The sequence below is a fragment of the Trichomycterus rosablanca genome, chromosome 2, assembly GCF_030014385.1.
Source record: "Trichomycterus rosablanca isolate fTriRos1 chromosome 2, fTriRos1.hap1, whole genome shotgun sequence".
Lineage (NCBI taxonomy): Eukaryota > Metazoa > Chordata > Actinopteri > Siluriformes > Trichomycteridae > Trichomycterus > Trichomycterus rosablanca.
This window is the reverse complement of record NC_085989.1, coordinates 56,945,169-57,230,649: the sequence shown is the minus strand read 5'-3', so window position 1 is coordinate 57,230,649 and position 285,481 is coordinate 56,945,169. Positions and strand designations below refer to the sequence as shown.

The 285,481-nt window shown below is 39.3% G+C and overlaps 10 protein-coding genes, 58 non-coding genes and 4 pseudogenes across 70 annotated transcripts; 37 read left to right on the top strand and 35 right to left on the bottom strand.

Annotated features, from left to right (window-relative positions):
* The first annotated feature begins 896 nt into the window (after nt 1–896).
* On the top strand, nt 897–3,061 carry LOC134309279 (polyubiquitin-B-like). Its single transcript, XM_062990938.1, has 2 exons — nt 897–999; nt 1,898–3,061. The coding sequence occupies exon 2, from the start codon at nt 1,908–1,910 to the stop codon at nt 2,379–2,381; it is 474 nt and encodes a 157-aa protein (XP_062847008.1). The 5' UTR covers nt 897–999; nt 1,898–1,907; the 3' UTR covers nt 2,382–3,061.
* Nucleotides 3,062–3,588: 527 nt separating this feature from the next.
* LOC134309397 (small nucleolar RNA U3) lies at nt 3,589–3,801 on the top strand. Its single transcript, XR_010011133.1, has one exon. It is a non-coding gene; the product is annotated as a small nucleolar RNA U3 (small nucleolar RNA).
* A 601-nt stretch (nt 3,802–4,402) lies between these two features.
* Nucleotides 4,403–4,615, bottom strand: LOC134309366 (small nucleolar RNA U3). The gene has a single exon (XR_010011103.1). It is a non-coding gene; the product is annotated as a small nucleolar RNA U3 (small nucleolar RNA).
* A 2,330-nt stretch (nt 4,616–6,945) lies between these two features.
* Nucleotides 6,946–7,158, bottom strand: LOC134309332 (small nucleolar RNA U3). Its single transcript, XR_010011070.1, has one exon. It is a non-coding gene; the product is annotated as a small nucleolar RNA U3 (small nucleolar RNA).
* A 461-nt stretch (nt 7,159–7,619) lies between these two features.
* Nucleotides 7,620–7,832, top strand: LOC134309469 (small nucleolar RNA U3). Its single transcript, XR_010011184.1, has one exon. It is a non-coding gene; the product is annotated as a small nucleolar RNA U3 (small nucleolar RNA).
* Nucleotides 7,833–8,546: 714 nt separating this feature from the next.
* LOC134309367 (small nucleolar RNA U3) lies at nt 8,547–8,759 on the bottom strand. Its single transcript, XR_010011104.1, has one exon. It is a non-coding gene; the product is annotated as a small nucleolar RNA U3 (small nucleolar RNA).
* A 715-nt stretch (nt 8,760–9,474) lies between these two features.
* On the top strand, nt 9,475–9,687 carry LOC134309382 (small nucleolar RNA U3). Its single transcript, XR_010011119.1, has one exon. It is a non-coding gene; the product is annotated as a small nucleolar RNA U3 (small nucleolar RNA).
* A 574-nt stretch (nt 9,688–10,261) lies between these two features.
* LOC134309336 (small nucleolar RNA U3) lies at nt 10,262–10,474 on the bottom strand. Its single transcript, XR_010011074.1, has one exon. It is a non-coding gene; the product is annotated as a small nucleolar RNA U3 (small nucleolar RNA).
* Nucleotides 10,475–13,313: 2,839 nt separating this feature from the next.
* Nucleotides 13,314–13,526, top strand: LOC134309419 (small nucleolar RNA U3). Its single transcript, XR_010011153.1, has one exon. It is a non-coding gene; the product is annotated as a small nucleolar RNA U3 (small nucleolar RNA).
* Nucleotides 13,527–16,066: 2,540 nt separating this feature from the next.
* LOC134309278 (polyubiquitin-B-like) lies at nt 16,067–16,540 on the top strand. Its single transcript, XM_062990937.1, has one exon. It carries the CDS (start codon nt 16,067–16,069, stop codon nt 16,538–16,540), a length of 474 nt encoding a protein of 157 aa, XP_062847007.1.
* An 850-nt stretch (nt 16,541–17,390) lies between these two features.
* LOC134309489 (small nucleolar RNA U3) lies at nt 17,391–17,603 on the top strand. Its single transcript, XR_010011203.1, has one exon. It is a non-coding gene; the product is annotated as a small nucleolar RNA U3 (small nucleolar RNA).
* Nucleotides 17,604–19,122: 1,519 nt separating this feature from the next.
* Nucleotides 19,123–19,335, bottom strand: LOC134309346 (small nucleolar RNA U3). The gene has a single exon (XR_010011084.1). It is a non-coding gene; the product is annotated as a small nucleolar RNA U3 (small nucleolar RNA).
* A 679-nt stretch (nt 19,336–20,014) lies between these two features.
* Nucleotides 20,015–20,219, top strand: LOC134309425 (small nucleolar RNA U3). Its single transcript, XR_010011158.1, has one exon. It is a non-coding gene; the product is annotated as a small nucleolar RNA U3 (small nucleolar RNA).
* A 732-nt stretch (nt 20,220–20,951) lies between these two features.
* On the bottom strand, nt 20,952–21,164 carry LOC134309311 (small nucleolar RNA U3). Its single transcript, XR_010011050.1, has one exon. It is a non-coding gene; the product is annotated as a small nucleolar RNA U3 (small nucleolar RNA).
* Nucleotides 21,165–22,131: 967 nt separating this feature from the next.
* LOC134309310 (small nucleolar RNA U3) lies at nt 22,132–22,344 on the bottom strand. Its single transcript, XR_010011049.1, has one exon. It is a non-coding gene; the product is annotated as a small nucleolar RNA U3 (small nucleolar RNA).
* Nucleotides 22,345–23,024: 680 nt separating this feature from the next.
* LOC134309462 (small nucleolar RNA U3) lies at nt 23,025–23,237 on the top strand. Its single transcript, XR_010011177.1, has one exon. It is a non-coding gene; the product is annotated as a small nucleolar RNA U3 (small nucleolar RNA).
* Nucleotides 23,238–24,180: 943 nt separating this feature from the next.
* On the bottom strand, nt 24,181–24,393 carry LOC134309301 (small nucleolar RNA U3). Its single transcript, XR_010011041.1, has one exon. It is a non-coding gene; the product is annotated as a small nucleolar RNA U3 (small nucleolar RNA).
* A 762-nt stretch (nt 24,394–25,155) lies between these two features.
* Nucleotides 25,156–25,368, top strand: LOC134309316 (small nucleolar RNA U3). The gene has a single exon (XR_010011054.1). It is a non-coding gene; the product is annotated as a small nucleolar RNA U3 (small nucleolar RNA).
* Nucleotides 25,369–26,323: 955 nt separating this feature from the next.
* LOC134309466 (small nucleolar RNA U3) lies at nt 26,324–26,536 on the bottom strand. The gene has a single exon (XR_010011181.1). It is a non-coding gene; the product is annotated as a small nucleolar RNA U3 (small nucleolar RNA).
* A 458-nt stretch (nt 26,537–26,994) lies between these two features.
* Nucleotides 26,995–27,207, top strand: LOC134309388 (small nucleolar RNA U3). Its single transcript, XR_010011124.1, has one exon. It is a non-coding gene; the product is annotated as a small nucleolar RNA U3 (small nucleolar RNA).
* Nucleotides 27,208–27,921: 714 nt separating this feature from the next.
* On the bottom strand, nt 27,922–28,134 carry LOC134309306 (small nucleolar RNA U3). The gene has a single exon (XR_010011045.1). It is a non-coding gene; the product is annotated as a small nucleolar RNA U3 (small nucleolar RNA).
* Nucleotides 28,135–28,902: 768 nt separating this feature from the next.
* LOC134309373 (small nucleolar RNA U3) lies at nt 28,903–29,115 on the top strand. The gene has a single exon (XR_010011110.1). It is a non-coding gene; the product is annotated as a small nucleolar RNA U3 (small nucleolar RNA).
* A 7,981-nt stretch (nt 29,116–37,096) lies between these two features.
* LOC134309347 (small nucleolar RNA U3) lies at nt 37,097–37,309 on the bottom strand. Its single transcript, XR_010011085.1, has one exon. It is a non-coding gene; the product is annotated as a small nucleolar RNA U3 (small nucleolar RNA).
* A 424-nt stretch (nt 37,310–37,733) lies between these two features.
* LOC134309383 (small nucleolar RNA U3) lies at nt 37,734–37,946 on the top strand. Its single transcript, XR_010011120.1, has one exon. It is a non-coding gene; the product is annotated as a small nucleolar RNA U3 (small nucleolar RNA).
* Nucleotides 37,947–38,655: 709 nt separating this feature from the next.
* Nucleotides 38,656–38,868, bottom strand: LOC134309387 (small nucleolar RNA U3). Its single transcript, XR_010011123.1, has one exon. It is a non-coding gene; the product is annotated as a small nucleolar RNA U3 (small nucleolar RNA).
* A 543-nt stretch (nt 38,869–39,411) lies between these two features.
* LOC134309429 (small nucleolar RNA U3) lies at nt 39,412–39,587 on the top strand (annotated as a pseudogene).
* Nucleotides 39,588–40,498: 911 nt separating this feature from the next.
* Nucleotides 40,499–40,711, bottom strand: LOC134309303 (small nucleolar RNA U3). Its single transcript, XR_010011043.1, has one exon. It is a non-coding gene; the product is annotated as a small nucleolar RNA U3 (small nucleolar RNA).
* Nucleotides 40,712–41,391: 680 nt separating this feature from the next.
* On the top strand, nt 41,392–41,514 carry LOC134309443 (small nucleolar RNA U3; annotated as a pseudogene).
* Nucleotides 41,515–42,415: 901 nt separating this feature from the next.
* LOC134309467 (small nucleolar RNA U3) lies at nt 42,416–42,628 on the bottom strand. The gene has a single exon (XR_010011182.1). It is a non-coding gene; the product is annotated as a small nucleolar RNA U3 (small nucleolar RNA).
* A 458-nt stretch (nt 42,629–43,086) lies between these two features.
* Nucleotides 43,087–43,299, top strand: LOC134309326 (small nucleolar RNA U3). Its single transcript, XR_010011064.1, has one exon. It is a non-coding gene; the product is annotated as a small nucleolar RNA U3 (small nucleolar RNA).
* Nucleotides 43,300–44,357: 1,058 nt separating this feature from the next.
* On the bottom strand, nt 44,358–44,570 carry LOC134309485 (small nucleolar RNA U3). The gene has a single exon (XR_010011199.1). It is a non-coding gene; the product is annotated as a small nucleolar RNA U3 (small nucleolar RNA).
* Nucleotides 44,571–44,593: 23 nt separating this feature from the next.
* LOC134309442 (small nucleolar RNA U3) lies at nt 44,594–44,786 on the top strand (annotated as a pseudogene).
* An 877-nt stretch (nt 44,787–45,663) lies between these two features.
* On the bottom strand, nt 45,664–45,876 carry LOC134309404 (small nucleolar RNA U3). Its single transcript, XR_010011139.1, has one exon. It is a non-coding gene; the product is annotated as a small nucleolar RNA U3 (small nucleolar RNA).
* A 606-nt stretch (nt 45,877–46,482) lies between these two features.
* On the top strand, nt 46,483–46,695 carry LOC134309331 (small nucleolar RNA U3). The gene has a single exon (XR_010011069.1). It is a non-coding gene; the product is annotated as a small nucleolar RNA U3 (small nucleolar RNA).
* Nucleotides 46,696–47,503: 808 nt separating this feature from the next.
* Nucleotides 47,504–47,716, bottom strand: LOC134309330 (small nucleolar RNA U3). The gene has a single exon (XR_010011068.1). It is a non-coding gene; the product is annotated as a small nucleolar RNA U3 (small nucleolar RNA).
* Nucleotides 47,717–48,395: 679 nt separating this feature from the next.
* LOC134309318 (small nucleolar RNA U3) lies at nt 48,396–48,608 on the top strand. Its single transcript, XR_010011056.1, has one exon. It is a non-coding gene; the product is annotated as a small nucleolar RNA U3 (small nucleolar RNA).
* An 801-nt stretch (nt 48,609–49,409) lies between these two features.
* On the bottom strand, nt 49,410–49,612 carry LOC134309421 (small nucleolar RNA U3). The gene has a single exon (XR_010011155.1). It is a non-coding gene; the product is annotated as a small nucleolar RNA U3 (small nucleolar RNA).
* Nucleotides 49,613–50,218: 606 nt separating this feature from the next.
* Nucleotides 50,219–50,431, top strand: LOC134309401 (small nucleolar RNA U3). Its single transcript, XR_010011137.1, has one exon. It is a non-coding gene; the product is annotated as a small nucleolar RNA U3 (small nucleolar RNA).
* Nucleotides 50,432–51,314: 883 nt separating this feature from the next.
* Nucleotides 51,315–51,527, bottom strand: LOC134309381 (small nucleolar RNA U3). The gene has a single exon (XR_010011118.1). It is a non-coding gene; the product is annotated as a small nucleolar RNA U3 (small nucleolar RNA).
* A 457-nt stretch (nt 51,528–51,984) lies between these two features.
* On the top strand, nt 51,985–52,197 carry LOC134309379 (small nucleolar RNA U3). Its single transcript, XR_010011116.1, has one exon. It is a non-coding gene; the product is annotated as a small nucleolar RNA U3 (small nucleolar RNA).
* A 941-nt stretch (nt 52,198–53,138) lies between these two features.
* Nucleotides 53,139–53,351, bottom strand: LOC134309355 (small nucleolar RNA U3). The gene has a single exon (XR_010011093.1). It is a non-coding gene; the product is annotated as a small nucleolar RNA U3 (small nucleolar RNA).
* Nucleotides 53,352–54,019: 668 nt separating this feature from the next.
* LOC134309403 (small nucleolar RNA U3) lies at nt 54,020–54,232 on the top strand. Its single transcript, XR_010011138.1, has one exon. It is a non-coding gene; the product is annotated as a small nucleolar RNA U3 (small nucleolar RNA).
* Nucleotides 54,233–54,847: 615 nt separating this feature from the next.
* On the bottom strand, nt 54,848–55,060 carry LOC134309468 (small nucleolar RNA U3). Its single transcript, XR_010011183.1, has one exon. It is a non-coding gene; the product is annotated as a small nucleolar RNA U3 (small nucleolar RNA).
* Nucleotides 55,061–55,728: 668 nt separating this feature from the next.
* On the top strand, nt 55,729–55,941 carry LOC134309410 (small nucleolar RNA U3). Its single transcript, XR_010011145.1, has one exon. It is a non-coding gene; the product is annotated as a small nucleolar RNA U3 (small nucleolar RNA).
* Nucleotides 55,942–56,859: 918 nt separating this feature from the next.
* LOC134309450 (small nucleolar RNA U3) lies at nt 56,860–57,072 on the bottom strand. The gene has a single exon (XR_010011166.1). It is a non-coding gene; the product is annotated as a small nucleolar RNA U3 (small nucleolar RNA).
* A 458-nt stretch (nt 57,073–57,530) lies between these two features.
* On the top strand, nt 57,531–57,743 carry LOC134309369 (small nucleolar RNA U3). The gene has a single exon (XR_010011106.1). It is a non-coding gene; the product is annotated as a small nucleolar RNA U3 (small nucleolar RNA).
* Nucleotides 57,744–58,437: 694 nt separating this feature from the next.
* On the bottom strand, nt 58,438–58,650 carry LOC134309479 (small nucleolar RNA U3). Its single transcript, XR_010011193.1, has one exon. It is a non-coding gene; the product is annotated as a small nucleolar RNA U3 (small nucleolar RNA).
* A 734-nt stretch (nt 58,651–59,384) lies between these two features.
* Nucleotides 59,385–59,597, top strand: LOC134309329 (small nucleolar RNA U3). The gene has a single exon (XR_010011067.1). It is a non-coding gene; the product is annotated as a small nucleolar RNA U3 (small nucleolar RNA).
* A 944-nt stretch (nt 59,598–60,541) lies between these two features.
* LOC134309465 (small nucleolar RNA U3) lies at nt 60,542–60,754 on the bottom strand. The gene has a single exon (XR_010011180.1). It is a non-coding gene; the product is annotated as a small nucleolar RNA U3 (small nucleolar RNA).
* A 976-nt stretch (nt 60,755–61,730) lies between these two features.
* Nucleotides 61,731–61,943, top strand: LOC134309484 (small nucleolar RNA U3). The gene has a single exon (XR_010011198.1). It is a non-coding gene; the product is annotated as a small nucleolar RNA U3 (small nucleolar RNA).
* Nucleotides 61,944–62,657: 714 nt separating this feature from the next.
* LOC134309375 (small nucleolar RNA U3) lies at nt 62,658–62,870 on the bottom strand. The gene has a single exon (XR_010011112.1). It is a non-coding gene; the product is annotated as a small nucleolar RNA U3 (small nucleolar RNA).
* Nucleotides 62,871–63,609: 739 nt separating this feature from the next.
* Nucleotides 63,610–63,822, top strand: LOC134309473 (small nucleolar RNA U3). The gene has a single exon (XR_010011188.1). It is a non-coding gene; the product is annotated as a small nucleolar RNA U3 (small nucleolar RNA).
* Nucleotides 63,823–64,881: 1,059 nt separating this feature from the next.
* On the bottom strand, nt 64,882–65,094 carry LOC134309307 (small nucleolar RNA U3). Its single transcript, XR_010011046.1, has one exon. It is a non-coding gene; the product is annotated as a small nucleolar RNA U3 (small nucleolar RNA).
* Nucleotides 65,095–65,857: 763 nt separating this feature from the next.
* LOC134309444 (small nucleolar RNA U3) lies at nt 65,858–65,996 on the top strand (annotated as a pseudogene).
* LOC134309480 (small nucleolar RNA U3) lies at nt 65,921–66,133 on the bottom strand. The gene has a single exon (XR_010011194.1). It is a non-coding gene; the product is annotated as a small nucleolar RNA U3 (small nucleolar RNA).
* A 458-nt stretch (nt 66,134–66,591) lies between these two features.
* LOC134309415 (small nucleolar RNA U3) lies at nt 66,592–66,794 on the top strand. Its single transcript, XR_010011150.1, has one exon. It is a non-coding gene; the product is annotated as a small nucleolar RNA U3 (small nucleolar RNA).
* Nucleotides 66,795–67,634: 840 nt separating this feature from the next.
* LOC134309427 (small nucleolar RNA U3) lies at nt 67,635–67,847 on the bottom strand. Its single transcript, XR_010011159.1, has one exon. It is a non-coding gene; the product is annotated as a small nucleolar RNA U3 (small nucleolar RNA).
* Nucleotides 67,848–68,525: 678 nt separating this feature from the next.
* Nucleotides 68,526–68,738, top strand: LOC134309365 (small nucleolar RNA U3). The gene has a single exon (XR_010011102.1). It is a non-coding gene; the product is annotated as a small nucleolar RNA U3 (small nucleolar RNA).
* Nucleotides 68,739–69,574: 836 nt separating this feature from the next.
* LOC134309371 (small nucleolar RNA U3) lies at nt 69,575–69,787 on the top strand. Its single transcript, XR_010011108.1, has one exon. It is a non-coding gene; the product is annotated as a small nucleolar RNA U3 (small nucleolar RNA).
* Nucleotides 69,788–70,670: 883 nt separating this feature from the next.
* Nucleotides 70,671–70,883, bottom strand: LOC134309422 (small nucleolar RNA U3). The gene has a single exon (XR_010011156.1). It is a non-coding gene; the product is annotated as a small nucleolar RNA U3 (small nucleolar RNA).
* A 606-nt stretch (nt 70,884–71,489) lies between these two features.
* LOC134309395 (small nucleolar RNA U3) lies at nt 71,490–71,702 on the top strand. Its single transcript, XR_010011131.1, has one exon. It is a non-coding gene; the product is annotated as a small nucleolar RNA U3 (small nucleolar RNA).
* An 801-nt stretch (nt 71,703–72,503) lies between these two features.
* Nucleotides 72,504–72,716, bottom strand: LOC134309414 (small nucleolar RNA U3). The gene has a single exon (XR_010011149.1). It is a non-coding gene; the product is annotated as a small nucleolar RNA U3 (small nucleolar RNA).
* A 679-nt stretch (nt 72,717–73,395) lies between these two features.
* On the top strand, nt 73,396–73,608 carry LOC134309481 (small nucleolar RNA U3). The gene has a single exon (XR_010011195.1). It is a non-coding gene; the product is annotated as a small nucleolar RNA U3 (small nucleolar RNA).
* Nucleotides 73,609–75,166: 1,558 nt separating this feature from the next.
* On the bottom strand, nt 75,167–75,379 carry LOC134309348 (small nucleolar RNA U3). Its single transcript, XR_010011086.1, has one exon. It is a non-coding gene; the product is annotated as a small nucleolar RNA U3 (small nucleolar RNA).
* Nucleotides 75,380–80,183: 4,804 nt separating this feature from the next.
* Nucleotides 80,184–100,532, top strand: plbd1a (phospholipase B domain containing 1a). Of its 3 annotated transcripts, none has more exons than XM_062990936.1 (12): nt 80,184–80,299; nt 88,950–89,172; nt 91,631–91,714; nt 92,448–92,589; nt 92,684–92,824; nt 93,158–93,302; nt 96,783–96,983; nt 97,123–97,263; nt 99,067–99,252; nt 99,370–99,476; nt 99,982–100,195; nt 100,338–100,532. In XM_062990936.1, exons 1-11 carry the CDS (start codon nt 80,230–80,232, stop codon nt 100,156–100,158), a joined length of 1,617 nt encoding a protein of 538 aa, XP_062847006.1. In that variant the 5' UTR covers nt 80,184–80,229; the 3' UTR covers nt 100,159–100,195; nt 100,338–100,532. The 3 variants fall into 3 exon arrangements, 2 of the variants coding, with proteins under 2 accessions (XP_062847006.1, XP_062847005.1); XR_010011029.1 differs by having other exon boundaries at nt 80,185–80,299; nt 99,982–100,240; XM_062990935.1 differs by having other exon boundaries at nt 80,185–80,299; nt 99,982–100,532.
* Nucleotides 100,533–105,019: 4,487 nt separating this feature from the next.
* Nucleotides 105,020–111,990, bottom strand: LOC134302756 (interferon-induced very large GTPase 1-like). The gene is made up of 4 exons (XM_062987953.1): nt 111,987–111,990; nt 111,352–111,906; nt 110,508–110,563; nt 105,020–109,810 (listed from the first exon to the last, which is right to left on the bottom strand). Exons 1-4 carry the CDS (start codon nt 111,988–111,990, stop codon nt 105,020–105,022), a joined length of 5,406 nt encoding a protein of 1,801 aa, XP_062844023.1.
* A 7,094-nt stretch (nt 111,991–119,084) lies between these two features.
* Nucleotides 119,085–127,337, top strand: LOC134302749 (zinc finger protein 883-like). The gene is made up of 5 exons (XM_062987946.1): nt 119,085–119,123; nt 120,479–120,531; nt 122,066–122,271; nt 122,430–122,564; nt 125,959–127,337. Exons 1-5 carry the CDS (start codon nt 119,085–119,087, stop codon nt 127,221–127,223), a joined length of 1,698 nt encoding a protein of 565 aa, XP_062844016.1. The 3' UTR covers nt 127,224–127,337.
* A 6,488-nt stretch (nt 127,338–133,825) lies between these two features.
* Nucleotides 133,826–135,244, bottom strand: LOC134302739 (gastrula zinc finger protein XlCGF71.1-like; the record flags this gene model as incomplete). The annotated part of the gene is made up of 3 exons (XM_062987934.1): nt 133,826–134,011; nt 134,509–134,881; nt 135,048–135,244. Coding segments are annotated over 3 exons (756 nt in total), but the record flags the coding sequence as incomplete, so codon positions are not given.
* A 17,509-nt stretch (nt 135,245–152,753) lies between these two features.
* On the top strand, nt 152,754–188,069 carry LOC134335612 (uncharacterized). Its single transcript, XM_063018174.1, has 8 exons — nt 152,754–153,306; nt 153,431–154,093; nt 156,104–156,799; nt 161,212–161,862; nt 164,887–164,943; nt 165,333–165,998; nt 167,588–169,510; nt 187,669–188,069. The coding sequence occupies exons 2-8, from the start codon at nt 153,856–153,858 to the stop codon at nt 187,710–187,712; spliced, it is 4,275 nt and encodes a 1,424-aa protein (XP_062874244.1). The 5' UTR covers nt 152,754–153,306; nt 153,431–153,855; the 3' UTR covers nt 187,713–188,069.
* A 3,642-nt stretch (nt 188,070–191,711) lies between these two features.
* Nucleotides 191,712–219,551, top strand: LOC134302728 (uncharacterized). The gene is made up of 8 exons (XM_062987923.1): nt 191,712–191,727; nt 195,373–196,023; nt 197,333–197,796; nt 198,758–198,770; nt 200,452–201,114; nt 205,298–205,897; nt 208,243–208,911; nt 218,453–219,551. The coding sequence occupies exons 1-8, from the start codon at nt 191,712–191,714 to the stop codon at nt 219,493–219,495; spliced, it is 4,119 nt and encodes a 1,372-aa protein (XP_062843993.1). The 3' UTR covers nt 219,496–219,551.
* Nucleotides 219,552–231,177: 11,626 nt separating this feature from the next.
* Nucleotides 231,178–256,638, bottom strand: LOC134302719 (uncharacterized). The gene is made up of 10 exons (XM_062987913.1): nt 256,084–256,638; nt 254,437–255,683; nt 247,443–247,772; nt 244,051–244,377; nt 242,410–242,537; nt 241,851–242,298; nt 239,235–239,412; nt 237,212–237,874; nt 234,488–235,168; nt 231,178–234,008 (listed from the first exon to the last, which is right to left on the bottom strand). Exons 1-10 carry the CDS (start codon nt 256,631–256,633, stop codon nt 232,051–232,053), a joined length of 6,510 nt encoding a protein of 2,169 aa, XP_062843983.1. The 5' UTR covers nt 256,634–256,638; the 3' UTR covers nt 231,178–232,050.
* Nucleotides 256,639–275,660: 19,022 nt separating this feature from the next.
* On the bottom strand, nt 275,661–281,369 carry LOC134302713 (trichohyalin-like). The gene is made up of 2 exons (XM_062987900.1): nt 281,236–281,369; nt 275,661–277,621 (listed from the first exon to the last, which is right to left on the bottom strand). The coding sequence occupies exons 1-2, from the start codon at nt 281,339–281,341 to the stop codon at nt 275,661–275,663; spliced, it is 2,067 nt and encodes a 688-aa protein (XP_062843970.1). The 5' UTR covers nt 281,342–281,369.
* Nucleotides 281,370–285,481: the final 4,112 nt, after the last annotated feature.

Genomic DNA, 285,481 nt, shown 5'->3' with positions numbered 1-285,481 from the left:
CTCAGCGCTCATCAGCGTTAATGATTCACAGCTGATTCCGGAGTTATTTAACTGAAGCCCGGTGAGTCGGTTCTGTATAAGATAAGGTAACTGGCCGGTGTTGCGGGTTTTCTCTAATATTTGGAGAGTTTTCTGTATTAAAGCCCTAATGGATAAATCTTTACTGATATCGAATCTATGATCCACATTCTCACGTGTACATTTGCATAAGCTAAGTGACCCCCAGAGTGAGTCGGTTCAGATTTTTTTCCTTTTCCAAGTCATAACAGCTTCCACTCCTCTAGAAATGCTATCAGGTACAGATGTTGAGAGAAGGGCTGGCTTGCAATCAACCTTTAAAATCATCCCAAAGGTTTGAAGTAAGCTGTAGGTCAGGGCTTTTTTCTACACCTACCTCAACAAACAAGGTCTTCATGGACCTTGCTTTGTGCCCAGGGCCTTAGGCATGCTGAAAGAGGATGGGTGTTCCCCAAACTGTTGCCATCAAGTTGGAAGCATATAATTAAAGTTATGCAATTTTTAAATTGTACACACCTGTTATCTGTTAACAATGGGCGTTGATAAAACACATTTGACATGAAATTACGAGTTGTCCACATACTTTTGGGCATATAGTGTATACACGTATGGATAAGTAAGTTTTAATTCACAGAAACTAGTGATACAATATTAAAGGTTAAACACACACACACACACACACACACACACACACACAAAGTGTCCAATCATCAGTCGCTTTGTTGCTTTCCCTCTTTCTCATCTTGCCAGAAATGAAACCGAAAGTAAACAAATCAGGGGAAAAGGAATCCTAACAGTACAGGGATGAGGTGGTTTCCTTACTGGACTGTCCAGTTCTTCTCCCATTGGCTGTCAAACAAAATATGGGCGGGGCAAATATACTTTAGGTTCCTAATCATCGTTATAAATTACTCAGCTGGATTCGGTGCTGATACTGAGAGACGCAACATCATTTGTGTACCACATCATTCATTCCTAAAGGTAAGATGAAAGTTCTTTTCTTTCTCCAAGCTGATGTTTTTGGTGGAGCCAGACCTTTAGATCTTACATACATTTAAAAGAAGCATCATGTGGGATGGTCTGTAGCAGGGTGTTACCATCTAAATAAATAATAATACAGAAATATGTCCGAAAAACAGAGGAACAATCAATCATGGCAACCTTTTTTAAATAGTTTTTAACAGTTTAAAACACTACTTGGCCTCAAAGCAATTAAAAAAACAAACCAACAATAGATTATTGATGCCATTGTGTCTGTTCTAAGAAGTAAGAATAACTAGATGGTGCAGGATTTATCAATCAAAATGGAATAACAGTACAGTTCGATGTTTGCTTGATCCGGGTCAGTGATGTCTTTGGTCCAGATCTTTCTGGCTTCTTCTTATAAATAATGACATGCTTTAAAGAAATAACTCAACTCAACACAATTCAAAAGAAGCTTTATTGGCATGACAAATAAGGACATTCGTATTGCCAAAGCAAGTTAAAGAGAAATATTAAAAATAACAATTAGAACAAAAATTTACAGGTGCAAAATGTAAAATAGAATAAAATATTAATATAAATGGCGCAAATAAACAATAAAAAAGGTAATATTTACAATAGTAAGGTAGTAATAAACTTTTGTTGTGTGTGTGTGTGTGTGTATGGGACATGGTCACCCACTAGTGTGCAGCTCTCTCTGTGCTCCCCCAGTAGGTGGGGCAGTTTGTCGGGGTCTGGGATGATGGTGTTAAATTTGGGGAAGAATTGGGAGCGGGTGTGGTGGTACTTGGTACACTGGTTGAGGAAGTGCAGCTCCGTCTCTACTGTACTGAGAGTGCAGTGCTGGCAAATGAACGAATGAATCAATCAATTATTTAATTTCTTTTCTACGCAGGCCGAACAAGATGAAGCTCATCACCAAAACCCTGAGTGGAGAGGAACAGACTGTGGATGTGACCCCGAGCACCACTGTTCGTGAACTCAAGCGCATCATCGCCCCGCTCTATAACACGAGCTCCTCACACTTGAAGCTTTCGTCTGGCGTTGGGCACAACGAGCACATGGTCGATGATCAGAAGACCGTGAGTGATTATGGTTTGAGCTCAGGAGCCACCGTGATGCTGCTGATCTCCAAGAGCCCCGTTCCTTTCCAAATCTTTGTGAAGAACGAGAAGGGCCAGACCAAGACTTACATGGTCACCGGTGAGGAGACCGTGGCTCAGATGATGAGGAACATCTCCCAAAATGAGGGAGTACCAGTGGACCAGCAGAGGCTGATCTGCGAGGGCCGACAGCTCGAGTCCAACATGAGGCTGCAAGATTACAACATAGAAGCTGAAAGCACCATTCATATGACCCTCCGTCTGCGTGGAGGCTGAAGGGACGAACCCACGTGGAGATCGTTTAATCTTACACTAGCAGTTTTATTAAACAGAATTAGAAGATCAGCGTGCAAGCTTCAATTTCCCATGTTGATTTAATCTGCTGCCATTTTAGAAAAAATTGTGGAGTCATTTATTCTTCTGATGCACTTTTACTTTCACCTTTTCAGTTTTGAAATGGTTCTATGAAGATTTCTGATGTTGTAGCTGCTGCCTGGACCAACACGCCTGATCTGATTAAGCTGATGATTTGTGTTGTATTAAATCTGCATGTAAAATAAATGCAGCTGGTTTACAGTTTAGGAAAATTAAATGTATAGTAAGACTAGAAATATTGTTTACATTCAGATCACATGCTTTATTTTATGTTGTTTTGTTTCTTATTTTATGTATGCACTAAATGCACAATATCTTTGTACTGTCTGGTGTTTTAATGTGAAATGTTTAGTTGTGTCTTATTATAAATTTGAAGTTGGCTGATCCATTCTCAACCATAACAGTGTTGTTTTATTGACATTATAACTAATTTTATTGTCCCTCTTCATTCCTAATAAACTATTTAATTAAATCCTCAAATTTTTTTTTTTTTTTTTCAAGAGATAGTACAAGTGAGGTGAACTGAATCATGGGTAATCTGTAACTACCTGTCCTGCCACGAATGGAACCAAAGTGTAAAACATGATGTTAAAATTCTAATAAACAGAACTTTAACATTGTTTATTTATTTCTGATGTGTGGATCAGTTGTGATGGATTTGTGGACTGGACAGAAATTTAGCCAAATCTTTTGAAGGTGCAGTTATTAAACCCCTGATTAATAAACCTAATCTTAATCCACATGTTCTGTCTAATTATAGTCTGATATAAAACCTTCCTTTAGTCTCCAAGATTCTAGAATAAACAGTTTCACAACAATTATGTTTTAATCTGCACAGAAATAATATTAATGATACAGGATCAGGATTTAGACTGAACTATAGAACTAAACCACATTAAGCAGGAGGGTTAATGATCTTTTACTCTGATAATGGACACATCTCTTTTCTTCTTCTGTTAGATCTCTACAGATCAGAATATTTTACTGGAGAGGCTGACTGGTGTTGTGAAGCTTCTACTAGAAACCTCCATGTTAGAGAGATGAATCTAGCGTGAGGGTGAAGTGTAGAGGAGAACATCACTCAGCTGGGTTCTGCTGCTTCCAGGTTAAGACTATACTTTCAGGAATCATTTTTATAGTTACCGATTAGGAAATGTGATTTGAAAGTGTTATGTCTCTTTAACCATGATGATGAGCTGTGATGTTTCTTTCTGAACATGAATCAGATGGAGAGGAATGATTTATTCATCTGCTCTTCATCATTGGTGAATGTTCTGACTGTTTCTAACAGTTTAGAAGAAAGAAACTTGTTCAGAGTGGTAAGAATAACCACAAGTTAAATACAGACTTCATTCCATTATGTAGAATTTGAGGTTATATTTAATAGTTAAATTTCCTTTGTGGATTCAGTTTTTCAGATCATATCTTGAAGTTGTGGTTTTTATCACCAGATACAGATCAGTCTATAAGAGAGTGAAGATTTAAATTTCTACAATCTTTGTTCGTTGTTTTAAGGGTTATTTTAACTTCACACAACAAGTTTTATGTTTGAGTGTGGTTCAGAATCAGTTTCTTCTTCTGGTAACAGAATCATATTTGTTCTGTATCACACACGACTGTAAATCTCTTTGTGTAAAATCATCTGTTAAATACAGTAAATATAAAAACCATGAAATGAATAAATGAACTATAATATATTTAGGTGAACCTGCCACAACATCAATCTCTTAACTCTTACTCAACTTTAATATTGTTTCAAAATTTAATAAACAATTATCATCATTAATAGACTGATACTCTGTACAGAGGAGTTCTATAACTTATATTAACTAACTAAACTCCTGACTAAATTGTGCTTATAGTTCAGTACAAATTAGCACACTTCAAGTAAATTACACTTAAGTACATATGTTCTTAACTTAACCACTCTGAACATGATTCCTTGCTCCAAACTGTTAGAAACAGTCAGAACATTCATCAATGATGAAGAGCAGATGAATAAATCGTTCCTCTCCATCTGATTCATGCTCAGAAAGAAACATCACAGCTCATCATCATGGTTAAAGAGACGTAACACTTTCAAACCACATTTCCTAGTCAGTAACTATAGAAATGATTCCTGAAAGTATAGTCTTAACCTGGAAGCAGCAGAACCCAGCTGAGTGATGTTCTCCTCTACACTTCACCCTCACACTAGATTCATCTCTGTTCATTTAACTTCAGTAAACGTGGAAACAGCAGATAATGTGGTATAAATCACTAGTAAAAAATAACTTACCTCTGGAAAGTACAAAATAAATTGTAAAATCCATTCCCTCTGTATTTAACCAGCATGTAACCAGCTTAATCACCACAGTTATAATTATTATAATAATGTCAGGTTACTGTTACTGTTTTAGAAAACAGTGGCCCTCCAAGTGATTCTTCTTCCTTCATTTAATAATCCTAAATTATACCAGTGGACTGGTCAACTAGAGAAATAAATCCATAATGTTTATTTTATTATTGTCATTTTAATGAAATCTTTATATGTTGTTCCAGTGGAGCTGGATAGATGAATTACAGAAAGAATGTGACAAAAATCATTGATACGATGAATGTAGAAATATTTTAGTCTGTGTGTATGTAGCAGATGTGTAAAAAGACAAAGTTTTGTTTTTCAAATTTCACTTAAAATCCTTTTTTTTATGTACATTTTGTTTGTTAATTTTATAATGTTTTGTTTTTAGCCGATTTATGTAAAGAGCTTTTATTTATAAGTTATATTGGTGTTGAGCGATTCACTGTCCTCAGTTCGCTGGAAGCGCTGGAGGAAGGTATGTGTTTATAGAGCTGTATAAAACAGTTTGTTACAGTTGTTTAAAGTGTGTTTTTCATGTATTAATCGCCTGTTTATTATGTTTAATGTAATTTCTGAGTAAGATGACCTGTATGTTACATGTAGTTCGTATATGAGAGATTTATTGTATGCAGTAATTTTTCATCAGTGAATGTATTGTCGCCAGTTGGGCTCTAATGGCGCCTTTTCTTTTTTTTTCCTCACACAGTGTACACAGTGTGCTGTGCATGTGAAGGAATTCATTGTGTTTATTCGACACTCTCATTTTATATACAAGTATGGTCATTTGAAATGTTATTTTTGCACTGTTCACTTTAAAGACTTTAATCATTTTATAAAGTTTATTGTTGTACAAAAATATATATATCTATGCCTTCCTGGTGAAATTCTTGATATGAATTATGTGATTTATAGTGCAATGTAATTGTTATATTTTATTATATATATGTTATTGATGTAAACTTATACATGTTATGCTCAGTTCGCACTGGAGGAAGTGTACACAGTGTGCTGTGCATGTGAGGGAATTTCACAAAGGTGAAAACTCCAGTAAATCAGCTGCAATAACCAGCCAGAATTATACGGGTCGTTCCTGGGATTTGGTGCCCTTTGGACCTTAAAACTTTTTAAAAATAAAACACTGATTTTATTTGTTTTTCATGTTTTATTAAACAAAGGACGTGTTATACTTTTCCAAACTAATACTGGTCAAGCACACAAACTGTAGGTTTTATTAAAATATTTTTATGCAGTCACATAAGAAGAATCACTTGGAGGGATTTGTGGACTAGACAGAAACAGTTTCTGGTTCTGCAGAATAATAAATAAATTAATTAATCTTGATTATTAACACAAATCTTTTACATGTGCAGTTATTAAACCCCTGATTAATAAACATAATCCTGATCCACATGTTCTGTCTAACTATAGTCTGATTTCAAACCTTCATTTAGTCTCCAAGATTCTATAAAAACAGTTTCACAACAATTGTGTTTTTATTTGTACAGAAACAATATTAATGAAACAGGATCAGGATTTAGACTGAACTATAGAACTGAACCACATTCAGTAGGAGGGTTAATGATCTTTTACTCTGATAATGGACGCATCTCTTTTCTTCTTCTATTAGATCTTAGTGTACTTCTCTCAGGTATGTTCATGTTATAAATGATTGTAATTGGGGTTTAAATGAAATATTTGGAGATCTGTTTGATTCTAAGATGATAATTAAGATGCTACAGGATCACAGGTGAGTTCTCAGGTGTAGTGACGTCACTATTTTCTTTAATGATACTTGAGCTCCATCTACTGGATTAGATGTGAATAATTTTGTACTGAATCTGAGTTTTAACAGGAACTAAAATAAATTTATACACACCTTCAAACATTATAAAATAGATTTAATCTCAGATTATGTTGCGGTTATAGATGATATATGTATGCATAAATTCATGTATAAATGTATTCATTTGATGTGTTAGTTTGTGAGAGATAGAATTTACAAATTTACATAGTGGAAAACTACAAATTCAAGCAAGTTTTTAGTATGAAGTAACTCTACTAATAAGCTGACAAAACATACTTGCTTTAATACAATCATGAAATCGTTAATTTAGTGTCAATTTACCCACTCAGAACATGCTTCTTTCTTCTAAACTGTTAGATACAGTCAGAACATTCATCAATGATGAAAAGCAGGTGAATAAATCATTCATCTCCATCTGATTCATGCTCAGAAAGAAACATCACAGCTCATCATCATGGTTAAAGAGACGTAACACTTTCAAATCACATTTCCTAGTCAGTAACTATAGAAATGATTCCTGAAAGTATAGTCTTAACCTGGAAGCAGCAGAACCCAGCTGAGTGATGTTCTCCTCTACACTTCACCCTCACGCTAGATTCATCTCTTCACTCATTCATTCATTCTTTATTCACAACAAAACTACTAAGAGGAATAATTTTGACCCGGTGTTGGTCAGTTTGCAAACTAAAAAACATTCGTGCTTTTTTGTAATAGGATAACTCTTTTAACTGTTACATACAGTAAAATCTAAACTAACATCTAACAAACAAAAGAACAATAAATACAATTACTAACTGAATTTCCTAACTGTTAAGGTCACAAATCCATGGTCATAACTGGTACAGGTGTCAGAGACAAACATAACAAAGCAGTTGTAATGATACTGGTGTTGTGAAAGTTCTACTAGAAACCTCCATGTTGGAGAGATGAATCTAGTGTGAGGGTGAAGTGTAGAGGAGAACATCACTCAGCTGGGTTCTGCTGCTTCCAGGTTAAGACTATACTTTCAGGAATCATTTCTATAGTTACTGACTAGGAAATGTGATTTGAAAGTGTTACGTCTCTTTAACCATGATGATGAGTTGTAATGTTTCTTTCTGAGCATGAATCAGATGGAGAGGAATGATTTATTCATCTACTCTTCATCATTGATGAATGTTCTGACTGTTTCTAACAGATTGGAAGAAGGAGACATGTTCAGAGTGGTTATATTTCATGAAGCTTGAATGAAAGTGTTGGTTTTCCCCTGCTCTTATTGTTTTTTGCTTTATAGTCACACTTTATTTAACCTGTCCAGCTCATTAAATATTTATATAATGTGGGGAATAGTAAGATTCTCCGTAGTTGAAGAATTTAGTTATTTATATACAAGTTATAAACAAAACAAGGATAAATATTAAAAAATTAATGATTAAAAAGAGAACAGAAATAGGAACTATCTCACTTCCACACCCTCCCCTGAGTTATACCCTGGTCCTGGTCGAACGTTGTTTCTTTTCCATATGTACTTGTGTAGAGCTGAAATATCAATCAAGCCTCTACTGAACTCTTGAACTTTCGTCACGTTGCCAAACCACAGAGACACAAACAAACCTTATATTCTCTTATTTTATATCATTAAAAAAGCTCCCAGCCTTTTCTGTTCTCCTTTTATTCATTAATTTATTAATATTTATCCTTGTTTTGTTTATAACTTGTATATAAAATACTAAATTCTATGGGGGACTGGGAAAAGGGATAGAACAAGTGATTTGTGACTTAATAATAATGATTTTTACAACTTGTAGCTCCTTGTAACATGTAAATGTTTAATGAGCTGGACAGTACAAACAAAGCATAACTACAAAGCAAGAAAATAAAAGATCATATAGTTGATTATCAGAGAAAAATAGAGACCTTCATTCAACCTGCATCAAACATAACCATTCTGAACAAGTTTCTTTCTTCTAAACTGTTAGAAACAGTCAGAACATTCATCAATGATGAAGAGCAGATGAATAAATCATTCCTCTCCATCTGATTCATGCTCAGAAAGAAACATCACAGCTCATCATTATGGTTAAAGAGACATAACACTTTCAAATCACATTTCCTAATCAGTAACTATAGAAATGATTCCTGAAAGTATAGTCTTAACCTGGAAGCAGCAGAACCCAGCTGAGTGATGTTCTCCTCTACACTTCACCCTCACACTAGATTCATCTCTCCAACATGGAGGTTTCTAGTAGAAGCTTCACAACACCAGTCAGCCTCTCCAGTAAAATATTCTAAAATAAAAAGATTATTAACTACCCTACTTAATGTGGTTTAGTTCTATAGTTCAGTCTAAATCCTGATCCTGTATCATTAATATTATTTCTGTGCAAATAAAAGCGTAATTGTTATGAAACTGTTTTTATAGAATCTAAGAGACAAAAGGAAGATTTGATACCAGACTGTAATAAGTCAGAACATGTGAATGGAGTTTAGGTTTAATAACTGCACCTGTAAAAGATTTGTGTAAATAATCAAGATTAATGGATACATTTATTATACTGCAGAACCAGAAACTGTTTCTGTCTAGTCCACAAATCCATGATCACAACTGATCCACACATCAGAAATAAACATTCTTCATTTCGTTTATTAGAACTTTAATAACCACCTGGGAATCAAACCCAGGACCTTCTTTATGTGAGGTGATAGTGCTACCCACCAAGCCGCCCCAGATACAGACATAATGACACAGCTGTAATGATGCTGGTGTTTTTAACTTCTACTAGAAACCTCCATGTTGGAGAGATGAATCTAGTGTGAGGGTGAAGTGTAGAGGAGAACATCACTCAGCTGGGTTCTGCTGCTTCCAGGTTAAGTCTATACTTTCAGGAATTATTTCTATAGTTATTGACTAGGAAATGTGATTTGAAAGTGTTAAGTCTCTTTAACCATGATGATGAGCTGTGATGTTTCTTTCTGAGCATGAATCAGATGGAGAGGAATGATTTATTCTTCTGCTCTTCATCATTGATGGATGTTCTGGCTGTTTCTAACAGTTTAGAAGAAGGAAACATGTTCAGAGTGGTTAAAGTTGATGAAGAATAAACAATGCAATTATTATTTTTACAATGGTTTCTGTGGAATGTTATATTTTTATTGAACACAATCCTGTGCAGAAATGCATCTAAAGTCAAGCACAGTTTAATCAGAAGTTTGGCTGGTAAATATAAGGTATAAATCTATAAGGTATAATTATAATATTTCTAATTAATAACAAAGTTGAGTGAGGATTAGGGGGTCGGTGTCATGAGAAGTTCAGCTGAATTATATAAAGTTCATTCATTAATTTCATGGTTTTGACATTTATGTTAACAGATGCTTTTACAGAAAGAGATTTACAAGAGTAACTGATACAGAACAAACATGATTCTGTTACCAGAAGAAGAAACTGATTCTGCCAGTTTATCAATAATTAAGTAATTTTAGTATTTCAATTTATACTCATTGAGTTCTTTTACAATCATTTATCCTAAACTCTTAAGCTACTTAGAACTCAGCCAGAAATTTACAATACTCAACTGTGAAGACTGAGGATTCTAGAGCCTGAGGATTCTAGAGCCTGATAGATTTCACGTCTTCATTCAACCCATGTTAAACTTATCCACTCTGAACATGTTTCCTTCATCTAAACTGTTAGAAACAGTCAGAACATTCATCAATGATGAAGAGCAGATGAATTAATCATTCCTCTCCATCTGATTCATGCTCAGAAAAAACCATCACAGCTCATCATCATGGTTAAAGAGACGTAACACTTTCAAATCACATTTCCTAGTCAGTAACTATAGAAATGATTCCTGAAAGTATAGTCTTAACCTGGAAGCAGCAGAACCCAGCTGAGTGATGTTCTCCTCTACACTTCACCCTCACACTAGATTCATCTCTCCAACATGGAGGTTTCTAGTAGAAGCTTCACAACACCAGCATCATCACAACTGTCTCATTATGTCTGTATCTGGGGTGGCTTGGTGAGTAGCACTATCACCTCTCAGTGAGAGGGTCCTAGGTTAGATTCCCAAGTGGAATGGTCTGGAATTTGCATGTTCTCTTCATGTCTGTGTGGTTTTCCTACAGGCGCTCCAATTCCCCCCACAGTACAACGACTGTAAGTGAGGTAAACTAGAGATACAAAATTACTGGTATCTGGGTTTAACGTTGAACTTGAGTTGTTGAATCATAGGTAATCTGTAACTACCTGTTATGTCATAAATGTAAAACGTGACATTTAAATTCTAATCCACAAACTGGTCTGTCTTTGAGGAGGCGACGGACAGCTTGGATGAATATACAGACACTGTAGCATCATACATCAGTTTCTGTGAGGACAGCTGTATTTCTACTACAACACGGGTAAAATACAGCAACAATAAAGCATGGTTCTCGGCTGAACTCAGACAGCTTCGGAGGGAAAAGGAGTCAGCATTCAGGAGTGGAGATAGAGTTCTCTACAAAGAGGCCAAATACAAGCTGGAGAAAGGTATCCCATCAGCAAAAAAGGAATATTCAGAAAAGCTGAAAAGCCAGATTGCTGCTAACGACCCAACTTCAGTCTGGAGGGGCCTCAAAGAGATCACTAACTACAAGGTGCGAAAGACCCCCCTTCTCCTGAATGACCGTCAACTCACCAACGACCTGAACGAGTTCTACTGCAGATTCGAATACAATAAAGACAATTCTCAGCCTTTCTCAGCCAATTCTTCATCCTCCTCCTCCACCATGGCTCTCTCACCTCTGTCCCCGGCTCCTTTAACCATCAACGAGCGGGACGTTAACAGACTGTTTAAGAAACAAAAGGTGAGAAAAGCTCCTGGGCCAGACGGAATCTCTCCATCCACCCTTAAGCACTGCAGCAATCAACTGGCACCCACCTTCACTCACATTTTTAACAGATCATTAGAACTTTGCTCAGTTCCTTCATGCTTCAAAACATCGACCATCATAACAGTCCCCAAAAAAACGAACATTTCTGGACTAAATGATTACAGACCTGTAGCCCTGACATCTGTAGTCATGAAGGTCTTCGAAACGCTTGATCCTAGCCTACCTGAAGACCATCACAAATTCTTTACTGGATCCCCTGCAGTTTGCATACAGAGCAAATAGATATGTTGCAGTCATGATGCAGTCAACGTGGCCCTGCACTTCATGCTACAGCATCTTGACAGTCCTGGAACCTACATTCGAGTTCTGTTTGTGGACTTCAGCTCGGCTTTTAACACCATAGTGCCAGAGCTGCTGCAGGTCTAACTGTCCCAGCGGTCAGTGCCAGATGCCATTTGCTGGTGGATCATGGACTTTCTGAGAGATAGGACACAGCAGGTACGGCTAGGAAAACACACCTCAGACCAGCGGAACCTAAGTACTGGTGTACCACAAGGCTGTGTGCTTTCACCCCTTCTCTTCAGTCTTTATACCAATGACTGTGTTTCTAAGGAACCAGCTGTAAAGATCCTTAAGTTTGCTGATGACACCACTGTGGTGGGCCTCATAACCGATGGTGACGAGTCTGCCTACAGAAAGGAAGTCGAGCAGTTGGTCTCCTGGTGCAGCGACAACCACCTGCTGATCAACACACAAAAGACTGTAGAGATGGTGGTGGATTTCAGGCGCAACGCTCCCTCCTTACACCCCCTCACAATTAATGGCTCTATGGCCTTAGTGGTGGAGTCACTTAAGTTCCTGGGCACCACCTTATCCAGGGACCTAAAGTGGGAAAAGAACACACTCTCCATCGCCAAGAGGGCTCAGCAGAGAATGTTCTTCCTGAGACAGCTGTAGAAATTCAACCTGCCACAGAGTCTGCTGATCCAGTTCTACACAGCCATAATAGAGTCCATCCTTACATCGTCCATCACCATCTGGTTTGGTTCCTCAACATCACATGAACGAGCCAAACTCCAGCGTATAATCAGGACAGCGGAGAGGATCATTGGATGTAGTCTGCCAACGCTTCAGGACATTTACAACAGCAGAGTGCTGAAGCGTGCCGGCAAAATTACAGCAGACTCCTCTCATGTTTGTACTACTATGTGGACTGTTGTGTGTATCACTGAGTGTATCACATGTGTAACATACCTGGCGAAATAAAGTGATCCTGATTCTGATTCTAATAAATAATGTTCATTTCTGATGTGTGGGCCAGTTGTGATCATGGATTTGTGGACTGGACAGAAACAGTTTCTTGTTCTGGAGCATCACAAATGCACCCCTTAGTCTTTTAAAGGTGCAGTTATTAATCCCCCAATTAAAAAAACCTAATCTCCATCCACATGTTCTGTCCAACTATAGTCTGATATCAAACCTTCATTTTGTCTCCAAGATTCTATAAAAACAGTTTTATAACAATTATGTTTTAATCTGTACAGAAATAATATTAATGATACAGGATCAGGATTTAGACTGAACTATAGAACTAAACCACATTCAGTAGGAGGGTTAATGATCTTTTACTCTGATAATGGACACGTCTCTTTTCTTCTTCTATTAGATCTTAGTGCAGCGTTTGATTCTACAGATCAGAATATTTTACTGGAGAGGCTGACTGGTGTTGTGAAGCTTCTACTAGAAACCTCCATGTTGGAGAGATGAATCTAGCGTGAGGGTGAAGTGTAGAGGAGAACATCACTCAGCTGGGTTCTGCTGCTTCCAGGTTAAGACTATACTTTCAGGAATCGTTTCTATAGTTACTGACTAGGAAATGTGATTTGAAAGTGTTAGGTCTCTTTAACCACAGTGATGAGCTGTGATGTTTCCTTCTGAGCATGAATCAGATGGAGAGGAATGATTTATTTATCTGCTCTTCACCATTGATGAGTGTTCTAAATGTTTTTAACAGTTTAGATGGAAGAAGCATCTTTAGAGTGGTTACACTTAATGTAGCTTGTCCAAAAGAATAAATATCTTCTACTAATAAGTAGGATTTATTAGACTTGTATCTTTGTGCAGTACTTTGTTTTTGCACCTTACTTTATTTATCTCTGCTACTACAAAACTCTCTGCTGCTAACTGTATATAATAATATGTTTATACTTCCCTGATCATTTACTCAGGAGCATGTACTGGCCATCACTACTCTTGTCTCTAGTCTTGTCTCCTTTCATTACTTTTTAGATTAGAAATGTTTTCTGTATTTATTGTGCTGTTGGTTATCTATGTAAAGGTCAGCTCTTATTTTGACACTATGTAAATGGCTGTGAAGTTTGAACATTTTTTAGGGACTTTTATTTTGACACAGCACCTGTGTTAGGTGAGTGCTGGAACACAGAGGAAGAAGCGGGAGAATTTGAGCGAGGGAGAGAAAAGCTGCAAATTGAGCCCCTAACTAGAGTGAGAACAAGGTATTTTATGTTTAATTCATGGTTTTTCCACATGTTAGTTGCTTATGTATGATAAATGGATATGTTAAGTTATGGTTTGAAGTTATTATGTAAATAGTGACACTGCATTAGCACTGAGCTAATGTTAGCTATTAGAGTATATCAGTATACCCAGAGGTGGAAAGAGAACTAAAACATTGTACTCAAGTAAAACTACTATTACTTTAATGCATTTTACTTAAGTAGGAGTAAAATTACTAGTCTAAAAATCTACTGCAGTAAAATGTACTCAGAGTAAACGTTACTTAGTTACTTTTTTAACAGGAGGGCGTGTCTCTCCTGTGTAATGTAAACAGGACAAATAAATCTCACAATAGTTGTTTTTAATTAAGATATAATAGAAAAAACATGTTGATACAACATTTAAAACATTTAGGGATGTGTCATGTGTAATTTTAGTACAGACCATCCCATAATACATTATCGAACTGTATAACCACTGCAGTTATTACATTAATTGTGGATTCTATAGACCAGCCTTCTTTTCATCACCAACAAATATCAAACAACATCCTACTGCAGATCTCATAACTCAACACAAGTCAAGGTTATAAGTGTTGTAACTTTTACTAAATGATGAAACATCAAACTCCAAACATGTTAAACTTTTAAAATCGCCCTTCCCTCCCTCCTCTATACCTAGATTACAGCTCCTTTATTTTAGCACCCGGTTATTTTCCATCGCAGAATTCACTGCAGCAGTTTCCCAGACACGTAGCCAATTACAATTCTTAATACCAAACATACTTAAGTAAAAGTAAAATTACAGGCTGTAAAATCTACTTTAAAAAGTACAAGTACACAAAAAAAAAAACTACTCAATGACAGTAATGCGAGTAAATGTAATTCTTTACTTTCCACCTCTGAATATACCTTTGTGTAAGCCAGGGGTGGGGAAACGTTTTGGCTGAAGGGCCACACTGGGTTTTAAAATTTTACAGACCGGGCCAGACCAGTAGCACAAGCGATGCGATATAATGTAAACTTAAAGTACAATGGCAGACCACTGCCCGTATTTTACCTTATATTGTTTATAAGTTCTCTTAAAAACACAAAATACTGTAGTTCTGATCCAGAATTCTACTTCTGATAGAATTACAGTGTTCATATTTTGTATTGCATTTGCATTTTGACATTAAACAAACCAGCAGAATCTCACCATCACATTTATGCTGTCGTTTTTACTTCAAATAAATGAGCATAAAAAATCACAATATTTAATAAAGCTTTGCTATCACTGCAAAATGAAAGCGCTTGGTAAAGAGCAGAACCACGACCAAGATCAATCACACAGCAGCAGAAGAGAGTACATCTCTCACCGTCTTACAATGCTGTAACAGGAGCTATACCCCAATCATATGTGAAAGACACACATGACCATTGTAATTAATGGTCACTGTGGTTTGTATATGGACCTGATCACCAGTTCCATTGTTATGTAATGGGTGGTGATCGGTCGTTATGCAAATCAGCTGCATATAAGTTCAGGGTACTCACCACCAGCTCAGACTGAAGACGTCGTTTGGATGAGTGGTGAAACGTTTCTCTACAACAAACTTGTGTCCAGATGAACTGATTCAACTTTGTGGATTTGTGTACCTGGATTATTAAGCATGCATCAACAGTACAGTTTAATGTTTGCTTGATCCAGGTCAGTGATGTCTTTGGTCCAGATCTTATGAATAATGACATGCTTTAAAGAAATAACACCACAACTGAATGTGAATGTCCTCCTTTAACAAAAGTACTTAAAGGATTATTTAAAGTGAACGATTTGTCTGAAGTGGGCGGCACGGTGGCTAGCACTGTCACCTCACAACAAGAAGGTCCTGGGTTTGCTTCCCAAATGGAGCGGTCCAGTTTCTTTCTGTGTGGAGATGTGTGCATGTTCTCCCCGTGTTCGTGTGGGTTTTCTTCCAGGTGTTTTGGTTTCCACTGCGACCCTGAATGGGACAAAGGTGGGGTAAAACAGATAATAAACGATGAATTAATAAATGATTTAATTTATTTTCTCCACAGGCCAAACAAGATGAAGCTCATCACCAAAACCCTGAGTGGAGAGGAACAGACCGTGGATGTGACCCCGAGCACCACTGTTCGTGAACTCAAGCGCATCATCGCCCCGCTCTATAACACGAGCTCCTCACACTTGAAGCTTTCGTCTGGCGTTGGGCACAACGAGCACATGGTCGATGATCAGAAGACCGTGAGTGATTATGGTTTGAGCTCAGCAGCCACCGTGATGCTGCTGATCTCCAAGAGCCCCGTTCCTTTCCAAATCTTTGTGAAGAACGAGAAGGGCCAGACCAAGACTTACATGGTCACCGGTGAGGAGACCGTGGCTCAGCTGATGAGGAACATCTCCCAAAGTGAAGGAGTACCAGTGGACCAGCAGAGGCTGATCTGCGAGGGCCGACAGCTCGAATCTAACATGAGGCTGCAAGATTACAACATTAAAGCTGAAAGCACCATTCATATGACCCTCCGTCTGCGTGGGGGCTGAAGGGACGAACTCACGTCCAAACACGGCTCGAAGGGAGGAGATATTTATAAGAATAATTTATTTTTAATATATTGATAGTTAGAACAGGTTTAAAGTTTAGGAAATATTTAAAGTGTAAGTTGGCTGATCCATTCTCACCCCTAACAGTGTTTTTGACATTATAACTAATTTTATTGTCCCTCTTCATTAATTACTTAATTAAATCCTCAAATCTTCCTTTAGTCTCCAAGATTCTAGAAAAAACAGTTTCACAACAATTATGTTTAATCTGTACAGAAATAATATTAATGATACAGGATCAGGATTTAGACTGAACTATAGAACTAAACCACATTAAGCAGGAGGATTAATGATCTTTTACTCTGATCATGTCTCTTTTCTTCTTCTACTAGATCTTAGTGCAGCGTTTGATTCTACAGATCAGAATATTTTACTGGAGATGCTGACTGGTGTTGTGAAGTTTCTACTAGAAACCTCCATGTTGGAGAGATGGAAGCAGCAGAACCCAGCTGAGTGATGTTCTCCTCTACACTTCACCTACACGCTAGATTCATCTCTCTGTTCATTCTGTCATTCAGTAGAATCTTTACTGTTCTATCAGTGGAATTGTACTACAGATGAATTAGTGTGTATAGAAAGTTTAATAAATGTAAACATAACAGAGTTAGTTAAAACTAAACATTCATTCATGTTCATACACACAAAGAGTAAATCAGATATTGTTATATCTACTTTTATATTAATAGTAATTAACTTCTACTAGAAACCTCCATGTTGGAGAGATGAATCTAGCGTGTAGGTGAAGTGTAGAGGAGAACATCACTCAGCTGGGTTCTGCTGCTTCCAGGTTAAGACTATACTTTCAGGAATCATTTCTATAGTTACTGACTAGGAAATGTGATTTGAAAGTGTTACGTCTCTTTAACCATGATGATGAGCTGTGATGTTTCTTTCTGAGCATGAATCAGATGGAGAGGAATGATTTATTCATCTTCTCTTCATCATTGGTGAATGTTCTGACTGTTTCTAACAGTTTAGATGACAGAAACATGTTCTGAGTGGTTAGGAATAAAGCTATTTTAAACGTTATTTGTTGTTGGGTTTTATTTAATATATGTTACATAATGTTTGAAGCTTGGTTAATTAATAAAATGCCTAAACAAAGTGACTGAATCTCAGATCTTTTTACTGTGAGGTAACAGCACTGCTAAATTCTTTTATTTCTTGACTTTTTATTATTATTATAATTATTTACGTCTAGATTATTAGTGAGAGATTCTACACTTTCATTACATCTGACTATTGAGGATTAGAGATCAGACTCTGTATAAATGTATTGTGTTCTACTAAGTTTGGATAGTTCTGGTCGAACTCGATCTTTTGTTCATTTTCTAGATAAAAATATGTGAAATTTTCTTCAACAGAGACCAAAATTTCTGCACATTTTATTCTGAGTGACTGAATTCAACTGAGGAAAACAAAACACACACGTGAAGAAGTTCTGGTACAATAAATATGTTTTAATATGATTTTAACGTGTAAAATTTAACATAAATGTTTGTGTGTAATAAATAATACTGCATCACTTAACATGATCATTATATAAATAATAAATATCACTAATGGATGAGCAGCCGGTCTACAGCAGATTCTTCCTTTATGTTACTGACACCTGAATCCTACAAGAACTGAACAGTAACAGAAATAAAATAGAAACTTCAGCAGAAACAGAAACAGTCCGAACATTTATAAGTGATTTTTACTTTTATTTCTTATAACTATTTAATACTAATAAATATTAGGTGTTGTAATGAGCTGTATATCTGTGACCGTTATTACCGTTATGAGTGTTTAAAAACTCCTACTAAAATATCTTAATAAGCTTATAAAAGTCGTGTATCTTATTTAACCTGTGTGTAAATTATAATGTTAGAGATGTAGAATGTGTTTTAAACCAGGTGAGATGATTTTATACTGAATATGAATGAAAATGTGACGATGTTTAGCTCAGTTAGCTTCTCTGCTATCAGTATGAAGTGAGAGAGAGAGAGAGCTGTATTAGCTGTGTGAGCTAACTGTGCTACATGCTACTTCTCTCAGGTATGTTCATGTTATAAATGATTGTAATTGGGGTTTAAATGAAATATTTGGAGATCTGTTTGATTCTAAGATGATAATTAAGATGCTACAGGATCACAGGTGAGTTCTCAGGTGTAGTGACGTCACTATTTTCTTTAATGATATTTGAGCTCCATCTACTGGATTAGATGTGAATAATTTTGTACTGAATCTGAGTTACACCGTTAAGAGGAGCTAAAATAAATTTATACACACCTTCAAACATTATAAAATAGATTTAATCTCAGATTATGTTGCAGTTATAGATGATGTATGTATGCATAAATTCATGTATAAATGTATTCATTTGATGTGTTAGTTTGTGAGAGATAGAATAAACAAATTTACATAGTGGAAAACTACAAATTCAAGCAAGTTTTTAGTATGAAGTAACTCTACTAATAAGCTGACAAAACATACTTGCTTTAATACAATCATGAAATCGTTAATTTAGTGTCAATTTATCCACTCAGAACATGTCTCTTTCTTCTAAACTGTTAGATACAGTCAGAACATTCATCAATGATGAAGAACAGATGAATAAATCATTCCTCTCCATCTGATTCATGCTCAGAAGGAAACATCACAGCTCATCATCATGGTTAAAGAGACGTAACACTTTCAAATCACGTTCCCTAGTCAGTAACTATAGAAATGATTCCTGAAAGTATAATCTTAACCTGGAAGCAGCAGAACCCAGCTGAGTGATGTTCTCCTCTACACTTCACCCTCACACTAGATTCATCTCTCCCACATGGAGGTTTCTAGTAGAAGCTTCACAACACCAGTCAGCCTCTCCAGTAAAATATTCTGATCTGTAGAATCAAATGCTGCACTAAGATCTAATAGAAGAAGAAAAGAGACGCGTCCATTATTAGAGTAAAAGATCATTAACCCTCCTCCTAATTAATGTGGTTTAGTTCTATAGTTCAGTCTAAATCCTGATCCTGTATCATTAATATTATTTCTGTATAGATTAAAACATAATTGTTGTGAAACTGTTTTATAGAATCTTGGAGACTGAAGGAAGGTTTGATATCAGACTATAGTTGGACAGAACATGTGGGTGGAGATTAGGTTTATTAATCAGTGGTTTAATAACTGCACCTGTAAAAGATTTGGGTAAATAATCAAGATTAATGGATGTATTTATTATACTGCAAAACCAGAAACTGTTTCTGTCTAGTCCACAAATCCATCACAACCCACCAAGCCACCCCAGATACAGACATAATAACATAGCTGTAATGGTGCTGTTGTTTCTATCAGAAACCTCCATGTTGGAGAGCTGAATCTAGTGTGAGGGTGAAGTGTAGAGGAGAACATCACTCAGCTGGGTTCTGCTGCTTCCAGGTTAAGACTATACTTTCAGGAATCATTTCTATAGTTACTGACTAGGAAATGTGATTTGAAAGTGTTACGTTTCTTTAACCATGATGATGAGCTGTGATGTTTCTTTCTGAGTGTGAATCCATGATGGAGAGGAATGATTTATTCATCTGCTCTTCATCATTAATGGATGTTCTAACAGTTTAGAAAAAAGGAGCATGTTCAGTGTGGTTATAAATTACACTAGTTAATTTTTTTTTTCTTTACTTGCTGTTATTGTCAACATATTATATAAAATTCTTTTAATTGTTAAACTAACTTCTTATTATACTGCTTGGCTGGGAATCCCCATTTTTTTCTGCTGTGAGGTAATAACCCCACTTAAGTCATATATTTCTGTAGATGATAATACATTTGTTTTACTATAATTGTTTAGTTTCTACTCATTTATTACATCTGTGTCAGGGTTAGAGATCAGACACAGTAGAAATGTAATGCCTTCTGCTAAAGTTTGGATAGTTCTGGTAAAATCTTTAGTTCAATTTCTAGATAAAAATACCGAAATTTTCTTCAACAGAGAAAATTTCTGCACATTTTATTCTGAGTGACTGAATTTAACTGAAGAAAACAAAACACACGTGTGGAAAAAGTTCTAGATTAAATATGTGTAGATTTTAACGTGAAATTTAACAAATAAATGTGTATAATAAATTACTTTGTATATTTAAGTTTATTTCCTGTAGAAAATGTTTTAGCAGGAGAGTATATAAGAGCGCTATTAGAGAACTATTTATATTGTTAACTATGCAACATTATGTTACTAAACACAAACACATACTCTAAATCAACAAGCTAAGGACCTGAAATCTACCATGTTATAAAACACTAAACAATAATTGAGAAAACTAAAAACAGCACAGAAGCAAAGCTTTAAAACATCATTAACAAAACACAAACAAACAAAACCACTCTGATCAAGTTTCCTTCTTCTAAACTGTTAAAAACATTTAGAACATTCATCAATGATGAAGAGCAGATGAATAAATCATTCCTCTCCATCTGATTCATGCTCAGAAAGAAACATCACAGCTCATCATCATGGTTAAAGAGACGTAACACTTTTAAATCATATTTCCTAGTCAGTAACTATAGAAATGATTCCTGAAAGTATAGTCTTAACCTGGAAGCAGCAGAACCCAGCTGAGTGATGTTCTCCTCTACACTTCACCTACACGCTAGATTCATCTCTCTGTTCATTCTGTCACCTTCAGTAGAATCTTTACTGGTTCTATCAGTGGAATTGTACTACAGATGAGTTAGTGTATAGAAAGGTTAATAAATGTAAATATAACAGAGTTAGTTAAAACTAAACATACATACATGTTCATACACACTACACACTCACACTTACAGCGTACAAACGTATATTGAGTAACTCACAGCTCTTCAACTCTTCAACTTTAGTTCTTCTGTTTAACAAATACAAGAACTCCAACAATCAGAGAGAATTATTAAATATTATATAGATTTAATAAAACCTCGTCATTTATCCTACTGAGAGCACATTTATCCATTTATATCCTCTATAGTGGACACTAGTTTTATATCTTTCTTTTTCCTCAGTTGTGCTACCCTATGAATTCCATCCTGGTCTTTCCAGTGATACCTCATTGTTGGGGTACGATGCTGACAAATTCCACTTCCTGTGTTCAAATAATTGCCTCTATATCAGCAAGCCCATTTATAGAATTTATAGAGTAAATCAGATATAGTTATATCTACTGTTATATTACTGTATTACAGTTTCAACTTTTACTAGAAACCTACTGGATTAGATGTGAATAATTTTGTACTGAATCTGAGTTTTAACAGGAGCTAAAATAAATTTATACACACCTTCAAACATTATAAAATAGATTTAATCTCAGATTATGTTGCAGTTATAGATGATGTATGTATGCATAAATTCATATATAAATGTATTCATTTGATGTGTTAGTTTGTGAGAGATAGAATAAACAAATTTACATAGTGGAAAACTACAAATTCAAGCAAGTTTTTAGTATGAAGCAACTCTACTGATAAGCTGACAAAACATACTTGCTTTAATACAATCATGAAATCGTTAATTTAGTGTCAATTTATCCACTCAGAACATGCTTCTTTCTTCTAAACTGTTAGATACAGTCAGAACATTCATCAATGATGAAGAACAGATGAATAAATCATTCCTCTCCATCTGATTCATGTTCAGAAAGAAACATCACAGCTCATCATCATGGTTAAAGAGATGTAACACTTTCATATCACATTTCCTAGTCAATAACTATAGAAATGATTCCTGAAAGTATAGTCTTAACCTGGAAGCAGCAGAACCCAGCTGAGTGATGTTCTCCTCTACACTTCACCCTCACACTAGATTCAAATTTCTGTTAAATCATTCAACTACTATTTTGACCCGGTGTAGGTCAGGTTGCAACCTAAAAAACATCTGTGCTAATGGTGACTTGCTTGTCACAGTTCTGTAAAGCAGTCTGATTTAATTTAATTTATGATTATTATAATGTTAGATCATTTTTTACTGTCCTTAACTAATACAGACCAGAAGAAACAAGGTAAACTATAATAATCCTCTCACCCCAGTAATAGATCTCAGATACAGTTTTATAGATTAAGGATCATGTAGCTGCACCAAACAGTTTAACGTTCTGTTTCAGCTTGATGACACTTTCACAGATACACTGATGAACACCAGCACCAACATCAGTCTCATCTGACTAGAAATGATTTTACTAATATGAATGTTTTTAATACTTTAGCTCCCTGACAGAGCTCCTCAACAACTTGTGGTGGAACTTTACATGTGTTTGGGCCTCCACAAAACCTGAACCACTAGATTAAGAGCACCTTCTGACTGTGAGGCAACAGTGCTACCAACCACACCACCCACTGTAGTTTTGAATGGCGAGCTGAATCTAGCGTGAGGGTGAAGTGTAGAGGAGAACATCACTCAGCTGGGTTCTGCTGCTTCCAAGTTAAGACTATACTTTCAGGAATCATTTCTATAGTTACTGACTAGGAAATGTGATTTGAAAGTGTTACGTGTCTTTAACCATGATGATGAGCTGTGATGTTTCTTTCTGAGCATGAATCAGATGGAGAGGAATGATTTATTCATCTGCTCTTCATCATTGGTGAATGTTCTGACTGTTTCTAACAGTTTAGAAGAAAGAAACATGTTCAGAGTGGTTAGATTTAATGTGGGTTAAAGAAAAGATTAAGTGTTTTCTGTTACTATAGATATTTTTGGATTTACAATCTTTGCACTTTGCTTTTTTTATATATTTCTGCTGCTATATAAACTCTATGCTGCTAATTGTATATCAGAACATGATTTAATCTCACCTCACTTCTCATTTACTCAGTACCATGTACCTACCAACACTTCTCTAGTCTCTAGTCTTGTCTCTTTTAATTATTTTTTAGATTAGAAATGTCTTCTGTATTTGTTGTACACTTTTTTGTATTTATCATACTGTGTTTACTGTATTGTCTTGCACTTGTTGATCTGTGTTGCACCCTGGTCCTGGTCCTGGAGGAATGTTGTGTCATTTCAATATGTTCTTGTATAGAGCTGAAATGACAATAAAGCCTCTCTTGAACTCTTGAACTTTCGTCAACAGTAATTTAAACATTTACTCAGTATGGGATTAATACGTTATCAAAATACAGAGACACAAACAAACCTTATATTCTCTTATTTTATATAATTAAACAAACTCCCAGCCTTCAGAGTAACAAACAGTATTTAAAGAATTACAGAGATCTAAACAAGAGATGTTTCTGACCCACTGATGCTGTATGAGAAAGTAACTGTTTAGGGGGGGATATGGAAGTGAGGTACTTTCTCTTTCTGTTCTTGTTTTATTCATTCATTTCTTAATATTTATCCTTATTTTGTTTATAAATTCTATATAAATTACTGAATTCTTCAACTATGGGGGACTGGGAAAGGGGATAGAACGTGTCAGATTAAGAACAAGATTTGAGACTTAATAACTTTTAAATTTTAACTCACTGTGTAATAAAAATCTTTAATGAGCTGGACAATATAAATAAAGTGCAAGTATAAATAAATAAACAACAAGACCAGAGAAAAACCAGATACTTTCACTCAAACTGCATCAAACTTAACCACTCTGAACATGTTTCTTTCTTCTAAACTGTTAGAAACAGTCAGAACATTCATCAATGATGAAGAGCAGATGAATAAATCATTCCTCTCCATCTGACTCATGCTCAGAAAGAAACATCACAGCTCATCATCATAGTTAAAGAGATGTAAAACTTTCAAATCACATTTCCTAGTCAGTAACTACAGAAATGATTCCTGAAAGTATAGTCCTAACCTGGAAGCAGCAGAACCCAGCTGAGTGATGTTCTCCTCTACACTTCACCCTCACGCTAGATTCATCTCTTCATTCACTCACTCATTCCTTATTTACTACAAAAACTACTAAGAGGAACAGTTTTGATCCGGTGTTGATCAGGGTGCAACCTAAAAAACATTCGTACTTTTTTTAATAAGTGGTTCCTGCTAGTGGAGACTTGCTTGTTACAACGCCTGTCACAGTTCTGTAAAGCAGTCTGAGAAAACAATAAAAAGTGTTGCAGCAATTTATTTATAACAATTTAAATTATGATCATTTTCACTGTCTCTAACTAATACAGACCAGGATAAACAATGTAAACTATAATAATCCTCTCACCCCAGTAATAGATCTCAGATACAGTTTTATAGGTTAAGGATCATGTAGCTGCACCAAACAGTTTAATGTTCTGTTTCAGCTTGATGACACTTTCACAGATACACTGATGAACACCAGCACCAACATCAGTCTCATCTGACTAGAAATGATTTTACTAATATGAATGTTTTTAATACTTTAGCTCCCTGACAGAGCTCCTCAACAACTTGTGGTGGAACTTTACATGTGTTTGGGCCTCCACAAAACCTGAACCACTAGATTAAGAGGACCCTCTGACTGTGAGGTGACAGTGCTTTCCACCACGCCCCCCTCTGTAGTTTTGAGTGAAGAGATGAATCTAGTGTGAGGGTGAAGTGTAGAGGAGAACATCACTCAGCTGGGTTCTGCTGCTTCCAGGTTAAGACTATACTTTCAGGAATCATTTCTATAGTTACTGACTAGGAAAAGTGATTTGAAAGTGTTACGTCTCTTTAACCATGATGATGAGCTGTGATGTTTCTTTCTGAGCATGAATCAGATGGAGAAGAATGATTTATTCTTCTGATCTTCATCATTGATGAATGTTCTGACTGTTTCTAACAGCTTAGAAGAAAGAAACATGTTCAGAGTGGTTAGATTTAATGTGGGTTAAAGAAAAGATTAAGTATTTCCTATTACTATAGATGTCTTTGGACTTACAACCTTTGCACTTTGCTTTGTTTATATATTTCTGCTGCTATATAAACCCTATACTGCTAATTGTATATCAGAACATGATTTTATCTCACCTCACTTCTCATTTACTCAGTACCATGTACCTACCAACGCTTCTCTGGTCTAGTCTCTTTTAATTATTTTTTAGATTAGAAATGTCTTCTGTATTTATTGTACACCTTTTTGTATTTATCATACTGTGTTTACTGTATTGTCTTGCACTTGTTGATCTGTGTTGCACCCTGGTCCTGGTCCTGGAGGAATGTTGTGTCATTTCAATATGTTCTTGTATAGAGCTGAAATGACAATAAAGCCTCTCTTGAACTCTTGAACTTTCGTCAACAGTAATTTAAACATTTACTCAGTATGGGATTAATACGTTATCAAAATACAGAGACACAAACAAACCTTATATTCTCTTATTTTATATAATTAAACAAACTCCCAGCCTTCAGAGTAACAAACAGTATTTAAAGAATTACAGAGATCTAAACAAGAGATGTTTCTGACCCACTGATGCTGTATGAGAAAGTAACTGTTTAGGGGAGGATATGGAAGTGAGATACTTTCTCTTTCTGTTCTTGTTTTATTCATTCATTTCTTAATATTTATCCCTATTTTGTTTATAAATTCTATATAAATTACTAAATTCTTCAACTATGGGGGACTGGAAAAGGGGATAGAACGTGTCAGATTAAGAACAAGATTTGAGACTTAATAAGTTTCAATTTGTAACTCACTGTGTAATAAAAAAATTTAATGAGCTGGACAGTATAAATAAAGTGCCAGTATAAATAAAGTGCCAGAATAAATAAATTAACAACAAGACCAGAGAAAAAAAATAGATACTTTCTTTCAACCTGCATCAAACTTAACCACTCTGAACATGTTTCTTTCTTCTAAACTGTTAGAAACAGTCAGAACATTCACCAATGATGAAGAGCAGATGAATAAATCATTCCTCTCCATCTGATTCATGCTCAGAAAGAAACATCACAGCTCATCATCATGGTTAAAGACACGCAACACTTTCAAATCACATTTCCTAGTCAGTAACTATAGAAATGATTCCTGAAAGTATAGTCTTAACCTGGAAGCAGCAGAACCCAGCTGAGTGATGTTCTCCTCTACACTTCACCCTCACACTAGATTCATCTCTTCACTCATTCATTCATTCTTTATTCACAACAAAACTACTAAGAGGAATAATTTTGACCCGGTGTTGGTCAGTTTGCAACCTAAAAAACTTTCGTGCTTTTTTGTAATAGGATAACTCTTTTAACTGTTACATACAGTAAAATCTAAACTAATATCTAACAAACAAAAGAACAATAAATACAATTACTAACTGAATTTCCTAACTGTTAAGGTCACAAATCCATGCTCACAACTGGCCAAGGTGTCAGAGACAAACATAAAGCAGTTGTAATGATGCTGGTGTTGTGAAGCTTCTACTAGAAACCTCCATGTTGGAGAGATGAATCTAGCGTGAGGGTGAAGTGTAGAGGAGAACATCACTCAGCTGGGTTCTGCTGCTTCCAGGTTAAGACTATACTTTCAGGAATCATTTCTATAGTTACTGACTAGGAAATGTGATTTGAAAGTGTTACGTCTCTTTAACCATGATGATGAGCTGTGATGTTTCTTTCTGAGCATGAATCAGATGGAGAGGAATGATTTATTCACCTGCTCTTCATCATTGATGAATGTTCTGACTGTTTCTAACAGTTTAGATCACAGAAGCATGTTCAGAGTGGTTATATTTCATGAAGTTTGAATGAAAGTGTTGGTTTTTCTCTGCTCTTGTTGTTTTTTGCTTTATAGTCACACTTTATTTAACCTATCCAGCTTATTAAACATTTATATAATGTGGGGAATAGTAAGGTCCCCCATAGTTGAAGAATTTAGTCATTCATATACAAGTTATAAACAAAACAAGGATAAATATTAATAAATTAATGATTAAAAAGAGAACAGAAATAGGAACTATCTCACTTCCACACCCTCCCCTGAGTTATACCCTGGTCCTGGTCGAACGTTGTTTCTTTTCCATATGTACTTGTGTAGAGCTGAAATATCAATCAAGCCTCTACTGAACTCTTGAACTTTCGTCACGTTGCCAAACCACAGAGACACAAACAAACCTTATATTCTCTTATTTTATATCATTAAAAAGCTCCCAGCCTTTTCTGTTCTCCTTTTATTCATTAATTTATTAATATTAATCCTTGTTTTGTTTATAACTTATATATAAAATACTAAATTCTATGGGGGACTGGGAAAAGGGATAGAACAAGTGATTTGTGACTTAATAATAATGATTTTTTACAACTTGTAACTCCCTGTAACATGTAAATGTTTAATGAGCTGGATAGTACAAACAAAGTATAACTACAAAGCAAAAAATAAAAAAATCATATAGTTGATAATCAGAGGAAAATAGACACCGTCATTCAACCTGCATCAAATGTAACCACTCTGAACATGTTTCTTTCTTCTAAACTGTTAGAAACAATCAGAACATTCATCAATGATGAAGAGCAGATGAATAAACCATTCCTCTCCATCTGATTCATGCTCCGAAAGAAACATCACAGCTCATCATCATGGTTAAAGAGACGTAACACTTTCAAATCACATTTCCTAATCAGTAACTATAGAAATGATTCCTGAAAGTATAGTCTTAACCTGGAAGCAGCAGAACCCAGCTGAGTGATGTTCTCCTCTACACTTCACCCTCACACTAGATTCATCTCTTCATTCACTCACTCATTCTTTATTTACTACAAAAACTACTAAGAGGAACAGTTTTGATCCGGTGTTGATCAGGGTGCAACGGCAACCTAAAAAACATTCGTACTTTTTTTAATAAGTGGTTCCTGCTAGTGGCGACTTGCTTGTTATAACGCCTGTCACAGTTCTGTAAAGCAGTCTGAGAAAACAATAAAAAGTGTTGCAGCAATTTATTTATAACAATTTAATTTATGATCATTTTTACTGTCCCTAACTAATACAGACCAGAAGAAACAATGTAAACTATAATAATCCTCTCACCCCAGTAGTAGATCTCAGATACAGTTTTATAGTTTAAGGATCATGTAGCTGCACCAAACAGTTTAACGTTCTGTTTCAGCTTGATGACACTTTCACAGATACACTGATGAACACCAGCACCAACATCAGTCTCATCTGACTAGAAATGATTTTACTAATATGAATGTTTTTGATACTTTAGCTTCCTGACAGAGCTCCTCAACAACTTGTGGTGGAACTTTACATGTGTTTGGGCCTCCACAAAACCTGAACCACTAGTTTAAGAGCACCTTCTGACTGTGAGGTGACAGTGCTACCCAGCACGCCACCCTCTGTAGTTTTGAGTGAAGAGCTGAATCTAGTGTGAGGGTGAAGTGTAGAGGAGAACATCACTCAGCTGGGTTCTGCTGCTTCCAGGTTAAGACTATACTTTCAGGAATCATTTCTATAGTTACTGACTAGGAAATGTGATTTGAAAGTGTTACGTCTCTTTAACCATGATGATGAGCTGTGATGTTTCTTTTTGAGCATGAATCAGATGGAGAGGAATGATTTATTCTTCTGCTCTTTATCATTGCTGATTGTTCTGACTGTTTCTAACAGATTAGAAGAAAGAAGCATGTTCAGAGTGGTTAGATTTAATGTGGGTTAAAGAAAAGATTAAGTATTTTCTATTACTATAGACGTTTTTGGACTTACAACCTTTGCACTTTGCTTTGTTTATATATCTGCTGCAGTATAAACTCTATGCTACTAATTGTATATCAGAACATGATTTAATCTCACCTCACTTCTCATTTACTCAGTACCATGTACCTATCAACACTTCTCTAGTCTTGTCTCTTTTAATTATTTTTTAGATTAGAAATGTCTTCTGTATTTATTGTAGACCTTTTTGTATTTATCATACTGTGTTTACTGTATTGTCTTGCACTTGTTGATCTGTGTTGCATCCTGGTCCTGGTTCTGGAGGAATGTCGTGTCATTTCAATATGTTCTTGTATAGAGCTGAAATGACAATAAAGCCTCTCTTGAACTCTTGAACTTTCGTCAACAGTCATTTAAACATTTACTCAGTATGGGATTAATACGTTATCAAAATACAGAGACACAAACAAACCTTATATTCTCTTATTTTATATAATTAAAAAAACTCCCAGCCTTCAGAGTAACAAACAGTATTTAAAGAATTACAGAGATCTAAACAAGAGATGTTTCTGACCCACTGATGCTGTATGAGAAAGTAACTGTTTAGGGGGGGATATGGAAGTGAGATACTTTCTCTTTCTGTTCTTGTTTTATTCATTCATTTATTAATGTTTATCCTTATTGTAACTCCCTCTGATATAATGATGACAGCACAACTGTTCTTAATTCACTGATTAGTGTTTTATTCCTAAACGTGAGAACTCATTGGCTGCATTAATAACACAGGGAGGGTATGGCTTCCTTTAGAGTTCTTCTTGACACAATAAACACTTTTAAACACTTAACAAACAACTTCACTAATACTGAGAAAGCCGAACTTTCTGCTGCGCTTCCAGTCCGTGCATATAATGCGTACCCCCTGGAAACCCTTGCCAATATATAGTTCCGCCTCAACTCTTAATGTCCTTAGGAGTAGGAACCAAAACAAAAAGGTGTACTACACTAAAATATACACTGCCCAGGTAGGCAGTTACACTCCCACCAAATCTATGATTTTACACTAGATTACTTAAAATAAAATATCTTAAACAGAAAATACAACAAATATTAGCTTCAGGTCCTGGGCTCCCCAGGCATGGTCACCAAACTGCACCTTGAAGAAAACAGAAATAGAAGAAAGAAGGTAGATAGAGAGGGAGAGAGTGAAGTTTCAGTCTGCTTCCAGCAGCGTCACTGTCTTATGAATGGGCCTCTCAAGATGGACAGGTTTGGAAACGCGCTTTCCCTTCTCATCTAGGCTGGAGTCACTGATAAGCAACTTCAGTCTTCTAACTCTTCCATCCTTTCCTGGGTAAACTTCAATGACCTTTGCTAACTTCCACTGGTTACGTGGTGTGGTATCATCTTGCAAGAGAACAACATCATTAACCCTTGCATCTCTGCGAACTTTTGTCCACTTCTGTCTGTTTTGGAGATTCAGAAGGTACTCCTTCTTCCACCGACTCCAGAAGAGGTTGGCCAAGAGTTGGACACGACGCCATCTCTTGCGGAGGTAAAGATCTTCCTTAATGAACCTTCCAGGAGGTGGAGCGAGAATAGTTGACTTCATTGTCAAGATGTGATTTGGTGTAAGGGGCTCTGGGCTGGATGAGTCATTAAGACAATCAATGGTCAGGGGTCTGCTATTGACAACTGCCATGACTTCATAAAGAAAAGTTCGTAGCGAGGAGCAGTCAAGTTGTCCAGCTGACTGTTCTAAGATGGATGTCAAGACACTTCTGATGGTGCGAATTTGCCTTTCCCAGACTCCACCCATATGACTTGAGGCTGGGATGTTCATGATGAACTCACATCCAAGTTCCTTGAGCTTTTCCTGATCCATCTTTTTCAGTGCTTCGGCAAACTCACGTCTAGCTCCGACGAAGTTTGTCCCTTGATCACACCTTATCTGGCGTACTGTTCCACGAATAGCGATGAATGAACGCAGAGCATTAATGAAGGCATCCGTGGTCAGGTCGCCGAGCATCTCGATGTGCACTGCTCTGGAACACATACAGGTAAATAACAGCCCATAACGTTTTAGTTCCTTTCTTCCCTCTTTAATGTAGAACGGTCCAAAACAATCCATCCCACAATAGGTAAATGGAGTGGTGGTTTCCATTCTGTCTTCTGGGAGGTCTGCCATCCTTTGATGTTCGGGGCTTCTTCTGAACTTCCTGCACTTTGTGCACTTATAGACATAGGATGATACTGCCTTGCTACATCCTAGTATCCATATGCCATTGGACCGAAGTGCATTCACGGTCAATCCTCGTCCCTGATGGAACACTCTCTCATGATAATGCTTGATGAGTAATGCTGACACATGACTGTCCTTTGAAAGGACCATCGGATGCTTCACATGTGGATGTAGAGCAGCATGAGTTAAGCGCCCTCCCACTCTGAGGATACCTTGATCATCAAGAAATGGACTTAACCTGTATAGATTATTGACCTTGTTTTTGACTTGTGCCTCCTTGTTTCTCAGGATGCGCTGTATCTCCTTTGAAAAAGTTGCTTCTTGATCCATCTTAATTATGGTCAGCTCTGCTTCTCTCCTTTCCTCTAGACTAGTGGCTTCACAGGACCTTGGCTGGAGACCCTTGAATTGTTTCACATGCCGCTTGAGTCTGGCAATAGCTTTTACCATTCTAGACCAATTGGAGAATTTGTGCAGGCGATCTAACAACGACCTTGTCTCTTTCGCATGGATGTTGTGGACTTTCTTGAATTCAGGATCACTGCTTGAGATTTCTCCCATCTTAACTTCTCCACTTGGTAGCTCCTTTTGCCACAGAAACTTTGGGCCAGTGAACCAGTCAGAGGATACAAGCTGCTCTACTGTGAGGCCTCTTGAGGTGTGGTCTGCTGGATTATCTTCAGAAGCCACAAACTTCCATTGTGTGGATTCTGTGCTTTGCTTGATGCGTTCCACACGATTTGCTACAAATACGTGAAATCTTCTAGCTTCATTATTGATGTACCCAAGGACAACCATGGAATCAGTCCAGAAGAATTCTTGTAAACACTCTAATTCCAGCTCCCTTTTGAGCACGTCACTGATGCGGACAGCTACTACTGCTGCTGACAGCTCAAGCCTTGGTATGGTTGTGACCTTTGTGGGTGCAACTCTTGCCTTCCCCATAACCAAGGAACAGTGAACTTCACCCGATTCACTGACTGCTCTGAGGTACGAACATACACCATAGCCTGAGACACTGGCATCGGAAAAATGGTGTAGTTCATAGTACTGTACTTTGAAGCTTGATGGAACGTAGCATCTTGGGATCTTAACATCAATCAGGTTTTGTAGGTCATGGAGCCAATATACCCACTGAAGTTGCAAGTCGTCAGGTAAAGCCTCATCCCAGCTGACCTTGTCCCGACACATCTGCTGCAGGATCTGCTTTCCCATTAGAATGAAAGGTGCCACGAATCCGAGAGGATCGTAGACTGAAGCAACTGTGGACAAGACTCCTCTTCGGGTAAGTGGATTCTCCTTGATGACCACTCTGAACCGGAACTCATCAGACGTCACGCACCACTGCACACCAAGGGCTCTTTCCATCTGCAGTTCACCTAGTGCCATGTCCTTATCTGTTGCAACTTCAGCACATTCTTCTTTAGGAATGGTGTCGAGGACTTCTTTGCTATTAGAGACGAACTTGTGTAGTCGGAGTTGGCCTGTACTGCAAAGCTCCCTTGCTTCTTTCACCAGATGGATCGCTTGATCTGTGGATGCTACACTCGTCAAACCATCATCAATGTAAAAGTTCCGCTGTATGAATTTTAAGGTGTCATCACTGAAGCGTCCTTTTCCTTCAGCTGCTATGTGCTTGAGTCCATAGTTGGCACAACCAGGTGATGAAGCTGCACCAAACAGATGGACCTTCATTCGATATGTGGAGGGTTGGACTCCAAGATCTCCGTTCTCCCACCAAAGGAATCGAAGGTAATCTTGGTCTTCTGTCCTCACATGAAACTGGTGAAACATGCGTTCGATATCACTCATGATTGCAACCTGGCCTCTCCGGAAGCGAAGCAGAACTCCCACCAAGGTGTTTGTCAGCTCTGGACCGGTCAGGAGATGGTCATTCAAAGACGTCCCTTGGAACTTGGCTGAGCAATCAAAGACCACGCATATTTTCCCAGGCTTTTGTGGATGATACACCCCTTGATGCGGGATATACCACACTGGACCTTTGTGGATGTCTTCTTCTGGGACCTTTTCTGCATCTCCACGGATTATGGTCTCATCCATGAAGGCCTTGTAGTCTTTATAATACTGCTCATTCTTTCTCAATTTTCTTTCCAGGCACTTGAGACGGTGAATGGCACACATCTTGTTATCAGGTAAGTTGGGTCTGTCATTCTTAAATGGGAGTGGCATTTCATAATGTCCATCACTCTTATGTACAACGCCCTGCTTCAATTTTGATAAGAATCGAAAATCTTCTTGAGAGATGTGGCTAGCTTCGGAAGCTCTTTCAGCGAAGTCAGATTCCAACACCTTGATGATGTCTGTAGGTAAAATGACTTCTTTGATCTTTGTTCTACAGACGTAATGCACTTCACTTGTGAGATCTAAAGAGGACTGAAGACTTGGCATCACTTGCTTCACTATGACTTGATGGCTTACTCCAATTGCATCTCCATAGTTGAGACATGAATTACCGTAACCGACCACACTCCATCCCAAGTCTGTTTTCTGTCCGAAGGGCTGATTTTCTTCACCAGACACTACTTGTCTTGGTACGAGGGCTTGAGGACAATTGTAGCCGATTAGTAGGCCAATGTCACAGCTTTGCTGAGGAGCAATCTCATCTGCAATGCTTTCAAGATGAGACCATACTCTCGCTGTCTCTGGTGTAGGGATATGGTTTCTATTTGCAGGTATAAACTCTCTGGAGTAGGTAACTGGAAGTGGAATTATTTTATCAGAATAGAACCCTCTTACTTGTAAACCCGACAGTTTCTGACAGGACACGACTGTGTTTCTTGAAGCAAGTGTAGAGAGCCTTAACTGAACTGGTTCGCTCCTTGTATTAAGTGCATTTGCAGTGTCTTCAAGAATGAAAGTTGTGTCACTCTGAGTATCAAGAAGTGCATATACAAGAACTTCACAATTTGGCTCCGTCATGGTGGAGACCCATACTGGAATTATTGTGGATGTGTGAGTATCTCTACTACTCTGGGTGACTCTATGAGATGTTGCGTCACGTGATTTACTTGGTGCTTGATCTTGTAGCTGATTTGACTTCTCTTCCTTTAACTTGTCATGATCTCTAGCTCCACCAGTCCTTGCTTGCATCCTCTCTTCATTAAAGCGATTATCATGGAGGCATGTTGGATGTCTTTTCTCACATGTCTTGCAGATGTTCCTGTCTCCACAGTTTTTGGAGCGATGGCCCAACTTCAGACAGCCGAAACACAACTTCTTTTCTTGAACGAACTTGACTCGTTCTGTGATTGTCTTCCTTATGAACTTACTACAATCTGATAGACTGTGCCCTACCTTCTCACAGAAGACACAGCTTGTGGCGTTGGCTTTCTCATCTGAGGTTGTTGCTAAGACCCTTGTTCCAGGACTTCTGCTCTTAAAAACCTTGTTCTTTTCTCCTTCACTTGGTTTCAGTGCATAGAGAGATGTGACTGGATTGCAAGCAATTTTGGCTTCACGTGTGAGGAACTTGACAAACTGACTAAAACTTGGAAACGTTTGACTTTCCTCCTCCACTTCCATGACCTTTCGGTTCCATCTTGAAGTCAACCAGTCTGGAAGTTTAACAAGTATTTTCTGGTTCTCATTGCAGTCATTAAGCACTTCAAGACTTTTTATATGAGACATTGCAGACTCACAGCTGCGAAGGAAGTCGACAAATTCTTGAAGTTACAGACTACCCTTAGCACTTATCTTAGGCCATGCATCTATTTTATCTCTGAAGGCTTTGGCGATAAGATACGAACTACCATATCGCTCTTCTAGGATTCTCCATGCTGCAAGGTAGGCTGACTTAGTGCCTAATAGGAAGTAACTCTCTATGGCCTTCTTCGCGGATCCACCTACATACTTGCGTAGGTAGTATATTTTCTCTTCAGGTGGTATGTTCTTCCTGTCAATGAGGGTCTGAAAGGAAACCTTCCAGTCATTGAATCTGAGTGGATCACCGTTGAACATGGTTGGTTCAGGTACCGGTATACGGCTGGCATTAATGGATTCCGTGAATGCCCTGATGAGAGCTGCTATGTTGTCTTCAGCTGGATGTATCACAGCTTGTGGTGGAGAATGGTACTGCGTCGGGCTCAGTACCTGCTTGACTTCTCGTTTAACCCTCACAGGAACAGGTTGATGGAGCAGCTCATTTATCTCATCATCTGAGCATTGACTCGGTTTAGATGACTGACCTGAGCATTCACTCTGTTCGTATACTTGCTGTCTTGCTTTGGCAGCCTTCAGCTTCTTAACTGTCTCCAGACGTTCTAGTTCTCTGCGCTTAGCTTCTAGCACCCTTTGTCTTTCTGCATTTTCAGACTCCTGTTTAGCCTTTAGATGGACAGCTTCAGCTTCCAACCTCTGCAATTCTTCAATATGACGTTCTTGCTCTAGCATTACTTGTAGGGTGACTTCATTGGCAGCAACTTCAGCAGCTGCGCTTCTTCTGCTGGCAGAAGTTAGACGGGAATGAGTGGAAGCCTTAGTGCTGTGAGAGTTGACCCTCGACTTGGTTGACCTTATCTCATCACCACCTCGTTCTTCATCACCACGACCATGTATTATTTCTAGAATGTCCATTGCTTGCTTAACAACCTTCTGTGTCACTGTTTCACAGATGTCAACTCTACGACGTGTATCTTGGTCAGGAACACTCCTTCGTCGCCACTCTTCATAAACAGCATTCAAACTATTTAAAGCATCATTCACTTTAGTGACTTGTTCATTCAGCAAGTTGGTTGAACATTGTCCACTTAGCATTTGGTTAGCTTTCTTTATGACCTCCTTCCACTTATTATAGCTCATACTGAAACGACATGCAATTCTTTTTACTTGCTCATCGTGCAGTTGTTGACCCTTCTCCGTCATCTTGCGGACTCTTTGGTCTCTTTTAGGCTCTTGTAAAGGAACGAAGTCATTACCTCTTGCGTCTTCCATCAATGGTGACTGCATGTATACGTGAGGCTGCAGCACATCTCTGTCACTAGGCTGTGGATTCATGTCTGTACAGCTTGGCTGTGCATGCATATCTACAGACTTTCTTTCACTCGCGGACATCCTTTCTTATTACTTTAATCCTTGCTCTCTGGTGCTGTCCTCCGGAGCATTGAGTTCTCACTGTAACTCCCTCTGATATAATGATGACAGCACAACTGTTCTTAATTCACTGATTAGTGTTTTATTCCTAAACGTGAGAACTCATTGGCTGCATTAATAACACAGGGAGGGTATGGCTTCCTTTAGAGTTCTTCTTGACACAATAAACACTTTTAAACACTTAACAAACAACTTCACTAATACTGAGAAAGCCGAACTTTCTGCTGCGCTTCCAGTCCGTGCATATAATGCGTACCCCCTGGAAACCCTTGCCAATATATAGTTCCGCCTCAACTCTTAATGTCCTTAGGAGTAGGAACCAAAACAAAAAGGTGTACTACACTAAAATATACACTGCCCAGGTAGGCAGTTACACTTATTTTGTTTATAAATTCTATACAAGTTACTAAATTCTTCAACTATGGGGGACTGGAAAAGGGGATAGAACGTGTCAGATTAAGAACAAGATTTGAGACTTAATAAGTTTCAATTTGTAACTCACTGTGTAATAAAAATTTTTAATGAGCTGGACAGCATAAATAAAGTGCAAGTATAAATAAATAAACAACAAGACCAGAGGAAAAAATAGATACTTTCTTTCAACCTGCATCAAACTTAACCACTCTGAACATGTTTCTTTCTTCTAAACTGTTAGAAACAGTCAGAACATTCACCAATGATGAAGAGCAGAAGAATAAATCATTTCTCTCCAACTGATTCATGCTCAGAAAGAAACATCACAGCTCATCATCATGGTTAAAGAGACGTAACACTTTCAAATCACATTTCCTAGTCAGTAACTATAGAAATGATTCCTGAAAGTATAATCTTAACCTGGAAGCAGCAGAACCCAGCTGAGTGATGTTCTCCTCTACACTTTACCCTCACACTAGATTCATCTCTTCACTCATTCGAATAATTTTGACCCGGGGTTGGTCAGTTTGCAACCTAAAAAACTTTCGTGCTTTTTTGTAATAGGATAACTCTTTTAACTGTTACATACAGTAAAATCTGAACTAATATCTAACAAACAAAAGAACAATAAATACAATTACTAACTGAATTTCCTAACTGTCCAGGTAACAAATCCATGCTCACAACTGGCCAAGGTGTCAGAGACAAACATAAAACAGTTGTAATGATACTGGTGTTGTGAAGCTTCTACTAGAAACCTCCATGTTGAAGAGATGAATCTAGCGTGAGGGTGAAGTGTAGAGGAGAACATCACTCAGCTGGGTTCTGCTGCTTCCAGGTTAAGACTATACTTTCAGGAATCATTTCTATAGTTACTAACTAGGAAATGTAATTTGGAAGTGTTACGTCTCTTTAACCATGATGATGAGCTGTGATGTTTCTTTCTGAGCATGAATCAGATGGAGAGGAATGATTTATTCTTCTGCTCTTCATCATTGATGAATGTTCTGACTGTTTCTAATAGTTTAGAAGAAAGAAGCATGTTCAGAGTGATTAGATTTAATGTGGGTTAAAGAAAAGATTAAGTATTTTCTGTTACTATAGATATTTTTGGATTTACAATCTTTGCACTTTGCTTTTTTTATATATATCTGCTGCTATATAAACTCTATGCTGCTAATTGTATATCAGAACATGATTTTATCTCACCTCACTTCTAAAAAAAAAATTTTGTTACATATTTATCCCATAATAAGAGTGAGAGCATGGAAGTGAGATACTCCCTGTTAGAACATTAAGAGATCTTCAAACACAAAAGACTGGACTTCAGAAAGATTTCCTCTCACAGGAAATGTTCAAAAAATGTCAAATATGAGTAATAATACTAATAATAATTAACCAAATAATTACTAATTAATTAATTTTACTAATATTGAATATCACCTTTATTCAATCAGTAAAACAGTTAACCACTCTGAACATGTTTCTTCCTTCTAAACTGTTAGAAACAGTCAGAACATTCATCAATGATGAATGTTATCCCTTATTATTGGATAGATATACAAAACAAGAGCATGTAAGATTTGTGTATCTGTAATCTGGTAATGTATGGATCCCATTCTTTGAGTAAATGTTTAAATTACAGCTGGTGAAAAAAAATGACTGAACTGTTTATCTAACAAAGATAAGTGACACAGTTTTATTAACTTGGTTATTGTAAATTATTGAAATATTAACTCTTTTATTCAACCTGTGTAAAACTTACCACTCTGAACATGTCTCTCTCATCCAAACTGTTAGAAATAGCCAGAACATTCATTAATGATGAAGAGCAGAAGAATAAATCATTCCTCTCCATCTGATTCATGCTCAGAAAGAAACACCACAGCTCATCATCATGGTTAAAGAGACGTAACACTTTCAAATCACATTTCCTAGTCAGTAACTATAGAAATGATTCCTGAAAGTATAGTCTTAACCTGGAAGCAGCAGAACCCAGCTGAGTGATGTTCTCCTCTACACTTCACCCTCACGCTAGATTCATCTCTGTTCATTCCAACTTTATTTGAAACAAAAACTACTAAGATGAATAGTTTTCTACAGGATTAATAAAGCATCTATCTGTCTATTTATTTTTAGTTTTGACCCGGTGTTGGTCAGGTTGCAACCTAAAAAACATCCGTGCCTTTTTAATAGGTGGTTCTAGTGCTGACAGTCCACAACGCCTGTCACAGTTCTGTACAACAGTCTGAGAAAACATTAAAAAGTGTTGCAACAATTTAATTATAAGAATTTAATGTATGATTATAATAATGTTAGATAACTCTTTTAACTGTTACATACAGTAAAATCTGAACTAACATCTAACAAACTAAAGAACAATAAATACAATTACTAACTGAATTTCCTAACTGTCTAGATCACAAATCCACGGTCACAACTGGCCAAGGTGTCAGAGACAAACATAAAACAGTTGTAATGATGCTGGTGTTGTGAAGGTTCTAATAGAAAGTAGAAGCCACCGCATGGGTGAAGTGTAGAGGAGAACATCACTTACGTCTCTTTAACCATGATGATGAGCTATGATGTTTTTTTCTGAGCATGAATCAGAGGGAGAGGAATGATTTATTCATCTGCTCTTCATCATTGATGAATGTTCTGACAGTTTAGAAAAAAGAAACATGTTCAGAGTGATAACATTTAACACAGGTGAAATAAAAGAACACCATAGAAATGTTGTGGCTTTACACATTTTAGATTTGTTGATAATACCTAAAATAAAGATTACAATAACCAAATTGCCAAAATTGTGTTTTGTTTTTTGTTAAACAGTCACTCGTTCTCCTTCATCAACTATAATTTACACATTTACTCAAAGAATGGGATCCATACATTACCAAATTACAGATATACAAATCTTATCTGCTCTTGTTTTATGTATTTGTATTTGTCCCATAATAAGAGGGTATGGAAGTGAGATACTCCCTGTTAGAACATTAAGAGATCTTCAAACACAAAAGACTGGGCAACAGAAAGATTTTGATTCCTCCTGATAACTCCTTCTCTCACAGGAAATGTTTAAGAAATATCAAATATGAGTAACAATAATAATGAACCAAATAATTACTAATGAGACTTCTGGAGTAGAAGAGAGGAAACCTAAAACAACAACAATATATAAGAGATCCCAAAACCAATCAGATAGGTGTATGGAACATTCAATCAACACTTTATACTGAACAATAATCTAAATGCTGACCAGATTCAGCCCAACTGTTACTCTCCAACAGATAAATACATTTTTAAGAAATATTACTTACCTGAACTGAATTGCTCACATTCTCCACCATTCGTTCATTGTCAAGAGATCTTGCTGCTCAGAACTTCTAACTCGAGGGCAATTCGCTGAGTACGAGAGAAGAAGTAACATAAAACCTCCAATGTACAGATATTCAGAGAAGCTTCCATTTTATTGTATGAAAGGGCAAGTACATATAACTGAGGTGCACATGAGCCTTTCTCAGCTTAGGAAAATCCAAATGCAACTAATTAGAAAAACTCACCACAGAGAACGAGACACTTTTATTCAACCAATAAAACAATCTAACCACTCTGAACATGTTTCTTTCGTCTAAACTGTTAAAAACAATCAGAACATTCATCAATGATGAAGAGCAGATGAATAAATCATTCCTCTCCATCTGATTCATGCTCAGAAAAAAACATCACAGCTCATCATCATGGTTAAAGAGACGTAACACTTTCAAATCACATTTCCTAGTCAATAACTATAGAAATGATTCCTGAAAGTATAGTCTTAACCTAGAAGCAGCAGAACCCAGCTGAGTGATGTTCTCCTCTACACTTCACCCTCACACTAGATTCAAATTTCTGGTAAATCATTCAACTACTATTTTGACCCGGTGTAGGTCAGGTTGCAACCTAAAAAACATCTGTGCTAATGGTGACTTGCTTGTCACAGTTCTGTAAAGCAGTCTGATTTAATTTAATTTATGATTATTATAATGTTAGATCATTTTTTACTGTCCTTAACTAATACAGACCAGAAGAAACAAGGTAAACTATAATAATCCTCTCACCCCAGTAATAGATCTCAGATACAGTTTTATAGTTTAAGGATCATGTAGCTGCACCAAACAGTTTAACGTTCTGTTTCAGCTTGATGACACTTTCACAGATACACTGATGAACACCAGCACCAACATCAGTCTCATCTGACTAGAAATGATTTTACTAATATGAATGTTTTTAATACTTTAGCTCCCTGACAGAGCTCCTCAACAACTTGTGGTGGAACTTTACATGTGTTTGGGCCTCCACAAAACCTGAACCACTAGATTAAGAGCACCTTCTGACTGTGAGGCAACAGTGCTACCCACCACACCACCCACTGTAGTTTTGAATGGCGAGCTGAATCTAGCGTGAGGGTGAAGTGTAGAGGAGAACATCACTCAGCTGGGTTCTGCTGCTTCCAGGTTAAGACTATACTTTCAGGAATCATTTCTATAGTTACTGACTAGGAAATGTGATTTGAAGGAAAGACACATGTTCAGAGTGGTTAGACTTAATGTGGGTTAAAGAAAAGATTAAGTATTTTCTGTTACTATAGATATTTTTGGATTTACAACCTTTGCACTTTGCTTTTTTTATATATTTCTGCTGCTATATAAACTCTATGCTGCTAATTGTATATCAGAACATGATTTTATCTCACCTCACTTCTCATTTCCTCAGTACCATGTATCTACCAACACTTCTCTAGTCTCTAGTCTTGTCTCTTTTAATTATTTTTTAGATTAGAAATGTCTTCTGTATTTATTGTACACTTTTTTGTATTTATCATACTGTGTTTACTGTATTGTCTTGCACTTGTTGATCTGTGTTGCACCCTGGTCCTGGTCCTGGAGGAATGTTGTGTCATTTCAATATGTTCTTGTATAGAGCTGAAATGACAATAAAGCCTCTCTTGAACTCTTGAACTTTCGTCAACAGTAATTTAAACATTTACTCAGTGTGGGATTAATACGTTATCAAAATACAGAGACACAAACAAACCTTATATTCTCTTATTTTATATAATTAAACAAACTCCCAGCCTTCAGAGTAACAAACAGTATTTAAAGAATTACAGAGATCTAAACAAGAGATGTTTCTGACCCACTGATGCTGTATGAGAAAGTAACTGTTTAGGGGGGGATATGGAAGTGAGGTACTTTCTCTTTCTGTTCTTGTTTTATTCATTCATTTCTTAATATTTATCCTTATTTTGTTTATAAATTCTATATAAATTACTGAATTCTTCAACTATGGGGGACTGGGAAAGGGGATAGAACATGTCAGATTAAGAACAAGATTTGAGATTTAGTAACTTTTAAATTTTAACTCACTGTGTAATAAAAATCTTTAATGAGCTGGACAATATAAATAAAGTGCAAGTATAAATAAATAAACAACAAGACCAGAGAAAAACCAGATACTTTCATTCAAACTGCATCAAACTTAACCACTCTGAACATGTTTCTTTCTTCTAAACTGTTAGAAACTGTCAAAACATTCATCAATGATGAAGAGCAGATGAATAAATCATTCCTCTCCATCTGATTCATGCTCAGAAAGAAACATCACAGCTCATCATCATGGTTAAAGAGACGTAACACTTTCAAATCACATTTCCTAGTCAGTAACTATAGAAATGATTCCTGAAAGTATAGTCTTAACCTGGAAGCAGCAGAACCCAGCTGAGTGATGTTCTCCTCTACACTTCACCCTCACACTAGATTCATCTCTTCACTCATTCATTCATTCTTTATTCACAACAAAACTACTAAGAGGAATAATTTTGACCCGGTGTTGGTCAGTTTGCAACCTAAAAAACAATTGTGCTTTTTTGTAATAGGATAACTCTTTTAACTGTTACATACAGTAAAATCTAAACTAACATCTAACAAACAAAAGAACAATAAATACAATTACTAACTGAATTTCCTAACTGTCCAGGTAACAAATCCATGCTCACAACTGGCCAAGGTGTCAGAGACAAACATAAAACAGTTGTAATGATACTGGTGTTGTGAAAGTTCTACTAGAAACCTCCATGTTGGAGAGATGAATCTAGCGTGTAGGTGAAGTGTAGAGGAGAACATCACTCAGCTGGGTTCTGCTGCTTCCAGGTTAAGACTATACTTTCAGGAATCATTTCTATAGTTACTGACTAGGAAATGTGATTTGAAAGTGTTACGTCTCTTTAACCATGATGATGAGCTGTGATGTTTTTTTCTGAGCATGAATCAGATGGAGAAGAATGATTTATTCATTTGCTCTTCATCGTTGATGAATGTTCTGACTGTTTCTAACAGTTTAGAAGAAGGAAATATGTTCAGAGTGGTTGTGTTTAAGAGGTATTATATAGAGAAGTTTGTACATTTTCACTGTTGTTCATGGGTTCTTATTTTGTGTTGCTCTACAGTTGTTTCTGCTACGCTGTAAAAGTGTATATGTTTATAACTGGTGTACAATGTATAAAAAAGCTCTGGATAAAGTGCTAATCTGTTAAGAATGAATATTGTTAATCTTAATATCTATAAAGATGGGTGATGCACTGTTAAATTGCTCTATTTTGTGCCCTTCTGCTCAAAATATTCTCTACAGAAATTAAATGTTAATATATACAAAATAAGTCATTGTTCACCAATATTTATTTGTTACATTTCACATGTAAAAATATACTCGTTTAATTTACCAGAACATTTTTATGTGTTACATGTGTGTGTTTTGTTTTTCAGAGTTAAATTCAGTCACTCAGAATAAAATGTGCAGAAATTTTGGTCTCTGTTGAAGAAAAGTTTTACATATTTTTTTTGTCTAGAAAATGAACAAAAGATCAAATTTGACCTGGACTGTCCAAACTTTTGCTGAAGACAGTACATTTGTTTGAGTCTGATCTTTGACAGTGAGATATAATGAAGGTGTAGAATCACATTAAGTAATGGAAGACTTCATTAGGCTGTCAGAGTTTAAAAGAACCAAACACAGAACAAATACATAAAATATTTATTTTTCTTGCTTTAAACATTATCACTCTGAACATGTTTCTTTCTTCTAATCTGTCAAATTGCCAAAATTGTGTTACTTTTTTTGTTAGATAAACAGTCAGTCATTCTCTTTCACAAACAATAATTTAAACATTTACTCAAACAAATCTTATCTGCTCTTGTTTTACATATTTATCCCATAATAAGAGTGAGAGCATGGAAGTGAGATACTCCCTGTTAGAACATTAAGAGATCTTCAAACACAAAAGACTAGACCTGAGAAAGATTTCCTCTCACAGGAAATGTTCAAAAAATGTCAAATATGAGTAATAATAATAATAAACCAAATAATTACTAATTAATTAATTTTACTAATATTGAACATCACCTTTATTCAATCAGTAAAACAGTTCACCACTCTGAACATGTTTCTTCCTTCTAAACTGTTAGAAACAGTCAGAACATTCATCAATGATGAAAAGCAGATGAATAAATCATTCCTCTCCATCTGATTCATGCTCAGAAAGAAACATCACAGCTCATCATCATGGTTAAAGAGACGTAACACTTTCAAATCACATTTCCTAATCAGTAACTATAGAAATGATTCCTGAAAGTATAGTCTTAACCTGGAAGCAGCAGAACCCAGCTGAGTGATGTTCACCTCAACACTTCACCCTCACACTAGATTCATCTCTCCAACATGGTTTCTAGTAGAACCTTTGTTTCTTTCTGAGCATGAATCAGATGGAGAGGAATGATTTATTCTTCTGCTTTTCATCATTGATGAATGTTCTGACTGTCTCTAACAGGTTGGAAGAAAGAGACATTTTCAGAGTGGTTAACTGTTTTACTGGTTGAATAAAAGGGTCTAATTACCTTTGGTGTATTGTCTAATTATTTGCATTCTACCAAGCTGGCATGAGTTTGTGTACACCTTAGCTGTATATATTTTTCCCTTTTCATACACTCGAGTTTCTTCTTCTTACACTCAAGGTTTTACAGGACTTCTTCTTTAATACTCAGCAAGTGACCCTGGAGTAGAAGAGCTGAGCAGCAAGATTTCTTTAAGATCTCTTGATTTTATAACAAATGGTGGAGAATGTGGGCAGTTCAGTTCAGGTAAGTAACTCTTCTCAGAAATGTATTTATCTGTTGGATTGTCGTTCTCTAGAGGAAACAGTTGGGCTGAAACTGGTCAGCATTTAGATTACTGTTCAGAATAAAGTGTTGATTGAATGTTCCATACACCTGTCTGATTTATCTGGGATCCCTTATTATTGATGTTGTTTTAGGCTTCCTCTCTTCTACTCCAGAAGTTTTATTAGTAATTATTTGGTTCATTATTATTTTTACTCATATTTGATATGTCTTGTGAGAGGAGTCCTCAAAATCTTTCTGTGGTCCAGTCTTTTGTGTTTTAACAGGGAGTATCTCACTTCCATACCCTCACCCTTATTATTGGATAGATATACAAAACTAGAGCATGTAAGATTTGTGTATCTGTAATCTGGTAATGTATGGATCCCATTCGTTGAGTAAATGTTTAAATTACAGCTGGTGAAAGAAAATGACTGAACTGTTTATCTAACAAAAATAACTGACACAGTTTTATTAACTTGGTTATTGTAAATTATATTTTCAAAAAATTATAAAGTGGCAAACTTTCTTTGGTCCTGTATAAAATATTAACTCTTTTATTCAACCTTTGTAAAACTTACCACTCTGAACATGTCTCTCTCATCCAAACTGTTAGAAATAGCCAGAACATTCATTAATGATGAAGAGCAGAAGAATAAATCATTCCACTCCATCTGATTCATGCTCAAAAAGAAACATCACAGCTCATCATCATGGTTAAAGAGACGTAACACTTTCAAATCACATTTCCTAGTCAGTAACTATAGAAATGATTCCTGAAAGTATAGTCTTAACCTGGAAGCAGCAGAACCCAGCTGAGTGATGTTCTCCTCTACACTTCACCCTCACGCTACATTCATCTCTCTGTTCATTCCAACTTTATTTGAAACAAAAACTACTAAGATGAATAGTTTTCTACAGGATTAATAAAGCATCTATCTGTCTATTTATTTTTAGTTTTGACCCGGTGTTGGTCAGGTTGCAACCTAAAAAACATCCGTGCCTTTTTAATAGGTGGTTCTAGTGCTGACAGTCCACAACGCCTGTCACAGTTCTGTACAACAGTCTGAGAAAACATTAAAAAGTGTTGCAACAATTTAATTATAAGAATTTAATGTATGATTATAATAATGTTAGATAACTCTTTTAACTGTTACATACAGTAAAATCTGAACTAACATCTAACAAACTAAAGAACAATAAATACAATTACTAACTGAATTTCCTAACTGTCTAGATCACAAATCCACGGTCACAACTGGCCAAGGTGTCAGAGACAAACATAAAACAGTTGTAATGATGCTGGTGTTGTGAAGCTTCTACTAGAAAGTAGAAGCCACCGCATGGGTGAAGTGTAGAGGAGAACATCACTCAGCTGGGTTCTGCTGCTTCCAGGTTAAAACTATACTTTCAGGAATCATTTCTATAGTTACTGACTAGGAAATGTGATTTGAAAGTGTTACGTCTCTTTAACCATGATGATGAGCTGTGATGTTTCTTTCTGAGCATGAATCAGATGGAGAGGAATGATTTATTCATCTGCTCTTCATCATTGGTGAATGTTCTGACTGTTTCTAACAGTTTAGATGAAAGAAACATGTTCAGAGTGGTAACATTTGATGCACAATGAATGACGGTGTCTATTTTTCTCTGATAATCAACTATATGATCTTTTATTTTTTTGCTTTGTAGTTATACTTTGTATTGTCCAGCTCATTAAACATTTACATGTTACAGGGAGTTAAAAGTTGTAAAAATCATTATTATTAAGTCACAAATCACTTGTTCTATCCCTTTTCTCAGTCCCCCATAGAATTTAGTAATTTAAATACAAGTTATGAACAAAACAAGGATAAATATTAATACATTAATGAATAAAAGGAGAACAGAAAAGGCTGGGAGCTTTTTAATGATATAAAATAAGATAATATAAGGTTTGTTTGTGTCTCTGTATTTTGATAATGTATTAATCCTACACTGAGTAAATGTTTAAATTACTGTTGACGAAAGTTCAAGAGTTCAAGAGAGGCTTTATTGTCATTTCAGCTCTATACAAGATGTTGAAATGAAACAACATTCCTCCAGGACCAGGATGCACACAGATCAACAAGTGCAAGACAATACAGTAAACACAGTATAATAAATACAAAAAGGTCTACAATAATTACAGAAGACATTTCTAATCTAAAAAATAATTAAAAGAGACAAGACTAGAGACTAGAGAAGTGTTGGTAGATACATGGTACTGAGTAAATGAGAAGTGAGGTGAAATAAAATCATGTTCTAATATACAATTAGCAGCATAGAGTTTATATAGCAGCAGATATATGAACAAAGCAAAGTGCAAAAGTTGTAAGTCCAAAAATATCTATAGTAATAGGAAACACTTAATACTTTTCTTTAACCCACATTAAATCTAACCACTCTGAATATGTTTCTTTCTTCTAATCTGTTAGAAACAATCAGAACATTCATCAATGATGAAAAGCAGGTGAATAAATCATTCCTCTCCATCTGATTCATGCTCAGAAAGAAACATCACAGCTCATCATCATGGTTAAAGAGACGTAACAGTTTCAAATCACATTTCCTAGTCAGTAACTATAGAAATGATTCCTGAAAGTATAGCCTTAACCTGGAAGCAGCAGAACCCAGCTGAGTGATGTTCTCCTCTACACTTCACCTACACGCTAGATTCAGCTCGCCATTCAAAACTACAGTGGGTGGTGTGGTGGGTAGCACTGTCACCTCACAGTCAGAAGGTGCTCTTAATCTAGTGGTTCAGGTTTTGTGGAGGCCCAAACACATGTAAAGTTCCACCCCAGGTTGTTGAGGAGCTCTGTCAGGGAGCTAAAGTATTAAAAACATTCATATTAGTAAAATCATCTGCAGTCAGATGAGACTGATGTTGGTGCTGGTGTTCATCAGTGTATCTGTGAAAGTGTCATCAAGCTGAAACAGAACGTTAAACTGTTTGGTGCAGCTACATGATCCTTAACCTGTAAAACTGTATCTGAGATCTATTACTGGGGTGAGAGGATTATTATAGTTTACCTTGTTTCTTCTGGTCTGTATTAGTTAAGGACAGTAAAAATGATCTAACAATATAATAATCATAAATTAAATTAAATCAGACTGCTTTACAGAACTGTGACAAGCAAGTCACCATGAGCACAGATGTTTTTTAGGTTGCAACCTGACCTACACCGGGTCAAAATAGTAGTTGAATGATTTAACAGAAATTTGAATCTAGTGTGAGGGTGAAGTGTAGAGGAGAACATCACTCAGCTGGGTTCTGCTGCTTCCAGGTTAAGACTATACTTTCAGGAATTACTTCTATAGTTACTGACTAGGAAATGTGATTTGAAAGTGTTACGTCTCTTTAACCATGATGATGAGCTGTGATGTTTCTTTCTGAGCATGAATCAGATGGAGAGGAATGATTTATTCATCTGCTCTTCATCATTGATGAATGTTCTGACTGTTTTTAACAGTTTAGATGAAAGAAACATGTTCAGAGTGGTTATGTTGTTTTATTGGTTGAATAAAAGTGTCTCGTTTTCTGTGGTGAGTTTTTCTAATTAGTTGCATTTGGATTTTACTAAGCTGAGAAAGGCTCATGTGCACCTCAGTTATATGTACTTGCCCTTTCATACAATAAAATGGAAGCTTCTCTGAATATCTGTGCATTGGAGGTTTTACATTACTTCTTCTCTCGTACTCAGCGAATTGCCCTCGAGTTAGAAGTTATTTATCTGTTGGAGAGTAACAGTTGGGCTGAATCTGGTCAGCATTTAGATTATTGTTCAGTATAAAATGTTGATTGAATGTTCCATACACCTATCTGATTGGTTTTGGGATCTCTTATATATTGTTGTTGTTTTAGGTTTCCTCTCTTCTACTCCAGAAGTCTCATTAGTAATTATTTGGTTCATTATTATTGTTACTCATATTTGATATTTCTTAATCAGGAGGAATCAAAATCTTTCTGTTGCCCAGTCTTTTGTGTTTGAAGATCTCTTAATGTTCTAACAGGGAGTACCTCACTTCCATACCCTCTTATTATGGGACAAATACAAATACATAAAACAAGAACAGATAAGATTTGTATATCTGTAATTTGGTAATGTATGGATCCCATTCTTTGAGTAAACGTGTAAATTATAGTTAATGAAAGAAAACGAGTGACTGTTTAACAAAAAACAAAACACAATTTTGGTAATTTGGTTATTATAATCTTTATTTTAGGTATTATCAACAAATCTAAAATGTGCAAAGCCACAACGTTTCCATGGTGTTCTTTTACTTAACCTGTGTTAAATGTTACCACTCTGAACATGTTTCTTTTTTCTAAACTGTCAGAACATTCATCAATGATGAAAAGCAGATAAATAAATCATTCCTCTCCATCTGATTCATGCTCAGAAAGAAACATCACAGCTCATCATCATGGTTAAAAAGACGTAACACTTTCAAATCACATTTCCTAGTCAGTAACTATAGAAATGATTCCTGAAAGTATAGTTTTAACCTGGAAGCAGCAGAACCCAGCTGAGTGATGTTCTCCTCTACACTTCACCCATGCAGTGGCTTCTACTTTCTAGTAGAAGCTTCACAACACCAGCATCATTACAACTGTTTTATGTTTGTCTCTGACACCTTGGCCAGTTGTGACCGTGGATTTGTGATCTAGACAGTTAGGAAATTCAGTTAGTAATTGTATTTATTGTTCTTTAGTTTGTTAGATGTTAGTTCAGATTTTACTGTATGTAACAGTTAAAAGAGTTATCTAACATTATTATAATCATACATTAAATTCTTATAATTAAATTGTTGCAACACTTTTTAATGTTTTCTCAGACTGTTGTACAGAACTGTGACAGGCGTTGTGGACTGTCAGCACTAGAACCACCTATTAAAAAGGCACGGATGTTTTTTAGGTTGCAACCTGACCAACACCGGGTCAAAACTAAAAATAAATAGACAGATAGATGCTTTATTAATCCTGTAGAAAACTATTCATCTTAGTAGTTTTTGTTTCAAATAAAGTTGGAATGAACAGAGAGATGAATGTAGCGTGAGGGTGAAGTGTAGAGGAGAACATCACTCAGCTGGGTTCTGCTGCTTCCAGGTTAAGACTATACTTTCAGGAATCATTTCTATAGTTACTGACTAGGAAATGTGATTTGAAAGTGTTACGTCTCTTTAACCATGATGATGAGCTGTGATGTTTCTTTTTGAGCATGAATCAGATGGAGTGGAATGATTTATTCTTCTGCTCTTCATCATTAATGAATGTTCTGGCTATTTCTAACAGTTTGGATGAGAGAGACATGTTCAGAGTGGTAAGTTTTACAAAGGTTGAATAAAAGAGTTAATATTTCATACAGAACCAAAGAAAGTTTGCCACTTCATAATTTTTTGAAAATATAATTTACAATAACCAAGTTAATAAAACTGTGTTAGTTATCTTTGTTAGATGAACAGTTCAGTCATTTTCTTTCACCAGCTGTAATTTAAACATTTACTCAACGAATGGGATCCATACATTACCAGATTACAGATACACAAATCTTACATGCTCTAGTTTTGTATATCTATCCAATAATAAGGGTGAGGGTATGGAAGCGAGATACTCCCTGTTAAAACACAAAAGACTGGACCACAGAAAGATTTTGAGGACTCCTCTCACAAGACATATCAAATATGAGTAACAATAATAATGAACCAAATAATTACTAATAAAACTTCTGGAGTAGAAGAGAGGAAGCCTAAAACAACATCAATAATAAGGGATCCCAGATAAATCAGACAGGTGTATGGAACATTCAATCAACACTTTATTCTGAACAGTAATCTAAATGCTGACCAGTTTCAGCCCAACTGTTTCCGCTCGAGAACGACAATCCAACAGATAAATACATTTCTGAGAAGAGTTACTTACTTGAACTGAACTGCCCACATTCTCCACCATTTGTTATAAAATCAAGAGATCTTAAAGAAATCTTGCTGCTCAGCTCTTCTACTCCAGGGTCACTTGCTGAGTATTAAAGAAGAAGTCCTGTAAAACCTTGAGTGTAAGAAGAAGAAGCTCGAGTGTATGAAAAGGGAAAAATATATACAGCTAAGGTGTACACAAACTCATTTCAGCTTGGTAGAATCCAAATGCAAATAATTAGACAATATACCAAAGGTAATTAGATGCTTTTATTCAACCAGTAAAACAGTTAACCACTCTGAAAATGTCTCTTTCTTCCAACCTGTTAGAGACAGTCAGAACATTCAACAATGATGAAAAGCAGATGAATAAATCATTCCTCTCCATCTGATTCATGCTCAGAAAAAAACATCACAGCTCATCATCATGGTTAAAGAGACATAACACTTTCAAATCACATTTCCTAGTCAGTAACTATAGAAATGATTCCTGAAAGTATAGTCTTAACCTGGAAGCAGCAGAACCCAGCTGAGTGATGTTCTCCTCTACACTTCACCCTCACACTAGATTCATCTCTCCAACATGGAGGTTTCTAGTAGAACTTTCACAACACCAGTATCATTACAACTGCTTTGTTATGTTTGTCTCTGACACCTGTACCAGTTATGACCATGGATTTGTGACCTTAACAATTAGGAAATTCAGTTAGTAATTGTATTTATTGTTCTTTTGTTTGTTAGATGTTAGTTTAGATTTTACTGTATGTAACAGTTAAAAGAGTTATGCTATTTCAAAAAAGCACGAATGTTTTTTAGTTTGCAAACTGACCAACACCGGGTCAAAATTATTCCTCTTAGTAGTTTTGTTGTGAATAAAGAATGAATGAATGAAGAGATGAATCTAGTGTGAGGGTGAAGTGTAGAGGAGAACATCACTCAGCTGGGTTCTGCTGCTTCCAGGTTAAGACTATACTTTCAGGAATCATTTCTATAGTTACTGATTAGGAAATGTGATTTGAAAGTGTTACGTCTCTTTAACCACGATGATGAGCTGTGATGTTTCTTTCTGAGCATGAATCAGATGGAGAGGAATGATTTATTCATTTGCTCTTCATCATTGATGAATGTTCTGACTGTTTCTAACAGTTTAGAAGAAAGAAACATGATCAGAGTGGTTAAGTTTGATGCAGTTTGAATGAAAGTATCTGGTTTTTCTCTGGTCTTGTTGTTTATTTATTTATACTTGCACTTTATTTATATTGTCCAGCTCATTAAAGATTTTTATTACACAGTGAGTTATAATTTAAAAGTTATTAAGTCTCAAATCTTGTTCTTAATCTGACATGTTCTATCCCCTTTCCCAGTCCCCCATAGTTGAAGAATTTAGTAATTTATATAGAATTTATAAACAAAATAAGGATAAATATTAAGAAATGAATGAATAAAACAAGAACAGAAAGAGAAAGTACCTCACTTCCATATCCCCCCTAAACAGTTACTTTCTCATACAGCATCAGTGGATCAGAAACATCTCTTGTTTAGATCTTTGTAATTCTTTAAATACTGTTTGTTACTCTGAAGGCTGGGAGTTTGTTTAATTATATAAAATAAGAGAATATAAGGTTTGTTTGTGTCTCTGTATTTTGATAACGTATTAATCCCACACTGAGTAAATGTTTAAATTACTGTTGACGAAAGTTCAAGAGTTCAAGAGAGGCTTTATTGTCATTTCAGCTCTATACAAGAACATATTGAAATGACACAACATTCCTCCAGGACCAGGACCAGGGTGCAACACAGATCAACAAGTGCAAGACAATACAGTAAACACAGTATGATAAATACAAAAAAGTGTACAATAAATACAGAAGACATTTCTAATCTAAAAAATAATTAAAAGAGACAAGACTAGAGACTAGAGAAGTGTTGGTAGATACATGGTACTGAGGAAATGAGAAGTGAGGTGAGATAAAATCATGTTCTGATATACAATTAGCAGCATAGAGTTTATATAGCAGCAGAAATATATAAAAAAACAAAGTGCAAAGGTTGTAAATCCAAAAATATCTATAGTAACAGAAAATACTTAATCTTTTCTTTAACCCACATTAAATCTAACCACTCTGAACATGCTTCTTTCTTCTAATCTGTTAGAAACAGTCAGAACATTCAGCAATGATAAAGAGCAGATGAATAAATCATTCCTCTCCATCTGATTCATGCTCAGAAAGAAACATCACAACTCATCATCATGGTTAAAGAGACGTAACACTTTCAAATCACATTTCCTAGTTAGCAACTATAGAAATGATTCCTGAAAGTATAGTCTTAAAGTGAAAGTAGCAGAACCCAGCTGAGTGATGTTCTCCTCTACACTTCACCCTCACGCTAGATTCAGCTCGCCATTCAAAACTACAGTGGGTGGTGTGGTGGGTAGCACTGTTGCCTCACAGTCAGAAGGTGCTCTTAATCTAGTGGTTCAGGTTTTGTGGAGGCCCAAACACATGTAAAGTTGTTGAGGAGCTCTGTCAGGGAGCTAAAGTATTAAAAACATTCATATTAGTAAAATCATTTCTAGTCAGATGAGACTGATGTTGGTGCTGGTGTTCATCAGTGTATCTGTGAAAGTGTCATCAAGCTGAAACAGAACGTTAAACTGTTTGGTGCAGCTACATGATCCTTAACCTGTAAAACTGTATCTGAGATCTATTACTGGGGTGAGAGGATTATTATAGTTTACCTTGTTTCTTCTGGTCTGTATTAGTTAAGGACAGTAAAAAATGATCTAACAATATAATAATCATAAATTAAATTAAATCAGACTGCTTTACAGAACTGTGACAAGCAAGTCACCATTAGCACAGATGTTTTTTAGGTTGCAACCTGACCTACACCGGGTCAAAATAGTAGTTGAATGATTTAACAGAAATTTGAATCTAGTGTGAGGGTGAAGTGTAGAGGAGAACATCACTCGGCTGGGTTCTGCTGCTTCCAGGTTAAGACTATACTTTCAGGAATCATTTCTATAGTTACTGACTAGGAAATGTGATTTGAAAGTGTTACGTCTCTTTAACCATGATGATGAGCTGTGATGTTTCTTTCTGAGCATGAATCAGATGGAGAGGAATGATTTATTCATCTGCTCTTCATCATTGATGAATGTTCTGACTGTTTCTAACAGTTTAGAAGAAAGAAGCATGTTCAGAGTGGTAACATTTAACACAGGTTAAACAAAAGAACACCAAAGAAACGTAGTGGCTTTACACATTTTAGATTTGTTGATAATACCTAAAATAAAGATTACAATAACCAAATTGCCAAAATTGTGTTTTGTTTTTTGTTAAACAGTCACTCGTTCTCTTTCATTAACTATAATTTACACATTTACTCAAAGAATGGGATCCATACATTACCAAATTACAGATATACAAATCTTATCTGTTCTTGTTTTATGTATTTGTATTTGTCCCATAATAAGAGGGTATGGAAGTGAGGTACTCCCTGTTAGAACATTAAGAGATCTTCAGAAATATTACTTACCTGAACTGAATTGCCCACATTCTCCACCATTCGTTCATTGTCAAGAGATCTTGCTGCTCAGATCTTCTAGCTCCAGAGCAATTCGCTGAGTACGAGAGAAGAAGTAACGTAAAACCACCAATGCACAGATATTCAAAGAAGCTTCCATTTTATTGTATGAAAGGGCAAGTACATATAACTGAGGTGCACATGAGCCTTTCTCAGCTTAATAAAATCCAAAAGCAACTAATTAGAAAAACTCACCACAGAGAACAAGACACTTTTATTCAACCAATAAAACAATCTAACCACTCTGAACATGTTTCTTTCATCTAAACTGTTAGAAACAATCAGAACATTCATCAATGATGAAGAGCAGATGAATAAATCATTCCTCTCCATCTGATTCATGCTCAGAAAGAAACATCACAGCTCATCACCATGGTTAAAGAGTCGTAACACTTTCAAATCACATTTTCTAGTCAGTAACTATAGAAATGATTCCTGAAAGTATAGTCTTAATCTGGAAGCAGCAGAACCCAGCTGAGTGATGTTCTCCTCTACACTTCACCCTCACACTAGATTCAAATTTCTGTTAAATCATTCAACTACTATTTTGACCCGGTGTAGGTCAGGTTGCAACCTAAAAAACATCTGTGCTAATGGTGACTTGCTTGTCACAGTTCTGTAAAGCAGTCTGATTTAATTTAATTTATGATTATTATAATGTTAGATCATTTTTTACTGTCCTTAACTAATACAGACCAGAAGAAACAAGGTAAACTATAATAATCCTCTCACCCCAGTAATAGATCTCAGATACAGTTTTACAGGTTAAGGATCATGTAGCTGCACCAAACAGTTTAACGTTCTGTTTCAGCTTGATGACACTTTCACAGATACACTGATGAACACCAGCACTAACATCAGTCTCATCTGACTAGAAATGATTTTACTAATATGAATGTTTTTAATACTTTAGCTCCCTGACAGAGCTCCTCAACAACTTTACATGTGTTTGGGCCTCCACAAAACCTGAACCACTAGATTAAGAGCACCTTCTGACTGTGAGGTGACAGTGCTACCCACCACACCACCCACTGTAGTTTTGAATGGCGAGCTGAATCTAGCGTGTAGGTGAAGTGTAGAGGAGAACATCACTCAGCTGGGTTCTGCTGCTTCCACTTTAAGACTATACTTTCAGGAATCATTTCTGTAGTTACTGATTAGGAAATGTGATTTGAAACTGTTATGTCTCTTTAACCATGATGATGAGCTGTGATGTTTCTTTCTGAGCCTGAATCAGATGGAGAGGAATGATTTATTCATCTGCTCTTTATCATTGCTGAATGTTCTGACTGTTTCTAACAGATTAGAAGAAAGAAGCATGTTCAGAGTGATTAGATTTAATGTGGGGTTAAAGAGAAGATTAAGTATTTTCTGTTACTATAGATATTTTTGGATTTACAACCTTTGCACTTTGCTTTTTTTATATATTTCTGCTGCTATATAAACTCTATGCTGCTAATTGTATATCAGAACATGATTTTATCTCATCTCACTTCTCATTTACTCAGTACCATGTACCTACCAACACTTCTCTGGTCTAGTCTCTTTTAATTATTTTTTAGATTAGAAATATCTTCTGTATTTATTGTACACTTTTTTGTATTTATCATACTGTGTTTACTATATTGTCTTGCACTTGTTGATCTGTGTTGCACCCTGGTCCTGGTCCTGGAGGAATGTCGTGTCATTTCAATATGTTCTTGTATAGAGCTGAAATGACAATAAAGCCTCTCTTGAACTCTTGAACTTTCGTCAACAGTAATTTAAACATTTACTCAGTGTGGGATTAATACGTTATCAAAATACAGAGACACAAACAAACCTTATATTCTCTTATTTTATATAATTAAACAAACTCCCAGCCTTCAGAGTAACAAACAGTATTTAAAGAATTACAAAGATCTAAACAAGAGATGTTTCTGATCCACTGATGCTGTATGAGAAAGTAACTGTTTAGGGGGGGATATGAAAGTGAGATACTTTCTCTTTCTGTTCTTGTTTTATTCATTCATTTATTAATGTTTATCCTTATTTTGTTTATAAATTCTATATAAATTACTAAATGGGAAAGGGGATAGAACATGTCAGATTAAGAACAAGATTTGAGACTTAATAACTTTTAAATTTTAACTCACTGTGTAATAAAAATCTTTAATGAGCTGGACAATATTAATGAAGTGCAAGTATAAATAAATAAACAACAAGACCAGAGAAAAACCAGATACTTTCATTCAAACTGCATCAAACTTAACCACTCTGAACATGTTTCTTTCTTCTAAACTGTTAGAAACAGTCAGAACATTCATCAATGATGAAGAACAGATGAATAAATCATTCCTCTCCATCTGATTCATGCTCAGAAAGAAACATCACAGCTCATCATCATGGTTAAAGAGACGTAACACTTTCAAATCACATTTCCTAGTCAGTAACTATAGAAATGATTCCTGAAAGTATAGTCTTAACCTGGAAGCAGCAGAACCCAGCTGAGTGATGTTCTCCTCTACACTTCACCCTCACACTAGATTCATCTCTTCACTCATTCATTCATTCTTTATTCACAACAAAACTACTAAGAGGAATAATTTTGACCCGGTGTTGGTCAGTTTGCAAACTAAAAAACATTCATGCTTTTTTGTAATAGGATAACTCTTTTAACTGTTACATACAGTAAAATCTAAACTAACATCTAACAAACAAAAGAACAATAAATACAATCATTAACTGAATTTCCTAACTGTCCAGGTAACAAATCCATGCTCACAACTGGCCAAGGTGTCAGAGACAAACATAAAACAGTTGTAATGATGCTGGTGTTGTGAAGCTTCTACTAGAAACCTCCATGTTGGAGAGATGAATCTAGCGTGTAGGTGAAGTGTAGAGGAGAACATCACTCAGCTGGGTTCTGCTGCTTCCAGGTTAAGACTATACTTTCAGGAATCATTTCTATAGTTACTGACTAGGAAATGTGATTTGAAAGTGTTATGTCTCTTTAACCATGATGATGAGCTGTGATGTTTCTTTCTGAGCATGAATCAGATGGAGAGGAATGATTTATTCATTTGCTCTTCATCATTGATGAATGTTCTGAATGTTTCTAACAGTTTAGATGACAGAAATATATTCAGAGTGGTAATATTTCATGAAGCTTAAATGAAAGTGTTGGTTTTTCCTGCTCTTGTTGTTTTTTGCTTTATAGTCACACTTTATTTAACCTATCCAGCTTATTAAACATTTATATAATGTGGGGAATAGTAAGATCCTCCGTAGTTGAAGAATTTAGTCATTCATATACAAGTTATAAACAAAACAAGGATAAATATTAATAAATTAATGATTAAAAAGAGAACAGAAATAGGAACTATCTCACTTCCACACCCTCCCCTGAGTTGTACCCTGGTCCTGGTCGAACGTTGTTTCTTTTCCATATGTACTTGTGTAGAGCTGAAATATCAATCAAGCCTCTACTGAACTCTTGAACTTTCGTCACGTTGCCAAACCACAGAGACACAAACAAACCTTATATTCTCTTATTTTATATCATTAAAAAGCTCCCAGCCTTTTCTGTTCTCCTTTTATTCATTAATTTATTAATATTTATCCTTGTTTTGTTTATAACTTGTATATAAAATACTAAATTCTATGGGGGACTGGGAAAAGGGATAGAACAAGTGATTTGTGACTTAATAATAATGATTTTTACAACTTGTAAATGTTTAATGAGCTGGATAGTACAAACAAAGTATAACTACAAAGCAAAAAATAAAAAATCATAAAGTTGATAATCAGAGGAAAATAGACACCTTCATTCAACCTGCATCAAATGTAACCACTCTGAACATGTTTCTTTCTTCTAAACTGTTAGAAACAGTCAGAACATTCATCAACGATGAAGAGCAGATGAATAAATCTATCCTCTCCATCTGATTCATGCTCAGAAAGAAACATCACAGCTCATCATCATGGTTAAAGAGACAAAACACTTTCAAAGCACATTTTCTAGTCAGTAACTATAGAAATGATTCCTGAAAGTATAGTCTTAACCTGGAAGCAGCAGAACCCAGCTGAGTGATGTTCTCCTCTACACTTCACCCTCACGCTAGATTCATCTCTCTGTTCATTCTGACACATTCAGTAGAATCTTTACTGGTTCTATCAGTGGAATTGTACTACAGATGAATTAGTGTGTATAGAAAGTTTAATAAATGTAAACATAACAGAGTTAGTTAAAACTAAACATACAAACATGTTCATACACACTACATGCTCACACTTACAGCGTACAAACGTATATTGAGTAACTCGCAGCTCTTCAACTCTTTAAATTTAGTTCTTCTGTTTAACAAATACAAGAACTCCAACAATCAGAGAGAATTATTAAATATTATATAGATTTAATAAAACCTCGTCATTTATCCTACTGAGAGCACATTTATCCATTTATATCCTGTATAGTGGACACTTTAGTTTTATATCTTTCTTTTTCCTTAGTTGTGCTACCCTATAAATTCCATCCTGGTCTTTCCAGTGATACCTCATTGTTGGGGTACGATGCTGACAAATTCCACTTCCTGTGTTCAAATAATTGCCTCTATATCAGCAAGCCCATTTATAGAAACACAAAGAGTAAATCAGATATAGTTATATCTACTGTTATATTACTGTATTACAGTTTTAACTTTTACTAGAAACCTCCATGTTGGAGAGATGAATCTAGTGTGAGGGTGAAGTGTAGAGGAGAACATCACTCAGCTGGGTTCTGCTGCTTCCAGGTTAAGACTATACTTTCAGAAATCATTTCTATAGTTACTGACTAGGAAATGTGATTTGAAAGTGTTACGTCTCTTTAACCATGATGATGAGCTGTGATGTTTCTTTCTGAGCATGAATCAGATGTAGAGGAATGATTTATTCATCTGCTCTTTATCATTGATGAATGTTCTGACTGTTTCTAACAGTTTAGAAGAAGGAAACATGTTCATAGTGGTTGTGTTTAAGAGGTATTATATAGAGAAGTTTGTAAATTTTCACTGTTATTCATGGGTTCTTATTTTGTGTTGCTCTGCAGTTGTTTCTGCTATGCTTTAAAAGTGTGTATGTTTATAACTGGTGTACAATGTATAAAAAAGCTCTGGACAAAGTGCTAATCTATTAAGAATGAATAGTATTAATCTTAATAACTATAAAGTTGGGTGATGCACTGTTATATTGCTCTATTTTGTGCCCTTCTGCTCAAAATATTCCCTACAGAAATTAAATTTAAATATATACAAAATAAGTCATTGTTCACCAATATTTATTTGTTACATTTCACATGTAAAAATATACTCGTTTAATTTACCAGAACATTTTTATGTGCTACATGTGTGTGTTTTGTTTTTCCAAGTTAAATTCAGTCACTCAAAATTAAATGTGCAGAAATTTTGTTCTCTGTTGAAGAAAAGTTTTACATATTTCTTTTGTCTAGAAAATGAACAAAAGATCAAATTTGACCTGGACTGTCCAAACTTTTGCTGAAGACAGTACATTTGTTTGAGTCTGATCTTTGACAGTGAGATATAATGAAGGTGTAGAATCACATTAAGTAATGGAAGACTTCATTAGGCTGTCAGAGTTTAAAAAAACCAAACACAGAACAAATAATAACTATAATTTACACATTTACTCAAACAAATCTTATCTGCTCTTGTTTTACATATTTATCCCATAATAAGAGTGAGAGCATGGAAATGAGATACTCCCTGTTAGAACATTAAGAGATCTTCAAACACAAAAGACTGGACCTGAGAAAGATTTCCTCTCACAGGAAATGTTCAAAAAATATCAAATAGGAGTAATAATAATAATAATAATAAACCAAATAATTACTAATACTAATTAAATAATTTTACTAATACTAAATAACACTTTTATTCAATCCTTAAAACAGTTAACCACTCTGAACATGTCTCCTTCTTCTAAACTGTTAGAAACAGTCAGAACATTCATCAACGATGAAGAGCAGATGAATAAATCATTCCTCTCCATCTGATTCATGCTCAGAAAGAAACATCACAGCTCATCATCATGGTTAAAGAGACGTAACACTTTCAAATCACATTTCCTAGTCAGTAACTATAGAAATGATTCCTGAAAGTATAGTCTTAACCTGGAAGCAGCAGAACCCAGCTGAGTGATGTTCTCCTCTACACTTCACCCTCACACTAGATTCATCTCTTCATTCACTCATTCATTCTTTATTTACTACAAAAACTACTAAGAGGAACAGTTTTGACCCGGTGTTGATCAGGTAGCAACCTAAAAAACATTCATACTTTTTTTAATAAGTGGTTCCTGCTAGTGGAGACTTGCTTGTTATAACGCCTGTCACAGTTCTGTAAAGCAGTCTGAGAAAACATTAAAAAAGTGTTGCAACAATTTATTTATAACAATTTAATTTATGATCATTTTTACTGTCCCTAACTAATACAGACCAGGAGAAACAAGGTAAACCACAATAATCTCTCACCCCAATAGTACATCTCAGATACAGTTTTATAGGTTACATTTAAATTTACATTTTCAGCATTTAGCAGATGCTTTTATCCAAAGCGACTTACACAGTGAACGGAACACAATGAGCAATTGAGGGTTAAGGGCCTTGCTCAGGGACCCAACAGTGGCAACTTGGTGGTGGCGGGGCTTGAACCGGCAACCTTCTGTTTACTAGTCCAGTACCTTAACCACTGAGCTATCACTGTCCCTTCAGGTCAGGTTAAGGATCATGTAGCTGCACCAAACAGTTTAACGTTCTGTTTCAGCTTGATGACACTTTCACAGATACACTGATGAACACCAGCACTAACATCAGTCTCATCTGACTAGAAATGATTTTACTAATATGAATGTTTTTAATACTTTAGCTCCCTGACAGAGCTCCTCAACAACTTGTGGTGGAACTTTACATGTGTTTGGGCCTCCACAAAACCTGAACCACTAGATTAAAAGCACCTTCTGACTGTGAGGTGACAGTGCTACCCAGCACGCCCCCCCTCTGTAGCTTTGAAAGGAGAGATGAATCTAGCGTGAGGGTGAAGTGTAGAGGAGAACATCACTCAGCTGGGTTCTGCTGCTTCCAGGTTAAGACTATACTTTCAGGAATCATTTCTATAGTTACTGACTAGGAAATGTGATTTGAAAGTGTTACGTCTCTTTAACCATGATGATGAGCTGTGATGTTTCTTTCTGAGCATGAATCAGATGGAGAGGAATGATTTATTCATTTGCTCTTCATCATTGATGAATGTTCTGACTGTTTCTAACAGTTTAGATGACAGAAGCATGTTCAGAGTGGTTATATTTCATGAAGCTTGAATGAAAGTGTTGGTTTTTTCTTGCTGTTGTTGTTTTATGCTTTATAGTCACACTTTATTTAACCTATCCAGCTTATTAAACAGTTGTATAATGTGGGGAATAGTAAGCTCCCCCATAGTTGAAGAATTTAGTCATTCATATACAAGTTATAAACAAAACAAGGATAAATATTAATAAATTAATGATTAAAAAGAGAACAGAAATAGGAACTATCTCACTTCCACACCCTCCCCTGAGTTGTACCCTGGTCCTGGTCGAACGTTGTTTCTTTTCCATATGTACTTGTGTAGAGCTGAAATATCAATCAAGCCTCTACTGAACTCTTGAACTTTCGTCACGTTGCCAAACCACAGAGACCCAAACAAACCTTATATTTTCTTATTTTATATCATTAAAAAAGCTCCCAGCCTTTTCTGTTCTCCTTTTATTCATTAATTTATTAATATTTATCCTTGTTTTGTTTATAACTTGTATATAAAATACTAAATTCTATGGGGGACTGGGAAAAGGGATAGAACAAGTGATTTGTGACTTAATAATAATGATTTTTACAACTTGTAACTCCCTGTAACATGTAAATGTTTAATGAGCTGGACAGTACAAACAAAGCATAACTACAAAGCAAGAAAATAAAAGATCATATAGTTGATTATCAGAGAAAAATAGACACCTTCATTCAACCTGCATCAAATATAACCATTCTGAACATGTTTCTTTCTTCTAAACTGTTAGAAACAGTCAGAACATTCATCAACGATGAAGAGCAGATGAATAAATCATTCCTCTCCATCTGATTCATGCTCAGAAAGAAACATCACAGCTCATCATTATGGTTAAAGAGACGTAACACTTTTAAATCACATTTCCTAGTCAGTAACTATTGAAATGATTTCTGAAAGTATAGTCTTAAACTGGAAGCAGCAGAACCCAGCTGAGTGATGTTCTCCTCTACACTTCACCCTCACGCTAGATTCATCTCTCTGTTCATTCTGACACATTCAGTAGAATCTTTACTGGTTCTATCAGTGGAATTGTACTACAGATGAATTAGAGTGTATAGAAAGTTTAATAGATGTAAATATAACAGAGTTAGTTAAAACTAAACATACTGTACATACATGTTCATACACACTACACACTCACACTTACAGCGTACAAACGTATATTGAGTAACTCGTAGCTTTTCAACTCTTTAAATTTAGTTCTTCTGTTTAACAAATACAAGAACTCCAACAATCAGAGAGAATTATTAAATATTATATAGATTTAATAAAACCTCGTCATTTATCCTACTGAGAGCACATTTATCCATTTATATCCTCTATAGTGGACACTTTAGTTTTATATCTTTCTTTTTCCTTAGTTGTGCTACCCTATAAATTCCATCCTGGTCTTTCCAGTGATACCTCATTGTTGGGGTACGATGCTGACAAATTCCACTTCCTGTGTTCAAATAATTGCCTCTATATCAGCAAGCCCATTTATAGAAACACAAAGAGTAAATCAGATATAGTTATATCTACTGTTATATTACTGTATTATAGTTTTAACTTTTACTAGAAACCTCCATGTTGGAGAGATGAATCTAGTGTGAGGGTGAAGTGTAGAGGAGAACATCACTCAGCTGGGTTCTGCTGCTTCCAGGTTAAGACTATACTTTCAGGAATCATTTCTATAGTTACTGACTAGGAAATGTGATTTGAAAGTGTTACGTCTTTTTAACCATGATGATGAGCTGTGATGTTTCTTTCTGAGCATGAATCAGATGGAGAGGAATGATTTATTCATCTGCTCTTTATCATTGATGAATGTTCTGACTGTTTCTAACAGCTTAGAAGAAAGAAACATGTTCAGAGTGGTTGTGTTTAAGAGGTATTAAATAGAGTAGTTTGTAAATTTTCACTGTTATTCATGGATTCTTATTTTGTGTTGCTCTACAGTTGTTTCTGTTATGGTTTAAAAGTGTGTATGTTTATAACTGGTGTACAATGTATAAAAAAGCTCTGGATAAAGTGCTAATCTATTAAGAATGAATAGTATTAATCTTAATAACTATAAAGTTGGGTGATGCACTGTTATATTGCTCTATTTTGTGCCCTTCTGCTCAAAATATTCTCTACAGGAATTAAATTTAAATATATACAAAATAAGTCATTGTTCACCAATATTTATTTGTTACATTTCACATGTAAAAATATACTCGTTTAATTTACCAGAACATTTTTATGTGCTACATGTGTGTGTTTTGTGAGTTAAATTCAGTCACTCAGAATTAAATGTGCAGAAATTTTGTTCTCTGTTGAAGAAAAGTTTTATTTATTTTTTTTGTCTACAAAATGAACAAAAGATCAAATTTGACCTGGACTGTCCAAACTTTTGCTGAAGACAGTACATTTGTTTGAGTCTGATCTTTGACAGTGAGATATAATGAAGGTGTAGAATCACATTAAGTAATGGAAGACTTCATTAGGCTGTCAGAGTTTAAAAGAACCAAACACAGAACAAATAAATAACATATTTATTTTTCTTGCTTTAAACATTATCACTCTGAACATGTTTCTTTCTTTTAATCTGTCAAATTGCCAAAATTGTGTTCCTTTTTTTGTTAGATAAACAGTCAGTCATTCTCTTTCACAAACAATAATTTATACATTTACTCAAACAAATCTTATCTGCTCTTGTTTTATATATTTATCCCATAATAAGAGTGAGAGCATGGAAGTGAGATACTCCCTGTTAGAACATTAAGAGATCTTCAAACACAAAAGACTAGACCTGAGAAAGATTTCCTCTCACAGGAAATGTTCAAAAAATATCAAATATGAGTAATAATAACAGTAATAATTAACCAAATAATTACTAATTAATTAATTGTTATTAATATTGAATATCATCTTTATTCAATCAGTAAAACAGTTAACCACTCTGAACATGTTTCTTCCTTCTAAATTGTTAGAAACAGTCAGAACAATCATCAATGATGAAGAGCAGATGAATAAATCATTCCTCTCTATCTGATTCATGCTCAGAAAGAAACATCACAGCTCATCATCATGGTTAAAGAGACACAACACTTTCAAATCACATTTCCTAGTCAGTAACTATAGAAATGATTCCTGAAAGTATAGTCTTAACCTGGAAGCAGCAGAACCCAGCTGAGTGATGTTCTCCTCTACACTTCACCCTCACGCTAGATTCATCTCTTCATTCACTCATTCATTCTTTATTTACTACAAAAACTACTAAGAGGAACAGTTTTGATCCGGTGTTGATCAGGGTGCAACCTAAAAAACATTCGTACTTTTTTTAATAAGTGGTTCCTGCTAGTGGCGACTTGCTTGTTATAACGCCTGTCACAGTTCTGTAAAGCAGTCTGAGAAAACATTAAAAAAGTGTTGCAGCAATTTATTTATAACAATTTAATTTATGATCATTTTTACTGTCCCTAACTAATACAGACCAGAAGAAACAAGGTAAACTATAATAATCCTCTCACCCCAGTAATAGATCTCAGATACAGTTTTACAGGTTAAGGATCATGTAGCTGCACCAAACAGTTTAACGTTCTGTTTCAGCTTGATGACACTTTCACAGATACACTGATGAACACCAGCACCAACATCAGTCTCATCTGACTAGAAATGATTTTACTAATATGAATGTTTTTAATACTTTAGCTCCCTGACAGAGCTCCTCAACAACTTGTGGTGGAACTTTACATGTGTTTGGGCCTCCACAAAACCTGAACCACTAGATTAAAAGCACCTTCTGACTGTGAGGTGACAGTGCTACCCACCACACCACCCACTGTAGTTTTGAAAGTAGAGATGAATTTAGCATAAGGGTGAAGTGTAGAGGAGAACATCACTCAGCTGGGTTCTGCTGCTTCTAGGTTAAGACTATACTTTCAGGAATCATTTCTATAGTTACTATTTTTATTCAACCTGTGTTAAAGCTTACCACTCTGAACATGTTTCCTTCTTCTAAACTGTTAGAAACAATCAGAACATTCATCAATGATGAAGAGCAGATGAATAAATCATTCCTCTCCATCTGATTCATGCTCAGAAAGAAACATCACAGCTCATCATCATGGTTATAGAGACGTAACACTTTCAAATCACATTTCCTAATCAGTAACTATAGAAATGATTCCTGAAAGTATAGTCTTAACCTGAAAGCAGCAGAACCCAGCTGAGTGATGTTCTCCTCTACACTTCACCCTCACACTAGATTCATCTCTTCATTCACTCATTTACATTTAATTCACAACAAAACTACTAAGAGGAATAATTTTGACCCGGTGTTGGTCAGTTTGCAAACTAAAAAACATTCGTGCTTTTTTGAAATAGGATAACTCTTTTAACTGTTACATACAGTAAAATCTGAACTAATATCTAACAAAGTAAAGAACAATAAATACAATTACTAACTGAATTTCCTAACTGTTAAGGTCACAAATCCATGCTCACAACTGGCCAAGGTGTCAGAGACAAACATAAAACAGTTGTAATGATACTGGTGTTGTGAAGCTTCTACTAGAAACCTCCATGTTGGAGAGATGAATCTAGTGTGAGGGTGAAGTGTAGAGGAGAACATCACTCAGCTGGGTTCTGCTGCTTCCAGGTTAAGACTATACTTTCAGGAATCATTTCTATAGTTACTGACTAGGAAATGTGATTTGAAAGTGTTACGTCTCTTTAACCATGATGATGAGCTGTGATGTTTCTTTCTGAGCATGAATCAGATGGAGAGGAATGATTTATTCTTCTGCTCTTCATCATTGTTGAATGTTCTGACAGTTTAGAAAAAAGAAACATGTTCAGGGTGGTAACATTTAACACAGGTGAAATAAAAGAACACCATAGAAACGTTGTGGCTTTACACATTTTAGATTTGTTGATAATACCTAAAATAAAGATTATAATAACCAAATTACCAAAATTGTGTTTTGTTTTTTGTTAAACAGTCACTCGTTCTCTTTCATTAACTATAATTTACACATTTACTCAAAGAATGGGATCCATACATTACCAAATTACAGATATACAAATCTTATCTGTTCTTGTTTTATGTATTTGTATTTGTCCCATAATAAGAGGGTATGGCAGTGAGGTACTCCCTGTTAGAACATTAAGAGATCTTCAAACACAAAAGACTGGGCAACAGAAAGATTTTGATTCCTCCTGATTAAGAAATATCAAATATGAGTAACAATAATAATGAACCAAATAATTACTAATGAGACTTCTGGAGTAGAAGAGAGGAAACCTAAAACAACAACAATATATAAGAGATCCCAAAACCAATCAGATAGGTGTATGGAACATTCAATCAACACTTTATACTGAACAATAATCTAAATGCTGACCAGATTCAGCCCAACTGTTACTCTCCAACAGATAAATACATTTTTAAGAAATATTACTTACCTGAACTTAATTGCCCACATTCTCCACCATTCGTTCATTGTCAAGAGATCTTGCTGCTCAGAACTTCTAACTCCAGGGCAATTCGCTGAGTACGAGAGAAGAAGTAACGTAAAACCTCCAATGTACAGATATTCAGAGAAGCTTCCATTTTATTGTATGAAAGGCAAATCCAAAAGCAACTAATTAGAAAAACTCACCACAGAAAACGAGACACTTTTATTCAACCAGTAAAACAATCTAACCACTCTGAACATGTTTCTTTCATCTAAACTGTTAAAAACAGTCAGAACATTCATCAATGATGAAGAGCAGATGAATAAATCATTCCTCTCCATCTGATTCATGCTCAGAAAGAAACATCACAGCTCATCATCATGGTTAAAGAGACGTAACACTTTCAAATCACATTTCCTAGTCAGTAACTATAGAAATGATTCCTGAAAGTATAGTCTTAACCTGGAAGCAGCAGAACCCAGCTGAGTGATGTTCTCCTCTACACTTCACCCTCACACTAGATTCAAATTTCTGTTAAATCATTCAACTACTATTTTGACCCGGTGTAGGTCAGGTTGCAACCTAAAAAACATCTGTGCTCATGGTGATTTGCTTGTCACAGTTCTGTAAAGCAGTCTGATTTAATTTAATTTATGATTATTATAATGTTAGATCATTTTTTACTGTCCTTAACTAATACAGACCAGAAGAAACAAGGTAAACTATAATAATCCTCTCACCCCAGTAATAGATCTCAGATACAGTTTTACAGGTTAAGGATCATGTAGCTGCACCAAACAGTTTAACGTTCTGTTTCAGCTTGATGACACTTTCACAGATACACTGATGAACACCAGCACCAACATCAGTCTCATCTGACTAGAAATGATTTTACTAATATGAATGTTTTTAATACTTTAGCTCCCTGACAGAGCTCCTCAACAACTTGTGGTGGAACTTTACGTGTTTGGGCCTCCACAAAACCTGAACCACTAGATTAAGAGCACCTTCTGACTGTGAGGCAACAGTGCTACCCACCACACCACCCACTGTAGTTTTGAATGGCGAGCTGAATCTAGCGTGAGGGTGAAGTGTAGAGGAGAACATCACTCAGCTGGGTTCTGCTGCTTCCAGGTTAAGACTATACTTTCAGGAATCATTTCTATAGTTACTGACTAGGAAATGTGATTTGAAAGTGTTACGTCTCTTTAACCATGATGATGAGCTGTGATGTTTCTTTCTGAGCATGAATCAGATGGAGACGAATGATTTATTCATCTGCTCTTTATCATTGCTGAATGTTCTGACTGTTTCTGACAGATTAGAAGAAAGAAGCATGTTCAGAGTGGTTAGATTTAATGTGGGTTAAAGAACAGATTAAGTATTTTCTGTTACTATAGATATTTTTGGATTTACAACCTTTGCACTTTGCTTTTTTTTATATGTTTCTGCTGCTATATAAACTCTATGCTGCTAATTGTATATCAGAACATGATTTTATCTCACTTCACTTCTCATTTCCTCAGTACCATGTACCTACCAACACTTCTCTGGTCTAGTCTCTTTTAATTATTTTTTAGATTAGAAATGTTTTCTGTATTTATTGTAGCCTACACTTTTTTGTATTTATCATACTGTGTTTACTGTATTGTCTTGCACTTGTTGATCTGTGTTGCACCCTGGTCCTGGTCCTGGAGGAATGTTGTGTCATTTCAATATGTTCTTGTATAGAGCTGAAATGACAATAAAGCCTCTCTTGAACTCTTGAACTTTCGTCAACAGTAATTTAAACATTTACTCAGTGTGGGATTAATACGTTATCAAAATACAGAGACACAAACAAACCTTATATTCTCTTATTTTATATAATTAAACAAACTCCCAGCCTTCAGAGTAACAAACAGTATTTAAAGAATTACAGAGATCTAAACAAGAGATGTTTCTGACCCAATGATGCTGTATGAGAAAGTAACTGTTTAGGGGGGGATATGGAAGTGAGATACTTTCTCTTTCTGTTCTTGTTTTATTCATTCATTTCTTAATATTTATCCCTATTTTGTTTATAAATTCTATATAAATTACTAAATTCTTCAACTATGGGGGACTGGGAAAGGGGATAGAACGTGTCAGATTAAGACAAGTGTAGAGGAGAACATCACTCAGCTGGGTTCTGCTGCTTCCAGGTTAAGACTATACTTTCAGGAATCATTTCTATAGTTACTGACTAGGAAATGTGATTTGAAAGTGTTACGTCTCTTTAACCATGATGATGAGCTGTGATGTTTCTTTCTGAGCATGAATCAGATGGAGAGGACTGATTTATTCTTCTGCTCTTCATCATTGTTGAATGTTCTGACTGTCTCTAACAGGTTGGAAGAAAGAGACATTTTCAGAGTGGTTAACTGTTTTACTGGTTGAATAAAAGCATCTAATTACCTTTGGTATATTGTCTAATTATTTGCATTTGGATTCTACCAAGCTGGCATGAGCTTGTGTACACCTTAGCTGTATATATTTTTCCCTTTTCATACACTCGAGCTTCTTCTTCTTACACTCAAGGTTTTACAGGACTTCTTCTTTAATACTCAGCAAGTGACTGTGGATTAGAAGATCTGAGCAGCAAGATTTCTTTAAGATCTCTTGATTTTATAACAAATGGTGGAGAATGTGGGCAGTTCAGTTCAGGTAAGTAACTCTTCTCAGAAATGTATTTATCTCTTGGATTGTCGTTCTCGAGAGGAAACAGTTGGGCTGAAACTGGTCAGCATTTAGAGTACTGTTCAGAATAAAGTGTTGATTGAATGTTCCATACACCTGTCTGATTTATCTGGGATCCCTTATTATTGATGTTGTTTTAGGCTTCCTCTCTTCTACTCCAGAAGTTTTATTAGTAATTATTTGGTTCATTATTATTGTTACTCATATTTGATATGTCTTGTGAGAGGAGTCCTCAAAGTCTTTCTGTGGTCCAGTCTTTTGTGTTTTAACAGGGAGTATCTCACTTCCATACCCTCACCCTTATTATTGGATAGATATACAAAACAAGAGCATGTAAGATTTGTGTATCTGTAATTTGGTAATGTATGGATCCCATTCGTTGAGTAAATGTTTAAATTACAGCTGGTGAAAGAAAATGACTGAACTGTTCATCTAACAAAGATAACTAACACAGTTTTATTAACTTGGTTATTGTAAATTATATTTTCAAAAAATTATAAACTGGCAAACTTTCTTTGGTTCAGTATGAAATATTAACTCTTTTATTCAACCTTTGTAAAACTTACCACTCTGAACATGTCTCTCTCATCCAAACTGTTAGAAATAGCCAGAACATTCATTAATGATGAAGAGCAGAAGAATAAATCATTCCACTCCATCTGATTCATGCTCAAAAAGAAACATCACAGCTCATCATCATGGTTAAAGAGACGTAACACTTTCAAATCACATTTCCTAGTCAGTAATTATAGAAATGATTCCTGAAAGTATAGTCTTAACCTGGAAGCAGCAGAACCCAGCTGAGTGATGTTCTCCTCTACACTTCACCCTCACGCTACATTCATCTCTCTGTTCATTCCAACTTTATTTGAAACAAAAACTACTAAGATGAATAGTTTTCTACAGGATTAATAAAGCATCTATCTGTCTATTTATTTTTAGTTTTGACCCGGTGTTGGTCAGGTTGCAACCTAAAAAACATCCGTGCCTTTTTAATAGGTGGTTCTAGTGCTGACAGTCCACAACGCCTGTCACAGTTCTGTACAACAGTCTGAGAAAACATTAAAAAGTGTTGCAACAATTTAATTATAAGAATTTAATGTATGATTATAATAATGTTAGATAACTCTTTTAACTGTTACATACAGTAAAATCTGAACTAACATCTAACAAACTAAAGAACAATAAATACAATTACTAACTGAATTTCCTAACTGTCTAGATCACAAATCCACGGTCACAACTGGCCAAGGTGTCAGAGACAAACATAAAACAGTTGTAATGATGCTGGTGTTGTGAAGCTTCTACTAGAAAGTAGAAGCCACTGCATGGGTGAAGTGTAGAGGAGAACATCACTCAGCTGGGTTCTGCTGCTTCCAGGTTAAAACTATACTTTCAGGAATCATTTCTATAGTTACTGACTAGGAAATGTGATTTGAAAGTGTTATGTCTTTTTAACCATGATGATGAGCTGTGATGTTTCTTTCTGAGCATGAATCAGATGGAGAGGAATGATTTATTTATCTGCTTTTCATCATTGATGAATGTTCTGACTGTTTCTAACAGTTTAGATGAAGGAAACATGTTCAGAGTGGTAACATTTAACACAGGTGAAATAAAAGAACACCATGGAAACGTTGTGGCTTTGCACATTTTAGATTTGTTGATAATACCTAAAATAAAGATTATAATAACCAAATTACCAAAATTGTGTTTTGTTTTTTGTTAAACAGTCACTCGTTTTCTTTCATTAAGTATAATTTACACATTTACTCAAAGAATGGGATCCATACATTACCAAATTACAGATATACAAATCTTATCTGTTCTTGTTTCATGTATTTGTATTTGTCCCATAATAAGAGGGTATGGAAGTGAGGTATTCCCTGTTAGAACATTAAGAGATCTTCAAACACAAAAGACTGGGCAACAGAAAGATTTTGATTCCTCCTGATTAAGAAATATCAAATATGAGTAACAATAATAATGAACCAAATAATTACTAATGAGACTTCTGGAGTAGAAGAGAGGAAACCTAAAACAACAACAATATATAAGAGATCCCAAAACCAATCAGATAGGTGTATGGAACATTCAATCAACATTTTATACTGAACAATAATCTAAATGCTGACCAGATTCAGCCCAACTGTTACTCTCCAACAGATAAATAACTTCTAACTCCAGGGCAATTCGCTGAGTACGAGAGAAGAAGTAACGTAAAACCTCCAATGCACAGATATTCAGAGAAGCTTCCATTTTATTGTATGAAAGGGCAAGTACATATAACTGAGGTGCACATGAGCCTTTCTCAGCTTAGTAAAATCCAAATGCAACTAATTAGAAAAACTCACCACAGAAAACGAGACACTTTTATTCAACCAATAAAACAACATAACCACTCTGAACATGTTTCTTTCATCTAAACTGTTAAAAACAGTCAGAACATTCATCAATGATGAAGAGCAGATGAATAAATCATTCCTCTCCATCTGATTCATGCTCAGAAAGAAACATCACAGCTCATCATCATGGTTAAAGAGACGTAACACTTTCAAATCACATTTCCTAGTCAGTAACTATAGAAATGATTCCTGAAAGTATAGTCTTAACCTGGAAGCAGCAGAACCCAGCTGAGTGATGTTCTCCTCTACACTTCACCCTCACACTAGATTCAAATTTCTGTTAAATCATTCAACTACTATTTTGACCCGGTGTAGGTCAGGTTGCAACCTAAAAAACATCTGTGCTCATGGTGACTTGCTTGTCACAGTTCTGTAAAGCAGTCTGATTTAATTTAATTTATGATTATTATATTGTTAGATCATTTTTACTGTCCTTAACTAATACAGACCAGAAGAAACAAGGTAAACTATAATAATCCTCTCACCCCAGTAATAGATCTCATATACAGTTTTATAGATTAAGGATCATGTAGCTGCACCAAACAGTTTAACGTTCTGTTTCAGCTTGATGACACTTTCACAGATACACTGATGAACACCAGCACCAACATCAGTCTCATCTGACTGCAGATGATTTTACTAATATGAATGTTTTTAATACTTTAGCTCCCTGACAGAGCTCCTCAACAACCTGGGGTGGAACTTTACATGTGTTTGGGCCTCCACAAAACCTGAACCACTAGATTAAGAGCACCTTCTGACTGTGAGGTGACAGTGCTACCCACCACACCACCCACTGTAGTTTTGAATGGCGAGCTGAATCTAGCGTGTAGGTGAAGTGTAGAGGAGAACATCACTCAGCTGGGTTCTGCTGCTTCCAGGTTAAGACTATACTTTCAGGAATCATTTCTATAGTTACTGACTAGGAAATGTGATTTGAAAGTGTTACGTCTCTTTAACCATGATGATGAGCTGTGATGTTTCTTTCTGAGCATGAATCAGATGGAGAGGAATGATTTATTCACCTGCTTTTCATCATCGATGAATGTTCTGACTGTTTCTAACAGCTTAGAAGAAAGAAACATATTCAGAGTGGTTAGATTTAATGTGGGTTAAAGAAAAGTATTAAGTGTTTTCTATTACTATAGATATTTTTGGACTTACAACTTTTGCACTTTGCTTTGTTCATATATCTGCTGCTATATAAACTCTATGCTGCTAATTGTATATTAGAACATGATTTTATCTCACCTCACTTCTCATTTACTCAGTACCATGTACCTACCAACACTTCTCTGGTCTAGTCTCTTTTAATTATTTTTTAGATTAGAAATGTCTTCTGTAATTATTGTAGACCTTTTTGTATTTATCATACTGTGTTTACTGTATTGTCTTGCACTTGTTGATCTGTGTGCATCCTGGTCCTGGTCCTGGAGGAATGTTGTTTCATTTCAACATCTTGTATAGAGCTGAAATGACAATAAAGCCTCTCTTGAACTCTTGAACTTTCGTCAACAGTAATTTAAACATTTACTCAGTGTAGGATTAATACATTATCAAAATACAGAGACACAAACAAACCTTATATTCTCTTATTTTATATCAATAAAAAGCTCCCAGCCTTTTCTGTTCTCCTTTTATTCATTAATGTATTAATATTAGGGCTGTCAAACGATTAAAATTTTTAATCGCGATTAATCTCAGAATTTCATATAGTTAATCGCGATTAATCGCATTAAAAAAAATCTGTGTAAATGTTATAGAAAACAAGGATTTTTAAGTGAAATGTTACAATTAAAATGGTGAACACATTTTATGCTAAATGTACTTATGTTAAAAACTGCTGGGACAAGAGAAAACTGTAAGGGAGTTTATTCACTCACATACTAGGCAGTAAATGTCAGATTGTAGGTTAGAATTTCTCCATCAGCAAACATTGTAGATCAGCGGTGCTTTAGGTGGGATAAGGCGTAGTTATTGTATCAGACTTGTCTGTGGTTGTATCGTGACGATGGTTTGATGGACGTTTCTACACGAAGTGAGTGTGTTTTGACCCTTTGGGGCTTCCATAGTTCATGAACTAACGTGCTCGACTCAGCTTTCCGGTATTCGGTACAGAAGAAGAAGTTAATTAAGTGTAATAAAGTGTTCTGCTCCCGACAACTTGTGAATATAGCGTGTATTTATTTCTTTATTATGTAAGTGCATCACTACCACGATCGGTTACATTATTTTAACAAACCGCAAATGAAAAACGGTGGCAAGTCCGACATTAAAACGTTTGTTCTACCAGTCAAGTGTCAACATGAACTAGAATTTGCGTTAATGGCACTAATTTTTTTAATCGCGTTAAATTGAGGTCGCGTTAATGCGTTATTATCGCGTTAACTTCGACAGCCCTAATTAATATTTATCCTTGTTTTGTTTATAACTTGTATTTAAATTACTAAATTCTATGTGGGACTGAGAAAAGGGATAGAACAAGTGATTTGTGACTTAATAATAATGATTTTTACAACTTTTAACTCCCTGTAACAAGTAAATGTTTAATGAGCTGGACAATACAAAGTATAACTACAAAGCAAAAAAATAAAAGATCATATAGTTGATTATCAGAGAAAAATAGACACCGTCATTCATTGTGCATCAAATGTAACCACTCTGAACATGTTTCATTCTTCTAAACTATTAGAAACAGTCAGAACATTCATCAATGATGAAGAGCAGATGAATAAATCATTCCTCTCCATCTGATTCATGCTCAGAAAGAAACATCACAGCTCATCATCATGGTTAAAGAGACGTAACACTTTCAAATCACATTTCCTAGTCAGTAACTATAGAAATGATTCCTGAAAGTATACACTCCTGATCAAAATCTTAAGACCTGTTAAAAAATTGCAAGAATTTGCATTTTGCACTATTGGATCTTAAGAAGGTTCTAAGTAGAGCTTCACAATGCTAAAAGAAGAAATGGGTGCAAGAGACAAAAACTTTTAAGCAGCCAATTTTTAAAAAACTGCATTTACACTCAAACATGCTTTTTTCAGCTGATCAAAAGTTTAAGACCACAGCCTTTAAAAGCCAAAATTTGTGCAAAAATTTGGATTCCATGTCATTTTCTGTCAAGTATTTACACTGTCAAGACCTCCTGATGGCAAAAGCAAAAAAGCTCACTGACTTGAATGTGGTAGGATTGTTGAGCTGCATAAGCAAGGCCTCTCACAACGTGCCATCGCTGCTGAGATTGGATGCAGTAAGACAGTCATTTTGCATTGTTTAAAAGATCCTGAGGGTTATGGAACAAAAAGTCAAGTGGTAGACCCAAAAATATTTCGCCAGCGCTGAGCCGCAGGATCCGATTGGCTGTCCGTCAAGACACGGGACGATCCTCGACCCAAATTAAGGCCATTACTGGTGCTGACTGCAGCTCAATAACCATCGGACGGCATCTGTGAGGGAAGGGCTTCAGAAACAAAAAACGTCTTCAAAGGCCACGTCTTCTTCAACGCCACAAAATTGCCCGTTTGGACTTTGCAAGGGAGCACCGAACATGGGACATTGAAAGGTGGAAGAAAGTTTTATTCTCTGATGAGAAAAATTTTTACTGACGGTCCTGATGGCTTCCAACGTTACTGGCATGACAAGGAGATCCCACCTGAGATGTTTTCTACACGGCACAGTGGGGGAGGCACCATCATGATTTGGGGTGCTTTTTCCTTCAATGGAACAATGGAGCTGCAGGTTGTGCAGGGGCATCAAACAGCAGCTGGCTTTGTGGAGATGTTGCAGCGGGCATCCCTCATGACTGAGGGCCCTCGTCTGTGTGGTAATGACTGGGTTTTTCAACAGGACAATGATGCAGTTCACAATGCCCGCCTGACAAAGGACTTCTTCCAGGTGAATAACGTCACTCTTTTGGACCATCCTGCGTGTTCCCCTGATCTAAATCCGATTGTGAACATTTGGGGAAGGATGGCAAGGGAAGTTTACAAAAATGGACATCAGTTCCAGACAACGGATGCCCTTTGTGAAGCCATCTTCAACATTCGGAGCAACGTTCCCACTAACCTCCTGAAAACACTTGCATCAAGCATGCCTAAACGATTGTTTGAAGTGATCAACAAGAATGGTGGAGCTACTCATTACTGAGTCCTTTTTTGACACTTTGATTTCTGTTTTGAGGGAGTTTATGGTTTTTTTTGAGCTATGGTCTTAAACTTTTGATCAGCTGATGAACAGCCTATTTCAGTTAAATTGTTGTTTTCAATAAATTCCCTGCTCAAAAGTTTTTGTCTCTTGCACCCATTTCTTCTTTTAGCATTGTGAAGCTCTACTTAGAACCTTCTTAAGATCCAATAGTGCAAAATACAAATTCTTGCAATTTTTTAACTGGTCTTAAGATTTTGATCAGGAGTGTAGTCTTAACCTGGAAGCAGCAGAACCCAGCTGAGTGATGTTCTCCTCTACACTTCACCCTCATGCTAGATTCTCCCTCCATTTATTTGTTCTTTGCTCACAACCAGCACCCTGAGCAAAATATACTTAGGATTATTGTTATAGCATTATAGGTCAGGTCACAACATGAAACAAAACATTTGTGCCCTCAGGGTCCCTTAACTCAGGGAATAGTTAGATGACAAACATTTTGCACTTTGCCCATTATCTGGTTGGACACATGGTTGAAACAGCATCAAAAGGTGATCACTGGAGATTACTGGCAAATTTGAAAATCATCAAATCCAGTTTTGTATTTTTTCTCAAACTTGTATCTTACAGACTGAGGTTGCTGAGAAATGGTGAGAATTTCTCTACCATGTATGTACTATCTCAGTCACTCTTACATAATCATAAAATTTCTTTCTTTTCTTTTCTCTTTTTCAAAAGCTCAACTAGACAAAAAGCTTACAGTACTTAGAAACTGAGAATAAATGAGACAGTCAGAAGGAAAGGAAACAAAGCTAAGCTGAGGTTAATGGGAAACATCTAGAAAAGAAAAGAAAAGCAAATACAAGCAAAGCAAACCAGAACAAAACAAGGCAAACACTCCCCAATAAAAATAGATCATGTACAAAAGTAATAGCTCTGAGCAGCCACATCCGTTCAGTGTTTACAGAATACTTTAATAAAACTGTTTTATCAATCAACACAACTTCAGTATGATTATTTTAACAGCACTAATAGACTGATGATCACTAAAGTCTAATCACTGGTGAGAAAGGGAGAGGAGCATCACAGGATTTAGGAAGATGAAAGCATAGAATCGGTATGAAAGCATGCTGGGTAATTATAACCAATATAATCTAAGTATGCTATATGTTCATTTTTGTATGTTTTACTATGCTGGTGATGTGAACAGGTGATTGTAACCATGGTTTGGGACAGTAAAGCATTCACCACTTTGTAATGTTGCCGTTCCTTTTCACCACTTAAAAGAGGTTTTGACACCGAGGAGACCAAGTGATTTAGTGGAGTAACTCCGTATTGTAGAGCTTGATAAGGGTTTGATAAACTAATCCCTCACCCATGTGCTTATATCAGCTAGTGTTGAGTGGAGGTTCTTGATGCCGTCTGAGGGATGGAAGATCACGGGCGTACAAGATCAGCATCCAGGAAAGGCTGAGAGTCTCTGATGAGTAAAGATGATCAGAGGATCCAGTTTGTCCACAAATGTGTGAGAAAATGATTGAAATGTTTAAAAACAATGAACCTCAGAGAAAGATTGGGAGGGATTTGCATGTTCTCCCTCTACAGTGCAGAATATCATTAAACCATTCAAGGAATCAGGAGGAATTTCAGTGCGTGAAGGCCAAGGACTCAAGCTTAATCTGAACGCTCGTGATCTTCCATCCCTCAGACGGCGCCGCATCAAGAACCTCCACTCAACACTAGCTGATATAACCACATGGGTGAGGGATTAGTTTATCAAACCTTTATCAAGCTCTACAATACAGAGTTACTGCACTAATCATACTTAACACTTTACTGTACAAAAAAGAAGCCTTATGTTAACCACGTCCAGAAGCGACGTCGACTTATCTGGGCTCGGAGGCATCTAGGATGGACCATCACACAGTGGAAACGTGTATTGTGGTCAGATAAATGAAATGAAGTTGAGCAGACAAAACATGAAATATCTCAGGTTCATCCCGTCTGACATCAAATAAAAGTCAAAGTAAATGTTAGAAACTTGTTAGAAACTTTTTTTTATTATTTGCATTTTCCATACTGTCCCAACTTTTTCTGATTTGGGGTTGTGCTAAAATCTTTTAAAATCTTTGTATCTAAACAAGTATATTTTATTTAACAGAGGTAATTATATATATATATATATCTCACAACATTATCTGTTTATCTGTCACCCTCTCTAGTTATGTTAACTACTTATGTTAACTTATAGTCTAACATCTTAGTAGAAGCTTTGTGTCTCCAACAGCCTCAACTTTTAAATTATGTCATAACATTTGAGTTTTTATAGCTTTTGTAAAACAAACACAGAAATAAAAAATCTCCAGGATGTTCCATACAGGAGGTGAACAGCACTATGCTGATGGAAAGGTTTTCAGTTTGTAATCTGTTGGTTATGTTGGCACCAATTAACAGGATACAGAGCATGTCTTTACAGGTTTATATGAAACCAACACAATGTTATGTTGAGATCATCCTGAGTGTTAGAGAGTTGCGACGATGTTGGTGCCAAACCTTTTGAAAGCCTTCTGTGGAGGTTGTGTGTTTGGGAGTTAGCAGTCACCACGCTACACCCACAGTGCTGCAGGGTAACAGTTCTCTTCCCTGGAAGTTCATAAAAAGAGAACCGGTAAAACCACTTGGATGAGTTTGTAGTTTGACCTGTTACTCTTACTCTCAGTGTCAGTTCTGATTCATAGTAAGGTATCATTTTATATTCTGTTTAAACCATAAAAACACAAAGCTGATGCAGCACCAGGTAGAGAAAATGTGTCAGAACATCACTTCTTGGTTAAGTGGAACCAAAACAGGATGCAGAACTCCAGCTTTTCTCCAGACGTTTACATTGAGGAGACACAAAGTTACGTTCTGACCAACCTGAACGTTACAGATTTGTGACAGACATCAGTTCTACTTTTAGTGGGTCTGGTGCCACTGGACGCAAAGTGGGAACACCCTGGATGGGCAGCAGATCATCACAGGAGCCACATTTATGCATTCACACATTACTTTACACTTGGGGGGAATGTAAAGCGGCCAATCCACCTTCTTCATGTTTTTGGGAGGTGGCAGAATCCCGGAGAATCCTGTAGAAATGTAGACATGGGAGGAACCGACAAAATCTGCAAATCTCCTCAACCAGAGGAGAATTATGAGGACAACACTTACATCTTTGGTTATTTCTTGTTTGAATTTGTTCATAAAAAAATTTCACATTTCATTATTATTAATTAAAAGGATTTCAGTTTTGTTTTATTTATATTTTACCCTCCCTAATTCATATTTCTTTATTTAGGCTGAAGAACACAAGAACCTTTCTGCACACACACACACACACACACACACACACACACACACACACACACGCAACTTTCTGCACTAACACTGATTGGTTCGAAGTAAACCCCGCCCAAACACACACACACACACACACACACACACACACACCGTGTGTAAAGGATTATGTATTTATAAATCAGGTGACCGGGTTCCTCAATTAGCTGGATGGTGGAGATCAGGAACTCAGGAACATGTTGGACATGAAGAGCTTTATGTTGATTATTTTCTCCTGTTCGCTGTTACCAACACTGAGAGCTCAGAGTGAGTTTATTACTTTATTTACTCCAGATTTACACCAAACTCATGTTTGTACTTACACACACACCCGCACCCGCACCCGCACACACACACACACACACACACGTTTCACTTTGTGCCTGTGTTAGTAAAGTTACTGGTGTATATAGGGAGTTGGTTTCATTATTGTTACTAGAGTCTGAGTGCTGCTACGTGTGTTTGTAATATTAGTATCGTTACTGCGGTAAGTAAAATTAGTAGTGTTAGTGTTACTGGTGTTAGTAAGATTAGTAATGTTAGTGTTACTGGTGTAAGTGAGATTAGTAGTGTTAGTGTTACTGGTGTAAGTAAAATTAGTAGTGTTAGTGTTACTGGTGTTAGTAAGATTAGTAATGTTAGTGTTACTGGTGTAAGTGAGATTAGTAGTGTTAGTGTTACTGGTGTTAGTGAGATTAGTAGTGTTAGTGTTACTGGTGTAAGTGAGATTAGTAGTGTTAGTGTTACTGGTGTTAGTAAGATTAGTAATGTTAGTGTTACTGGTGTAAGTGAGATTAGTAGTGTTAGTGTTACTGGTGTTAGTAAGATTAGTAATGTTAGTGTTACTGGTGTAAGTGAGATTAGTAGTGTTAGTGTTACTGGTGTTAGTAAGATTAGTAATGTTAGTGTTACTGGTGTAAGTGAGATTAGTAGTGTTAGTGTTACTGGTGTTAGTGAGATTAGTAGTGTTAGTGTTACTGGTGTAAGTGAGATTAGTAGTGTTAGTGTTACTGGTGTTAGTAAGATTAGTAATGTTAGTGTTACTGGTGTTAGTGAGATTAGTAGTGTTAGTGTTACTGGTGTAAGTGAGATTAGTAGTGTTAGTGTTACTGGTGTTAGTAAGATTAGTAATGTTAGTGTTACTGGTGTAAGTGAGATTAGTAGTGTTAGTGTTACTGGTGTTAGTAACATTAGTAATGTTAGTGTTACTGGTGTAAGTGAGATTAGTAGTGTTAGTGTTACTGGTGTAAGTGAGATTAGTAATGTTAGTGTTACTGGTGTAAGTGAGATTAGTAGTGTTAGTGTTACTGGTGTAAGTAAGATTAGTAGTGTTAGTGTTTCTGCGGTAAGTAAAATTAGTAGTGTTAGTGTTACTGGTGTAAGTGAGATTAGTAGTGTTAGTGTTACTGGTGTAAGTGAGATTAGTAGTGTTACTGGTGTAAGTAAGATTAGTAGTGTTAGTGAGATTAGTAGTGTTAGTGTTACTGGTGTAAGTTAGAGTAGTAGTGTTATTGTTACTGGTGTAAGTGAGATTAGTAGTGTTATTGTTACTGGTGTAAGTGAGATTAGTAGTGTTAGTGTTACTGGTGTAAGTAAGATTAGTAGTGTTAGTGTTACTGGTGTAAGTGAGATTAGTAGTGTTAGTGTTACTGCAGTAAGTAAAATTAGTAGTGTTACTGGTGTAAGTGAGATTAGTAGTGTTAGTGTTACTGGTGTAGGTAAGATTAGTAGTGTTATTGTTACTGGTGTGAGTAAGATTAGTAGTGTTAGTGTTACTGGTGTGAGTAAGATTAGTAGTGTTAGTGTTACTGGTGTTAGTGAGATTAGTAGTGTTAGTGTTACTGGTGTAAGTAAGATTAGTAGTCTTAGTGTTACTGGTGTAAGTAAGATTAGTAGTGTTAGTGTTACTGGTGTTAGTGAGATTAGTAGTGTTACTGTTGTAAGTAAGATTAGTAGTGTTAGTGTTACCGGTGTAAGTGAGATTAGTAGTGTTAGTGTTACCGGTTAAGTGAGATTAGTAGTGTTATTGTTACTGGTGTAAGTAAGATTAGTAGTGTTAGTGTTACTGGTGTTAGTGAGATTAGTAGTGTTACTGTTGTAAGTAAGATTAGTAGTGTTAGTGTTACCGGTGTAAGTGAGATTAGTAGTGTTAGTGTTACCGGTGTAAGTGAGATTAGTAGTGTTATTGTTACTGGTGTAAGTGAGATTAGTAGTGTTAGTGTTACTGGTGTAAGTAAGATTAGTAATGTTAGTGTTACTGGTGTAAGTGAGATTAGTGATGTTAGTGTTACTGGTGTAAGTAAGATTAGTAGTGTTAGTGTTACTGTTGTAAGTAAGATTAGTAGTGTTAGTGTTACTGGTGTAAGTACAATTAGTAGTGTTGTTACTGGTGTAAGTGAGATTAGTAGTGTTAGTGTTACTGGTGTAAGTGAGATTAGTAGTGTTAGTGTTACCGGTGTAAGTAAGATTAGTAGTGTTAGTGTTACTGGTGTTAGTAAGATTAGTAATGTTAGTGTTACTGGTGTAAGTGAGATTAGTAGTGTTAGTGTTACTGGTGTAAGTAAGATTAGTAGTGTTAGTGTTACTGGTGTAAGTGAGATTAGTAGTGTTAGTGTTACTGGTGTAAGTAAGATTAGTAGTGTTACTGGTGTAAGTGAGATTAGTAGTGTTAGTGTTACTGGTGTAAGTGAGATTAGTAGTGTTAGTGTTACCGGTGTAAGTAAGATTAGTAGTGTTAGTGTTACTGATGTTAGTAAGATTAGTAATGTTAGTGTTACTGGTGTAAGTGAGATTAGTAGTGTTAGTGTTACTGGTGTAAGTAAGATTAGTAGTGTTAGTGTTACTGGTGTAAGTGAGATTAGTAGTGTTAGTGTTACTGGTGTAAGTAAGATTAGTAGTGTTACTGGTGTAAGTGAGATTAGTAGTGTTAGTGTTACTGGTGTAAGTGAGATTAGTAGTGTTAGTGTTACTGGTGTGAGTAAGATTAGTAGTGTTAGTGTTACTGGTGTAAGTGAGATTAGTAGTGTTGTTACTGGTGTAAGTGAGATTAGTAGTGTTAGTGTTACTGGTGTAAGTAAGATTAGTAGTGTTGTTACTGGTGTAAGTGAGATTAGTAGTGTTACTGGTGTAAGTGAGATTAGTAGTGTTAGTGTTACTGGTGTGAGTAAGATTAGTAGTGTTAGTGTTACCGGTGTAAGTGAGATTAGTAGTGTTAGTGTTACTGGTGTGAGTAAGATTAGTAGTGTTAGTGTTACCGGTGTAAGTGAGATTAGTAGTGTTAGTGTTACTGGTGTGAATAAGATTAGTAGTGTTAGTGTTACTTATGTTCTGGAATCACAATTTTAATTCTTTTTGAACTTTGAACATGATTCAAATCATCAGAAAATCATCAGAAAATTAATCTGATCTTGCACTTTCACTTTCTTCTTCAGAAACCAGTCTTGAGTTACTCCAATTTCATGTGTAGACTTTGTTTTTGGTCTGATTGGATCAAACTTGTCTGTAACGTGTTTTTGTAATTTGGGTTCATGTTTTCTTCAGTGGTGTTCAGCGCTCCAGTAGAGTTTGCCGAGAACAAGCTCCATGTCATGATGCTCTCACCACTACACTTGGGTTCACACACACAATCCTTCTTTCTCTAAACAATAATTCACATTGGACTACAGGAGCTGCTCTGTTCATTGTGTAACTGCTGTTCCTGATGCTTTCAGGTCATCCTGCAACTCTTTTTAGGTGACTGATGGCTTCTCTTTATTTTACCTTCTCTATCCACGGTCAGAGAGTGATAATCATGGTCAGGGTTAGGGCTGGGCGATATGGATCAAAAATTATATCTCGATATTTTTTTCTGAATGGCGATATACGATATATATCTCGATATTTTTTTATCCCATAAGGTAATAACAAAAAGACACTTCTGAGACAAAGCTACATTTTTTTACAGGCACTTTTATTAATATTCATGCTGGGGAAGCTTCACACAAGAATTATTTTTCCTTAAAAAAAAAAAAAAAAGAGCTATTCTAAGAAAAAAAAAAAAGTTGTTTTCTAAGGCATCTCCTGTTGTCTAACGTGAATTACAAATATATTGTCTGGCCCTTTAAGAATGTTAAGTGTACTATAGGGCGCAGGGAGCGAGTGTGTAGGGAAGATGTTGGAATGACGGCTTCCGGCTGAGCTTGTGTGACATTAAAAGTAAAACCCCATTAAAGTAAACCCCTCGTTAACCCCCCACCCTGTATAGAACTCAGTTCTGTAATACAGGCAGAACTAATCGTTCATGTTACTGTGTAACTATTACAACATTTAATGCATTTTAATCCGCGTTCTTCTTCATGCACTTTATTATTATTTAACAGCTTTATTTGTTGATTAATTGCTGTTTGCTCCTTGTTTACTGCAGAGTTAGTTCATGCAATTTAATAATGTTTGGTTGTTTATTGGCCGACAACAAGAAATACTATAATAGAAGATAAATAAATAAATGACGTGTCGGACGTCGGGCGATCATCCAGTATAAACTAACACGACCACGTACAACATCCAGTACAGAAATCACTCCCCATAATGTTTGTTTTTACAGATAGAGCAAATATATGCACATCACATATACAAACACAAGAGTCAGAACAACAGGAGACGCACCGTTACGTTATTATTACTTACTCAACACTTAATGTGAAGTAAATACGTGCATGTCAGCGCGTGCATGCGCTTGTGTTGGTTTTTAAAACGAATAACGACTCGTTTTCTTGTTTTTTAACTTTGGGATTTGAAGTGAAAAACGAATGAAGGTACACGGAGCTGGAACCTTTTATCTGGACTTGTTTTCGGCGTTCTCTACAGAATACATTATTCTGCTGCTCATCTGACACTTTGAATTCGAACCATCTCCAAATAATTACAAACTTAGTCATTATTTTTCTTTTTAGTAAACAGCTCCTCCTCGATAGCTTCTGTCATGTCTTTATCCGTCTCCATGCTATCGCTGCCTGCAGGAATTACTGGTGAAGCGGTGGGGGCGGGGCGAGTTGTGTTCAGTGAGGGAGAGGGGCGGGGCAGGTAAACATGTGCAGAGACAAACTGGGAGAAGAGAAAGACGAACTGTCGGATCTAACTGGAACGCAACATTTATATCGATATACGCGATATTGTCTTATCTTATATCGCGTATGAAAATATATCGATATTTTATAAAATCTCGATATATCGCCCAGCCCTAGTCAGGGTCACTGTGGGTCTGATTCTTTAAGCAAAAGGCAGACAATAGCTTGGACAGATCGCCAGTACATCACTGGGCAGACACACACACACATATACAGTGGGGCCAAAAAGTATTTAGTCAGCCACTGATTGTGCAGGTTCTCCTACTTAGAAAGATGAGAGAGGTCTGTAATTTTCATCATAGGTACACTTCAACTATGAGAGACAAAATGAGAAAAAAAAATCCAGGAAATCACATTGTAGGATTTTTAAAGAACTTATTTGTAAATTATGGTGGAAAATAAGTATTTGGTCACCCACAAACAAGCAAGATTTCTGGCTCTCACAGACCTGTAACTTCTTCTTTAAGAAGCTCTTCTGTCCTCCACTCGTTACCTGTATTAATGGCACCTGTTTGACCTCGTTATCTGTATAAAAGACACCTGTCCACAGCCTCAAACAGTCAGACTCCAAACTCAACCATGGCCAAGACCAAAGAGCTGTCGAAGGACACCAGGAAGAAAACTGTAGACCTGCACCAGGCTGGGAAGAGTGAATCTACAATAGGCAAGCGAGTTGGTGTGAATAAATCAACTGTGAAAGCAATTGTAAAAAAATGGAAGACATACAAGACCATTGATAATCTCCCTCGATCCCGTGGGGTCAAAATGATCATGAGAACGGTGAGCAAAAATCCCAGAACTACACGGAGGGACCTGATGAATGACCTGCAGAGAGCTGGGACCAAAGTAACAAAGGCTACCATCAGTAACACACTACGCCGAGAGGGACTCAAATCCTGCAGTGCCAGGCGTGTCCCCCTGCTTAAGCCAGTACATGTCCAAGCCCATTTGAAGTTTGCCAGAGAGCATATGGATGATCCAGAAGAGGATTGGGAGAATATCATGTGGTCAGATGAAACCAAAATGGAACTTTTTGATAAAAACTCAACTCGTCGTGTTTGGAGGAAGAAGAATGCTGAGTTGCATCCCAAGAACACCGTACCTACTGTGAAGCATGGGGGTGGAAACATCATGCTTTGGGGCTGTTTTTCTGCAAAGGGGACAGGACGACTGATCCGTGTTAAGGGAAGAATGAACGGGGCCATGTATCGTGAGATTTTAAGCCAAAACCTCCTTCCATCAGTGAGAGCATTGAAGATGGAACGTGGCTGGGTCTTCCAGCATGACAATGATCCCAAACACACCGCTCGGGCAACGAAGGAGTGGCTCCATAAAAAGCATTTCAAGGTCCTGGAGTGGCCTAGCCAGTCTCCAGACCTCAACCCCATAGAAAATTTGTGGAGGGAGTTGAAAGTCCGTGTTGCCCAGCGACAGCCCCAAAACATCACTGCTCTAGAGGAGATCTGCATGGAGGAATGGGCCAAAATACCAGCTACAGTGTGTGCAAACCTGGTGAAGACTTACAGGAAACGTTTGACCTCTGTCATTGCCAACAAAGGTTATGTTACAAAGTATTGAGTTGAACTTTTGTTATTGACCAAATACTTATTTTCCACCATAATTTAATTCTTTACCAAATAAATTCTTTAAAAATCCTACAATGTGATTTCCTGGATTTTTTTTTCTCATTTTGTCTCTCATAGTTGAAGTGTAGCTATGATGAAAATTACAGACCTCTCTCATCTTTCTAAGTAGGAGAACCTGCACAATCAGTGGCTGACTAAATACTTTTTGGCCCCACTGTACATACACACACACACACTTAGGGAAGTATATTAGCTCCAGTTGTCTTGACTGCATGTCTTTGGACTTGTGGGAACAAACCAGAGGAAACCCACACAGACACACAGGCTGTTTTTGCAGTGAGGTGACTGCTCCTGTGGCCCACCGGTCCCTAAGCAGACTTTATATTCCATGTCGTTATTATAAAACCTCTAGTGATGTAATTGTTTTTAACTAAATCACTGATGAACTTTTTTGTTTATAACCATGTCGAGCACTTTGAGATTTCAAACGTACAAATGTAAAAGAGGAAGTAGAAATTTCTCGAGCATCAGAAAGAGGAAGTGTGCCTATTAGAAACTCTATTGGCTTCCTGAAACGTTAATGCTTAAGTCAAGATTGCTCTTTACTTCTTTTTAAAGATTTCCGCTCTCCTGGTGGCCTCCAGTTAAGAAGGTGATCCGAGGGAACGCCAATAAGTCTTCTCCTCAGTCCTGAAATGATGATTATTCACAGTGTGTTTCAGTCAGTCAAAAGTAATTGTTAACACTTCAATAATGAGTATGTTGTTATCTTGACATTATAAGTTTACACATAGCCTAGCCGAAAAGTCGTACTCTTTAACATTTCATTGAACCACGTTGAGCTTTGATTACGGTGCAATTTTATTGTGGCATTGATTCAACAACCTTATGCAATGTTACAGAGTTGCCTTCATTTTCGGCCAATGTCTTCTATTTAGGGTGGCGCTTTAAGGTCTCCGAAGTCTATGACAACTCTATGAAGTCTCCGGCATCTGAGAATTTTAAAGTGGTTGTAGACTTTACAGAGTGCTGGAGACTTTATAGAGTCGTCTCTGGCATCCCAGACTCATAACGGAACAAAGCTCAGGACTCTTAGGAAATGATTCCTCACTGTTTAAGCCCAATGAATCTTGTGGTCATGGAATCTGCCCATGTCACCAAAAAAAGAAACAGTCCATTGATGGGATCACCTGGCCACCCAGTACTGGCATGATACGAGTCTTCAGTTGCTCAACAATCTGTGGTTGGCGTCAGCTGATTCTTCTCTTCATGCTGAAGTAAATCCAGTTAAACACAGATACATGTGGAGCTGTTAGACTGGGTTTGATGGTTATTTTACACAGATGTTTGTTCGTGTTGTGGTGTTTTGTAGTGTTTTATCGCTCGAGTCGAGCGCTGAGCAAATCGGTTATTTGTGCCGAGAGTCGCGGTGAGAGAGAAGCACAAAACGCTTCTCACACCAATGAACTAAAGAACACAACAACTGAGACAAACATGCCTACGTCTTCTTATCACCGACAGCTGATCCAGGCTGTAACGACAGCACAAATCCCCACAGTTAATCTACACGCTCCACCATCATGTTACCACGCTTTACTGTCTTTATGTAACGCCCACCGTTGATGACGTGCTTGGTTCCCAAAAACTGGTGGAAACGCGGGTCGGTTCTCTACAAAACACCCGAACAGAACCGGTTCAAGAACCAGAACCAGGGTTAAATGTGTCTACAGTTGTAGCACACACAGAATCAGGTCTGGTATCGTCGCCTTGATGGCAGCATGTGTCTCTCTAAAATCCCTGTAGACTCCTCTGTGTCAATGGTATCTTCACACATATGCCATGAGCACTGATGCACCCCAGATCATGACAGATGTTGGCTTTTGTACCTTTCACTGATAACAGTCTGGATGGTCCTTTTTTGTCAGTTCAAAAACTATTACTGCTTCACGGGAGTAACAATCTAGTGGTTAAGGTACTGGATTTATGATCAGAAGGTTGCTAGGTTCAAGCCCCACCACCGCCAAGTTGCCACTGTTGGGCCCCTGAGCAGGGCTCTTAACCCTCAATTGCTTGATTTGTATTTAGACATAATTGTAAGTCACTTTGGATCAAAGTGTTTGCTAAATACCTTGGGACACTTCAGTGGGCGGGTCCTTGTTTTTATTCAAACAGCCAATCAGAAGCAGTGAAGTTTTATACTAAGTGTAATGATGGTCTTTCCTGCAGATGTTCAGAAGGCGACAGTGTACTGGGACCCCACCCACAAGACTGTGCTGCTAAAAGAGGGGGTGCTGGAGGAATCCGGGGATGCCTACGGTTACTACAACGACTCCTTCTCCGAGACCGGGTGGGGCGTGCTGGAGATCCGTGCTGGATATGGAAAGACGCAGAGATTGGATGATAAGACCTTCTTCCTGGCAGGATATCTGGAGGGGTTCCTCACCGCACGGTACCAGTCTCATTCAGCTCTGTTCTTCTGCATTACCCATAATCCCTAACATGGTCCACACCTACAGATACTGTAACTAACAGGACCCATAATCATCTCCACCTGACCAATAGTGTTGCTCACATCCACCAATAGTGGTGCCAGTTAAAGTCTACACTGTATGGATCAAAGTGTTGGGACGGCCCTTCTAATGATCAAATTCATGTGTTACAGCCAGGACAGCTGCTAACAGGTGTAATAAATCATTTAAATAAACGGGGCTGATGGTTGAAAGAACCGCTTTCTGAACCAATCAGATCTTCTGATTGTAATTGTTAGTAAAAAATGCTGTTATTTGCATTTATTCAGTTTGCGTCACACAGATGACGCGGTAATGAAACGCTCGATCGGCTTTCTAACCACTTCCTGTTTTACTTCACGACTGGGAAAAGTTTGGAGGTTTTTAATTATAAGCACATTTACAAAATAACGGATTCTGTTCCTAATGGGATGCACGCTTATAAATGTAATAGCATCTGGAAGAACAGAAGCTCAGGTAAGCAGTGGTTATGATTGTTTTTGCTGTGTTTGGGATTTTGGCCGCTGTGCCGTGATTTATCGAGCGCTTTTGTTCTGTAATGAAAACAAAACGTATCAGTTGAAGCTTTTAACTGGAACCTTCTTGTTACAGAAATTACATTCATTTACACAATGAGGAGGAAAGTAAAGACACGAAGTAAAACGGCTAAATACACTCGCTAATCTGTTGTTGTTTTTATCTGAACTTACAGATTATTTATTTATTTCTATGCTACATTTACAATATATGTTTTGTGTAGATTTTATTGACTCGTGACTTGACTCAGACTCTAGCCTAAAGACTCATGACTCGACTGGGACTCTAGCCTAAAGACTCGTGACTCGACTGGGACTCTAGCCTAAAGACTCAGGACTTGACTCGGACTCTAGTCTAAAGGCTCGTGACTGGACTCGGACTCTAGCCTAAAGACTCGTGACTCGACTCGGACTCTAGTCTAAATACTCGTGACTCGACTCAGGACTCTAGCCTAAAGACTCGTGACTCGACTCGGACTCTAGCTTAAAGACTCGTGACTCGACTGGGACTCTAGCCTAAAGACTTCTGACTCGACTGGGACTCTAGTCTAAAGACTCGTGACTCGACTCGGACTCTAGCCTAAAGACTCAGGACTTGACTCGGACTCTAGTCTAAAGACTCGTGACTCGACTCGGACTCTAGCCTAAAGACTCGTGACTCGACTCGGACTCTAGTCTAAATACTCGTGACTCGACTCAGGACTCTAGCCTAAAGACTCGTGACTCGACTCGGACTCTAGCCTAAAGACTCGTGACTCGACTCGGACTCAAGTCTAAATACTCGTGACTCGACTCAGGACTCTAGCCTAAAAACTCGTGACTCGACTTAGGACTCTAGCCTAAAGACTCCTGACTCGACTCGGACTCTAACCCAAAGACTCGTGACTCGACTCGGACTCTAGCCTAAAGACTCGTGACTCGACTCGGACTCAAGTCTAAATACTCGTGACTCGACTCAGGACTCTAACCTAAAGACTCGTGACTCGACTCAGGACTCTAGCCTAAAGACTCGTGACTCGACCCGGACTCTAGTCTAAATACTCGTGACTCGACTCAGGACTCTAGCCTAAAGACTCGTGACTCGACTCGGACTCTAGCCTAAAGACTCGTGACTCGACTCGGACTCAAGTCTAAATACTCGTGACTCGACTCAGGACTCTAGCCTAAAAACTCGTGACTCGACTTAGGACTCTAGCCTAAAGACTCCTGACTCGACTCGGACTCTAACCCAAAGACTCGTGACTCGACTCGGACTCAAGTCTAAATACTCGTGACTCGACTCAGGACTCTAGCCTAAAAACTCGTGACTCGACTTAGGACTCTAGCCTAAAGACTCCTGACTCGACTCGGACTCTAACCCAAAGACTCGTGACTCGACTCGGACTCAAGTCTAAATACTCGTGACTCGACGCAGGACTCTAGCCTAAAGACTCGTGACTCGACTTAGGACTCTAGCCTAAAGACTCGTGACTCGACCCGGACTCTAGTCTAAATACTCGTGACTCGACTCAGGACTCTAGCCTAAAGACTCGTGACTCGACTCGGACTCTAGCCTAAAGACTCGTGACTCAACTCGGACTCTAGTCTAAATACTCGTGACTCGACTCTAGCCTAAAGACTCGTGACTCGACTCGGACTCTAGCCTAAAGACTCGTGACTCGACTCGGACTCTAGCCTAAATACTCGTGACTCGACTCGGACTCTAGTCTAAATACTCGTGACTCAACTCAGGACTCTAGCCTAAAGACTCGTGACTTGACTCTAGCTCTAGCCTAAAGACTTGTGACTTGACTCGCACTCGTATTTTGTGACTTGTGAACATCTCCTCTGGTGTGACGGTATGACGGTATCTTTGTTCCTGCAGGCAGATGTTTGATCACTACACGAACATGTACCCACAGCTGATCACAAGTCCTGATGTTCTGCAGGCCGTCAAGAAGTTCATGAGGTGAGTGGAGTTCTTTTATTTATGGAATGATGTTATTTATAGTTATATTAATAAGAATCCTCAGACATGTGAGAACTACAAGTGGCAAATGTCCTCAAAAATGTCCTCACCTGTTGGGAAAGGGTTGCTGCACCCGTAAACGTTAAGACTTCCTTCCTGTTTCACAACAGAACAGAATTTTAGCGGCTCAGCCGTTATGACATCATACTATAGCTCACGTCTGTATTTTCACTTCATATTTACATGTATGTGGGGGGCGGCTCGGTGGGTAGCACTGTCGCCTCACAGCAAGAAGGTCCTGGGTTCAATCCCCAGCCCTATAGGTGAATGGCTGTGTGTGTGTGTCTGCCCTGCGATGGACTGGCGACCCGTCCAGGGTGTTATTGTGTGCCTTGCGCCCATTGAAAAGCTGGGATAGGCAAGAAAATGAGTGAGTGAGTGTATGTGGGGCTAAATTAATAAGGGGGACAATTATCCTACCCCACTAATGCTGGGATCCAGGGTTCGAATCCCCCAGCTGTGCTGTCGGCAGGTCGGGCGTCTTTAAACCGACATGATTGGCTGTGTCTGAGGGGTGACCGAGGCCCCGGTAGGGATTGGCGTCCTGTCCAGTGTGTGTTACTCCAGGAAAGCTGGACCTGCATGTTTATGTTTGATAAGGACTGCAGTGGGAACTGAACCTGTGTGTGTGTGTGTGTGTGTGTGTGTGTGTGTGTGTGTGTGTGTGTGTCAGTAAACAGAGCTCCTGGTCTCGGCAGCAGGTGAAGCTGAACGGGAGCACAGATGCATTGTGGGCGCACACCGGCTTTATCCTGGCACAGCTGGATGGTTTACACGCCGGAGCAGCCGAGTGGGCAAAGCGCACCGGGAAAAAGGTGAGAGGAGGATGATGAGGATTGGATGAAGGGGCGTCCCAATACTTTTGTTTATATAGTGTGTATATACGTAAATGTGTGTGTGTGTGCTCAGGCTCTGTCCAGGTTTGATGTACACTTACTGAATGCAGTAGGAGATCTGCTGGATCTGATACCCGTGTTGGTACCCGAGGTGAAACCCACACTGAGAGGGTATGAAGAACCGGGTATGGGGCACTGCTCCGCCCTCATCAAGGTACCCACCCACACACACACCTGATTACACCTACGTTTGAGTTAATGGCACACCAAACGTCAGACGTGTCTGCACTTGGCGCTCGGGTGGATCTAGCCCATCATCACTGGGTGAGATCTGGGTTCGAATCTCAGTGGTGCTATCTGCCAGTGGGGCATCTGCATCAACATAATTGGCCATGTGGTTGGCTAAAGCCCTGCGATGGATTGGTCGGTGTTTCAAAGTGAAACTGGACCTGCTGCGACCAACCAGACAAAGTCCTGTAGATTCCCTCAGGAAGGTGGTTCGTCTGCATGAGGAGATGCTCATGTTGTTGTTCCTGCTCGTGTTTAGATGCTGCCAGGCTACGAGAACCTGCTGTTTGCTCACTCCAGTTGGTACACCTATGCTGCCACCCTGCGCATCTTCAAACACTGGGACTTTAAAATCCAACACCCGGCTACTGCCACTGGAAAACTGTCCTTCAGCAGCTACCCCGGTACACACACCTACACACATACATATACACATATACAACCCCTGGCAAAAATTATGGAATCACCACTCTTGGAAGATGTTCTGTCAATTGTTTAATTTTGTAGAAAAATAATAAATCACAGACATGCCACAAAACTATCATTTCTCAAACTGTCAACCCTCTGGCATTAAGAAACAATAAAAAAAAAGAAACAAATATAACAGTTGTGGTCAGTCACAATTGCTTTTTTTTAGATCAAGTAGAGGAAAAAAATATGGAATCACTCAAATCTGAGGAAAAAATTATGGAATCACTCTGTAATTTGCAGTTTAAAAACAAAACATCTGCAGCAGATTAGATTAGCTAATTATTCTTCAGTTTAAAAAGAGTGCTCACACCTCGGAGAGCTGTTGCACAAAGCAGATTGTCATGAATCATGGTTCCAACACAAGATATGTCAGTTGAAACAAATGAGAGGATTATAAAACTCCTTCAAGAAGATAAATCATTGTGGAATGTCGCAAAAGATGTTGGTTGTTCCCAGTAAGCTGTGTTTAAAATCTGGACCAAGTACAAACAAAATGGGAAGGTTGTAAAAGGGAAGCATACTGGTAGAACAAGTAAGACATCAAAGCATCAAGATAGAAAACTTAAAGCAATATGTCTTGAAAACAGATAATGCACAACAAAACAAATGAGAAACAAGTGGCCGGAAAGTGGAGTCAATGTCTGTGACTGAACTGTAAGAAATCACCTAAAAGAAATGGGATTTACATACAGAAAAGCCAAACAAAAGCCACCATTAACACCTAAAAAGAAAAGAACAAGGTTAAAGTAGGCTAAAGAAAAGCAATCGTGGACTGTGGGTGACTGGATAAAAGTGATCTTCAGTGATGAATCGCGAATCTGCATTGGGCAAGGTGATGATGCTGGAACTTTTGTTTGGTGTCTGTCCAATGAAATTTATGAAGATAACTGCCTAAAGAAAACATGTTAATTTCCACAGTTGTTGATGATATGGGCCTGCACGTCGGGTAAAGGCACAGGGGAGATGGTCTTCAATAAATGCCAAAGTCCACATTGAAATTTTGGACGCTTTTCTTATTCCATCAGTTGAAAGGATGTTTGGTGATGATGACTTCATTTTTCAAGATGATAATGCATCTTGCCATAGGGCAAAGGACGTGAAAACTTTCCTTCAAGAAAACATATAATGTCAATGGCATGGCCTGCAAATAGTCCGGATCTCAATCCATTTGAAAATCTCTGGTGGAAATGGAAGAAAATGGTCAATGACAAGGTTCCAACCTGCAAAGCTGATCTGGCAACAGCAATAAGAGACAGTTGAAGGCAGATTGATGAAGAATACTGTTTGTCATTAGTTAACTCCATGCCTCAGAGAGTTTAAACCATTATAAAAGCCAGAGGTGGTGCAACAAAGTAATAATGGTGCAGTTTTCTAATGATTCCATAATTTTTTCCTCAGATTTGAGTGATTCCATATTTTTTTCCTCTACTTGATCTAACAAAAAGCAATTGTGACTGACCACAACTATTATATTTGTTTCTTTTTTTTATTGTTTCTTAATGCCAGAGGGTTGACAGTTTGAGAAATGATAGTTTTGTGGCATGTCTGTGATTTATTTTTTTTCTACAAAATTAAACAATTGAAAGAACATCTTCCAAGAGTGGTGATTCCATAATTTTTGCCAGGGGTTGTACACACATACATACACACAATACACAAAATATACATACACACACACATACACATGCATACACACATACACATAATACACATATATATATATATACACACACATACACATGCATACATACTCATACACACACAAACACACATACTAAACTCAAACATACTCACACACACTCACACACACACATATACACACAATACAAATACACATGCATATACACATACACAATAAACAATACACACCTACACATACATACACATACATACACACACACACATACACATACACACACACATACACACACACACACACACATACACACACACCTACATACACATACACATACACACACACACACACACACATACACACACACCTACATACACACACAAACACACACATACACACACATACACACACCTACACACACATACACATACACACACAAACACACAAATACACGCACATACACACACATATACATACACACACACCTACACATACACACACATACACACATACACATATACATACACCTACACATATACACACACCTACACACACATACACACACACACACTTACACATACACACATATACACATATACATACACCTACACATACACACACACCTACATACACATACACACACAAACACACACATACACACACCTACACACACATACACATACACACACAAACACACAAATACACGCACATACACACACATATACATACACACACACCTACACATATACACACATACACACATACACATATACATACACCTACACATATACACACACCTACACACACATACACACACATATACATACACACACTTACACATACACACACATACACACATACACCTACACATATACACAATACAGGTTACACACATACACACAATACACATTTACACACATATACACATAACACAATACATATACACATACACACAATTCACATTCACACTCATATACACATACACACACACATACATACACACTCACACACGTACACAATACACATGCGCACATACACACACATACATAGATAAACAAATTACACATACATACATACACACACACACAATACACATACATACATACACACAATACACATAAACACACACACAAACACACACACACATACACAATACACACACATACACACATGCGTACATACACACACATACACATACACACACACACACATACACACAATACATGCACAATACACACACACACACACACACACACACACACACCTAAAAATGGTGTTGAGCTCACACCATACACTGTATGGCCAAAAGTATTCGGACGCCTGACCATGTGCTTGCTGGATGTCCCATTTAAGAAACAAATTGTATTACAATAGAGTAACTTCTATGTGATCCTCCCAGGCTGTGTGTCTGTGTGTGGAAATTTGTGCCCCTTTACACAAAAAATTACAGCATTTGTATGGCTGGGCACTGAGTTAGTCAGTTAATGTTCCAGTTCATCCCAGGGCTGTTGAGTGGGGCTGAGGTCAGGGCTCTGTGCAGGACACTGGAGTTTCTTGGAACAGGAAAGGGCCTTCCCTAAACTGTTGCTGCCAAATCAAAAGCATGTAATTTCCTTTATATGATTGATTTATTACACAGAAATTCAGTCATTAGGAGGCGCGTCCCAATACTTTTGTCCATATAGAGTATAAATTGGGGTGACCAGTTAGATGTCAGGAGTATCCGGTAACTATGCTGGTGCGCTGGTGTTCTCTGAGCTGTGTGTTTGTGTTCCAGGGTTACTGGCGTCTCTGGATGACTTCTACCTGCTGGGCAACGGGCTGATGATGACCCAGACCACCAACTCTGTCTTTAACCAGTCTCTGTTCGACACCATCACCCCCAACAGCCTGTTCGCCTGGCAACGGGTCCGGCTCGCACACGCCCTCGCCCGGTCCGGTACCCAGTGGGCTCAGACCTTCTCCCAGTTCAACTCAGGTCAGATCTGATGCTCACTTTACTACGTAGTGCTGAAAGGAGAAGAAGGAAACGAGGGGATGGGTACCAGCAGATACAGTAGATATGAGGCCTTGTCTAGTTCTGACTGACGTTCTGATCTCCTCCTTCTCTCCGTCAGGAACCTATAATAACCAGTACATGGTGGTGGACGTGAGTAAGGTCAAGCTGGGCTCCAGTATCAGCGATGGAGCTCTGACTGTAGTGGAGCAGATCCCAGGACTGGTGGAGTACTCGGATCAGACTCAGGCTCTGAGGACTGGTGAGGATTGATGATACGAGAAGTTTATTAACCTGCATCCACAGTTACTGGTACCCTGGAACACACAAGGATCATATATTGCTTCTATCTTTGATCTTTCATTAAAAACATCACAAACATGTTTCTTCAGTTCCTGTGAATGTCGCCCTGATGGTAACGATGGCCACATTTTGTCCATGATATCTTTTTGTGACCCAGGCAACACAAACAACGCATCTTACTCTCTCTGCTATTATATTATATTATAATCTGGTCCCATTGTGGTTTACAAGATATAACATAAAGCATCCACAAGTGGGCATTCAAGTACAAGTGTATTTAATTATTATTATTTTTCTCTGCGACCCTAAATAACCTGTTGTTGCTGTATTCTCTGGTCCTTCTCATGGCAATAAACAACTAAGAGTATTAGGCCAGCTTATTACCCCATATTTATACCCCAGTGAAATAGGAAGTCATGGCTAACCATTTAAATACTCTTTATTGCTTAGGTTAGAAAATCCTTCTGTTAGATTTCACTCACAAGAATATCTAGGGCGCCAATAATTGTATCACACACAGCTAACATTCGTTGTAGAGGAGCGCTCGGGTGGCGAAGCGGAGCACTGGAACTGGTGAGTTTGAGGTAGGGAGGGTCGGAGGGCATCTTTTCCTGGTACTGGGCACTTTTTCTCAGATTTCCCCCCCCAATTTTCTTGCCTAATTTAGTCGTATCCAATTACCCTGATTGCGTTATGCTTCCCCTCTATTGATACAACCCTCCACTGCTGTCTGAGGAGCTTCACAACTGACACGTGTGCAGTAACGACTGTATCTTTCCATCTGCGTGAGGCGAGTTCACACGCGGATCAGCCTTGTGCACGGAGAGCCACACCCTCAACTCAGCCAGCAGAGGTCGTAATTGCACCAGTTATACGGAACCCTGGTCCAGCTCATCCCACCCTGTGAATAACAGCCAATCGTTGTTCATGTAGCTGCCCAGTCCAGCCGGATGGCAGAGCTGAGATTCGATACGATGTATTCGAGATCCTAGCTCTGGTGTGCTAGTGTATTTTACCGGTCTGGATACCTGTGCAGATGGTGGAGAAGGTGGGTCACACGGAGCTTATGACTGTGTGGGAACCCGACACTGGGCGTGTAGGGTCCTTTTTATCTCCTGTGTCTCCTGCCTTTCGCTCAATAAATCAGACCCACAGCAACCCTGACCAGGATAAGCGGTGGTAAAACATTTTATGTCTGTAATAATCTAGGTTGCTTTGTAACTTACCAAGAGGGGGCGCTGTGTCCTATATACAACCTTCAATCAAATAGTTGCTTACTGCACCACAACGGTGGACCATTATTGGCTAAAATCCTCCTGTAGCAGCCTGACCACGCCCACCGGGACATGTACGGACATACAGCGCATGGCCTTTCATTGATTGTAGTAAATTTTGTTGGCAGTACGATGGCTCGGTGGGTAGCACTGTCGTCTCGCAGCAAGAAGGTCCTGGGTTTGATCCCCAGGTGGGGCGGTCCGGGTCCTTTCTGTGTGGAGTTTGCATGTTCTCCCCGTGTCTGTGTGGGTTTCCTCCGGGGGCTCCGGTTTCCTCCCACAGTCCAAAAACCTGCAGTCAGGTTAACTGGAGACACTGATTTGCTCTATAGGTGAATGGGTGTGTGTATGTGTGCCCCATCCAGGGTGTTACTGTGTTCCCTGCGCCCATTGAAAAGCTGGGATCCCCCTTCCCCCGCGACCCTAATCGGATAAGCGGTTGAGAAAGTGAGTGCGTGAGTAAATTGTGTGATTGTGATGCTGTGCAGGTTACTGGCCGTCGTACAACATCCCGTTTCACCGGAGGATCTACGAGCTGAGCGGCTACGTGCAGAGGTGGATCACTTACGGAAACGATTACTCCTACGACCTCTGCCCTCGCGCCAAGATCTTCCGCCGAGACCAGGCGTCGGTCGTGGACATCGCCTCGCTCAAACACATCATGAGATACAACGGTACGGCGCTCACGCCAGCTACTCAGCTGCCTTCTTCTGTTTCTGAATCTTTAAGGTGATTTATTTATTGTGTGTGTGTGTGTGTGTGTGTGTGTGCGTGCGTGTGTGTGTGTGCAGACTACAAGAACGACCCGTACTCCAAGGGCGACCCATGTAAATCCATCTGCTGTCGAGGGGACCTGCGCCAGTCCCACCCCTCGCCTAACGGATGTTACGATACCAAGGTCAGAAACTGACACTGGACGTGTCCTAAACCACTTCATATTCACTAGATAGTGCACATGCACATAAACATCATCAGTTCAGTGTGGACGTGTCCCAAACCGTACACCCTGTTCACTATATAATCATCAGCAGGCCACTGTGGGCGTGTCCCAAACCACATCATGTTAACTATATGGTGCACATACACATCTTCAGGTCACTGTGGGTGTGTCCCAAACCACTTCGTGTAAACTATATAGTGTACATATACAGCTTCAGTTTACTGTGGGTGTGTCCCAAACCACATCATGTTCATTATATAGTGCGTAAATACATCTTCAGTTCACTGGGCGTGTCCCAAATCACATCATGTTAACTTTATAGTGCCTTTATGTCATCAGCTCACTGCGAACGTGTCCCAAATGACTTTAGGTTTCCTTTATAGTGCACACAAGCCTCTTTAATGTACTGTGGGCGTGTGCCAAACTACTCACCCTACTCACTATGTCATACCCCCGTCTGTAGGTAACAGATCTGCACATGGCTACGCAGTTTGTATCGGAGGCTCTTAACGGCCCGACGACCGAGGGTGGCCTGCCCCCGTTCTCCTGGGATCTCTTCAACAGTACGACCCACCAGGGCCTGCCACGCCTCTACAACTACACCTTCGTCACCATGCACCCCGTCCTGTTCGCTCCCTGAGCCGCCTACACAGGGAGCACTGAGCAGGGAGCGGGGGGTAAGCACAGATGTTTATTTTTGAAATGAGACTCGCGTATATCAGGTGAATTTTCAATCATGCTTTACTGGAGTCTGGATCTGACTGCTTTCATCTCAGGTCTGACTGAATCCCTCTTCTGTCTATGTTTTTGTCTTTGAAGGTTTGATCTTTCAGTGTAACGTGGGCCATTAAAAATTTCAATCAGCATCAGCTGTAAATCATGTTCTAAATGGAGACCAAACACTGTTATTATCCAGCTGTTTCTCTTTGATCTCAGGGTGATGATTTAGACCAAAGTTACACGTAATTGTGCTGATCATATTTTTTATGATTGTTGAATAAATAAATATTTGCACTTGGTGGTTGCGTCTGTTTTATTCACATTCATGCTTTCATCCAAACTACACTGTCGAGTCACACTATTATGACCACTTTCTACATTCGACGGCTGCAGCGTGTAGCCCATGAGGTTTGGGTTTGAATCCATCCTTGCAGATCACTTCCCTAGGGCGGATGGGAACTTCCAGTGAGACGATGTCCCACATTGGTTGAAGGAGCTCACCTGGCCCCCTAATTCCCCAGACTTTAACCCAATTGAGCATCTGTGGGAGCACCTCGATGGTGGTGTTGGCTCTATGGATCCTCCTTACACACCCTCCAGCAGTCAGCATGGCTCCAGATACCTGTGAGAACCTACCAGGACCTCACTGAGTCACTCCCAGACCGTCTAGCTGCTGTATGGCCAACAGTACAGTACAGTGCATCCGGAAAGTATTTACAGCGCTTCACTGTTATGTTACAGCGTTTATCCAGAATGGATGAAATTTATTTTCCCCTCAAAATTCTACACATGCACACAATACCCCTTGATGACAAAGTAAAAAAAAGTTTGTTTGAAATGTTTGCAAATGTATTAAAAATAAAACACAAAAATATAACATGTACAGAAGTATTTACAGCCTTTGCCATGACACTCAAAATTGAGCTCAGGTGCACGCTGTTTCCACTGATCATCCTTCAGATGTTTCTACAACTTGATTGGAGTCCACCTGTGGTAAATTCAGCTGATTGGACATGATTTGGAAAGGCATTCACCTGTTTAAATAAGGTCCCATAGTAGACAGTGCATGTTCGAGCATAAACCAAGCCATAAAGTCCGAGGAATCGTCTGTAGATCTCGAAGACAGGATTGTATCGAGGCACAGATCTGCAGAAGGGTAGCATTGAAGGTCCCAAAGAGCACAGTGACCACCATCATCTGTAAATGGAAGAAGTTTGGAACCACCAGGACTCTTCCTAGAGCTGGTTGCCTGGCCAAACCGAGCGATCGGGGAAGGCAGGCCTTGGCCAGAAAGGTGAGCAGGAACCCAAGGGTCACTATGACAGAGCTCCGGCGTATCCTTGTGGAGATGGGAGAACTTTTGAGGGGGAAAATGAATCGAATCCATTTTGGAATAAGGCTGTAACATAACAAAATGTGGAAAAAGTGAAGCGCTGTGAATACTTTCCAGATGCCTTTATGATGCCTTTATGACCATATGCTTGTTGGACATATTATTCCAAAACCATGGGCATTACTGTGTATAAACATTAAAATGTTTTATAAAACACAACAAAAAGAAGAATCTGATGTGTTGATTCTCTTGAATCTTTACTTAACTAACAACAGATTTCTGATGTTTTCACTATTTAGCCTAATTTTATTTTTATGAATATGAACACATTTAGGATTTGATGCCTGCAATACACTCAATGTTGGGACAGCGGCGTGTTTAGCACTGTGTTATATCACCCTTTTTATTACTGAGAATTTTAATGCTTGGGGAACTGAGTACACTAATGGTTGCAGTTTTGCAAGTAGAATTTTATCTCTTTTTTAATATGAGAATCTAGCTTCTTATCAGTCTGTGGTCGCAGTCGTCTGATTCTCCTCTTCATGATGCGCCAGACATTTTTAATAGTTTTATTAAAAATAAAAGTAAACACTTTACTTTGGCCAGTGGTTAAGTTCAATGCAGCCAGCGCACTAAATCTGACCAGGTAATATGAGTGTGAATAACCGTGTAATATGGAAGCCACTGGAGCTGGAAAGCCTTCAAACTCTGAGTAACGGATGTCTAATACCTTTTCCTTGCCTCCACCATGAAGATTATGAAGATTAGTCACTTGGTTGCTAGTTTTGACAAGTACAGTATTCTGAGTTTTAGATGCATACAAAATGATTGGTAATGGAGCGGTTAATTCCTCATACAAACTGCTATGAGTGAACTTCTAACACACTAAACAATAATACTGTACATATCTTCAACAGGTTTAACGCAGAAGGATGTTTAACATGGAAAACAATTTCCTTTTAGATTTATGTATCATTGCTATGGTTATTGGTCATAAGGATATAAATAAGGATATAAATATAAATAAATTAAACAGAATAATACAGGTGATGCATGCATAAAGTTTAATGTTTAGAATGGCTGAAGCGGCATTCGCTTGATGGGTTTTTGAAAGGATACATCAAGAGGTAGTGTCCTCCATCCTGGGTACCAGACAGTTCCGAGTGGAGTTATTGGTGCAATTCATAAATCTAGAAATCCCTGAGTAAAATGTATTTTATTTTAAATAAGAGAGAGTGGAAGGCAGGAAATAGATGGTAATTCCTACCATTCGGTTCAGGCCTTCTCTCCCTTTGTAAATGTATCAGGCTCTGATTGTGTGAAGTGGCGTTGTTTTTCTCCTCCGTCTCCTCCATCCATAGTGGTTGTGAAAGAAGTTGTTTATTACTGTCAATTGGAATAATAATTAGATTCTGAATCTGGTCCTCTGCTGTTATAGCTCCTCCACCTTAAGACTTTGATTTGTAAGCTGTATTGCTTTCAATGGTTTTAAAGAATGGTTGTATAAGTTACTGTAGCCTTCCTGTCAGCTTAAACCCATCTGCTGATCTCTTTATATTTTTGGTTTTGTCCACCATTCTGTCTGAACGAAAATGCCAAATTTATGTTTATTATATTTGGCAGACACCTTTATCCAAAGCGACTTACAGATGTAGTTAATTACAGTCAAGCAAGTAACGGGTAAAGCCCTTGCTCAGTTGCCCAAAAGTGGCAGCTCGAGTAATTTAAATGACCTCTGTTTGTAGCAATAAGCTACAACTGCCCCAATGCAGATTCTCACAAATCCATATTAGACTGCCTGGTACCAGCAGCCTTGTACTTAGGTTATGTTGTTTGATATTAACATAAACTGAAGCTCTTGACCCGGGTTTTTCTGATTTTATGAATTTAGCTGGAGCCCGAAACCATGAATGACTAAAGTAATTTTAGTATTAGTGAAGTATTTTACTTATTTATTAAACAATACTTGTACAATATAATAAGCCATTATTATTCACTTACAATAATCATTTAAATGTGCTGTAACAACAGAGTTTATGGATGTAATATAATCTGTAACAGTGTTCACAAGAACCTGTTAAAATCAATCAATAAAACAGAAAAAACTGGAGAATGTAACACTGCTCAACTAATCGTTTTATTCTATCATGTTTAACAACACCCTTCACCAGCTAACATTAAATTATTAGCATCCAGGTTTATAGTGGTGTATTTCTAATGATGGTTTATTTGTCCTTGATTTACTAATAAATTTCACACTGCTGCTTACTAAAACACCACAAACTGCATACTACCTGATAATGACAAGGGGAGTGAATCCCATCTAGAGAGAGCGTGCTTAGTTTGGTCTAGCATCAGGGAATTCAGTTTCATTAGATCAGAGTATTTACGAGACAAGGTGATTCCTAATTATTTAAAATTGTGGTGCGCCAGCTGAAATTTCCCTGCATCCAGTGGTAAATCACGGTCCATCATATTGATGGTAAAAAAGCACGCTCTTCCATAAATTTAGTTTGAGGAATGAGGAAATTGTTTGTAGTACCTGAGGTAGGCAGGAGGCTGGATTGGATCTGAACAGTACCACATCGTCTGCATAAAGAGCAGTTTTGTGTTCCAGGCCTCCCCTGTCTATGCCACCTTTCAGGATTGTTACGAATAGCAATAGCCAACGGTTCCATGGCTATAGCAAAAAGTAGAGGAGAAAGTGGACAACCCTGTCTCGTGCTCCTCTCCAGGAGAAAGTATGCAGAACGTGATTCGTTAGTGCGCACTGAGGCCAGCGGGGATGTATACAGAAGTCTAACTCACGAGATGAACTGTTTGCCAAATCCGAACTTTCCACTCCAAACCCATTCCACTCAAGAGAAGAAGTTCTGGGGGCGGTTCCTGTAAACTAGAATAAATAATATTTATTGCTCTTCTAATATTAAAAAAATGATAGCTGACCTTTAATAAAGCCAGTTTGATCAGAGTGAACTATTTTGGGCAAAATTGATTCAAGACGTAGGGCCAAGACCTTTGCGAGAATTTTCACATCGGCGTTTAACAAACTGATGGGACGGTAAGTACCACACTCGAGTGGGTCTTTACCTTTTTTCAAAATCAACAATATTGCTGCCTGACGAAGGGAATCAGGAAGAATGCCCAAATTAAATGAGTCCTCATACATCGCCAGAAGGGGGGGCAGGAGTTCTTTGGAGACATTTTTATAAATGTCTGCATAGATTAAATAGCCTTTAGAATCTCCTGAGCAGCAAGCGGGGAGTCCAGTTCCACCCTGGTGGTATCATTAATTGTGGGAACGGGTAGGTCTTCAAAAAATGTGTCTATTAATATAGGCTCAGGATTTGAATCTGAGGTAAATATTTGTAACTTTTATCCAACATTTACTGTAGCAGCTTAATTTAGCTGAAACATCGAAGCTTTAAAGCATCGTCATCTACTACCATCACAGCTCACTTAAGCTCTCGATAGCTCTATCTCTGGTGCAGTTCTTCCATTCTTGAGGAATCCCAGTGAATTTTTTCTTGTAATGCTTTTCCAGGTTCTCCTGAAACCTACAAACGAACCACTTCCAGTACGGCATCTCCGAGTCATCACGGCAAATGTTCCACTTGGCATATTCTCCACCTGCTTTTCTGTAATCTTTAAACTTTAATACTTTATCTTTTGTACGAAAATGTAAACTGTCACTTGAAACAGCGGTCGTGCAGAATTCTAGTCCCAGATTATTATAAAACATAAACGACCACCCATTGATTCCACAGTTACGATGGAAACGGACATCATGATCTCCAGTATGACCTTCTAATGTGTTGGTGCAGATGGCACTGCAGAATGGACACTGTGCCCAGCAGCACTGACAAAGGTGCTCAATCATGGTCTCGTTCGGTTTCTTTCTGAACATTTCCAGTCTGAGGTCGGAGCCTCGTTGAAAGTTGTCGCATAACTTTGACTCAACATCAGCCAGATGTTCATTCACGACATCCTGAAGAAAATGAAGGTCTGTGATTTCTTTCTGTTCAGGATATGATTCTTCTTTAAACTGAAGTTCATCCTTTAGCTCTGTGGATAAAAGCTGCAGCCACGTGTTGACGTCTCCATTACGGTTATTGGCTTCTTTAGTGACTTTTTTGACAGAGTCTATGACAAACTTTGTTGTGGACCTGATGTTACTCTTGAGAGTTTCCAGAACGTCTGCAGTTCTTCCCTCTAAAAGATACTTGTCGACTTCCTTTGTAATGAAAGTAGCAACGTATTCCTTGGGTTTGTGAAGGTAAGCTGTGTAGTCCTCAAAGTTTTCCTCCAGTGCTAGTGATGTCAGAATGTGCTTCTCCAGATTCGATCTGTTACCACAAAACGCTGGAACGTCACGTTTCATTTTCTCCGTCACATCGAGGGCGGTTTTATCATAAGCAGCCTGTAGGATAGAAGATTCAAGCTTATCCACCATAAGTTTACCGAACACTGTAGTCAAGGTGGCACCAGCACACAAGTCCTTAAAGATGTTGAAGTGCTGGGACTTCTGTTTCTCCAGGTACATCCTGATGTCATTGGCCTCCTTGAATTGTTCATTTAGTTCACCGAATCGTTCAGCAGCGAATGTACACACATGGAGACAAAGATCTAATGTGAATTCCTTCTTGAGTGAATATGTGGAGGTCTGGGATTGGTGCACTTTGACTTTATCTTTGATTAAGGTTATAATCTCTGGAATGTAGTTCTGACTGTATCCATGTTCTGCGATTGGTTTGCTCCTTATTAACTCCTCAGCATCTTTGATAATACAGTCAATAAGGTTTCTTAATGACTTGTTATCCTCTGAGGTTAATCCACTAGACCTGCTCTTTTCTTCAGATGGACTGCACACGCCACCTTCAACCAGTGCACCATGGCTATCATCATCATCCTCTGTGGAGCGTAGATCTCTCTGACCCGGCTCTTCTCTCTTGTTAGAGATGATGTACTCTGAATAATTTCCTAACGTATCAAGTTGTTCATAAGCAGCTTGGTTCTGTCGTTCAGAAATTAGATTGAGCTCATAACCTTCCATCAAGATCTTTGTCACATCACCCCAGATATTGATGTCTGATATCAATGCATCTGAGGATGAATCTTGCTTCAGGTCATTGACACACTTAGACCAGATACCTTCAAAGTTCTCCTTCAGTGCGTCTTCGCTGATTTCTTTACCTTTTAAACTTAAAGCGAGGATCTTGCTTCGGTTGTACAGCTCATTTCTTCTCCTTGTCTTCTCACGGTCGACTTTTTCTCTCGCAGCTTTCAGACGAACAACCTCATCCGATTTTCTTTTGGTTCCTTCCACAAGGTCATTGTAAATATTCTCAATTTTTACCTCAAACCTTTTTCTCCATTGGATCAAAATTTCCTTGTCTTGGTCCTCATCGAAGAAGGTCTGGACTGATTTATCCACTTTAAGCTTGGTGTCTTCCATGGCATCCGTAATGTCCTTTATATCTACTTTAGAAGATGTGTCATTGCTGACTCTGTTGTACAGTTTGTTCTCAGTTGCTAACATGGCGCTCCTCAAGCTCCAGGTCCATGTACAGTATTCGTTCTCTAGTCTTCTGTACGCCGTGATCTCCAACGTGTTCTTAAAGCTGAACACAAAGTTCTCGTTCAGAAGTGCCGTCCATAAATTTGTGAAATGGGATTTGAATTGAGAGAGATTCATTAGACGTTTTTTGGAAACTTTAGAGAGAACAATTCCTCTCAGGTCATGAACGTTATCGCTGTATTTGGGGTTTGGTGGTGCCATGGGTAGATTCCCCTCCCAGAGCTGTGCAAAGTACCCGACATCCTTCTTCACATCAAATGCAATGATGTCCCTAAAGCACTCGGCATCGCATTCTTCTTCTTTAGCAGCGAGCCTGGTCATCTCGTCTAGTTTCTCCTGCAAGCGTCTTCTCCCTTCCATGGTTTTCTCTCCTGCACTGATGTCTCCGACATTCTGATGCACGAACATGCAGCTGGGATTCAGTCTGACCTTCTTCATCTGTAGAAAGGCCTGGACAACAATCTGAAGGATGTCCTGCATCTCAGCAGGGTTCTCACCGAAGATGTTGATGAGTGTTAGGTTTCCAAGTCCTACAACGAATGTAGCGAGTTCGTTATCGTGACGTAGGGTCGTCTTTCCAGCCAGCTCTAAAGCTCGGAGACCTTCTGTGTCAACGACTAGAATGTAGTCAAACTGCTGCCCTCCATACATCTCTTTCGATACTCTGACCAGCTGCATGAAGGCTCCTCGGGTGCACCTTCCAGCACTGACTGCAAACTGGAGACCGAACATGGCGTTCAGCATGGTGGACTTCCCAGAGCTCTGGAGTCCCAGAACTGACAACACGAAGACTCTCTGGTCTCCCACTTTCTTTATGAGTTCGTCTATAACTGCTGGAACCCAGATTAGAGGAACATGGCCGGCATCACCATCCATCAGCTCCAGCGGGTATCCGGACAGCATGATCTCTGCAGCTATCCGAGGGAGGGAGCAAAATGCCTCGTCGTGTTCGGCCGTTCCTTTAGTGCTTTGTGTGGATTTAAATGATTCATAAATCTGACCCATTTCTCTAAGCAGATGTTCCACACCAAAGGTTACAGCATTCAGGTCTTTGGAGATTTCCTCCAGTTTAGCTTGGTCTTCATCAAGCACTGGTGATTTATCTTGTTTCTGCTTGGAGACCATGGACCACTGTTCATCATATGCATGAAGAAGTGCAGACACTTGATCCGACGTCAAGCTGTCCATTACGATTCCAAGCAACTTTAGGAAGTACTGTCTTTCATTTTCTTCTAGCACCCTCAGATGATCAGAAAACATCTTTATTAGAGGACTAAAAGCGAGTTCATGTTGCTGGCTACGGATCTGAGTCATTTGCTGCTTTATGGTGGTTTTGTGTTCCTCCGGGTGTCCTATTAAGTGGTAGAGATTTTTGTTCTTCTGACACCAATCGTGCCACAGCTTTCCCTGACACGGCAAGTGCTTCTCTTTGATGGTGGTCAGTTTTTCTTGGTTCAGGAGACTCAGTGTCTGGTTTGCTTTATCCTTCGCTTTCTGACATTCTTCATTCTTCTCATCCACGACTATATCTGTAAGCTTGGTGATGTTCTCAAGTTTAAAAATGGACATTTCAGACTGTGAATCATGTGTGCAGCATTTGTGAAGAATTCGTTTTAATTCCTCGGCCACATCAGACTGACTTCTGCCTTTCAAACCCACTTCGTACTTTCCTTCCCACAGTTCCACCACATCTGAGTCACTGTCAGAGAGAAGAAAAATGAGAGGCTTCGAGGATGTTAAAAGGTTCTCAATTATTTTGTTATTACTGTCATCCTCCTCCAGGGTGGATAGAAGTACAACGTTTACTGTGGCCATTTTTGTCAGCATTTCACGTTGGACGCTGTGGTTTCCAGCATCTCCATGAAGATTGCAGAAGGCAGTGCAGTCGTTGAGCCAGTCAGATCTTCCAGAAGGGCAATACCAGGCGATTTCAACAACTCCATCCATCAGAAGCCGGGTTTTACTGCTCCGGAGGCAGTTCCTGTGAAAGAACGTATCATGTCGTTTATTGATCAGGTTGTTCATCAACTGTGACTTGGACGACGACAAAGAACCCAGTCTGAGGAACGCCACCATTGGAGTTTCCACTTTAAACATTGGTTTGCATTTGCTTGTGGTCTTTCCAGTACCATCTACTGACATCCAGCTTTTTTTGATTTGCCGAAGCGCCCACAGTGGAAGTTCAATTTCCCCAGTGAAAGGGTTTGGTATGATTAGAGGAACAGCGTACTGGCATTGTGAAAGCTTGGTTATCATTAACTGTCGGAGAAAGTTGTCTGAACTATGAAAAGCGGCCATCTGAATGTCCATGGGATGAATCTTAGATTCCTCTGATGCCCTACTTTTCAACATGTCCTTTCTTTTGTGGATAAGGTCAAGCAAATCCTTGGGTTGTGTGAGTTTGTGTTCATTTTTGGTTTCAATGACATTCTGTTCACGTGCTTTGTAATCCATTATGAGAAGCCTTTGTAGAAAAGTATGAACCAAATCTTTTTCGGCGCAGGGTTCATGGCATTTTAATGATGCTGCTGTAATTGTAAGAACATCTGTCATTTTCAGTGTGTGTTGGGCACCAAGATTGAGTCTGCTGAACAGTTTTTTAATATTCCTTTGTCTTCCTGATTGTCCACCTCCTGCTACTCCAGTTTCTGGATCCCGTACCTGTAAAGTTTATATATTTGCATCATAGTTTATACCTGTGCAATACTCACAGAGTACATAGTAGGAACTTTTTAGTTTTGCTAAATTATTGGTAATGTAATTCTATTTTAGTCAATTCACTAAAATAGGTGAGATTTGGTAGTCAACATCTTAAAAAAATCTGTTTCATATCATAAGCGATTGAAATGCCTATTCATTCCAACAAAGCTTTGATGCAACTAGTTCCTGAAGGACATGGACTTTTTGTTGCCCCCAAGTTCATAATCCTCACCGGTTCCTTAGCCCTGATCCTTAACCTTGTCTTTGTCCTTGAGTCCACTAGTGTTTCCCATGTCTTAGGTTCTGCTGTTTCTAGTGATTTATTTGTTAGGATTAGCTTTAGCATTGGCTTAGCATAGGGTCTCGTGTTGCCAATTTTGTTTATCTTAGGATAGCTTTAGGTTAATGACTATAAACTGATAAAAAGGGAACTTGATTAAACTAAGGGGCAGACGATGGCACTGCATCCTGCCACCATATCTTCTGCTTTATTGGCATGAATAGATGTGCCAGAAAGTGAAACTGTGATGAATTCTATGTATATTGCAGCTTTTTTATTTACATATTAAAAAATAATAGTTAAATAAAAAGAGAAAATAGTTCAGACTTTAAGCTAAATTGAGTATTGTGATATTGCTTTAATGTTATTGTCAGTTACCTTTCTCTCGTCATCTTCTTTGGGAGATTTTACATCTTCTTGCAAAGATTGATAAGCTAAACAGCAAAAACATGAAAAAACCCAAATGAAAATATATTTGAGTAATTGTCATATCGAACAAAAGCCTACACAATATGTTTAAGTGATACTTTTTATTACAGTTATTAACATCATCACAAACTTTTTGGGTGTACTACCAAAAAATATTTAGGTGATGTCAGAAGGATGGAAGAGGCAGGACATGCATATCATCACCAATCATTTTATTTAGGCTAATTCAAGAAACATAGTCAACATCGACAGGTGGAGTGAGGAAACGCAGGCAAATCCATATTCATAAAGCTATTGTAACATAAAGTGTAGTAGGTTGAGCCAAGCATAGGAGACCCAAGGAGGACAAAAGCTCAAGAATCCCAGGACCATCCCCACCACGACAGGTAAGTATTTATTTATTTATACTATTTACATTAACTGGTTTAGCCCCTTTCCTTATTCATCACACAATACTTGGTGATGTGTAAGTTATCCTTACATCATCACAGCTATAATCAGGAACATGGTGATATCAATCAAGGAGATCAATCAATGAAACACAGAACCAGGACACAGGAGCAAGAAACACCAAGAACCAAGAACAATAACATCATAAAACAGAATCAGCAATGCTTTGTAAACGTATAGCACAACAGTACTCATCCAGGAACAAGTGGACACACAGGGGTTCTTCTACACACACTACTTAAAGTCAAAACACAAATCAGGTGCATACAACAGGTAAATTAAAAAAAGGACATATAGTTTCAAATGTAATACAATTATAGTAATGATTTACCCCCTTGCTCACCAGTGTAGCAGGGCTTGGTGTTCTCCAGGACCATTTTATTAATCTTCTCCATCAGTGTTTTCATCTCTGATTGGTTGTTCATGCTCTTGCTGCATGTGTGGTACCTGCCTCCACATTTCTTCATCAGCTGGTCTAGAACCGGGTTTTTCTTCAGGTCGTCTACGATGGTGTCACACTTCTCCTGGCTCTTATAGGTGAAGAGCATCATAGCACGAGAGAGAGCATCTTCTCCAAACGTTCTCTCCAGCCACTCCAACCCCACTTTATCATCATCTGTTAACTGACACAGTACGAAGATAAATGCCTGGATTTCATTTTTATTGACGAGTTCACTGATGAACCGGTCCACAGTGTGTTGGGGGAGGTCGGACTCTCGCAGGCTGAGCAGGTTGATCACAGAGACGCTGCGTCCTGCTACAATCCTCGATACAGGAACGATTTGAGAGATATCAACACTTCCTGAAACTGGTTCATCTTGTCCAAGAAGAATATTTTCAGGTCCAAACTGGACTGCAGAGGCGTTTCCAAACAGCACACATGTGAGATTCTGATGGGCTGGAATAAAACAATACAGTTATAAAGCACAAGTAATAAAGTCATGTTAGAAACTAAGAATCAGTTCACTTAATTCTTACCCATCTTTCTGATTGATGGCTGCAGGCACTTCTTATTCCACTCGTAAAGATTGTTAACTCAGTGTGTGCAGTCCTTTTCCATTTTGCTCAGTAACCTTAAAATAATGTTTTACATTGTTAGTTGTGTTGTTAAAGTATTTAAGTAAACTTAAAAAACTAAGATGTTTATTGGTGTTGGTAACAGATATGTCAGGTAATGTGTTGAGGTTATCTATAGGTTAAACCCTTTCTCAAAGTAGAATACAAAATTATTTAAAGCAAAAAATATTTAGGTAATTGTTCTTAAACAAGGACGAAGCACAGAAATCAAAGATAGCTTGAGAGATGCAGCTGACGTCTGCAAAATCAGATTCCTGAATGCCTGAAATGTACAGACTCTTCTCACCGGTGATTTAAAAACTAAAATTCACTATATTTACTCTGTACATTTACTCTAATTTTTCAGTACATTTATAGACCTACATAATACAGTCACCATACTTACACAGTACAACCAGTAAATTAGCAAATCACCTCTACAACTACACCGACACTATATTCACTATACTTACAAATTACATTATACTTACACTGTACATCTACATCATAACAAGGAGCTCCGGTTTCCTCCCACAGTACAAAGACGTGCAAGTGAGGTGAACTGGAGGCACTAAATTGTTCATGACTGTTTGATATAAACTTGTGAACTGATGTATCTTGTGTAATGAGTAACTACCGTTCCTGTCATGAATGTAACCAAAGTGTAAAACATGACGTTATAATCCTAATAAACAAACAAACAAACATCTAGATTGGATTATTGCAACTCCGTTCTGGTCGGGCTTCCTTCGAGCAGTTTAAAGAAACTCCAGTATGTCCAGAACTCAGCTGCAAGAGTTCTTACCCACACTAAATCCTGGGAACACAAAACTCCCAAGCTGAAAGATCTCCAATGGCTTCTCTTGGTCTATAAATCTTTACATGGTCTGGCCCTCGATTACCTTTCTGCTCTACTTACTCCATACTGTCCTTCACGTTCACTCCGGTCTGCTGATGCGCCCTTGCTCTCTGTTCCATCAACCAAACTACGCTCATGTGGCGATAGAGCCTTCAGTGTTGCTGGTGCTATAATAAGGAACTCATTACCACCGTCCCTCCGCACGTGTTCGTCACCGTCTGCTTTTAAGAAGCATTTAAAAACCCATCTTTTTAAGTTTGTAGTTTCTGTTTTTAACTGTGTATTTTTATTATTGGTCTCTTACGTTTTAAGTTTTCTTTTTCTCTTTCCCTTTTTGTTTTCTTGTTTGCTTTGCTGTTTTTGTGTTGGTTGTATTGTTACCTATATTTTACTGTACATTATAGGTTGGCAACTTGTTTTCATTTTACTTGAATTGCACAGTGTCCTTGGGTATCCTGAAAGGTGCTTATAAATTAAATTCTATTATTATTATTATTATTATTTTCTTTTAGATTACTTTCACTATACTTTTTTAATGTTAGGGATTGTATATTATTATATGCCTAAATCCATAAAAAATGTAAAATATTTCTTAAACTCTTTGACTCATTGCTTTTTCAAAAAAAAAAGTGATAATCTTAGACTTCTCCTTGTGTCACGTATCCATCCTATGTGTGCTCCTGGGACTCTTAAGAACTGGCCACACCCACCTCACTGTGATTGGTCTCTGACTAATTACCCACAGCTATTTAAGAGGACAGCTGTGGGCCTACTAGTTGAAGACTATTTTGCCTTGTACTCTGTCTTGGAGTTTGCTTCTGCACTCTTTGTATTTTTGCTCTGGTTTGGCCTTGCTTTTGTCTTCGTCTTTTGCTTTAGTCTGTTTAGTCCTGTTTAGCCTTTGTCTCTGTTCATTAGCCTTAGCCTTTTGTTTGTTTAGCCTTTGTCTGTTAGCCTTGTTTAGCTCTCTTTGTTTGTTAGCCTTAGTGTGTTTAGCTCTGTTTTGCCCAGTTTAGCCCTGTGTAGCTCTGTCTAGTTCTTGTTTAGCTTAGCATCATTTGTGTGTCTAGATTAGTGTTTAGATTTAGCATTAGCATTTAGCATAGTTCGTTTGTTTGAGTCTTGTTATAACCTGTTTTGTGTTTAAACTTGTCTTGTGTAATTCCTGTTGTCTTTTTGTTATTATAAAACTATTTTGGTTAATTTACATCTCTGCGTGTGTGTCTGCCCTGGTGTCTTGTCCTAGCCCAGCCTTACACCCTGCTTGTAAAAACTAAGCAATTTGCTCCCTAAGTACTTGAACACGATAACATTTCCAAAACGCTTTTTTTTTTTATGATTCCACAAAGTTTCCTCTTACATTGTCCTGTCCCAAATTAAGTTGATTAAATGAAGAACTAGCAGCAGTGGAATTTGATTTGTACACTGCAAAATGTATGTAGTAAGTACATCTACAGCAAGGGTCACCAACATGGTGCCTGCAGGGTATGTTCTAAAAAAGTGGAAGTGTGTGTTTCATTTGCGGGGCGACTGGTGACGGCAGAGAGCGGCACAATGTAAAGAGAGGCTTCAGTAGGTGTCACAAAAACATCCATCAAATCGTAGCTTTTTTGTTTTAAAAAAAAATTGACTGATAATTTGTACAAACATGGGACCGAGTTTATGATTTGTTCTAAAACGTTACTAAGATAGTGATAAACGGAACATGATTTGAAGATGTGACTGTTAATGATTTCCTAAAAATGCTACAGAAAAGATCATTTGTAAAAACGTGTGATGTTGATCAAAATGCTACAAATGTGCTAATTCATACAAAACTGTGGGGAACAATATTTACCAAAATGTCAGAGATGTGGTGACTCTGACTCTCGAATACTGAAACAGATTGAGATTAACATACATAAATGATGTTACATATTTAAATATATGTGCGTTTTCTGCCATGGTAAATTGTTGTTAATAATTAGGAATTAGAGATAATAATTAATAATTATTATTATTAGTAATATTTAGAGCGTGGTAAAGTCTGCACAGAGGACCATCGGATGCAGCTTACTACCCATTAGTGACATTTACTTATCCAGATGTCTGTGACCCCACCCACCCTGCACACGAACTTTTCACCCCCTTCCCTCTGGAAGGAGGCTGCGCTGCATCCAGGTTAAAACATCTAGACTGAAAAACAGTTTCTATCTGGATGCAGTCAGACTGTTGAACTGTTCCACTCTCCATATACTAAACATCTTATCAACACACACTGCCATACAGAACACAACTGTCACACTGTCACTTTAACCATCTTGTGATTGTTGCTGCTACACTTATGCAATTATGCACTTTAGATCAACATAAGCTGCTGCAGTTCTTGTGCAATATTTAATATGTAAATACTTTGTACTTGTACTTTTTTAGTTTCTCAGTTTATTCTATTTTTATTACTTATCTTAGTTTATTCTATTCTATTTTATTCATGTCACACACACCGAGGCCTGGGTAACTGTATTTCGTTCTATCATGTACGTGGTTGAATGACAAAAAAGCTGAGTCTGAGGAATGATTAACATGTGATCAGACAATCTTTTCACATATCTGTCTGTCAGTATGTCTGTCTGTCAGTATGTCTATCTATCTAGCTATCCATCCATCCATCCATCCATCCATCTACTTCCGTTAGGGGCCGCCGGTGGATCATGATCTGCATTATTGATTTGCTGCAGTTTTTACGCCGGATGCCCTTCCTGACACAACCCTCCCTATTTATCAGGGCTTGGGACCGGCACTACAATGCACTGGTTTGTGCATCCTAGCAGCCAGGTACCAATAGGAAAATTCAGTGTCTCCAATTAGCCTGGCTGCATGTTTTTGGACTGTGGGAGGAAGCCGGAGCACCCGGAAGAAACCAACGCAGACACTGGGAGAACATGCAAACTCCACACAGAAAGGACCCGGACCGCCCCACCTGGGGATCGAACCCAGGACCTTCTTGCTATGATCGACAGTGCTACCCACTTAGCCACCGTGCCGGCCCCTCCTCACATATATGAATATTTATATTCATTATTATTAATCATAATAATATCGTTAAAAGTGAACCGTGTAACTTTATGGTATTCAGGAAGGTTGTATCATACAAGTAGCCCTTCGGCTTACTCAGTACCCTTAAAGTAACCCCCCGCTTCGAAAGATTGGTGACCCCTGATCTACAGTATATTTAGCATGTGAATTGGAATGCAGCCCTTTTATCTTTGAAGGTGTTACGACTTGCCTTTTTGTTAGATTAAGCCGAGCCCAGAAGTATTTGACATTAACACGGAGAGAATGTGTTGTGAGTTATGAATAGAATGAAAACGTGATCGCCGCTTCAGTCTAAGATAGACAAATAAATAGCATATTGGGGTCAACAAGTCAGATACCACCTCCATGCACAAACCTTAGTGCCTGGAGTTCGCTAAATGCTACTGAGACTCGTTCTACGTGTTCTAACATGTTCTACGATCAGATGAAACAAAGCAGATGGGCTTTCGGCAACAAACACTCAAGGTTGGTTTGCCGTAAGGTGGAGCGTCTGCGATTTTATGTGGCTGTTTTTTTTTTCTCTCAAAAGGCCCTGGAACCATCTTAGAGTACATGGCATCATGGACTTTATAAAATACCAGGACATTTAAAAGCAAAATCTAAAAATCTTAAAACAAGTGGTGTAAATGATTAAAGAGGGTACTTCATAAACCATGTTTGAGAAATCTACAAAAACAGCTCTACCCCCAACACATCATCATATGCTGTATATACATTATAGATTATAAAATAATCATAAATAAATAAATAAATAAACATTACCAGAGGTGCTTCTTTTGTTGCTGTTGGTTTGTCAGTGAAGTGAAAGTGTTCAAGTGTCTCTGAATCACTTCCCTAAAATCACATGACAAACAAACACACCCTAGCTCCAGTAGACATCCATACAGGCCAACATTTCAGCCACAAAATTGCAGAAGCAGTGCAAATGTGAAAGGCTTGGCTAATCACCTGCTGTTGGTTTAGATATTCTATATGTTGATTACCTTAAAGTAGAATTGGATGTCATGCTCAATCATATGCATAATATTGTCATTTTATTTGTTGATGACTTTACAGTCCTGTGATATAGTGCAAGAAGAAGGAAACTCCTGGTGGTTTGGGCATGAACACGATGATGATACAGTTTATGAGTGAGGTGGGACTGTTATGAATGTAAATGTACAGTTTATTAATGAAGCAAAATTGTTTATAGATTAGAGATCAAGCTTTATGATGAAGCAGGATTGTTTAACAATGAGGAGCTACAGTTTATGGATGGAGGGGCCCTTGAGCAAGACCCTTAACCCTCAATTTATTTTTTTGCCAAGGGCACTGACACGCCCCCATACCATGACAGACCCTGGTACCGACACATCCCCATACCATGACAGACCCTGGTACTGACACGCCCCATACCATGACAGACCCTGGTACTGACATGCCCCATACCATGACAGTCCCTGGTACTGACACACCCCCATACCATGATACACCCTGGTACTGACACCCCCCCATACCATGATACACCCTGGTACCGACACACCCCCATATCATGACACACCCTGGTACCGACACACCCCATACCATGACACACCCTGGTACTGACACAACCCCCATACCATGACACACCCTGGTACTGACACACCCCCATACCATGATACACCCTGGTACTGACACACCCCCATACCATGACAGATCCTGGTACTGACACACCCCATACTATGACAGACCCTGGTACTGACACACCCCATACCATGATACACCCTGGTACTGACACACCCCCATACCATGACACACCCTGGTACTGACACACCCCCATACCATGACACACCCTGGTACTGATACACGCCCATACCATGATACACCCTGGTACTGACACACCCCCATACCATGATACACCCTGGTACTGACACACCCCCATACCATGACACACCCTGGTACTGATACACCCCCATACCATGACAGACCCTGGTACTGACACCCCCAAACCATGATACACCCTGGTACTGACACACCCACATACCATGATACACCCTGGTACTGACACACCCCCATACCATGACAGAGTCTTTTGGACTTGTTGCTGATAACAGTCTGTCCTTTTTGTTTTTGGTCTGTAGCACACAGCATCCATTGTTTCCAAAAAAGACCTGGAATGCTGATTCATCTGATCACAATACACGTTTCCACTGTGTGATGGTCCATCCTAGATGCCTCCGAGCCCAGAGAAGTCGACGCCGCTTCTGGACGTGGTTAACATAAGGCTTCTTTTTTGCACAGTAAAGGTTCTTGATGTGGTGCCGTCTGAGGGATGGAAGATCACGAGTGTTCAGATGAAGCTTTAAACACTGAAATTCCTCCTGGTTCCTTGAATGGTTTAATGATATTCTGCACTGTAGAGGGAGAACATGCAAATCCCTTCCAATCTTCATTGGTTTTAAACATTTCAATCATTTTCTCACACATTTGTGGACAAACTGGATCCTCTGATAATTTTTACTCATCAGAGACTCTCAGCCTTTCCTGGATGCTGCTTTTGTACCAAACCATGATCACAATCACCTGTTCACATCACATCATTATTTAGTGTTTTCACCTCATTACCCCCGTCCCAACTTTTTTTGGAATGTGTTGCAGGTCTGAAATGCAGGAATGGATGTTTATTAATAAATGAAATGAAGTTGAGCAGATAAAACGTGAAATATCTCAAATAAAAGAAATAAAAGTCAAAGTCAATGTAAGAAACTCTCTTGTGTTTTTTTATTTATTTGCATTTTCCATACCGTCCCAACTTTTTCTGATTTGGGGTTGTCGGTGGGTAGCACTGTCGCCTCACAGCAAGAAGGTCCTGAGTTCGATTCCCAGGTGGAGCGGTCCGGGTCCTTTCTGTGTGGAGTTTGCATGTTCTCCCCGTGTCTGTGTGGGTTTCCTCCGGGTGCTCCGGTTTCCTCCCACAGTACAAAGACTGTGCAGTCAGGATAATTGAAGATACTAAAGGTTCCTCTGTGTGTTCGCCCGGGTTCGGACCCACTGCGACCCTGAACAGTGTAACGCGGTGGTAAAACACTGAATGAATGAATAACTTTTATTGTGAAACCTCTCTCGCCATGTCGGACCAGATCACGCGAGATTTCCTGCGAGAGTTGGTCAGTGTGAACGAGCCACGACAACAAAGATCCCGCGAGCGCAGCTGATGTGTTGGGACTAAAGTGAATCATCTGTAAGTACCATGTTCACTCATTCATTAAACTTCACTTTCTAATAATAATAACGCATCATAATAACACATCACACTGAGGATTTGAGGAGCTGCAGCTCTTTTCTTATTAAACACAAACTGCTAGCTGCTCCGCTCACTGTTGGCATCACACTTGATTCAGTACTGATCAACCGATTCATTTGAACCGATCCAGCAAAGGAATCAATTGATCCGAACTGATTCAGGGTTTCTTCTTTATTACACCACAGACACCAACCAGCCAATAAAATGAATCATCTTTATTTACTCAGCTCTCTTTTTGTTTTATATCTTGTCCATTATATCAGCTCCACTTACCATATAGAAGCACTTTGTAGTTCTACAATTACTGACTGTAGTCCATCTGTATTTCATGCTGTTCTTCAATGGTCAGGACCACCACAGGACCACCACAGAGCAGGTATTATTTAGGTGGTGGATCATTCTCAGCACTGCAGTGACACTGACATGGTGGTGGTGTGTTAGTGTGTGTTGTGCTGGTATGAGTGGATCTAAACACCTCACTGTAACTGCTGGACTGAGAATAGTCCACCAACCAAAAATATCCAGCCGACAGCGCCCCGTGGGCAGCGTCCTGTGACCACTGATGAACGTCTAGAAGATGACCGACTCAAACAGCAGCAATAGACGAGCGATCGTCTCTGACTTTACATCTACAAGGTGGACCGACTAGGTAGGAGCGTCTAATAGAGTGGACAGTGAGTGGACACGGTGTTTAAAAACTCCAGCAGCGCTGCTGTGTTTAGATCCACTCATACCAGCACAACACACACTAACACACCACCACCATGTCAGTGTCACTGCAGTGCTGAGAATGATCCACCACCTAAATAATACCTGCTCTGTGGGGGTCCTGACCATTGAAGAACAGCATGAAAGAGGGTAACAAAGCATGTAGAGAAACAGATGTACTACAGTCAGTAATTGTAGAACTACAAAGTGCTTCTATATGGTAAGTGGAGCTGATAAAATGGACAGTGAGAGTAGAAACCAGGAGGTGGTTTTAATGTTATGGCTGATAGGTGTATATATACATATGTACAGTACAACAAAATGCACAAATCTTTTCGCAGGTCCAACATTCTGCTTCCCAAAGATCCCGACAGAAAAAAAACCCCCACAGATTTCTTCTGTAATTCATCTGTGAATTTTCATTCACATATGTGAAGGTGAAATCTGGTGAAATGCCGAAATCCAGACATTTTTGGTAATTTGGAAATCCCGGTTGGATGCGTTTTGTAGGTCCAAAAAAAAGAGGACCTGTCCGGGAAAAAGAGGACGTATGGTCACCCTAGGTAAAGCTTTATGATAAAGGGTTGTTTGTAGATTAAGAGGTACATTTACCTTTTTGTCATTTAGCAGACGCTCTTATTCAGAGCGACTTACAGAAGAGCTTCCACAGTAAACATTAACTTACTCTAGTTAAGTAAACAACAGTTTGAGGATACAGATCTGCTAGAACAGTTTTTTTAAGGAAATATAGAAATAAGAGCATTAGTAACTACATTAGTTTTCAGCTTAAGTGTTTAGTAAAGAGGTGATGAAGGTTTTTAATCGTCTTTTCAAGACAGTGAGAGACTCAGATGCTTGGACGCACTTGCCCCTTTTCCACTGCTGTAGATCCGGCTCCGTTCCGATTCACGAACTTGATGTTGAACCGGTTCTGTGTGTTTCCACCAAAATAAAAAGGTTCCAGATAGAGAACTAGCGTCTAATCTGGCACCACAGAATTCTTGGTTTTTCAGTGTAAACAGTGACGTCATGTGTGGGCGTGTCACAGTGTCAACGACTTGAAAGACTCCCGATTACTAGAGATCCAGTCGTGTAGTGTGAACTGTACAGCGACCTGAACACTTGGAAAGTCGTGTGGCGTGAACTTGGCATAACAATGATTGGTTTTCTCATTTTCCAAACCAAGAAGAAGCACAGTTAAAATGAAAGTTGATGATGTATCAGTGTTTACTCTAGAATTTTAGCAGCGGCGGCACTTATAACCAGTACAGAGCTCTTAAGGCCAGTACAGAGACACTTATAACCAGTAATAATGGAGAGAAATTTAGTGTACCTGTGTGGTACTTTCAGTACTCCAAGTTACGCTTTTTTACGTAAAGCTTTTTCGATTCTCCCGAGCTGCAGAACCAGCACACGTGAAGTGAATCCAGCTAGACACAGATACATGTGGATCTTTTAGACTGGATTTGATGGATATTTCACACAGATGTTTATTCGTGTCGTGGAACTTTTGTGATGTCTTATCGCTCAAGTCGAGCGCCGAGCAAATCGGTCATTTGAGCCGAGAGTCGCGGTGAGATTGAAGCGCAAAACGCTTCCCACGTCAGTGAACTAAAGAAAACAACAACTGAGACAAACACGTCACGTCTTCTCATCACCGATACAGTTATTTGATGCTTTTGCATGAAAAACGCTCCGCATTACTCCACATCACGACTCTTCACGTTCTTTAAGTAACGCCCACCGTTGGTGACACGCGCTTGGTTTCCAGACACTGGTGGAAACGCGGGCTGTAAGACTGACCGGCTGTGAGTGCTTTGGGACGGGGGTATTTGCGGTTTCATGTAATTATATAAATTCTGATGGAGCGGCGGCAATAATTAAGCAGCGGCAGGCCGCCACCACAAAGTACATGTAGCGGAAGCACTGTGTATCGGCGATAAACATGCACCGTCTGAACTAACTACCAAGTTATTTACATGAGGTTAGCTTAGCTTGTTTGATTTTTCTATCCAATCATCTGCTTTCACTTTATTGTATGTTGTGAATTCACCTGGTGATTTATTAAAATTCCTGAACTTCTGTTTCACACTTTAGATCTTTCGTTATGGATCCAGTAGAAGTGGAACGACGTTCATTCAGTCCCGCGCACTCTCCGGATCCCGATTATGATTCCGATTCTGATCCTGACCGCTCGCAGGACTGGGTAGACGAGGACCACGCCTCCCATTTGGATCTACAGAGTGGAGAAATTCTGAAGGTCATAATCAAGGAAGAGGAAGCTGAGGATGAAGGTTACCACTGTGAGTAAAGAAAGGTGGCTTTAGGTTTTTACTGAGTAGTTAAACCGTCTCATCCGTTCCTAATACACTCGGTGAGACACCACATGATTCAGTTATTAAGTGATTTTTGATGAATCTACACACTCACATTTCTACCTTCACATGTTCACTTATTTTAGGTGAAGGAACGTTATCTCCTGTGGAGGATCTCTCCCCTGTGGAACATCTCTCCCCTGTAGAAGATCTCACCCCTGAAGACCAGCAGAATGGTGAATTCCAAAAGGAGCCTGTAAAAAAGGGAGAACAAGACCTCAGTAAGACTTTCCCTTCTCCTCTGGTGCTGAATTATTTCTTCTTCCTTTATTTGTCAGCATATTTGTTCTAATACTATAAAAAAAACAAGAACTAATATTACTGAGATCACTAGATTGTATGTGTAATGCCTCACGTGCTCAGCCTGGCATCACGCTTCCAGAGAAAACAGGTTGCAACAGGGGAACCAGCAAATCGTTGAGGAACAAACCGTGCTATATAATAACACTTCCACCTGGAGTCAATTAATACTCAGTAAGAAAATTACATTTATATTTCCGGCTATTAGCAGACGCTTTTATCCAAAGTGACTTACAGTTACAGTATATCTTGAGCAATTGAGGGTTAAGGGCCTTGCTCAAGGGCCCAAAAGCAGCAACCTGGCAGTGGTGGGGCTGATTACTTGTCCAGTACCTTCACCACTAGGCTACAGCTTGCGTGAGACAGTATGTGATTGTCGGTTCAGAGGAACCAACACGGCAGTCATCTGTGCCTCCATGCCTCCTCTGCTGGCCAGATTTGGGAAGGCAGAAGGACATGATTCCGTAAGCAAGCTACGCTGCCAATCTTTAAGGCAGGTGGGCTTGTTGCATGTATCAATCAAACAAAACAGTAAAATAGCGCAAGCGACCTGACCAGTATCATCTGCTTCCATGGGGTTGTAAAGCTTGCTTGACTGTGGACAGCTTTACTTTTGACAGTCTGGTTGGGCGTATTGTCTCCCAGCATGCAAAATTAAATATAAAGACGTAGGGAGCAGAATTTAGTCGATTTAATACAACATATGATCACGAATGCAGTCAACAAAGGATAAAATAATCACAATAAATTCTTTAAATGTCCTGACCATTCTAATCAACAACAAAACACCACAAAATGGACAGAACAACTAACAACCATCTAATAACTAGCAACCCACAACAAGCACTGTTTAGTCGTTCATTTGGCTTAGTGACAGGAATGTTGCTGGGGATCCTTGGTGGATTTTAGACTAGACCAGTGGTGTCCAAACTTTTTTTCTAGGAGGGCCAGATTTGATCATGTGAAAGTGCCCGGGGGCTGACAGTCCCTGATGAGATTATTTTAAACAATAAAATATACATATAATACTCTGTTATTTAATTATTTCATTTTCACACAGCGAACAACAACCAAACGTGAGCATTCAGGTGCCAAACATGGTTTGGGTTTGAACTATAACAATGCACGGCTACCTGTGGAGTATTTCCTGTCATACAGAACCATAAGACGAAAGAGAGAAAAAAAGATTCATATTGAACAATTTTGCTTAAGTTATCTGGCTACGTTTTTTGATGTAATTTTATGCATTAATAAAGCATCAAAACACAGATACGATTATTTCATAGATCTATTAAGAAAACCTTTTAATACTGTGTTGTGAAGAAACGACTGGGATATACTGTTCTAAAATAAAAGCGATAAGCCACGAGAGACGGTGCGTTACTGCGATTTTATCACGGGGAAGGTTGTTTTGCCTAAAACGTCTTTCCCCGGGATAAAATCATAGCAGTAACGCACCGTCTCTCGTGGCTTATTGCTTTTATAAAACGGCGTTCAACATAAAATATAATAAAATACAACAATGTTCAATTTATAAATGTTTTCATTTACAAAAACACTTACAATAAAGCATTCTTCCGCGACCCCACGTAGTCCGTTAACAGTGTTGCTAGGCAACATGAGGGCGAACATAACATTCGCTTTTTCTTTTCAGTGGCGTATTAATATGGAACGATGTGAGGCGGTCACAGGTGTGCGTTTATCGGGGATTATAAAACGGATAGTTCCGGTCCTGAAATCTGATTGGCTGAGCCGCGTTCGAAGCCGTTGTAAAATCCCCGATAAACGCACACCTAGGACCACCTCACATCATTCCATATTAATACGCCACTGAATAGAGAAAGTGAATGTTATGTTCGCCCTCATGTTGCCTAGCAACACGGTTAACGGACTACCTGGGGTCGAGGAAGAATGCTTTATTGTAAGTTTATACACAATAAATACATTTATGAATTAAACATTGTTGTATTTATTGTATTTTATGTTGACCGCCGTTTTATAAAAGCAATAAACCACTCGAGACGGTCTCTCATGGCTTATTGCTTTATTTTACAACGGCTTCGAACGCGGCTCAGCCAATCAGATTTTAGGACCGGAACTATCCGTTGTATAACACCATTTAAACCCCTATAAATACCTGAAACAATCAAGGTTCCAGACATTATAAGTTATTGACTGTAGCTATAAAAAAGTTTAATTGTGTTAATTAATACAGTCCATGTAAACGCTTCGTCCATCTAAATATCAGATACAAACTTCACAAATATAAATCATGTTTACAACCATGTGACTGAATAACCTGAATAAACTGTAGAGATGAAACATCACACAGCAAACGAGTTTCACTTCTGTCTCACACAGTAGCCGAGGGGAGGGAGGTGGAGATATGTGGTTTTGATGGACAGGTCTAGCAGCCAATGGAGATACTCGTTACAGAGAATGCGTGATTTCATTTATCTTTTCATTGGTCATTTTGATATTCGCTGTTATGGACAGACGGAGAGTTATACCCACCATCAACACATGTAAAAAAAAGTGAAAACCGCTAAAAGTGGAGATTTGCCATTGACTACTAGTGACATGGAGCACGTCTGTGCCCGAGTACGTCTTAGGTGTGGGTTAACTGATAATGTGGGTTATCTGATATTTATTTATGCATTTTCTTCCTCTTCTGGGGATCTCGATTGCATTCCAGGGGGTATATTTGCCTGCCCCTTCCGTCTTGTGCCTTCTCTTTTTGCCCGTGCTGCCGGTCTGCTAACCCAGTGGTCCCCAACCACCGAGCCGTGGGCAATTTATTACCAGGCCGCACGGAAAGAATAAATAATTAGAGATCGCCGCATCAGCATTTCCAACACACGGGTGTTAATCGTCTCGTATCACCCCCAGGTGGGAGCAGCGTCTCGCTGAAGTGAAAAAAAGCGCATTATTTTATTATATCTTATATGAAACCGGTCTGTTAGGGACCGCTGTGCTAACTGTGTTAGTCTGGTCTTCTCCCACCCAGCAGACCAATCTTGTCTGCCGATTGTGCCCGCTAGATGGCCAGAATCTCAGCGCTGGTGTGCTAGTGGAATATCCCGCCCCATATCTGAGAGTTTTTGATAATTATGCTAGATTTCTAGAATGTTTTTTATTGTACACTGTGTGCTCAGTGGAGGTCCTGAAACGTCCCACCTTTAGTCTGACCTAAAGAGTCTCTAAACCAGTCCAAACCCAGTGGGACCAGTTTGGTATCCAGTAAGTTTTGCACTTTTCTGGCTGGACGATTTAAAATTATAACGTTTTGCGTTTGAAATTTTTTGTGTCTTACAGTCCTGAACAACTCCCTGCTGCAGGTCTTCTCCTGCTCCCTGTGTCCACTTTCTTACTCCTCTCCAACGCACCTCCAAAAACACATCAAGAGATGCCACTGTGGTGCCCATGATGCCCTGCTGGAGTCAGGAGAAACAGGATATAAGAGCCTGATGCCCAACAGAAGCTCCAGCAGTCAGCAGATATACTCGGGTACTTTGAGCTCTACTGCCTCTCCTGGCCGGAGGCAGAAAGACATTTTCCTCTGCTCGGGTTGCGGGAAGAGCTTTAGTTACTGGAGCGCTCTTCAAAAACACCAGCGCATTCACGACGGAGAGCAGCCGTACCAGTGTTCATACTGTGTGAAGAGTTTTATAGACATTGGCTCTTTTACGAAACACCAGCGCATTCACACCGGAGAGAAACCCTATCAGTGCCCGCTGTGCGGGAAGAGTTTTACCAACCAGAGTAAACTCAAAGTGCACCATCGCATTCACACCGGGGAGAAACCCTATTCCTGTTCACACTGTGGGAAAAGCTTTAATCGGGCCGATAATCTCCAGACCCACCAGCGCATTCACACCGGGGAGAAACCGTATCACTGTTCGTTCTGCGGAAAGAGTTTCAGCGATGGCGGCTCTTTCTCGAAACACCAGCGCATTCACACCGGACGCAAACCGTACCAGTATTCGGCCTTCGGGAAGGGTTTAGGCGACGACGGCTCGTTCGCGACGCACCAGCGCGTTCACACCGGGGAGAAACCGTATCATTGTTCGGACTGTGGAAAGAGCTTCATCGCGGCGAGTTCTCTTCAAATCCACCAGCGCATTCACACCGGAGAGAAACCCTACGAGTGCGCACACTGCGGGAAGAGTTTTAATCGTGCCAATTCTCTCCAGAAACACCAGCGCATTCACACCGGAGAGAAGCCCTACGAGTGCTCGGACTGCGGCAAGCGCTTCAACCGGGCCAACTCCCTCCAGATCCACCAGCGCGTTCATACCGGAGAGAAACCGTTCTCCTGTTCGCAGTGCGGGAAGAGCTTCAACAACCAGAGCAATCTGAAAATCCACCAGCACATTCACAGCGGAGAGAAGTCGTACGAGTGCCCGCACTGTGACAAGAGCTTCAGTCAGCAGAGCAACCTCAAGCGGCACCTGCGCATTCACACCGGAGAGAAACCGTTCCAGTGTTTACAGTGCGGGAAGAGTTTCACTCGCAGCTATAATCTACAGAACCACCAGTGCATTCTGGGCTTTCAGGGTGAAGAGGAGGACGTGATTTAAAACTAAAAGTGTAACTACAGCTTTGCTCATCCAAAACGTTTAAGAAACACTAAAACACAAACGTCGGAGTTTTGCCTCGTACTGGTGCTTAGATGTAAACTGTAATTTTTACTTTTAAGTAGTTTTAGTTTTTTAATGCAGTATTAAAAGTAAGTCACAAATACACCGATCAGTCATAACATTAAAACCACCTCCTTACTGTCTATTTTATCAGCTCCACTTACCATATAGAAGCACTTTGTAGTACAATTACTGACTGTAGTCCATCTGTTTCTCTACATGCTTTGACCCCCCCACAGGACCCCCACAGAGCAGGTATTATTTAGGATCTATTTATCTATTTAGGATATTTAGGATTATATAGGATCATTCTCAGCACTGCAGTGACACTGACATGGTGCTGGTGTGTTAGTATGTGTTGTGCTGGTAACACCTCACTGTCACTGCTGGACTGAGAATCGTCCACCAACCAAAAAACATCCAGCCAACAGCGCCCCGTGTGCAGCGTCCTGTGACCACCGATGAAGGTCTAGAAGATGACCGACTCGAACAGCAGCAATAGATGAGCGATCGTCTCTGACTTTACATCTACAAGGTGGACCGACTAGGTAGGAGTGTCTAATAGAGTGGACAGTGAGTGGACCAGCACAACACACACTAACACACCAGCACCATGTCAGTGTCACTGCAGTGCTGAGAATCATCCAGCACCTAAATAATACCCGCTCTGTGGAGGTCCTGTGGGGGTCCTGACCATTAAAGTACAGCATGAAAGGGGGTAACAAAGCATGTAGAGAAACAGATGGACTTCAGTCAGTAATTGTAGAACTACAAAGTGCTCCTATGTGGTAAGTGGAGCTGATAAAATAGACAAGAAGGTGGTTTTAATGTTATGGCTGATCGGTGTATACAAGTACACTACATTTGTTCCAGACCAGGTCTCTGCACACCTCCAGGTCGAGGTCACTAAAAGGAAGAAGACGAGGAAGAAGAGGAGGCCGGTCTGGGCGTTTACGTTGCCAAACACTAAAATATTTGCCTATTTATCTTTAAGAGATCATAAAGTTGTACTTGGTGAAATAGCCATTTTTAACTTGTAGTAAGAAGGTGTGTAGTTGGCCCTGCTCCCTTTAGGTGTGAGGACAGTGACAACAGGTGATTACCTTCAATCTTCCTCCAACTACATCGATCTACTTAAGGGTGGAAGGTTTGTGCTAGCCCTGACCTCACAGAGCTTGAGATACGGGACTTTAGTGTAAATCATCATCAGTCCATCAGCCAACTCTTGTCTAGTTGCACTAGCAGACGGTTTAGACATTACTAAGACACTAAGATCATCTGGGACACGTGACATTAGTCCCATTGTTGTGTTTTACAGAGTTCACAGAGTTATGTTTTACTGTATCGTGTCTGATGTTTTTAACTCTTTTTCAGTCCGTCCTGGTAGGGTACCGTTTGTGGTACACGCGGTACACATCTCCTTCGTTGTGTAGTCTTTATTTACCCGAGTCTGTTTTGTGTTGTACGTCTGTCGACTTCGGCGTCTTCTTGTGACTCCTCACCAGTTTAAGGAGTTAATAAATAAGCTGCCTAACGTGGGGTTTCTACCCCCATTCAGTCCTTGTCTGTCCATTTATTTTTGCATTTAGGTACTATTTTGATTAGTCTGCCTGTTAATGGCTATTATTAAGATGTTAAAGAGGTAAACAAGAGCACTGGAGTTTGGAATAAAGCATCTCTGTGTGAACACAATACAACAACGATAAGTCCATCTGTTTCTCTACCTGCTTTGTTACCCCCTTTCATGCTGTTCTTCAATAGTCAGGACCCCCACAGAGCAGGTATTATTTAGGTGGTGGATCATTCTCAGCACTGCAGTGACACTGACATGGTGGTGGTGTGTTAGTGTGTGTTGTGCTGGTATGAGTGGAGTTTTTAAACAGTGTCCACTGTAGTTTTTTCCAGTGATAATAACCAGACCCGACCAGTTTGCCTTAGGAATTAAGAATCCCCCGTATTCAGCTGAAAGGCTTCAGACTATATCTGAACAGACCTTCCCCGAACTGTTTGCACTTGTGTATTTTATACCTTTCATCATGAAATGCATACAGTTCAGGGTATAGTCGCATTGGCTAATCACAAATGTCCATACGTTGACTATGCATTGTTCACGGGACCCACGAGGGTGAATTCTACATGATCCTACAGTCCTTTAAATAATGAAACTAATCTAGACAACTGACACAAGATAGATTCAGGACTTTAGGGACGATAATATCAGAGTTCACTCTTTATTTAACCCTTTAATGCATGGTGGTCACTACAGTGGACTTTCTAGGTGTGTAGGTTTTACTGTTATTGATGCATGACGGCCTTTTAAGGGGACGCTAGCAAACCATGTGGCCAATAATTGTTCAGCAAATCATTCCTCTACTAAAAGGCATCTTAGCTGGTTAATAACATTTGAGCACAAAAGGCAACATCTAAGAAGCAATACAATCACTGTGTTGTTCAAATATTAATTTTTTATAATGACCACAACAAACCACACGTCCACTAAAATGAACATCATGCATTCTGGGGATATTTCAACTACCTAATGTATTTTACTGTAGTAAATCCATATTATGGTGAAAATACACCTCAAACCAGACTATTTTTAATAGTATTAAATTAATATTTTTTATTTTGCATATCTGTGATTATATACAGAAGAGAATCACAAGGTTTCTTTGTACCATTTATACCTATATGAGATGTACTGAGATCAGATCTGAAAACTACTGGCCTCAGCTCAAGGAAGCAAAAAATACACACAGATGCCAAGATGCTCCATACACACAATAAACCAAGAACATCTGCTTGAAATATCTTGTGCCTTTGTGTCCCGGCTGCTTTTTTTCTGTTTTCACAGGACACTGGACTGTTCATGGTTTATCATAGCAGGTCCAGTACATATTAAAACATGATAGTATTTGTTGTACATCATTAAAAGTCTGTATTTAACTTCTAAATTTATTCATAAAAAATGTTGTTCTATTAATTTGGCTGTTAATGAAATATCACTCTCAGTGAAACTCAAATGCATCCTGTCCACCTGAGTGGACAACCCCAAAATCAGAAAAAGTTAGGACAGTATAAAAAATACAAATAATAAAAACACAGAGTTTCTTACATTGACTTTGACTTTTATTTGATGTCAGACAGGATGAACCTGAGATATTTCATCTTTTATCCACTCAACTTCATTTCATTTATTAATAAACATCCATTCCTGCATTTCAGGCCTGCTACACATTCCAAAAAAGTTGGGACGGGGGCAATTTAGGGCTCGTAATGAGGTGAAAAAACTCAATAATGATGTGATGTGAACAGGTGATTGTGATCATGGTTTGGTACAAAAGCAGCATCCAGGAAAGGCTGAGAGTCTCTGATGAGTAAAGATGATCAGAGGATCCAGTTTGTCCACAAATGTGTGAGAAAATGATTAAAATGTTTAAAAACAATCAGAGAGATTGGAAGGGATTTGCATGTTCTCCCTCTACAGTGCAGAATATCATTAAACCATTCAAGGAATCAGGAGGAATTTCAGTGTGTAAAGGTCAAGGGTGCGAGCTTAACCTGAACGCTCGTGATCTTCCATCCCTCAGACGGACGTCCAGCATTTTTCAACAAGACGATGCGAAACCAGCTGCTGCACACATTACAAAGGCGTGGCTGTGGAAGAAGAGGGTACGGGTGCTGGACTGGCCTGCCTGCAGTCCTGCCCTGTCCCTAATAGAGAACGTGTGGAGAATTTTGAAACAACAACGACCCCCCGTACTGTTACACATCTTAAGACGTGTTTGCAGGAAGAACGAGACAAAATAAAAGCTGAAACACTAAATCACTTGGTCTCCTCAGTGCCAAAACCTCTTTTAAGTGGTGAAAAGGAACGACAACATTACAAAGTGGTAAATGCTTTACTGTCCCAACTCTTTTTGGAATGTGTTGCAGGCCTGAATTGCAGGAATGGATGTTTATTAATAAACGAAATGAAGTCGAGCAGATAAAAGATGAAATATCTCAGGTTCATCCTGTCTGACATCAAATAAAAGTCAAAGTCAATGTAGGGAACTCTGTGTTTTTATTTATAATTTGCATTTTCCATGCTGTCCCAACTTTTTCTGATTTGGGGTTGAAGTACAATTAAAAAGCAGTTGAATAGTTTTATCAGCCTGAAAGGAAAGTGTAACCATTTTGGGAAAATTCTCTTGATTCATGTCATTACTTTTCTCAAAACAGTCCAGTAAAGATAAAGGAACTAGATGTATTTCTATAAAACTGTTCAATTTAAAAACGAAGAAACTGAATCAGTTTCGATTGATTCATTTAGTTGGATCGGTTTAAATGAGTCGGTTCATCAGTACTGAATCGTGTGTGATGCTAACAGTTAGCGGAGCAGCTAACAGTTCCTGAAAGCACCTCAAATCCTTTCAGTTATATTGTATTATGAACTCTAGTTTTATTATTAATTAGAATGTAATAAGTAAATGCATTAATATTTTACAGATGATTCACTTTTATGTAAACACATCAGTTGGTGCAGCGTCTTCATCTGTGGTGTATTATTGGGTTGTGAAGCAGATGAGGATCTGCACTAAAGCCACCTGCTGCACTGGAGAATAAAGATACCCTGGGCTAAAACAATTATGGTTAAATTTGATCATTTTCACCATTCTATACCCACAGCTTTAAAAACTTAAAGCTTGTGTATCAACATGACTCCAAACTGCCGGGTGGCTCGGTGGGTAGCACTGTCGCCTCACTGCAAGAAAGTCCTGACCACTGATGTCAGTTACTTAGTAACGCGTTACTCTAATCTGACCACATTTTATCAGTAACAAGTAATCTAACGAGTTACTATTTCCAATCCAGTAATCAGATTAAAGTTACTTATCCAAGTTACTGTGCGTTACTATTTTTGTCATTTTCCTTAGTAAAAAGATATATTTTTGCTTTGTTTTTGCGTCTCGGGGAGTGACGTCTGGCCTATGCGACAATTAAGTCACGAGCTGCGTCCGGAATCGCATACTTACAGAGTCTGTACTAGATTGGAGGAAGGATGCACTACTCGGCCGGTAAAAAAGTACTACATCCGCCATCCCACCAACGTCAAGTGATGATGTGGGGACGTGATGGCGTAATATCACCATAGTTAAAGACTCATCACAAATCCCACTCGCCAAAATTTAGGATATTTATCGTCTTTTTGTTATTTATTTGTCTTTAAAAAAATGTATTTTATTTATCTTACTTACACTTGTGAACACAGGACTCCGTTTTCCGCTATCTTTCTTGTTTCTTATTCTGCTTCAATCGCCTACGCAGCTCCAGTTGCATTATGGGATACATTAGCGGCCCACATTATATAACTAATAAAGTAACTTGTAATCTAACTTAGTTTCTTTTAAAATCAAGTAATCCATAAAGTAACTAAGTTACTTTTTAAAGGAGTAATCAGTAATCAGATTACTTTTTCAAGGTAACTATGCCATCACTGGTCCTGGGTTTGATTCCCAGGTGGGGCGGTCTGGGTCCTTTCTGTGTGGAGCATGTGGGGGCTAACAATGCATGTAGAGAAACAGGTGGACTACAGTCAGTAATTGTAGAACTACAATGTGCTTCTTCTATATGGTAAGTGGAGCAGTGTGTGAAGTGGACAGTGAGTGTAGAAACAAGGAGGTGGTTTTAATGTTATGGCTGATCGGTGTAGGAACACGTGTGGGAATTGTGTTCCTTTAGAGCCTTAAGCCTCTGGAAACAACTTACTTTCATCATGGATTACTTTCATCTGAACTGAAATACAATCAGCTATTTATAGTTGTCTTTAGATAGACATTAACATTTATTTAAAATATTAGGCCGTGGTAATTGATTGTTCTTATTCCATGTTGTGTGACTGTGGGTTATGTAGAATAAAGAGCATTAGAGAACGTATTCAATGTCTGAATTCAAAATAATTTTGAATTATGCAGAACAGAAGCAACAGTGTTAAATGCTGTTCTGGAACAGATAACATCTAAAGAATATAGAGTAGTGAAATCCAAACATTCCATAATAAACAGGTGAACTGGTAACAGGTGAAGGTGAAATCACAGATTTCTGGCAAACTTTAGGAAAGAATTGTTAAACCATTAAAAAAGAACATTTCTCTACACGAAACTAGGGTGGCACGGTGGCTAAGTGGGTAGCACTGCCACCTCACAGCAAGAAGGTCCTGGGCTCGATCCCCAGGTGGGACGGTCCTGGTTCTTTCTGTGTGGAGTTTGCATGTTCTCCCTGTGTCTGCGTGGGTTTCCTCCCACAGTCCAAAAACATGCAAGTGAGGTGAATTGGAGACACTAAATTGTCCATGACTGTGTTCGATATAATCTTGTGTAAAAAAAAGTGATGAATCTTGTGTAATGAGTAACTACCGTTCCTGTCATGAGTGTAACCATAGTGTAAAACATGGCGTTATAATCCTAATAAATAAACAAACAAACATGAAACTAAATAATTCAGGCCTTTCACCATCTACCGTACAGATCATGAAAAGATTCAGGGAACCCGGAGAAATCTCAGTCTGGCAAAAGAGGAAACCACAGTTGAATGCGTGTGACCTTTGAGCTCTTAGATGGCACTGCGTGAGAAACCGTCTTGATACTGTGATAAATATAGTCACATGTGCTCGTAAGTACTTCAGAAAACTCTTGTCCTTTAACCCAGTCCACTGCTGCGTCAATCTGAATCTGCAATCTGAAACTCTATTACGCAAAAACAAAGCCATACATCAATCATCTGCAGGACCTCAGATTAACTGCAAATTCTCTGAGCCTGAGATCATCTCAGATGAAGCAAAAACGGTGCTGTGGTCAGATAAAACGTCGGATTATATTTTTCTTTTATCAAATAAGGATTAAACAGAATTAACAAATCTTAGATCTCTCTTTTTGAAGCACTTTTTTTATGTCCCAGCTGTTTTGAAATTGGGTTTATGGTTTATAAATTGATGGTTTGATTAGTTGTGTGTATAAAGGAGCTCCAGTTGGTCTACACAGGGTCCTGGTCTCAACCCAACTCAACACTTTTGGGATTAATAAAACTTGAACATCCAGCAAAGCCTTCCCATCCCTTCTTATACTCTTAGCTCTAATATGGCTTCTCACACTGTGTGAATGCGCTGGTGGTTTGTGAGATTACCTTGGTTAGTAAAACTCTTCTCACATTGTGAGCACTGATACAGTTTCTCTCCAGTGTGAACGCGCTGGTGTCGAGTGAGAGCACTCTGAAAAGTAAAACTCTTCTCGCATTGTGAGCATTGATACGGTTTCTCTCCAGTGTGAATGTGCTGGTGGATTGTAAGATAACTTTGGTTAGTAAAACTCTTCTCGCATTGTGAGCACTGATATGGCCTCTCTCCAGTGTGAATGCGCTGGTGTTGTGTGAGAGCACTCTGAGCGGTATAACTCTTCTCGCACTGTAAGCACTGATATGGCTTCTCTCCAGTGTGAATGCGCTGGTGACATGTTAGCTCACCTCGCGCACTAAAACTCTTTCCACACTGTGTGCACTGATACGGTTTCTCTCCGGTGTGAATGTGCTGGTGGATTTTCAGACTACCCAGGTTACTAAAACTATTTCCACACTGCAGGCAGCAATATGGCTTCTCTCTTGTGAATGCGCTGATGTAGTTTCAGAGTATTTGGCATGCTAAAGGTCTTTCCACACTCTGAGCACTGATAAGGTTTCTCACCAGTGTGAATGCGCTGGTGGATTTTCAAACTATTCCGTTCAATAAACCTCTTTCCACACTGTGAGCACTGATAGGGTTTCTCTCCGGTGTGAATGCGCTGGTGTGTTTTAAAATACTGTAGACTACTAAAACTCTTTCCACATTGGGAGCAGTGATGAGGTTTCTCTCCAGTGTGAATGATTTCGTGGCTTTTCAAACTACCCTGTTGATTAAAGCTCTTTCCACACTTTGAGCACTGATACGGTCTCTCTCCAGTGTGAATGCGCTGGTGTGTTTTGAAATTACTCAGACAATTAAAACTCTTTTTACACTGTGTGCACTGATATGGTCTCTCCCCAGTGTGAATGCGCTGGTGGGTTTTAAGAGCACTCTGGAAACGGAAGCTCTTTCCACACTCTGAGCAGGAGTTGGTTTGTTTTTGCTTTTGTCTATTGGACTTCATCTTCAGAGTATCGGAGGACTTTTGTTGGCTCCTGGAGCTTCTGGTGGGCGTCAGATCTTAATATTCAGTCTCTTTGTGGTCCCTTGATGTGCTTGTGGAGATCTGGGGTTGTACAGGAAAGTAGACACAACGAGCAGGAGAAATCTTCGTTCACTTCTGAAACAGAAAAACAAACAGCATTTGAAAAACCACAAACAATTAAACAAGGTGGTTAGTAACAACATGTACAATTATTGTTTTGTTTTTTTTAGCTCGAGTGACATGGACCAGGACCAAGATTCTGTAATAAAGTAATGTAGTGCAGTGGTCCCCAACCACCAGGCTGTACACCGGTACCGGTCCGTGGGTCATTTGTTACCGGGCCGCACAGAAAGAATAAATAATTAGAGATCGCTACATCAGAAATGAAAACACTACTTTTTATGGGTGTTGTTGTCTCCAATCACCACTAGGTGGAAGCAGCGTCTCATTATATGGAAAAAAGCTCATTTGTGAGTAGTACAGTGATTGTATTTTGAACCCACAAAAGAGCGACTTCAGTCAGAACTCTTAAAATCAACAAAACCAAAAACACACGAAGCACTTTTAATGGATTACTTCAGTTTCTCTTCAATAACAGAGCTGCCTCCGTTCTCCTAGACAAACCACTATGTTCGTCTAATGTACTTTAACCAGAGAATATCCAATAGTCTCAAAACTGTGTCTTAAAAGAAAAACCCTCACATGTGGCAACCATAGCAAATTAAATGAATTTTAGAGAACATTGCCTGCATTCTCCACCATTTGTAAAGGTAGCTTTTCCAGAACTTATCACACACACACACACACACACACACACACACACACACACACACACACACACACAGGTGCAGATAGTTCTCTAGTTCCAAATGCAGAAATATTTATATTTACATTTTCGGCATTTAGCAGACGCTTTTATCCAAAGCGACTTACAATTATGACTGAACACAATTTTTTTGAGCAATTGAGGGTTAATTTCTACAGTTATTAACCACACATCAAAATACTGCTAATAGTTTTTACAGTACATAACAGTATTTTCCACTGCATCATGACAATTTTGCCTTATGCCAAATACTGAGTACAGAGATTTACTGTATTTTTTTACATTGAGGTAAATTACTGTAATTACCTTTGGCGCCAAATGATTTTATTGACAAGACAAGAGTTTTAAACTGACGTTGTTTGCCAAACGGTTCAGCTTCGGAACCATCACATTATCTCAACTTTTGTGGGAAGGAGTTCAGGAGAGGTGTACACTAGGGCTGGGCGATTTTCACGATTAATTCGGTTAATTGGCATGAACGTTTTCATCCGATGTTAGAATGTAACAATCGCGATTGTTTACACATTTTATATTTTCATTAAAATACCAACATGTCACGAAGCAGAAACTGACGAGACGCTCGCGGAATATAAATAAGGAAAAGTTTAATATAAAAAGGGCAAAAACGGTGTACAAAACCAGGTCACAGTCCAAAAAAAGCGAAACCAAAACAGTAAACGGAATATAAGAAGGATTCTACACGGTAACGGTTAGATTCAGTAATAAGGAGCGCAAACACGATCAGCAACACGAGACACAAACAGAAGAGTTTAATTAAGATTCACTGACACCGCTGAACTGAATCAAAATACATTTACTCGCGTTACTGTAATTAAGTAGTTTTGTGTACTTGTACTTTTTAAAGTAGATTTTAAAGCCTGTAATTTTACTTTTACTTAAGTAAGTTTTGTATTAAGAATTGTAGTTAGCTACATTTTAAATCACATCCGTTACTGAGGAAAAAAAAAAAAATCGCGATAGGGAGTCGAATCTTTTGGCTCGGTTCCTTGTAAAGAGCCATATGTAGGTAACACCTCCCAATTAAACACATTAAACATCCCTAAATGTTTTAAATGTTGTAACAATAAACAACTATTGTGAGATTTATATCCACTTATAGACACGCTCTTCTGTTAAATAAGTAAAGTTTACTCTGAGTACATTTTAAATGAATTACTTTTTACTTGAATAGATTTTTAAACTACAGTAGTAACTTTACTCGTACTCAAGTCAAAATGCATTAAAGTAGTAGTACTTTTACTCAAAAATGTTTTAGTACTCTTTAAACCTCTACTGACCGGGACATGTGATATAGTCACGTGAACATGGGAATTGTAGTCCATGTTGTTAGAAGCAGAACGTGCCCCCTCCATCCACCCCGCAAAGCACAAGAGGCTGAGCTGAGCTGAGTGATTACTTGATGCCCCCCAGTGTAGATACTGATACAGACTCACTAATTCCTAATGTAAGGAGGTTCTGCTGAACATTATTTAAAATAAAAGTTGTTTGTGAGCTATTCTTAGATATAGATAGATAAGGATATAAATAATTCAGATCTCTATTTTGTTTTAATTATTGTTAATTATTGTGATATCATTGTTATAAAGTTTGAGTCCCTTAAAAGGATAATTATAGGTGGTGATGTTACTATTTTTGCACTTCTGCAGCCTTTAATTACAATGCAAAAACAGAAATTTGAGTCTTATTTTAATTGCATTATTCAAGAACAAAAAAATCGAAATCGTAATCGACAATCGGGTATAATTTTAAAATAATCGAGATTTTTTTTTTTTGGCAAAATCGCCCAGCCCTAGTGTACACACAGAAACAGTTCGGCAGCTCGGCTATGATTCTATGGATGGATGGAGTCGCAGTGGAGCAGCAGAGGTGCTGACCCTTGAAGAGGATTTTTTACACCAAATCTGGGAACCAGCAAAAAATAAAGGTAAAAAGTGTACGACAGGTACGACAATAAATTATCGGGTCTATTGTGCACTACAGGAGTGTTAGCATTACTTGTCGGCAACTTTTTCCAGAGTAAAACCAAGTAAACGTTCCATTTTACAAATGACTGTGAATTTCATGTTTAAAAGCTAAGTTAGTCATTGTCTTTATGAACCTGTTGTGGTCAAGAGCAAAGTTTAGGTAAATTTACGACACGACAGCGCTAGCATAGTATCTAATCTCTGGATAGTGGTAATTTCTCTCATGCATAGAACTGTTAAAGATAATCTTTCTGTGATTACAGGTGAACAGTGTTCACTGTTAACAGAGACGCAGCTTAATAACACAATTCCCATATAAGGACTTAAAGCACTAACATAGTACAACAGACGTGGTCATGATTAAATCAAGTAACACAGTAGTAATAAGTACATGGAAACAGTCACATCCTATCTCACCTGTTCTTACAATAATAAACCTCTATTTAACACAGAGTTCAGGAAGATGCTTTTAGAACCGGAGCAAACAATGTCTCTTCTGTCTGAAAGAGTGTGAGGGCTATTACAGACTACAAAAGACATCCCCCATCTTTCAAACCCACTCAACAACTACCACAGACACTACAAATGGTCCATAAGGTGCCAGTCTTCTGTTCCATCCCCATACCTGTACAGTCACCCCCAATTCTCATTGTGTTCAGCAAGAGGTGAGAAACCATCAGTAATTATGAATCTTAAAAAAGCTGGTCAAGTCCACAACCTGGGATTTTTGTCCCACTAGAGCAGCGGTTCCCAAACTGGGGGGCGCGTCCCCTTTGGGGGGCGCAGAAGCATAACAGGGGGAGCACGTCTGACTGAAATTAAGCGCGGAACCAATGTTCTAACGTCGGATTTCTTTTTACGGTGGACGATAAACAAACCGTGTTTTCAGGTGTGTCAGGATTCATTCTGACACAGAGTCTAGATCGGGGAGTCCAATACATCTATCACTCAGAAGTACTACTATTTAGTAATATTCATGGCGCGCTACAAGTAAAAGCGCCTGCTGGCTCTGCGCATTCCAGTGTTGCCAGATTGGGCGATTATCCGCCAAATTGGGCGAATTTTGTTGGAAAACAATTTATTAGCAGGTAACCCACAATCTGACATTCATATGAAGTCGAGGGCCTCTGCTGGACAATTTGGAACTTCCACATGATTGACAGCTGTTTCGGCTCAACCTACATGTGTGAATCAGCCTTTTCCCTAAATATGGGTCCATCCTTACTGATAAACACCTGAAAAACTGCCTGAGCATCAGCAGCTCCTGTCCAGATAACTGATACCATTTAGAGCAAATCATCAGAATAAGGTCAGTGTGATTTATCAGTCACTTGCTCTGTAAATCTGAATATCGATACAGGAACTGAAGTGAATTTAAAAAAGCTTCAAAGCTTTTTTGAAAAATGATGAGGGGACTGTAAAAAGTAGATCATGATGACCTGTAGACTGAAACAGTAGATCTCAAGCCATGAAAGTGTGGGCACTCCTGGTCTAGATGTACAGAATGGAGAGGTATTTGACAGGGATAAAAAGAAAAACAGCCACTAATACACTGATAAGTCTTGAACTCTCACAAATTGGCACAGATTGAACTTTATCTTTTTTTGCAAAGTGTTTTTTAATTTTTGAAATAGCAGACTAATTGAAGGAGCAGTTCAGTGATGTCAAAAAGTAGTTTTATAAAGTCAAGTACAACAAAAATGACTGATATAAAGGTTTTTATATCAACAAAGTTAAAATTGGCCTATTTTTGTCAGCATTTTATGGGGGGGGGGGGGGGGGGGGGGGGGGGCGTGACAGATTTTCATCTTCCAAAGGGGGGCGTGACAGAAAAAGTTTGGGAACCACTGCACTAGAGTAACAGATCTATAGATGATACAGTTAACAATATGTAAAATTTTTATTGAAGCATCTAGACCCTCAAGCAACACATACCAGTCTTTACCTCCATCATCACTCCAACTATTAGAGTGCATTTCTGGGTAATGCAGTGGTTATATAGTGGTTAAGCGTAACTATCTAATGATAAACTAGTATTATCTTCATCCCACACATGAGCACAAGTTTACAATCTGATCAGGATTCAAATCAGACCAATTAATACAAATGTAGAAAAGACAGAACTGTTATTATATCCAACTTAGTGTTGGGGTACAGCTGGCTGGATTTGATCCTACAGTCCTTTAAATGATGAAACTGATCTAAAGTGGAACTTATCCTGCTGACAATTAATTCAGTTCAAATCACAGTACAGATCAAAGTTTACTTTTCATTTAAATCGCCAATAGGTTATTATTACTGAAAATCAACAGTTTTTAGAGTAAAAATATTATTTAATAACTTTTTTAAAACCAACCTTTTAAACAGAGCTCAAAGAACTTGATGTTTTCTTATTAAAACAATCTGCAAACAAATGTAAAAGAACTTGATGTGTTTCTTTAAAACTGTTAGATTTAATCATGAAGAATCAACTGATTCATTTTGCTGGATCGGTTTAAATGAATCGGTTGATCAGTACTGCTACCAGTTAGAAAATGAAAATAGAGTTAAAGCTCCTCAAATCCTCACGGTGATATTTTACTATGAACTCTAGTATTAATATTAGGTAAAATGTAGTAAATAAATAAAGTGTAATAAATAAATAAACATTTTACTTACAGATGATTCACTTTTACGCAGAGCTGTTCTGTTATAGTTGATGTTCATTCGACTCAGCTGTATGAAAGAAATCTGGCTGCTGGTTCTGCTTCTCTTCACATACTCACCGACTCCACCCACTCTCCTGTTACCATAGAGATATTACAACCAGACCACACCCCCACCATGTAACACACCTTACACCAGTGGTGTAACGTAGTAAAAATACTTAATTACAGTATTTTTGTGTATTTAGAGTAGCTGTACTTTACTTAAGGATTTAAACTTCTGTCTATTTGTACTTTTACTCCACTAGATTTCCTAAATAAAATGTAAACTTTTACTCAGGTACTTTTGCCCTGTGCAAATTTGTTACTCGTTACTACAAAATAAAACAGCAAGTAATTTGGTAGCTAAATGATGTAAGATTTGTGACAGACTGCAAGCAGGTTTGATGAATCAGCGCCTATAAGTTAGATCAGCAGTTCAACATAATGCGCAAGTGCTAACAGGTTCTCTATAAGTGATGGGTGTCACATGGGAAGAAAGGGACACAAATGCAGAAGTAAAATTATAAAAAAAAGGTATTTTATTAGTTTAAAAAGGACAACAGAAAAGGTAAACAGCTAACATAAAACAGAACAAAAACCAATCGGAAACTCCGATGGAAGCTGCTAACGCAGCAAAATGAAAAACACCAAAGGGAAACTGAAACTGAGGAAGCAGGGCACGAACCCGGGTCAGACGAGTGACTCCGGGAGCGTAACCACCGTGCTGTAGCGGCGCTGGGAAAAGGAAGCGCGCAAGCACCCAAAAACGCTCAGGAGAGAAGAGTGAGGAGGAAACCTCCGCAGAGCGCTAGCCCCAGCGCAGCGGTAGGCTAGCGCGGGGAACAATCGGCGCACTGTGGGTCGCGGAGCTGAAGCTCACTGATCTGAAACAAGAGAGAAACAAATGAGTAAAGTTAGGCAGGTACAGATTGCGGATTCGAACTGGGGCTGTTGGCGTAAGAACCGCTTGCTCTACGGAGTCGACACCCAGCGGTTGGAGAAGCCAATGATCAGGTTAACTAATGGCACAGAGGCCAGAGTTACTACCAGCGCTGACAAACAGCGCTGAATGAAACCGCTAATGCTAATGTTAGCGTTTAAAGAAACAGCGATACGAAAACTGCCCAGCAACTACAAGAAAGTTGGGCAGCTGTAGACTGTGGATTCGAACTGGGGATGTTGGCGTGACCACCGCTTGCTTTCCGGAGTCGCCACCCAGCAGTTGGAGAATCCAATGTTCAGATTAACTAATGGCTCTGAGGCCAAGGATACTACCAGCGTTGATAGACAGCGGTGAGTGAAACCACTAAAGCTAACCGCTAGCACTTAAAGAAACAGCAGTTCGAGGACTGCACGGCATTGCACCACACTAGCTCTAAGAAGCAGAAAGAAAACCCTGACTACCTCAAACCTTGCGGTTTTACACACCCTAATGGCCTACTGCCACCAGGGATACCACCTACGGCTAAAAACAGTGTGAACGAGCTGCCACGAGAGAGCTAAAACAAACAAAGGTGCGACACCCGCTGCTGCGTGGAGCTAACTTAAATAGGCAGCCCCACAGCTGCGGGTGATCTGCACTAATTGGGAGGCCTGGTATATGAGGCCTTTGTTTTCTGAGCTCTGTAAGGTCTGTTTCGCTGGGAACCCGGGGCACATTCACCAGCTACCACAGACCTCGTTATAATGGGTGCATTTTTGTAACTTGATGACATGATGAAAGCAGAAATAGCGACCACACCTGTTCAGATATCTCGCTGTCATTTTCGATTACATTTGAGTCACAGATATAATGTTCCACTAAATGTTCATCATTTTCAAAAACTCACCTGCAGACAAAAATTTCTTCAGGTAATTTCATGGTGTTGAGGAAGCGCCATACATTTTGTTAAACTCTCTTTTATTGCTTCTAATTAATTCAGAATAAATGAAGTGGTTATATACGGAGCCCCTTAGGTGTCACTAACGGGAAAAAATATGTGAAGAGCAAAATCTGTACCCTCAGTTTAGTAATCCTGTACCCACGGATTTGTAAATTGTACTCTCAGTTTTACGGTCATGCTATCTGCACTAAAGGTTTTTACTGCACGTTTAAACCCTGTTTTACGGTAATACAGTGGCGAAGCATTGAAGAGTCCCAGGAAAAAATGTACTGTGAAGTTTTACAGTAAAACTGTTAAGTAAATAAATAATAGTTCACAGTTCTACTGTCACCTTTACAGTTCGACCATGAGTACAACTGTAAACTCTCATGTTACTATGAAGTTCATGGTCACCTCTTCCAGTGTTCAATAATATTGACTGTGAAGTTTACAGTTCAACTGTAAACATGATATTGTTAAACTGTGAGATTCAGTTTTGACAGTTTTAGTCAACTTACAGTTTACAGTTCAACTAAGAGTAGTTCATACCACCAGCTGCCTCACTTTTTTGAGTTTTCTCAACTTCAGGCATTCGTAGTTTTTACATTTTCAGCATTTAGCAGACGCTATTATCCAGAGCGACTTACAGAAGTGCTTCTATAGTGAACATTTCATTTCTCAAGTTTAGGTAAACAACAGTCGAAGAACACATCTGCTAAAACCTGTTAGAACCAAAGTGGCTTTTTTTTGTTTTTTTTTTAAATGGAAAAGATTGGAATAAAGTGTTAGTAAATAAGTAGTTGTTCTAACTTAGTTTCTTTAGTTAACTCAAGTACAAGTACAATCAAATAGTAATTGTAATTTTGTCCAACTTTAAATAGTGATTTCAGTGAACTAACAACCTAACTTATCAAAGCAGGTTGGCACAACTGCTTGGGCTCCTGAAGTTAAGAAAACTCAAAAAGGTGAGGCAGCCGGTTGCCTTACATTTTCAAGTCTGCTTAACTTTTTGGTTTTTAAGGTTGACTCAACATTTTACTTTAAGTTTACTAAACTGTTTTTTTTTGTTTGTTTTACTAAAAAAGCAGTTACTAAAATGTTTTTACAGGCAAAAGTTTTTTTTTTTTACATATCTGAACTGGCAGTTGGTAGCTCAGTGGTTAAGGTACTGGACTAGTATTCAGTGGGATGCTGGTTCAAGCCCCACCACCACTAAGTTGCCACTGTTGGGGCCCTGAGCAAGGCCCTTGAACCTCAATTGCTTGCATTGTATTCAGCCACAATTGTAAGTCAGTACAAAAGCATCTGCAAAATGACAAAAATGTAAATGAATGTTATGCTCTTAACCAGTAGCTGTGCTCTGCATGGCTGGTGAGCTGTGTGTAGTCTGCTGTATCATTGATCTGTGAACTTCTGTGGAAAAATGATCTCCATCCTTCTGTTTACTGTCAGTAAATGTTAAATGAGTTACTTCTAACGTTTTACTTGAGTAGATTTTTAGACTAGTAATTGTACTTGTACTTAAGTAAAAAAAAATCATCAAAGTAATAGTACTTTTACTTGAGTTTAACTTATTCCACTCAAATCCTCTTCTACACCAACATAATAAATAAATAAAATACTGCTAATAGAGGACGAGCTGAATGGATGATGTTTGGTGTAATTCTATAAGAGGACAGTAGATAGCGCTGTTTTATTATGAAAGTTCCAACTTGATTAAAGTTTAGTTCAGATAAACTCACTTTTGATTTGGACTGGAACGAAATGGCGTCGAATATCGGTAAGATCCAAATGACCTTCATTAATAATGAAATGTGTTCATCCGCGTTCTATCTGTTAAATGTGTTTATTTATAAGATAGAACTAAACTGTGTGTAAATGTGTAACGAGTCTCTAAACCTGAAATAGAAACAGGATCATATAACACAGGGTTTTACACTGCTACTGTCATTTTACACCATTTCTCCATGTAAACTACACATGAGTCAGTGAAACAGTCAAAATCATTCTACTTTATTTCTTATTAAATATTTATGTTTATAAACTCCACTGTAAAATATTGCTTACACTATATAATGGCTGGGTTATTTGGTTATTTGGCAACCCGGCTCTGGGTAAATATAGGACTGAACATAACCTGGGTTATTTTAACTCAGCTTGTTGTGTTGTTTACTCTAATACTGATATATAAATAATGATTCTAATACTGCTACTGTTACTACTACTACTTCTGATCATAATAATCATAATAATAATAACAGTTTTAATTATTTAGAATAAATGTTTATTTTCAGTAATTACTTTATGCCACCTTGAGGTCACAATTTATGTTAGAATGTTTTACATGTCTGGTTTGTGTTTTTTCTCTCTATGTACAACCTCAAATCAGAAAAAGTTGGGACAGTGTGGAAAATGCAAATAATAAAAAAAAAACACAGAGTTTCTTACATTGACATTTACATGAGCATCCAGGAAAGGCTGAGAGTCTCTGATGAGTAAAGATGATCAGAGGATCCAGTTTGTCCACAAATGTGTGAGAAAATGATTGAAATGTTTAAAAACAATGAACCTCAAAGGAAGATTGGAAGGGATTTGCATGTTCTCCCTCTACAGTGCAGAATATCATTAAACCGTTCAAAAAATCCATTCAAGAAGCAGCGTCGACTTCTCTGGGCTCGGAGGCATCTAGGATGAACCATCACACAGTGGAAACGTGTATTGTGGTCAGATGAATCGGCATTCCAGGTCTTTTTTGGAAAAAACTGGATGCTGTGTGTGCCAGACCAAAGATGAAAAGAACCCTCCAGACTGTTATCAGCAACAAGTCAAAAAGCCAGTCTGTCATGGTATGGGGGTTTGTCAGTACCAGAGTCTGTCATGGTATGGGGGTGTGTCGGTACCAGGGTCTGTCATGGTATGGGGGTGTGTCGGTACCAGAGTCTGTCATGGTATGGGGGTGTGTCGGTACCAGGGTGTGTCATGGTATGGGGGTGTGTCAGTACCAGAGTCTGTCATGGTATGGGGGTGTGTCAGTACCAGGGTCTGTCATGGTATGGGGGTGTGTCGGTACCAGGGTGTGTCATGGTATGGGGGTGTGTCAGTACCAGAGTCTGTCATGGTATGGGGGTGTGTCAGTACCAGAGTCTGTCATGGTATGGGGGTGTGTCAGTACCAGGGTCTATCATGGTATGGGGGTGTGTCGGTACCAGGGTGTGTCATAGTATGTGGGCGTGTCAGTACCAGGGTCTGTCATGGTATGTGGGCGTGTCAGTACCAGGGTGTGTCATGGTATGGGGTGTGTCAGTACCAGGGTGTATCATGGTATGGGGGTTTGTCAGTACCAGGGTGTATCATGGTATGGGGGTGTGTCAGTACCAGGGTCTGTCATGGTATGGGAGTGTGTCAGTACCAGGGTGTGTCATGGTATGGGGGTGTGTCAGTACCAGGGTGTATCATGGTATGGGGGGTGTCAGTACCAGGGTGTGTCATGGTATGGGGGGTGTCAGTACCAGGGTGTGTCATGGTATGGGGTGTGTCAGTACCAGGGTGTGTCATGGTATGGGGGGTGTCAGTACCAGGGTGTATCATGGTATGGGGGTGTATCAGTACCAGGGTGTATCATGGTATGGGGGTGTATCAGTACCCTTGGTAAAGGTCATTTACACTCTGTGATGCAGCATTAATGCAGAAAAGTACATTAAGATCTTAGAGCAACATGTGCTGCCTTCAAGACGTCGTCTTTTCCAGGGACGTCCAGCATTTTTCAACAAGACGATGCAAAACCACCTGCTGCACACATTACAAAGGCGTGGCTGCAGAAGAAGAGGGTACGGGTACAGGAGTGGCCTGCCTGCTTATCCCCAATCAGTTATATTATCAATTCAGTTCAGATGATATTGTGTGAAAATATGTACAGACTGAACCGAGGTGGTAAATAATCATGTAAAGTGGTTGTTTTATAAACGTCTCTGTATAACAGGATTTAACTGCTTTATTAGAAGCTGTAGTATTTTATTAGTATTACTATTAGTTTGATTAGATTCTGTAGAATTCTACTTTATATTTCCTGAGTTAACAGAACCATGTTACCTCTGCTTCTTTTACAGGTTCTTTAAAACCTTTGAGAAGATGGAGTATGCCACCACCTCTCACTTGTAAGTCATGGCTGAATTATTTTACTTAAAGTTTAGTCCAAAAATGTAATTTGCTGTAAATAAAATTTAGTTATTATTACTTTACACAATATTAATTGTATAATATAGAAATGTCTCTCATGGCTTGGATCACCACAGTCTTATACAAGGTGTTTCTCTCAGAACCTACAAGATTATCTTACATAGAATGCTGAGATTATGCCAATGTCTTATTAGATGTATATCAGTAATGTATTGGTAGGGTGCCTGCGGTAGCTGGTGAACTTACCCCGGGTTCCCGGCGAAGCAGGCGTTACAGAGCAAAGCAAACCAAGACCTCTTGTAAGAGGCCTGCTAATTAGGGCGATTGCTTGCAGCTGCACCTGGCCTATTTAGGCTGCCGGTAGACAGCAGCGGGCGTCGCACCTTTTGTTCCTGTTGCCTCTGTGTGTCTGGCTGTGAGAGCGTCCTCTCACCCCTTTTGATAGGGAAAGACGGTAGCCTGAACGGTGTTAGACCGTACGGGATTGTAGGCCAGAAAGGCTGAGGTGGTAGCCCTTTGTTTTCTCCAGGATAGGGAAAGCCGGTGCGACTACGCTCAGCCCTTGAGCTGGTTATTTGTTTGTAGCATTTGCGCTAACACTCCTGCAATGCTAGCAAGAGGTTGGTATCAGCCTTATTGCCATTTTTTTTTGGTGCTTCATAGAGCTTGTGTTAAAGCGGTTCGTTGTATCCTGGGTGGTGCAGTTTGGTTGACGCTTGCCTCTGGCTAACACATAGCTCTCTCTAACACACCTCTTTTGTGTTTTACAGGTCGGCTGGCTCCTATCCCTAGATACGGGCTTCAGGAGCGTCCACCGATCCTGTCCTCCCGAAACGCGCTTGTCGTTTCGGGTTCTCCCCGCTTTTGGGAGCATTCAGTTATTTTTGTTCCTTTTTCGCTTCCAGCGCTTCAATAGCGCATTTGGTTTAGTCACTGTTGCACCAGTGTTTGATGCAACGGGTTGCGTGTACGCTCCGCACCTGAGCACCCGGGGTTCACGTCCCAACTTTGCATTTTCATTTTTTCCCTTTTTCTCTTTTTCAGTTTCCCTCGCCTGCGGATTCAGCGGCTCAATCGGGGTTCTCCCGATTTGTTTTTTGTTCCTGTTTTTTTGGGTTTTTCCATTTGCTTTGACTTTTGTTTAAAATAAAATTATTATTTAATATCTGCACCTTGGGTCCTTGTCCATTCATCATATAGGAAAGGTGCGACCATAATATGGACCCAGCAGATACCCCCCGCCGGTTTCCGATATTTTGCGCCACCAGGGGGTGGCCTTGGGCCGACATGAGCTAGCGCTCACGGAACTGGCACATCGCGCAGCTGAGCATACCCAGCGTGTGCCGATAGCAGAGTCCGGCCCTAGCCATCTAGTCCATTCTCCTGTTCACCCCGGAATTCCGTCGGGAGGTGAAACCCCTATTCCACCCCCGAGCGATTTTCGGGAGAGGCCAAAAAATGTCGTGGCTTCCTCCTTCAGTGCTTGCTGATATTTGAATTACAACCTTCACGCTTTCCCACTGAACGCTCTAAGGTAGCCTTCATAATTTCCCTTCTAACAGGCAGAGCGTTGGAGTGGGAAACTGCCCTCTGGGAGCAGAATGCTCCCGAATGTTCCTCGGAGGACACCTTTATGGTGCCCTCAAGGACACCTTTTTCCATCCCACCGGAGGGCAGGAGGCAGGGCTGCGGCTACTTGAGCTGACGCAAGGACGACGCTCAGTAGCCGACTATAGGATTGAGTTTCGCATGCTAGCCGCTGAGTGCGGTTGGGGGGAGGGGGTGTTAACCGCTATCTTTCATCGGGGGCTAGGGGAGAACATAAAGGACGAGTTGGCCACTCGTTAACTCCCCACAATGCTAAAGGCCTTCTACCTGCTTGTCACCTCTATAGACACCCGACTCCGCCAGCGAGCGCGTGAGCGAGGTGTCCGACCACCCTTTACCAGGTCTCAGGGTCTTCCCAGACCGGTATCCCCGGACCCTGATCCTGAACCAATGCAACTGGAATCGACTCAAGCAACCGCACCCCCGTCTTCGGGCCCATCTTCCCGATCACGGCCGCGGTCAAACGAGTAGGCCGCTCTCGATTCGGGGAGTCGAGAGTGAGCCGACCCATCATCCCTAAGCATGGCCTGTTTCTACAGGCATGGTTGTGTTGGGGTTCTGGGGATACAAACCTTAAAGTGTGTGTAGATTCTGGAGCTGTGGAGAGTTTTATTGATTCTAACATGGTATGCAGATTGGGGATCGAGGTCCAACCACTACCAAACCCCATCTCGGTTTATGCCGTGGATGGGCGGGCGGTAGCGGGCAGCCCTATCACTCACCAGACACAACCTCTCACGTTGCGTCTAGGCAGCCATGAGGAACCTTTTTGGTGACCTGTGTGCCTCAGCTCCAGGTAGTGTTGGGCTACTCGTGGCTGAAGAAGCAGAACCCTCAGATCGACTGGGCCACTGGTTCGATTTTCATTTGGGGAACGCAGTGTCAGGATTCGTGTCTGCTTCAGGCCGGCACGTCTCCCACGCCACCGGGACCTAAGATGGAAATTCCAGACCTGGCCCAGGTGCCCACTGTCTACCATGACTTGCAGGAGGTTTTTAGCAAGTCCAGGGCACAGGACTTGCCCCCCCATAGACCATTGGACTGCGCCATAAACTTGTTTCCCGGCACTTCTCCTCCTAGGGGGCGCCTTTTCTCGCTCTCCGGTCCAGAGAAGGTTGTTATGGAGGAGTATGTGCGTGAGGCACTGAAACAGGGGTTCATTCGACCTTCTTCCTCCCCGGCCGGGGCAGGGTTCTTTTTTTGTAGGGAAGAAGGACGGCAGTCTGCGCCCCTGTGTCGATTACCGTGGTCTAAATGCCATTACGATCAAGGATCGGTACCCGCTGCCGCTGATGGCCACGGCTTTTGAAGCCCTTTAGCAAGCAACTATTTTTACCAAGCTCGATTTACGCAGTGCGTACAATCTGATCTGGTTCAGGCAGGGGGACGAGTGGAAGACCATGTTTCTCACACCCACTGGCCACTATGAGTACTTAGTGATGCCCTTTGGGTTGATGAACGCGCCTGCGGTCTTCCAATGTTTTATCAATGAGGCCTTACAGAAGGCCCTTGATCGGTTCGTCTATGTGTAGTTAGACGACATTTTGATTTTTAGTCGATCCATCGACGAACATATAGGGCATGTCCGATGGGTTCTCCAGCTTTTGCTCGATCACTGTCTTTTCGTCAAGCTGGAGAAGTCTGTCTTCCACTCCCCATCGGTTTCGTTCCTGGGGTTTATTGTTTCACAGGGCGCCCTTCGCATGGATCCGGCTAAAATAAAGTCTGTGGAGAATTGGCCAACTCCAGGTTCTGTTTGCCAAGTGCAAAAGTTTTTGGGCTTTGCAAATTTTTTTAGGCGATTCATTCAGAACTTCAGCACAGTCGCCGCTCCCCTAACAGTCCTTACTGGCAAGGGACCCTTTAAATGGTGGGTGCAGGCCCAACAAGGCTTTGACAGGCTCAAGTCTCTCTTGACCACTGCTCCTGTCTTGCAGTTGCCCGATCCTAAGGAACCCTTTGTTGTCTGAGGTCGGGGTTGGGGGAGTCCTGTCCCAGAGAGCGGGCCCAGAAAAGAAGCTGCATCCTTGTGCCTTCTTTTCTCACCGCCTGACTCCAGCTGAGCGGAATTACCTGGTTGGAGACAGGGAACTTTTAGCCATCACGTTGGCCCTTGATGAGTGGCGCCATTGGCTCGAGGGAGTCTTTCATCCAACAATCGAAGAGGATGAACTCACGTTAGGCTCGGTGGTCCAGATTTTTCGGACGGTTCCAATTTACTCTGTCCTTTAGACCGGGCTCCAAAAACAGTAAACTGGATGCCCTGTCTAGGCAGTGGGAACCTACCAGACCGGAGGCCGAACCTAATCCCATTATTGCTGCCCCAGTGACCTGGGGCATTTCCAAGGTCATCCGGGATGCCCAAAGGGCAGAACTGGACCCCACTGGGGGACCTCCTGACCGACTGTATGTTCTCTCTACAGTTCGACGTCAGGTGTTTGAGTGGGGCCATGCATCCCCTTTTGCGGCTCACCCAGGAGTGACTAAGTCCCTGGTTTTGCTGCGCCGAAGATTTTGGTGGCCGGGGATGGAGAGCCAGGTACGTGACTTTGTCCGTGCCTTCACTGTGTGCGCTTTGAACAAGAGCACCAGAGAGCACCCACGGGGGCTTCTCCATCCGTTGCCAATACCTTACCAGACCGTGGTCCCACATAGCCCTGGACTTTGTGACAGGCTTGCCAAAGTCCAGGGGATTCACGGCGGTATTGGTAATTGTTGACCAGTTTACCAAGTCTTGCCTGTTTGTCCCTCTGCTCAAGCTACCATCCGCCATGGGCACTGCGCAGATCATTCTTCAACATGTGGTGAGAGCACATGGGGTCCCCTCAGACATTGTGTCTGATCGGGGGCCGCAGTTTGTGAGCCAGTGCTGGCGGGCCTTTTGCCAACTTATTGACGCTACGGCCAGCTTATCCTCAGGTTACCACCCTGAGTCGAATGGAAAAGGAAAGGCTGACTGCAGGGAATCTGGCTACATAGGCCGATAAACTGTTGTGGGCCGAATTCGCCCACAATACCCTGCATCACTCTGCGTTAGGTATGTCACAGTTTGAAGCTCAGTTCGGGTACCCTCCTCCGCTCTTTCCAGAGCAGGAGCAGCAAGTGGCGGTCCCAACTGTACAGCTTCGTATCCGCCACTGCTGCGCCGCTTGGTGTAAAGCAAGGGGGGTACTTTTGGCCACCCAGCGCTCCATAAAGCGCAATGCTGACCGCAGCCGGCCCTCACTTTCCGGCCGGGCCAACGTGTCCTTGTGTCGACGAGGGATCTCCCCGTCAGAGGTGCCCCCCACAAGTTGGCACCCAGATACATTGGTTCGTTCAAGGTAGCGAAGCAGATAAACCCGGTGACCTATAGGTTGGAGCTTCCTCCCAGGATGAAAGTGCGTCCAACCTTTCACGTCTCCCAACTCCGACCATTTATGTGCGGGGGAGCTACACCCCCTCCACAACCTCCCGCCCCTCGTATCATCCAGGGTGCCCCTGCCTTCACGGTATGTCGCCTCCTGAGTAGCAGGAAGGTGCAAGGTAGCACCCAATACTTGGGTGGATTGGGAAGGTTACGGCCCCGAGAAACGTTCATGGGTACCGGCTCGTCAGATCCTGGACCCTGAACTGATCCGCGAGTTCCGTCGGAACCAAGCAGCGGGTCTTGGGACCTCGGGAGCTGTCCCTAGAGGAGGGGGTACTGTTAGGGTGCCTGCGGTAGCTGGTGAACTTACCCCGGGTTCCCGGCGAAGCAGGCGTTACAGAGCAAAGCAAACCAAGACTTCTTGTAAGAGGCCTGCTAATTAGGGCGATTGCCTGCAGCTGCACCTGGCCTATTTAGGCCGCCGGTAGACAGCAGCGGGCGTCGCACCTTTTGTTCCTGTTGCCTCTGTGTGTCTGGCTGTGAGAGCGTCTTCTCACCCCTTTTGATAGGGAAAGACGGTAGCCCGAACGGTGTTACACCGTACGGGATTGTAGGCCAAAAGGCTGAGGTGGTAGCCCTTTGTTTTTTCCAGTATAGGGAAAGCCGGTGTGACTACACTCAGCCCTTGAGCTGATTATTTGTTTGTAGCATTTGCGCTAACACTCCTGCAATGCTAGCAAGAGGTTGGTATCAGCCTTATCGCCGTTTTTTTCGGCGCTTCATAGAGCTTGTGTTAAAGCGGTTCGTTGTATCCTGGGTGGTGCAGTTTGGTTGACGCTTGCCTCTGGCTAACACATAGCTCTCTCTAACACACCTCTTTTGTGTTTTACAGGTCGGCTGGCTCCTATCCCTAGATACGGGCTTCAGGAGCGTCCACCGATCCTGTCCTCCCGAAACGCGCTTGTCGTTTCGGGTTCTCCCCGCTTTTGGGAGCTTTCAGTTATGTTTGTTCCTTTTTCGCTTCCAATGCTTCAATAGCGCATTTGGTTTAGTCACTGTTGCACCAGTGTTTGGTGCAACGGGTTGCGTATACGCTCCGCACCTGAGCACCCGGGGTTCGCGTCCCAACTTTGCATTTTCATTTTTTCCCTTTTTCTCTTTTTCAGTTTCCCTCGCCTGCGGATTCAGCGGCTCAATCGGGGTTCTCCCGATTTGTTTTTTGTTCCTGTTTTTTTGGGTTTTTCCATTTGCTTTGACTTTTGTTTAAAATAAAATTATTATTTAATATCTGCACCTTGGGTCCTTGTCCATTCATCATAACATGTATATCAAAAATAACTATTGGAAAATGTAATAAAAATATACAGCAGTCAGTTTTCTCAGAAATATAATCACACGTTACCCTGGTTACTGAACCCAGGTACTGAATCTGAAACAGTTTACTAATCATAAATGTGAATTATATTTTTTTCAGTCTCTGAGCTGAGGATTGTGCTACTGGGTACAAATGTTCATTACACCAACAAATTAGCAAACATCCTTCTGGGAAAAGAAGTGTTTGAGACTGAAGCTCCTCCATATTTACTAGATCATCACCGTCAGAGAGTTAGTGGACAGGTGGAGGGAAGAACCATCACCATCATCAATGCACCTCACCTATATAATCCCAAACTCTCTCAGAAGGAACTGATACAGAAAGTGAAAGAGTGCATCACACTCTCAGATCCTGGACCTCATGTGTTCTTACTGGTGCTCCAGTCCCAAAACCTCACAAAGGAGCACAATGACAGAATCATAAGCACCCTGTACTCGTACATCCCACAGTCTATAAACCGGTTATTATTAGTAACTGCAGCTGAAGAGCATGGATTCTTCTCCACATGTATCAGTGAATGTGAGATGAAACACTACAGAATTGTGAATCTATCACCATTTAATAAACATCAAGTTCTGCAGCTTCTGAAGAAGATAGACGTGATGGTAACTGAGAGTGGAGGAGATCACATGACCTGCACAATTAATGAACCACAAGAGAGGAAGAACCTGGGATTATCAAGACCACAAGACCAGGATTATTCATTAGAAACTACATCAGCTGATCCAGCTGTGAAGAGAAAACAGCTGGTGCAGAGTGAAGGTAAGATTATTTTAATGTGTTTACTAAGGATAAAACTTGGTATTTACTTATTTTGTAGATCATTTGTACAACCACATAAATTGTTTAAGCTTCATGATTTTAGTTTTGTCTTTATTTAAAAAAACAACATTATTAAAAATTATTGTATTAATAAATAAAGCTGTGGATGGTGAAACCCAGCTAATAATAGCACCTAAAACACATTATAGCCTATGACATTCTAATAAAAACAGCAAGAGTAAATTACACCTAGCATTCATGCACAAAGAACATAAAACATAAAAAAACTAAATCTTTACTGTCAAGTTTGCTTCAGCAGAAAGAGACTACATTTGAATTCCTCTTCAAAACAAAATAAATGAAGCTGTAATTGTATTTTCTGATCAAGACTAAACAACTTCAATGGACTTTTGTTTTGGCATTTTAAACAATTGTATTACATTATAATATAGTAATTATATGAAATTATATGCATATGTTTATTACTTTTGCCAACATTTTAAATGAAAGTAATTAACTTAATTAAAACATTTACAGTGTAATTTGAAATAATGATTTTATAAGTGTGGGTGTTATAATTCCCTTTTACAAAACTCACATTTACACTGATCAGCCATAACATTAAAACCACCTCCTTGTTTCTACACTCACTGTCCATTTTATCAGCTCCTCTTACCATATAGAAGCACTTTGTAGATCTACAATTACTGACTGTAGTCCATCTGTTTCTCTACATGCTTTGTTTGCCCCCCTTTCACCCTGTTCTTCAATGGTCAGGACCCCCACAGGACCACCACAGAGCAGGTATTATTTAGGTGGTGGATGATTCTCAGCACTGCAGTGACACTGACATGGTGCTGGTGTGTTAGTGTGTGTTGTGCTGGTATGAGTGGATCAGACACAGCAGTACTGCTGGAGTTTTTAAATAGTGTCCACTCACTGTCCACTCTATTAGACACTCCTACCTAGTTGGTCCACCTTGTAGATGTAAAGTCAGAGACGATCGCTCATCTATTGCTGCTGTTTGAGTCGGTCATCTTCTAGACCTTCATCAGTGGTCACAGGATGCTGCCCACAGGGCGCTGTTGGCTGGATGTTTTTTGTTGGTGGACTATTCTCAGTCCAGCAGTGACAGTGAGGTGTTTAAAAACTCCAGCAGCACTGCTGTGTCTGATCCACTCATACCAGCACAACACACACTAACACACCACCACCATGTCAGTGTCACTTCAATGCTGAGAATCATCCACCACCTAAATAATACCTGCTCTGTGGTGGTCCTGTGGTGGTCCTGACCATTGAAGAGCAGCATGAAAGGAGCTAACAAAGCACATGGAGAAACTCTTCTGCTTAAGGTTTTGAAACACCCAGTTGTAGCATTTAATCTTACATGAAGGTTTGCTTGGATTACAGAATCCAAATCCAATTTTTTTTTATCAAAAAGTCAAATTTTCAAATTTAATCCAAGTATATTGCTTCAATTTTGTCAGATACCTTGTTTTTGTAAATGATTATATTATTGATTTTGACACAAAAATGTTTTGGTCTTTTTGGTAAATCAGTGTATTGTGCCTGTAAACATAGCTTCTTCTTTTCCTTGGCCTTTGTCCCGCTCGGTCGCGGGGTTGGCTGTCTGCGGATCATGGTCCACACTGATTTGGCACAATTTTTATGCCAGGTGCCCTTCCTGATACGACCTATTTTATCTGGGCTTGGGACCGGCACTACAATGCACTGGTTTGTGCATCTAGCGGCTAGGTATCTATAGGACAATTCAGTGTTTTCAGTTAGCCTGGTGGCATGTTTTTGGACTGTGGGAGGAAACCGGAGCACCCGGAGGAAACCCACGCGGACACGGGGAGAACTTGCAAACTCCGCACAGAAAGGACCCGGACCGCCCCACCTGGGGATCGAACCCCGGACCTTCTTGCTGTGAGGCAACAGTGCTACCCACTAAGCCACCGTGCCGCCCTGCCTGTAAACATAGCTGCTGTCTTTTATTTCTTGCAGTGTGTGAGCTAAGGATTGTTCTACTGGGAAAGAATCTTTCAGACACAAGCACAGTGGGAAACTTCATCCTGGGCAGAGATGCATTTCAAACTGAAGTTCCTCCACATTCTGTAGACCTACACAGTGAGAGGGCCAGAGGAAATGTGGAAGGAAGATACATAACCATCATCAATTCTTCTCATCTTTTTGAGCAGAACTTCTCGCAGCATCAGCTAAACCTGCATATTAAAGAGTGTAAATATCTGGCTGATCCTGGACCTCATGTGATCATCCTGGTTGTGCAGCCAGATGATTTCACTGAAGCAGACAGAAACAGAATGAATAGTATCTTCTCAGATGTATCTGATGAGGTCTATAGACACACCATGGTGCTCAGTATGGAACCCATGGAACTGGGCACCACTGTAGATCCACCTAAAGAAACTGCAGTGCAGAAGATCACTGCTGACTGCAACAAGAGACATTTAGTGTTTAATAGATGCAGTCATGATGATCTTTTGGAGATGATTGATGGAATAGTTAAGGTAAATAATAATGAGACCCTTAACTGCGAGGAATTTCAGGATCCTGTTATTGATTTAAAGACCTATGAACAACATACAGTCTTAGGAGAACACGGAGAAGAGCAAGTTCAAACCAAACAGCAAGAAAATAAAGACACAACTGATCTGGAGGAGAAAGAGAGCAAGAGTACTGGTGAGTAACCACCACAAACACATGTTGCTCTTAATTACATTTTCAGCATTTAGCAGACGCTTTTATCCAAAGCGACTTACAGTATACTGTCTAAGCAATTCAGGGTTAACGGCCTTGCTCAAGAGCCCAACGGTGGCAACCCGGTAGTGGTGGGGTTTGAACCAGCAACCTTCGGCTTAATAGTTCAGTACTCTAACCACTAGGCTACAACTGCCCTGCCCTGCCTTATTTACTCACAACCAACCACAGTAACGTCCAAAATTTTAGAAATAAGTGCTTGTAAGATGATCATGAAAATGAGGGTGAAAAGTCCACATGCTCTTAACGACACAGTGAGTAATTCAGCACACTAATTAGTGAATGGTGGAATACTTCAGTGTGTTCACTAAAACAGTGAGAGCAAATGTTTTATTTTGAATAAATAAATATGCACTTGTTGATGCGCCTCTCTGCAGATGTTTCAAAATGAATGTAAACGGGGTATCAGGTGGTATGGCTAATGGAAATTTTGTTTTGTACAGAGGGGTGCATGTACAGTTTTGGCACGATCCAGCCCTGCCTTAGCCACCATTATTTTGTGTCACTACCAAATATTTCAGTAATTCCATTCAAAAAGTGAAACTTGTATATTATATTCATTCATTACACACAGACTGATATATTTCAAATGTTTATTTCTTTTAATGTTGATGATTATAACTGACAACTAATGAAAACCCCAAATTCAGTATCTCAGAACATTAGAATATTACTTAAGACCAATACAAAAAAAGGATTTTTAGAAATGTTGGCCAACTGAAAAGTATGAACATGAAAAGTATGAGCATGTACAGCACTCAATACTTAGTTGGGGCTCCTTTCGCCTGGATTACTGGGGTTAAGGTCAGGCGAGTTTGCTGGCCAATTAAGAACAGGGATACCATGGTCCTTAAACCAGGTACTGGTAGTTTTGGCACTGTGTGCAGGTGCCAAGTCCTGTTGGAAAATGAAATCTGCATCTCCATAAAGTTGGTCAGCAGCAGGAAGCATGAAGTGCTCTAAAACTTCCTGGTAGACGGCTGCGTTGACCTTGGACCTCAGAAAACACAGTGGAGCAACACCAGCAGATGACATGGCACTCCAAACCATCACTGACTGTGGAAACTTTACACTGGACCTCAAGCAACGTGGATTCTGTGCCTCTCCTCTCTTCCTCCAGACTCTGGGACCTTGATTTCCAAAGGTAATGCAAAATTTCCTTTCATCAGAGAACATAACTTTGGACCACTCAGCAGTCCTTTTTGTCTTTAGCCCAGGCGAGACGCTTCTGACGCTGTCTCTTGTTCAAGAGTGGCTTGACACAAGGAATGCGACAGCTGAAACCCATGTCTTGCATACGTCTGTGCGTGGTGGTTCTTGAAGCACTGACTCCAGCTGCAGTCCACTCTTTGTGAATCTCCCCCACATTTTTGAATGGGTTTTGTTTCACAATCCTCTCCAGGGTGCGGTTATCCCTATTGCTTGTACACTTTTTTCTACCACATCTTTTCCTTCCCTTTGCCTCTCTATTAATGTGCTTGGACACAGAGCTCTGTGAACAGCCAGCCTCTTTAGCAATGTCCTTTTGTGTCTTGCCCTCCTTGTGCAAGGTGTCAATGGTCGTATTTTGGACAACTGTCAAGTCAGCAGTCTTCCCCATGATTGTGTAGCCTACAGAACTAGACTGAGAGACAATTTAAAGGCCTTTGCAGGTGTTTTGAATTAATTAGCTGATTAGAGTGTGGCACCAGGTGTCTTCAATATTGTACCTTGTCACAATATTCTAATTTTCTGAGATACTGAATTTGGGGTTTTCATTAGTTGTCAGTTATAATCTTCAACATTAAAAGAAATAAACATTTGAAATATATCAGTCTGTGTGTAATGAATGAATATAATATACAAGTTTCACTTTATGAATGGAATTACTGAAATAAATCAACTTTTTCATGATATTCTAATTTTATGACCAGCACCTGTATATATGCAAATATCCACACATTGTAAAACTAATAAATGTTAAATAATTGACCACTGGGTGTTTCTAGTGTAATTAAACCAAATTATTAATTGCATTTGGTTAATTGATTGAAGGGGCAGTTACTTTCTCATACAGAGCAAGTTGATGTTATACAAATGAATACTTGTTTATGGCACACACATATTCTATTGAGTTCTGAGGTCGACACATTAAACACAACCTCCGCAAATAACAACTGCCTTTAAATATTAACACACAGTTACTTTTAATTAAAAATAAATACTTGTGGCTCGTGCAAATGTTTGGACACCCAACTATATTTTGGGCACCCTATTTTGTTTCACTGTTTTAGCCAGTACCCTCATAGCAAACCTTATTTGTTTGTTGTTTAGCTTCTAGTTTTAAAATCTTCATGGACCTTTTTGCAATAACTGCATGTTAAAGATCTTCACAGATTTGCAGTGATGTTTAAGTCAGGTTATTGTAAGGTTCATTTCTCATGGTTTTAAGGTATGTTTGGATCATTGTCCTGTTGTAAAAGCTGCAGTATTCATTCAGCTTCAGTTTATTTACTCTAAGTTAAATTTGCTTTTAGTGTTTTTTGATATTTAGTTGAATATATTCCTTCAGTCCTTCTGCCCTTACCAATGTGGCAAGAATTTGACTGGTGCCCCTTGCATCATTCATTTATCAGTCATTGTGTTTATACACTCACAGAGACACTGCACAGCTTTATGTCTTTCAGATTTTCTTTATTTAAGTTAGTATAGTATTTAACAGTACAAGTAGAATGAAAGAAACAAGTGACAATAAACAAATTATAACTATAGCATCGGCAGTTAATTCACAGAAGATCAGAGTCTTTTAGGTGAAAGTGGGAGTTGTCTTACACCACAAAGCAGTTTTTTATCTTGTTTTCCTGGCATTTAACATGCACTTACTGCTCTTGTGCATCAGTTCATATTATTGTGTTTCTATTTTTTCTTATTTCCATTTGATGCCTGTAACATGATCAAAAAAAGTTGGGACGGAGGCAGAATAAGAGTGAAAATTTGATAGCTGAAGTTTCAGTGTTTGAAAGGTTCCACAATAAGTAGGTGAATTGGTAACAGGTGATGGAATCATGATTGGGTATTGAAGGAGGATCCACCAATGGATCAGTCTTTACAAGAAAAGATGGATTGTGGCTCACCACTGTGTTCCAAACTTCATGAGAGAATTGTTAATCAGTTCAATTGGGCAATAAAAGGAAGAATTTGTGTTTGTTAATTTACTTGAGTAAAATACTTTTCTTTGACACTATTGATGTCTCTTAATAAAAGTACCTTCACACATATGTAAGGCAAGGCAAGTTTATTTGTATAGCACCTTTCATACACAGTGGCAATTCAAAGTGCTTTACATAAGGAAAAAAAAAAATTAAAAGCATTAAAACATTCCTGAGATCTAGAACCTCAGAAAGATTTATTGCAAACATTTAGTTACAATTAAGACAACATGAAATTCAAACAAGAGAGATAAAAAATTAAGAACATGAAAAATTAAAAGAAAATAAAGTAAAACATACCCTACAATTTAGAGAATATGAAATTAAAACAAGAGAGATAAGCAATTAAGAACATGAAGACTAAAAGAAAATATAGTAAAATATACCCTACAGTTTAGAGAATATGAAATTAAAACAAGACAGATACACATTATTATACTGGATTAATTGTACATATTAATGGGGAAATTACAATACTAAATAGTAAGACTATCCCACAGACTGACAGCAGACAAAGTAACTTATACTACCGGTCGTCACCAATAGTACAGTGTTCCAGTTCTACTGCCACACAATGACGCTCATATAGTGATTTCGTCCGTGGCGATGTCTCTGTCTTACATAGACAGGCGTCCCAGACGTCTTTACTGTTTATCCTTAAACTACGGGTCAGGTGGAACACACAGCATCACCTTTCTAGTACTATGGGCCAGACGGTATCACACAGCCATGTCTGATTCTCACCGGGGTGGAACACACAGCATCACCTAGTACTGATACAACACAGGTACAGACAGTATCACACAGCGTCTCTCATGCCATGGCACTGATGCACCTCCATACCATTACCATGTCTGTATTGCCCTTTTTTGTCTTTGTCACAGTGAACTTAATGTCTAGATTTCCTAAATTATGTACAGTATACAAACTGGCTTAACTTTACTGTGAATGGGGTTTGTGTTTTTGCTGCAAAGGTTGTTTACTGCTTTTGAGTTCACAAATCTAAAATGTAATTTGTCCCGGGTGCTTACTGTATGGATTACAGGCATTTGGCTCATGCTTATTTATTAGTAAATGAAGTATTTGGAGATGTCAGTGTTTCCTAAACCATTTTAGATGATGATGCTTATGTATTTTTTCATGTAGAGCCTAAACTAAGGATTGTGTTGTTGGAGAAGAGTCTACAGAACACCAGCACAGTGCAAAGTTTAATCCAAGCCCACTATCAGACCAACGTTACTCCTCGTTCAGTAGATCAGCACAGTGCAAGTGCTAAAGGAACGGTGGATGGAGGACGCTTTACCTGCATCGACCCACCTCTTCTCTATGATCCAGAACTTTCTCAAGAGGAAGTGATTCAGAGAGTGGAAGAGTGTCTGTCTCGTTCTCATCCAGGACCTCATGTGTTTTTAATTCTGGTACAGCCATACAGCTTTACAGAGGAGGAACGAATGCGCCTGATCTCCATACTGAACTGCTTCAGTGACAAAGCTCTACACTATTCCATTCTGATCAGTACAGACATTAAAGATTTTAGTTTAAAGGGAATGTCTGGTGCTTTTCAGAAGCTAAAGGAAAACTGTCCAAAGCATCACAAACTTAAAGAGTTACAGAAGAAGAAAAAATATGTTCGCCAGCTTTTTGAGGGCATTGAAATAATGGTTAAAAAGAATGGAGGCCATCTCACATGTAAAAGCTTTACAAATGTGAGGAACATTTTGTTCCCTATAGATGAGGGATCCACAACACAAAAAAGAGAGACTACACAAACTTTAGTGGAACAGGTTAAAGAAAAGGGTAAGTAATCATTTATCATTTATCACAGTTCCAGTATCCTATTGCATACTTACAGAGTACTTACTAGATTGGAGGAAGTATGCACTACTCGGCCGGTAAAAAAGTACATACTCTCAGTTTCACTTACCAAAATTTTGAATATTTATCATCTTGTTGTTATTTATTCGTCTTTAAAAATGTTATTTTATTTATCTTATTTACACTTGTAAACAGAGGACTCAGAGGGCCGCTTTCTTTCTTGTTTCTTATTCTGCTTTGAATGCCTACACGGCTCCAGTTGCATTATGGGATACATTAGCAGACCACAAGTGTGCATAGCTTGCATACTCAAACATGGCTGCCCGATAAGTAGGTCATCCAGGTACTTCTCGTGTACCTCTTTGTGTATACTATGTATTCGGAAATACTAACCGCTCTCGCGTCCTCATTTCGCGTACTATTGAGTATGGAAGTATGCGATTTCGGACGCAGTCACTGAGTGTATTAAAGTGGAGACTAACTAAGTTCTTGGTTGTAATCTGATCATTCAGATGACCACGTGGACAGCACACTTTGATGATTCCAGTCTGATTACAGATATTTTAGTTTTATTTTAGTAATAATAACAAGTAAACTATCTGGATTTCTGCCCAGGGCAGTTCAGTGATGCAGTGGATACCACTGTCACCTCACAATGAGATGGTCTTGGGTTTACTTCCCAGATGAAGCGGTCTGGGTCCTTTCTATGTGGAGTTGGCATATTTTTCCATATCTGTGTAGATTTCATCTGGGTGCTCCAAGTCCAGACATGCAGTCAAGTCAACTGAAGCCGCTAAAACACAAATAACGATTACAAAGCGCTACTTTAATTCCTCATTTATTTACATTTACAATTTCGGCATTAGGCAGACGCTCTTATTGAGAGAGCTTCCATAGTAAACATTCCCCTACTTTAGTGTAAGTAAACAACAGTTCAAGGATACAAATCCATGGAAACTGTTAGAACCCAGGCCAAGAGTTTAAATAAGATGCTATATGAGATCAAGTGCATGTTAGTACTCAGCTTAAGTTATTTGTAAGGTCTTTAAACATCTTTTGAAGATGGTGAGAGACTTAGATGTTCAGGGGAGAGACAGGGAAAGTTTGTTCCACCATTTGGGTGCTAGTACAGCCTTGATGCTTGTCTTTGTCTAGTTCTTGGTGGAGGATCAAGACAAGCAAGGCTAGTGGCTTGGAGGTTGCATGGTACAGAGTGGGGTTTTATGAGTTCTCTAAGAGAGCTTGGGGCTGGTCCATTTTTGCCTTCATAGACAAGCATCATGGTTTTAAATAACATGTGTGCAGCTACAGGAAGCCAATAAAGGTAAATGATGTGACAGTGTTTAGGTTGGTTAAAAACCAGGCGAGCAGCTGCATTTTGATCTCCAGGAGTAAGTATCAGCTCAGTCTTGCTGGGATTGAGTTTTAGATGATGAGACAACATCCATAGTGAGATATCTTGCAGACATGCTGAGATGCGAGCTGAGACTTGTGTGTCTGAAGGAAGAAATGACAGAACGAGCTGAGTGTTACCAAGAGCGCAGGTGTATATGGAGAATAGAAGAAGACCAAGTACAGAGCCCTGGGAACCCCAGTAAAGAGAGAGCATGGACAGAGTGCAGCACGTGTTTATGGTGTTCCGTACACAAAGCAAAGTGCTTAGACTTATAACTTATAGGGTTTGTATTTGTAATAAAAAGAGCATTTAAGACATTAGAAATGTTAGGTAAGGGGGGGGGGGGTTGGGGAGGTCTGGCAAAGGTCTACTGTATTGAACATGCGTCAATGCCAGCGACTAGGGCAAGTCGTGGTTAAGGTACTGGACTAGTAACCAGAAGCCCCAAGCCCCACCACTGCCAGGTTGCTGCTGTTGGGCCCTTCAGCAGTATACTGACTGTATACTGTAACTGTAATGTAAGTTGGATAAAGGCGTCTGCTAAATGCAGAAAATGTAAATGTAGGTCGACCAATCGTGGCAGCCCTAAGAGAGTGGACAAAGTTTCAAAGGCTGCAGAGAGGTCAAGAATAATCAGGGCCGATGACAGTTTGGCTGCTTTGGCTGCGTGAAGCTTCTCAGTATCTGTGGTGTGCTGCCTTGAAGCCAGACTGATACTGATCATGAGGAGCATGGAGATCTAGAAAAAGGGATAGCTGTAGACAGATTGTAGATAGCTTGTTTGGGAATTTTTGATACAAAACAGAGGAGTGAGATTGGTCTGTTGGTTTTGTGTTTGTGGTGTCTAGTGTAGGTTTCTTAAGAAGGGGTAAAACCTGTGCCTTGTTAAAGGCTGTAGAAACAACACCTGATGTTAAGGAATTGTTGATAATTGGTGTGATAAAGAGAATAAGGCCATGTGAGATTCTTGAACAGTGGCAAATAGGATAGGATTCATTGTGCAGATAGTGGGATTGCTGGATGAGAAGCTGTGCCAATCCTTTGGTGGTAAATGGTGGTAAAAGGATTGGTTGATTTTGTCAATCTTTCCCTAAAAAATAAAAAAAAAAAAGCACGAAGTTTGCATGGATCTGTAGCAGATTGTTCAAGCTTTGCTTTGTAGGAAGATGCTTTTGCAGCAGTCATATCAGATGAGGACAGTAGAGAGTGGTAACGGAGATCAACAATAACTTTAGATTTCCTCCACTTCCTCTCAGCTGCTTTTGATTCTTTCTGAATCACTGAAGTCATGCAGAGTCATGTGTCTGTATGGATAATCGATTTTAGCTACTCAGTTAGATTCTAGCCCAAGTAGATTCTAAAACAGAGAGTATACTTAAACTAGAAATCCTTTCTAATCACTGAAGTTGTTGGAATTAAAATTATTGCTTTACAATTGTGTTGTTTTTATAATAGTCAAGTTGTCTAGTGTTAGTATTTTTGAAGTCAGTCGTGTGGGTTGTAAATTAATGCCTGTAATCTAAAATGCCAATCTTAGTGATTACACGACATCCATGATCATATTTTTAATACTAATGACTAAATATTTTTCTTTCCGTAATAAATTTAAGGTATAACATCAGTGACACCAGGACGGCCAAGAAAAACCAAAGATGAAGGTATAAAAAGTAAGTATTTCGATTGTTAAGTAATTAAGTAATTTAAATATAGCATTAAACCTTTTATATTGCTGATGAAAACTGTCATTTCTTACATTATTTAGCTTGTGTAAATGACTACTTTAACAGTATTACTTTGGGTGAACATGTATCATGTCTATATTTTATGTAGAATATAATGACTATTAGTTAATTTATGCCAATTAGTTAATTTATGCCAATTTATTCCTGGTGAGTTTGTTCTCATCACAAGTCTCCAACAGAACAACTCAATCTTTCTGTGAACAGTTACCTGTGAAAGGTTGTTAAAAAACGCCTGTGCTGTAGTTTATTAAGCAGAAACAGCATTACTTATTCTATTTGTTTACAATTTTACCACTTTTATTGTGTTACTTCAGCACCAGAAGGAGTCTCTACATTACCAGTGTTGAACTTGGTGCTGTGTGGAAGTGATGAACTCAAATCTTCAATATCAGATCTCATTCTGAAGCAGACAGAACTGATATCAGATCCCAGATCAGAGTGTTTAATGAGGAAGGGTGTGGTGAGTGGATACCAGGTCACACTGATAGAGACTCCGACTCTCTACAACACTAAGCTCTCAGAAGAGGAAGTGATGCGAGAGACTCTTCAGTGTGTATCTCTTTGTAATCCTGGAGTTCATGCTTTCATCATCATCATACCTGTTGGTCCACTTCAGGATGAAGATAAAGCAGAAATCAAGCTGATCCAGAGGATCTTCAGCTCCAGAATGAATGACCACACCATCGTCCTCTTTATCAACAGTAACACTGATGATACTGCAGCAATAAACTTTATTAAACAAAGTTCAGAAACAGAAGAACTTCTCAGCATGTGCAGTGGTAGATACATCATGTTACAGAAAACAGAGAGTGAAAGACTCCAGCAGGTACCAGCTCTGTTGGACCAAGTAAAGATGGCGACTACCAACAAGTTTTATTCTCTCCTGATGTACGTTAAAGCACAAAGAGATGAACTGGAGAAAAAACTGGCTGAAAAGGAGGAGAAAATCAAGCAGCTACAGAAACATCAACAGCAAACATGTGAGTGGTTTAGTATATGTGTATTGTCGTGGAAGTTAAGAGGTTACAATTAATTATTTAATTATATAATTAATAGCTAGTAATCGAATACGGGGCACCACTGGCATTTTTAAGGAGAAATTACCAGGAAAACTGAATTCACAACATATTAGTCACTTTCTGTTGGAGTAAAGTACGTAAAGTCGAGTATTCCTCTCACCCATGTAATCAAACTCGCGGCGCTAAATTTTGAATTGTTATAATGTTTATTGAACAAAAACATAACACATACAATAACAGTTAATGAGTAAATGGAATAATTAAGTGGTAATGACAGAAGTATAAATATGTAGGTAAATTATAACTGGAAAATAACATATGATTATGTATAGTGGATTAAATGGTGAGTAGAACCAGGAGGTTCAGAGCCTGATTGAAGCGTTTGCATTCGATTAATAGTGGAAGCGAATAAAAAAGTATTAAAACAAAACACTCCACCATGAGCACATGAGAGTGTGTACCTGTTGGCTTATGAAGGAAGTCTTTAAAGGGAGACAGGTAGCTGAATCACTTCAATGTTCTGCTGGCTTTTAGTGCTGCAAGACTTCGCTCAGGTGCCTCGACCCAACGACTGTTAATTCTGAGGTGTTTAAATCAGACTGAAGCGCTCTCCTTTTCTTCGTCTCTGAAGATGTACAGATGTGAAGCACACTGGTCAGCACGCTTTGTGCAATTCGATGAAGAGTTGATTTCTGTACATGCAACTGAATGGGAACTTTACCGGTGGTAAAGCTTAGAAGCGGACCACTCATGTCATATCCAACCTTGCAAACACGCAAACAATGAACTACTGAATCAAATGAGTCGGCTCGTTTGACCTAAACTAACTCTTCAGAATTAGCTGCATTCTGGAAGAGCTGTAAAACTCCCAAAACTTCAGAACTCCAAAAAAACACTGAAAACTAAAAAACTATTCAACCTGCAGAAGTTGAATTTTTCTTAAGATCACATGACGAAAAAGTTTCCAACTTTTTTTTGAATGTGTTACAGGCATCAAATTCCACATGTGTTTCTATTCATTTCTATACAATGAAGCTGATCAGTGAAAACAGTGGCAATTTTCACTTTTATCACAAGATTCAAGGGAATGAACACATCAGAGATTCTTCTACAAAACATCCCAACTTTTTCTGGAAGTGGGGTTTATAATTGAACTGAGGTCTCTCCATAGATGTTCATTGGGGTTTTAAGTTTAGGTTTTTTAAGTGTACTTTGTAACTTATTAGGCCAGAGAATCTTTTCACCAGAGTCCAAGTAGTCATTTCGGCTGTCATATGCCCATTACTCAACTGGTGCTTTCTGTTCTGCCACTCAGCTAAAATCATTCTGGCCTGATTTACTATGTGCAAGCTGAGATGATTGGCCTTCCTACAGGTTCTCCCATTGGATTCTTTTTATCTCTATGACCAAGGCCCTTCTTGGTTGGATGCCCCATTTGGTGAACTCTAAAAAGGTTCAAGTTTTGCCAAGCTTTTTTCCATTTCAAATTAAAAAGATAAAATTCACAAAATAATAAAAGATTAAATAAGTTTAATTTATCTTATTTTCAGGTGCTGAGGGTGAATTACTTGATTCTGGGACTCTGAGAATTGTTCTTATAGGAAAAACAGGAAATGGGAAAAGTGCAACAGGAAACACCATCCTTGGAAGAAAAGACTTTCAGTGTGATGTCAGCATGACCTCTGTTACAACAATTTGCCATAAGGGATTTGGAGAAGTTGAGGGCAAATCCATTGCTGTTGTTGATACTCCGGGACTTTTTGACACCACGTTGTCAAATAAAGAAGCAACTGAAGAAATAGTGAAATGTATCTCACTCTCTGCTCCTGGACCTCACGCCTTTATCATTGTGTTAAGTGTAGGAAGAATCACACAGGAAGAGCTGGAGACCCTGAGTCTGATCAAGAAAATGTTTGGTACTGATGCTGCAAAGTACACCATAGTGCTGTTTACACGCGGAGATGATCTGGAAGATCAGACTTTGGAAGAATATATTAAAAAAAAGGGTCATAAAATCATGGAAAAACTAATCAGGGACTGTGGTGGAAGAGTTCATGTGTTCAACAATAAAGAAAAGAACGATCGTACACAAGTCTATGACCTTATCAAAATGATAGAAGAAATGATAAAGTCTGACAGAAACAATTACTTTACAAATGAGATGTTTGAGGCAGCAGAAAATTCCATCCAGCAGAAACAACAAGAAATACTAAAAGAGAAGGAGGAACAGATGCAGGCTGAAAAAGAAGTTATGAGATATATATATGAAGAAGAGCTGGAGAAGATAAGGAAGAGTATGGAGACAGAGAAAGAAAAGCTGGAACAGGAGAGATGTGAAAGAGAAAAAGTGTTTAAGGAAAGGGAAGAAGCTCTGAGACGAGAGTTTATGAAAAAAGAAGAAGAAGAAAAGGAGAAACGGAGGCTAGAGGACCTAAGAAGATCAGAAGAGGATAAAAGACAAAAGGCAGAGAATGATCGCATGTTGGAGGAGATGAGGAAGGAAATGGAAAACCAAAATGCTACATTTCTCAAGCAGCAAGCTGAAAAAGACGAGGAGGACCAGAGGAGAGCAAAAAGAGAAAAAATCGAGAGGGAACGTTTTGAACGTGAACAAAAAGAAGCAATGGAGAAACTAAAAATCAGACAGAATGAAGAAATTAAAAAGAGAGACGAGGAAGAACAAAAGAGAAGAAAAGAACAAGAAGAAGAACAGGAAAACTGGAGGAGGAAAATTAAGGAGGCAGAAAATGATAAAAAGGAGATAAAAGATGATATTGAGAGAAAATGGAGAGAACGAGAAATGGAATTGAAGGAGAAGATGAGAGCAGGAGAAGAGGAACACAAGAGAACAAAAGAGAAACATGATAAAGAAGTAAAAGAACAGGAAGAAAAACAAGAACAAATAAGAAGAAGCTTTGAGAAGGAAAGAGAAGATGAAAGACATAAAAGAGAAGAGGAAAGAGAACAATGGAAAGAAGCAGAAAGAAGAGAAAGAGAGCAGAGAGAGCGAGAGTATGAGGAATACATTTTAAAAATGAAGAAAGAGTATGAGGAACAAGAAAGAATTAGAACAGAAGAGTGGGAGAGAAGAAACCGTGAGGACAACGAGAGAAGAGAAGAAGACAGACAGAAGATAAAGAGACTAAAAGAGGAAATTGAGAAAGAAAGACAAGAAGAGCTCAAGAGAAGAGAGAAAGAAGACAGAGACAGAAGAGAGAAAGAAGAACGAGAGCGTGAGGAAATGAAGAAGAACTACGAGAAGAAAGAGCTGGACATGAAGAGCAAATATGAAGATGAAGCTAGAAGACAAGCTGAGCAATTTAGTGATGTTAAAGCTCAGTTTGAAAAACACATAGAGGAGCTGATTACCAAGTACCAGACGGATTATGAACTTCTCAATGAGCTGCACCGTGGTACACAGAAGGAATATGATGAGCTTAAACAGAGCAAGGAGGAAACAGAGCGTGAATTACGTGAGCAGATGAAAAAGATTGAATGTACTATTGCCTAAATACAGCTGTATGGGTATTATTGTTTTGATATTTACATTTCAACAACACAAAGTGGGTTAGTCAGAGAACATGTCTTTTGTAAATAAATTATACAGTCAAAAGTATGTGGACACCTGAGCAAGATTACCTAATTTAACATCCCATTACAAAACCATGATCATTATTTTAACATTAATCATACAATAAAAAAATGTATGCCCACCCACAGAAATCCCAGTAGCCAATCAGGAGAGGCAGTCTATAAATATTTACAGAGAGGACACACTTATTGATCAGTAATGGCCAACAGCAATGTCCTATAAATACATAAGGACCCCCTTCAGTTGCCGAAAACAAGTAATGATTCCTCAGAAAAAAACAGCATGTTTTTGTAATTAAATCACATGAGGTCATAAAACTCATCAATAAACAACGTTGGTTGCTGCATTCACAAATGCAGGTAAAGACTCTGCTATGCACAGCAGAAGTCCTATGGATCACCACAAGCTGGGCTAAAACTTACTGTCACAGGCTGGTGAGTGCCTTGCATAAGAGGCAGCTTCTTTTAGACATTTGTAGGGTGGGAACAAGAAATTACCACATGCTGAATTTTGCTTGTGTGTCGACTTTAAATGATTTTTAAAATAGTGCAGTTACGACTTTGGTATGCAGCCTCCACCAGCCCAGAAGAGTACTGCACTGTGATCCAGAATAAAGAAAAGTAGATCAAAAGTACTAATATAGCAGTTGTTCTCTACACCCATATCTTATCACTCAGTTGAATAAGAACAGCCAGAGAATTAGTATTACATAGAAGTAGACTAAAGGCTCAAACTGATTTTTTGTATTAAAATATTTGCTGCATTAAACCATCCTTAAGATTTCTGTGTTATGCCGACTGTATGTGATGATTATGGTGATAGTCATGGTAAAATGCTGGTATATCAATAAATATATATAAATATTGTGCTTAATAAAATTCCCTGTAACAATATAGGGGGTGGTGAGAGCATAAAACTTCTCTGTTTTTGGCATATCCTGCTCTCTGAAACTGCTGCGCTCAGCTGCACACACACACCCCCCCAAATATTTGGCAAAATGACAGCTCAGCGAAAAATTTATTAAGACCGGTCAAAGACTAGAGGTACGTGTCACTTCGCGAGCAAAGGGCATTTTGCCAAGAGTTTAAAAACGGATTGAACGCACAATACGGGGTCTGTGCTTCATCTTCCCGCTAGGGGTGAAGACTCGGAACGCTGCAGCCTGAGAGCCTGGGGAGAGCTGATTTCTTTGCAACTTTTCAATAAACCTCTTAATTATAATATGAGTGTGTAGACCTGATCAATTATCTAGAAAAGATTCATCAGATACAAGAAATGGTAGCAGAGAATGGTTAGAAATTGATCAGCAATCACTGAAGTGGTATTTTTGATTTTTTTCCATTATTTGTCATTTTTCCGAATTTTCATCCGAATTGAAGAGGAGTCAACAAAAGACCACGCCTGGTGAATAGAGAATCTTCTACACTCGCTTGGGTACCCAACAGAAAGGTAAGGGCGCTTCGCCCTTTATTTAGCTGTTTTTATTATTTAGTGGCGAGTGTGGTTGGTCCGATATTCACCGTAAGTGCTATGAAATTGATAATAGTAGAAATTCATGTGATGAATCAGCTCTCCTTTACTTTCATTTCATGTATGTATTTTAAATGGTGTTTTGGTTGAATCTCACTTAGGGAAAGTTGGCCAACGACAGAGTGTATAATGGCCACCGGCGTGTGGTATGGGGAGCGGTATCTCCAGCTTGTGTGTGATTTGTAAGGACACACTCTGACCACCGGCGTGTGGTAAGGGGAGCGGTATCTCCGCCTTGTTTAGTTAGTTTAGAATTATACATCTGGTCCAACAAGGGCTGCTAGTGCAGGGCATCCTGTCTCTAATAATCTTTTGAACTGAGACAACATTGTGTCTATTACCCAGCTATTGGAGGAGCTGTGGAGAGGGAAATTGGCACAAAGCACTGAAAATAAGGCCCTTTCAATAATTCTCATACAGATGAGCATGAGATAAACATCAAAAATTGCCTTTAGGCCTTTTGAAATTCTGTTTGGACAACTCTACAAAGACATGGGATCAAAAATATTTAATGGACAAAATTCTAATTGGACACAGGCAAAAATGCAGATTTAATGCTTGGTTGCTGTCACTTTGTCTTCTATTCTGCATTCTGTTCACAAATGTTTTATTTTCAAGATTTGATTGTTAAATATGAAAAACGGGGGAGTATAATGGCAGGAATAAGATTTTATGTTTAATATTACTTAAAGTTTAGTAATATGCTGCTTTGTGTATTAAATCCTGTGTTACTGGGGCAGCTCGACTGGCAGACCTACGGATATGCATGCAGATTCAGGGACGCCTGGTGAAGGTAATCTTCAGCCTTACCTCCTTTTTAGAGAAAAGGGATTGTAACAATTCGTAGTGTCTCTCAGCGCTGCTGCTTGCACGGACTCAGGTGAGATTAAATTTAATTGGTAAGATTTTTGGTAATTGTTAATTGATAATTGGTAATATTTGGAGTTTGTGCTGATGTTTTGGTATTCTTTATTGTTGGATGGGGACTTAAGAACTTACACAGTGAGGTGTAAGTTGGATTTACACAAAGAGTTGTAAATCGGGAGAATAAACAAGAGGTTTATTCAGAATAAACAGGTGGTTTATTCAAGGAAGGGAATTGGGCCCTTCGAGGTTTTTAACCGAGGTTTTAGCGTGAGAAACCTGGTGCAGACAGACGTGTTTGTAATGTTGGGAATAGTGCACTAGCCTCTCTGAAGGAAAGGACAAGTTGCATCCAACTAATAAGCAATACAAAAACCAACTGTGTGTGTATATATATATATATATATATATATATATATATATATATATATATATACAGTGTATCTCAAAAGTGAGTACACCCCTCACATTTCTGCAGATATTTAAGTATATCTTTTCATGGGACAACACTGACAAAATGACACTTTGACACAATGAAAAGTAGTCTGTGTGCAGCTTATATAACAGTGTAAATTTATTCTTCCCTCAAAATAACTCAATATACAGCCACCGGCAACAAAAGTGAGTACACCCCTTAGTGAAAGTTCCTGAAGTGTCAATATTTTGTGTGGCCACCATTATTTCCCAGAACTGCCTTAACTCTCCTGGGCATGGAGTTTACCAGAGCTTCACAGGTTGCCACTGGAATGCTTTTCCACTCCTCCATGACGACATCACGGAGCTGGCGGATATTCGAGACTTTGCGCTCCTCCACCTTCCGCTTGAGGATGCCCCAAAGATGTTCTATTGGGTTTAGGTCTGGAGATATGCTTGGCCAGTCCATCACCTTTACCCTCAGCCTCTTCAATAAAGCAGTGGTCGTCTTAGAGGTGTGTTTGGGGTCATTATCATGCTGGAACACTGCCCTGCGACCCTGTTTCCGGAGGGAGGGGATCATGCTCTGCTTCAGTATTTCACAGTACATATTGGAGTTCATGTGTCCCTCAATGAAATGTAACTCCCCAACAACTGCTGCACTCATGCAGCCCCAGACCATGGCATTCCCACCACCATGCTTGACTGTAGGCATGACACACTTATCTTTGTACTCCTCACCTGATTGCCGCCACATATGCTTGAGACCATCTGAACCAAACAAATTAATCTTGGTCTCATCAGACCATAGGACATGGTTCCAGTAATCCATGTCCTTTGTTGACATGTCTTCAGCAAACTGTTTGCAGGCTTTGTTGTGTAGAGACTTCAGAAGAGGCTTCCTTCTGGGGTGACAGCCATGCAGACCAATTTGATGTAGTGTGCGGCGTATGGTCTGAGCACTGACAGGCTGACCCCCCACCTTTTCAATCTCTGCAGCAATGCTGACAGCACTCCTGCGCCTATCTTTCAAAGACAGCAGTTGGATGTGACGCTGAGCACGTGCACTCAGCTTCTTTGGATGACCAACGCGAGGTCTGTTCTGAGTGGACCCTGCTCTTTTAAAACGCTGGATGATCTTGGCCACTGTGCTGCAGCTCAGTTTCAGGGTGTTGGCAATCTTCTTGTAGCCTTGGGCATCTTCATGTAGCGCAACAATTCGTCTTTTAAGATCCTCAGAGAGTTCTTTGCCATGAGGTGCCATGTTGGAACTTTCAGTGATCAGTATGAGAGAGTGTGAGAGCTGTACTACTAAATTGAACACACCTGCTCCCTATGCACACCTGAGACCTAGTAACACTAATGAGTCACATGACATTTTGGAGGGAAAATGACAAGCAGTGCTCAATTTGGACATTTATGGGTGTAGTCTCTTAGGGGTGTACTCACTTTTGTTGCCGGTGGTTTAGACATTAATGGCTGTATATTGAGTTATTTTGAGGGAAGAATAAATTTACACTGTTATATAAGCTGCACACAGACTACTTTTCATTGTGTCAAAGTGTCATTTTGTCAGTGTTGTCCCATGAAAAGATATACTTAAATATCTGCAGAAATGTGAGGGGTGTACTAACTTTTGTGATAGACTGTAATTCCGATATTGGTATGAATTATACAAATGCCAGAAAAACTGCCAGGAACAACAACATTGAAAGGCTGTACCTGCGAACCTCTGAAAAATTTATTTTGCAAAGGCTATGAAATCTCACCCTTTAAAACTACATAATATTTTAGAAATAATAATAATAATAAAAATACAAAAAATTAGCTTTCACCTTTTACTTGTATTCAACATTTGTATACAGACAAAAACACGACATCATTCTCAAATAAACATAAGCTTTGACAACATATAATATAATATATTAACATATGTCTTAACCAGAGGTGGAAAGAGTACTAAAATATTGTACTCAAGTAAAAGTACTATTACTTTAATGAATTTTTACTTAAGTACGAGTAAAATTACTAGTCTAAAAATCTACTCAAGTAAAAGGTAACTCATTTAAAATGTACTCAGAGTAAACGTTACTTCGTTACTTTATTAACAGGAGGGCGTGTCTCTTCTGTGTAATGCAAACAGGACAAGTGGATATAAATCTCACAATAGTTGTTTTTAATTCAAATATAATAGAAGAAACATGTTGATACAACATTTAAAACATTTAGGGGTGTGTAATGTGTCATTTTAGTCCCATAAAGCTTTTTTAAACTGTATAACCACTAGTGATGTGTCGTAGAATTATTTGAATCTGTTGAACGGCCATTTAACCTGAAATAAAGGAATCGATTCGCGCTTCTGGGAGTCGTTATGTATATATACGGCTCTTTAAAAGGAACCGAGACAAAAGATCAGACTCCCCATTGCAGAATTCACTGAAGCAGTTTCCCAGCCGCGATTTCTTTAGCGTTTATTATTTTACTCAGTAACGGATCTTATTTAAAATGTAGCGATTTACAATTCTTAATACAAAACATACTTAAGTAAAAGTAAAATTACAGGCTGTGAAATCTACTTTAAAAAGTATAAGTACACAAAAAAAAAACAAGAAAGTACACTCAATTACAGTAACGCGAGTAAATGTAATTCGTTACTTTCCACCTCTGGTCTTAACTAACTTTAATCCATGATGTATCTGGAAGTTTTATATGAGATATTTTATTCATAAACATCTTTTAGAACATATTAGTTCATGTGTGATATACGTTTCTCTTCAACTGTTAGTTCTGTAGAAGCTATTTTTCTAGGGGCCAGCGTGCCCCTCTTGGGGCATTCTCACATCTGGGTTGCATTATTTGGGAGGCCTTTCTAACTTCAATGTTTGGTCTTGGAACTAAGAGGTTGCCTGGGCTAGGCTGGCACTGGTTCTCCAGGGTCAGCTGGGAGCTAGGAGACTCCGGTTTCTTCTATGGACAGAGGGGCCCCGGCTATTTCTCTCCTGGTGCCTGAGAGATGTCTATTGAAACCAGATGTTATCCTATATGTACATTGCTGGAGTATATAAACCCAAGGGTGATGCTGAGAAGGTCAGAGAAGGAATCGGCTGCCTTCCTCTGAGCATTATCGCGAAATGCTTGTATGACACTACCTTGATATGAATAAACTTGTTAATTGAACATAAAGCAGTGTCAGCGGAGTCGTCATTTCGTCATCAACGCTTCACCACGACAAAAGACACTTCATCCACAACATGGACTGATTATTATTTGTATGTAAACATTTTCGAACAGAAGTGCTCAACCAGGATAAGGAATATAAAAAGTGCTTAAGAGTTGCTGCAGAATTTGCTGCAGCAGATGTTGTGCTTAAAGAATACAGAAAAAAGAGTCTAGTCTTTCCTCTCTCATCAACTATTTCTGCTGCTTCTTTTTAACTGTGGATGCTTGTTCACTCACAGCTGTTAAACTCATTTTGCCGCTGATATCCACTGTGTTGTAGCGGAGTGTAATCAGAGCGGTAACGCTGAGCACTGGCTTCATGCCTGTGGTGTACGTCATCACGCACTGACATATGCATATCGATCGAATTTGTTTAAAAATCAATTCACCGTTATTGAAACATTTTCTATCGCGTTATACATATATATATCGATATCGAATTATTGTCCAGCACTAGTACAGTCCCTGACAGAAGTTCTGTCGCTTATCCATGTTGTGGAAACAAAAGCTTATAACCTGACTTTAAATTCATCCATTGGTTTTAGAAATGACTCATATGAAAGCTGAAACCCTCCCAAATGAGGTTTAATTTACAAAAATAAATTTGCTTCACTGCAGAAATATTGATCATTTAATGAACACAGAAAGGTCAGATTTTGGCAAGACAAAAGTTTTGTCGCCCACAGAAAGTAATGTGAAAATCAAACAAATAATTTACTTCAAATACAAAGATATGTTTCATAACATTGGTGAATGAAGTTGTGGTGCTATTAAAGCCATATTTAATATTTTGTGTGACTTCCATGAGCTTTAAGGACTGCATCCATGCGATTCGACAATGATTCATACAATTTATTGATGAAGTCATCAGGAATAGCAAAGAATGCAGTCTTACATGCCTCCCAGAGTTCATCAAGATTCTTTGGTTTTGTCTTCCAAGCTTCCTCTTTCATCCTACCCCAAACATGCTCAATGATGTTCATGTCTGGTGACTGGGCTGGCCAGTCCTGGAGCACCTTGATCTTCTTCGCCTTGAGGAACTTTGATGTAGAGATGGATGTATGAGATGGAGCACCATCCTGCTGCAAAATTTGACCCCTTTTATTGGGAATGTAAGAGGTAGCTAATACTTCTTGATATTTTAGGCTATTTATATTGCCTTCCACCTTGCAAATGTTTCGCACACCCCCATACTGAATGTAACCCCAGACCATGATCTTTCCACCACCAAACTTAACAGTTTTCTGGGTGAATCTTGGATCCATACGGGCTCCAGTAGGTCTCCTGCAGTATTTGCGGTGGCTGTGGTGTAATTCAACTGAAGATTCATCTGAGAAATCCACCTTCTGCCACTTTTCCAGCGTCCATCCGTTTAGCAGACTGTGGGCCTTGGCAAATGCCACACGGTTTTTTAATTGCCTTTTGTTTAGTGCTGGCTTCTGGGCACTGATTCGACCATGGAGGCCATTTCGAGACAGAATCCTACAAACTGTTCTAGTTGACACAGGGACTTGAGGTGACCAGGCCTGGTGGAGCTCTGCTGCAGTGGAAGAGGGGCTGGCTTTGGATTTTCTAACCAACAAACGTTCCTCCTTAGCAGTTGTCTTGCGGGGTCTGCCGGACCTGGGCTTGTCAAAAACATCTCCAGTCTCTTCAAATCTTTTTTTAATTCTTTGTACTTGACGCTGAGACACATTAAAGGTGCCAGCCACCTCTGCAGTGTATTTGGTCTTCAGCCTCTTGATAATCAAGGCTTTGGTTGCAGGGTGGATTTTTGGCATGTTGTCAGAGGTGAAGTTGCAGTTCAAGTGAAGGTCTGGGGTGCTGGGGTTCTTTTTATACACACCCACTAATTAACCGATCAATTAGTGAGCACAGGTGAGGCTGTAAACTAGGATTGGGTGCATTATATGACAAGGCGACAAAACTTTTGTCTTGCCAAAATCTGACCTTTCTGTGTTCATTAAATGATCAATATTTCTGCAGTGAAGCAAATTTATTTTCGTAAATTAAACCTCATCTGGGAGGGTTTCAGCTTTCATTTGAGTCATTTCTAAAACCAATGGATGAATTTAAAGTCAGGTTATAAGCTTTTGTTTCCACAACATGGATAAGCGACAGAACTTCTGTCAGGGACTGTACACAGTAGTGTTATATTTATTTTGGAAACTATGGAAAAAATGCTGTTTTACATTTTGCAATGTGGGTAGAGAAGAGTGGGTGGTTAAAGACAAAGACAACTTGGACAGGACAATGTACCTTGGTGTATTTGATAATGCCATTCAGGATCTAAAAGCAAAGAGGTGTGAACAATCCTGCTGAAGTGATGGCAAATCATCGGGTGACTAGAGAAGTGAAGCCTGGCGGTTCTTTTGATAAAACGGTCTGGATGGACGGTATTGGCGTTCCTAGAGGAGTTCCAGACGAGTTTAAGGCCAGAAATCAAATTGCAGCAGGGTTTGAAAGTGTATTCTATTTGGTGGGCAACTATCAATAAGAATGTAGATTGGATAAATTATCTTTACTATAACCAACAACGTTTTGTAAACTTCACTGTTCAAACAGTGGAAGGACTTAAGGATCAATTGGACAAAACCTCACTAATGGCCATCCAAAATAGAATGGCATTGGATATGCTACTAGCAGACAAAGGAGGTGTTTGCCACATGATTGGGGCCACCTGTTGTACCTTTAGACCTAACAACACTGCACCAGACGGAACTGTTACCAGAGCCTTGGAGGGGTTGAAGGCCCTATCCAAGGAATGGAAGGAGAACTCTGGAATAGATAACCCATTCACAAAATGGATAGAACAATTCTTTGGGTCCTGGAAGGGTACAATTACTCAATTGGTCATGGCAGTGTGTGTAGGTTTGGCATTACTAGTAGTTTGTGGTTGTTGTTGTGTGCCATGTATCCAGGCACTGATGGTAAAGTTCATAAATGCTGTGATTCAAAAAGGTGCAGGTGGAGAAGGCAATGCTAAGGAAACCATCCTGTTTGTTCAGTCTGACAAAACTGGAACAAACAGTCCAGGCGACAAGGAAGAAGATGAGGAGTACTGGGCGTAAATGTTGTATGTCTGTGTGTATCGTGTGTGTACTGTACTGTGTTATGATTGCAGGTTAGAACAAGTAAGGAGGATTGATACCATCTAAAGGGGAACAAGGAACCGCCAAATCCAAGAATGACTGAAATGATTGAATATCTGAGCCAAACAATTTGTTGTGTGTTATTTCCATACATTTAGCTTGCATAACAACGATACATATACATATAGGTCCACTTGATAGAATTATGATAAAATAGAAATAATTACATACACATAGGCACATGTAGCACAGTTTAGTATGGTTTGGTTTAAGTTACACTGGAATTTTATGTGTTTGACATGAATTTTATATTTATACTGCTGCAACAATGTTTCAAATAATGATTACAAGCCAGTAAAACTACCAGCAATATGATGCAAGGGTATCAGTAAAATCCTTCATCCATCAATTACCAGCTAGAGAGGACTGGTTAGCCAAAGACGGGTAAGATCCTGACAGAATCCAGGACAACCTAAGGCAGGCACAGTCGCATAAGCTGATGAAATGACTTCCAGGTATTGCATCAATGGGGACCTAAGCCCAGGGTTGGAGAATCCTGGGAAGACGAAACCCGGATAGGCAGCCTGAAGAACATAACAACTAAGCAGAAGGACTGATTATCATAACCCTGCATCAGAGGGGAAAAAAAAGGAGGGAAACCGGAAACTGTGGCTTGTTTAATAATAGGGGGGATTGATATTTCACTATGAAGTCTCTCGCTATAATGTCTATTAAGAAAATTTTACCAACTCCATTCGAATTTAGGGATTTAGGCATTGCACACAATATTATTACATATAGGCCTATGATTGTGACTCGAACCTTGGCCTCAGGTGTTGCTTAGTGATTGTATAACATTTTGAGTTCTGGCTCTTCACCTAAAGCAATTGGTGTGGATGCAATAGATTGCATCCAAAGGGGGAATTGTGCCTAATAAAATTTGTGGTGGATAACTCATGGTACAGAACAACCCCATATAAGGGGGTGTGAGAGCAGTAAATTCCTCAGCCTTAGGCACATCCTGCTCTCCGTAACTGCTGCCCCCAGCTGTGCAGCTGCGCCCAGCTGCACACACCCCCACCCCGCTAGGGGTGGAGACTCAGAACGCTGCAGCCTGAGAGCCTAGGGAGAGCCGATTTCTTTGCAACTTTTCAATAAACCTCCTAATTATAAAATGAGTGAGTTGACCTGATCAATTATCTAGAAAAGATTAATCAGATACTCAGTAATTCTCAGTATAATGGTTCCTGCCCAAAACCTCTTCTCCCTTCTCTTTTTCACTACTGGATGATGTGATGTCTAGTTTTTCTAAAAATTAAACACAGCTTTAATAATATTTAACCTATTCCATAGATTTGCTTGTAGAAACAAAACTTTAAATATATCCTCTGGGCTAAATGATTTAATCCAGATTTTCACTCAATTGCCATTTGTTTACTACCTTTAGCAAGCTGAAGCGTTCCCTCTGTAGCATTCCCTCTGGACACGTATGTCATGTCTTCGGAAATCTGTGCATTGGTTTGCTTCATTTCCCTCCATATTTAAAGGTTTGGACATGGTGGGTGTTATAAAGAGAGGCTTTAGGACCCAAAGATGCAGAGAAAATTATATTTTAATTACAATAAATAATAATTTTTACAACACAAATGATAATAATTAAAAATAAACGGGAAATGGCAAAACAGAAAACGATTCGGGAAAGCCCGAACGGAGCCGCTGACTTGCTGGCAACTGAAACAGAGAAATAGAACAGAACAAAACACAAATGAATCAATGTACCTAAGCGAGGCACGAACCCTGGTCGCTCACTCGCCAAGCGAAGGCATATCTCGCCACGCAGACTGAGTCTGCTCCTTGCCTTTATAAGGAGCGTTTTAGGGAAAGCAAAACCCCGGACACTGTCCCAGGTAATCACGGTGAAAAAGATAAACGCCTTTAAGGTGAGATTATATGGCTGTGTCACCAACTAGGCGCTGGGAAGGAGCCAATCAGAGTGCATAAGAGAAAAAAGAGGTGAGGCTCGGATTCAAACCAGGGTTGTGCCGTTGCTAGGGCAGCGTTCAAACCGCTAAGCCAAACCGGCAATGACGAACCCAGAATTCGCCAAGACGCCTTAAAGTACTGTGGAGGTTTAAGCACAGCGTCTCATGTTAGCTCGTTGCTATTCAGGTTAGCAGGGCGCATGGCAATGTCCTATTTGAGGCCATGCTGTTCTTTGTTCTGTAATGCCTGCAACGCTGGGAACTGGTGTTATGTTCGCCAGACGTCGCAGGCACCCTAACAGTGGGAACATATTTTTGTAATCATGTGGATGAAATAGTACCAGAAATGGTTTATGAATTACATCTCTTTCACTTAGAGCAGACAATGCCCCTGGGTAAGCAAGGGAAATGGATTGTTGAGTGGAACTCTACAGCTTTCACAAGTTTCCAAGAGTAGGTCCACAGCAAAGATCAGTGTTGGCCTTTAAAGGACTTGTACATTTCGTCCTTTATTGCTTTTATTTTGACTAGCACGAATTTATTAAAAGGTCACAGTTATCATGGTCATCCTGAGTTGTGTATTAATAAATACAACCCCAATTCCAATGAAGTTGGGACGTTGTGTAAAACATGAATAAAAAAAGAATACGATGATTTGCAAATCCTTTTCAACCCATATTCAATTGAATACACTACAAAGACAAGTTATTTAATGTTCAAACGGATAAACTTTATTGTGTTTTTTTGCAAATATTCACTCATTTTTAATTTGATGCCTGCAACACGTTCCAAAGAAGTTGGGACAGGGGCAACAAAGACTGTTGAGAAATGCTCAAAATACACCTGTTTGGAACATTCCACAGGTGAGCAGGTTAATTGGAGCATCCCTGAAAGGCTCAGTCGTTGACAAGCAAGGTTCAGCACTTTGTGAACAACTGCATGAGCAAACAGTCCAACAGTTTAAGAACAACGTTTCTCAACGTGCAATAGCAAGGAATTTAGGGATTTCATCATCTACAGTCCATAATACCATCAAAAGATTCAGAGAATCTGGAGAAATCTGTGCAAGTAAGCGGCAAGGCCGAAAATCAACATTGAAGTTTATCTGTTTGAACATTAAATAACTTGTCTTTGTTGTGTATTCAATTGAATATGGGTTGAAAAGGATTTGTAAATCATCGTATTCTGTTTTTATTTATGTTTTACACAACGTCCCAACTTCATCAGAATTGGGATTGTAAAATGAAGTTGAGCAAATAAAAGACGTTATCCTGTCTGACATCAAATAAAAGTCAATCATCTTCCTCCTGCTTTTGTTGTTTGGTAGCTTGTAACTCATTACTATGAAATATAAAAAAGCGGACTGTAGAGTAGAAGAGAAAACACCACATTCTTTATTTCACATTCTTGATAAATACACTGATAATATGATTTACCTTCTTTATGGTTCCCTTCAGTTTTTACTGTTAACAGTACAGAGTTTGTATTGTAGCACTGAGTAACTCATTCAGGGTCTGGATTCAAAATAATTGTGCTTTATTGTGCAGAACAGAAGCAACAGTGAGAAATGTTAGCAGTGTTACGCTATTATAAACAGATGTAGCCCACACCTCCCACAAACCCATGATCCCTCACTACAAAACCCATGTGTCTCTGCCACATCCAATGCTACGTAAAAAGTATGTAAAATTACTTAAGGTAAATGATATGGGTTTAACATTGTGGTGACAGTTTGATTACGTCCCATTTCTATTAAAAGATGGCTTGATTAGTTGTGTGCTAACAAGCTCCAGCTGTCTACACACAGCCCTGGTCTCAACCCAACCCAACATTTGGGATTTATGAAACAAACCCTTCCCATCCCTGCTTATTTTCTTACCTCTACTATGGTTTCTTGTTGTGCGCTGGTGAATTTTAAAATTACTTGTGAAGTTAAACCCTTCTTACACTGTGTGAATGCGCTGATGTACTTTGAGATAACTCTTGGAAGTAAAAAACTTCTCACACTGTGAGCACTGATACGGTTTCTCTCCAGTGTGAATGCGCTGGTGTTTTTTGAGTGTACTCGAAGTAGTAAAACTCTTCTCGCACTGTAAGCATTGATACGATTTCTCTCCAGTGTGAATGCGCTGGTGGATTGTGAGATAACTTCGGGTAGTAAAACTCTTCTCGCACTGTGAGCACTGATATGGCTTCTCTCCAGTGTGAATGCGTTGGTGCATTTCAAGATGAACCTGTTGAATAAAACCCTTCCCACACTGTGAGCATTGATACGGTTTTTCTCCAGTGTGAATGCGCTAGTGTGTCTTGAGATTATTCGGTTTATTAAAACCCTTTCCACACTGTGTGCACTGATACGGTTTCTCTCCGGTGTGAATGTGCTGGTGGATTTTCAGACTACCCAGGTAACTAAAACTCTTTCCACACTGAAAGCAGCAATATGGCTTCTCTCCCGTGTGAATGCGCTGATGTAGTTTCAGAGTATTTGGCATGCTAAAGCTCTTCCCACACTGCAAGCAGCAATATGGTTTCTCTCCAGTGTGAATGCGCTGGTGGACTTTGAGATACCACACACTATAAAACTGCTTTCACACTCTGAGCACTGATGAGGTTTTTCTCCAGTGTGAATGCCCTGGTGCGCTTTTAAATAACTCCGACTATAAAAACTCTTTCCACACTGTGAGCAGTAATGAGGTTTCTCTCCAGTGTGAATGAGCTGGTGGGCTTTCAAATTACCCTTCTTATTAAAGCTCTTTTCACACTGTGAGCAGTGATATGGTCTTTCTCCAGTGTGAATGCGCTGGTGGGTTTTAAGAATAGCCTGGCAATGGAAGCTCTTTCCACAATCTGAGCAGGTGTTGGTTTGTTTTTGCTTTTGTCTATTGGACTTCATCTTCAGAGTATCGGAGGACTTTTGTTGGCTCCTGGAGCTTCTGGTGGGCGTCAGATCTTAATATTCAGGCTCTTTATGGCTCATTGATGTGCTTGTGGAGATCTGGGGTTGTACAGGAAAGTAGACACAAAAAGATCTGGGGTTGTACAGGAAAGTAGACACTTATAGGAGATTCTCAGCTCCGACACGTGCGTATTGCAACCCCCATAGAGACACCAGCAACCATAGTCACTTGTATTCCGGGGGCCAGGGCGCCTGACATCAGAGCAAACCTGAAAGTGCTGGCTAATGCTAATCGTAGATTTTCTAAGATTGTTATCCACGTCGGCACTAATGATGTTCGTTTACGGCAGTCTGAGGTTACTAAGTGTAATGTTAAAGAGGTGTGTGAGTTAGCTAGGTCGATGTCTGAGGCAGTAGTGTGCTCTGGCCCCTTACCGATTCGACCCAGTGGCGAAACCTACAGCAGGTTGTTGTCGCTGAACCGCTGGATGTCTAAATGGTGCTCAGAAAACTGCATTGATTTTGTAGATAACTGGTCCACCTTTGAGGGAAGGCCTGGTCTTTTGAAGCGGGATGGTGTCCACCCCACGTGGGAGGGTGCTGCTCGCATTTCTTGCAGCATAGGCGACAGGCTTTACCACCGCGTTAGTGTAGCGGCAGATAGTGGTAAGTGACTATCCAGAGCCAAGACCAGGCAGCAGACAAACAGGCCTAACCAACTGTCTGCGAGTCGCCATCGGACGTCACCTGGAATCCTTAGGTCACAAACCATTGAGACTGTGTCTGTTTTCCGTGGCAGGTGTAAGCCAAAACAAAATCAAAAAGTATGTCATAATAACTTAATTAAAATTAATCTAAATGAGCATCATGAAAACCCTAGTAAGGCTAAACTAAAGTTAGGACTTCTAAACATCAGGTCACTTGCATGCAAAACAGTAATTGTAAATGAAATAATTACAGATAATTGTCTTAGTGCACTTTGTTTAACCGAGACCTGGGCTAGACCTGATGAGTATCTAGGTTTAAATGAAGCATCTCCTCCGGGTTACAGTTATGAACATAAGCCACGTCTTAGTGGTCGTGGTGGAGGAATAGCTACGATTTAACACACGCGAGACAGATTACTGTAAAATCATCTCCCATAACAAACTCGTTTGAGGTTCTTATCTCTGACATAACCAATAAAGGTTCATCTGATAAAAATAGTATGTTTAAACTGGTTACTGTTTATCGACCCCCTGGTCCTTACTCAGAATTTCTTAACGAATTTGCCGATTTTCTTTCTAAATTAGTCTTATCAACTAAGAAAGCTCTAATCGTTGGTGACTTTAATATTCATTATGAGGATAAGTGTAATCCACTCAAAATTGCGTTTGATTCTATTTTAGAATCCTTAGGCATCACCCAAAATGTAACAGGACCCACTCACCGCTTGTAAACATACCTTAGATTTAATACTTACTTATGGTATAAACATAGACAACCTGGAAATTGTACCACAGAATGACTTAATTTCTGATCACTCCCTACTAATTTATGAAGTGTCCCTGTCCAATAATATACAGCAACCACATCGTTTTAAATGTAAGCGCACTATTACATCTGCAACTGCAGCAGCGTTCATAAACTGCCTACCAGAACTACCAAATATATCAGCATCAGAACCTAAAGAACTAGATCAGGCAACTCAAAACCTAGAGACCGTATTGCGCACAACCTTAGATAACGTAGCCCCACTCAAAACTAAACTGATTAGGGAGAAAAAACTTGCTCCTTGGTACAATGACAACACATGCGCACTTAAACAAGCAGCACGGAAATTAGAACGCAAGTGGCGTCACACTACACTAGAGGTGTATAAGATTGCTTGGAAAGATGCTCTAACTGAGTATAAACATGCACTTATAAAAGCTAAATCTTTATATTATTCGTCCCTAATAGAGAAAAATAAAAACAATCCCAGATTCCTCTTTGAGACGGTGTCCAAATTAACTAAAAACGTCAATGAAACTGAATCTAATATACCGCCTGACTGTACCAGCGATGATTTTTTAAAATTCTTTAATGACAAGATAGAAAAAATACGACTTCAGAGTCAAAATGTGTCACTTGCCAATGTTAAGTATGGACTCACTCCGAGCAGCATTGGTGATAATAGTAACGAGTTCATCCAACTAAATTCCTTTAATCCAATCTCCCAAAATGAACTAACTGTGCTGATTAAATCATCTAAGTCATCATCGTGTATACTCGATCCTGTTCCAACTCGTTTACTTAAAGATTTACTCCCAGCTATTGTAGAGCCCCTGCTTACATTAATCAATGCATCCCTTAACCTTGGGTACGTACCTACATTGTTTAAAAGTGCCGTTATTAAACCCCTGATTAAAAAACCTAATCTTGATCCACATGTACTAGCTAATTATAGGCCAATTTCAAATCTTCCTTTTGTCTCTAAAATATTAGAAAAAGTCGTTTCCAAACAGTTATGTTCTTATTTGAATGAAAATTGTATTCATGAAAAATTTCAATCAGGATTTAGACCCAATCATAGTACCGAAACCGCATTAATTAGAGTAGTTAATGAGTTGTTAATGTCTTCTGATAATGGATGTGTCTCTTTTCTTGTTCTATTAGATCTTAGCGCAGCGTTTGATACGGTCGATCATAACATTTTACTGGAGAGGCTAGAAAATACAGTAGGTGTTAAAGGACTCGCACTCTCTTGGTTTCAATCATATCTGACTGACCGCTCGCAATTTGTTTATGTAAATAATAAATGCTCGGAAACTACAAAAGTAAAGTGTGGTGTTCCACAGGGGTCGGTACTTGGACCTCTATTATTTACACTCTATATGCTTCCACTAGGCGAAATTATTCATAAACATGGCATAAAATTTCACTGCTATGCAGATGACACACAGCTGTATATATCAGCCAAACCAAATGATACTGACACAATCAGTAAGATAGAAGATTGTGTAAACGACATAAAAAACTGGATGTCGTGTAATTTTCTTTTACTTAATTCAGATAAAACTGAGGTTTTACTTGTTGGCTCTAAAGCTGCAAGAGACAAGTTGTCTAACCTGGTGCTAAACCTAAACACGTTCTCTGTTACTCCCAGCCCAGATGTAAAAAACTTGGGTGTCACAATAGATTCAGATCTTTCCTTTGATACACACATTAATAATATTACTAGAGTTGCTTTCTATCATTTGCGTAATATCTCTAAAATAAGAAATATACTATCTGTTAATGATGCCGAAAAACTGATCCATGCGTTTATAACTTCTCGGTTAGATTATTGTAATGCTCTTCTAACTGGATGCTCTGGTAGATCCATAAACAAACTCCAGTTAGTTCAAAATGCAGCAGCTCGAGTGCTAACTAGAACTAAAAAATTTGATCATATTACTCCTGTTCTATCATCTCTACACTGGCTGCCAGTTAAATTCCGCATTGATTACAAAATACTTTTACTAACCTATAAAGCGCTACATGGTCTGGCTCCACAGTATCTGAGTGAACTTATTAATCACTACAACCCAGCGCGTCCACTTCGTTCACAAGATGCAGGGTTACTTATAGTTCCTAAAATTAAAAAGACCACAGCTGGTGGAAGAGCATTTTCTTACAAAGCTCCACAACTTTGGAATAATCTTCCTGCCTCTGTTCGGGATTCGGACACAGTCTCAATGTTTAAGTCTAGACTGAAAACATATTTATTTTCTCAGGCTTTTGATTAAAATAGACAAAGGCGCAGAGCTTGGGGGTTCTTGGTCATAGAAACTTGTGGTGATCAGGGATGTTGGGTTGCTGTCGTTCTGCCTCTCTTATCCGATCACTCAGGTTTGATGACGGTGGGGAGATGGGCGCTGATGTCCTATGAAAGCCTTCATGACCTTGTTACCTGCTCGCTCTCCCTTTTAGTTATGCTGTAATAATTAGGGCTGCCGGAGTCTAAAACTCTCTGTAAAACTGTTTTACTCAACTAGCATTGTACATTATTAACTACATTCTCTGTTGTTTTACTCCAAAGGCATTCTGATGGAAACCTGTTTACCCGCCGAGGTTAAGGATTAAAGTCGAGACTGCCGTGACAACTATGCTGCTCGTGCCGGATGTGACGGGTCTGGAGTAATTGCACCAAGAATGACAAGAAATCACTACAGACTTTATTGAAGACTAGAGCGAAGAACAACTCTATTATTATTTATCTATTTATTACCAGTTATAACTTTTAGATCATTTAATTCTGTGTTTGTATGCTCTGTGTAAATCGTGTATTTATTTAAAGTATCCTCCAGACCACCCAAGAAGGATGGGCCCTGCTGAGTCTGGTTCCTCTCAAGGTTTCTTCCTGTAATTTTCAGGGAGTTTTTCCTTGCCACAGTCGCCCTCGGCTTGCTCAACAGGGATTTTTGTATCTATTGGTCCTGGATTTTGTGAAGTTGCTTTGAGACAATGTCTATTGTAAAAAGCGCTATATAAATAAAGTTGACTTGAAAGTTGACACAAGGAGCAGGAGAAACCCTCGTTCACTTCAAACAACATTTGAAAAACCACAAACGATGAAACAATGTAGTTAGTAACAATATGTATAATTATTGTTTTTTTTAGCTCGAGTGACATGGACCAGGACCAAGATTCTGTAATAAAGTAATGTAGTGCCGTGGTACCCAACCACCAGGCTGTACACCGGTACCGGTCCGTGGGTCATTTGTTACCGGGCCGCACAGAAAGAATCAATAATTAGAGATCACTACATCAGTAATGAAAACACTACTTTTTATGGGTGGTGTTGTCTCCAATCACCACTAGGTGGAAGCAGCGTCTCATTGTATGGAAAAAAGCTAATTTGTGAGTAGTACAGTGATTGTATTTTGAACCCACAAAAGAGCGACTTCAGTCAGAACTCTTAAAAACAACAAAACCAAAAACACACGAAGCACTTTTAATGGATTACTTCAGTTTCTCTTCAAAAAGAGAGTTCCCTCCGTTCTCATAGCTAAACCACCATGTTCGTCTAATGTGTTTTAACCAGAGAATATCCAATAGTCTCAAAACTGTGTCTAAAAAGAAAAACACTCAAAGTTATCAATCCCAGCAGATTAAATGAATTTTAGAGAAGATTCACCTTACCTGGCTATATGCCCGCATTCTCCACCATTTGTAAAGGTAGCTTTTCCGGAAGATCAACTTTGGTCACTCCTGTGTGATGTTTCTTTGCTGAGGAAGTTCCGACGATCTCTGACAGGCCTGGGGAGAGCCGTTTACACCATTACGCACCACACACACACACACACAGAAATTCATATAGTTCTCTAGTTTATCAAAATGCAGAAATATTTAGTCAAGTTTGGGGAAACAGGTGTTTGTAGAATAAAGAGAGATGTACTTGTATTTAGACACTGTTATTATGGACACAAGAATCTAAAGTCTAGGTCAAACCTGGTCAAAGTTATCATGACATCCTAAAAGCATATCACTTACAAAAAGATCAAAACGTATTAAAATCTTTCAGAGACAGAGAAAAGAAAGTGCTCGGCATAAAAAACAAATGCACTCAGTCTACAACACTGTAATAAAATCAGAATTCTTGTCAGCGAAAAAAACCTTTTTCTCATGTTGGTTTACTGTTAACAGAGACGCAGCTTAATAACACAATTTCCATATAATGATATGAATCACTGACACAGTACCACAGACGGGAGCGTGTTTAAATCAAGTAACCACAGTAGTAATAAATAAATGAAAACAGTCACATCCTATCTCACCTGTTCTTACAATAATAAACCTCTATTTAACACAGAGTTCAGGAAGATGCTTTTAGAACTGGAGCAACAACGTCTCTTCTGTCTGAAAGAGTGTGAGGGCTATTACAGACTACAAAAGACATCCCCCATCTTTCAAACCCACTCAACAACTACCACAGACACTACAAATGGCCCACAAGGTGCCAGTCTTCTGTTCCACCACCATACCTGTACAGTCACCCCCAATTCTCATTGTTACACAGCAAGAGGTGAGAAACCATTTGTAAATATGAAAATCTTTGAAAAGCTGGTCAAGTATCCTGTTACCATAGAGATATTACAACCAGACCACACCCCCACCATGTAACACACCTCACACTAGTGGTGTAATGTACCATAGTAATAATACTTCATTACAGTCAGTGGTGGATAAAGTACCTGAAGGCCATACTTGAGTAAAAGTACAAGTATCTTACCAGAGATTTACTTACTGATAGAAGTAAGTCACCTTTTAGAGTATTACTTGAATAAAAGTATCTTATGTTTAATGTACTTAAGTATCAAAAGTAATTTTCTGATGTTAAATGTACTTAAGCATGAAAAGTGGAAGTAAAAGTAAATGCTGGTAATAAAAACGGAAATGGTCAAACAAGGTCTTCACAGTATAAGAATTTATAGAACGAAATGCATTTTATTTCTTTATCTGACATAATTATAGTCAGCTGTTTGAAATCATAATTATTTAGGTTTTTTTTTTTTTTTTTTTTTTTTTTTTTACCTCATTACTAGCCCTAAATTGCCCTGTTTCAACTTTTTCGGAATATGTTAAACGCCTAAATTGCATGTTTATGCATGTTAAGAGTTGAAATGAAATTGACCAGACAAAGCATGAATTATATAATACTTTAATGATCTGCTCAACCGTTAGCTTAAATCGAAATATTTATGCAAAAATAAGCTGTATTTAAATAATCTAGTTTGGGTCAGATCTACATTTGCATATTTTTCAAGATTCTGACCACTTGTGTTTTTGTACTTTTTCTTGTATTGTTACTGCCAATACTTTACATTTAATATCAGAACATTACCTTTGACACTTTAATACATTAAAATCAAATACTTTAAAACTTTTACTCAAGTCATATTCTAAGAGTCATGACTCTTAACATGACGTGTTGAATAATATTGACTGTGAAGTTTACAGTTTAACTGTAAACATGATATTGTTGAACTGTGAAATTCATTTTTGACAGTTTTAGTCAACTTACAGTTTACAGTTCAACTAAGAGTAGTTAATACACTGTAAACAAATAAAAAGTTAAGCAAAACTTACAAATTTAAGGCAACCAGCTGCCTTTGCAAGCAGTTGTTCTAACTTATGTTCTTTCGTTACCCTCAAAAGAGTTCACTCAAAAGAACATTTTAAGTTAAATCAACCCTTTTTTTTACAAGTACAATCGAATAGTAATTGTAATTTTGTCCAACTTTAAATAGTAATTTGAGTGAACTAACAACCTATCTTAGCAAAGCAAGTTGCACAATTGCTTGGGCTCCTGAAGTTGAGAAAACTCAAAAAGGTGAGGCAGCCGGTTGCCTTACATTTTCAAGTCTGCTTAACTTTTAGGTTTTTAAGGTTGACTCAACATTTTACTTTAAGTTTGCTGAACTGTTTTTACAGGCAAAAGTTTTATTTTTTTTTTAATTTATTTTAACATATGAACTGGCAGTTGGTAGCTCAGTGGTTGAGGTACTGGACTAGTATTCAGTGGGATGTTGGTTGAAGCCCCACCACCACTAAGTTGCCACTGTTGGGGCCCTGAGCAAGGCCCTTGAACCTCAATTGCTTGCATTGTATTCAGCCACAATTGTAAGTCAGTACAAAAGCATCTGCAAAATGACAAAAATGTAAATGAATGTTATGCACTTAACCAGTAAGCTGTGTGTAGTCTGCTGTATCACTGATCTGTGAACTTCTGTGGAAAAATGATGTCCATCCTTCTGTTTACTGTAAGTAAATGTTAAATGAGTTACTTCAAATTTTTTACTTGAGTAGATTTTTAGACTAGTAATTTTACTTGTACTTAAGTAAAAAATAATCAAAGTACTAGTACTTTTACTTAAGTTTAACTTATTAGTCTCAAATCCTCTTCTACACCAACATAAATAAATAAATAAATAAAATACAGCTAATAGAGGACGAGCTGAATGGATGATGTTTGGTGTAATTCTATAAGAGGACAGTAGATAGCGCTGTTGTATTGTGAAGGTTCCAACTTGATTAAAGTTTAGTTCAGATAAACTCACTTTTGATTTGGACTGGAACGAAATGGCGTCGAATAACGGTAAGATCCAAATGACCTTCATTAATAATGAAATGTGTTCATCCGCGTTCTATCTGTTAAATGTGTTTATTTATAAGATAGAACTAAACTGTGTGTAAATGTGTAACGAGTCTCTAAACCTGAAATAGAAACAGGATCATATAACACAGGGTTTTACACTGCTACTGTCATTTTACACCATTTCTCCATGTAAACAACACATGAGTCAGTGAAACAGTAAAAATCATTCTATTTATTTTATTTCTTCTTAAATATTTATGTTTATAACCTCCACTGTAAAATATTGCTTACACTCAAAAAATGCTGGATTATTTGGTTATTTGGCATCCTGGCTCTGGGTAAATATAGGACTGAAAACACCCTGCGTTATTTTAACTCAGCTTGTTGTGTTGTTTACTTTAATACTGATGTATAAATAATGATACTAAAACTGCTACTGTTACTACTACTACTTTGACTTTTATTTGATGTCAGACAGGATGAAGCTGAGATATTTCATCTTTTATCTGCTCAACTTCATTTCATTTATTAATAAACATCCATTCCTGCATTTCAGACCTGCGACACATTCCAAACAAAGTTGTGACGAGGGAAATTTAGGGCTAGTAATGAGGTGAAAACACTAAATAATGATGTGATGTGAACAGGTGATTGTGATCATGGTTTGGTACAAGAGCAGCATCCAGGAAAGGCTGAGAGTCTCTGATGAGTAAAGATGATCAGAGGATCCAGTTTGTCCACAAATGTGTGAGAAAATGATTGAAATGTTCAAAAACAATGGACCTCAAAGAAAGATTTGAAGGGATTTGCATGTTCTCCCTCTACAGTGCATAATATCACTAAACCATTCAAGGAATCAATTCAAAAAGCAGCGTCGACTTCTCTGGGCTCGGAGGCATCTAGGATGGACCATCACACAGTGGAAACGTGTATTGTGGTCAGATAAATTGGCATTCCAGGTCTTTTTTTGGAAAAAAAACTGGATGCTGTGTGCTTTGAACCAAAGATGAAAAGGACCATCCAGACTGTTATCAGCAACAAGTTTAAAAGCCAGGGTGTGTCATGGTATGAGGGCGTGTCAGTACCAGGGTGTGTCATGGTATGGGGGCGTGTCAGTACCAGGGTGTATCATGGTATGGGGGTGTATCAGTACCAGGGTGTATCATGGTATGAGGGTGTGTCAGTTCCAGGGTGTATCATGGTATGGGGTGTGTCAGTACCAGGGTCTGTCATGGTATGGGGGTGTGTCAGTACCAGGGTGTGTCATGGTATGGGGGTGTGTCAGTACCAGGGTCTGTCATGGTATGGGTGTGTGTCAGTACCAGGGTCTGTCATGGTATGGGGGTGTGTCAGTACCAGGGTCTGTCATGGTAAGGGGGTGTGTCAGTACCAGGGTGTATCATGGTACGGGGGTGTGTCAGTACCAGGGTGTATCATGGTATGGGGGTGTGTCAGTACCAGGGTCTGTCATGGTATGGGGGTGTGTCAGTACCAGGGTCTGTCATGGTAAGGGGGTGTGTCAGTACCAGGGTGTATCATGGTACGGGGGTGTGTCAGTACCAGGGTGTATCATGGAATGGGGGTGTGTCAGTACCAGGGTCTGTCATGGTATGGGGGTGTGTCAGTACCAGGGTCTGTCATGGTAAGGGGGTGTGTCAGTACCAGGGTCTGTCATGGTATGGGGTTGTGTCAGTACCAGGGTGTGTCATGGTATGGGGTTGTGTCAGTACCAGGGTGTATCATGGAATGGGGGGGTGTCAGTACCAGGGTGTATCATGGTATGGGGGTGTATCAGTACCAGGGTGTATCATGGTATGGGGGTGTGTCAGTACCAGGGTGTATCATGGTATGGGGGTGTATCAGTACCAGGGTGTATCATGGTATGGGGGTGTATCAGTACCAGCGTGTATCATGGTATAGGGGTGTATCAGTACCAGGGTGTATCATGGTATGGGGGTGTGTCAGTATCAGGGTGTATCATGGTATGGGGGTGTGTCAGTACCAGGGTGTATCATGGTATGGGGGTTTATCAGTACCAGGGTCTGTCATGGTATGGGGGTGTGTCAGTATCAGGGTGTATCATGGTATGGGGGTTTATCAGTACCAGGGTCTGTCATGGTATGGGGGTGTGTCAGTATCAGGGTGTGTCATGGTATGGGGGTGTGTCAGTGCCCTTGGTAAAGGTCATTTACACTCTGTGATGCAGCATTAATACAGAAAAGTACGTTGAGATCTTAGAGCAACATGTGCTGCCTTCAAGACGTCGTCTTTTCCAGGGACGTCCAGCATTTTTCAACAAGACGATGCAAAACCACCTGCTGCACACATTACAAAGGCGTGGCTGTGTACGGGTACTGGACTGGCCTGCCTGCTTATCCCCAATCAACCAGTTATATTATCAATTCAGTTCAGATTATACTGTGTGAAAATATGCACGGACTGAATCGAGGTGGTAAATAATCATGTAAAGTGGTTGTTTTATAAACGTCTCTGTATAACAGGATTTATCTGCTTTATTAGAAGCTGTAGTATTTTATTAGTATTACTATTAGCTTGATTAGATTCTGTAGAATTCTACTTTATATTTCCTGAGTTAACAGAACCATGTTATCTCTGCTTCTTTTTACAGGTTCTTTAAAACCTTTGAGAAGATGGAGTATGCCAATACCTATTACTAATTACTTGCTTTAAGTCATGGCTAAATTATTTTACTTAAAGTTTAGTCCAAAAATGTAATTTGCTGTAATTTGCATGGCTTGGATCACCACAGTCTTATACAAGGTGTTTCTCTCAGAACCTACAAGATTATCTTACATAGAATGTTGAGGTTACATCAATGTCTTATTAGATGTATATCAGTAATGTATATCAGAAATAACTATTGGAAAATTAAATAAAAATATACAGCAGTCAGTTTCTTCAGACATGTAATCACACGTTACCCTGGTTACTGAACCCAGGGACTGAATCTGGACAAGTTTACTAATCATACTACCGTATTTTCCGCACCATAAGGCGCACTGGATTACAAGGCACAGTCTCAATTATGGGGTCTATTTCTGTACTTAACCCATACATAAGGTGCACCGTATTATAAGGCGCATGCTAAAACATACGGTCTACAAAAAAAAGATAATGGAAGCAAAACAGTGAGTTTAGTTGAACTTTATTCTACTATTTAACAATACACTCACATTATTTTTTAATCAATCTTCTCCCACAAATCCATCAAAGTCCTCATCTTCTGTGTCTGAATTGAACAGCTGGGCCAGCTTTACATTTTCGGGGGTCCTTAGACAAACAAATGTTGTTCTGCAGCATACCGGTAGTATACCTACCGGAGGCATGGCGGAGGTAAGCGTACGTACTGTACGTATTATGTAATGTTCTTTGATTGGTTTATCGCTGCCAGCGTATGTAGTGTACGTATTACAGCCCTGTGTCAGCGGGAAATGGTCCGATAGTCAATCAAGCGGAGAGTTTACCAAAGTCGCACAACAACATTTTTACAGATTTTGGAACTCAGTGCACACATAAGGCGCACCGGATTATAAGGCGCACGGCAGATTTTTGAGAAAATTTAAGGCTCTTAGGTGCGCCTTATAGTGCGGAAAATACGGTAATCATGAATTCTATTTTTTTCAGTCTCTGAGCTGAGGATCGTGCTACTGGGTACAAATGTTCATCACACCAACAAATTAGCAAACATCCTCCTGGGAAGAGAAGTGTTTCATCCATTTTTACTAGATCATCACTGTCAGAGAGTTAGTGGACTGGTGGAAGGAAGAACCATCACCATCATCAATGCATCTCACCTATATAATCCCAAACTCTCTCAGAAGGAACTGATACAGAAAGTGAAAGAGTGCATCACACTCTCAGATCCTGGACCTCATGTGTTCTTACTGGTGCTCCAGTCCCAAAACCTCATGAAGGAGCACAATGACAGAATCATAAGCACCCTGTACTCGTACATCCCACAGTCTATAAACCGGTTATTATTAGTAACTACAGCTGAAGAGCATGGATACTTCTACACATGTATCAGTGAATGTGAGATGAAACACTACAGAATTGTGAATCTATCACTATTTAATGAACACCAAGTTCTGCAGCTTCTGAAGAAGATAGATGTGATGGTAACTGAGAATGGAGGAGGTCACATGACCTGCACAGTTAATGAACCACAAGAGAGGAAGAACCTGGGATTACCAAGACCACAAGACCAGGATTATTCATTAGAACCTACATCAACTGATCCAGCTGTGAAGACAAAACAGCTGGTGCAGAGTGGAGGTAAGATTATTTTAATGTCTTTACTAAAGATAAAACATGGTATTTACTTATTTTGTAGATCATTTGTACAATCACATAATTTGTTTAAGCTTTATAATTTTGTTGTCTTTATTTAAACAACATTATTAAAAAATATTGTATTAATAAATAAAGCTGTGGATCTTCACAGATTTCCAGTGATGTTTAAGTCAGGTTATTGAGATTCATTTCTTATGGTTTTAAGGTATGTTTTGGATCATTGCCCTGTTGTAAAAGCTGCAGTATCCGTTCAGCTTCAGTTTATTTACTTCAGTTAAATTTGCTTTTAGTGTTTTTTGATATTTAGTTAAATATATTCCTCTAGTCCTTCTGCCCTGACCAATGTGGTGCCCTAGGCACGAATTTGGCTGGTGCTTCTTGCATCATTCATTTGTCATTGTGTTTATACAATCACAGAGATACTGCACAACTTTATGTCCTCCAGATTTTCTTTATTTAAGTTAGTATAGTATTTAACAGTACAAGTAGAATTAAACAAGTGACAATAAACAAAACGTAGTCTTTTAGGTGAAAGTGGGAGTTGTCTTGCACCACAAAGCCGTTTTTTATCTTGTTTTCCTGGCATTTAACATGAACTTATTGCTATTGTGCATCAGTTCATATTATTGTGTTTCTATTTTTTTACATTTCCATTTGATGCTTGTAACCTGATCAAAAAAAGTTGGGACAGAGGCAAAATAAGAGTGAAAATTTGATAGCTTAAGTTACAGTGTTTGAAAGGTTCCACAATAAGTAGGTGAATTGGTAACAGGTGAGGGAATCATGATTGGGTATTGAAGGAGGATCAGTCTTCACAAGAAAAGATGGATTGTGGTCACCACAGTGTTCCAAACATCATGAGAGAATTCTTAATCAGTTCAGTTGTGCAATAAAAGTTAGAATTTGTGTTTTTTAATTTACTTGAGTCTTTGGTTAACTGGCTAAAGTACAAAAAAATACTTTTCTTTGGCACTATTGATGCCTTTTTAATAATAGAACCTTCACACATATGCAAGTCACTCATGTCATGGCACTGATGCACCTCCATACCATGACAGATGTTGGCGTTTGTATCTCTCAGAGATAACAGTCTGTATTGCCCTTTTTTGTCTGTCACAGCGAACTTCCAGATTTATTAAATTATGTACAGTATACAAACTCTGTCTTAACTTTACTGTGAATGGGGTTTGTGTTTTTGCTACAAAGGTTGTTTACTGCTTTTGAGTTTTTGGGGATGTCAGTGTTTCCTAAACCATTTTAGATGATGATGCTGATGTTTTTTTTCTTGTAGAGCCTAAACTAAGGATTGTTTTGTTGGAGAAGAGTCTACAGAACACCAGCACAGTGCAAAATTTAATCCAAGCCCACTATCAGACCAACGTTCCTCCTCCTTTTACTTTCATCAACCCACCTCTTCTCTACGATCCAGAACTTTCTCAAGAGGAAGTGATTCAGAGTGTGGAAGAGTGTCTGTCTCGTTCTCATCCAGGACCTCATGTGTTTATAATTCTGGTACAGCCACACAGCTTTACAGAGGAGGAACGAATGCGCCTGATCTCCATACTGAACTGCTTCAGTGACAAAGCTCTACACTATTCCATTCTGATCAAAACAGACATTAGAGATTTTAGTTTTAAGGGAAAGTCTGATGCTTTTCAGAAGCTAAAGGAAAACTGTCCAAAGCATCACAAACTTAAAGAGCTACAGAAGAAGAAAAAATATGTTCGCCAGCTTTTTGAGGACATCGAAATAATGGTTAAAAAGAATAGAAGCCATCTTACATGTGAAAGCTCTACAAATGTGAGGAACATTTTGTTCCCTGTAGATGAGGGATCCACAACACAAAAAAGAGAGACTACACAAACTTTAGTGGAACGGGTTAAAGAAAAGTGTAAGTAATCATTTATAACATATTAAATAATTTACACAGGGACAACATGGTGACACAGCAGTGTTTCTCACAGTTCCAGCATCCTATTTAAACCTCGCCCTCAGTCACTGATTGTATTAAAGTGGACACTAATAATCTGACTAACACCAAGTTCTTGTTGTAATCTGATTATTCAAATGACCACAGCAACGTCCAGCATTTTTCAACAAGACGATGCAAAACCACCTGCTGCACACATTACACAGGTGTGGCTGTGTACGGGTACTGGTCTGGCCTGCCTGCTTATCCCCAATCAACCAATTATATTATTAATTCAGTTCAGATTATATAGTGTGAAAATATGTACAGACTGAACTGAGGTGGTAAATAATCATGTAAAGTGGTTGTTTTATAAACGTCTCTGTATAACATGATTGAACTGGTTTATTGGAAGTTATAGTATTTTATTAGAGTTACTATTAGTTTGATTAGATTCTGTAGAATTCTACTTTACAGTGGGGCCAAAAAGTATTTAGTCAGCCACTGATTGTGCAGGTTCTCCTACTTAGAAAGATGAGAGAGGTCTGTAATTTTCATCATAGGTACACTTCAACTATGAGAGACAAAATGAGGGAAAAAAATCCAGGAAATCACATTGTAGGATTTTTAAATTATTTATTTGTAAATTATGGTGGAAAATAAGTATTTGGTCACCCACAAACAAGCAACATTTCTGGCTCTCACAGACCTGTAACTTCTTCTTTAAGAAGCTCTTCTGTCCTCCACTCGTTACCTGTATTAATGGCACCCGTTTGATCTCGTTATCTGTATAAAAGACACCTGTCCACAGCCTCAAACAGTCAGACTCCAAACTCAACCATGGCCAAGACCAAAGAACTGTCGAAGGACACCAGGAAGAAAATTGTAGACCTGCACCAGGCTGGGAAGAGTGAATCTACAATAGGCAAGCAGGTTGGTGTGAATAAATCAACTGTGGGAACAATTGTAAGAAAATGGAAGACATACAAGACCATTGATAATCTCCCTCCATCCCGTGGGGTCAAAATGATCATGAGAACGGTGAGCAAAAATCCCAGAACTACACGGAGGGACCTGATGAATGACCTGCAGAGAGCTGGGACCAAAGTAACGAAGGCTACCATCAGTAACACACTACGCCGAGAGGGACTCATATCCTGCAGTGCCAGGCGTGTCCCCCTGCTTAAGCCAGTACATGTCCAGGCCCGTCTGAAGTTTGCCAGAGAGCATATGGATGATCCAGAAGAGGATTGGGAGAATATCATGTGGTCAGATGAAACCAAAATGGAACTTTTTGGTAAAAACTCAACTCACCGTGTTTGGAGGAAGAAGAAAAACCCAAGAACACCATACCTACTGTGAAGCATGGGGGTGGAAACATCATGCTTTGGGGCTGTTTTTCTGCAAAGGGGACAGGACGACTGATCCGTGTTAAGGGAAGAATGAACGGGGCCATGTATCATGAGATTTTAAGCCAAAACCTCCTTCCATCAGTGAGAGCATAGAAGATGAAACGTGGCTGGGTCTTCCAGCATGACAATGATCCCAAACACAAGGCTCGGGCAATGAAGGAGAGGATTGCTGGTGAAGCATTTCAAGGTCCTGGAGTGGCCTAGCCAGTCTCCAGACCTCAACCCCATAGAAAATTTGTGGAGTCCATGTTGCCCAGCGACAGCCCCAAAACATCACTGCTCTAGAGGAGATCTGCATGGAGGAATGGGCCAAAATACCAGCTACAGTGTGTGCAAACCTGGTGAAGACTTACAGGAAACGTTTCACCTCTGTCATTGCCAACAAAGGTTATGTTACAAAGTAACATTGTTATTGACCAAATACTTATTTTCCACCATAATTTACAAATAAATTCTTTAAAAATCCTACAATGTGATTTCCTGGATTTTTTTTCTCATTTTGTCTCTCATAGTTGAAGTGTAGCTATGATGAAAATTACAGACCTCTCTCATCTTTCTAAGTAGGAGAACTTGCACAATCAGTGGCTGACTAAATACTTTTTGGCCCCACTGTATATTTCCTGAGTTAACAGAACCATGTAATCTCTTTTTTTTTACAGGTTCTTTAAAACCTTTGAGAAGATGGAGTATGCCAGTACCTCTTACTTGTAAGTCATGGCTGAATTATTTTACTTCAAGTTTAGTCCAAAAATGTAATTTGCTGTAAATAAAGTTTAGTTATTATTACTTTACACAATATCAATTATATAATATAGAAATGTCTCTCATGGCTTGGATCACCACAGTCTTATACAAGGTGTTTCTCTCAGAACCTACAAGATTATCTTACATAGAATGCTGAGGTTACATCAATGTCTTATTAGATGTATATCAGTAATGTTTATCAAAAATAACTATTGAAAAATTCAATAAAAATATACAGCAGTCAGTTTTCTCAGAAATATAATCACACGTTACCTTGGTTACTGAACCCAGGGACTGAATCTGGACCAGTTTACCAATCATAAATGTGAATTATATTTTTTTCAGTCTCTGAGCTGAAGATCGTGCTACTGGGTACAAATGTTCATTACACCAACAAATTAGCGAACATCCTCTTGGGAAGAGAAGCGTTTCAGACTGAAGCTCCTCCATATGTAATAGATCAGCACTGTGAGAGAGTTAGTGGACGAGTGGAGGGAAGAACCATCACCATCATCAATGCACCTCACCTATATAATCCCAAACTCTCTCAGAAGGAACTGATACAGAAAGTGAAAGAGAGCATCACACTCTCAGATCCTGGACCTCATGTGTTCTTACTGGTGCTCCAGTCCCAAAACCTCACGAAGGAGCAGAATGACAGAATTATAAGCACCCTGTACTCGTACATCCCACAGTCTATAAACCGGTTATTATTAGTAACTACAGCTGAAGAGCATGGATTCTTCTCCACATGTATCAGTGAATGTGAGATGAAACACTACAGAATTGTGAATCTATCACCATTTAATAAACATCAAATTCTGCAGCTTCTGAAGAAGATAGATGTGATGGTAACTGAGAATGGAGGAGATCACATGACCTGCACAATTAATGAACCACAAGAGAGGAAGAACCTGGGATTACCAAGACCACAAGACCAGGGTTATTCATTAGAAACTACATCAACTGATCCAGCTGTGAAGAGAAAACAGCTGGTGCAGAGTGGAGGTAAGATTATTTTAATGTCTTTACTAAAGATAAAACATGGTATTTATTTATTTTGTAGATCATTTGTACAACCACATAAATTGTTTAAGTTTAATGATTTTGGGGTTATCTTTATTTAAAAAAAACAACATTATTAAAAAATATTACATTTACATTTTCATTTTCAGCATTTAGCAGACGCTCTTATCCAGAGCGACTTACAGAAGTGCTTCTATAGTGAACATTTCATTTCTCAAGTTTAGGTAAACAACATTCGAAGAACACAAATCTCCTAAAACCTGTTAGAACCAAAGTGGCTTTTTTTTTTTTTGAAATGGAAAAGATTGGAATAAAATGTTAGTAAATAAGTACAAGTCAGCCTAAGTGTTTAGTAAAAAGGTGGGTTTTTAATCGTTTTTTAAAGACAGCGAGAGACTCAGATGTTCGGACAGACAGAGGAAGTTCATTCCACCACTTGGGTGCTAGAACAGAGAAGAACCTTGATGCTCGTCTTCCTTTAGTCCTGGATGGAGGCCCAAGTCGAGCAAGACTAGAGGCTCGGAGGTTGCGTGGTACAGAGCGGGGTTTGATTAGACCACGAAGGTAGCTTGGGCTGGTCCATTTTTGGCTTTGTAGGCGAGCGTCAGTGTTTTAAACTGAATGCGTGCAGCTACAGGAAGCCAGTGAAGAGAACGCAGCAGTGGGGTGATGTGATGTGTTTGGGTTGATTAAAAACCAGACGGGCAGCTGCATTTTGAATGAGCTGTAAGGGTTTAATCGTGGACATGGGAGCTCCAGCCAGAAGGGAGTTGCAGTAGTCCAACCGTGAGATTACAAGTGATTGCACCAGAATCTGAGTAGCTTCCCTGGAGAGAAATGGACGAATCTTCCTGATGTTGTACAGGAGGAACCGACACGCTCTTGTCATGTTGGCTATATAAGGAGAGAAGGTCAGCTGGTTATCAAGAACAACACCAAGACTTCTTACCTTATCAGATGGTCTGATCTGGGAGTCATCCAGAGAAATGACTAGGTCCTGGGTTGGAGACTGATCTCCAGGAATGAGCAACATCTCTGTCTTGCTGGGATTAAGTTTTAGATGATGAGCCGACATCCATTGTGAGATATCTCGCAGACATGCTGAGATGCGAGCTGAGACTTGCGTGTCTGAATGAGGAAATGACAGAACGAGCTGAGTGTCATCTGCATTCGAGTGGTAGGAGAAGCCATGGGAGGCTATGACCTTGCCCAGAGAGCGGGTGTAGATAGAGAAAAGAAGTGGGCCGAGTACAGAGCCCTGAGGAACACCGGTTGAGAGAGTGCATGGGGGAGATATGGATCCCCTCCATGACACTTGGTAGGAGCGCCCTTCTAGGTAGGAGGCCATCCATTGCCATGGTGAACCTGTTACTCCAAGGTTGGAGAGAGTGGTCAGGAGAATGCTGTGATTCACTGTGTCGAAGGCTGCAGAGAGGTCAAGAAGAATAAGGACAGATGACAGTTTGGCTGCTTTGGCTGCATGAAGCTTCTCAGTAACCGCTACAAGAGCTGTTTCCATAGAATGCGCTGCCTTGAAGCCAGACTGGTACTGATCGTGGAGGTCATTCTGAGTGAGAAAGGCAGATAGTTGGTTATAGACAGCACGTTCAAGAATTTTGGATAGAAAAGAGAGGAGTGAGACAGGTCTGTAGTTGTTAATGTCTGTAGTGTCTAGTGTAGGTTTCTTAAGAAGGGGAATGACCTGAGCCTTCTTAAAAGCAGTGGGGACAACACCTGATGTCAGGGAGTTGTTGATGATGGGTGTGATGAAGGGGATTAGGTCCTGTGAGATGTCTTTGAGGATGGTGGATGGTATAGGGTCAAGTATGCATGTAGTGGGATTGCTGGATGAGAGGAGCTGTGTAACCTCATCCATGGTGAGTGGGATGAAGCTGGTGAGTGTGTTGGTGGGTTGAGGGTCAGTTGAAAGTGGGTCAGTCGGAGAGAAGGATTGATTGATTTTGTCGATCTTGTCCTGAAAGAATGTTGAAAAGTCAGTAGCAGTGAGAGAGGCAGAAGGGGGAGCAGGAGGAGGGTTTAGAAGAGAGGAAAAGATAGCATGAAGCTATAGCATAGCATGATGTTTTTGCAGCAGTCACGTCAGATGAGAACCTGGACAGCAGATCGTGGTAGGAGTGGAGATCAACACTGAGCTTAGATTTCCTCCACTTTCTCTCAGCTGCCCTTAATTCTCTTCTGTTGCTGCGCAGTGCATCTGAAAGCCAAGGAGCAGGGTGAGAAGGTTTTCCTCGTTTGAGGGTAAGAGGACAGAGCTGATCGAGGGATGTTGAAAGAGAAGAGAGTAGAGTATTAGTTGCAGAGTTGAGTGGAAGGGTAGCAAGAATGTCAGGGTTAGGTAGTGAAGTTAGGATGGTGGAGATCAACAGGGAGGGAGATAAAGAGTGAAGATTGGGGCGTGTTGTAAGGGTGAAAGTGTGGTTGGAGGTAGGAAGAGTTGGGAGATAGAGAGAGAAGGACACAAAGTGATGATCAGAGAGGTGAAGTGGGGTGACAGTGAGGTCCAGAACAGAAGTTGGACGGCTGAAGACCAGGTCCAGAAGATTGCCTCCTTTGTGTGTCGGAGGGCTGTGATTAAAGAGGAGGTCGAAAGATGAAAGAAGAGGAAGAAGACATGAGGACTGAAGTGTAGGGAGATTAAAGTCACCAAGAAGAGTCAGAGGAGTTCCATCTGAAGGGAAGAAACTCAGAAGAACATCCAGCTCTTCGATGAAGTCTCCCAGTGCGCCAGGTGGTCTGTAGATGACAATGATATGAAGAGTAATTGGAAAAGTAACAGTAATAGCATGAAATTCAAAAGATGAAATGTTAAGGTGAGAAACATTCACAGTAGTGAATTGCCATTTCCTGGTCAGGAGCAAACCTGTACCTCCACCCCTGCCAGATCCTCTCGGTGTATGAGAGAAGGTGTAGGCAGAGGATAAGGCTGCTGGTGTTGCTGAGTTCTCGGTGGTGATCCATGTCTCAGTCAGTGCCAGGAAGTCAAGGCTGTGAGAAAGTGCAAAAGCTGAGATAAAGTCAGCTTTCTGGACGGCTGACTGACAGTTCCAGACCCCACCTACCACCACTGTTTGAGATTGTTGCAACAGTTGAGGGTAGATGAGGTTGCTGGCGTTGCTGTTCCTGTAATGTGCCCTCTGATGTCTGCAGGGTCTGTGAGATATAAGCACAGGAATGTTTGAGTAGCACATGCTGAGAAAAAAAGTTTGATAGATTGAACAATGTCAGAGACTGATAGTACTTACCCAAGTTAGTTTAGATTAGTAGAAAAAAACCTAGTGATAGAGAAGACCAGCCGCTACAGACCTGCCCCTCAATTCACACCTATGCCTCTAACAACAGGTCTAACAACAGTCAAATACAAATATATTGTATTAATAAATAAAGCTGTGGATGGTGAAACCCAGCTAATACGCTAATTAGCTTCTAGTTTTAAAATCTTTATGGTCCTTCTTGCAATAACTGCATGTTCAAGATCTTCAATAGCTCATGGTTTTAAGGTATGTTTTGGATCATTGATCTGTTGTAAAAGCTGAATTGGTGAATTGGTAACAGGTGAATTGGTAACAGGTGAGGGAATCATGATTGGGTATTAATGGAGGATCCACCAATGGATCAGTCTTTACAAGAAAAGATGGATTGTGGCTCACCACTGTGTTCCAAACTTCATGAGAGAATTGTTAATCAGTTCAAAAAGTGTTGGTTAACTGGGTAAAGTACAAAAAATACTTTTCTTTGGCACTATTGATGCCTCTGTAATAATAGAACCTTCACACATATGCAAGTCACTCATTCCATGGCACTGATGCACCTCCATACCATGACAGATGTTGGTGTTTATATCTATCAGAGATAACAGTCTGTATTGATATTTTTGTCTTTGTCACAACTTAATGTCCAGAGTTCCTAAATTATGTACAGTATACAAACTGTCTCAACTTTACTGTGAATGGGGTTTGTGTTTTTGCTACAAAGGTTGTTTACTGCTTTTGAGTTCACAAATCTTATATGTAATTTGTCCAGGGTGCTTACTGTATGGACTAGAGGCATTTGGCTCACGCTTATTTATTAGTAAATGAAGTATTTGGGGATGTCAGTGTTTCCTAAACCATTTTAGATGATGATGCTGATGTCTGTTTTCTTGTAGAGCCTAAACTAAGGATTGTTTTGTTGGAGAAGAGTCTACAGAACACCAGCACAGTGCAAAGTTTAATCCAAGCCCACTATCAGACCAACGTTCCTCCTCCTTTTACTTTCATCAACCCACCTCTTCTCTACGATCCAGAACTTTCTCAAGAGGAAGTGATTCAGAGAGTGGAAGAGTGTCTGTCTCGTTCTCATCCAGGACCTCATGTGTTTATAATTCTGGTACAGCCACACAGCTTTACAGAGGAGGAACGAATGCGTCTGATCTCCATACTGAACTGCTTCAGTGACAAAGCTCTACACTATTCCATTCTGATCAAAACAGACATTAGAGATTTTAGTTTTAAGGGAAAGTCTGATGCTTTTCAGAAGCTAAAGGAAAACTGTCCAAAGCATCACAGACTTAAAGAGCTACAGAAGAAGAGAAAATATGTTCGCCAGCTTTTTGAGGACATCGAAATATTGGTTAAAAAGAATGGAGGCCATCTTACATGTGAAAGCTCTACAAATGTGAGGAACATTTTGTTCCCTGTAGATGAGGGATCCACAACACAAAAAAGAGAGACTACACAAACTTTAGTGGAACGGGTTAAAGAAAAGTGTAAGTAATCATTTATAACATATTAAATAATTTACACAGGGACAACATGGTGGCACAGCAGTGTTTCTCACAGTTCCAGCATCCTATTTAAACCTCACCCTCAGTCACTGATTTTATTAAAGTGGACACTAATAATCTGACTAACACCAAGTTCTTGTTGTAATCTGATTATTCAGATGACCACAGGGACAGCACACTTTGATGATCCCAATCTGATTACAGATATTTTAGTTTCATTTTAGTAATAATAATAAGTAAACTCTCTGGATTTCTGCCCAGGGCAGTACTGTGATGCAGTGGATAGCACTGTCACCTCACAATGAGATGGTCTTGGGTTTACTTCCCAGATGAAGCGGTCTGGGTCCTTTCTATGTGGAGTTGGCATATTTTCCCATATCTGTGTAGATTTCATCTGGGTGCTCCAAGTCCAAACACATGCAGTCAAGTCAACTGAAGCTGTTAAAACACGAACAACGATTACAAAGCGCTACTTTAATTCCTCATTTATTTACATTTACAATTTTGGCATTAGGCAGACGCTCTTATTCAGAAAGCTTCCATAAAGATTTCCCTACTTTACTGTAAGTAAACAACAGTTCAAGAATACAATACAGTACAATACAGGAGTTTTTTTTTTTTAAATTTTAAATAAGGTGCTATAGGAGATCAAGTGCATGTTAGTACTCAGCTTAAGTTATTTGTAAAGAAGTGGCTCTTTAAACATCTTTTGAAGATGGTGAGAGATTTGGATGTTCAGGGGAGAGACAGGGGAAGTTTGTTCCACTATTTGGGTGCTAGTACAGCCTTGATGCTGGTCTTTGTCTAGTTCTTGTTGGAGGATCAAGACAAGCAAGACTAGTGGCTTAGAGGTTGCATGGTACAGAGTGGGGTTTTATGAGTTCTCTAAGAGAGCTTGGGGCTGGTCCATTTTTGCCTTCATAGGCAAGCTTCATAGTTTTAAATAAAATGTGTGCAGCTACAGGAAGCCAATAAAGATAAAAGCATCAGTGGCATAATGAGGCAGCAGTGTTGGATGATGCTGAGGCAGCAGTGGGGTGATGTGACAGTGTTTAAGTTGGTTAAAAACCAGACGGGCAGCTGCATTTTGAATGAGTTGCAGGGGTTTAATAGTGGACATGGGAGCTCCTGCCAGGACGGAGTTGCAGTCGTTCAACCGTGAGATTACAAGTGACTGGAAAAGAATCTGACTAGCTTCCATGGAGAGAAATGGATGAATCGTCCTGAAGTTGTAAAGGAAGAACCGACACGACAGCTGGTTAGGTCCTGGGTTAGAGATTGATCTCCAGGAAGGAATAACAGCTCTGACGAAGGGAATAAGGCCATGTGAGATTTTTGAACATGGTAAATGGGATAGGATCCATTGTGCAGATAGTGGGATTGCTGGATGAGAGAAGCTGTGCCAATCCTTTGGTGGTAAATGGTGGTAAAATGATTGGTTGATTTTGTCAGTCTTTCCCTGAAAAAATGAAAATGATTGCAAAATCAGTAGCAGTAAGAGAGTTTGCATGGATCTGTAGCAGATTGTTCAAGCTTTGCTTTGTAGGAAGATGTTTTTGCAGCAGTCACATCAGATGAGGACAGTAGAGAGTGGTAATAGAGATCAACAATAACTTTAGATTTCCTCCACTTCCTCTCAGCTGCTTTTAATTCTTTCTGAATCATTGAAGTCATGCAGAGTCATGTGTCTGTATGGATAATCAATTTTAGCTACTCGATTCTAAAACAGAAAGTGAACTTAAACTAGAAATCCTTTCTAATCACTGAAGTTGTTGGAATTAAAATTATTGCTTTACAACTGTATTGTGTTTAATAATAGTCAAGTTGTCTAGTGTTAGTATTTTTTAGGTCAGATCATATTTTTAATACTAATGACTAAATATTTTTGTTTCTATAATAAATTTAAGGTATAACATCAGTGACACCAGGACGGCCAAGAAAAACCAAAGATAAAGGTATAAAAAGTAAGTATTTCGATTGTTAAGTAATTAATACACTTAAATATAACATTAAACCTTTTATATTGCTGATGAAAACATTTCTTACATTTTGACTCAGTTTACTTGTTTATTTAGCTTGTGTAAATGACAGTGTTACTTTGAGTGAACATGTATCATGGCTATATTTTATGCAGAATGAAAGAACTATTAGTTACTAGGCCAATTTTAGTCCTGGTGAGTTTGTTCTTATCACAAGTCTCCAACAGAACAACTCAATCTTTCTGTGAACAGTTACATATGAAAGGCTGTGCTGTAGTTTATTAAGCAGAAACAGCATTACTTATTCTATTTCTTTGCGATTTTACCACTTTTATTGTGTTACTTCAGTGGCAGAAGGAGTCTCTACATTACCAGTGTTGAACTTGGTGCTGTGTGGAAGTGATGAACTCAAATTTTCAATATCAGATCTCATTCTGAAGCAGACAGCACTGATATCAGATCCCAGATCAGAGGGTTTAATGAGGAAGGGTGTGGTGAGTGGATACCAGGTCACATTAATAAAGACTCCGACTCTCTACAACACTCAGCTCTCAGAAGAGGAAGTGATGCAAGAGACTGTTCAGTGTGTATCTCTTTGTAATCCTGGAGTTCATGCTTTCATCATCATCATACCTGTTGGTCCACTTCAGGATGAAGATAAAGCAGAAATCAAGCTGATCCAGAGGATCTTCAGCTCCAGAATGAATGACCACACCATCGTCCTCTTTAGCAACAGTAACACTGATGAAACTGCAGCAATAAACTTTATTAAACAAAGTTCAGAAACAGAAGAACTTCTCAGCATGTGCAGTGGTAGATACATCATGTTACAGAAAACAGAGAGTGAAAGACTCCAGCAGGTACCAGCTCTGTTGGATCAAGTAAAGAAGTTGGCGACTACCAACAAGTTTTATTCTCTCCTGATGTATGTTAAAGCACAAAGAGATGAACTGGAGAAAAAACTGGCTGAACAGGAGGAGAGAATCAAGCAGCTACAGAAACATCGACAGCGAACATGTAAGTGGTTTAATATATGTATATTGTTGTGTAAGTTAAGAGGTTAGCTATTAATTTTGTAATTATATAATTACTAGCTAGTACTCGAATACGGGGCACCACTGGCATTTTTGAGGAGAAATTACCAGGAAAACTGAATTCACAACATATTAGTCACTTTCTGTAGGAGTAAAGTACGTAAAGTTGAGTATTTCTCTCACCCATGTAATCAAACTCACAGCACTAAATTTTGAATTGTTATAATGTTTACTGAACTTACGAAAACATAACACATACAATGACAGTCAATAGGTAACTGGAATAACTAAGTGGTAATGATAGAAGTATAAATATGTAGGTAAATTATAACTGGAAAATAACATGATTATTTATAGTGGATTAAATGGTGGGTAGAACCAGGAGTTTCAGAGCCTGATTGAAATGCTTCGATTAATAGTGGAAGCGAATAAAAAAGTATCAAAACCAAACATTCCACCATGAGCACATGAGAGCGTGTACCTGTCGGCTTATGAAGGAAATCTTTGAAGGGAGAGATTCCCGTAGCTGAATCACTTCACTGTTCCGCTGAGAAGTGGGCTTTCCATCCGCAACACTCGCTCAGGTGCCTTGACCCAACGACTCTTAATTCTGAGGTGTTTAAATCAGACTGAAGCGCTCTCCTTTTCTTCATCTGCGAAGATGTACAGGTGTGAAGCACACTGGTCAGCACACTTTGTGCAATTCGATGAAGAGTTGATTTCTCTACATGTAACAATGGTCGGTGGTAAAGTTTAGAAGCGGACCACTCACGTCATATCCAAACTTCCAAAAACGCGAACAGTAAACTACTGAATCAAATGATACGGCTTGTTTGACCTTCTGAATTAGCTGCATTCTGAATTAGCTGCATTCTGGAAGAGCTGTAAAACTCCCAAAACTTCAAAACATACACTAAATACAAAAAAACTTAACTGACTCTGAATGCTGTGCCGCCTCTTTTCAACCTGCAGGAGGTATTTTAAGTCTAAGGAACTGTCTGTGGATCTCCATGATCATGAACGATGTTGAAGGTTTTTAGGAACACACTGACGTCAGCAATTTTGAAATGGAAAAAAGCTTGAACCTTCTTAGAGTTTACCAAATGGGACATCCAACCAAGAAGGGCCTTGGTCATAGAGATAAAGAATAATCCAATGGTTTCAATTAGGGATGCATCGATACCATTTTTTTCCAACCGAGTACGAGTACAAGTACATGTATTTTTGTACTTGCCAATACCGATACCAATACCTATTTAGAATACTGTTTTTTTTTTTTAAACAAAAACACACGTGAGAAGTGCCGAGAAGTTTAATGATACCACGTCCAAAAATGCACGTCAACAAGTAGCGAGAGATCAAAGTGTTTGTGCGCTGATGTGATGAAATCAAGGAGGAAAAATAAATGAATCTGAGTGGATTTGGCAACACGAGCAGCATGGATTGTTCTGTAGTGAGTTGGTGGTTAATAAATATTTTTGGTGTTTTGTTGTTATGTTTTGTAGAGAACGATTAGGTCAGAAATACTGTAAAATGTGTGTGCTGATGTATTCTGATATAAACTATATTATCCCCCTGTCCCTCCTGTTTATACTCCTTTCCTGCGTTTCCCCTCACACTGTCCTGCGTTCTCCTTGGCTGTTCGACATAGCACTCATTCCCAGTCGCACATCTCAGATCAGATATCTGACGCTCGGCGAGCCGGTCAGATCGAGTTTTTGAGTAGTTCACACTTAGCGATCGAGAGCCGGATACGGTGTGAGGGGAAAATGCAGGAGAGGAGTGTAAATAGGTGGGACAGTGGCTTAATTAATGTAGTTTATATCAGAAGAACAGTCCATAATGTTCCTGTTGCCAAATCCACTCAGATTCATTTATTTTTGCCTCTTTGATTTTGAGTCTAGACCCGAAAACCATTGAGAATCTTTGGGATGTGCTGGAGAAGACTTTGTGCAGTGGTCCAAATCTCCCATCATCAATACAAGATATATACTGTATATATACACACTACCGGTCAAAAGTTTTAGAACACCCCAATTTTTCCAGTTTTTATTGAAATGTATGCAGTTTAATGTCTTACTGTACTCTGAAATGAAGACATAGAACAAAAAAAACAACTGAAGTTAAAAAAATAAATCATGGAATTAATTTATAAACCAAAATGTATTATAAAAGTTTGATTCATTAAAGTAGATACCTTTGGCAGATAAAACAGCTAAACACACTCATGGCATTTTTCCTACAATGGAAATTAAATATTCTTTAGAAAGTTCTTCCCAACTCTGTTGCAGAAGTTCCCATAACTGTGTGGCACATGTAGGCTGCTTTGCTTTCACTTTTCTGTTCAGTTCATCCCAAACCAACTCAAGGGGGTTTAAATCTGGAGACTGTGCTGACCACTCCAGGTTTTCAAGCTTACCATGTTGTTTTTTTTTCCAAAGGTTCTGGCAAAGATTGGACTTATGTTTTGGGTCATTATCTTGCTGTAGGATGAACCCCTGACCAACTACGTGCATCCCAGGGGGTACTGCATGGTGCTGTAGAATGCTGTGGTAGCCGTTTTGGTTCAGGGTACCTCTCACTCTATACAAATCACCGACCCTGGATCCAGCAAAACAGCCCCAGACCATCACGCTTCCTCCTCCATGTTTGATAGTTGATGTCACACACTGAGGAACCGTCCTTTTGCCTACTTTACGGCGTACAAAAATCCTGCGTGATAAATCGAAGATTTACATTTTGATTAATCAGTCCATAAAACCTTCTTCCAGTCTTCAATAGTCCATTGGCGGTGTTTCATGGCCCACACAAGCCTCTTTTTCTTATTCTGACATCTTAGCAATGGCTTTCTTGCTGCAACTCAACCTGTCAAACCTGCAACTCAAACTCTTCTCTTCACAATTGAAACTGAGACTCGCTTACTACGACCAGTATTAAGCTGTGCTTGAAGCTGCTGTCCTGTATGCCGCCTATCACGCAAGCTGTTGACTCTCAGAAACTTGTCTTCTAATTCTGTTGTGGCTTTGAGTCTACCAGACCTCGTCCTGTCAGAGTTTCCCCCAGTTTCTAAGTGCCTTTTGATGGTGGAAAAAACTGTACTCACTAACAACTGATTTTCTTCACAATTTTTCTATAGAAAAGACCTACATTTTTACGTGTTACGATGGTCTGTCTCTCTTCCATTGTTAATTACTTTTTTCTTGCCATTTTTATAGCAACAACAATACTGTATGCAGAACAATACTGTACAAATAAAGCTCACAAGGGTATGGTACCACAGTGTTCCAACACTACTTTTATGCAGACAGAGGGGGTTGTAAGCAATCAAGAAAAATTGGAAGACCTATAGGAATTGGTAGCAACAACTTTCAAGGCTTGATCAACCTCCATTACTGCAGAACAGCTTTAAGTTGTTAACCCATTTTTTGTTCCCTGAAAAAGGCCATTTTGTATAATTCTGAAATGTACATTATTTTTCAGTTTAGGGTAACCTCACTTTTCTTGTGATTTAGTCTGGCCATAACTGCTGCAGCCTTGGCAATCCTGCGATTTACCTCTGCATCGGCGGAGAGTGAACAGGATATAGTCGAATCGAGATAGGTGAAGCTCTCCACAATTTCCAGGTTGCATCCATCTATGGCGATGCTGGGAGGATGGTCTGTGCCCTGAGCCATGATGTTGGTCTTCTTGACCAACTTCTTGAGGCAACTGACAAGCTGCTGCAAACCTTCCTCCGTATGTGAGATCAAGGCTGCGTCGTCGGCAAAAAGCATCTCGCATAGAAGTAACTCAACGACTTTGGTCTTGGCGCGAAGGTGGGCGATGTTAAAGAGCTTGCCGTCAGACCTGGTGTGTATGTAGACTCCCTCACTGCAGTCTCTGAAGGCATATTGGAGGAGCATGGAGAAGAAGATACCAAAAAGTGTGGGTGCAAGGACACAACCTTGTTTCACTCCACTGCTAACTGGAAAAGCGACAGATGTTGCACCGTTGAAGCAGACTGTGCTGTGCATGTCCTCATGGAATGTAGTGATGACTGCTAAAAGTTGTGGTGGACAGCCGATCTTCTTCAGTAGTTTGAAAAGTCCGCTCCGGCTAACCAGGTCAAACGCCTTGGCCAAATCTATGAAGGCGATGAAGAGGGGCATCTGCTGTTTTTGACATTTCTCCTGAAGCTGGCGTAGTGAGAATATCATGTCTACGGTTGACCGGCCAGCTCGGAAGCCACACTGAGACTCTGGGTAGACTCGGGATGCTAGGACCTGCAGGCGTGTCAGGACAATCCGTGCAAACACCTTTCCAATGACGCTCAGTAGGGAGATGCCCCGATAGCTGTTGCAATCGCTGCGGTCCCCTTTGTTTTTATATACTGTGAGGATGTTTGTGTCTCGCATGTCATACGGGATATATCCCTTTTCCCAACACAAGCAGAGGAGTTCGTGCAGGGGCTGTAGTAGTGCAGGTTTCCTGCTTTTCAAGATTTCTGCCGGGATGCTGTCGCTCCCTGGAGCCTTCACGCAGGCGAGGCGGTCAATGGCTGTTCTGAGCTCTTCCATGGTTGGCATTGTATCTAGCTCCTCCATGGCTGGCAGGTCTGGGATGACATCCAGAGCGGTGTTCATGACAACATTCTGGGTTGCGTACAACTCATGGTAATGCTCCACCCAGCGCTGCAGTTTCTTCCCCTGGTCAGTAATGACCTCTCCTGTCTTAGACTTAAGTGGGGTAGTCTTGGTGATACAGGGACTTGTTGCTTTCTTGATGCCTTTGTACATCGCTCTTGCATCCCCAGTATCGGCAGCTGCCTGTATACTGCTGCAGAGGTTCAGCCAGTAGGTGTTTGCACAGTGGCGGGCAGTCTACTGGGCATTTCTTCTAGCAACCCTGAGGGCTTCCAATGTGCTGGGGTTTGGCGCAACCTTGTATGCCAGAAGAGCTTTCCTCTTCGCATTTGTTACAGGTTCCATATCCTCCCAGTGGGCTTCATATCAGTCGGCACTTTTCTGCTCCTTCTTACCATAGGCATTAATCGCTGAGTTGTACACAGCTTCACGGATGTGAGTCAGATAGTGTGTGTATATACAGGGGTTGGACAAAATAACTGAAACACCTGTCATTTTAGTGTGGTAGGTTTCATGGCTAAATTGGACCAGTCTGGTGGCCAATCTTCATTAATTGCACATTGCACCAGTAAGAGCAGAGTGTGAAGGTTCAATTAGCAGGGTAAGAGCACAGTTTTGCTCAAAATATTGCAATGCACACAACATTATGGGTGACATACCAGAGTTCAAAAGAGGACAAATTGTTGGTGCATGTCTTGCTGGCGCATATGTGACCAAGACAGCAAGTCTTTGTGATGTATCAAGAGCCACGGTATCCAGGGTAATGTCAGCATACCACCAAGAAGGACAAGTCACATCCAACAGGATTAACTGTGGAAGCAAGAGGAAGCTGTCTGAAAGGGATGTTCGGGTGCTAACCCGGATTGTATCCAAAAAACATAAAACCACGGCTGCCCAAATCACGGCAGAATTAAATGTGTACCTCAACTCTCCTGTTTCCACCAGAACTGTCCGTCGGGAGCTCCACAGGGTCAATATACACGGCCGGGCTGCTATAGGCAAACCTTTGGTCACTCGTGCCAATGCCAAACGTCGGTTTCAATGGTGCAAGGAGCGCAAATCTTGGGCTGTGGACAATGTGAAACATGTATTGTTCTCTGATGAGTCCACCTTTACTGTTTTCCCCACATCCGGGAGAGTTACGGTGTGGAGAAGCCCCAAAGAAGCGTACCACCCAGACTGTTGCATGCCCAGAGTGAAGCATGGGGGTGGATCAGTGATGGTTTGGGCTGCCATATCATGGCATTCCCTTGGCCCAATACTTGTGCTAGATGGGCGCGTCACTGCCAAGGACTACCGAACCATTCTGGAAAACCATGTGCATCCAATGGCGGTGCCGTGTATCAGGATGGCAATGCACCAATACACACAGCAAGACTGGTGAAAGATTGGTTTGATGAACATGAAAGTGAAGTTGAACATCTCCCATGGCCTGCACAGTCACCAGATCTAAATATTATTGAGCCACTTTGGGGTGTTTTGGAGAAGCGAGTCAGGAAACGTTTTCCTCCACCAGCATCACGTAGTGACCTGGCCACTATCCTGCAAGAAGAATGGCTTAAAATCCCTCTGACCACTGTGCAGGACTTGTATATGTCATTTCCAAGACGAATTGACGCTGTATTGGCCGCAAAAGGAGGCCCTACACCATACTAATAAATTATTGTGGTCTAAAACCAGGTGTTTCAGTTATTTTTTCCAACCCCTGTATATAAATAGGTATGGTGTTCTTGGGTTCTTCTTTTTCCTCCAAACACGACGAGTTGAGTTTTTACCAAAAAGTTCCATTTTGGTTTCATCTGACCACATGATATTCTCCCAGTCCTCTTCTGGATCATCCATATGCTCTCTGGCAAACTTCAGACGGGCCTGGACATGTACTGGCTTAAGCAAGGGGACACGCCTGGCACTGCAGGATTTGAGTCCCTCTCGGCGTAGTGTTACTGATGGTCCCTTTGTTACTTTGGTCCCAGCTCTCTGCAGGTCATTCATCAGGTCCCTCCGTGTAGTTCTGGGATTTTTGCTCACCGTTCTCATGATCATTTTGACCCCAAGGGAGATTATCAATGGTCTTGTATGTCTTCCATTTTCTTACAATTGCTCCCACAGTTGATTTACTCACACCGACCTGCTTGCCTATTGTAGATTCACTCTTCCCAGACTGGTGCAGGTCTACAATTTTCTTCCTGGTGTCCTTCAACAGCTCTTTGGTCTTGGTTGAGTTTGGAGTCTGACTGTTTGAGGCTGTGGACAGGTGTCTTTTATACAGAGCTTTTTAAAGAAGAAGTTACAGGTCTGTGAGAGCCAGAAATCTTGTTTGTTTGTTATTGACCAAATACTTATTTTCCACCATAATTTACAAATAAATTCTTTAAAAACCCTACAATGTGATTTCCTGGATTTTTTTCTCATTTTGTCTCTCATAGTTGAAGTGTACCTATGATGAAAATTACAGACCTCTCTCATCTTTCTAAGTAGGAGAACCTGCACAATCAGTGGCTGACTAAATACTTTTTGACCCCACTGTACAAAGACTTGAACAGTCTATAATTTTTTATGGAAGGTGTATTTTAACAGAGAGAGACAGAATATCAACAAAATTAAATCATTTACTGATTATTTAATTGAAGGGGAATAAGGGTAAAACGTGGAATAAATGTTTGTGGGGTTAGTAGTGTTCATGTTTAACCAAAAAAGGTTTGGTCAAGTAAGTTTTCTTACAGGTTTGCACCAGGCATGCAGGTAGCTGTGCTGGGAGTCAAAGAACCCGAGCACTAATGGTTGATGGGATTTGAAGTCCTTGGACTGCACCATTTTGGGAATAGACTATTTTGTAACTATGGGGGAAGGTTTTTTTTTATCCTTTGTTTGGTGCTCTTATATAATTGTGATTGTGACACTGTCTCAATGTAATGAATATAAACTGATGTAACGGTATACAGTAAGTATACCATGTCTTTGTTTGTCGTAGACTTTTGGATAGTGGTGAACTTAGGAAATGCCATGTTACCTGAAGTTTAGTTTAAAGTTTGTTTATTAGTTTAGGCCAGGTTTGAGTGTATGAATATCTCAGTGAAATTAATTTTTATGTTTAATATTTTGCACCTGTTTTTTTTGATTGGGAGAAATAAATCAACAAAACTGAATCCTAAGTTCCTGATTCTGACTCAGTTTTTCCATCACTGATCGAGTATCCTGTAACAGACTCCCACAGACCGGTTATGTGCACAAAAGGCACACAAATTAGCCCTGTTCATGTATAAAAGACTCCTATCACAGAATTAGTTTATTCCGTTTAAATCTCTTGACCACCATGGGCAAGACCAAAGAGCTATCAAAGGATGTCAGGGACAAGATTGTAGACCTGCACAAGGCTGGAATGGGCTACAAGACCATCAGCAAGAATACTGGCACGATAATTCGAAAATGGAAGAAATACAAGATCACAGTCAATCGCCCTCACTCTGGAGCTCCATGCAAGATCTCATCTGGTGGGGTAAGAATGATTCTGAGAAAGATGAGGTCAGCCCAGAATTACATGGGAGGAGCTTGACAATGATCTCAAGGGAGCTGGGAGCACAGTCACCAAGAAAACCATTAGTAACACACTTCGCCGTAATGGATTGGGATCCTGCAGTGCCCGCAAAGTCCCTCTGCTCAAGAAGGCTCATGTACAGGCCCAACTCCACTCGCCGTGTTTGGAGGCAGAGAAATGCCCAGTGGGGATGGTGTTCTTGGGGTCATATCCAGCATTTCTCTGCTCCCAGCGCCCTTGAGATCATTGACAAGCTCCTCCCGTGTAATTCTGGGCTGACCTCACCTTTCTCAGAATCATTCTTACCCCACCAGGTGAGATCTTGCATGGAGCTCCAGAGCGAGGGCGATTGACTGTGATCTTGTATGTCTTCCATTTTCGAATTATCGCGCCAACAGTGGTCTGTTTCTCACCAAGCTTCTTGCTGATGGTCTTGTAGCCCATTCCAGCCTTGTGCAGGTCTACAATCTTGTCCCTGACGTCCTTTGATAGCTCTTTGGTCTTGCCCATGGTGGTGGAGAGATTTGAATGGAAGAAACTGATTCTGTGACAGGTGTCTTTTATACAGGGACAGGACTCATTTGTGTGCCTCATGGGCCTCACTGGTCTGTGGGGGTCAGAATTCCTGCTGGTTGGTAGGGGATCAAATACTTATTTCCCTTAATTAAATACAAATTAATTTATAACTTTTATTTAATGATTTTTTCTGGATTTTTTCTTGATATTCTGTCTCTCTCTGTTAAAATAAACCTTCCATATATAATAGAAAATATGTCTCTTTATCTGTATTTTTATTTTGGATTTGTAGCAAAGACATAAAGAACAGAGGTATTTAAACTTTATTTTATACAAAGAACATTGGAGGGACGTTGTTATAAAATAATACATTATTTATGCAAAGATAAAATTTGCAACATAATAAAAGATTAAATAAGTTTCTTCTTCTTCTTCTTTCGGCTTTTTCCCTTTGTCAGGGGTCGCCACAGCGAGTCATCCTCATGATCGCTCATTGATTTGGCACAATTTTTACGCCGGATGCCCTTCCTGACACAACCCTCCCTAATTTATCCGGGCTTGGGACCGGCACTACAATGCACTAGTGCATCTAGCGGCTAGATATCTATAGGAGAATTCAGTGTTTCCAATTAACCTGGTGGCGTGTTTTTGGACTGTGGGAGGAAACTGGAGTACCCGGGGGAAACCCACGCGGACACGGGGAGAACATGCAAACTCCGCACAGAAAGGACCCGGACCGCCCCACCTGGGGATTGAACCCAGGACCTTCTTGTTGTGAGGCGACAGTGCTACCCACCAAGCCACCGTGCCGCCATAAAAGATTAAATAAGTTTAATTTATCTTATTTTCAGGTGCTGAGGGTGAATTACTTGATTCTGGGACTCTGAGAATTGTTCTTATTGGAAAAACAGGAAATGGGAGAAGTGCAACAGGAAACACCATCCTTGGAAGAAAAGAATTTCAGTGTAATGCCAGCATGACCTCTGTGACAACAATTTGCCAGAAGGGATTTGGAGAAGTTGAGGGCAAATCCATTGCTGTTGTTGATACTCCAGGACTTTTTGACACCACATTGTCGAATGAAGAAGCAGCTGAAGAAATAGTGAAATGTATCTCACTCTCTGCTCCTGGACCTCACGCCTTTATTATTGTGTTAAGTGTAGGAAGAATCACACAGGAAGAGCTGGAGACCCTGAGTCTGATCAAGAAAATGTTTGGTACTGATGCTGCAAAGTTCACCATAGTGCTGTTTACATGTGGAGATGATCTGGAAGATCAGACTTTGGAGGAATATATAAGAAAGAAAGGTCATAGAAACGTGGATAAACTAATCAGGGACTGTGGTGGAAGAGTTCATGTGTTCAATAATAGAGAAAAGAATGATCGTACACAAGTCTGTGATCTTATCAGAATGATAGAAGAAATGATAAAGTCTGACAGAAACAATTACTTTACAAACGAGATGTTTGAGGCGGCAGAAGAGCTGGAGAAGATAAGGAAGAGTATGGAGAAAGAGAAAGAAAAGCTGAAACAGGAGAAATGTGAAAGAGAAAAAGTGTTTAAGGAACGGGAAGAAGCTCTGAGACGAGAGTTTGAAAAAAAAGAAGAAGAAAATGAGAAACGGAGGCTGGAGGACCTAAGAAGATCAGAAGAGGATGAACAACAAAAGGTAGAGAAGGAGGAGATGGAGGAGATGAGGAAAGAAATGGAAAATCAAAATGCTACATTTCTCAAGCAGCAAGCTGAAACATTTAATGATGTTAAAGCTCAGTTTGAAAAACACATAGAGGAGCTGATTACCAAGTACCAGACGGATTATGAACTTCTCAATGAGCTGCACCACGGTACACAGAAGGATTATAATCAGCTTAAACAGAGCAAGGAGGAAACATAGCGTGAATTACGTGAGCAGATGAAAAAGATTGAATGTACTATTGCCTAAATACAATTGCTTCTATATGGATATTATTGTCTTGATATTTACATTTCAACAACACAAAGTGGGTCAGTCAGAGAACATATCTTTTGTAATAAATTATGTAGTCAAAAGTATGTGGACACCTGAGCAAGATTACCTAATTTAACATCCCATTACAAAACCATGATTATTATTTTCACCTTAATCATACAATAAAAAAAATTATGCCCGCCCACAGAAATCCCAGTAGCCAATCAGGAGAGGCAGTCTATAAATATCTACAGGGAGGACACACTTATTAATCAGTATGGGCCAACAGCAATGTCCTATAAATACATAAGGGGAGCCCCTTACAGTTGCTGAAAACAACTAATGATTCCTCAGAAGAAACAGCATGTTTTTGTAATTAAATCACATGAGGTCATAAAACTCAACAACCTGTCATTAATAAACAACGTTGGTTGCTGCATTCACAAATGCAGGTAAAGTCTCTGCTATGCACAGCAGAAGTCCTATGGAACGCCACAAGCTGGGCTAAAGCTTACTGTCACAGGCTGGTGAGTGCCTTGCATAAGAGGCAGCTTCTTTTAGATATTTGTAGGGTAGGAACAAGAAATTACTACATGCTGAATTTTGCTTCACAAGACCTTGTGTGTCGACTTTAAATGATTTTTATAATAGTGCCGTTATAACTTTGGTATGCAGCCTCCACCAGCCCAGAAGAGTACTGCACTGTGACCCAGAATAAAGGAAAGTAGATCAAAAGTACTAATATAGCAGTTGTTCTCTACACCCATATTTTATCACTTAGTTGAATAAGAACAGCCGGAGAATTAGTATTACATAGAAGTAGGCTAAAGGCTTAAAGTGATAGAACTATTTTTGTATTAAAATATTTGCTGCATTAAACCATCTTAAAGATTTCTGTGTTATGCTGACTGTATATGATGATTATGGTGATAGTCACTGTGTAACGCTACAGATTAAGTCGAGACGCTCACGGTAAAAATAAATGGAAGCTTTAATATAGATCGCAAATCCAAAACCAGTAGTCAGAAACCATGCGTGGGTCAAAACCATGAAATCAATAAACCACGGCATAGAAACCAAAACGCAGTCCAAAAAAGAAGTCGTAGGCCAGACGTAAGATCAGCAACCAAGAGCAATCGTCAGAGAAACACGGTACAAAAGGGCAATCCAAAAACCAGAGTGGAAATACAAGAAACGGGTCAAAACACGATATAAACAATTAGAAATAACGCTCGGTACGCTTGTAGAAAAACAGAGGCAATACTTCGCAACATGCAATACAAACAGACTGTTATTTATACAGGAAGTAATTCAGTACACAGGTGAATCGGATCTGGTAATCGCATTGGGATTGGTTGATGAAGTCACGGGGTTGAGAGAAGCATTCTGGGAATCGGAGTTCGTTGTGATGGAAGAGTCTATAGGGAAAGCGGCACGCGTGACACACTGTAAATTACTGGTATATAAATAAATATATAAACATGAGTACATGTGTTTTGTAAGTTTTTTATATAAAGTATTGTCTATGCATTTATTTCTACTTCAACATGAAAAATAAATTTAATGTATACATCACAGTGTTCAAGTAAAGTAAAAGTTATTTGTATAGTGCTTTACAATAGACCCAGTCTCAATGAGGTAGGAGGGAGAAAGTGTGACGATGTTCTTAGCAGCCCTGAGGAAACTTTCGGAGCACTGTGAGTTTGGTGACGTTTTAAACACACATTCAGGAACAGGCTAGTATGCGGACTCAGGAGTGAAGCCATACAAAAGCGTCTGCAGAACGAAAGCAACCTCACACTGCAGAAAGCCACAGAAATTAGCGTGAGCATGGAGCTTGCTGTAAGAGAAGCACAGCATCTTAGCAACTCAGGTAAAGTACAAAAGATTGTGACTGAATCACAAGTGCTCGAAAACACTACATGCTATCGGTGCGGCAAGTTAGGGCATCACGCAGGGGAGTTTTGGTGCAAAGATTGAATGTGTAGGAGCTGTGGAAAGAAAGGCCACATCAAGCGTGCCTGTGAGGGCAAGAAAAATGCAGAAAAGAGTGCAAAACCAAAATATGGCAAACCGGCAAATGTGTCAATGAAAAAGGGATCCGATGATAGCGATTCATCTGCTGAGGAAGTGACACTGAAGATTTGAGCTGTAGATGGGGACGAAAAGGGCTACTGGGTTACACCCCTCCTGGAAAGGCAGTCAGTTTGTATGGAGATTAACACTCTGGCTGTTTCGATGTATCAGACAGTGTGTATCGCAGCTCCCTGAAACATCTGCCCTTAGAACCAACAAACATTGTACTAAAAACATTCACTGGCCAGCGTGTTGATATCAGAGGTGTCATTGATGTGAAAGTGCAACTAAAGGGTCAGTCAGCAAAGCTGCCACTCTATATTGTTAAAGGCCATTACCCAGCACTTGTAGGCCGCTCATGGTTAGAAAAGATCCAGCTTGATTGGCCCTCAGTTTGAATGGTGTCACTGGTCTCTCTGCTGTTTTAACCAAACACTCAGAAGTGTTGAAGGACGAGTTGGGCACCATTAAAGGTATTATAGTAAAACTAGATGTCAAACCTACGGTGGCCAAGAAGTGCAAAACAAATTAACATTTCAGAAAACAAAATTACAACAAAAAAACAACAACAAATTTACAATGAAAGCAAAAACAAATTTACAAGTGTTTGGGTACCCAGTGTTTGTAAATTTGTTTTGGCATATGTAAAAGTGTTTCAGCACTTGTAAATTTGTTTTCGGCATATGTAATTTTGTTTTCTAAAATGTAAATTTGTTTTGCACTTCTCGGCCGCACATTTATGACGGAAAAGGTAGGGACAATAAATCAGAAGTGCGCCTTGCTTACCTGCTGTCAATCAAACTGTTTATCAGCGGTGAAGTGAACGGAGTTTGTGATGGTGACGATAAACAAGGTTTTGTCTAGTTTGTGGAAATAATTTTATCCAGTTGACCCGCTATTGTTTTTCTTGTGGAAAGTTATTAGATTGTTTGTGCAGATGTTTAGACGTGGCATGTGCATCTCTATCTACTGTCTGCTCTTCTAAACATCTAAGGAATTCTCACAAGAACAACAAAAGCGAAATAATGAAAATAATTAACACAAAATGGACAAAACATTGTTTATTAGGGACGGAACATTTGATACCGAGGCTTGTTGTAACACTTTTGTAACACTGGACTCGGTGTATCGGAGCTTACAGTCATGGCCGAAAGTGTTGGCACCCCTAAGATTTCTCCCAGAAAATTACTGCAATTACACATGTTTTGTTATACACATGTTTATTTCCTTTGTGTGTATTGGAATAACACAAAAAAGCTGAGAAAAAAAGCCAAAATTTATATAATTTCACGCAAAACTCCAAATTATTGGCACCCTCAACTTAATATTTGGTTGCACACCCTTTGGAAAAAAATAACTGAAATCAATCACTTCCTATAACCATCAACAAGCTTCTTACACCTCTCAACTGTAATTTTGGACCACTCTTCTTTTGCAAACTGCTCCAGGTCTCTCATATTTGAAGGGTGCCTTCTCCCGACAGCAATTTTAAGATCACTCCACAGGTATTCAATGGGATTTAGATCCGGATTCATTGCTGGCCACTTCAGAACTCTCCAGAGCTTTGTTTCCACCCATTCCTGGTGCTTTTTGAAGTATGTTTGGGGTCATTGTCCTGCTGGAAGACCCATGACCTAGGACGCAAACCCAGCTTTCTGACACTGGGTTCTACATTGCGACCCAAAGTCCTTTGGTAATCTTCAGATTTCATGATGCCTTGCACACAGTCAAGGCACCCAGTGCCAGGGGCAGCAAAACAACCCCAAAACATCTTTGAACCTCCACCATATTTGACTGTAGGTACTGTGTTCTTTTCTTATTCTGTTTTCGGTAAACAGTAGAATTATGTGCTTTACCAAAAAGCTCTATCTTGGTCTTATCTGTCAACAAGACGTTTTCCCAGAAGGATTTTGGCTTACTCACATACATTTTGGCAAACTGCAGTCTAGCTTTTTTATGTCTCTGTGTCAGCAGTGGGGTCCTCCTGGGTCTCCTGCCATAGCGTTTCATTTAATTCAAATGTCGACGGATAGTTTGCGCTGACACTGACGCACCCTGAGCCTGCAGGACAGCTTGAATTTCTTTGGAACTTGATTGGGGCTGCTTATCCACCATCCGGACTATACTGCGTTGCAACCTTTCATCAGTTTTTCTCTTCCATCCACATCCAGGGAGATTAGCTACAGTGCCATGGGTTGTACATTTCTTGATTATGTTGCGCACCATGGACAAAGGAACATCAAGATCTCTGGAGATGGACTTGTAACCTTGAGATTGATGATATTTTTTTACAATTTTGGTTCTTAAGTCCTCAGACAGTTCTCTTCTCCTCTTTCTGTTTTCCATGCTTAGTGTGGCACACACAGACACACAATGCAAAGATTGAGTCAACTTCTCTCCTTTTTATCTGGTTTTAGGTGTGATTTTTATATTGCCCACACCTGTTACTTGTCACAGGTGAGTTTAAACAAGCATCACATGCTTGAAACAAAGTTATATACCCACAATTCTGAAAAGGTGGCAATAATTTTGTCCGGACCATTTTTGGAGTTTTGTGTGAAATTATGTCCAATTTGGCTTTTTTTCTCAGCTTTTTTGTGTTATTCCAATACACACAAAGGGAATAAACATGTGTATAACAAAACACGTGTAATTGCAATAATTTTCTGGGAGAAATACTTTATTTTCTGGAAAAATTTCAGGGGTACCAACACTTTTGGCCATGACTGTATATTAAAGCAGCATGTGCGGGACTGATGAAGCTCTGGTGCTGTGTTTTATCTCACTCACTATATAAGAGACAATCAAAGCAGGGTTACCCACCGTCCTGTAAAATACAGAATCCTTCTTTATTTGGAGACTAAACACCGCGTTCAGTATTGAACTGATACAGGACGCTTTGTTCTGTATTTTTATCAATGGGAGACAGTGTGATGTGTATAAAACAACAGGAAACTGCTGTTACTGAGGGAATTATATTAAGTAGTGTTCACTTTTATTCTTAGTAATGGTGTGTGCACTGGTTATAGCAGCATAACCTGTTTAATACACCGCTGTATGAGCAGCACAGTGGGCAGAGTGCGTTGTTTTGCCTAAAATATGGTTCTGACTTATTATTATAAATAATGAAAATAATAAATGTTAAACACCATAAATAAAACCTTTGTTCTCATGACTGTGTAAGGTGCCCCTTTTGGTTTTGCACTTCTCGGCCACCGTACAAAGCTGACTGTAAGCCTAGGATTCTAAAGGCTCGCCCTGTGCCTTACGCAATTAAGCCAAAGGTAGAGGCTGCACTGGAGGCTTTGGTAAAAAGTGACGTTCTGGAGCCCGTAAGTATTAGTGACACCTGATACACACAATGTAAAAGGTACCTCTTTTCAAACTCAGTTTAACAGCTTTTAGGGCGGGGCTTCCGGTCAAAGGTCATGGAAAAAATGTTATGAATGTAATTATGGTCAAAAGTTATGTTACTTGAGATTAGAGATGGGACGATCGATCGGCTATAAATCGGTATCGGCCGATTTTTAATCGAAATATGCTATCGGTGATCGGCCGATATTTCCCAAATGTAGCCGATCCGATCGTGTGATCTATAAAGATCATGTTAAGCTTAACAGCTCAGTGGATTGATCCAGACTTTGAACTACAAAGCACGAACCATCGCATCACCATTCATCAACAATCGTACAGAAACCATTGTGAAAGCTCTTTATGACCTAAAATAACATCATTAACGTTGTGCATCATACATATGATGCAATTTTGCTGATTGAAATATTTACTTTAAAAAGATAATTCAACCCGGTCACATCTGAGCCGATTCTATCAGCACGTTATATAAACTCCTGGTTCACTTTGGTAAATCGTGAGCGGTTCTTGCTTTTGATGTAAATGAGAACAGAAAACGTTACAGAGCCAATCAGAGGCAAAAGTTTATTCATTATCAAATTCGTTAGTTCAGGATCATCTGAAAACTTTTAGCTCAACAGACGGAACGAGTCTGACTCGGTGACCGCTCTGTGGTAATAGCGGTTTAATTAAGATTTTTAATTGAGCTTTTTAATGTAAGAAAGTCACACAAAATGTTCTGTAGTAGCTGGTGTTTATTTAAAACCGCAGCATTTATTAATAACAGTAAAAACGGAGAGATAACTGAGAAGAGAAACTTATGCGTCATATTAAATGATTCGACTCCTGAATCAGAATCACTTATAGCGATACTGTGAACAAAGCGTCTTTCTTAAAGAAACACACACACACGCTGTTGCTTTCGTCACCGGTTTATTTTCACTGTGAGGCTCTTTTTAAGGTTTTTTCAGACTAAACTGGATAACATTAAACCTGCGTGTGTGTGTGGTCAGTTAGACTAATGAAATATGTCTCCTGTGGGTGAAAAAAATAATTGTTTGATTACTTTGTTTATTATTTACTGCTTATTTTGCGCTAAAAATTGCATGTTGCAACCCCCCCACCCCCCACTCCGAACGGAATCGGCTATCGACTGATTGCCCTGAAAGGAGATCGGTGATCGAAATCGGTGCCAAAAACCCCGATCGGTACATCTCTACTTGAGATGATAGCCATATGGTTATTAAATTAAAAACAGATGTGACATCTGTCCAATCTGTCAATAAATCCATCACATATATGTGAAAATGTGTCAAGGGGTTAAAGGTTATGTTACTTGAGATGATAGATAATATTAAAAACATATGTACCAGCTGTGCATCCTTTCTGTCTTAAGGAAGTAATGTAATGATGACACACACCCCTCCCACCGTCATTTAGACACCCACACACACACCCTCACACCTCCGCTTTGACACACACACACCCCTCACCCACACACCTCACCCACTACTCACCCACTACTCAGACACAAAAGCGAATTTGAATCATGCGAACTAAATATAAAACTATATTTTAATATTACATGTATAATAAAACAAATAAATTAGAAACTTTAGGGTTTTTTCTTCCCAGTCCAACACAAGCAATCGGATCCACACACTTTTAATCACATGACCCCCACCCCACCCACACCACAGCCACCACTCAGACACATACACAAATTATATTAGTGTTTTAAAGTAAGCATCATTTGAATAATGTTAACTAAATATATATAAAAAATGAAATATTTTATATTTCCCCCAGTTATATACCTTATACCTTATGTTGTCAAGATATGGTTGACATACCATTTGTTAACTTTTCCTTCCTGCTAAACTCAGTATAAAAAGGTTTACCAACAGATCTTTAACAAACTCAGGCTTCTTCATTCTTCATTTCTTCAGTCTCTTCAGAGTCAAGAGACATCTTTTGAAACCATGGCCACAGGTAAGAAAACTTTTCTAAATGGTGACTCTAGAAATAGCTGTGCAACTTTTAAAAGACTTAATGTACAAATTGTTCCTTATTTTCTCATGTTATTAACATGATACTTAATGATACGAAGTAAGATAAGCCTCTCTTATTAGATAACATACAAAAGAATATTAAATTTAATGCATGTGTGGGGGAAAAAAAAGCGAGTAGGAGGGATTTTTTTTTTACAATTTTAACCAATAGAAGAACAAGAAATTTACACACCATTAATGTTTAAAAAGGCTCTTCTCAAGCCAACAGGCAGTATGCCCTGCACGCTGTAAGAGGATAACATTTCTGATTTATGATTATTCCGATGTATAAATATAGATGTATTACAATGATTTATTTATTTTTAGATTGTTATAATTCTATCAGATGATGAAGAGATTGTGGAGGTTGATAAACCGTTAACATCCCCTGTACAACATCAATGTAAGTAAATATTGTAGTAATATTTATCAGTTGTAATTTTACTATTCTATATTTTAGAACTAATTAAATACAACATACTTACATCTGATTTAAGCTATAAACATCCAATCCGACGATGATGCTGAAAAATTTAATTTAGACGCATCATCATTTTGTAAGTATTAATCTGATTTTTATTTTTTATACAATCATACAATGTTCTTGTTCTATATCAATCATTTTTGCATTTTTATTTATTTATTTTAAGTCAATAACAATGAAGTAAGCAGAATTATCACTGATTTAAACTTTGTTGAAGAAATGTCCATCGAAGGTCCACCTTCATGTGAGTGATTTATACATATTTATTAAGATTACTTTTAAAAAGAATGTGAATTCTATATTGCTCACTAAGCCCTCTCTGTCTGTAGCCCACTCGGATCAGCAAGGTTATTACCGAGATGAAGAAGATGAAGAACTTTTTTCAGAAAATCAGGATCGAAAATCAGGATGTATCATTACCAACTCTGCTAAAAGGTCTGTTGCTAAATTAGCATTAAATTCCTTGTGGGGAAAAATGTGTGAAAAACCTGAAAGATCCTACACAACTTCAATCAAAGACCCTGAACAATTTCTAACCTCCATGTTTTCGGATGTATATCACATTTACTCTAGGGTACATTTTACTTACAAAAGACATAACCATTTTATCATTCATTTTTAAATTAACACCATACCTAGACACTGTTCAAAGAATATCCTTTAGCCCTAAGCGTTAAAAAAAAATGCAGTATTGTCCACAACAAACATTAGCATTGAACTTGTTTAGAATTATAATTTATTTGGCGACAGTTATTTTTTTAAAAAGGAATAAATTGATTGTGGAAAAAGTGCATAGTCAGGTTTGTTACCAAATGAGTCAAAAAACTCTGCGATGCTTTCATCGTTGAAATATATCGCCAACCATTGTTCCCCTGACATGTGTCTTGGATGAGTATTGACGAAAAACATTGATTGAAACTGATTCATTTCTAAAATTTGATCAAAAGAAGCATATAAAATCAAATTTACAGTTCTAGGGAGCGGTCGTCAAAATCCAAGCTCCAGTCTCATATTTCCATATTGATTAATGAGAGGTGTTGCCCACAGTCGTCGTCAGGGGTCATGTTAAGGGCATGAAACGTGTATCCATTTGCATACTTTGATCTGTCTATTGACAACGACTGATCTTTCAGGTGTTTTCCAGAAGCTTGAACTAAAGAGTGATACTCACGGATCACATTTCCTTCCTAAAAATTGGGTTGAAACGGTTTTGCAGGGTACTGAATTCCAGTCACAGAGAGAACTACAAACGCTGTATCAAAATGTTTAAAATTAAAAGGGTTATGAGTAAATAATCCACTATACGCGTCATTCTCAACCAAAGCAAATACTATAGACTTCAGCAGCATGCCAAGAAAAATATTCTCCTGGCTACACACACGACTTCTGCCAGATGAAAGTTTTCATAATAACTCTTTCAATCAGGTATTTAGCGGTCGAGTGGTATTTAGCAGTCGAGTGTAAAAGAGCCTGTGCATGCCCCAGCTTTACCGGTGGATAAATTGTTACTTTTTTTCTAAAAAGTGATACAGTGAGTATTTTTAAGCAAGAAATAACTTGTCGATCAGCAATTAGACATAATTAATTTTTACTCCTGATCAATTTAATCTGTAAATCGCTGCCATTCAGTAAAAGTTTGTCCTGAAAGAATATGTCAGAGTGAACCAATCAGATCAACAGTGTTACTTTAAGCAGTGAATCTTGCTCTTTTTGTTAATCCATCATTTTTTGCAGCTGGATCAGTCTCATCCATGTGTCCTGCTGTATCTTTATAAAACAGACCTGATGAGAATTGAGATGTCAGAGTATATTTTCCATAGTTCAGAAGACATTCAAACATTGATCTAGGATGGACCATCACACAAAGGAAATGTGTATTGTGGTCAGATGAATCAGCATTCCAGGTCTTTTTTTTTGAGGGGCCACCCAGACTGTTATCAGCAACGAGTCCAAAAGCCAGAGTCTGTCATGGTATGTGGGTGTATCAGTACCAGGGTCTGTCATGGTATGGGGCTGTGCCAGTACCAGGGTCTGTCATGGTATGGGGGTGTGCCAGTACCAGGGTCTGTCATGGTATGGGGTGTGTCAGTACCAGGGTCTGTCATGGTATGGGGTGTGTCAGTACCAGGGTCTGTCATGGTATGGGGGTGTGCCAGTACCAGGGTCTGTCATGGTATGGGGTGTGTCAGTACCAGGGTGTGTCATGGTATGGGGGTGTGCCTTCTTTTCCACAATCAATCAGTTATATTATTAATTCAGTTCAGATTATATTGTGTGAATAATCAATCAAGTGTTTGTTTTATAAACGTCTCTGTATAACAGGATTGAACTGGTTTATTAGAAGCTGTAGTATTTTATTAGTATTACTATTAGCTTGATTAGATTCTGTAGAATTCTACTTTATATTTCCTGAGTTAACAGAACCATGTAATCTCTGCTTCTTTTTACAGGTTCTTTAAAGCATTTGAGAAGAGAAAGTATGCCACAACTTCTTACTTGTAAGTCATGGCTAAACTATTTTACTTAAACTTTAGTCCAAAAATATCACTAGCTGTAAAAAAAAGTTTAGTAAATATTACTTTACATAATATGAATTATATAATCTAGAAATGTCTCTCACGGCTTGGATCACCACAGTTTTATACAATGTGTTATCTTACATAGAATGTTGAGGTTGCACCATATTCTTATTAGATGTACACATACAGTAGATCTATATTACTGAAAAAAAATAAAATGATTGAAGGCTGTTAAATTGTTAAACCAGAGAAAATGACGTAGTAAAACATGACATGGGTGTAATGCCTAGTTTACAAACCTGTAGCTTGTATGATAAACTGAAGGGAAAAAAAACTACTGAGTATGAAGGTAACAAGATGTTTAAATATGCATTGTGTTTAACTTCTACAATATGTACCACAGAACAAAATAAAACTGTCTTTATTGTCACTATACACAAGTACAATGACATTCTGCATGGCATCTCTTCAACAGAGAAAATAGCAGCAGTGGAGAAAAATAGTAGCAGTACTTACACAATATTATTTACATTCTGAAAAAAATAAATGTGTATAATAAATACTTGATGCTACTAAATACTGAACAGTTGAAGATTCCATCGTTAACAGAGATTTCTTAGCTAGAAGCAGAACTGGTCTAAACCAGCTCAAACTGGGTTTTGGAGGTCACAATGTCCAGAACTCACCAACAGACTTTATTCTACTACAGACAGAACTAAAACTCTAACAAACTCTAATTCAATTCTTTATGCTTCTCACTTGCTGTAACGTTTGTTAGAAATCATTTTATTAATTTGTATGTATAACTATTATTTAATCAAGTCCTATTTAACATAAATTATGCTTTAGGCTACCCAAGGATGATGGAGGTCCCTGTTGAGTGTAGTTCCCATTAAAAACATGTAGGGAGTTTTTCCTTGTCGCTCTTGTTGCCCTCGGGTTGTTTAACAGGGATTTTTTTGCTCCTGGAATCTATAAAATTGCATTGAGATGTGGTCTACTGTAAAAAGCGCTATACAAATAAATTCACTTTGCTTAAACACTGTAATGTATAGAATACATTTATTTTTTATGTTGAAGTAAAAGTAAATATAAATGCATAGACAATTCTATATAAAACTTACAAATCACACATACTTCTCTTTATATATTTAAAATATCATCATTTACAGTGATTATCACCATAAACTCCATATACAGTAAGAATAACACAGAAATCTTTAAATTGGTTTAATGCTGCAAAATATTTTAATACAAAACCAGATCTATCAGTTGAACAATGGAGGACGACCAATACTGCTTTCCAGACTAAATTCTTTCTGTTTTGCCCGTCCTTCAAATATAATAATAAACTCATCACCTTATGACTGTGACCACAGAGTCGTTAGTCGTTACTTCTATGTAATACTAATTCTCTGGCTGTTCCTATCCAACCAAGTGACCACAAAATGTGGGTGTAGAGAACCACTGTTCCATTATTACCTTTTGATCTACTTTCCCATATTCTGGGTCACAGTGCAGTACCCTTCTGGTTTGGTGGAGACTGCATATCAAAGTCGTAACGGCACTATTTTAAGAATCAATACACAAGTCAACACAAGGTCATATGAAGCAAAAATCTGAATGTAGTATTTTATGTTTTTATGCTTTCATTACAGATACATGCTGTTTTTTCAAGCAGTGCCATCCGAGGAATCAAAGTTTAAGTGGTTCATTGGTTGTTTTTGGCTCCTGGGAGGGGCTCCCTACATATATATTCAAAGGACATTGCTGCTGGCCCATACTGATCAATAAGTGTGTCCTCCTGTAGATATTTATAGACTGCCTCTCCTGATAGGCTACTGGATTTCTGCGGATGGGCGTGATTCTTTTATTGTATGAATGAAGGTTAAATGAATGGTTTTGTAATAGGAGTTAAAGAAGGTAATTTTGCTCAAGTGTCCACATACCTTTTGGCTATTTAATTTATTTACAAGATGTAAATATCAAGATAATAATAAACACACAAAAGCAGTAGTTTTTAGAGAATAGTACATGTGCTTTGTTTTAGCTCATCTATCTCCTTACGTAATTCATACTCTGTTTCCTCCTTGCTTTGTTTAAGCTCAGCATATTCCTTCTGTGTACCGCGGTACAGGTCATCGAGAAGTTCATAATCCCTCTGGTACTTGGTAATCAGTTCCTTTATGTGTTTTTCCAGCTGAGCTTTAACATCATTAAACTGTTCAGCTTGTCTTCTAGCCTCATCATCATACTTGCTCTTCATGTCCAGCTCTTTCTTCTTGTAGTTCTTTTTCATTTCCTCACGCTCTCGTTCTTCTTTCTCTCTTCTGTCTCTGTCTTCTTTCTCTCTTCTCTTGATCTCTTCCTGTCTTTCTCTCTCAATTTCCTCTTTTAGTCTCATTATCCTCTGTGTGACTTCTCTTCTTTCATTGTCCTCACTGGTTCTTCTCTCCCACTCTTCTTTTCTAATTCTTTCTTGTTTCTCTTTTAATGCTTTCTTTATTTTTATTATGTATTCCTCATACTCTCGCTCTCTCTGCTCTCTTTCTCTTCTTTCTGCTTCTTTCCACTGTTCTCTTTCCTCTTCTCTTTCACGTCTTTCATCTTCTCTTTCCTTCTCAAAGTTTTTCTGTTTTTCTTCTTGTTCTTTTACTTCTTTATCATGGTTCTCTTTTGTTCTCTTGTGTTCTTCTTCTCCTGCTCTCATCTTCTCCTTCCATTCCATCTCCTGTTCTCTCAGTTTTCTCTCAATATCATCTTTTATCTCCTTTTTATCATTTTCTACCTCCTTCATTTTCCTCTTCCAGTTTTCCTGTTCTTCTTCTTGTTCTTTTCTTCTCTTTTGTTCTTCCTCGTCTCTCTTTTTAATCTCTTCTTGTTGTCTGATTTTTAGTTTTTCCATTGCTTCTTTTTGTTCATGTTCAAAACGTTCCCTCTCGATTTTTTCTCTTTCTGCTCTCCTCCGGTCCTCCTCGTCTTTTTCAGCTTGCTGCTTAAGAAATGTAGCATTTTGCTTTTCCATTTCCTTCCTCATCTCCTCCAACATTCGTTCATTCTCTGCCTTTTGTCGTTTATCCTCTTCTGATCTTCTTAGGTCCTCCAGCCTCCGTTTCTCCTTTTCTTTTTCTTCTTTTTTCTCAAACTCTCGTCTCAGAGCTTCTTCCCGTTCCTTAAACACTTTTTCTCTTTCACATCTCTCCTGTTCCAGCTTTTCTTTCTCTGTCTCCATACTCTTCCTTATCTTCTCCAGCTCTTCTTCATATTTGTATTTCAGAGCTTCTTTTTCAGCCTGCATCTGTTCCTCCTTCTCTTTCAGTATTTCTTGTTGTTTCTGCTGGATGGAATTTTCTGCCATTTCAAACATCTCGTTTGTAAAGTAATTGTTTCTGTCAGACTTTATAATTTCTTCTATCATTCTGATAAGATCATGGACTTGTGTAAAATCGTTCTTTTCTTTATTATTGAACACATGAACTCGTCCACCACAGTCCCTGATCAGTTTATCTATGCTTCTGTTATCACTGTTTTTGATATATTCTTCCAAGGTCTGATCTTCCAGATCATCTCCACGTGTAAACAGCACTATGGTGTACTTTGCTGCCTCAGTACCAAACATTTTCTTGATCAGACTCAGGGTCTCCAGCTCTTCCTGTGTGATTCTTCCTACACCTAACACAATAATAAAGGCGTGAGGTCCAGGAGCAGAGAGTGAGATACATTTCACTATTTCTTCAGCTGCTTCTTCATTTGACAATGTGGTGTCAAACAGTCCTGGAGTATCAACAACAGCAATGGATTTGCCCTCAACTTCTCCAAATCCCTTCTGGCAAATTTTTGTCACAGATTTCATGCTGGCATTACACTGAAATGCTTTTCTTCCGAGGATGGTGTTTCCTGTTGCACTTTTCCCATTTCCTGTCTTTCCAATAAGAACAATTCTTATACTCCCAGGATCAGATGATTCACCCTCAGCACCTGAAAATAAGATAAATTAAATTAAAATAATTTTTTTTATTCTTGTGTAAATTTTATTTTTGTGTAAATTTTATTATTAATTATAACATTCTCCATTCCTCTGTAATCTGATCACTGCAAGGGTTCTGGAATGTTGTGTCTGCAGTCCTGCAGTGATTGATTGAGTGAATGATGTCTTGGTTGGTCAACAAAGGAACCCTTTGCTGACTACATGTGACTCAACAGGGTTCAAGCTACCGTCTACTCCAGATGGCTCTGCCTATGCTATACTGCCGCCTCCAGTCAAAGCACCAGTTTTATCTAGACTATTAATTATAGAACTAAATAATTAATCGATAACATCTTCTTTTACACAACAGCATGAACTAGACAGAGCACAAACTAAAAAGCAAATGAAAAGGACAGTAAGTGTAGAAACAAGGAGGTGGTTTTAATTATATGGCTGATCAGTGTATTTGTGTATTTTTGAAACTACTCACATGTTTGCTGTTGATGTTTCTCTAGCTGCTTGATTCTCTCCTCCTTTTCAGTCAGTTTTTTCTCCAGTTCTTGTGTAGCTCTGTCTCTCTGTGCTGCAACGTACATCAGGAGAGAATAAAACTTGTTGGTAGTCTCCATCTTCTTTACTTGATCCAACAGAGCTGGTACCTGCTGGAATCTTTCACTCTCTGTTTTCTGTAACATGATGTATCTGCCACTGCACATGCTGAGAAGTTCTTCTGTTTCTGAACTTTGTTTAATAAAGTTTATTGCTGCAGTATCATCAGTGTTACTGTTGCTGAAGAGGACGATGGTGTGGTCATTCATTCTGGAGCTGAAGATCCTCTGGATCATCTTGATTTCTGCTTTATCTTCATCCTGAAGTGGACCAACAGGTATGATGATGATGAAAGCATGAACTCCAGGATTACAAAGAGATACACACTGAAGAGTCTCTCGCATCACTTTATCATCTGACAGCAGAGAGTTGCAGAGAGCCGGAGTCTTTAACAACGTGACCTGGTATCCACTCACCACACCCTTCCTCATTAAACACTCTGATCTGGGATCTGATATCAGTTCTGTCTGCTTCAGAATGAGATCTGATATTGAAGATTTTATTTCATCACTTCCACACAGCACCAAGTTCAACACTGGTAATGTAGAGACTCCTTCTGCCACTAAAGTAACACAATAAAACAGGTAAAACATGTATTTACTAATGCTTGTATTTATTTCTTATTTCCTAAACAGTGTTCTAACAGGGTTTAAGCAGATTTGTGTTCTTGGACTGTTGTTTACTACAGTAAGAAAATGTTTATTGTGAAACCTCTAAGAGTGTCTGCTAAATCCCACATATGTAAATATAAATGTTGTTGAACTGACAATTCTCTTATGATGTTTGCTTGCAAAGACTTGCTTACGATCCTCCTCGTACGTTGGAGTTATAGTTATTATAGTAACCTTCTGAGCGCAATTTTTAATGCAACCAATCAGGGGGTGGGTTTTGGTTAAAGAGGGGGCGGGATGTTAATATTTTCGAATTTAGCAGCAAAACATTTGGACGTCCAGATGGATACTCATGTAGATAAAAACCTTACCAAATAAAAAGGTAAGTGCAATTGTGAAAGCAAGATCACATGTTGTCCTACCATATTTTAAACAAAACACCCAGTGCTTCAAAAGTGACCATATTGAACTACTGATAGCAAATAGAAATGCATGAAACGCTGAAATCTGAGCCTTTGCTCTCGAGATACCTTTATATGAGCTAGCTAGCTTCAGGTTCACCTGCTTAATTTGGTATGTTTCAAAACACTGTAACTTTTTCACTCTTTTTGCCTCTGTCTGAATTTTTTTTGTTAAACAAATGTAAAAAATGTAAAGGTAAAAGAAACATATGAATTAAACCACAGCAACAGTAACTGCATGTGAAATGCCATGAAAACAACATTAAAAAACTGCTCTACAGTCTAAGGCAACGCCCAGTTTTACCTAAAAGAGCCCTCACAAAAAGCATTGACTCAAGCTAAAATGCATGTAATGGCCCTCACTGTAACCTGACTAAGGATGTCCTGATCACGTTTTTTTGTTACAGATCCCGATCATTAATTTTGATCCCGATCCAAAACCGAGTCTCAAACCGATACTTGTATTTTCTAGATATTGTCTAGATAAGAACTGGATAATACTGTTTACACAGTGCACACTTCAAGTACATCACAGTTATTCACATTAATCCAGTGTACATGTTTAACAACTGAATAGCTCTGCAGTGCTGTAGGAAAAAAATGCTGCATCCAAGCTATTGCTTAATTCTCCTTTATTTTACAAAATAAGAGTAAACAAACTTAGTGCAGCATTGTAGTAGCAACACACCCAAAATGAAGTGAAGGTTCTTTTTGAGGAAAATCAGCATCTCTGCCATCTTAGAGGACAGCCGGTTCCTCCTCTCATCATATAATAATAAACTCACTGTATTCGACTGAGTGTTTATTTTTTAGGTGCCATAGTAATTGTAGATCGTTTGGTTAAATGATATGGTTTGTTTGTTATGAGCCACCGTACTTGTAGGCGTGTTGTAACTGTTCAGTCTTGTAAATGTTATGCTCCTCTCATACTCGGACTAAAAGTTATTGTTTTGTAAACCGGAGTGATCCTGGACTCACACACCATATAAACAGTAAAAATCTACAGTAATGAATGCAGCTCTGCTCCCACCGCCTCGTGAAACGCTCGCATTGCAGACATTACACTTCACTGTTGGACTCTCCATTTATGACAACCGGCTTGACCGCTGACGTAAAATAAAAAAAATCGGGCTTAGGATCGGGCTTAGTAAAGCCGATACCGATCAGTTAAATAATGCCTTGATCGGGCCCGATTCTGATCTTTGAGATCGGATCGGGACATCCCTGAACCTGACTTTCATAGAAAATCTATGAATTGATCTTAAACATGCAGTTTATGCAAGAAGGTCCATGAAGGTTTTAAAACTAGAAGAGTTCTGCAAATAACAACAGTGTATTATTTAAAACAGTTTTTACAGTTAAATACGATTGTTTGTAAAATCTATATAGACACTATAAAGTGTCTGTGTGAGCGTAGAAACACAATGATGAATGACTGATGAATGAATAAAGCAAAGGTTATGACATTGGTCAGATCCATCTCTGCTTAAGACGACTTCAATAATCTACAAATTACATAAATACCATGATTACCTCCACTCTGCACCAGCTGTTTTCTCTTCACAGCCGGATCAGTTGATGTAGTTTCTAATGAATAATCCTGGTCTTGTGGTCCTGGTGATCCCAGGTTCTTCCTCTCTTGTGGTTCATTAATTGTGCAGGTCATGTGATCTCCTCCATTCTCAGTTACCATCACATCTATCTTCTTCAGAAGCTGCAGAACTTGATGTTTATTAAATGGTGATAGATTCACAATTCTGTAGTGTTTCATCTCACATTCACTGATACATGTGGAGAAGAATCCATGCTCTTCAGCTGTAGTTACTAATAATAACCGGTTTATAGACTGTGGGATGTCCGAGTACAGGGTGCTTATGATTCTGTCATTGGGCTCCTTTGTGAGGTTTTGGGACTGGAGCACCAGTAAGAACACATGAGGTCCAGGATCTGAGAGTGTGATGCACTCTTTCACTTTCTGTATCAGTTTCTTCTGAGAGAGTTTGGGATTATATAGGTGAGGTGCATTGATGATGGTGATGGTTCTTCCCTCCACCAGTCCACTAACTCTCTCACAGTGATGATCTATTAAATATGGAGGAGCTTCAGTCTGAAATGCTTCTTTTCCCAGGAGGATGTTTGCTAATTTGTTGGTGTAATGAACATTTGTACCCAGTAGCACGATCCTCAGCTCAGAGACTGAAAAAAATATAATTCACATTTATGATTAATAAACTGGTCCAGATTCAGTCCCTGGGTTCAGTAACCAGGGTAACGTGTGATTATATTTCTGAGAAAACTGACTGCTGTGTTTTCTATTTAATTTTTAATAATTATTTTTGATGAACATTACTGATTTACATCTATGGAGAAATTGGTGTAACCTCAGCATTCAAGTCCAGAAGTAAGATAATTATTTAGGTTCTGTGGTGATCCAAGCTGTGAAAGACATTCCTATATCATATCATTCATATTGTGTAAAGTAATATTTACTCAAATTTACTTACAGTAAATTATATTTTTGACTAAAGTTTAAGTAAAAAAGTTCCACTATAACTTACAGGTGAAAGGTACTGCAATACTTTGTCTTCTGAAAGTGTTTAAAAAATCTGAAAAAAAGCACAGATAACAGATAAGTTCCTGTTAACCTTGGAAAAATAAAGAGGAGTTCTACAGTAAAATATGCAGAATTACTTTAAACTTACAGTAATAGTAATAAAATACTTCTGCTACTAATATTAAAGTAAAATCCAGTTATACAGAGACTTAAAACATTTTACATGGTTAACACCTCAGTGTTGTCTTGAAGGCGTTGTTCTGAGATCTCAATGTAATTTTCTGCATTAATGCTGCATCACAGACGTGTTGATGACCTTTACCAAGGGTACTGACACGCCCTCATACCATGACACACCCTGGCACTGACACAGACTCTGGCTTTCGGATTTGTTGCTGGTAACAGTCTGGCTGGTTCTTTTCATCTTTGGTCCACGCAATGTCCAATTTATTTTTTTTAAAAAGAGCTGGAATGCTGATTCATCTAACCAAAATACACGTTTCTACAGTGTGATGGTCCATCCTAGATGCCTCAGAGCCCAGAGAAGATTCAAGATTCAAGATTCAAGATTTACTTTATTGTCATTTTACTGAACACCGAAGTGTACAGAAAAAACGAGATTACGTGCATTAGTTCACATTAAAAACACCACAGGTTTAAAGAATAAGAAATATATATAGAACAGTAATAGAATAGTAAAGTTAAATAATAGTAATAATAATAATAATACTGGCATTTACAAAAATTGCACATTGTACTTAAAGTATTGCACATGCAGAAAAATTCACAGTGGTTATACATAATGATAATTATTGCACATTTTGTTATTGCACATTTTGTTACTGCTTGTTAAGATATAAGGATATTGCACATGTTATATCCATAGATTAAAATATTTATCAGATTTGGGTTAATTTGTTCTGTTCAGAAGTCTGATGGCAGTTGGGTAGAAACTACTTCTGAACCGGTCCGTGTTGCAGCGTAGACTACTGTACCTTTTACCCGAGGGCAGAAGGGTGAACAGTCTGTGACAGGGGTGAGTGGAGTCACTAATGATGCTCCTGGCTTTTGACGAGAGGTGCTTTAGAGCCAGATCCTCAATAGGTGGAAGACTGGCCCCTATGGTCTTTTCTGCTGCCCTAACCACTAAGAACCTAGCCCTAAGAAGTCGACGCCACTTCTGGACATGGTTAACATAAGACTTCTCAGTAAAGTGTTAAGTATGATTAGTGCAGTAACTCTGTATTGTAGAGCTGATAAAGGTTTGATAAACTAATCCCTCACCCATGTGGTTATATCAGCTAGTGTTGAGTGGAGGTTCTTGATGTGGCACCGTCTGAGGGATGGAAGATCATGAGCGTTCAGATTAAGCTTAAGATCCTGATTCCTTTAATGGTTTAATGATATTCTGCACTGTAGAGGGAGAACATGAAAATTTTTTCCAATCTTTCTTTGAGGTTCATTGTTTTTAAACATTTCATCATTTTCTCACACATTTGTTGACAAACTGGATCCTCTGATCATCTTTGCCAGATGATCAATTCAAACGTAATCACCCATATTGAAATAAAAACATATTGTTTAAAAAATTAAATAGAGTTAAAGGCTTAGATGTCACATTCATAGAAGTATTCAGTATACAGTTTACTTTGGTGCCAGTATTAATATTTTTTTTTGCCCAGCCATAGCCCAGAATTAAACCCTGTCCAAAATCTGTGGAGAGAGCTAAACAATGGTACTTCACAGATTCTTTCTGGATCCACTGTACTAATCTTACATTGTATATGTAATGAAAAGGTGTCCACAAAGCTTTGGCAAGACAGTGTATGTGTTTAAATGAACTATTTAAAACATTATTTGATTACAAGTTTTTTTTTTTTTTTTATTTAACTGTTGATTTTGACTGTTTCTCTGACTCATGTGTTGTTTACATGGAGAAATGGTGTAAAATGACAGTAGCAGTGTAAAACCCTGTGTTATATGATCCTGTTTCTATTTCAGGTTTAGAGACTCGTTACACATTTACACACAGTTTAGTTCTATCTTATAAATAAACACATTTAACAGATAGAACGCGGATGAACACATTTCATTATTAATGAAGGTCATTTGGATCTTACCGTTATTCGACGCCATTTCGTTCCAGTCCAAATCAAAAGTGAGTTTATCTGAACTAAACTTTAATCAAGTTGGAACCTTCATCATTTTCTATACAGCAGCTCCATCTACTGTCCTCTTGTAGAATTACACCCCATCATTCATCATATCCGAGTGGAATAAGATTGGAGTTTATTTTGTGAGTTTGCTGTAACTGCTCATCATTCTACTGTGAGATCTGATTTTATTTTCTCATTCATAGGAAAAATCTCATGTGACATTTCTGTCTTGATTTTCTATTGAACTGTACATTTATTTAAACTTACGTTTTCATGGTCAGAGTCGCAGTGGGTTCAGCATCACAATTACTTGCTGCAACTGTAAACTTTTTGATAATCTTTCCTTCTTTTAACTTTGTGCTTACCTGTTTGGGACATTCAGAATATTTTTGTTCTCAGTGAACACATAATTTTCTACAAATAAAAAGGCTCATCATGTTAGGATTTCCACTCATGCTGCCTTCTTGGGGGTTTTGGCGACCTCTGGTGTAGCTGAGGGGAATTCAATCAATTCACCTGTCTTCAATCTACTCATTACCACTCAGCCTTCATAAGCCCCTGGTTTTCCTTCACCCACTACCAGATCGTCTGGCATTCCAGCCTTCTGGTTCCTTGCTGCTTCTCCTGAGCCCTGCCAGCCTTACTCCCCAGGCTTCTGGTTCCCTGCTGACAGCGCCACCTGCCCCTTCGGTTCCCTTGCTGCTGTTCCAGTGTCCGGACTCTCCTTCCCTGTTGTCCTCCGTCGCCTCCTGGTTCCCTGGTCGTCCTTTTTTAGTTCATCTGCTCCTGTGCTTTGTGTTTCAATAAATCTGTTATACTTTATCTCTGAGTCTGTGGTGTGGTGTTCGCCTTAGGGTTCCTCTAAAACTTTTGTGTTGGCTCTGTGCCAACCCTAACACAGACATCCCAAGTTGCAAATACTCATTTCCGGGAGGTACCCCCGGACCACGCCCCCCCCCCCCCCCCCCCTCCAAAAATTTTTTTTTTAATTAAATAAAAAAGGTAAAAAAAATCTCTCGCACACACCAAAGTACAGTATATGGGTGATAACAGAATTTTTAGAAGCTGCTAACTGAGCTACTAAGCTAACTGTTCGCGTCACAAACACATTAATGTTCCCTACATAGTGCACTAAGTTGTATATCAGATAACGGATTTATGTTCCCTACATAGTGCACTAGATAGTATTTTAGATATGAATTCATGATCCCTACTTAGCGCACTAGACAGTATATTAAACATGTTCCCTGCACAGTGCGCTAGATTGTATATCAGATAACGGATTTAATACGCGTGCGTGTGTGTTCGCTCGTTCTAGATTCCGGGAGATTTTATCTGACTTGCGGGCATCAGGGAGCCGCTCTGTATATGCGGGAGACTCCCGGAGCTTCCGGGAGACTTGGGATGTCTGCTAACAGTACGATCTGGTCATATGGAACCCGCGAACCCACCCTCAGAGGACCAGAGGTCCCTGGAGACCCTTCTCTGCCACCAAGCCTCTCAGCTGGACCAGCATGACCAGCTGCTGAAGTCCCTTATTGAGAGTAATCGCCAACTGATTCAACAATTGGGGAATGTCTCCAGGCAGGTTGCCGCTCTTACCTCCTCCCAGGCCATTTCCTCCACAGACCCCAGCACCGCTGCACACGCCACTGGTCATGTTCACCCCGACGCCGGTGCTCCTCATCCTGCCCTGGCTCCCTCTGCCCCGTCTGAGTCCCTGGCAGAAGGACTCACCACCCATCCAGAGCCTTATCACAGTGAGTTGGACAAATGCCAGGGTTTTCTGTATCAGTGTGGCCTTGTTTTTGCTCAATGACCCATCACTTTCGCCACCGGGGCCAGCAAGGTTGCATATATTATTGGGCTGCTTAGGGGAAGGGCTCTGACTTGGGCTGAGGCTGCCCAGTCTGTTGCCAGCCCACAGGAGGGTTCGTACGAGGATTTTCTTAGCAAGTTTCAGGCAGTCTTTGATCACCCTAACTATTCCGGGAATGCCACCAGCCAACTGTTGGGGCTACGCCAGGGCTCCCGGCCAGTCGCTGACTATGCCGTAGAGTTCTGGACTCTGGCAGCGGACTCCGGCTGGAACGACGTGGCCCTCCGCGGCACGTTCCATTGAGGCCTGGAGGAGCGCCTCAAAGACGAGCTGGCAGCCCGCGACGAGCCCCCAGAGCTTCAGGGGCTTATTGATTTAGCTATTTGGTTGGATGAACGCCTTAGGGAACGCCGCCTGGAGAGGTTGGCGTGCCCTGTCCAGACCCTGAGACCCATTGCCCTCAAGTCCTTTCCATCTGAAATTTCTCATGGTCCACCCCCAGTACATTCCACCACCGATGCCCCCGAACCAATGCAGTTAGGTCGGGCACGGCTTACCCCAGAGGAATGCTCCAAAAGGCTGTGCTCGGGGGAATGCCTCTATTGTGGCCAAATGGGGCACCTCATTGCTTCCTGTCCAGTGCGCTCAAAAGGGGGAGCTTGTCAGTAGGAGTGGGGACTCTGACGAGCACAGCCCCTGATTGCCCATCTCCACAGCCCCGCCTTTTAGTCCCAGCCACCCTTTGCCTTCCAGGAGGTCCCCTTCATCTTTCCGCTCTAACTGACTCAGGGTCCGAGGACAACCTCATTGATGCTAACCTGGCTGGTTGCCCTTGTGAAGCCCTGGACTCTCCCGTTACAGCCTGTGCCCTGGACGGCCATATCCTTGCCCGTATCACCCACCGCACTGCTCCTATAACCCTGGTCCTCTCGGGCAACCACCGTGAAACCATGACCTTCTCTATTATCAAGACCACCAAAACCCCTCTAGTCCTGGGTTTTCCTTGGCTGGCCACTCACAATCCTCACCTCGATTGGCAGCAAGGGAAAATTACCACTTGGAGCAATTTCTGCCACTCTGTTTGTCTACGGTCTGCGATCCATCCTTCTGGCCCTCGACTAAATTCTCCACCTTCCAATGACTCCATAGACCTCTCTAGGGTACCCGTGGAGTATCACAACCTCCGGGAGGTCTTTAGCAAAACCCACGCCCTGACCTTGCCTCCTCATCACCCATACGACGATAGACCTTTCTCCAGAGGCCCCACTTCCGACGAGTCGCCTGTACCAGCTATCTCGTCCCGAGAGGGAAGCTATGGAGAACTACATTTCAGAGAGCCTGGCGGCAGGCAAGTTTGCCTGCCACCCTGGAGCCAACAGAACTGTATCCCTCCTAAAGAGACATTTCTGGTGGCCCACTCTAGAGGCAGACACTAGGGAGTTTGTGGCCGCATGCCCCACTTGTGCCCAGAGGAAATCCTCCCATCAGTCTCCAGCAGGCCTGCTACAGCCTCTTCCCATCCATGGGCATCCCTGGTCCCACATAGCCCTAGATTTTATTTCAGGCCTTTCTGAGTCGAAAGGTATGACCATCATCTTAACAGTTGTGGACCGTTTCTCTAAAGCCATTCACCTCCTAGCTCTCCCCAAGCTTCCTTCAGCTTTTGAAACCGCCCAACTCCTGTTTAACCAAGTCTTTAAGATCCACGGAATACCCCTGGACATAGTTTCGGACCGTGGGCCCAAATTTGTGTCCCAAGTCTGGCGCTCCTTTTGTAAGGCTTTAGGAACTTCCATTAGCCTCCCCAGCCACATGCGTGTACATCCCACCTTCCACTTCTCACAGTTAAAACTCGTTCACCACTCTGCCCCTGAGCTTTAACATCACTAAATTGCTCAGCTTGTCTTCTAGTCTCATCTTCATATTTGCTCTTCATGTCCAGCTCTTTCTTCTCGTAGTTCTTTTTCATTTCCTCACGCTCTCGTTCTTCTTTCTCTCTTCTGTCTCTGTCTTCATTCTCTCTTCTCTTGATCTCTTCCTGTCTTTCTCTCTCAATTTCCTCTTTTAGTCTCTTTATCCTCTGCCTGTCTTCTTCTCTTCTCTCATTGTCCTCACTGGTTCTTCTCTCCCACTCGTCTTTTCTAATTCGTTCTTGTTCTTCATACTCTTTCTTCATTTTTAGTTTGTATTCCATATGCTCTTGCTCTCTCTGCTCTCTTTCTTTCCTTCCTCATCTCCTCCAACATGCGATCATTCTCTGCCTTTTGTTGTTCATTTTCTTCTGATCTTCTTAAGTCCTCCAGCCTCTGTTTCTCTCGTTGTTCTTCTTTTTTCATAAACTCTCGTCTCAGAGTTTCCTCCCAGAGTTTTTTTTTTACATGAACATAGTTCGAATACATTCTTCGATAGAAGTCTGATCTTCCAGATCATCTCCATGTGTAAACAGCACTATGGTGAACTTTGCTGCCTCGGTAATCAAATAATTACATTCTAATTAGGATAAATGATGCTCTAAGCTACCCAAGAGGGATGGAGGTTCCTGTTGAGTCTAGTTCCTCTCAAAAATATGTAGGGAGTTTCTCCTTGTCACTGTCGCCCTCGGCTTGTGGGATTTTTTTGGTCCTGGAATCTATAAAGTGGCATTAAGACGGGGTCTATTGTAAAAAGTGCTATTCAAATAAATTTTACTTTACTTGAACACCGTGATGTATAGAATTTTTTTTTTCATATTGAAGTAGACATAAATGCATACACAATACTTTATATAAAAAACTTACAAAACACATGTACTCCCATTTTTACACTTTTTTTTATTTATATACCAGCAATTTACAGTAACTATCACCATAATCATCACATACAGTCAGCATAACACAGAAATCTTTAAGATGGTTTAAAGCAGCAAATATTTTAATACAAAAAATAGTTCTATCAGTTTAAACCTTTAGCCTACTTCTATGTAATACTGTAATGAACTGAGTAAATGAAGAGACTGAGTAGAACGGTGGGGCGGAACCTGCGCTGATTGAAGGTGAGCAACACGGACACTATAAAAGGTCGGACTCTTTGGGGATGGGGAGAGACTTTGTTTGGAGCAGTATGACGGCCGAAAGACTGATTAACGTGCCGGAGCTGGAGCAAGGAGGAATCGAGAGTCGATGGCGGGTCAGCGAGAACTGTTAAAAGAACAGACTGTGAGACGCTGGTGAAGACTCTTGCTCAGAGCGAGTTGGTGGCACGGTGAGGTTTCCGGACCACGTGAGACGCTGTGTTGAGGCTGGTCGCGGTTATGGTGCCAAGGCTTCCGAACTTTTAATCCAGATATCGGGTCAGTCTGCTCCTTTTTAGTGGGATGATTAGCGGGGGGTTTGTGTAGTTTTAGTGTTTAATGACTCTGAATTTCCTTAATGATCATGAACTGAGTAGATGGGTTTAACCGTGAATATCCTCGAGCAAGTGCAATACGTAAAGTAATCTATACTAATCTCTTTTATACCTGTAGCTTTTATAACTGTATTAATTGTGTCTAATCGATCCCTTTAGATAACTTGATCGGAAATAGATTATTAATCATGAAATGCTAGACTGTACAATGAAGTTTGTGTGCACTTAAAGTGTGACATGTTTCTCTTGCCGTGTTGAATTATGTGCTAATGAGTGATCTGATAGTGTGTTATTTTAATACGTGTGTCTTGAAATGAATTGTATGCTCACTGTGGTGTTAGCGTGTAGAGTCTAGTGTCGTATGGTTGTTCTCTTACTCCATTTTTATCTCTGGGTTTAAGCCAGTATGCTGTTTTTATCGGTTTAATAAAGTTTTCTAATGTGTGAATAATTCCATATATTCGCCTGGTTATTATCGTGCTTTACCAGACCTTCCTGGGTTAACAAAGGTGGTGGCAGCGCTACGCTACGGTATTAGAAGGTTCACCTAGTGACGTTACACTGGTGGCAGCGGAGGGATCTCTTTTTTGGTAACTTTTGGGTCCAAAATGAGTGAGTCAGAGAGATCTGAGTCGGTGGCCCAAAATTCAGCTGTACAAGCTGTACCACGCCCCGCGTTTATGCCGGAAGCTTTTGATGGCCTTACTGGTAGTTGGCCTGACTGGCTTGGACAGTTTGAGCTGGCAGCAGAGTTAAATGGCTGGGAGGACAACCTAAAGTTAAAGTTTATGATTCTGTTACTGAAGGGGAAAGCTAGGGAAGTGTTTTTGGGATTACCCAGTGATGCTAAGGAGAATTATGCTCAACTAAAAGCTTGCTTAGAGAAGCATTTGACCCCACCTGCTAACGCAGAAGTGGATAGATTAAATTTTCATAGTTGTAAGCGTTCTCAGACCGAGTCAGCTTGTGAGTTTGGTAATAGAGTCAGGAGGATGGCTCGGCGGGCATTTCCAGGAGTTGATGGGAAAATTGTTGACATGTTGGCTAAGGATCATTTTGTTACTCATGCTGGAAAGGGAGATATACGGGTACAGCTTAGGGCAGCTAAACCTGAGAGTCTTGAAGATGCTATTACCCTAGCTACAGAGTTAGAGGTTTTAAGGGGTCTAGAGAAAGAGGATGTGTTGGCCGAAGCCAGGGTACGAGGTGTACAGGTGGCAGGTGAATCACAAGTACCAACTGGTGTGTTAAATAATGTCCTAAGTGCTATAGATAAGTTAGCTAAAGAGGTGCAAGAGTTGAGAGAGGAGAGGGGTGCTCCATCTAATTTTGGGCCAGGTAATCGGCCCTCTAGGTCAAGGGCTCCGGATCTTCAGAATAGAAGGTGTTGGCAGTGTGGAGAAACAGGTCATTTAAGGAGAAATTGCCCTCATCAGATGGGAAACTAGAGTGGGTGGGTGCACCGGGCTGCTCACTCACCCTTCAGAACCCCGATAGTCAGCCTTTACGTGATAATATGGATTTTGGGTTAGGATTTTATATAGATGGTTATGTTGGGGACAATAAGGTTAAGTGTCTTATTGACACTGGAGCACAAGTTTCCTTGATAAGCAGCTGTCTTTTTGAAGTATTAGGACTCCAGTGCAAGGATTTATTGCCATATTTAGGAAAAGTACATACTGCCAATGGTGCCCTGTTAGATATCTTAGGGACATGGGAGGGATCATGTTCTTTTGATAATTTACATCTGAATCATGGGTTTTTAGTTTGTAGAGACCTCAGCCAGTCTATTCTTTTGGGTACCGACTTTCTTTCTAAATTTGGGGCAGTAGTGGATTTGCAGGCCCATACTTGTGCTTTGTTGGGTAAGAAGTTACCGTTAATTGGAAGTTTGGGTAGAGGGGAAGTAGGAAAATTAGTAGTGAAAGATGATGCCCTGATACCTCCTCGTTCGGAAATGATGTTGACCGGTGTGGTGTTGGGACTTGGGTTGGATATTACATATGGTCTTATCGAACCAAGTGAAGTCCTGTTGGAGCGACAGGATGTGATGATGGCTCGTTCCATAAGCCGGGCAGAGAAGGGAGAAGTCCTTGTTCGGGTGATGAATGTCTCCTTGGAGCCCATAGAGTTGAAAGCAAAAATGTCCCTTGGTTCATTCTCTCCTGAGGTGGAGCTTTGCTGTCAGCGTGTTGAGGGGAATCCACAAATGGCGGTTTCCCGCCACCTGCTGGAGCAGTTATTGGAAAGTTTGCATATTTTTGATAGGGGTTTGGATGGGGACCAGCTGGAGGCGGTAAGGAAACTGGTACATGCCAACATGTCAGTTTTTAGTCTAGGACCTCACGATCTGGGACGTACCCAATTGAGTTTGCATCGTATAAACACTGGCAATGCCCCTCCTGTGAAGCAAGCTCCCAGGAGGGTTCCCATACACTTACAAAGGGAGATGCAGCAAGAAGTTCAGAGTATGCTGAACCATGGGGTTATTCGTCCTTCGCATAGTCCGTGGGCGGCTCCCGTGGTACTTGTGAGGAAGAAAGATGGGACCCTTCGGTTTTGTGTTGATTACCGGAAGTTGAATGAGGTCACTGTGAAAGATGCTTACCCTTTACCTAGGATAGATGATGCTCTGGACTCTCTTGTGGCAGCTGAGTGGTTTTCCACTCTGGATTTAGCCAGTGGTTACTGGCAAGTGGAGATTGATGCTGAGGATAGAGAGAAAACAGCTTTTGCCACTAGAACAGGTCTATTTGAGTTTAATGTTCTCCCCTTCGGTCTTTGTAATGCTCCAAGTACCTTCCAGAGATTGATGGAATTAGTTCTGGCAGACTTACAGTGGACTACATGTCTTATTTACCTGGATGATATAATTGTCTTTGGGAGGACTTTTGAAGAACATCTGAGTCGATTACAGGTTGTGTTGGGGAAGTTACAGGATGCTAATCTGAAAGTAAAACCAAGTAAGTGCCAACTTTTTGCAAAAGAGGTGCAGTACTTGGGGCATATTATTTCCCCTAATGGTGTTATGACTGATCCTGAAAAAGTCTCTGCTGTTAGGGAGTGGAAGGTCCCCCAAAACCAGACTGAGGTGCGTAGCTTCCTAGGATTGGCTTCTTATTATAGGAGGTTTGTACAGGATTTTGCCACTATTGCTAGACCACTCCATAAGCTGACAGAGAAGGGGGCTAAGATGGTGTGGAGTGAGCAGTGCCAAAATGCTTTTGATGAATTGAAAGCACGGCTAACTACAGCCCCCATGTTGGCTTTTCCAGATCCCGATAAACCATTTCTGCTGGATACTGATGCTAGTGATGTGGGCATCGGAGGAGTTTTGTCTCAAATGGTGGATGGGAAGGAGCGAGTGGTTATTTATGCGAGTAGGGCTCTGAGTAAGGGTGAGAAAAACTACGCTACGACTAAGAAGGAGTTATTGGCAGTAGTTACATTTATGAAGCAGTTTCGGCATTACCTGTTGGGGAGGCGGTTTACATTAAGGACAGATCACAATTCGCTGAGATGGCTTCATAGTTTTGACCAGCCTGAAGGCCAGATTGCACGGTGGCTAGAGCAGCTGGCCTCTTTTGAGTATGATATAGTGCATCGTCCAGGGAAGAGCCATGGGAATGCAGATGCCCTGTCAAGAGCACCTCTAGAGCCAAGACCTGTGGTGGGGCAAGTAGTTGAAGACCAAGGAAGTGACTATTTAAGGTGGGATTGGAGGTTGGAACAAGCTAAAGATGCCCATCTTCAAAAAGTTAAGGATTGGGTAGAGGTGGGTAGTCCGAGGCCTCCGGAGGAGGTGAAGCAGGATCCCCAGTTAAGAGGGTATTGGAACATGTGGAGTTCCCTGTTTGTGAGAGATGGGGTATTATGGAGCCAACAGGGGGGTGTTGGTACTGTTGATACCTGTGAGCGAGTGGTTGTCCCTAGAGAGATGGTACCGGAGCTACTACACATCTTGCATAACTCAAAGACAGGTGGTCATTTGGGAATAGCCAAGTTAAGGGATAAAGTTAGAACACGGTTTTATTGGCCAGGTTGGAGTAAAGACGTGGCAGATTGGTGTGGAAAATGTCAATTGTGTGCGGCTTATAAGACTACTGGAGCAGAACCGTGTGCACCTTTACGACCCATGAGGGCTAGTTATCCTTTTGAAAAGCTGGGTATAGATATAGTGGGACCTCTGCCTGTTACTGTAGATGGAAATAAATACATCTTAGTTATTGCTGATTACTTTAGTAAGTGGTGTGAAGCATTCCCTATGAAGGCCCAAGATGCTGAGACTGTGGCAAGGGTGGTGGTAGAGCAGTTCATTCTTAGGTGGGGCACCCCTCGAAGTATTCATACAGACCAAGGGAAAAATTTTGATTCTGCTTTATTTCGAGGAATTTGTGAGTTGTTAGATATTCATAAAACTAGGACGACCCCATACCATCCCCAATCCGACTGATTAGTGGAACGTTTAAATCGGACGATCACAACTATGTTGTCCATGTTTGTAGAGGCCAATCAGAGGAACTGGGATGAGCTTTTGCCCTATATGATGATGGCCTATAGGAGCAGTGTTCAGACTAGTACTAAATTTTCTCCTTATTATGCAGTTTTTGGAAAGGAGATTGTGATGCCATCAGACCTCTTGTTTAATGTGGAAGTTACAAAACCTTATAATTCAGTTGGTGGTTATGTGGATGAATTAGAGGGAAGACTGCGATCAGTCCATGCCGCTATTCAGAAACATCAAGAGTCTGCGTCTCGGGGTCAGAAGCAGTTTTATGATTTGAAGGTGCGGGGTCCAAAATATGAAGTGGGCGACCGAGTCTGGGTGCGAGATAAAGCTAGGAAGAAGGGGAGGTGTCCCAAATTCCAGCGACATTATAGTGGCCCGTATGTTATTAAAGAAGTTATCTCAGATGAACTTCTTAAGTTATCAGGACAGGGGAAGCCTTGGTTTGTTGTACATTATAACCGCCTCAAGCCTTGTACACAGTGGTCTTTTCCAGGCACAAGGAGAGGAAGAGAAGGAGCAGCAGAATCTTTGGGAAGAGGTGGAGCTGGATCGGCCTCCAGGCACTGTTCTGACCAGAGAGGTTCTGATGTCCCTGTTACATGGTGGGTGGCGCAGAGGGAAAGAACTCAGAGAGGGATGCCGGTGAGTGCGGTACCTGAGGGTCCAGATCGTCCAGCAAGTGGGCAAGTATGTCGGCCGACTGAAAGACTGATTAACGTGCCGGAGCTGGAGCAAGGAGGAATCGAGAGTCGATGGCGGGTCAGCGAGAACTGTTAAAAGAACAGACTGTGAGACGCTGGTGAAGACTCTTGCTCAGAGCGAGTTGGTGGCACGGTGAGGTTTCCGGACCACGTGAGACGCTGTGTTGAGGCTGGTCGCGGTTATGGTGCCAAGGCTTCCGAACTTTTAATCCAGATATCGGGTCAGTCTGCTCCTTTTTAGTGGGATGATTAGCGGGGGGTTTGTGTAGTTTTAGTGTTTAATGACTCTGAATTTCCTTAATGATCATGAACTGAGTAGATGGGTTTAACCGTGAATATCCTCGAGCAAGTGCAATACGTAAAGTAATCTATACTAATCTCTTTTATACCTGTAGCTTTTATAACTGTATTAATTGTGTCTAATCGATCCCTTTAGATAACTTGATCGGAAATAGATTATTAATCATGAAATGCTAGACTGTACAATGAAGTTTGTGTGCACTTAAAGTGTGACATGTTTCTCTTGCCGTGTTGAATTATGTGCTAATGAGTGATCTGATAGTGTGTTATTTTAATACGTGTGTCTTGAAATGAATTGTATGCTCACTGTGGTGTTAGCGTGTAGAGTCTAGTGTCGTATGGTTGTTCTCTTACTCCATTTTTATCTCTGGGTTTAAGCCAGTATGCTGTTTTTATCGGTTTAATAAAGTTTTCTAATGTGTGAATAATTCCATATATTCGCCTGGTTATTATCGTGCTTTACCAGACCTTCCTGGGTTAACAAAGGTGGTGGCAGCGCTACGCTACGGTATTAGAAGGTTCACCTAGTGACGTTACAATACTAATTCTCTGGCTGTTCTTATTCAACTAAGTGAAAAGATATGGTTGTAGAGAACCACTGTTATATGAGTACTTTTGATCTACTTTGCTTTATTCTGGACCACAGTGCAGTACTCTTCTGGGCTGGTGGAGGCTGCATACCCAAGTCGTAACAGCACTATTATAAAACGGATAGTTCCGGCCCTAAAATCTGATTGGCTGAGCCGCTTTCGAAGCCGTTGTAAAATCCCTGATAAATGCACACCTAGGACCACCTCACATCATTCCATATTAATACGCCACTGAATAGAGAAAGTTAATGTTATTTTCGCCTTCATGTTGCCTAGCAAAATTTTTAAGGAACTACCTGCCATCGCGGAAGAATGCTTTATTGTAAGTTTATCCACAATAAATACATTCATGAATGTTACGTGCAAGGATCGGCACTTATTATTATTATTATTATTATTATTATTTGTGTGGCTGCGTCTTTTTTTTTTTGTGTGTGTGTCTTGCTCGCTTCTCTCCTCTACCACTGTCTTCTATAATAGGTGGAGAAGCTGTCACTCAGCGGGATGAAGCGCGTCAGTGGACCAATCGGTGGAGTGTGGAGGCGGGCATAACATGACAAATAGGAAGCGGGAAACCCGTTCAGGAAGCGAATGCCGTTTTCCGATTTTGGGCTGGAGAGACGCGTGTTGCGGTGATTGTTGCGGTGGTTGTTGCGGTTTACTTAGTTCCTTGTTGTTGTTTTTCAGGATACTGTAAATACGTGCACGCCGCTGGTTAAACGCCTACCTTCGGAGAGAGAGCAGGTAAGACGTGCGCGCACATACATTTTGCAGCACGTAGGATTTCTCATTGTGTATAGACACCCTAGGTAAGTAGCGTGTGCCACCCGTTGTACTTTTGGAAAGATAATGTAGAGTAGTCAGCCGGGTGGGGGTACATGTTTAGTTAGTCCTGGATTGTCGTATAGAATAGGTTTAGGCGTTGTTTTGATTTATTTTATTTGGCACCGCTTAGTTCCCTCTCCGTGGTATTTTTTTTTTTTTTTTTTTTTTTTTTTTTATAAATTTAGCACGTCCAATTTTTTCATCCCATCTATCGTCCTCTCATTAGTGGATTCCTGCTCCTGACCGGGGCTGACGAGGCCGTTCCACGCCTCCTCCGAAACGTGCACAGCCAATCGACCGTCTTGTCACCCACACTTGACGAGTGTAGCGCGGCAGAGTACCGTGCACGGAGGATCACACACTCCGCCATACCCCCTCCCGTCTCCATGCAGGCGCCACCAATCAGCCAGCAGAGGGCGAAACCGCCCCGTTCCTGAGAGAGCATCCCCTACGGTCTCAAGTCCCGCCCCCCACCCGGACAACAGGCCAATCGTTGTCCATAGCCGCCCAGCCTCGACCGTGAAGGCAGAGCTGGATTCGAAACGACGCTCCTTCGAAATCCAGCTCTGGTTGCAGCGCGTGTCCTCTTACCGCTGCGCCACCTGGGCGGCCGGTAGTTTGTTTTAATGTTTGTTTAAGACACAATCATTTGTACAGTCACCCTTGTTTATGAGCTTAATAGATATTTGAATTTTTTGTTTTGATGTTTGTACTATTTTGTAAATAGCATTGGTGTTGGTTGTTTTTGGACTTGTTGCACTAGTTGTTTTGTAAATAAACACTTGTTAGTTTACTTACTGCCTTCCTCCTGTTATTTCACCAACACCACTTATTTGTAAAGCACCTCCACCACTCCCCTTCCCTAAAAGGGGGACAACTCAACTGATCCCAATTCATTAAAGTTATTGATTCCGCCACACTTTAGACGAGAGCCACTGGCAGGAACGTAACAATGAATTAAATATTGTTGTATTTATTGTATTTTAAGTTGACCGCCGTTTTATAAAAGCCAGTGATAGCTCAGTGGTTAAGGTAATGGGATAGTAAACAGAAGGTTGACGGTTCAAGCCCCGCCACCACCAAGTTGCCACTGTTGAGTCCTTGAGCAAGGCCCTTAACCCTCAATTGCTCATTGTGTTCCGCTCATTGTGTAAGTCGCTTTGGATAAAAGCGTCTGCTAAATGCTGAAAATGTAAATGTAAATAAAATCAATAAGCCACTCGAGACTCTGTGCTAAAATCACAGTAATGCATGGCCTCTCGTGGCTTATTGCTTTATTTTAAGAAGTCGACACACAAGCTCATGTGAAGCAAAATTCAGCATGTAGTAATTTCTTGTTTTCACCCTACAAATGTCTAAAAGAAGCTGCCTCTTATGCAAGGCACTCACCAGGCTGTGACAGTAAGCTTTAGCCCAGCTTGTGGGTTTCCGTAGGACTTCTGCTGTGCATAGCATAGCAGAGACTTTACCTGCATTTGTGAATGCAGCAACCAATGCTGTTTATTGATGACAGCTTGTTGAGTTATTATGACCTCATGTGATTTTATCACAAAAACATGCTGTTTCTTCAAGCAGAGCCTTCTGAGGAATAATTCGTTGTTTTCGGCAACTGCAAGGGGCAACTTATGTATTCACAGGACATTGCTGCTGGCCCATACTGATCAATAAGTGTGTCCTCTCTGTACATATTTATAGACTGCCTCTCCTGATAGGCTACTGGGCTTTCTGTGGGCACAACATATGAAAAAAATGATCATTGCTTTGTAATGAGAGGTTAAAGGAGGTAATATTGGTGAAGTGTCCACATACTTTTGACTATATAATTTATTTACAAAAGATATGTTCTCTGACTAACCCACCTTGGATTGTTGAAATGTAAATATCAAAAAAATAATAAACTGAAGCAATTGTTTTTAGAGAATAGTACATTTCCTTTTTTTAACCTTATCCTTATTTAATTCATGCTCTGTTTCCTCCTTGCTCTGTTTGAGCTCATCATGATCTTTCTGGTGCTTGGTAATCAGATCCTCTATGTGTTTTTCAAACTGAGCTTTAACATCATTAAATTGCTCAGCTTGTCTTCTAGCCTCATCTTCATATTTGCTCTTCATGTCCAGCTCTTTCTTCTCGTAGTTCTTTTTCATTTCCTCACGCTCTCGTTCTTCTTTCTCTCTTCTGTCTCTGTCTTCTTTCTCTCTTTTCTTGATCTCTTCCTGTCTCCCTCTCTCAATTTCCTCTTTTAGTCTCTTTATCCTCTGTCTGTCTTCGTCTCTTCTCTCATCCCACTCATCTTTTCTAATTCTTTCTCGTTCTTCTTCTTCCCTTTTCTCTTTCTCTCGTCTCAGAGCTTCCTCCCTTTCCTTAAACACTTTTTCTCTTTCACGTCTCTCCTGTTCCAGCTTTTCTTTCTCTGTCTCCATACTATTCCTGATCTTCTCCAGCTCTTCTTCATATTTGTATTTCAGAGCTTCTTTTTCAGCCTGCATCTGTTCCTCCTTCTCTTTCAGTATTTCTTGTTGTTTCTGCTGGATGGAATTTTTTGCCACCTCAAACATCTCGTTTGTAAAGTAATTGTTTCTGTCAGACTTTATCATTTCTTCTATCATTCTAATAAGATCAAAGACTTGTGTACGATCGTTCTTTTCTCTATTATTGAACACATGAACTCTTCCACCACAGTCCCTGATTAGTTTATCTATGCTTCTATTATCACTGTTTTTTATATATTCTTCCAAGTTCTGATCTTCCAGATCATCTCCACGTGTAAACAGCACTACGGTGAACTTTGCTGCCTCAGTACCAAATATTTTCTTGATCAGATTAAGTGTGTCCATTTCTTCCTGTGTGATTCTTCCTACACTTAACACAATGATAAAGGCGTGAGGTCCAGGAGCAGAGAGTGAGATACAATTCACTATTTCTTCAGCTGCTTCTACATTCGACAATGTGGTGTCAAACAGTCCTGGAGTATCAACAACAGCAATTAATTTGCCCTTAACTTCTCCAAATCCCTTCTGGCATATTGTTGTCACAGATTTCATGCTGGCACTACACTGAAATTCTTTACGTCCAAGGATGGTGTTTCCTGTTGCACTTTTCCCATTTCCTGTTTTTCCTATAAGAACAATTCTCAGAGTCCCAGAATCAGATGATTCACCCTCAGCACCTGAAAATACAACCCCAAATTAGAAAAAGTTGGGACAGTATGGAAAATACAAATAATGCAAAAACACAGAGTTTCTTACATCAACTTTAACTTTTATTTGATGTCAGACAGGATGAAGCTGAGATATTTCATGTTTTATCAGCTCAACTTCATTTCATTTATTAACATTAATTCCTGCATCCAAAGCTGAAACACTAAATCACTTGGTCTCCTCGGTGCCAGAACACCTTTTAAGTGGTGAAAAGGAGCAACAACATTACAAAGTGGTAAATGCTTTACTGTCCCAACTTTTTTTAGAATGTGTTGCAAGCCTAAAATGCAGGAATGGATGTTTATTAATAAATTAAATGAAGTTGACAAGACAAAACATGCCTATATATATTTTCTTTTAACTACTCACATATTTGCTGTAGATGTTTCTCTAGCTGCTTGATCTTCTCCTCCTTTTCAACCAGTTTGTTCTCCAGATCTTGTTTAGCTTCATCTCTTTGTGCTTTAACGTACATCAGGAGAGAATAAAACTGGTTGATAGTCGCCATCTTCTTTACTTGATCCAACAGAGCTGGTACCTGCTGGAGTCTTTCACTCTCTGTCTTCTGTAACATGATGTATCTACCACTGCACATGCTGAGAAGTTCTTCTGTTTCTGAACTTTGTTTAATAAAGTTTATTGCTGCAGTTTCATCAGTGTTACTGTTGCTAAAGAGGACGATGGTGTGGTCATTCATTCTGGAGCTGAAGATCCTCTGGATCATCTTGATTTCTGCTTTATCTTCATCCTGAAGTGAACCAACAGGTATGATGATGATGAAAGCATGAACTCCAGGATTACAAAGAGATACACACTGAAGAGTCTCTCGCATCACTTCCTCTTCTGAGAGCTGAGTGCTGTAGAGAGTCGGAGTCTCCACCAGTGTGACCTGGTATCCACTCACCACACCCTTCCTCATTAAACACTCTGATCTGGGATCTGATATCAGTTCTGTCTTCTTCAGAATGAGATCTGATATTAAAGATTTTAGTTCATCACTTCCACACAGCACCAAGTTCAACACTGGTAATGTAGAGAATCCTTCGGCAACTAAAGTAACACAATAAAAGTGGTAAAATTGCAAAGAAATAGAATAAGTTGAGAACTAACATTCTTAATAACGCTCTTATTTATTTCTTATTTCCTAAAAAATGTTTTAACATACACTACCGGTCAAAAGTTTTAGAACACCCCAATTTTTCCAGTTTTTTATTGAAATGTATGCAGTTTAATGTCTTATTTTACTCTGAAATGAAGACATAGAACAAAAAAACAACTGAAGTTAAAAAAATAAATCATGGAATTAATTTACAAACCAAAATTTATTATAAAAGTTTGATTCATTAAAGTAGATACCTTTGGCATATTAACAGCTGAACACACTTGTGGTATTCTTTCTGCAACTTCCCAACTCTGTTGCAGAAGTTCCCATAAATGTGTGGCACATGTAGGCTGCTTTGCTTTCACTCTTCTGTCCAGTTAATCCCAAACCAGTTCAATGGGGTTTAAATCTGGAGACTATGCTGGCCACTCTATGTTTTTAAGTTTACCATCATGTTCTTTTTTCCAAAGGTTCTGGCAAAGATTGGACTTATGTTTTGGGTCATTATCTTGCTGTAGGATGAACCCCTGACCAACTACGCACATCCCAGAGGGTACTGCATGGTGCTGTAGAATGCTGTGGTAGCCGTTTTGGTTCAGGGTACCTCTCACTCTGTACAAGTTACCGACCCTGGATCCAGCAAAACAGCCCCAGACCATCACGCTTCCTCCTCCATGTTTGATAGTTGATGTCACACACTGAGGAACCATCCTTTCGCCTATTCTACGCCATACAAAAATCCTGCGTGATGAACTGAAGATTTTAAATTTTGATTCATCAGTCCATAAAACCTTCTTCCAGTCTTCAATAGTCCATTGGCGGTGTTTCATGGCCCAGGCAAGCCTCTTTTTCTTATTCTGACATCTTAGCAATGGCTCTCTTGCAGCAACTCGACCTGTCAAACCTGCAACTCGAAGTCTTCTCTTCACCATTTGCTTACTACGACCACTATTAAGCTGTGCTTGAAGTTGTTGTCCTGTGAGAGCCGCCTAGCACGCAAGCTGTTGACTCTCAGAAACTTGTCTTCTAATTTTGTTGTGGCTTTGAGTCTGCCAGACCTCTTCCTGTTAGAGTTTCCCCCAAGTTTCCAAGTGCCTTTTGATGGTGAAGGAAACTGTACTCAGTGACAACTTGATTTTCTTCACAATTTTTCTATAGAAAAGACCTACATTTTTAAGTATTGTGATGGTCGGTCTGTCTTTCATTGTAAATTGCATTTTTCTTGCTTTTTTTATAGCAACACAATACTTTCTGCAGAACAATACTGTTTAAATAATGCTCACAAGGGTATGGTACCACAGTGTGTTCAAACACTACTTTTATGCAGACAGAGGGGGTTGTAAGCAATCAAGAAAAACTGGAAGACCTATAGGAATTGGTAGCATCAACTTTCAAGGCTTGATCAACCTCCATTACTGCAGAACAGCTTTATGTTGTTAACCCATTTTTTGTTCCCTGAAAAAGGCCATTTTGTATAATGCTGAAATGTACATTATTTTTCAGTTTAGGGTAACCTCACTCTTTTTTTTAATCTCTGACAGTTCAGCACTTACCTTTATACCATTTAAAGCTATTCACTGGACTTGAACTGCTTGAGTTTCTATAAAAAAACTGGAAAAATTGGGGTGTTCTAAAACTTTTGACCAGTAGTGTAGTTTAAGCAGTTTTGTGTTTTTGGACTGTTGTTTACTTAGACTATGTATATGTAAATGTGTATATGTGAACCCAAATCAGAAAAAGTTGGGACAGTATGGAAATGCAAATAATAAATTGATTTGATTACAGACAGGATGAACCTGAGATGGCCCAAAGAAGTCGACGCCGCTTCTGGACGTGGTTAACATAAGGCTTCTTTTTTGTACAGTAAAGTGTTAAGTATCATTTGTGCAGTAACTCTGTATTGTAGAGCTGATAAAGGTTTGATTAACTAATCCCTCACCCATGTGGTTACATCAGCGTTCAGATTAAGCTTGAGTCCTTGGCCTTTACGCACTGAAATTCCTCCTGATTCCTTGAATGGTTTAATGATATTTTGCACTGTAAAGGGAGAACATGCAAATCCCTTTCCAATCTTTCTTTGATGTTCATTGTTTTTAAACATTTCAATCATTTTATCACACATTTGTAGACAAACTGGATCCTCTGATCATCTTTGCTCATCAGAGACTCTCAGCCTTTCCTGGATGCTGCTTTTGTACCAAACCATGATCACAATCACCTGTTTAAAATCACATCATTATTTAGTTTTTTCACCTCATTTGGAATGGATGAAATGGATGTTTATTAATAAATGAAATGAAGTTGAGGATCATCTCAGGATCATCTTATCTGCAATCAAATAAAAGTCAAAGTAAATGTAAGAAACTCTGTGTTTTTATTTTATTTGCTATTATCATATTATCCCAACTTTTTCTGATTTAGGGTAGTAAATGTTTTTGAACTAACTGACAATTCTCGTATGATGTTTGCTTGTAAAGACTTTGGTGGATCCTCCTTGTACATTGGAGTTACAGTTATTATAGCTGAAAAATTTAAAAACCTTCTGAGGGCAGCTTTGCAAACAATTTTTAAGGCAAACGATCAGAACACAGAGGGGGCAGGGTTTGTCACAGAGGAGCAGTATGTTAATATTTTTAAATTTAGAAGCAAAACTCCATGCAACGACATCTGGACGTCTAGATGGACACTCACGTGGATTAAACCCTACAAAATAAAAAGGTAAGTGAAGTAAAAGCAAGATCACATGTTGTCCTCATATATTTTAAACTGCAAAACACCCTGCACTTCAAAAGTGACTATATTTAACTACTGATAGAGAATAGAAATGCATAAACACTGAAATCTGAGCCTCTGCTCTCGAGTTACCTTTATATGAGCTAGCTAGCTTCAGGCTGCCCAAATGAATCCACATCCAGTTGCTGCACATTCTAACAGTGTTACATTTACATAAAGATTTACTTTTATTCTGTTCTCATGGTGCTATTCTACTCCTAAATCAGCTTGTGGTACCAACATTTCAATTCTGCTCTCAGAGCATCTTACATTTAGTATGTTCTCTCTACATTCTGCTCCTAAATCAGTTTGTGGTACCAACAATACAATTCTGCTCTCAGAGCATCTTACATTTAGTATGTTCTCTCTACACGCTGCTCCTAAATCAGCTTGTTATACTTACATTTAAATGTAAACTATAATAACTCCGCCCCCTCTGCGTACTGATTGGTATATTGGTGTTAAATAACCAACCGTTTGCAAAGCTGCCCTCAGAAGGTTTTTCAATAACTATAGTAACTATAGTAACTATAATAACTACAGTAACTTCAACTCCAACGTGGATCCTCTTTTTATACCAGTCATGATTTCCTTACCTGTTACCAACTCACCTGCTCATTTTGGAATGTTTCAAAACACTGTAACTTATTTTGCCTCTGTCCAAACTTTTTTGGGCAGGTTACAGCCATTAAATAAATGAAAAAAATGGAAATGGAAAATAATAGAAATGTAAAAAAAAACAAATACACTGAAGCACAACAACAGTAACTGCATGTTAACATGAAAACAACATAAAAAACTGCTCTTCAGTCTCGAGTCAACACCCACTTTGAGTCAACGCCCACAGGATAATTATAATCCCTCACGCAGAATTACAATTCTGTCATTCTACTCTAGTGTGAAGTTTTGGAACCGGAGCACCAGTAAGAACACATGAGGTCCAGGATCTGAGAGTGTGATGCACTCTTTCACTTTCTGTATCAGTTCCTTCTGAGAGAGTTTGGGATTTGTTAGGATTTTTGGAACTTAATATCATTATTAAACATCATTATTAAGCATAAACTAAATACGGGGAGTTTTACGGCATTATACGACACTTTTCCCAGCTTTACGACCTGTATCCAGCATGGTCTTTTGTACAAAATGGCTCCTGCCCTGTCTCCCTGCCGAAGGGGGGAGGCGGAGTCCGGGTCTTTTTAGCACATTTCATTGGCTCCACCAGCAGTGGAGGAGGAGGAGCTTAGTTTAGTTTAAAAGGCCATGAGCCCAAAAGCACGGGGCCTTTTCTTTGTTGGTGGTCTTCCAGATTGCAGGAGAAAGGAACGCCGATCGGCTTAACTCTGGTATATTTTCACAGTTCATTTTTACACTTAATAAAGTGTTATTGAAGAGAACTTTCTGGACTCACTGGCTGCTTCTTCAAGGCCTTTTGACAAAAAGATCTGTCTCAACAAATGGTAGCAGAGGACGGGTTCAAAAGGCCTGAAATAGCACCAGAATTGATTTAGCTGACTGAGCCAAGACCGGGACTCTGGGAATCTTTTGTGCTCAGTACAAGGCGCGCGCCGACACAAGGTAACAGATGTTCTCTGTTTATATTAGTTGCATTTATTATTTAGCGTACTGAGTGTAAAATTGAGTCTCAGAATCCGTAAGTGTCTAATTAAATTACTAAAGCATCATTAGTTAGTTTAAAACTGTGAATATATGCTGGAGCTAAAAATTGTATGTTTCCTGATTGCTGAGTTCGAACCAGATCGATCAAACTATTAAGGGCGCCATGTGTTCGGCTGCGGCTGGGCCCGGAACACGATTGAAGGGAAGGACGCTCGTCTGTTCTGGAAGCGGAGTGATCCTAATTAGAGTGTAATAAATTCTAACGAATTCGTCTGTTATGGAAGCGGAGTTCGTTTAATTAGAAAGTTGGAAATCTTGAAAGAATCCGTCTGTTCTGGAAGCGGGATTCGTTCAGTAAAGGTTGTCCTAAATACGGGCTCGTCTGTTGCGGAAGCGGAGTGCCGTTTAATCTTAAAATAATCTGTCAGTTATGGGAACGAGGTTCGATTAATAAGATTATACTAAATTCGAACTTGTCTGTTTTGGTAGCGGAGTTCGGTCGATTAGATTACTCTAAATTCTAAATTCGGTACGTAAATAGTATATCAGGAGTTTGTCTGTCTATGTTTCTGTGTATATTCGTCTGCGAGCGGTTTTCTTTGTCCGTACCACGTGTGTTCTATCTATCCGCCATCTTGGCTCTATGAGTGCAGCATGGTTTCCTGTCTATCCACCATTTTAGTCTGGAGAACACAGCGTGGTTTCCTTTTTATACGCCATCTTGGCTCTGAGCACAGCGTGCTCTATTGTTTCATCGGCCATTACGCATGGGGTGTGTGAGTAGCGGCAGATAATTATATAATTTAATCTAATTTCATGATCTTAAGGATAACTATGAGTTGAGACAAAGTATATGATATGGTACCTTATTAAGTGTGTTTTAAGGTAAGTAGCGTTTTTATACTATAAGGGTCATAAACTAAGTGCCCCCGCACTTAGAGTATAATTCTTCCATGTGTGAAAAGTATTGTCCCTCTCAGCAGGGAAGAAAAGGGAATTTTCACAAATAATTAAGGAAAATCTCTTTAATCAGGGTTGTTGTAGTGAATAAGATTAAATTTTTGAATAACACAGCACTTGTTTATCGTGATAGGAGCTTTGTTGTTGTGTGGGCACATGTCTTGTTGAGAGATTGTTGTATTGTTTCTTTGTTTTAATGTGTGAGGTAGTGCTTGACAATATTTCGATATCGATATAACGCAGCAGGAAAATGTTTCAATAACGGGGATATGATTTTAAACGAATTCGATCAATACGCATACATACACGAAGCCAGTAGTCAGTGTTACCGCTCGGATTACACTGGTTACTGTAACAGAGTGGCTTCTAAAGCTCATTTCACAGACTATAATTTTGTATTTGCGTAAGTATGTTTTGTATTGGTAGTTACTGCGTTTTGGATGATATAATAAAATCGCAAAATAAAAACGCTGGGAGGCTGTTGAAGTGGGCTTTGCGACGGGGAGTCGAATCTTTTGTCTCGGTTCCTTTTGAAAAGCAGTATATTCGCATAATGGCTCCCGGAAGAGTCGAATCCTTTGTCTCGGTTCCCTTTGAAGAACCGTGTATTTGCATGGCGACTCCCGGAAGAGTCGATTCCTTTGTTCCAGTTTGAAGAGCCGCTTCATGGATTCGAATCATTTTGCGACACATCGCTAGTGGCTACACAGTTCGGAAAAGTTTTATTTCATTTGAAATAACACATTACACATACCTAACCGTTTTAAATGTTGTATCAACATGTTTCTTCTATTACGTTTAAATTAAAAACAACTATTGTGAGTTTTATATCTACTCCTGTTGCGTTACACCGAAGAGACCCCCTGCTACTTACTGTGAGTACATTTTAAATGAAATACTCGCTACTTTTCACTTGAGTAGATTTTTAAAGTAATAACTTTACTCGTAATTAAGTAAGGATTCATTAAAGTAATAGTACTTTTACTTGAATACAGTTTTTGATACTCTTTCCAACTATGATTAAGACCTATGTTAATATATTGGATTATATATTGTCAAGGCTTGTGTTTGTTTGAGAATGATGTCGTATTTTTCTCTGTGTACGGATGCTGAATGCAGGTAAAAGCTAATTTATTATTACTGTTTCTAAGGTATTGTGTAGTTGTGAGGGGCGAAATTTCGTGGACTGTTGTAGGGTTCAGAGGTTTGTAGGTGAGGCCTTTCGGTGTTGGTGTTTTTGGCAACTTTTCTGGGATTTGTGTTGTTCGTGTCGATGTCGGAGTTGTGTCGTGTCGACCGAGATTGGGAGTTGTATTGTGGTATGGATTTTGGCCGTGTCGTCCAGCCCTGGTGTGGGGGTTGTGGAGTTGGGAGACACGTGTCTGCGTGGTCCTGGGGGTTTGGGGCCTCCATTGTGGTGTTGATACTGTATGTGCTCCCCTCTGTAGTTGATAGTTAATTGGGGAAATCTCACTGGGGGTCCTGGATGACCCTCAAGGGGCGGAGTTAAAGTGACATCACGAGTGACTGACATTATCTGCGACCCCCAACTCTGTGTCTTTGAAAATGGGAAATCTAACAGCAGGACAATTGCAGCAGGAGAAATTAGATCAAGGGGGGCGACTGATGGCATTAGCAAACAGGAGACAGCTGCTAAAGCTACAAGACCAACTAGTTAGAACTAAGGAGGCTTTGCAACATACGAAAGTTGTAATAAACAAGACAGATAAAGAAATGAACAAAGGACTTGTGACTCCAAACGTTAACACACCACAACCCAAGTTACCAGTCCCTGATCCATCAGTTCATCCTTCTTCATATGAAAATGTAAGTAATATGTTGAAAGTTCTCCAGCAGAAGTCGCTAAGGGATGAGGAGCATTCAAATCCTTCTAATCAGGTAACTACACCTAAGGAGATGCATCACCACAATGACCCTGACAGGTATACCCAGTCCACTAAAATACTCAGACATGATATTGCTCCACCCACACGTCACCGTCCGGAAGCCCAAGAGACTACTAGGGTAGCGACCGGAGGGCAGTTAGCCATACACTTACTGACACAAAACTGTATTGCAATTACATGAGACATACACCGAGGTGATTTTTAGTACACTCAGGAGCTACCCACTAAGGTATTCAGAAAAACATAGTTTGCTGTTTGACTATTAGTGCTATGCTTATCCAACTTATGTTCTATAACTGAAAGGAAAACATCTCACATAGCAAGTTAAGGATTAAATAAATATTACAGTGTACTTCATTATTATCAAATGCTGTAATGTACTCAATCCTACCACTTTTTACTAATTGCAGGAGATGGTGAACATCATGACTGTATTACTCTATCTATTTTTTCTCGGCCTGATAGGAATGCTGAATTGGAAAGGACAATGCCAGAGTTGACACTACCGACAAAGCTGTGGTACACCGTCCACTGCTCACTAACGACACTATTTGTTTACAGGTCCAGCTAACACCAGACTTTACTTGAACTAACTTTAAAATTCTGTCCTTTCTAACAGGATAAACACATTTAGAAAGTTCTGATTGTGTGTCTCCTAATGCTTGGAGAGGTCCAGTGGGCAAATCATGCCTTCCTAAAATACCATACCATACCAAATTGACCCATGAGTAGAACCATGTGTCAAACAGGGGGGACATAATAAAACAATCTATACAAATCTAGATAATAAAAACCTGCCAAATGCAACAAGAGCTCCTAGTGAAGGACATGTCCTGTCTCTAATAATCTTTTGAACTGAGACAACATTGTGTCTATTACCCAGCTACTGGAGGAGCTGTGAAGAGGGAAATTGGCACCAAGCACTGAAAATAAGGCCCTTTTAATAATTCTCATACAGATGAGCATGAGATAAACATCAAAAATTGCCTTTAGGTCGTTTGAAATTCTGTTTGAACAACTCTACAAAGACATGGATTGAAAATATTTAATGGACAAAATTGTAATTGGACACAGGAAAAATGCAGATTTAATGCTTGGTTGCCGTCAATTTTTTAATTATTTTGTTTCAGTTGCCCACATCTGGTGGAAAGAGGTTAAGAGGAGTCGGTCTCTGCATATGTGGAGTCTCCACACTGATCTCATTTAGATTTATTTAATGTTTTATTTTCAAGATTTTATTGTAAAATTTGAAAACAGGGGGGAGTATAATGGCAGGAATGAGATGGAATGAGATTTTATGTTTAAATGAGATTTTATGTTATGTTCAATATCACTTAGTTAAGGAATATGCTGCTTTGTGCATTAAACCCTGTGATACATTGTGCTGGGGCAGCTGGACTGGCAGACCTATGGGTATGCATGCAGATCCAGGGACGCCTGGTGAAGGTAACCTTCAGCCTTACCTCCTGTTTAGAGAAAAGGGAGTTGTAGCAACCTGTAGTATCTCCCAGCGCTGCTGCTTGCACGGACTCAGGTGAGATTAACCTTTTGCGACCCTGCGGTCACATATGAGGACATTACATTTTGGCTTTGTTATACCTTATTCCTTGACCTGCTAAACTTAGACCGATTGTCCCCATTAGTGGACACTTTTGTCTGCCATCTAGTGGTAGCAAAAGCACTAGAACATTAATAAAGTTTGTTTGTTTCTTTATTGAAATTTTGACATATGTTCTGCACTTTGATTATGTTTAAGACAGGAACGGTGGTTACTCATTGCACAAGATTCAGGTTATATCAGGCACAGTCATAGACAGTGTCTCTGATTCGCCTCGCTTGCAGGTCTTTTGACTGTGGGAGGAAACTGGAGCACCCAGGAGAAACCCACACGACAACATGCGGACTCCGCGGAGGGGGGACCCGGGTTGCCCAATCTGGGGATCGGGCCCGGGACCTTCTTGCTGTGACAGTGTGCGACAGTGCTGCCCACTGAGCCACCGTGCCGCCCAACTAATAAGGTTAAAAACCAAAAGGAATAGGTAAAATGCAGTTAAAAAATCAAAGCTCGGGTCTCAGGAGATTAAATATAATTGCTTGCACGGACTCCGGTAAGATTCAATTTAATTGGTAATATTTTTTGGAAATTGTTAATTGGTAATTGTTAATGTTTGATGCTTGTGCTAATGGTTTAGTATTCTTCATTGTTGGCTGGGGACTTAAGAACTTACACAGTGAGGTGTAAGTTGGATTTATATAGAGAGTTGTAAATCGGAAGAATAAAAAAAGAGGTTTATTCATAATAAACAAGAGGTTTATTCAGAATAAACAAGTGGTTTATTCCAGGAAGAAAATTGGGCATTTCGAAGTTTTTAACCGAGATTTTAGCATAAGAAACATGGTGTAGACAGATGTGTTTGTAATGTTGTGAGTAGTGCACTAGCCTTAGAAGGAGAGGACAAGTTGCATCCAACTAATAATCAATACAAAAGCCAACTGTACATAGATATACAAAAACTGGGAATTGGTGACTGGATTGAAGAATATATTGGATTTATGTTTAGTATGTGTCCATGTGTTGTATGAGATAACGTATGTGTTTGTTGAAATGAGAAGGGGTTGTACAGTATTGTTTGTGTTGTACTTGTGTGTCGTTGTTTTAAGTGTTACACATAAACAATTTTTAATAATCTGTCCAGGTGAACTTAAGCTGTACAATGAAAGTGGAAAGTGGGTTGGAATGGAAAGTAAGAAGCAAGTTGGAATGGAAAGTAAAAAGTAAGTTGGAATGGAAAGTAAGAAGTAAGTTGGAATGGAAGGAAAAAGTAAGTTGGAATGGAAGGAATTGTGTAAAGTGGAATTGAGTTGTCTTAAGGGACAAAGCAGTTTGGCAGTACGGCAATACGACTGCAGCAGGTTGGAACAAGTCCAGACAATGTTGTTATACTGTGGGGATTGATGGCGGTGCTATGTTTTGAAAATAAAGAAAGGACCGATAAACAGGGGACATTTTTCAGAGGGATGGTGTAAAGAAACCATTATCCTGGATAGTGATGGGAATTATACAGGCAGCCAGCTGAACGCACAAAAATTCAGTAGGGCGGACTTAGTATGGTTGTGTGGAGATATGAGAATCCGGCGAAGGTTGCATGGGAATTGGTCTGGGGAGTGTGCGTTGGTCTTTTTGATTATGCCTTTCAGAATCTACAAGCAGCACGGAGTGGAGGATGCCGCGGACGTCCTGACCAATCACCACAGCCATCGAAGAGACACCCGAGAGGTCAAACCTGGCGGATCCTTCGACAAGACCGTGTGGAGTGATGGTATAGGGGTCCCAAGGGGGGTCCCAGATGAATTTAAGGCTAGGAACCAGATTGCTGCAGGGTTTGAAAGTGCACTATTTTGGTGGGTAACTATCAACAAGAATGTAGACTGGATAAATTATCTCTATTACAATCAGCAGAGATTTGTTAATTTCAGTGTTCAGGCCATCGAGGGACTGAGAGACCAGCTAGACCAGACTTCACTTATGACCATACAGAATAGAATGGCGTTAGACATGTTGTTGGCAGAGAAAGGTGGAGTTTACCAGATTGTGGGTTCATCGTGTTGCACCTTCATCCCTAATAATACTGCACCCGATGGTAGTGTGACACGAGCTTTGGAAGGATTGAGGGCTTTGTCACGAGAATGGAAGGAAAATTCAGGGATAAACAATGAATGGGTTAAGTGGCTAGAAGGGATGTTTGGGCCATGGAAGGAAATTATTACGAGTTTGTTGATGTCAGTATGTGTAGGATTGGTAATTTTAGTGATATGTTGTTGTTGTGGTATCCCGTGCATCAGGGTATTAATAGAAAAATTTGTGATAGAAGTAGTGTGTAGAGGAAGCAGAGGGGGGCAGGATCCACCAGTTATCCAGATGGTGTTGGCTGATTTGTCCAAATATCATGTAGATGATGATGAGGAGGATATCCTTGAAGATGGGCCGGAAGACCCACTTAGAACAGTATAAGTGCCACTAACTCTGCTTAATTAAAGATAAAACCGACCAGACAAGATGAGGAGAGAGGACCAGCACTACTGATCACACACCGTGATGAAGGAAGGAGACTTGGAAGGACTGGCTGAGGCAGACACTGTGGGGACTGGAAGACCAACTACAAGGGACGGAAACGCCACTAACTGGACCTGCCTACAGGGGACAAAACAGCAGAAAGCCTGACGAAACCGACTGTATGGAAGAGGAGTCCAGCGGAGCCAACGGAACGGAACAAGAAGATGGAGGAGGATTTAGTTAGACTAAGAGAGAAAACATAAACATACAGTTCGCAGACACGTAGACCATCTATGAAAACACTAGTTAAGTGCAACACACATAGTTTAGCTATAAAACGTAAGGGATTAGTTCAGGATTGTTTACAATGTATATGTGTTTGGTACTCTGCTATTTTTAGGAGGGATATTATCTGTGCTTCGTCGTTTAAATGTTGGTGCCGCTGCGGAAGCAGGTAAGACCGACAGGGGCTATGGGCCCCTTCTGAATATCTGCAGCTCCGTCTGGTGGAGGACAACCTGAGCGGACTTCCTGTAGAAGCTACACACCCATTGTTTTTATTTTTCTCGCTTTTAATTTCCTAATTTTAAATTGCGTTATTTAGTTTTCCTATTTTTTCATTTCATTTTTTATTTTTTGATTGTTTGTTTTGGTTTGGGGATAGGAGCTGTTGCGATAGGTACGGTTCCATTAGTTTAACTGGCAGCCTTTTATTTTTTAGATACCTTTTATTGTAAAAAATTCAGCCCAGTGGCCATGTAGCCAGAAGGGGTTAAATTGGGGGTTGCTGACGGCTATCCTTTTCTCCTGGAATCTAGAAACAACTAACCTATAGTTAAAAATTAATGTGAAAGCATTAAGATGCTTTCAAGGGGGGATTTGTTAGGATTTTTGGAACTTAATATCATTATTAAACATCATTATTAAGCATAAACTAAATACGGGGAGTTTTACGGCATTATACGACACTTTTCCCAGCTTTACGACCTGTATCCAGCATGGTCTTTTGTACAAAATGGCTCCTGCCCTGTCTCCCTGCCGAAGGGGGGAGGCGGAGTCCGGGTCTTTTTAGCACATTTCATTGGCTCCACCAGCAGTGGAGGAGGAGGAGCTTAGTTTAGTTTAAAAGGCCATGAGCCCAAAAGCACGGGGCCTTTTCTTTGTTGGTGGTCTTCCAGATTGCAGGAGAAAGGAACGCCGATCGGCTTAACTCTGGTATATTTTCACAGTTCATTTTTACACTTAATAAAGTGTTATTGAAGAGAACTTTCTGGACTCACTGGCTGCTTCTTCAAGGCCTTTTGACAAAAAGATCTGTCTCAACAGATTATATAGGTGAGATGCATTGATGATGGTGATGGTTCTTCCCTCCACCCGTCCACTAACTCTCTGACAGTGATGATCTAGTAAAAATGGATGAAACGCTTCTCTTCCCAGGAGGATGTTTGCTAATTTGTTGGTGTAATGAACATTTGTACCCAGTAGCACGATCCTCAGCTCAGAGACTGAAAAAAATATAATTCACATTTATGATCGGTAAACTGGTCCAGATTCAGTCCTTGGGTTCAGTAACCAGGGTAACGTGATTACATGTTTGAAGAAACTGACTGCTGTGTTTTTATGTTTAATTTTCCAATAGTTATTTCTGATATACATTACTGATATACATCTAATAAGACATTGGTGTAACCTCAGCATTCTATGTAAGATAATCTTGTAGGTTCTGAGAGAAACACCTTGTATAAGACTGTGGTGATCCAAGCCATGAGAGACATTTCTATATTATACAATTCATATTGTGTAAAGTAATAACAACTAAACTTTATTTACAGCAAATTACATTTTTGGACTGAACTTTAAGTAAAATAGTTTAGCCATGACTTACAAGTGAGAGGGTCTGGCATACTCCATCTTCTCAAAGGTTTTAAAGAACCTGTAAAAGAAGCAGAGATAACATGGTTCTGTTAACTCAGGAAATATAAAGTAGAATTCTACACTATCTAATCAAGCTAATAGTAATACTAATAAAATACTACAGCTAATAATAAATCAGTTAAATCCTGTTATACAGAGACGTTTATAAAACACTTTACATGATTATTTACCACCTCGGATCAGTCTGTACATATTTCACACAATATCATCTGAACTGAATTAATAATATAATATAAAATAATTGGTTGTGGATAAGCAGGCAGGCCAGCTCCATCATGCAGCCCCATACCATGATACACTCTGGCTTTTGGACTTGTTGCTGATAACAGTCTGGATGGTCCTTTTCATCTTTGGTCAGGAGCACATGGGGTAAATTTTTTCCAAAAAAGAGTCTAGAGAAGTCCAGAGAAGTCCAGAGAAGTCGACACTGCTTCTTGAATGGATTCCTTGAATGGTTTAATGATATTCTGCACTGTAGAGGGAGAACATGCAAATCCCTTCCAATCTTTCTTTGAGGTTCATTGTTTTTGAACATTTCAATCATTTTCTCACACATTTGTGGATAAACTGGATCCTCTGATCATCTTTACTCATCAGAGACTCTCAGCCTTTCCTGGATGCTGCTTTTGTACCAAACCATGATTACAATCACCTGTTTGGAATCACATTATTATTTACTAGCCCTAAATTGCCCCTGTCCCAACTTTTTTTTGGAATGTGTTGCAGGGCTGAAATGCAAGAATGGATGCTTATTAATAAATGAAATAATGTTGAGCAGATAAAAGATGAAATATCTCAGGTTCATCCTGTCTGACATCAAATAAAAGTCAAAGTCAGTGTAAGAAACTCTGCGTTTTTATTTTAATTGCATTCTCCATACTGTCCCAACTTTTTCTGATTTGGGGTTGTACATAGAGACAAAAACACAAACCACACATATAAAACATTCTAATATAAACTGTGACCTCAAGGTGACATAAAGTAGTTACTGAAAATAAATATTTATTCTAAATAATTAAAACTGTTATTATTATTATTATTATTATTATTTATTATTTTTATTATTATTATTATTATTTATTATTATTATTATTATGATCAGTAGTAGTAGTAACAGTAGCAGTATTAGAATCGTTATTTATATATCAGTATTGGAGTAAATAATCCAGGGTGTGGTCAGTCCTATATTTACCCAGCACCAGGTTGCCAAATAATCCAGCATTTTTAGAGCGTAAGCAATATTTTACAGTGTTGGTTATGAACATATATATTTAAGAAGAAATAAAGTAAATAGAATGATTTTTACTGTTTGACTGACTCATGTGTTGTTTACATGGAGAAATGGTGTAAAATGACAGTAGCAGTGTAAAACCCTGTGTTATATGATCCTGTTTCTATTTCAGGTTTAGAGACTCGTTACACATTTACACACACTTTAGTTCTATCTTATAAATAAACACATTTAACAGATAGAACGCGGATGAACACATTTCATTATTAATGAAGGTCATTTGGATCTTACCGTTATTCGACGCCATTTCGTTCCAGTCCAAATCAAAAGTGAGTTTATCTGAACTCAACTTTAATCAAGATGGAACCTGCATAATACAACAGCGCTATCTACTGTCCTCTTATAGAATTACACCAAACATCATCCATTCAGCTCGTCCTCTGTTAGCAGTATTTTATTTATTTAGTATTTATGTTGGTGTAGAAGAGGATTTGAGTGGAATAAAATTGGAGTTTATTTTGTGAGTTTGCTGTAACTGCTCATCATTCTACTGTGAGATCTGCTTTCACTTTTCTTATTCATAGGACATGGTCCAGAACTCACCAACAGACTTTATTTTACTACAAACTATAACAAACTCTAATTTAATTCTTTATGCTTCTCACTTGCTGTAACTTTTGTTAGAAATCATTTTATTTATTTGTATGTATATCTACTATTTAATCAAATTCTATTTAACATGAATGATGCTCTAGGCTACACTAAGAGGATGGAGGTTCCTGTTGAGTCTGGTTCCTCTCAGGAATATGTAGGGAGTTTTACTTGTCACTGTCGCCCTTGGCTTTGCTCAACAGGAGTTTAATCTATAAATGGAATCTATAAAGTTACATTGAGACGGGGTCTATTGTAAAAAGCACTATACAAATAAATTCACTTTAGTTAAACACTGTGATGTATAGATTATATTTATTTTTCATGGTGAAGTAAAAGTAGACATAAATGTGTAGACAATTCTATATATTCTATATAAAACAACTTACAAAACACACATACTTCTGTTTATATATTTATTTATTGATATACCAGCAATTTACAGTGACTATTACCATAAACATCATATACAGTCGGCAAATAAATCTTTAAGATTTAAGATTGTTTAATGCAGATTGTTTTATAAAAAAAATAGTTCTATCAGTTTAAGCCTTTAGTCTACTTCTATGTAATACTAATTCTCTGGCTATTCAACTAAGTGATAAGATATGGATGTAGACACACAAGGTCCTGTGAAGCAAAATTCAGCATGTAGTATTTTATTGTTCCCACCCTACAAATGTCTAAAAGAAATTTGCAAGGCACTCACCAGCCTTAATTTGCAAAAACATGCTGTTTTTTCAAGCAGGGCCTTCTGAGGAATCATTACCCTAGTGAAAAAAAAGTGTACTTAAGTGATTAAAATATACTAAGATTAGTCTAAGTATACTATAAATAAACTAGCAAATGTCTAACTTTTATCACACTTTTCAAAAGTTGTCAAAAAGTATACTTTTAATAAATACATTAACCTGAGGTATACTTGTAGGTAAATTTAAGTGTCATTTACATGAATATACTTCTCATCTACTTGTTTTCAAGTACGTTTAGTATATTTTTGCAAAGTATGTTAAACAACTGCTGTAGTAATTCACTTAAAGCACTTTAAAAATAACATAATATTACTTCCATGGTGAATATAAAATTAAGTTTACTAATCTTTAATATGCTACAGTGCACTAAAGTGTATTATTGCCACACTAATGATCAATACACTTAAAGTGTACTTATTATACTGTAATTGTACAAAATAATACAAAAGCTCGACTTTAATTGTATTAAATGTACTAAACTGTACTAAACTGAGAGTATTTTAAGTATATTTCATTCAGCTTAAGTATACTACTGCATGTGTATTTAACTCCATGTTTCACATACACAAAGTGAACATAAAGCATTTAATCAGTATTCCAAGTGCACTTGGAGAAGATTAAAATATTTAAAATTACACTTCAAATATATTTACTTTAAAGTAAAATATACTTCCACTTCCTGTCTTTCTAGACCCGATTCTTTGTAGAGCATAGCAAAATATTTATCAATGTATTTATTTATAAGCTCTATAATCAAAAATGACGTAATACCGACCTTATATAGGTATACTTATAATTATACTTTTAATAAATACATTACCATTAAGTAAACATTTAGTTAAAATTAAGTTTCATTGAATGTAATTATACGTACTTCTCAAATACTTGTTTTAATAATGGATGTTTGGTATATTTTTGCAAAGAATGTTAAACAACATGTTTTTTTTAACATAAAGTAACTTATTCTTTCATTCTAATACACTCTAAAAAATAAAACATTGGGTCAACAAAAAAAATTAAGGCAACGTTTTGCATTAGTCTTTTTGAGTTATGCCAATTGCTCGTAGAATTATGTTGACCCAACACAATATTTTAAATTACACAAACTTAATAACTGTCAACATGAACAGATATTTTTAAGTTGATGTTATTTAAAAATGCTTTTTGCTTTTTACTGAATTATGAAAAGCTAATCCACCAAACCTATAATATTGTGTTGGATCAACGTAATTCTACGAGCAGTTGGCATAACTCAAAAAGACTAATGCAAAATGTTGCCTTGATTTTTTTTGTTGACCCAATGTTTTATTTAATATTCATTTAACTTAAAAGTTGTTAATATTAAATAAAACATTGGGTCAACAAAAAAAATTAAGGCAACATTTTGCATTAGTCTTTTTGAGTTATGCCAACTGCTCGTAGAATTACGTTGATCCAACATCCTGTAGCCTAATATCTCTAAACATTAATTTGAATGTTTGTTAGCATTGCACTGAATCTGCTGAATGTAAAACAATTTAAACAATGATACAAGAACATGGAAACATGAATTATTACCAAAAATCATTTATTACAGAACACATCTACTTTTAACAAATCTCATTAGTGGGCAACAATAAAAACAAATTCCAAAAATGATATGCATTAAACAAATGAGTAATGTTTATTGTTTAGTTTATTTTTTACCTAGAATGCGAACACGTAATAATTAGCTAGCCAACCTTAGCATAGTTGTTGGCTACTTTTGCTACACTAACATCGCAAAATAGACTAGACAAAAAAATAAGTTTTTAACAGCTCACCAGGGAAATGTTATGTCAATGGAAATATTTTAATCCATGCAAAAGTCAAGTTTTACTCAGTTTATAACACCAAATGGTGTGTCGGTCTATGCCAGGCTGAAGAAAAGCTGGCTAGCTAGCTAGCTAATTTGCATAGCACTCAAACTCTCTCTTTCCCGCTCTCTCACTCTTGTAGTTTGTGCCTGCCGACCTTCAACTGCAAAGCGGGCAAATTATTCAAATCACAAAAGTGAAATCTCTAGATATAAAGGTAAAAAATGTTTGTAATGGTTAGAACGCTCACCTTGCTTGTAAAAAACTCACTCCACAATGAAGAAAGCTCGCGTTGAGAACACAGACCGTTTCTGTCCGTGTGGGCGGGGCGAATTCAAACTAATGAGAAAATTAAGTCATACAGTGTATGTATTTTAAGTTGATAGAAGCTAAATTTTGTTCTTTATTGTTTAACCAAATATCTTAAGTTCAGGTGATTCATTATAGTGTGTTGAAACAACACTTATAATTTGTGCGTTATCAGAACAGAATAAAATAACAACTGCAAGTAAAAAATTGTGTAATATAATGTAACTTGATTTTTTATCATACAGCAGTGCATATATTTAAGTACTGGCTAAAGGCCATCTGAATTACTTTCTAGAGTGTATGGAAAATAAATGAATCATATTAAAGAACATATTCAGGTACTTTTTAATACTATAGTCTGTATTTTTACTTTGCATGTAATTAATGGATTTCACATGATGCTGTAATTATACTTGCAAAGAATTTACTACATAAATATTCATTCAGTGTGCTTGAATGAACGAGTGAAATTATAAATTTCAAGTGTATTTTAAAGCGACTAGAGCTCATAATGAAGCTAAACAGTTAATTTAACTTACTGTCAGTGTTACAGATCAAACTGACTCAAACTGAGCAGATTTTAATACTGATTAATAAGTGTCCTCCAGTAGATATTTATAGACTGTCTCTCCTGATAGGCTACTGGATTTCTGCAGATGGGCGTAAATCTTTCATTGTATGAATAAAGGTTAAATGAATGATTTGTAATGGAAGGCTAAAGAAGATAATCTTGCTCAGGTGTCCACATACTTTTTGGCTATTTATATTATTTACAAAATGTAAATATCAAGATAATAATAAACATACAAAAGCAGTAGTTTTTATAGGATATTACATGTGTTTTCTTTAAGCTCATTTATCTCCTTACGTAATTCACGCTCTGTTTCCTCCTTGCTTTGTTTAAGCTCAGCATATTCCTTCTGTGTACCGCGGTACAGCTCAGTGAGAAGTTCGGAATCCTTCTGGTGTTTGGCAATCAGCTCCTCTATGCGTTTTTCCAGCTGAGCTTTAACATCATTAAATTGTTCAGCTTGTCTTCTAGCCACATCATCATACTTGCTCTTCATGTCCAGCTCTTTCTTCTCGTAGTTCTTTTTCATTTCCTCACGCTCTCGTTCTTCTTTCTCTCTTCTGTCTCGGTCTTCTTTCTCTCTTCTCTTGATCTCTTCCTGTCTTTCTCTCTCTTTTAGTGTCTTTATCGACTGCTTGTCTTCTTCTCTTCTCTCATTGTCCTCACTGGTTCTTCTCTCCCACTCTTCTTTTCTAATTCTTTCTCGTTCTTCATACTCTTTCTTTATTTTTATTATGTATTCCTCATACTCTTGCTCTCTCTGCTCTCTTTCTCTTCTTTCTGCTTCTTTCCACTGTTTTCTTTCCTCTTCTCTTTTACGTCTTTCATCTTCTCTTTCCTTCTCAAAGCTTCTTCTTATTTGTTCTTGTTTTTCTTCTTGTTCTTTTACTTCTTTATCATGTTTCTCTTTTGTTCTCTTGTGTTCTTCTTCTCTTGCTCTCATCCTCTCCTCCCATTCCATTTCTCGTTCTCTCAGTTTTCTCTGAATAGCATCTTTTATCTCCTTTTTATCATTTTCTGCCTCCATCATTTTCCTCCTCCAGTTCTCCTGTTCTTCTTCTTGTTCTTTTCTTCTCTTTTGTTCTTCCTCGTCTCTCTTTTTAATCTCTTCTTGTTGTCTGATTTTTAGTTTTTCCATTGCTTCTTTTTGTTCATGTTCAAAACGTTCCCTCTCGATTTTTTCTCTTTCTGCTCTCCTCTGGTCCTCCTCGTCTTTTTCAGCTTGCTGCTTGAGAAATGTAGCATTTTGGTTTTCCATTTCCTTCCTCATCTCCTCCAACATGCGATCATTCTCTGTCTTTTGTCGTTCATCCTCTTCTGATCTTCTTAGGTCCTCCAGCCTTCGTTTCTCCTTTTCTTCTTCTTCTCTTTTCTCTTTCTCTCGTCTCAGAGCTTCCTCCCGTTCCTTAAACACTTTTTCTCTTTCACATCTCTCCTGTTCCAACTTTTCTTTCTCTTTCTCCATACTCTTCCTGATCTTCTCCAGCTCTTCTTCATATTTGTATTTCAGAGCCTCTTTTTCAGCCTGCATCTGTTCCTCCTTCTCTTTCAGTATTTCTTGTTGTTTCTGCTGGATGGAATTTTCTGCCACCTCAAACATCTCGTTTGTAAAGTAATTGTTTCTGTCAGACTTTATCATTTCTTCTATCATTCTGATAAGATCACAGACTTGTGTACGATCGTTCTTTTCTTTATTATTGAACATGTGAACTCTTCCACCACAGTCCCTGATTAGTTTATCCACGTTTCTATGACCACTGTTTTTTATATATTCCTCCAAAGTCTGATCTTCCAGATCATCTCCACGTGTAAACAGCACTATGGTGTACTTTGCAGCCTCAGTACCAAACATTTTCTTGATCAGACTCAGGGTCTCCAGTTCTTCATGTGTGATTCTTCCTACACTTAACACAATGATAAAGGCGTGAGGTCCAGGAGTAGAGAGTGAGATACATTTCACTATTTCTTCAATTGCTTCTTTATTTGACAATGTGGTGTCTAACAGTCCTGGAGTATCAACAACAGCAATGGATTTGCCCTCAACTTCTCCAAATCCCTTCTGGCAAATTGTTGTCACAGAGGTCAGGCTGGCACTACACTGAAAGTCTTTTCTTCCAAGGATGGTGTTTCCTGTTGCACTTTTTCCATTTCCTGTTTTTCCAACAAGTACAATTCTCAGACTCCCAGAATCGGGTGATTCACCCTCAGCACCTAAAAAATAAAATGTATTAAATTAAAATTACATTAATTTAATATTTTATTAAGTAAAGAGACATATTTTCAATTCCTCTGGTATAAGCTTATTTTTACATTGGCTAAAGCACTAAACTATGTAAATTTTATTTTAATTTGCTGAGTGGTGGGATTTTGGGTGGAGCTCAGGCTTTTGAGCTTGAAACAAACAAAAATGGCCTCGTCTAAAGAAAGGTTAAATAGGATTTCTCCACACTGCCACTGTGAAATGCAACCTCTGTGTCACATTTCCATTGGGCATAGAATGACTCTACCTAGTAGAAAAGAAGCCCCTGGTAATAACTAACATTGTGGCAAGTCGTGTATCAGAACAAGACGATAAAACCATATTGAGGGCTTTAAGTGGCATTGAAGGTGTCCTTCTTCAGCGCCAGCTCTACCTGCAGAACCTTCTGGACCCTCAGCCAACTGAAAAAGAAAAAGTACTGTTCATGACCTCTCAGCTGAGAGGGTGCTGCTTGTGAATGGGCTAGGCAGCTATGGTCTGACGGGAGTCAAGCTCAAGTTGGTTAGTGTTTGAGGGCCTCATGAGAGCCAATTGTCTGGGAGAAAAACCCTATAGTTTTGGGTTCTGCCCAACCTCCCGTGCCCAGTGGAAACGTTCAACATAGCAAACTACCCACTGGAGCAGATACCTGGCATCCAGCTCCTGACTATCCAGTGCCCACTGCCGATGTGGTCCAGGTGCCAGTGCCCACTGGGTATGCTCATGACTCTCCAGTGCCCACTGCCGATGTGGTCCAGGTGCCAGTGCCCACTCCAGATGTTCTTGGCTGTCCCATGTCCACTTTAGGATCCAGCCAGAATTTTTTATTTTGTCCTGTTCCTTGTTTCGACCCCATAGGCTCCAGGGGTCCTTAGGCATTCCTGCCTGCTCTCATCCATGTTTTCATCTGTTAAAGTTCGTTCCCAGCCCCTACCAGCTGAACTTGTTTCTTAATGTCTGTCGGTTCTAGTTTCGCCATGCCAGGTCCGGCCCGTGAATTTTTCAAGCCCTGCTAATTCTGTCAGCCAGTCTGTCATGTCTTGTCTGTCCGTCCAATCCGTCCTGTGTCTTCGTCAGGTTAATGAGTTCTGGTTTGTCTAGTCATGACGATCCCGTGTTACAGTCTGTCATGTATTGCCCATCTGACCAAGTCTGTCATGTCTCTTCGTCAGGTACCAAAAGTCCTGGTTTGTCTAGTCAAGCTTGTTCTGTCAGTCAGTCTGTCATGTCTTGTCCTTGTCCGTCCGTTCAAGTACGTCCTGTCTCTTTGCCAGGTTACATGAGTTCTGGTTTGTCTAGTCATGTATCCGTATTGCAGTCTGTGAATCCTGTTCCATGTTCGTCTGTTTCTGTCTGCAGATCATGGTTCCAAAAATAGTTTGTATGTAGTCTCTGATCCTCCAGCCATCCAGTCAGAGTCAAAGAGTTTTCACTAGTTCTGGTTGGTCACTTAAGAAACCCTTTGCTGACTACATGCAACTCAACAGGGATTGAGTACCCCTTTCACTCCAGATGGCTCTCCCTAAGCTAAGCTGCAGTCATCAGTCAAAGCTCCAGGTTCCATGTTGCAGACTGCAGGGTTCAAGCCACTGTCTACTCCAGATGGCTCTCCCTGTGCTGTGTCACCAACATCAGACAGAGCTCCATGTCATTGGTTAGAGACTGCAGACGCCTCAACAGGGTTCAAGCCACCATCTATTCCAGACGGCTCTCCCTGTGCTATGCTGCAGTCACAAGTCAAAGCTCCAGGTTCCAAGCAGCTAACTCCTGACACTTTGCCAGGGTCCATGCAGCTGACTCCTGACACCTCGCCAGGCTCCATGCAGCTGGCTCCAGTTTTCATGTCAGCGCTCCCAGTTCGCACTCCAGGTTTCATGTCGGTGCCTCCAGTGGCGCTTCAGGTCTCTTGTCAGCATCACCAGACGGTGCTCCAGGTCTCTTGTCGGCACCACCAGACGATGTTCCAGGTCTCTTGTCAGTGTCACCAGACGGGACTCCAGGTCTCTTGTCAGCATCACCAGATGGTGTTCCAGGTCTCTTGTCGGCAACACCAGATGGTGCTCCAGGTCTTACGTTGGCACCCTCAGGCGGCACTCCAAGTCTCACGTCAGCACCCCCAGAAGGTGCTCTTAGGTCTCTTGACGACGCCCCCAGATGGCGCTCCAGGTCTCTTGTCGGTGCCCCTAGACGGCACTTCAGGTCTCACAACAGACCCCTGGTTGGTGCTTCAGGTTCCTCATAGGCACCCCCAGACGGTGCCCCAGGCTCCTCATAAGCGCTCCCAGACGGCACTTCAGGTTCCACGTCGGCACTCCCAGTTGGTGCTTCAGGCTCCTCGTTGGTGCTCCCAGATGGCGCTTCAGGTTCCACGTCGGCAGCCAGTGTTCATGAACATGAACCCGGTTTAACTGGCTTGCCAGAACTCAGGGCAACTCAAGGCTGTGCACTTTGGTCATACCTGCCTCAGGACTTTATGAGGGTCTTCAAATTTGCCCCTCAGGCTCCAGGACCTCCTTTTTTTGTTTGTCTGTAGTCGTGCCTTTGGGGGGGGAGTACTGTCACGATTCCAGCCTCTATGTGCTCCTGGTGCACCTGCCACACCCACCTCTCCAGGAGCACATGTTTGAAGGTTTCAAATGTCAGGCCCATGCCCTTCGTGATGATTGGTCCACTGCAGCATTTAAGGAAGCAACTGTGACTGATTCATTGAAGATTTGGTTTTTCCAAATTTTGTTTGCCAGCTTACCATACTTAGTTTGCTATCTTTTGAATTTGGTTTGGTTTATTTGTTTGGTTTCTCTTAGTTTGTTAGTTCACGTTAGCTACTGTTTGTTCCGCTTAGCTCCCGTCTGTCTGGTAGCTATTGTCTGCCTTGTTTTGTCTTGTTCTTGTTTGTTAGTCTAGTTCATGTTCAGCTTTGTTCTTTTCCATGTTTTAAAGTCCTGTTTAGTGCTAGCCTGTTAGCTTAGCTTAGGGTTTAGGTTTAGCTAGGTTCATGTTTCATGCGTTTAGTTTAGCATTAGCATTCAGCATAGGTTGTGTGTTTATGTTGTGTATTATCTTGTGTATCTCTGTCTTGTGTTTTCTTGTAAATAAATATTTGCTTATTTGTGTCCGCCCCCTCGTCTCGTCTAGCCCTATACGTTACACTTGTGTTCTCAATGTTGAGAGATTCACCCCTCACCTACTCCCTTTTCCCGTCTCCTACAAACTCCTAAATCCTCTCCTCACACCTTTATGTATATTGAAAGGACATTTGTATTCCAATTCCCCATCTTGTATCCTGTATTACCCACTATAAAACCAACACCCTTTCATCACACCTCCCCAATCTTGTTCTAGTCTCCCCCTCTATTCCAATTCCATTTCCCCCTTAATCTCCTCCTCTTTTCCTTAATTCCTCCCCTCATTTCTTGTGTAGATAAAGTCTCCCCAAAAATATGTCTAGTTAGATTCTGTTGGTCTTCCAAGCTGTGCCCATACATCTGTATGTGTTAATAAACTACTCTACCCTGAAGACCTGGGCTCCTGACTCCTGTATGCCGAATTTCTAACAATGTCTAGAGACACTAGTGACACTACTCACATGTCTGCTGTAGACGTTTCTCTAGCTGCTTGATTCTCTCCTCCTGTTCAGCCAGTTTTTTCCCCAGTTCTTGTTTAACATCATCTTTTTGTGCTTCAACGTACATCAGGAGAGAATAAAAGTGGTTGGTAGTCTCCATCTTCTTTACTTGATCCAACAGAGCTGGTACCTGCTTGATTCTTTCCCTTTCTGGTTTCTGTAACATGATGTATCTACCACTGCACATGCTGAGAAGTTCTTCTGTTTCTGAACTTTGTTTAATAAAGTTTATTGCTGCAGTTTCATCAATGTTACTGTTGCTAAAGAGGACAATGGTGTGGTCATTCATTCTGGAGCTGAAGATCCTCTGGATCATCTTGATTTCTGCTTTATCTTCATCCTGAAGTGGACCAACAGGTATGATGATGATGAAAGCATGAACTCCAGGATTACAAAGAGATACACACTGAAGAGTCTCTCGCATCACTTCCTCTTCTGAGTGCAGAGTGTCATAAAGAGCTGGAGTCTCTACCAGTGTGACCTGGTATCCACTCACCACACCCTTCCTCATTAAACACTCTGATCTGAGATCTGATATCAGTTCTGTCTTCTTCAGAATGAGATCTGATATTGAAGATTTGAGTTCATCACTTCCACACAGCACCAAGTTCAACATTGGTAATGTAGAGACTCCTTCTGGTGCTGAAGTAACAGAATAAAAGTGGTAAAATTGCAAAATTAAATATTAAAAATAAGTAATTTTACATTTGCTTAATAATCTACAGCACATGCTTCAATAAGTAACTGTTTACAGAAAGATTGGGGTTGTTCTGTTGTATTTAGCCAAGTTACTGCTCAAGTAGTCATTTACACAAGCTAAATAAACTTTTACAAAGCAAACAGAGACAAAGTGTAAGAACAACAGTAATATAACAGGAATTTGTTGGTTTTATTAACGTAACATGCTGAACACTTACTTTTCATACCTTCGTCTTTGTTTCTTCTTGGCCATTTTGGTATCACTAATGCAATACCTTTAAATTTATTACAGAAATAAAAAATATTTAGATATTAGTATTACTACCCCAAATCAGAAAAAGTTGGGACAGGGTGGAAAATGCAAATAATAATAATAAAAAAAAGTTTCTTACATTGACTTTGACTTTTATTTGATGTCAGACAGGATGAAGCTGAGATATTTCATGTTTTGTCTGCTCAACTTAATTTCATTTATTAATAAACATCCATTCCTGCATTTCAGACCTGCAACACATTCCAAAAAAAGTTGGGACAGTAAAGCATTTTCCACTTTGAAATGTTGCTATGCCTTTTCACTACTTAAAAGATGTTTTGGCACAGAGGAGACCAAGTGGCTTTGCATCGTCTTGTTGACAATGCTGCCATCATAGAAGTGTAAATGACCTTTGCCAAGGGCACTGACACACCCCCATACCATGAGAGACCCTGGTTTGACAAACTAATCCCTCACCCATGTGGTTATATCAGCTAGTGTTGAGTGGAGGTTCTTGATACAGCGCTGTCACATCAGAGGTGTTCAGATTAAGCTTGAGCCTTTGGCCTTTACTCACTGAAATTCCTCCTGATTCCTTGAATGGTTTAATGATGTTCTGCACTGTAGAGGGAGAACATGCAAATCCCTTCCAATCTTCCTTTGAGGTTCATTGTTTTTAAACATTTCAATCATTTTCTCACACATTTGTGGACAAACTGGATCCTCTGATCATCTTTACCCATCAGAGACTCTCAGCCTTTCCTGGATGCTGCTTTTGTACCAAACCATGATTACAATCACCTGTTCATGTTACTTGTTTGAAATCACATTGTTATTTAGTTTTTCTCACCTCATTACCAGCCCTCAATTGCCCCACAACTTGAATGTCTTGGAGGCCTGAAATGTAGGAATGGATGTTTATTAATAAATGAAATGAAGTTGAGCAGATAAGTAAATGTAAGAAACTCAGTGTTTTTATTTTATTTGCATTTTCCACACTGTCCCAACTTTTTCTGATTTGGGGTTGTAAAAATTTCAAGTTGAAGTCAAATAAACATGCATCTCATTGTTAATCACTAAGATTGGCAATTCAGATTGTGGGCATTAATTTACTGACCACGAAAGTACTAATACTAGCCACACTGGCTATTATTAAAGATACAGTTGTAAAACAATAAATCCAATACCAACAACTACGGTGATTAGAAAGGATTCATCCAGTCAGCCCCTTAGCTTATAATTATGTTATTTAAATATATAACTAAACATAGATGAGTAAAATAAATGAGGAATTAAAATGGTGCTTAGTAATCACTGTTTAGGTTTTAAAAGCTCCAGTTATCCTAACTGCATGTCTTTGGACTTGCAGAGCTCCCAGAGGAAACCCTCACAGATACAGGGAAAACATGCAAACTAGACAGCTTCATGAGGAAAGTAAACCCAAGAGCATCACCATACCGCTCTGGGCAGAAATCCTGACAGTTAACTCATTATTATTATTTGAATTAAACTAAAATATCTGTAATCAGACTGGGGTAATCAAAGAGTGTTGTCCACATGGCCATTTGAATAATCAGATTACAACCAGAATTTTACTTAGTCAGATTATTAGTGTCCATTTCAATACACTCAGCAACTGAAGGTAAGGTTTGAATAGGATGCTGGAACTGTGAGGAACACTGCTGTGCCACCATGTTGTCCCTGTGTGAATTAAGAATTACTTACCCTTTTCTTTAACCTGTTCCACTAAAGTTTGTGTAGTCTCCCTTTTTTGTGTTGTGGATCCCTCATCTATAGGGAACAAAATGTTCCTCACATTTGTAGAGCTTTCACACGTGAGATGGCCTCCATTCTTTTTAACCATTATTTCGATGTCCTCAAAAAGCCGGCAAACATTTTTATTATTCTTCTGTAACTCTTTAAGTTTGTGATACTTCATAGGACAGTTTTCCTTTAGCTTCTGAAAAGCACCAGACATTCCCTTAAAACTAAAATCTCTAATGTCTGTTTTGATCAGAATGGAATAGTGTAGAGCTTTGTCACTGAAGTAGTTCAGTATGGAGATCAGGCGCATTCGTTCCTCCTCTGTAAAGCTGTTTGATTGTACCAGAATTAAAAACACATGAGGTCCTGGATGAGAACGAGACAGACACTCTTCCACTCTCTGAATCACTTCCTCTTGAGAAAGGTCTGGATCATAGAGAAGAGGTGGGTCGATGCAGGTAAATCGTCCTCCTTCCACCGTTCCTTTAGCACTTGCACTGTACTGATCTACTGAACATGAAGGAACTTTGGTCTGCAAGTTGGCTTGGATTAAATTTTGAACTGTGCTGGTGTTGTGTAGAGTCTTCTCCAACAACACAGTCCTTAGTTTAGGCTCTACAAGAGTAAGAATATTTCATCATTAATTTAAAGGTTTAGAAAACACTGACATTCACAAATACTTCATTTACTAATTAATAAGCATGAGCCATATGCCTCTAACCCATACAGTAGGCACCCGGGACAAATAACATATTGGATTTTTGAAGTCAAAAGCAGTAAACAACCTTTGCAGCAAAAATACAAATTATACCCAATACCCATTTCCAGTAAATTTGAGACAGTTTGTATAATGCAATAAAAAGAGAAATTTGTTAGTTTGTTAATTCACTTGAGTCTGGTTAACTGGCTTAAGTACAAAGACATTTTCTTGATCAACTTAATTGTATTTTGTAAATATGTTGGTACAGAGACATATTTACACTTGTGTTCACTCAGCTTTCCTGTAAATTAGAGTTTTTAATTCTTTGGGAACTGAAGACGCTAATTGTTCCACTTTTGCAAGGGGAATTTTTCTTCATACTTGCTTGATACAAGACTTCAGCTGCTCAACAGTCTGTGGTCGCCATCGTCTGATTCTCCTTTCCATGAGAACATTCTTAATAGGAGACAGATCTGGACTGCAGGCAGGCCAGTCAAGCACACACTCAGTGTCATTAAAGCAACACACTTGTAGCAGGTACAGAATTTGGCCTGGCATCATTTCATTTTCATTTTCAGCATTTAGCAGACACTGTTATCCAAAGCGACTTACACAATGAGCAATTGAGGGTTAAGGGCTTTGCTCAGGGACCCAACAGTGGCAACTTGGTGGTGGCGGGGCTTGAACCGGCAACCTTCTGTTTACTAGTCCAGTACCTTAACCACTGAGCTATCACTGCCCCTCATCTTTCTGAAACAACCATGAACTTCTCAGGAAGGGATGGCTGCATG

Excerpts from the sequence above, each read along its gene's own strand:
- LOC134309279 (XM_062990938.1), top strand. The coding sequence starts at position 1,908 with ATGAAGCTCATCACCAAAACCCTGAGTGGAGAGGAACAGACTGTGGAT.
- LOC134309278 (XM_062990937.1), top strand. The coding sequence starts at position 16,067 with ATGAAGCTCATCACCAAAACCCTGAGTGGAGAGGAACAGACCGTGGAT.
- plbd1a (XM_062990936.1), top strand. The coding sequence starts at position 80,230 with ATGTTGGACATGAAGAGCTTTATGTTGATTATTTTCTCCTGTTCGCTG. Across the intron at positions 89,173-91,630 it reads GAGGGGTTCCTCACCGCACG|GCAGATGTTTGATCACTACA; the intron begins GTACCAGTCTCA and ends TTGTTCCTGCAG. Across the intron at positions 99,477-99,981 it reads ACGGATGTTACGATACCAAG|GTAACAGATCTGCACATGGC; the intron begins GTCAGAAACTGA and ends CCCCGTCTGTAG.
- LOC134302756 (XM_062987953.1), bottom strand. Across the intron at positions 110,564-111,351 it reads CACCAAGCCCTGCTACACTG|CTTATCAATCTTTGCAAGAA; the intron begins GTGAGCAAGGGG and ends TTTGCTGTTTAG. Across the intron at positions 109,811-110,507 it reads AAGAAGATGACGAGAGAAAG|GTACGGGATCCAGAAACTGG; the intron begins GTAACTGACAAT and ends TAAACTTTACAG.
- LOC134302749 (XM_062987946.1), top strand. The coding sequence starts at position 119,085 with ATGTCGGACCAGATCACGCGAGATTTCCTGCGAGAGTTG. Across the intron at positions 120,532-122,065 it reads AGGACGTATGGTCACCCTAG|ATCTTTCGTTATGGATCCAG; the intron begins GTAAAGCTTTAT and ends TTCACACTTTAG. Across the intron at positions 122,272-122,429 it reads TGAGGATGAAGGTTACCACT|GTGAAGGAACGTTATCTCCT; the intron begins GTGAGTAAAGAA and ends CACTTATTTTAG.
- LOC134335612 (XM_063018174.1), top strand. The coding sequence starts at position 153,856 with ATGAAACACTACAGAATTGTGAATCTATCACCATTTAATAAACATCAA. Across the intron at positions 164,944-165,332 it reads CAAAGATGAAGGTATAAAAA|CACCAGAAGGAGTCTCTACA; the intron begins GTAAGTATTTCG and ends GTGTTACTTCAG. Across the intron at positions 165,999-167,587 it reads GAAACATCAACAGCAAACAT|GTGCTGAGGGTGAATTACTT; the intron begins GTGAGTGGTTTA and ends TCTTATTTTCAG.
- LOC134302728 (XM_062987923.1), top strand. Across the intron at positions 205,898-208,242 it reads GGAACGGGTTAAAGAAAAGT|TGGCAGAAGGAGTCTCTACA; the intron begins GTAAGTAATCAT and ends GTGTTACTTCAG. Across the intron at positions 208,912-218,452 it reads GAAACATCGACAGCGAACAT|GTGCTGAGGGTGAATTACTT; the intron begins GTAAGTGGTTTA and ends TCTTATTTTCAG.
- LOC134302719 (XM_062987913.1), bottom strand. The coding sequence starts at position 256,633 with ATGAGGAAGGGTGTGGTGAGTGGATACCAGGTCACACTGGTGGAGACT. Across the intron at positions 255,684-256,083 it reads GAAACATCTACAGCAAATAT|GTGCTGAGGGTGAATCATCT; the intron begins GTGAGTAGTTAA and ends TTGTATTTTCAG. Across the intron at positions 235,169-237,211 it reads ACAGCTGGTGCAGAGTGGAG|TGGCAGAAGGAGTCTCTACA; the intron begins GTAATCATGGTA and ends GTGTTACTTTAG.
- LOC134302713 (XM_062987900.1), bottom strand. The coding sequence starts at position 281,341 with ATGTACGTTGAAGCACAAAAAGATGATGTTAAACAAGAACTGGGGAAA. Across the intron at positions 277,622-281,235 it reads GAAACGTCTACAGCAGACAT|GTGCTGAGGGTGAATCACCC; the intron begins GTGAGTAGTGTC and ends TTTATTTTTTAG.